The 221,044-nt window shown below is 49.0% G+C and overlaps 1 protein-coding gene and 1 long non-coding RNA gene across 3 annotated transcripts; one reads left to right on the forward strand and one right to left on the reverse strand.

The window, feature by feature from the left end:
* Positions 1-17,356: 17,356 nt before the first annotated feature.
* Positions 17,357-171,364, reverse strand: Esrrb (estrogen related receptor beta). Of its 2 annotated transcripts, none has more exons than XM_041658388.1 (7): positions 171,270-171,364; positions 63,117-63,520; positions 46,909-47,025; positions 31,154-31,264; positions 30,574-30,735; positions 22,320-22,589; positions 17,357-17,752 (listed from the first exon to the last, which is right to left on the reverse strand). In XM_041658388.1, coding segments are annotated over exons 1-7 (1,311 nt in total). In that variant the 5' UTR covers positions 171,272-171,364; the 3' UTR covers positions 17,357-17,507. The 2 variants fall into 2 exon arrangements, with proteins under 2 accessions (XP_041514322.1, XP_041514321.1); XM_041658387.1 differs by lacking the exon at positions 171,270-171,364 and adding an exon at positions 111,478-111,604.
* Positions 171,365-171,612: 248 nt separating this feature from the next.
* Positions 171,613-173,845, forward strand: LOC121452146. Its single transcript, XR_005974817.1, has 3 exons — positions 171,613-171,713; positions 172,571-172,709; positions 173,601-173,845. It is a non-coding gene; the product is annotated as an uncharacterized LOC121452146 (long non-coding RNA).
* Positions 173,846-221,044: the final 47,199 nt, after the last annotated feature.

Below are 221,044 nucleotides of genomic sequence, written 5' to 3' on the forward strand. Positions count from 1 at the left end.
GGGCCGCTGAAAATTTAGTGCTTTTTGATTTTAGAAAAGCCTTTGATTCAGAGTCTCGTGAAATCTGACTGGCAAAATTAATTTCAATTGGCACGGACAGGGATCGTCCCCGCCATGGAGCTCAGCTGAAAGTCTGTAAACCTAGGTGTGATGAATGGGGGGCGGGGGGAGGAGCACAGAACAGTGGGGAGGGGGAGGCCTGGGCTGGGGGGGCAGTGAGAGAAGCAGACTCTCCATCACATGGAGTTTTCACAGATGTGAGGCTCACAAGCAACAGGAAGCCTCACTAGGACAGCCCGGAACTGCTGTTCTATAACTGTGGGAGAATGAGAAGTTTCTGCGATGCTAACAACCCATTTGTGGGACCTTAGTCTGAGAGTCTCGGGCAGATCGTGCGAGGCCTGCCGGGAAGTCGTGTGCCTTCTCCTCTGGAGCAACTACCATGGTGAGCTCAGATTAGAGTGAAAAGATTCCCAGAGCCCCCCAAGGAAGCCTCCTCCTACTTCTAATTAGCTAATAGGAGTCTGACCTTGTCCTGGAACAGTTCTGAGAAAAATGGAAGCTGCCTTGCATATAGCAGCTGCTCAACTCAGGGAAATGGAGCAACAACCATGGACCCAGAACTCTAAAACAGGAACCGCGTAGCCTGTGTCTCTCTGTGAGGGTTTGTAAGAGTTAGGTTAAAAATAATGCCCCCAAAATCTCAATGTATGGAAGGCTTGATCTCCAGCTGCTGACACTAATGAGAGGTGATTGGATGAGGAGGGGCTGACTTCATCACTTCATCAGTGGGTTCATTTTGGATTGCTGTTAGGAGGTAGGGGTCCCTGGGGAAAACACATGGCTGGGCTGTGACTTTGAAGGCCTGTCTTACCCCTGCTGCTTCCTGCTGCCTTCTCCCTCCTCCTCCCTCTCTCCCCCTTCCTTTTATTTCTGGTTTCCATTCAGTGAGCAGCTTCCCTACCCCCCATGATGTTTTTTGCTTTACCGCAAGCCCAGAAGGAAAAGAACTGTCTATAGAACTGACACCTCTGAAACCGGGAGCCAGCACAACCCTGCCTTTCTTTCCCTTCCTGGAGGATTTTGTCAGAGCGACGGGAAACCTGATGAATGAAGATGGAAGGAAGTGGAGACCTCACTAAGCCTATGCCACCCCAGGCGAGGGTGCAAGCACCCAAGGGCGATCAGAGCTTCTGTTTGAGCCACTGTGAATGCTGTGGTTCTCTCTGACTCATTCAAGGACTGTCGTGGTCACACAGAAGGAAGATAGGATTCTGACTGGAAGATATGAGCATCATTCCCAGCAGGCAGAGCTGCAAGGAAAAGAAAGGGCCACAGGCTTGGAAAGAGTCGGTAGCTGTGCACATGGAAATGAGAGTTAGAAGGTGAGCCTAGGGCTCAGGAAGGGAGAAATGGAAGCTCCTGAGGACAGACCTTGGACTTGAAAAGGAGGTAACAGAGGGTAGGAGGATGCCAAAAACCAGACAAGAGTGGTGATGGGAAAGAAACATGTGGGAATGCCGTTGTGAGGTTGTCAATAGTCGTAAGTAGAACAGACGCTTTTCCCACTTGCTAGTCCTCATTACGTGCCAAAGAGCTTGCTGAATGCTTTATCTTCATGTCCTCATGGAAGGAGGAACTAAAATTAACCCAGGTACAGCCTAGATTAGCTGCAAACAAACCTGGCCCGAGCCCCAGTGGAAAACCACTGTTCTGCCCCAAGTGTCCTGCTGCACCCAATGGCCCGCAACAGTGTCGCCCTGGGCACTAGTGTCCCTAGGCTCACTAGGCTGCTGGCCCACTACAGAGGAGAAGGTCCAGGGTTTGAGCCACAGGCTCACTGTGCAGACAGCTTCTGTGACGAGGAGGGTATGCCTGTCTTTCAACGGGGATCTTGTGGCTTTGTGTACAAGGCTACCTTGGGAGCCTTAGACCCAGTAAGATATTGTGAAAACTCCAGGCATCCTTCAGGGAGTGTCAGTCCACCAGAGAGGCAATGCCCCACGTCAGAGATGAGAAAACAGAGGTTCAGTGAGCTCACATAACACAGCAAGACTCTCCTTAACTCTACCCAAATGCCTTTATAAAAATCCATCACTATGAATAATAAAAATAATTTAAAAAATTTAGATTCACATTATTGATTTTCCCAGTTACTGGTGGAGTACATCCCCCATCCGTGGCCTTATACATGCAGAAGATGCACAAGACAGAGCTTCCAAATGATCTGGGCCGTCAGACCTCTCCTGGCAGTTGACAGTCGCACTTCCGAGCCTTCGCAGCACCGAGAAAACAGCGCTCTGCCCTAAACCTTATCACCCTAAAGCCCCAGTGAGTTTCCCAGCATTGCTGTTCAGGGCACAATGGGTCCCAGTTTCAGAAAAAGGAATTGTAAGCCCTCCCGGGAAGGATTCCAGTCTCTCAAGTACCTTTGCAGAGGACAGGGGCTCTACCAGTATGTGTCTCCAAAGTCAGGTTACCTGGGTCTAAGCCCTGGCACTGATGCCTCCGGGAGTGAGACCTTGGGCAAGCCTCTTGAGCTCTCTGGCACCTTCACTTCCTCTTCCACAAGAGACAGGTTATAATAGTGCTTACCCTGAATATTAAGTGATGGAGTAACCAAGGAGGCTTAAAACAGGGCCCAGCACGTAGCATTCAATAAATGTTAGCCATTTAGATTATTAATGAGTGAGTGGTGTGTGAAAGGGGCGAGCTATTTGCAGGCGGGGTGTCCCATGGGGGCTCTCTAAGATCTCTCAGTCATCCTTCTTACAGCAACATCCATATTTGGAGAGCTGCCTACAAGGAAGCGTTGCCGCTCTTTCCCTGCCTACCTGTTGCCCTGGAGACACCTGGCTGAGGGCTGGTGTCTTGCATAGGGAACGTAGAGATTTGCTGAAGTTTTGTTCCTACAAGGAAAAACGCAGGGCAACCTCGCCTATGAGGTCCCTTCCATCAGCAGCGGACTCCGGTAGACTTGACAGCATTCTTTATTGGTCCTTAGCAGAGTCTCTGGGCAGTAGACAATGGCCAGATGCCTTCCTCACCTCCAAGAACTTGCTGAAAGGAAACTACCCTGAGCAGAGTCTGGTTAGGGCAGCTCCTGATCACACATGCTCTGGCTCTTCCTCCCCTCAGGGGCTTGGCAATGACTGTAGCGGCTACCCAGCTGCACTAGGAGTAGCCAGTTCCATGTGGGGGTCACCAAGCTCCTAATTGCCCTCACCTTTGGCCTGCTTTCTTCTGGTGAGAGGATCTCGCTATTCTATTTAACCTTCACAGCAGTTCCATGACATAAGCACTATTTTTTGTAATGATTTAAAAAATAATAATAATAATAATAAAGCTGGTACCTTTCAGCGCGCTCTGCCGAAGTATGCTGCTAAGCAAACATGCGCTGTGCAACAGTTAGTCCAAGAGGTTGACTAGGGGATGGGGGGGGGGGGAGCAAAAGAGCAAAAGGCTGACTTAGAGTAGGGGCCTGGCAGAGGCAGGTAGCAGACAGACAGAATAGGCAAAGAGAGAAGAGGCAAGAGAGAGAGCTTGGCTGGCAGACACTGTTAAGGGGTGTGCCTGGTGCATAGTTGAGGATGGAAATGCATCCGGCCGCAAGTGATGACAGAATGCTGCTGCTGGGACAGGACTCAACAATTTTGTCTCAGCTCTAGACTGAGAAAAACAGAGCCACCAAAGAGGTTAAGTACCTTGCTTGAGGCTACACAGCTATTAAGCAGTCAGACTTCAAACCAGCTCTTGGCACCTGATTCCAGAACCCACTCTTTAAGCTGTTAGCTAGCAACCACAGAAAAGCAAACATCTACACCTCTGTTGGCAGCTGGCCTTCTGTGATCTGCTCTTGAGCTGTCAGATTAGATCCCTCTGCTCTGGGCTGTTCTGAATGTGCCCCACCCCTATCCCAAGGGCTGCCAGGATGGACGCATGCACAGGAAAGAGCAGAGACAGTTAAGTTTTCTCTGAAGTTCTCAGGTGGGTGATCTGGAGATGGTAGGAAGATCAGGGAGAAGGAAAGCAAACTTCCAGCAGACTCTCAGTGTGCCAAGAGCCGACGTGGGCTGGCCTCTCCTTCTGTACCATACACTGGCCTGGCCAGGCTACAGGGGGGACGGTACCTTGGGTACCAGGGTGGAAGAAGAGTAGGCTGAGCTCCCATCAGACATCTTCTGCCTTGCTTCCTCAGGGCCTAGCTCTTGAACTTCCCAGCCCCCCCAGGTATCCCTCCAGGGCCTCTCCCAGCCCCCAGCCTCTGATCAGGATGCAGTATCACAATGGGCCGTTTTTTTAATCCTTTCGGGATCTCTTTTTTCCCCCTTTGCTTTCTGGGCTGTAATTTTTCCCTGTGTGTCATCCATCACAGACACAGCATTGCTTGTGCAAATTAAAATGCACCTCAGAATAATAAAAAAGGGGCTTCCTCTCTCCCCCCTCCTTTCCCTTCCCAGAAGCAACTCAACACAAAACATTTGTCTCCAGCAAGAACAGAAGTTTTAACCCTGTGTGTGCCATCTCCAGTCCCATATAACCTTGCAGCCACAAACAGCTGGCACAATCATCTGGCTAGGCATTCTTTTGGTCTATCTGGGTATAAATCAGATAGCCAAGGAACCACCCCTTCATGTTGATGGACTTAGGTTCCAGAATTGCACAAGCTAAACCATGGAAGCCAGAGGCTAATAGAGTTCTAAGTCTGGAGAACCAGAGGCTTACAGCTCCAAGCCATCAAAGCCAGAGGAGTATTGCTTTAGGGGCTCAAGGCAGAGGCGTATTGCTTAAGGAGTATTGCTCTGAGCTGAGAGTGTCAACACCCAGCTGCTATAGCTGTAGCTCTTGAGTCTTCTCTCTTTAGCCCCTCAATTGTGTAACAATTTCCTCTGAGATTAATACATTCATTCCATCCTGAAGAAAGCACCTTAAGGAGAAAGATAAACAACTCCAAATAGTTTCAGGAAGTTCCTGAAACTTATCAGATTCACTAGCCCTGCCCTGCCAGAGAAAGCAATAAAAACAGAGAGTTCCTGAAAGAAGCTGAGCTGCAAAGAGGACTCTGAGACAAGACCAGAAGAAGAAACCAGCTGAGTTACCGGGAAGACGCTTAGATCAGAATCAGTTGGAAAGAACGACCTTGGACCTGCTGAGCTGCCTTTGGGCTGTGCAGTGTGCTCCAGGTTCCCAGCTTTTGTGAGCTATCACCCATGCTGGGGTGGGCCTTGGTGATGCAGCTGTCTTTGAGTCATTTCTGCCCCTGTATGTAGCCCATCACCCATATTCCTGCGGGTAACTCCAATGAAACGCATGGTTCACTAAGTTGGACTTCTCAGTTGCTGGTGCTTTGGTCTGGCTTGGACTCCCGGTCAGATGACATGTGTTCCATCTCATCGGGAAAAGTTTTGTCATGCAACACCCTGGTTCCTCTTTCTCTCTCAAACCTTTCTAGTGACCAAGATTTTGAGTCCTTACCGTCTGGGTTCCTTTCTTCTGCTCTTTACAGACCCGGCTGCTAGGACCTCAGCTTCTCCCACTTCTTACCTTCACAACACTGTTGACATTCATGCGTGTTGCTTACCACCCTTGGCCCTTGTTCTGCTTCTTTTCCAGTTGCTGTGGTAACAATATTCAGACAAAATCAACTTTAGGGAGAAGGCTTTGTTTTAGTTCACAGTTCAATTCATCGTCACAGGGCAACAGGAGTTGAATACAGTCAGGAGAGCAATAAATGACTGTACTCAGCCTCTCTCTCTCTCTCTCTCTCTCTCTCTCTCCTTCCCTTTCCTTTTCATTCCATCTGGGACCCAACCCATGAAATAGTGCCTCCCACAATTCAGATATTGTTCCAAATCAGTTAGTATAATCAAGATAATCCAGGTGGTGGTGGTGCACGCCTTTAATCCCAGCATTCAGGAGGCAGAGGCAGGTGGATCTTTGTGAGTTTGAGGCTAACCTGGTCTACAGAGCTAGTTCCAGGACAGCCAGGACTACACAGAGAAACCTTATCTTGAAAAAAAAAATCTCCCCTACACAACACACACACACTCTGAGAGAGAGAGAGAGAGAGAGAGAGAGAGAGAGAGAGAGGCATGCTCAGAGATCCACCTCCCAAGTGACTATTAACTTGAGGTTTATCAATTTGACGACTAACACGGCCACTTTCTAGAGCTCTGCAGCCTGTTCTAGTGTTACAACCCTGAAATCTGGATATTGGAGCCCTTAGCTATAAGCAGCTCGACTCTTCAGCTGTCTCCTCAATGCTGCCATCAGGACTGGGGGTCTGGGGATTTATCTGCTCTTTGTGCAACCAGCTCAGCCCACTAGACCCACGATGAAGACCTACAGCAGCCAAAAGATCTGGTAGGAGAAGCTGTTGCTAGCCCTACTATTTCAACCCCGAGTTTTGGTATGTGGGAGAGAAGCCTCTAGGACTAAGCCTAGGAGACTGAGGAGTGGCCTTCTCACCCGTGGAAAGGTGGTGCATATGCACCGGCACAGATCAGTTCTATCAGTCACAACTCCACAGGCTTCTGATTCTACCAATCCTGGAGAGCTTGCCAAGTCACTGTCGAGGTGCTACACCCGTGAGAATACCTGCAAGGTGAGCAGGGATTCTAAAGTTCGCCAAAGGGTGTTTGCCTCGAGGGGAGTCTTCCAAAGCAAATGCAAGCCTCCTCCCAGAGCTGTGACGGTGACCAGTGACAAGGTTTCTAAAGCAGACCTCAGGGCTTCGGCTGCAGCTGCGGTTGCAGTGAGCCCTGCGGCTGCAACAGTGTTTCCTCAGGACTAAGACAGAGAGTTTGATACCAGAGAAGGAACTTCTTGGCTGACCAGCTTTGCGCTCAGATTAATCGGATGTGAGAGAAGGATCTGTCAGCTGTCATCAAGAGGGTCAAATCAACCTGGGCCCAATGGCTTAATTTATTTGAAGGAAAATTAAGAATGAAAGGTGCTTACCACAAAGATAATATAACATTCTTAATAGTGCTTACCAGGGCTCTATTACCCAGACATTTTTCCTTTGCGAGAATCGGGTCCTTCACCTGTCCTACAGCCAGTGGTTGGGCTGGGCTGGCTGGAGAGCCACAGGAGAGGGGGGGTCCAGTCTCTGGACCTCACTTAGGCCTCTCAAATGCCAGGCGCTGTGCTCTTTACCCTCGCTGCATACCTAGGAAGCAGCACTCCTCTCGCTGCCCCTGTAAGAACACGTGATCTGTGGAGGGTCGGCAGCTGGCACAGTTATCTGACTGGGGTACTGACTCCAAACTTTGCTACTCAGTATGTGGGTCACAGAGAAGCCACTCCGTGGGCATCTCTTGGGGGGGCCTTTTAAAACCAGTGCAGAAAATAAAGAGCTTTAAGGTGAGCATGCTGAAAGCGACTCATGAGCACCATTCACAGAAGTTCCCTAAAGGGAGCCAACACACAGAGGAGGGGGAAAGACTCAGGAAAGAATAACTTCATGAAATGAATACATGAACAAATGAGAATCAAGAAAGTCCAAAGTGTGTTCAGATTCAGAATCCAGCGAGCCCCTAAATTGATAAAGGTACAAACAAACAAACAAAAAGTATTTGAACCAATCAGGAAAAGAATCAACAAAAATCACAGGAATCAGCAAGCACCTCTCAACAATAACCCCAAGTTTAAAAGTCTTAACGCTTAAAAAACAATTTTAAAACCAGGGGCAGAGAGGGTGAAAGTCTCACCACAGGTTCTGTTCACAAGACACAGGGGTGTCCAGAGCTGAAGGGCAGCAGTGATAATCATTGAAAGAATTTGGACAAGTGGGTAGAGGATGGGAGGATAAAAGGCATGGACGATGAGCAAGCAGGAAGAGACGAATCTTCAGATATCTTGGGGAGAAAATGGCTGAGAAGGCAAAGAAAGAGATGAAGCCATAGGGAAAAGAGAAGCTGTGTGCTGGAGTAGGGTCCGAGGGCAAAGGGGGAAGAGTCCTGTAGAGCAGATAAGGCTAAAGGTACAAAAAAGGATGTAAATATAGCAAAGATAATGAGAAGACACAATTCCTGAACAACTAGTCCCAATTTTAATTTTTAAAATTAAAGTTTTAAGTTTTGTGCAAGTAGATATTGTGCTGAGACTATTTACCTCCAGACCCTACCTCCTCACCCCTCCCATCAGTCCCTTTGTTTCTTTGAGGCGATTTTCCTTCTAACTCCTGTCATACAGACAGACACACTTCATTTTACATCCCTGTATACAGTCAAGGACCCACAAGGGTGAGATAACATGGGATATTTGTCTTTCTGAGATTGGCTCAAATCACTTAATTATGTACAGGTGCCGCCACATTGTTTTTCAAATGACGTGATTTTATTCTTCTTTCTAGATGGAAAGTTTTCCCACTGTATATAGCTCACGTTTTCCTTAGCCATCCTTCGTTGCTGGACACTTAGGCTGACTCCATAGTTCGCTGTTATGGGCAATGCTACGCTAAGCATGGATGTGCGGTTATCCCTGTGTTCGATCATCTCAGAGTCCTGTGGTGAACACCCAGGAGTGGGGTCTCTGGGCCTTGTAGAAGCTCTGTTGTTAGTTTCCTGAGAGTCTTCCAGGTTGATTTCACAGTGGCAGCACTGCTCCCGGTTCTCACCAGCAAAAGGCTTCGCTTTTGTCTACAGTGTTTCCAGCGCTTGTTACTTGTTTTCTTCAGAACTGCTGTTCTACATAGGGCAATATAGGATGAGATTTTCATTTATTGTTGTTTTACGTGTATGAGTGGTCTGCCTAAATGCATGTCAGTGCACCGCGTGTGCAGTGTGTGCTGTGACAGCAGAGGCCAGAAGAGGGATTAGAATCCCTGGGACTGGAGTGCCAGATGGTTGTGAGCCACCTTGTGTGTACTGGGAACTGAACACAGGTCCTCTGAATGAGCAGCCAGCGCTCTTAGCCACTGAGTTGTGTCTCCGGCCCACCTGTATGTCATCTGTTGAGAATTATCGCTCATTTCATTAGCCCATTTGTTGATTGGGTGTAGTGAGGAGTCTTCATCAATTGGGTTGTTTGATTTCGTGGTGGGTTTCGTTGTTGTTTTGTTCTATGTGTGTTCTACATATTAATCCTACAAGAGAGACAGCAGAGATGGGCCATTCAGGAGGGGGCTGGCTGGCAGCGTACCGTGTCAAGAACAGATACGTGGAAATGGGAGGAAGAGAGGGAAATGAGACCCTTCCGCAACTGAACAGTTAGTCGTGTGCAAAGTCAGCTGAGTGCATTCCAGGATCAGCAACTCTCATTACAGGCTAGCGATCCTTGACTTTCAGATAAACAAAACAGAAGCACAAGAAAACACTTTAGGAGCCAGGCATGGTGGCGCACGCCTTTAATCCCAGCACACACGAGGCAGAGGCAGGCAAACGTCTGAGTTGAGTTCAAGGCCAGCCTGGTCTACAGAGTGAGTTTCAGAATAGCGAGGACTGTTTCGTAGAGAAACCCTGCCTCGAAAAACAACAGCAACAAAAAGATATACTTCAGGAAAAATATACTCAGCACTTACTTGAAATGCAAAGTTAACTAGCCTTATCAGGTGTGGTGGCTCCATCTGCAATCCCGGTGCTGGGACTGCTGAAACAGGAGAATGGCAAGTTCAAGGCTGATTTGTTGTGGACCCGCAAGGGGTAAAGGTATCTGCTGCCAAGCCTGATTACCTAAATTTAGTCCCTAGGCTCCATACGGTGGAAAGAGAGAACAGACTCCCATAAGTTACTCTCTGACTGCCACATGTATACTATATGGCATATATGTGAGTGCACATACAAACACATTTAATTAATTAGATAATTAATTAAATAATTAATTTAAAATAGCGAGCAGGCAGTCTGGCTACAGCAAGACCCTGTCTCAATAAACAAAAACAGGGCTGGAGAGATGGTTAAGAGCGTGCACTACCCTTGCAAAGAGCCAACCTGGTTCCCAGCACCCACAGTGGGCTGTGAGCAGCCAGTAACTGCTGCTCAGGGGAAGCCAGTGCCGCCTTCTGGCCTCCAGCGTCACTGTATTCACGTGGGTATACCCCACTCCCCACAAACACATTCATTAGAAATCAACTATTTTTAAAACAAAGTTAAACAGCCCTGTGTATTTCATCTGGAGAGGTTCCCAGGCTGAGGTATTCTTGTGTCTGACGGCTGCAGCCTGGAGACAGCCTGTGCTATCAGATAGTAGGCTGGGGTGGAAGTGCCCATTTCCCACTGCCAGGTCAAGTTCACCCTCTTCTCTGGGCCTGTGGTCAGGGAAGAGGCATCCCCTATATTTCCAGGGAAGGCATCCGACTCACTGCCCGAGTTAGCAGCAGCTTCTTTAGACTCCCATCATTTAGTTGCCCACAACATCAGCTCCATCCTGGAGAGACAGGGTGCGAGCGACCACTGGGCATGGATGTGGCCTGTAGACCCCACCCAGGGCAAGCTCTCACCTTTTCTTGGCTCCTTATCTTGTCTCTGGCTGGGGTAAGCTGTTGCCCGCCCTATGCTGCTCCCTGGGAACATTGCTGTCACCTACGCACACCTGATTAGGGGAATCGAGTGACTTACAGGGGCTTCTTGTCCCCAGGGTCGGAATTTGCATGGGGTGATGGATGCTGAGATGTCTTCTGAACACAGCTGTACTTTGCATATTAAACAAAGCAATTTCAAGGGGAAGCCGGGGGAGCTTGATCTCCTTCCAGGAATGTTTCCTCGGAGTCAAAGTCCCTTCCTTCCAGGCACACTTCCCGCACTGGCCCTGGGTCCCTCTCCTCTACTAGCCTCCCACCCCTCCCCCACTGCAGCGACCCCAGTTGGGCTGCACAGAGCACAGGATGGAGAAGACACAGGCCCCTGGCCAAGAGAGTTGCTCAGCTCTCCTCTGTCCGTTTCTGACATCCCCTCCCCACACCCCACCTCACAGGAGACCTAGAACAGGAGGAGAGTCTTAGCCAGTACCAGCTCCCAAGAGATCTGGCTCAAGGATCACAAAACCTCTGCCATCTCCACCCCCACACTGCAAGCCCAGGGCTGTCTTCTTCTTTTTTTTTTTTTAAAGATTTATTTATTTATTATATATACAACATTCTGCCTCCATGTATGCCCACATGCCAGAGGAGGGTGCCAGATCTCAGTATAGATGGTTGTGAGCCACCATATGGTTGCTGGGAATTGAACTCAGGACCTCCGAAAGAGCAGCCAGTGCTCTTAACCGCTGAGCCATCTCTCCAGCCCCCCAGGGCTGTCTTCTTGATCCTTCTGGGATGTCTGGAGACATGGACTCGCTCTGTCTGATCACTAAGCTTAGACATTGCACAGCTGAGATCATTTTTGCTTTGAATGAGTCTAAACTTTCCACCCAAGGACTTTAGGATAATGGTTAAAAAAAAAAAAGTCACAATATTAACCATGAGGTTAGACTTAATGTTTTCTTCAAAAGAACAGCAAAAACTAAGGCTGAGAGTCTTGATATCATATCTTTGTCTCTAATGTGGCCTGAAGACCACAACAGTGTTTGAACTTAAATTACTCCACTGGGCCATGGCTTAGGTTACAGCAATGCCTCCTCAGTGGCCTCACTGGTACACATAGGCTGTATGGCACCTAGGGATCCTCCAATCATGTTTAAAACCTTCCCAGACATACCAGTCCTTATGCATATGCCTTTGAGCTAGCCCTGGCTGGGTGGGAGCAGAAGCCTGTGACTAGAGATGGCTTCTGTGGCCCCATCATAAGCAAGAAAGACACAAAGATGGACAGATTTGTTGAGTGGCAGCTATATGCTCAATCTTTTCAGCGACTAGCCAGATTTGGGGTATGGGGGTTTAAAGAAGAGACTTTGCTTGGATGTATACAATTCTGGGTTGTGAAACTGACCTGTGTAATCTTAAACCTTGTTGAAATCGTATCCCCTGTAAAGTAAAGGCTGCATCAAACATATGTGGAATCCAGTGAAAATCTTTCCACATTGGCTATGCCCAGTGTGAGGCTCCACCACACAGGAGTAAGGGCAGAAGCTATGTTGGCTCCTGGGAGGTGCCATCCTTGAACCAAAGATCTTGTATCACGTCTGTAGTTAGTGGGATCTGACCCATCATTTCCTGCTTGGGGACTCGCCAAGGCCTGCTGCTGCTCTTCCCACACTGCCGAACAGCCAGCCTCAAGGCGGACAAAGCCAGGACTCCTACAACGTGTGCTCTTCTCTCTTTCCCGTCTTCCCTCTGCCATCAGTCAGCTAGATGATTCGATGGGCAAAGGGAGTGGCAGCCCGATGAGGAAAGCCACATGGTCTGAGTTTGATGCCCACAACCCATGTTAATGGTGGAAGGAAAGAAAACTCCATAGTTGTGTGATATCCATGTGCACACCATTGCACGTGCGCGTGTGCACACAAATTAAAAAAAATAAATTAAAAAAAAATGAAACTGACTGTGGTGTACGCCTTTAGTCCAAGCACTCAGGAGGCAGAGGCAGGCGGATCTCTGTGAGTTCATGACCAGCCTGGTTTATATAGTAAGTTCCAGGACAGTCAGGACTCTGTAGAGAGACCTTGTCTCAAAAAATAAATAAATAAATAAATAAATAAATAAATAAAAATAAAAAGTTAATTATAAAAATAATCTAGTGAGCCTCCCAGCACTCACACTGTCCCTGAGACTGTGGTGAAGTGACGTTCTTAGGCCACAGCTCTGACTTTCTTCTTTACTAGAAGATTCCTTTGGGCTTATTTCTCTTGCTGGCTACCAATGGTGTACAAGGTGGCCACTGAGTCCTTAGTGTTCAACAAAGCAGGGCTCAGAAGAAAGACCTTTACCACAGTCCTCTTGTAGCTGATGCAGGCATAGTCAATACTGTTTCCTATACACATACACACACACACACACACACCATGATAAAGGTACAAGTAGTACTAATGAATACAGCGGTCATAACAATGCAATGTAATAAAAGTTGTTTAAAATTAGATGCATGCCTTTAGTCCTAGCACTTGGGAGCAGATGTAGGTGAATCTCTGAGTTTGAGGCCAGCCTGAGAAACCTTGTCTCCAAAATAAAAAAAAAAAGAAAGGGAGGAAGGGAGGAAGAAAAGGGGGTGGGAGGGAGAGAGAGAGAAAGAGAGAAGAGAGGAAGGAAGGAAGAGAGGGAGGGAGGAAAACAAGGAAGGACACACAGACAGAAGGAAAGGAGGAAGGAAAACAAGGGAGGGAGGGAGGGACGGAGGGAGTTATTTAAAGCTTGAAAGCTGCTTGTTTTGAGAATTTCCCATGCAGTTTGCAGACTGACAGCTGGTAACTAGCCCTGAAGTCAGTGGGGTTGGCAGAGAGGGCCTGCCTCTGCACAGCGGAGGCTGCGTGTTGGGAGTGCAAAAGAACTCACAGCTGGCGAGGGCTTTGTGTTGAATGTGTTCCTGAGGAAGCTGTGCCATTTCCTAGTTAGCTGGTACATTACTCGTCGCCCTGATGGTGTCTCCCTAGACAAGCAATAACATCTTAAACTTCCCAAGGATTCTCCTATTTGACTCTGGACTTTGGTCAAGTGTTCTCCACCTCAACACATGCCAGCCCCGCTCTTCCAGCTCATGTGTTGTGAGTTACGATACCTTCCCCCCAACCCCAGAAATCTACAGTGAGCATTAATACTGAGAGCTGATGTTAGAGAACAGACTGTGTTGGGGACGGCTCTCATAGTTCACAGAAGTCTGGCCAGGCTCTGAGCTGTCCACAGATGTGGGGTCTGTGGTCTGTTTATCTGGGTCTCCGGCCTGCTCCAGATGAAACTCTGTCCGATGTTTTGTTCGATTTTGGCACATACACCTCCCTCTATAGGAACAATTCCCCATAAGCCAATTAAGATGGAATGCCTTTTACTTGTAACAAAGGTGTCCTGTTATAATGCTTCCAGGTTCTCCAGTCTTGGCAGGCAAGCACAGCAGCCTGGGACTTCGTTTGGCTCAAGCCATCCATACTCCCTCTCCCAACAGCGTACCCAACATCAAGCTGCAGATACCCTACTTCAAACAATGGAGAGTAAGTTGTTCCTTCCTTAGCAACCCCTCAGTGACTCCTCCTTTGAGGTCAGTTTCTCTTCAAACATGTCCCAGGACAAACCTGGAAACCAGCGGCCGAGCATCAGTACGGGCTGAACCGGTTTTGAGAGCGATACTCTATTTACTATGTTGTACCTATGTATAGGTGGACATGCGTAATTAAAATCAGATGCATCCTGGGCATATGAGCAGCGAGTGAAGCCTCAAATAATCCAAGTCTGTCAGTAAAAACAAAGAACCACTCCCTCATCTCAGGCTCCTTAGCAACCGTCTCCTCGTGCCCATAAAAGGAGGTCCCGAGCAGTTACCAGGGGCCTTTGAGTACTCAAGGAGCCTGCCATGTAGCATGTCTGTTCTGCACTATCCCTTTGCTTTTAATGAAGTTCCTTGTGACCCTGCAACTTGGGGGCACTTCAGTTCTTTGAACAAAACACCGAGGACCTGGAGACACGCAGTCCAGATGGTGACTTGAAGCGACACAGGCTGTGTCCCCCACGTAGCACCCACAGAAAGAGTGCCTCTCTCTGCTGCAGAGCAGTAGTGGGGCCGGCCGGCAATGCTAGGGGTTGAACCCAGGGCCTCTGGACCCTAGGCTAAGTTCTTCTGACATTTACAACAGCCATGTAACCTGTACCCAAGGCCTCCTAGGCATGAGTGCTTTGTGCACCTCTCTGGTTACCAGTGTGAGTCCGAAGGGCGATGCTGCCTAAGGGCAGAGTACTCCAACAGACCATGCATGAAAAACTCAACGCACCTTTCCCTATTTATTAGAATCCAGATACATGGGACCAGATGGGAGAACCCCGGGGCATGTGATTTACATGGGGGCTATGGGAGAACACATATGAGAATTACAGACAGGAAGGGTGGGCGGCACGAAGGACTGCCGGTTAAAAAATATATACATCTTAAGCCATTCCAGCCACGATATCATTATCAGAAAATAAAGCAATCTCTCCACATAGTGCTTCTCTTTGGTGCTGTTCCATGGGCTTGGACTCGGGTCTCCTCCTCGCAAGTCTGTCATCCTCGCCTGCCGCCTGTCTCCCACAGTAGGGGTCTGGAGGGAAGGACCAGGCAGACAGCATAGGCTCTGACCTTGCTAACCCCAGATGAGAGCCACTTAGTCCTCCTCAAGACGAGGCCCTGGAAAGTCGTCAGTTTGTATACGCAACAAAAACCGGGAGGCATGACAAAACCATCCAGAACCTTCACGAAAGGGGAGGGGACAAAGGAATGAAATAAACCCCAGTCAGGGCCTCCTCTAAAACCGATTGTTTATTTCTTGGGTTGAAATAACCTAAATAACCTGTATCTGAGCATTCAACCGCGAAGGGCGCTCTCTTCTCCAAGTATTCCAGAAATGGACATAGGGGGAACCTGGGGTTTTGCTCTGATCAGGGGAGCTGGGTGATAGAGGGACAGCTCTCACTCTTCCCTGTCCTGAGCGCTCTGGCCTCACAGACACCTCTCATCTAGTCTTTGAGCAAGTTGGTGCTACCCTCCGACTCCAGGTGCCCAGGCGATCCAGCTTGGGCACGCCTCTGTCAATAGTACATTCTCTTAGCTTGTAAAAGCAGCTTCTATCTAGGGACACCGGGTCAGCAGCCCCCTCCGGTGAAAAGGATTCCATCTAGGGTGGGGAGCTGCATTCGTAGACCATGGAGACAAAGCTGCCCACTTTAACTACTCCAAAGCAATGTCTACTCAGCCAGCCATGGGCCATCTGTCCTGCCCTTGCTGGTGTGGGCAGGAGGCCAAGCAGAAGGGCTGAGGACTTGGCAGATCTATTTTTGGGTAACACCCTTTCCACAATTCTGCGACACAGCAGTGTGGCTAGGGGTGGCTTTCAGAGGCCAGGATCACCAAGCCCAGACCCTAAGGATTAACCCAGTTCAGTAAGAACGCAACATCTACCTTGGTTCAGGGACAAGGAGAGCTCAGGCAGAGGTATGGATGCCTTAACATCCACTTACCCAGTGGCCCTGAGATACAATTCCTTGAAGACAGAGGGACGGGGACAGGGAGGCCTCCCTAGTTTAGCGTTAACTATGGGAAGTGGCCAGTCTCTAATTCTGAGTCCATGCAGCTCCTGGAGATGTCACCAAGGAGGCAGAGCCTGGAGCAGTCACAGGTGCCAGAAAGCCTGAAATAGGAGGACTCCTACATTCCAGGAAGGGGCAGGATATGTGTTGCCTGGGGGATTGCCCAGGAAAGTGGCCAAAGTGTGCTGGCATGTTATTTTCCAGAAGGAGCATCTTCACCTGCAGGACATCCAGTGAGAACTCAGAACTGTCCCTTGAGGGGGCTAATAGGAGGGGAACTTTGTCCCCATGCCTAGGGCTAAGATGTTTGTTAAGACAGAGCCTCTTAGGAAGCGTGGAATGGGTTGGTGGATCACCCTATACACAACTGATGGTCAGGTCTCGCTAGGTGATCCCGAAGGGTTATATCCACTAACAAATGTCAAGAGGCTACCCTCCCGTGACACAAAGCCTAGACTTTTATGAGGTAAGGGAGGAGCCAAGAGGGACCTTTAGAGTTCCTTCCTTCCCAAGGTGTCACTATGCCTCCCCGCTCTACTGTTGGGCCTCTCCCTATCCTACATCCCAGCCAAGGTTGCTGACCTTAAGTGAGGGTCCCCAGGTGCCCTCTGATGGGGCCAGGTCCTGAACAAGTTCTAGACTTGCCAGGCCCAAGAGAAGGAGGAGGCAACAGGAGCAATAGGTACAGGACCCAGCTCTTTTCTGAGCCAGTAAGTTCCTGGATACATACCCTGGAGTTACCTCAGCAGGCTGAGATGGAGCAGGAAACAAGGGAAGGGCTTTTAGGGGGGTGGGATGTGGCCACTCGCGGCTGGCAGGAGCACCAACTGGACCCTGGGTGTGGTAGAACAAGAGGAAAGAAGGAAGGGGAGGGAGCCAGCTGGACTGAGGAGGCGCAGAGACTCCTGAGTGGCCTAAGGCCCTGGCCACAGACCTCTCTATGCAGGCAGGGCCTCTGGAGACACTCCAGCCCCAAGGGCCCGCCCTCTCTGACACCAATACCCCCAGAAGAACCCAATCTAAGTCTTTTGGGTCCTGGACTCTAAGCACTGCCCATCCAGGTACATCCAGAGCCTGGATGGGGAGGGGTCTGGATATGGATGCGCTGCTTCTTGATTGTGGGGAGGGGTGATTCCTCTGGTGGTCTCCAGCCCTAAGGGGAGTCAGCCCTGGCCCAAGCCTTAGCACTGCCCATGGAGAAGGAAAAAATACCAAAGAAAATGCGGGTGACAGATGAGCCCCCCGCCCCCACCCTCCCATCCCCGTCTCCCCATCTGCTGCCCCTAGGAGTCTGCACATGGCCAAGAAGCAGAAAAACCTCTTCCTCTAGGACAGCTCAGAGCCCCGATGCAGGTGTGGAAAGTCGGGGCTGGTGGCTGTGGAGGTCTTCACATGGGTCGTGTCCATCCGTCTATATGCTGGGCCATCACACCTTGGCCTCCAGCATCTCCAGGAAGAGTTTGTGCATGGGCACCTTGCCCTGCAGTTTCACACTGTAGAAATGCTGTACGGCTTTGGCTGCCGTCTGCCGCAGGAGGGGCAGCGTCAGCAGCAGCTTGCCCGTCCTCCGTGGCTCCTCGTGGCGTTGGCTCAGCTCGTAGTCCTGCAGCGCCTCATGCAGCAGGTCCTGCAACTTCTGCACAGCCTCCAGGTCCTCAATATACATGGAATCTGTGGACACAGGAGAGAGTCAGAGCCAGCAGGGGTTGCTTGGCTGCCCTGGGGCAGAAGGGATGCCTGGGGTGAAGACAGACCAGCAGGAAGCACGGTCTACCCTCAAAGGTTGACTATTGAAGAATAAGGATCTTCACTGAAGGGCTGAGCCACAGACTGGTGGTGGCACTTGGCTCTGACTCCCAGAGACCTGCTGGATATCCTGGAGGTATCCAGGGGACCCTGGAATCTGGCCCGCAGAATCTTATGTTCCTCACTTGGTAGGTTGTGTGAGACTTGGGGCGAGCTATTTAACTTCTCTGTCCCACATTGTTCCTAGCCATAACTAACCATCTCATAGAGTTAAGAGGGTCATACAGGCTAAAGGTACAGGACACTCAAGTGCCTGTGTCACAGGAGCCTCACTGTGGTCACTACGGGCACCATCGTGTCTTCATGGTCTGTGAGCCATGAGCACTCATATGCAGCACAGCTAACCTCACAACACTGGCTGCGGAACAGGTATAAAGGCAGAAATCAAGGTCTAGCTGCTTGGGGGTTGAGGGGAATACAGGGGCATGGGACAAAGGGAGCCAGTGGGAATATAGCTGAGATACATTCATATATGTATTCAGATATTGACATATATCAATAGCTCAGTAATGGGTGCTTGCCTAGCACACTCAAGGCCTTGGGTCTGACCCCCAGCATGGCAAAGAAAAAAAGCATTGGTTTAGAATGTAGCCCATGAACTCACTGCCTAAACACTGGGATCTGAGCAGAACAGAGGGAATCTCCTAGAACCTGTCCTGTGGGGGAACTACCCAGCCACTTCTGTCAGCATCTTGTGCACGCACTATGAACTGTAGTCCCAAAGCTTGCTGTGTGGACACCGGGAGCTGAGCCAACCTTGTGAATTCCTCAAAAGAGCAGGCAAGTCCGGAGCATGCTGGGTGACCCGACCCCAGACTGCTGAGGCAGCTGGACAAGCTGGCTGGTCCCAGCGATGCTCTGGATTCCCCCGGGTCTCCTTCCACCCCAGTCACCTCTGACCCCATTTCCCATCCTGGCACCCTCCCCAAGGAGTTACAATTGGCAGGTGCTTTCAACCAAAAATGAAATAAAATAACAGTGCAGGATCAATTTCTTTGCAATCCATCAGCGAGTCTGTATCGATGGCATTGATAAACTGTTAATTACAAAATCAATGGCTATGAATTTTTTTTCTGCTGTCAAAGAGCCCTAGAGATGGCTGGGATGCAGGTGAGTGACAGCTGGCATACTCTCAAGGGACTGGGTCAGCCTCTGATGAGCTCTGCTCTTCTGCCAGGTACCCGAGGAGTCACCCCATCCACTTAGCCACAGGGGCCTCAGTGATCTCACGGCCATCCCTTCTCCAGCCAACATGCTCTGTAGGCTCCTGGGTGACTGTCCTGCCTTGAGACTATGACCTGCAGGGGCCTTGTCCACCAGCTCTCCCTTCCAGGATCACAAAGCACTAAACTTTTGAAACCAATGGACGGCAGAGTAAGGAGTCACTGGGGCAAGCAAGGGCCACTGCCATGGAAGGGAAGAATACACTTGTTTTTTTTTTTAAATATTTATTTATTTATTATGTATACAATATTCTTTCTATGTGTCTGCCTTCAGGCCAGAAGAGGGCACCAAACCTCATTACAGATGGTTGTGAGACACCATGTGGTTGCTGGGAATTGAACTCAGGACCTTTGGAAGAGCAGGCAATGCTCTTAACTGCTGAGCCATCTCTCCAGCCTGGAAGAATACACTTGTAATTCCAATAGTTGGAAGGCTGAGGCAGGAGAATTGTCCATGAGTCTAAGGCCAGCCAGGGATAAACAGTCAGTCCCAGGCTAGCCTGGGCTACAGAGTAAAACAGTCTCAAAACCCAGAAAGATGCCGATCATTATTGGCTTGCTATTTACAGCAAACTGTCTAATGTAAGATATGAACAGTGGACCGAGCATTCTGGGGGTGAGGAGGCATGGGGACGACACATGGAATCATGGGATTTCAGGCATTGTCTGTTTATAGAGCTACACAAAATAAAATAAAATAAAAACAACAACCTGTATTAGGTCAGGCTCCTGAGGAGCAGAGCCTAAGTCAGGGTTCGGGTTTAATGATTTGTGAAGAGGGTGTTTTCAGGAAGAAGCAAGAAGGCAGAGGCACAGAAGGAACAGACAACATAAAGCCAAGGCTTGCACCCACAAAGAGTTCTAAGGCAGATTGCTGTGCCGTGTAAAGCCCCCATTGGCTGACAAGGCTGGCTGGGGATTGATGACATCAGGAAAGGCACCGGAGGGTTTAGTCTGGGGAGCTAACAGCAGCAAACGCCACGGGGCTGAGGATGGGAATGCTGTGAAGGAACATGGGGCTGAGCCATCAAGTGTCCCTGTATGGATGTGCTCGAAAGCCGGAGGAACCATGGTCCCAGTTTGTCAGCCACTCAAGGAGTTCCTAGGATATGAGACTTCCAGAAAGAGCCCAGCTCGCATGGAGAAGCGGGCCTCTCCTCCTGGGAGCCAGCTTTTCCACTTCTGTATGCCGGGATCACTATTTCCCCTGACACTGTAATAGCAGTGACAACAGTCAATATTTACAGAGCTTCCTCTAGGCCAAGCAGTGAACTGCATTATCCTCAGCTGATCTTTAGTACTCACAGGTGCTTGGAGGAGGAGGTACCAGGAGCGCCTCCTACTCAAGGAGAGAGTAACCAAGGTCATGTTGTTGGTGTCAGGGAGGGAGGGAAGGAGAGAGAGACAGACAGACAGACAGAGGGGGGAAGGGAGGGAGGGAGAGAGGGAGGCAGACAGAGAGAGACAGCCAGAGATGGGAGGAAGAGGTAAAGAGAGAGAGACACAGACGGGGGGAGGGAGGGAGAGAGAAAGAGAGAGAGCGCCAGTGCTGTTAGTGTCAGGAATAGTGTGTGTATGTGTGAGTGTGTGTGTGCATGTATATGCACCAGAAGAGGGCACTGGATCCTTTGGAGCTGAATTAGAAGCCTGTGAGCTGCTATGTGGTTGCTGGGAATTAAACCAAGTGCTCTTAATTGCTAAGTCACCTCTTTAGCCCCAGAGACAAAATCTGAACTCAGGACTATCTGGCCCAGGCCGAGCAAGGAACTCTGCCACATACTGCAGTACTGCAACTGTATGTACACATTTCCAGCACGTATCTAGAGACCCTGTATTTCTCCCTGTCCCTAGCACCCAACCGGCTACCTCCAGCTCCCTAGCACCCAACCGGCTACCTCCAGCTCCCTAGCACCCAACCGGCTACCTCCAGCTCCCTAGCACCCAGCCAGCACCTCCAGCTCCCTGGCACCCAGCAGACACCTCCAGCAGGACGGGGGCTCTAAGTGTGGACGGAGCTACCCAATGCCTTACCCAAGAAAATCTAGTTGAAGTTGTAGGAAGTTCAAGATACTGAATAATCTCAAGACTTGAACACTAGGTTAACCATCCACGTGGGAAGTTAGATGGATTGTACCCACGTGTTCTGATGGGAAGAGTAGCATCTGTTCAAAAAGTAGCAGAAGCCTATGTTATCTGACAGTTAGATGACCTTGGATTGGAGGCTAACTCTGACATTTCTTTTCTCGTTTTTTAAAAAATGTACACTGGCTAGCCAGGAACTCACTGTGTAGACCAGGCTGACTTTAAACTCAAGAGATCCTCCTGCCTCAGTCTTCTTAGTGCTAGGATTAAAAGCCTGTGCGACCACACCTGGACTAACCCTGCACCTTTAAACAGTGGCACCCTTAAACTCTAGACAAATTTCCAACTTCCCCAGCCTCAATTTTCATGTCTACAAATCGGAATTATAATAAGAATTATGTACATAATGTCATAGCGAACTCTGCAAGCTGAGCACTTACTCCTGTGTACTAGGTATGTGGCTGACATAATTATATATACATTGCATGGAGTAAGGACTGCTTATGACTCAGAGTGAAGCAACTTGCTCAGGTGGTAGATGCAGACACAATCCTTAGCAATGGATTCAGAATCTACAACCTTTGGTTTCTGCAAGTAAAAGACCTAAGAAATACAAAACCAGCGCTGACCTCCATGAGAGCCCTTCCAACCCCAAGTCACCCTTGCCGTGTATTGTGGTTTAAATAAGAAATGTCCCCACAGGCTCATGGATTTGAACATTCTGTTCCCAGCTGGTGGTGTACTGGGGAAAGAGATGGAACCTTCCGGAAGTGGGGCCTTGCTGGAGGACCAGCTTTGAGGTTCACAGTCTCGCTTCACTTCCTGTTCACTCCCTCTGCTCCCTGTGTGTGGATGAAATGCCATCTCTCTGCTTCCTGCTGCCACACCAATCCTCCTCTCCCTGCTCCGGTGGCGGATTCTATTCCTCTGGAACCCTGACCCAAAAATAAACCCTTTCTTCTGTAAGCTGCTTTTTATCACAAGAAGAGAAAAGGAACTAGCACGCAGTGTTAGCAATGCCTGTCACCCCCCCACCCATCACAGCCATGCCCGTCCACAGTCCGAGCTGGGCTTGCCAGGCTCCCACAAATCCTTCAAGCCCTTTGAGGGTCACATGCCACCCTTACCTGAGTTGGCCAGAGCCAGGGCCTTGAGTGTCACAAACTCCTCCTTCTCCACCTTCAGCTTCTTGTACCTGCGCACCAGCTGCAGGATGGCACGGTAAAGCTCCAGCAGCCCCGCCAGGCGGGAGTGCTCCTCATCCATGATATAGTCCTCCGCGTACACCAGCTTATCATCGTAAGGCAGTGAGCGGTACACAATGCCCAGGATGAGGATCTCCATCCAGGCACTCTGCAGCAGGCTCATCTGGTCCCCAAGTGACAGATTCGAGAAGCCTGCAGAGGGCAGAGAAGTGGACGATGATCAGAAGTGGGCCCCGGGGCTTCCCTGGGGCTTGCTAGGGGGCCGACTGGGGAGGAGGTCTGTGTCCTTGCATCTCCAGACCCTGCTGGGGGTGGGGGAACCATGTGATGCTGCTGCCCTCCCCTTGGTAAATGAGTCACACCAGAATTCATGGAAAAGACTTCCAGAATAAGAGCTGGGTCAATGTTGACAGTTGTTATCACTATGCTTGTTGGTTCTAGGTCTTGCCCTGTGTCCTGAGACGCATGCCCACATGCATTTGCAATTGAGGGAGCTGCTGAATTAATAGCAGGATCTGGGGGCGGCAAGATGGGATCTCTAACTGTCTGCTCACTCCAGGGAGGCTCTCTGTTTTAAAACAGTACTAGATCCTAATGTAGTTTCCAGCCAGGAAGGAAGGTTCAGCTGTCCATGACCTGGGCAGAATCGCCTGGGACCAACGACAGAGGCTGCTGGGAGGGGAAGGCTCCATAAAGCCTGCTACTGGCACTTTCCCGTAAGACTCAGCAGCCATGCCCTGGAAGCTGGCATTGAGGGACACAACCCCCTCCCTCCAGTGAGGAGAAATGGGGTTAAAAGGGCTGTAGAATCATGACCCTGCCTTGTCCAGGGTGCTATGTGAGATTACCTGGGTTGGACTCTGATTGCCCATGTACTAGCTGTGGGCTGACCTTCAGGAGGCCATGCAACTTCTGCAAACCTTGACCTCTCTAACCTCTGTCCGGTCCACGTAATGGGCACGAGAGCAGGGGATGCTTCAGAGTGGTCGTGAGCTACACAGGAGAACGATTACAGAACACACGAGCTCCTCTTAGTGTTGAGAGGAAGCCCTGTGTCTGCCAGATGAGGGTGACATGCTGGGACGGCACTGTGTGCGGACTTGATTTAGGCAAAGTCAATTAATAGCCTGATTTATGAGAAAGCAACAGGGAAGAGTAAGTTTGCTAATTTCAAATCATAAAAACTAAACAGGAGGTAATAACTTCTCAGGGGGGCTCATCCAGAAACGGGGAGATTAGTCTAACTCGAAGCAAGCTAGATTTATGGTGAGAAGAAAATAGCTGGGCATGATGATGCACACTTACAATCCCAATACTTGGGAGGAGGATCTGGAGTTCAAAGCCAGCCTTGGCTACAAGAGACCCTGTCTCAAAACAAACAAACAAAACAGGGCTGGGAATACTGTGCAGTTGTCGCGTGTCTGCCTACATGTGTGAGGCCCCAACTTCAACTCCTAGTGCTGGGGAGCGAGGGAGGGAATCCACAAAGCTGTATGCACAACGTGCCATGTGCAACCGAAACGAAGGAATTTGTTTCTGGGTAATTCTGCCAACGAAAAAATTCGCTAACTTCGGACCAAGCCCTGCCTACTCACTGCTTGTGACATGGGGGTGCCATGAGGATGAAAGGGCATGGATGAGACCCCAGACCACTGCGGACACACAGTGAGCCACCATCCTCCTGCCACGGATGACTGAGGAAGCCGCCACTCTCTTATTAGTGCGGTCATTAATGCTTCCTTGCCTTGGATGACCTATCTCTTAGGGTCTGTGTGGCGTCTATCCTGCTTCCCAGCCAGAACAAGAGCTCTCCCTCTTGAAGGTCCATCTGGAAGGAAGTATACCGGAAGGGAGGCACACCTAAAGCTGAAGACCATTTACCTCACCTTTCTCTTATGAGCCCTGACCTCTCCATACAACCCGTGCCTTGGGTGCCTTGGATCACTACTGTCAGCTGTCAGCTGGTCACCTATGGGTGACCAATCACAGAGGAGGAAGTGTTCCTACCAACTAGGGGCAACTCTGGTGACTGTGCCTCCTTGTGGGGGGTACATGACACGGGGGTTAAGTTAAGTTGTGTGTCTGTTGCTGCCCACGTTCCCAGTAGCAGAGGGGGTATGTGGCAGCCTTTGGGGGCCCAGAAAGCCGGAGGTAATAAAAGATAGATAGAAATGGACATCCAATTTTCCTTATCAGGTCCGTGAGTAGGAGAGAGGCTTTGGTGACATTAATTAGCAGATACCTATCAGCCAGCATGGGAGGGTGTGGGTGGGGAGGAGGCGGACTGTACAGGGAGGGGTAGTCGGAGAGCAGAGAGACTGGGGAGGGTGGAGGAGGCACACAGGGGTGAATTCACAGACAAATGAAATGGAAGGAAGCAGAGCGGGTGGGTGGGCATGAGACAGCCGGGCTCTGGGGGTATAAACAGACTGGTGAGGTGCATCTCTCAGGCATGATCTCTGCGAAGAATGTTACAAGCAGGCTTCTGCCCCTCTCCATGCCACAGCTTTACTCAAACCCTAACTCCCAGCTTCGCTTCTGTCCACAATGAGGGTGTTACAGGTCACTGAATGTTACCAAGCAACATGGTGACAAACACCTTTAATCCCACCACAAGGATACATAGAGAAGCCTTGTCTCGGAAAAGAAAGGAAGGAGGGAGGGGAGGAGAAGGGAGAGAAGGAGAGGGAAGGGAAAGGAAAAAAGAAAAGAAAGAAAAGAAAAGAAAGGGAGGGAGGGAGGAAGGAAAGGAGGGAGAGCTTCAATGACTGGAAGCTTCTGAGAACACGCAAATGGCAAAGTTGCTAAGTATCAGGCCCTAAACAAGTGACCTGGGTGCTGTGCTCTAAAGGGACACTCCCCAGGGGTACAGACACACTCCAGAGCCCTGACTTCCAAGCGCCTGGAAAGTGCAGACACCAGACACAGGGCTGCTTGCCTTCCTGCCCACCCAGTCTGATAAGTAGTCACAGCAGAGGACAGACAGATGTCATGGCCTGACCCTGGGATGGCAAGAAAACAACCCAAAACATTTGCTTCAAGTCTATACCCCATGTAAGGGTCATGTAAGAGGCTGGCCTGCTCTAGGGAGCGTGGGGGAGGGGAGACGGCCACCTGGAAAATCCTTTACTCTGGGAGAGCATTCAGAAGGGTGGCTTTCCTCCGCTGGGCCAGCTGAGTGCGCGGGTCTGAGCAGCAGGCTCACCCTCCAGGGACAGAGTACGTTCTCTCTGACAGCTGAGAAGTCCTGGACAGAATTCTAAAAACCCCAGCCAACCTACAGTGTTTGTTGTCAGTACTTAAAAACCATTTTAATGCTTTCTAATACTTGAGGAAAACAGGAGAAGACACCGCTAGCTCCAGGAGGGGACTGGGTGGCAATGGGAAAAGGGGCACTGTTAGATCTCGTGCAGAAAGGATGCCGGGCAGAATACTATGGAAATGAAGCTTGTGATACGTGTACTTACTAGACAAACACAACAGTTAATTAATGAGCCACCGCCAAGTGTGAGGCAGAACTATTTGTGGATGTGCAAATACACACCGGCCGGTACAGACGCCAGAGCCAACCTGTCACTCTGCTAACCACTAGAGGTGACCCACCTCTGACCCTATGTATCCACACGCCTTGGTAAAATGGGACAGAGGAAGGACACCATGTTAGGGATGCTGAGGTTAAATGTGTGGCCACACAGAACACTTTTTGGTCTGCAGACGGGAAATACAGTAGGGGGCTACAGTGTTAAAATGCGAGCCCGGCGGGGGGGTGGGGGTGGGATATGATACAGGGAACACACACAGGGAATTCCCAGAAGGCTCCCACGTAGGGGCCTTGGAGGTTTTCACATTCTTCACTTCTGGCCTTTGCAAAGTAGATTCTTATCCTTTGTTATTTAAAAGGCAAGCAGCTGGTGCTCCCCCGCCAACCCCCCCCCCCCCTTGTGTTTCCAATTGGGTTGGGCCCCTATCAATTCATTGAGGATGGAGGGCCAGCAAGAGGGCCTCCTGCAGCAGGAGGTCTGAGAGAGGCTCTGGTGACAAGGCTGACCAGCCCTCTGAGCAGCTCATCCTGGGACCACTGCCCAGCCCAGGGCCCCTGGCACACAGGTCTCCCTCTCTATGCTCTACAGCTCCGGGGAAAACTGTTATCTGCACCAGTGGATCTAATAACAGCTGGCCCCATCCCCCATGACACTATGCGCTCCTAGAATTAAAAAAAAAAAGCACATAATTTGTGGCAAGTGGAGTTCATAATCTGCTAATTTATGATGGTCTCTGCCGACCTGGAGAGCCATTAGAGAGGTAATAAAGGGAGATGTAATTATAGGATCCGGGGCCACTTCAGACACAGCTGCTGTCACTCGGCAGCTCATCCTTCATCCCGCCAGACGGCGGTTCCTCAGGAGCAGGCTGTCCAAAGAGCCTTCCTGAAGAGGCCTCTGGGGATTCCCTGCATACAGCAGCCAGAGCTGGGCACTGGAGACGACTCTCCATGAAGGCTTTCCTGACCAGGGTGGAGTCCCTGCTGCCTGGGGAGGGCAGACAAGCGGCAAACAATGCAGGAAGCCTGCAACTCATTGAACTCAACCAGCAGCCCAGGCAAAGGTTGTTGTTGCCTGGATCGCGGGAGTAAGAGGTTGCTGCTCTCAGGACTAGGGCTTGCCCTCCAAGAAGCTCAATTCTTGGGAAATTCAACTCAGTCAAAACTGCATTTCCAGTACTGAAACCTCAAAGCGACCCAAGCAATAACCAAGCAAATTGCTATTTTACCATCAGCCCAGCACCGAAAAGGTGGAGGCAGAAGGATCACTCCAAGTGTGAAGCCTGCCAAAGCTACATAGTCACACCTTGTCTCCAAAAGAGAAAACCTTCTGAGGTTTCAGTTCCCCAAGGTCAACTGGGTATGAACATAGGAAGTAGAAAAGTCCAGAAAATACTTAAGTTTAAGTGATCTGGGCCACTCTGCTCTACTCTGTTCCATACAAAAATCAGGCTGTTTTCTGGTGTATCCTTGCTGTATATGCCGTCTGACTGTTTGTCACATGAAGCCACCTCAGTCGTGAGGCCAAGTATCAGGGACATGCAGTGCACAGATGTGCTCAGGTGGTCTTCATGACCCCAGGCACAGGGGAAGGCATCAAGGACATAAGATATAGAAGGACAGATAAACTCCATTGCAATGAGAGGACGGAAATACAATATATAAGAGTTTCAGACATGGGAACCTATTAGAGGTTTCAGGCTCCACGGATGGGGTGGAGTCTCAGATGATCTCTGATTAATGGGAAAGCACCCCTAATACTCTGTATAAGTCACGTATTGGGAGACCCTCTGTGCAGTGCTTTCCCAGCAAACGTCAGTACCCTCTGTGCACCTGCTTGCAGGCCACAGGCTTAAGACATGCAGCATGAGCCAATCCCACCTAAAGACTGCTGCAGAACTCTGGTCCTAGGCAGTCTAAACCCCTCTCTTACGCATGCCCCCCCCCACCAGAATCGAGATGACTCAGTGTGGTCTTGGTGTGGGCTCTAACAGGTGAGCCTCCTAATCAATCTTCAACTGCTTTCTCTCTCCATAAGCCTATCTTCAAATGAGCTTTCCATCAGAAGTGGGATTAAGTCAGTAGTTTAAACTATAGTGGACACAGTGCTAGAGAGATGGGTCAGTGGTCACTTGCTGCTCCTACAGAGAGGGATCAGGGCAGACTCCCAGCACCCACATGGAAGATCACTGGCATTTGTAACTCCAGTTCCAGGGGATCTGACACCCTCTTCTTCCTTGGGCATTGTATGCACACGGTGCATAGGCCTACATGCAGGCAAAACACCTACTATACACATTAAAAAAAAAAAAGACACTTGGTCTGTCCTTGCCCTTAGTGTGAGACTTACACACAGTGACAGGAGACCCTTATTAATTAACTAAATGATTCAACATGCAGATTTATGCAAGTCAATATGTAAGATAAACGAGTGAGACTTTGCTTACGTCACATCCTCTTATTTATGGCTCTGGTTTCTTGAGATAGGGTCTCTTTTGTTAGGCAGCCTGGGTGGCCTAGAATTCACTAGGCACAACAGACTGGCCTCAAAGTGACAGCAAGCCTCTTGTTTCCAGAGTGCTGAGATTACAGGTGTGAGCCATCACACTCACCTTGATTATAATCCACAGGAATTATTCTTTGGAGTTGACGTGCAGACGCAAAGGAGGCTGCGTCACTACTGGTAACTATGACAACCATGGTAGGGTGGCAGGTTCTGAGTGACCTGCTCCTGGGATACCTAGTGGGGGCTTCTGGAATTCCCATTTTACAGATGGAAACACTGAAGTTCAGAAAAACCTCACACAAGGCCAATAAAGGCAGATCTGGAACAGGAGCCCCACTTGTCTGGCTCCAAAGCCTAAGTTCCCAACAATAGCCCTGCTTGCCTGTATTCGGTGGAAGTTCCACCCCAAACCCCTCCCCTGAGAGTTGCCTCAGTCTAGATTTCTGCCCCTCCAGAGATGCTCAAGACCACCTCTACAGGGCATTGAAACTGCCCCCCCCCCCGAACAAACACGTGGTTTTCTGGGCTCCTCTCTGGGGGACTGGAAAACATCCACGAGCATTTGTATCAGTTAAACCTGGGCTTTTTCTAATTTGGTATGATTCGGTCTGATTGGGATTATTGCATCGGTGGAGAGGCTTATCAGGGCACAGAAACTTTTCAGCATGTCCCTCTAACTTGGCACAGATGTGAGAAACACATGAGCAGGAAGGTTGAGTCTCCTGGATGCTCCTTTCCCCCAGGTGTTATGGGGTAAGGCTCACAGAAGGAAGATGCACTGACCCAGGAGACCACCAGGCGCCACTCCTGAGCCGTCCCTCTGAAGCTGTACCTAGCTGACCCCGAGGAGTAGTCTATGGGCTGGGCTGGGGTGGCTGTGCCCAATTTGGCTTGGGGTCAGTGGAGCAATCCAGGCTGAGGTGTCTTAAGCATCGGCCTGACACCACATCTGTGCTGAGGCAGCACGGGGCAGATTTAAAAACGACTGAGTGTGTAATCCCGGGAGACTGAGCTGAGCTCCTTATGAAGGACGTACTCGCCAGGTGCCTGGGCAAACCCACACGAGGCTTAGAGTGCTAAGGGACCTCTAGGCTTGCCGAAGGTTTGCGTCGGCAACATCTCCAAGCCCTGTCCACAAGTTGGTGCCTTCCCGAGTGGGTACCCTTGAGTCTCACTCACAACAGTGAGACTCACCTCAGTCAAGTGCTGGCCCTCACAGGCCAGCACAGCTCTGCTACGCTGCCACGTGTGCTATGCTCGTCTTCTAGGACCACGGCTGACAAAAGACAATCTACAGACACAAAGATAAAGCCATGTCATGTAGCTAGAAAGAGTCTGCACGGGGAAGGGTTCTCTGACTCAGTGAACCCCAGTGCTGGAGGACAGGGCAGGACCTTAAATTGTACAGAGAAAGGCCCCCATGCGTGTGCAATATGGAATTCCATGGGCTCCACCATTCACCCAGACCGAGAGAGGCTCACAGTGGGGCTCAGGCCTGAAATACACCGTGCATGCAGCGCTGCTCCTGCCCCTGATGCTCAACAAGGAGACCAGGTGGCCATGGTGAGGATACAAGTGACAATGGCACATGACAGACTCCACACCTCAACCCGCTACCTTATTTCACCCCGTGTTTATCTACAAAGGCCGAGTTCTCATACTCCCATTCCACAGGTCACATGACAGGCTTAGGTCACAGAGCTTCTGGGTCTAGAATCTGACTGGGACCCAACTCCTAAGGCCCTGCTCCTAACGCCTCCCCACCTGCAGCTACTGTAAAAGAAGGGAGTGTTTCCCACTGTAATGCCAGTGAACTCCAGGAGACGCCTACTGTTTTGTCTTATGGGTTTAAGGACCTTGCTCTCCAAATAGTCTCAACTGTCTACCCCATACGGCAGGTCCTAATAAGATGACAAGCCGTTCTGATGAGCCCCAGGGAAGCTCACAAACATTCTGAACCTTCCGCATACTACTCCCCCAATCCCACAGAGGAGAGAAGGGCCGTGAGTGGGGTGGCAAAGGTCTTCCAGGCTTCTTCGGGCCAGGCACCAAACATCAAAGGCACAGCTACCGGACGGGGTGAGCCTAGAGTCCCTTACCACTCCTGCCCCCACCGCACCACAACTCACCTGGGATGTGTTTGGCCCAGCCGATGATGACCACCAGCTCCCGATCTGCCAAGTCACAGAGAGTAGTCAGGGCCTTGATATCTCCCTCAGGCATACCAGGGGGAGGCATAGCATACAGCTTGTCGGGTTCAGCCACCAGTAGATAGGAGACGATTTTAGTCACTGCAATGACCAAAAAGGGAGCAAACAGTAAATGTCTGGGGCAGAAGGGGTAGTGTCAGGCTGAAGCCCTGGGGGTCAAAGGTAGCTGGCATCTGTCTGCTCCCTGACATCACAAAGCTGCTGGCAGTAGTAAGGAGAGCACTGAGGTGTCTTCAGCAATGGGCAACTGCTCAGAGGACCCTGGCACAGCCGTTTCTAGGAGGGCATGGAGACAAGGCCTGGGTGCTGGGGTTCTTATTTCACACAGAGGCCAGTTCTGTGCCATTCCATATAGACAGGGCTTCTGATGAAGCCAGCCAACACTGGGCACTGTTGGCCGTCTTTAGATCCACAATGAATGGCCCCAGGAGGATGCCCGAGATTCCAGTCAGAGAAGGGCAGGGGGTGAAGGGATGGGGATGGGCTGCCTGGCACACACTTGGTTTTTTGGCAGGTGGGGAAATCTGTAAGCTCAGGTAGGGGCTGTTCTCGGAGTCCAGCCGTCGCTTGTACTTCTGGCGACCTCCACGCACTCGGTCAAGGCGCACACCTGTCAGAGAAGAGAGATGTTTGCTATCAAGAGCCGTTCCAAATTTCCAGGGAAGGAGGCACTGACTTAGGATCTGTAGCCCTGGCTAAGAGCTTCAAGGCCATCCAGTCTCATGGAAGACACCATCCGAAATAACAGCCCATCCCACCTGCTAGCCTGGTCCTGTCTGTAATGGTTTAGAAAAAATGGTGCAGTTCCCCGAGGGGCAGCAGCAAGCAGCGGGGTCACTGTCTGCCTCTCTGTGTGCAGCTCCCCCTAAAATCACCCTGAAACCGCAACCCTCTGAGCCCTCATCTCCAAAAGGAAGGCACAACAAAGCCCTCTGCCATGTGTCCCTATCTCAGTTCTGCTTTGTATCCAGGGAGGGCCGAGTTCACGAAGCTGGGGAAGAGGGGCTAGCGAGGTAGGTCAGTTGGTACAGTGCGTGCCTAGCATATACATGGCCCTGGCTTCAATCCCCAGCAGTCGGGTGAAGACAGGAAGATCGGAAGTCCATGGTCGGCAACACAGAGAGTTTAGAGCCAGCCTGGGCTACATGAGACTGTCTCAAGAGTAAAAAGGAATACGAAGACAGTCCTCCAAGAAAGCCTCAGCTTCTAAGTTCCTCTAAAGCTTAACTCCTGTTCTTTCCCCTAGAGGTAAGAGTACCCCACCTAAGGCCTGCCCTTCCCTTTTCCAGGAAGACCAGCTGACCTGGAAAGAGAGACAATGGGCTTTGTCAGCAGTCTTAGCCTGCCCACTTAACTCAGTCCAGCCCACCCGGCCAAAAAAAAAAAAAAAAAAAAGTCACTTGATAGAAAGCTGATTTACTTCTCACTTGTGCTGTGGGCCACTTCTTTGATAGTAAGTACAGCTAGTTACATACAGATAGCCCTAGGAAAAAGAGGAAACTGCCTAGAGAGCCGCTTTTGTAGGTGGGACAATGCCTTTGGGACAAGGGATTCCGGGAAGACACCACACACCCACACCCCAGTTTCAATAAACTGGCTGCAGTCCACATCCTCTCGTCCTCTCCGAGAGGGCAAAGGAGGTGCTGGAGCTTTGGAGATAGGAGCCACGCCTTTCTTAAGGAGCCAGTTACCTCTCAACCACACCTAGTCCGGAGTGGCTCCCAAAACTGGCCTTGAATTTTAGATCCTCCAGCTTCAACCTCCCAAGGTGGAGATTAGAGGCCTGCACCACGGCACAGTTTACACAGGGCAAGGGATGGACTGAAGGGTCCCCTCTGTACCAGGCCAGCACTGGACACTAGAGCTACATCCTCAGTTCGTTAACAGTCCTTTAACAGGTGGCGCACAGGCTGTCAGCTACAGGGGACGAGGCAGACTCAGCATCCCGCCCGACTTCTACTTAACGGTAATTTGCATTCGGAGGGTGGCCTTGTTGGGCTCTGTGCTGCACTCCCACTGACCTGGGTTCTTCATCCCCCCCCCCCCTTAGAGGTGAAATGTTGAGTCTGTGACACAGGGCCATCCAATGGGAAGGAAGAGGGCACAGAATGTGTGGGCAGCCCCAGGACACGCACAACATCCTGGTGACATATTCCATGTTTCTGAGCACTCTGGGATCTGCCTTTCTAAGCCTGGTCTGTGGACCTCTGAGAAGCTGTCAGCAACCCCCCACCTCTGTTGAGACAATCGAATTGCTGTAACAGATCATGTCTGTGTTGATTTCTCTAGGAGCAGAACCCAGAGCAAAGGAAGCACATGCAAGAAGCCATGAGGGCAAGGGAAGGAAGGGCCATTCTAGGTTCTGCTGCTGGCTGTGTCCGTTCAACCTGCTGGTACTCCTCAGACACTGGAGGCCCGGTCTGGGTGATTTATCTCCCTGTCACCAGCTGAATGCTTCTTTGATTCTTTTGCTAGCCTTACCGGTGGGCCCAGGCTGAGCCAGCCTGTGGCCAACGCTCTGGGGCAGAACTGAGGTCACAGGAAGCGACCAGCATACATAGGATGGCTAGTGATGAGAAAGGAGTGGTCTTCTCAAAGTGTGGGCCACAGACCAGTAGCATCAGCATCATCTGGGGCTTGCTAAGAGAGCAAACTTCTCAGGCCCCCAGACAGGAAGAGCAAATGAGCGCCCCCCCTCCCCGCCCAGATAGTCTCAAGTACCTCCAGCTGGCCTCTGAATCACCGAGTAACCAAGAAGTTCCTGAACTTGAGATTCTCCTGTTTCTCTTTCCCCAGTATTGGGATTATAGACATGTTACACTATGTGAAGTTAATGCAACACTGGTGTTTAAACCCAGGACTTTGCGCCTGTTGGACAAGAACTTACTAACCAAGCTATACTCCCAGTCCCAAAATAAACATCTTACCAAGATGAGTTAGGACATGCAGAGCCTGTAGGCACTGCTCCTGGGGTACCCTGGTGGACCTGCTCCACATTCCACCTCCCTCATTATCCCGGCCCTTAGGGAACACAGGAAACAGCTCAGTCTCCCAGCACAAACCTAACCCTACAGGCTCCCGTAGCTCACAATTGTCCCCCACTCCTGAAATCCCCTCTAATAGAGGCAGAGACACAACAAGGCATGAGACCCCTGCATACTGTTCTCCCACCCGAGCTCAGGCTACCCCCTTGAAATGCCACACAACCCAGAGTGCAACCCTACTGCATTCAGAGGACACTGAGGGCCCATGGGCACCCCCCTCCATGTGCCAGAGCTGATATGCACTCTTATTCTTGAGTTCAAAGGGGGGGGGGCTACACCACTTTCTCCACAAGCCACTCCAAGGGACTCTTCTCTCTCCCTAGCCCACCCTAAGGTGACTGTAAGCTAGAGAGAGACACCTTTGAAACAGGCTGGGGGGCAGCTAACACCTCTGCCATTCCTTCTTGAATGTTCTCTGACTTGATTAAAGACCTTGGTGGGTGCTCAAGAAAGTCCTGATGAGAAAGAGCACCACCCTGCAACACACACCAGGTGTTTCTTCACAGCACCAGGGCCTCCCCTGCTGGTTACGCGTCCCTTGAGGTCAGAAGCTGCACGTGGCCCATTTTGGGTTCTGGCATGGAGCCTGGTAGCCAGCAGGTGATTAGGAAAACACTGTGTTCAATTTTCTGGTAAGTCACATCAACAATGGTTAACAGCATGGCTCACAGAAGACTTTCTATATATATTACACCGTCTAACCCACAACATACGGACTGGCTGCCATTACCCCATTTAACAAATAAGGAAAACAGGTGGAGGGGCTGGCTGGCTTGCCTGCTAAGAGTCAGTACTCAAACCCATTTGCCATTCCCAGGAGTGGCCTTCCAGGACACATCTCAAGGACTCAGACCCACCCCGGCATTTCCCCTCCAGTTCTTTATAGCCAGGCACCCAGCGATGCCAATGGTTATCAACTGCCATGTCAGCTTCTCTGGCTGGAACTAAGGATCGCACGTCAAAGATCGGCACAAAACGGGTCTGTTCTCACTGTTTTTACGCTCTTGTCCAAATCCAAACCCATGAAGTCTATGACCAGGGAACCCGGGGGTCATGCTCATGCTGACATAGTTCTTGACACTTGGAGAAGGAGGTTCAATGCTTCACGGTCATCCTTGGGCTTGGGAGGAGGGAACCCATTCGGCCGGGAGTCCAGGCTTTCCTGAAATTTTAATACTCTTGAGGCAGGAGCATTGCCAAGGAGTTCCAACAGCCCGGGAGCTACATTTCACTAGCTCCCACGTGCTACCACCACTCCACGTGCAGTTACGGCTGAGTGTGCCCAGACAAGCCCAGTACTGAGCTGTGGTGGCCAACGAGGAGGCTGACGTGCTCACCTCAGACAGCTCCTGTCAGGAGCCATTTCCCCCAAAAAGTATTGCAGGGACCATTGTCTTGGGGATGTTTGCAGAGAGCCCCACACCCCAACTATATTGAGAACTGTTCCTTGGTGGAGCCCACCGCACACCCAACTATCTTGAGAGCTATCTGTTAGCGGAACCTGACCCACATTCCAACTATCTAGAGAACTGTTTGTGGTTGGAATCACAAAAGAAACGATTCCGCTTGCATAGAGAACACTAGGTGTGTCGACTCTTGACCAAGTATCGACTTGTGACCGTTGCTGCCCCGGCAAGATCCGATGCCCACATCCGAAGCCAAAGGGCTATATAAGCTGCAGCCATTACGCTAATAAATGGAAGCTTTGACAAGAGAATTTTGCTTGGCCTCGTCCCTCTCTCTTGCCCATGTCTTTTTCAGATAGCGCCTCTTCGGGACCCTGGAATAACTGACCTGCCAGGCGGGTTACAACCCTAGACTAACTGGCCCGCTTGGTGGTTACAGTGTTGCCCGAACCAGGAACTTGAAGCACGATCAACTATCGGACAACGACGCGCAGTCCTGGGACGACAATGATAAAGAAGAGAAGGTTCTGCCAGCTGTAGAACTTGGACAGATCTGTAGGACAAGGTAGGCGCAGGTTCACTGTCGTCCAATAGACATGGGAACAACAGTCAGTCTCAAAGGAAGAGAAATTTATCAGGGAGAGAGGATTAAGAGTCAAAAAGAGAGATTTATGTGTTTGCTTGCAGACTCAAAAGGGAGTCCCTCAGATGCGAGAAGTAAGGGTACAATTCACACAGCTATGCCAGCCAAGCAGGCTGGCTGCTAGGGCTAAGAGCCTATGTCTTAACCCCTTGCCATAAGCAGCAAAAGCTGCCAGGCAGGTTTGCTATAAAGGAAACTAGACTCAAAAAGTTACAGTTTTAGGAGAGTAAAAGGAGGTTAAATATGCTTCTTTTCCATTTTATAATTTTGCTTCTTGGTCAAAAATCTTTAGTTTGTAGGCACATAAATTTATATCCAAGGTAGATTAATTTCAGTACTGTGGTTCTGTAGGAAAGTTTTAAAATCAAAATTGTAATACATTTAGAGGATTTTAAAATTGTTTAGGCTATCCTGAGTTTTTATTTCTTTCTTATAAAGTTGAGGTTTGTTCTTTTGAGTTCTGTGAAAAGTTTTGTTATAATTTTAATGAACATTTACATTAAATCTGTGAGTTCTGTGAGGAATGTTGCTATAATTTTTAATGGACATTTACACTGAATCTGTAGATAGGCTTTCAGTGAAATTGTCATTTTTGCTGTGTTTCTTCTACTTTCCCAAGAAAATAGGAGATCTTTCAAGAGTTAAAGTTCTTATCATACAGGTTTTTCCATTTTGTATGGCCCACTCTTGGGTGGGAGTTGTATTGTCTCAGCTTGTGGTCCTTTCCTGCTGCCAGGTGTTGCTTCAGGGTGGACTGCTGAGGCCCAGGCCTCTTACTAAATTTATCAAGGGCCAGAGTGATAATGGTTAAAAATAAAAAACATTTCCGCCTCCACAAGCAGAGATGACAGAACCCAAACTTCTGTCCTGCTTGCTTAGAGTTACTCCAAGATATTTTATAAATTTATGGATATTTAAAAGGATGATGTCTCATTTATCCTAGGTGTAAAAGAGATACATTTGGGTTGTTTTCAGATTCTGGCTATGATAAAGTAGTTCTGCTATGGGCATAGCTGAGCACATGTCCTTATGGTATGGTTAAACAACTTTTGTATTTAGGCCCAAAAGGGGTATTGCTGAGTTTTAAGGAAGATATTTGCCTAATTTTAAAAAAAATAGCCATAATGGGGGGCCCCTAGTACTGGGGAGACTCTCACTTGGGTCTCGGGATGGCGCCCCCCTCCCCATGGCTTGCTGGAGACCATCCTTGCTGCAATTGCATGGGGCTTTGGTTGATGGGATGGGACGGGTCTGATACACTGGGTGGGGCCGAGGCTCATAACCTGCGCTGGGGAGGAGTTCGACCCCGAGTGACCGGGAAAAGGAGTTTTTGAGGAAAGAGGCCACAGCCCAGTGGTCCAGGAGGGTCATAAAAATTTCAAAAATCCAGTGATGGTCACAAGGGGGCAACTCCCTGCCTCTCGGGACCACTCCCAGGGTCCTGATCGGCTAGTTCCCTAAACAGTGATAATCGCAGGGAGGGGGACCTCCCTGTCTCTCTCAGGATTGGGGCCTGGCTTTATCTTCAGCTAGTTCCTGGTGCAGGGTCACTGAACCGGCTAGTCCTAGATTTTTGATTCTTCTCTTCCTGCTGCGGGAGTCTGGATTTATCCAGGTCTTTCAATACTTCCAAAAGTGGCTGTGTCAGTTTACACTTCCAGCAATGGAGTTTTTTCTTTACCCACACTTTCTTAAGCATAAATTTTTAATAATTTTTAATCTTGGTCATTTTTACAAGGATAAGGTAAAATCTCAGAATTTTGATTTTCATTTCTCTGATGGCTAAAGGATGTTATGTTGAGCATTTTTTAAGTGTCTCTCAGTCATTTTTAAGTTCGTCTGTTGAGCGTTTTCAGTTTAGGTCCGTAACAAATATTTTTATTGAATTAATTTTTTGATAACTAATTTCCTGAGTTCTTCATATATTTTTGGAATGGGTTTATGATAAGTAAGGATCTTTTCCCACTCTATAGTCTTGTTATACAAAAGCTTGTCAGTTCAGGGGATCTCATTGTTTCTCCCAATGTTTGTGCCACTGAGGCTGTGTTTGAGATGTGGCAAAATGTACTTCTAAATATAATTTTTATATGCTGAGGCCTTTGACTCATTTAAACTTGAGTTTTGTACATGGAGATGGATATGGATCTATTTTTATTCTTCTGCATGTTGATGTCTAATAAGGCCTAAATCATTAGTTAAAATGCTTCCTTTTTCCATTTTCCTATCTGCGAGGCAGACTTGCCACTTAAGAGGAGGATAGCTTATACACTTTTAATTAGATATTTAATGGCTAAAGCCCTAGTTATAATATTCTTATGGGAGACCTTGAGCCGCTAGGTAAAATTCTAATAGAGAGCTTATAAAATCGTTACCCCAGGCTTCTTGCTAGGAATAGAAAACCAGCACTTGGGAAGCAGAGGCAGGAGGATCCACACTTCAAGGTCATCCTCAGCTGTGTAGCCAAGTTTGAGTCCAGTCTGGGTTACAGGGGACAGAAAAGATAGAAGCAACTTCATTTGCTGATGCTTAAGCTACTGGCTACCAGAGAGTCTGGCACAAGTCATCTCCTCTGACTGATACGAGGGACAGTTACTCCTAAATTGGGTTGTAATTTCCAAATGCCAACTGGGGAGAGAGAGAAAAGGGAGTCTTGAAATAAGAATCCCTATGTTTGTATACTTATACTCACAAAATACCCAAAAAGCAGTCAGGAAGTGCCATAAAAACACTAATTAACTTATAGTTACTGTCTGAGATTATCAGATCCTATCATTGAGATTTTCCAAATATAGAAAGGTATTAATAATGCTAGTATGGAAATCAGTGCAGATCTCCAAATACTAAATAACACATGGCCTTTGTTTGAACTACTGTTGGATACCGCTTAACCCATTCGGATGTACGGAGAACTTTAATGCTTTGACGGTATCTCGTGAATATAAAAAAAAAAAGATTGGTAATCAATGCAATTCATGGCCCTGGGAAAACAGAGTCCTTGAGTTTTGGCCAGTGCTAGATGTCTGGACAAGTGTGATAGCTTCCTAGCATAGGTAGAGGGGACGAGCAGTGGCCTATAGCAGAGCTGGGTAAACCAAATTACACCCAGATACTAGAGCGGTACAGGGTAAGCATCTTCACCTCTCTGTACCTCCACTTCCTGGGACTGGGATGGGGTGATGGGGTAGTGGTGCCTACCTCACGGGGCTAACAGCTCATTTAAACCCATGTCAATTCATGCAAACACTTGAAAACCCTCCAATGGCAAAGAGTAAATGTTAAATAAATGCTAACACCACTGCTAAAAATACCTCATCCTTAAGGATGCTCTGTCTGTCACACAACGTCATCATCTTGGCCGTATATTAGATTTCCAAGGCACTGTGATGGTGGAATTGGAAAGCGTACATGCAACTGTTCTGTATTTGCTTACAACTCAATGACCTCAAAATGAAAAGTTGAAAAACTTCTGGAAAATGCTGGTGGAGGTGTAGAACGGTTTACGTGTAGGCAACTCAAAAAACTACCCAGAATCACCACAAATCCTACTCCCGAGTCTCCACCCCGACTAAGAACGGAAGGTGGAAATATGCCAGTGTTCATTGCAGCACGGCTCTTGGGAGCTAACAACAGGGGCAGCCTCAATGGGCATTAGCAGCCATGGGCAAACAACGTGGTTTATACATGTATATTAGTCACTCAGAGTGAAATAAGCCAGACACGAAAAGGCAGCGATGGTTTAGCTTTACCTTTGAGGCTTCTGGAGTCCTTGAGGTTAGACAGAAAGCAGGCTGGACACCAGGGATGGGTAGAAATCTGGGATGAAGAGTTAGTAAGCACTGGGTCCCACTTGTAGCAGGTGCAGGGATTTCGTGCTTGTAATCCCAGCGATTGAAAGGCTGAGGCAGAAGGATCAACCTGAGTTCCAAGTTAGCTTGGGCTTTAGAGTGAGTTTCTGGTCAGCATTAGCTACCTGAAGACCCCATCTCAAAATAAAATAAATTTCGAATTGCCAGGCATGACAGCGACGGAGCCCGGCAGCCACCTCAGTCCAGCCCAAGGACAGAGCTTTGGGCCTTGGCTAAGTCACACTTGCTCTACCCTCTCCCAGCCTCAAGACACTAGGCTGGCCAACAGGGCCCTGCGGGGGCCCTGCTTGGGACCCAGGAGATGGTACAGAAGCTTCAAGGAGAGGAGGGGAACGTCTCAAAGCCATGCCCCACCTGCTGGCCTCTGCTATCCACTGCAGGCACCGCAGAGTTCCGGATCAGGCACTGACTGAATGGCCGCCATTGGGCCTCTCATTCTTTCTTAATGGAAGGACAATACTTCCCACTCCTCGCCATCCTCCCTCCCCCAACCACCACCTTGCGTCTCATTTGCAACCCCCTCCCTCAAGGCTGGACGGGATCCCAGTCTTTCAAAGCAAAAATAGCTGATGGTACTGGGGCAGCAGCCAGTTTAAGTTTCTTTCATGCACTAAAAATAACTAGCTAAAGCATGGTCCTGCACCTGGCCCCAGGCCTGTCCTGGTGCTGCCCTCCACCATCACGTGGCTCTCTGCCCAAGGGGAGGTTTACCAAGGGTATGGAGAGGACCAGCCTGGAAGCCAGAATCCTTCCCTCACTCCTGGCCCAAGTTGAAGCCAGGAAGGATCCTGTTGACCTTGCTAACTGGCTCCACTGTCCTCACTTTCTTTATGAAGAGCAGGTCCTGGACTGCTCACCTTACAACAGTTGTGAGGATGGAGAGTTCAGGGCTGTCCTCAGGAGAAAACGGAGGACCAGAGAAAGGTCAGGTAGGTTGGGGTTGTAGCTCAGAAGGCAGAGCGCTGAAGGAATGTGCAGAAAGCCTGAGTTCAATCTCTGATACTGCATAAACCTGTGTGTGGTGCCTGCCTGTGAGCCCTGCACATGACGGTCAGAAATTCAAGGCTATTTTAGGATGCAGAGAAGTTCAAGACAAGCCTGGTGGTATACACAAGACCTGGACAGGGTCACAGAGCCAGGAGGGACAGAAGGCTCTGCATCTGGATCTGTGGGTGACTGAGTGGGGTCATGTACTGTCCAGAGCAATGGTTCTCAACCTTCCTGACCCTTTAATACAGTCCCCCATGTCGTGGTGACCCCCAACCATAAAATTATTTTTGTTGCTACTTCATAACTGTAATTTTGCTACTGTTCTGAATCATAACGTAAATACCCATGTTTTCTGATGTCGTGGCCACTCCATGAAAAGGTCATTCAGTCACTGGGGGTCACAACCCACAGATTGAGAACCTCTGGTCTAGCGCCCTCACCCTCCCCTCCACAAGACAGCCTTGGCTATCTAGAACTAGCTCTATAGACCTCGCTGGCCTCAAACTCACAGAGATCCACCTGCCCTCTTCCTTCCAAGTGCTTAGATTAAAGGCATGCGCCACCACCACCTGACAAATATCTTTTCAAAGGTGATTGTAGGCAGGGTCTGGGTCTCTATGATACAGTTCTTTGTTCTGAGCATTCTTCCCAGGGGGGATTGTGGGTTGAAGCTCACCCTGGTGTCCTAGTTCACTTCCCACTGCTGTGATGATAAACACTGTGACTAATAAAGCAACTTAGGGAGGAAAGAGTTCATTTGGCTTACAGGTTATAATTTATCATTAGGAGGAAGCCAAGGAGTGAACCCAAGGCAGGAATCTGAAGCCGAGACCATGTAGGAATGCTGCTTACTGGCTTGCTCCTGGTGGATTGCTCACCTTGCTTTCTTATACAACCCAGACTAGGGATGACACCACACACAGTGGGCTGGCTGCTTCTATATAAATAAAAAGACAGTACACCCACAGACCTGCCTACAGATCAGTATAATGGAGACATTTTCTCAATTAAGATTCCCTCTTCTCAGATATGTCTAGGTTTGTGTCAAGATGACAAAAACCAAACAGTACACCTGGTGATAGAGAGGGAGAGGTTTGATGGGAATCTCCTGATGGATAAACACACACACACACACACAAGTCCCTGAATGTCTAAAGGGGAATCCCAGCACACTGGCTACCCAAGCAGTGTCTACTGCTGCTCCTGTCCCTCCTCTAGACCCCCCCCCCCCTGGTCCACAGCCTCACACTGCTAAGGACATTTAGCCTGTGTGATCCCTGTGTTCCCACGGCCAATGTCTAAAACTACACCCGGCAGGGAAAACTCAGTCCAGCCAGCTGTCCCTCCTCTACTCCGTTCTTGCTGGAGAAGAACTACAGGCTTCTGCTGGGCAAGGAACCCAGACTGAGGATGAGACCAGCTTCCTACAAGAAGCCTACACTCCACCCAGCTTTGTCGTGTCCTAGCTGCTTGGCCCTGGGAAAGTCACCGAAGCACAGTTGGGCCCGATCAAGCATGGCAGGTCCTGTCACCTGTGCGACTACTTTCCATTTCCTTGCCCGTGATAGACACTGCTAATCAATCATGCCACCACAGCCTGCTGGTCTCAGATACTCCACTGGGGCCTTTCAATCATGTGCACTACCACACCACCACCCTGGAGCTGACAGCCCCAGGGAAAGGCAATTTGCCACCCTGCTTCTTGAATTAAAAGCAAGGGTGTTAGGAGAAGGGCAGAGCAAACAAAAGAAGCTGAGTGCGGACGTAAATAAACAAGGTCATTTCTTGAGCGGGAGCAGTTCAGTGACAAGGTCTATGGGCAGGTGATGGAGGAGACGACATCTACAGGGAGACAGAACGGACAAGAAGCCTGCCTTCAGGAACACGCTTGGAGAGAGGACATTGTCTAGAATCCCTAAGGTGAGAACTAGGTCTTGCCAGGCTTGGAGAATGAAAGCAAGCTGGTGAGGCTGGCATTGAATGAAGAGGAATACGGACAGGATGAGGTGGTGGAGAGGATGGTGGAGTCTCAAAGCAGACCTGAGCCCTGCGGTCAGGTGGTTCAGCAGTTTTCTAAGTGCCACGGAGAACTTCAAGAAGATAGAAAACAGAAGCCCAGAGACATCCCTGGCCACCACTAGGGTCAGACCCCCCCACTTGGCCATCTAGCAGCTCCCTGGGAAGGCTACTTAGACCTTCATAAACTTCACCTCCCTCCCAGGGGCCTGACCAGACGGGCTGAACCTGTGATCCAATGCTCTTGTGTCAAAAGCCTGGAGTGAGCTGTAATAAGAATTCAACACAGCCAAGAGCAACTGTCTGTATTCAGTCAACACTTGTTTGGTCATGTCAGGAGCAATTTTCCCCAAAAAGTATTGTAGGGACCATTGTCCTAGGGAGTTTGCAGAGAGCCCCACACCCCAACGGTAGTAAGAACTGTTTGTTGGCAGAGCCCACCCCGCACCCAACTATCTTGAGAGCTATCTGTTAACAGAACCTGCCCCACATTCCAACTGTCCAGAGAACTGTTTGTGGTTGGAATCACAAAAGGAACAATTCTGCTTGCATAGAGAACTAGGTTTGTCAACTCGTAACCTCCTGACCTATCGTGACCTCCTGACCATCGCTGCAAGATCCCTTCCTGCCCTGGCCATGCCCCTGCCCACATCTCAACCCAAATTCCTCATCCAGGGGCTATATAAGCAACCATGATGCTAAAAAACGGAGGCTTTGACAACAGGTCTTGCTTGGCCTTTTTCCTCTTTCCTGCCCATGTCTTTTCAGATAGCGCCTCTCCGGGACCCTGGAATAAATGACCTGTCAGGCGGGTTACAACCCTAGACTAACTGACCCGCTGGGCGGTTACACAGTCAGAGGTCACTGCACCTGAGTGTTCAGGAGGCTTTGGGGAGGTCTTGTGAGCTAGCAAGGCAGGAGGGTGGGGTGTCCATGTGTATAGGCCAGAAAGTAGCTCAATGCTGTCCTCCAACACGTTGGAGAGTTGGTTTGTTTCAAAACATTAATGTATTTTGGAAAAGCAAAAGAATTTCTCTTCCTTTATTCACAAGACCAGAGAAGAGGTATTTCTGGCATGGGCTAGAGGCAGAGCCTTCTATAAATACAAAACCATTAGATCCATCCCATACAGCCAGAACCTGATCAGGGCCTCCTTTTAATTTCCTGACGTGAGTTGGCCGCTAACCCAATTACCCGGAACCCCTGGAGAAGCTCTCTGCCTTTCCGACACGCGTGGAGAGAGAGAAAGCATACTGTATGGCCGTCAGCCCAGCTCTCACTGAAATCAAATATCTTTCAGAAAACCCTCGGGAAGGGCAGGCCTGGGCAGGGAGGAGGCGGCAGGAGTGGCTGGAGAGAGGGCAAGTCAGGGGAGGGGAAGGTGAAGTGAGTAGAGACAGAGCTGGCTAGGGAGATGTAGTCAAGACCCAGAGCTGACCTGAAGACTGGGGGCACCGGACAGACACAGCGAGTGGATTTTCTGGTCTGGAGACTGAATCTGTCCACACTTGTGATGCCAGGGACCATCTCGTTCCATTCTGAACTCAGAGAGGACCAGCCTAAGGTAACACCACACTCCCTTAGAGTCCCACCAACAAATCCAGGAAGGAGATCAATGGGTCCAACCTGCCTCACTCAAATCAGTAGCTGGCTGTAGAAAAGACCTGTGTGAACTCAGGTGAGTCTAACACGAACTGAATGTTGCCAGAGGGCTGACACACCAAGGCAACGACGTCACAGCTGTCCCACTGGAGCCTCACCTTTAGTTGATGATGAACAGGTCTCAAAGGAGGTGAAGAAATGAGGTTCAGGGGCTGTTAGGTATGAGAGCCACAAAGAAATGCCAGTCGCCAGCTCTGAACCCACATCAGATTTTGCATTCAATTTTGCACATAGGAAAAGGATGACTTTCCCTAAAAATATGAATTGTCTGTCATACAATGCATCTGCATAGAGATTCTGGGACACTGCCTTCAGTCACCAGTCACTCCAGTCATCCCAAGCTTATTGTATTTACATCCCCAAGGACACAATTAAGAATTAATGATGGATTTGCGTATGTTGAACCAGCCCTGCATCTCTGGGATGAAGCCTACTTGATCATAATGGATAATTTTTCTTATGTGTTCTTGGATTCGGTTTGCCAGTATTTTATTGAAGATTTTTGCGTCAATGTTCATGAGTGAGATCGGTCTGTAATTCTCTTTCTTGGTTGGGTCTTTTTGTGGTTTTGGTATCAGGGTAACTGTAGCTTCATAAAAGGAATTTGGCAATGACTCTTCTGATTCTATATTGTGAAATACCTTAAGGAGTATAGGTATTAATTCTTCTTGGAAGTTCTGGTAGAATTCTGCATTGAAACCATCTGGTCCTGGGCTTTTTTTCGAAGGGAGATTTTTGATAACCATTTCTAATTCTTCGCGAGAAACCGGTCTATTTAGATCATTCACCTGGTCTTGGTTTAGCTTTGGTATATGATACTTATTTAAAAAAATGTCCATTCCATCCCAGGAGAGACAGGGCAGAGCCAAAGGAAGCCATGTGGGAAACAGGACCCGTCTCCAACCACTTGAGGCAACTGACAGGCTTTGATCGTGAGGCAGAGAACACCACGCATCTGACTTCATCCCTAGTAACGGCTGCAGCCCCTAATTCAAAGCTCAGTGGCATGGACTATTTTACTAAGAAAAAGTGATTGGAGACATCTCGAACTGCTGGGTAGAAGGGAGGAAATGAGAGCAGTGTTTACACCCCCTGCTCTTCTGAAAGATGCAGGAACCCGTGCTGCCCAGCTGACTGCAAGACCCTAAGGCAGGAATCAGCAGAGGGGAAGTGTGAAGTTTGTTTCTAGAATGAAGTCAGAGGCTGAGAAGGGGGTGTGAGATGCAGGCCTTAGGGACCAGACCTTGCACACACAGCAAAGAAGGATACCCAAACAAAAGCAGGAGCCAGGACAGCGGCCAAGAGCTCTACCTGGCAGGAACCCAGACTCCTCCAGGAGGCCTGCTTCTCCCTGGAGGCTGCTCCCCACGGAGCTTCTGATGCCAGGTACCACAAAGCTCTATGTGGACGGACACTAAGCCAGAAGCTCAGTTTCACCCATGCTCGGGACGTTTCCTGTCAGCTCTCCCCTTTCAGACACAGGCCTGCCAGCAGAGGAGGTAGGATGTGCCCTGGCGACTGGTCCCTTCCTCCTTCAGGCAAGGCTCCCTAATGGCTGTATCAGACTCAGTACATCAGCCCGGGGGACATCTGGCAGCTGATCTGTAAGAATGTGTACTGGCTCTTTCTGAGGGAATCACACGGGCATGCGCAATGGTGTGCGTACGTGCAACTATAACACAGGCACACACTTGTATCCCATTCCCAATATGGTACTGAACAAGATTCAAACAGGGCAGATCCACAAGAGATGGGGCCTTCCACACAATGGGCTCCATCTCACACTTCCAAGGAGCCACTTCTCAAGTAAAAAAAATACACACAGGATGCCACAATGTTAACATCACCATGCTTCAGTTAACTCAATCAAAGACCAGGGTTCTGTTTCCAGCACCTATATTGCCACTTATGGGGATCAGAAGATCTTTTCTGACAGCCAAGGGCACCTGTATGGAAATATATACATGCAGGAACTCACACATACATACAAGACAAAAACCTAAAAATTAAAAGCTAAATGGCCAACAAATAAAAAAAAACCTTCTGATGGAACTAAACTTAGCTCAGTTGGCACTTGTGACTTCTGATCATTGCACTGAAGGGAAACCCAATACACCAAATGACTCCAGAGGAAAAAGCAACAGGAAGGAGAATCAGAACGAAGACGGAAGAGAAATAGAGGTGGAAAACACTTCACCAGGCAAGAGACATGTCCTGAACTCCACTGGAAGCCAAGGGCCACTCCTCACCAGCAAGCAATGTTCAGTATCTACCTCCAAACCTGAGGGAGCTCCAGGAGTCCTATGTCCACCTGTCAAGATGGGGAGGGGGAGTCCTAGTCCAAATGAGGACTTCCCAAGGTAACAAGCTAACAGCCAAGGCTCCAAATAGGGCCTGGAGTCCCCAAAAGGATCCTTGGGACCTCCTGACTTCCATCTTGCTAGCCCACATCTTTCTGAGAAGTCCAGCAGGCTACTACGGCATGGCAGCCTATAGCCCCCCATCTCACACACACACACACACCCCGCCCTTGGCAAGGCTCTAGGCCTGCACGTATCTTTTCACAGGCCTGACACTCCTCACCATGACAATCCAAGCGGAGCCCTCACCCTGGCAGTTGGTCTCACCTTCCTTCAGCATCCCCACTTTGAGGCATTTCATGAAGCGGCAGGCCTGGCAGGACTTGCGCCTCCGTTTGGTGATCTCACACTCGTTGGTGGCCGGACAGCTGTACTCGATGTTTCCTGCAACAGAGAGAGGGTTGCCAGGCGCCTGCTGTCCATCCCGAACCCCCACCCATTAGGCTGACTGTCTGGGAACTAATTGACCCGCGCAGACTTGCTCTAACCCAGGGTTGAACAGGGAAGTTCTACTCGGAGCAAGAACTCTTAAGTGGCTCTCCGGAATGTGTCAAACTCTCTCCCATGCCAATTTCAGCCTGTGAGCTGAGCTGGGTGGGCCAAGTAGCTACCTGGGGAGAAAAAAAACATAGTTCTTCTCTTCTGAGAATGGTCACTCACAGTTCTGGGTTCTGTGACAGCCACAGGATGTGGGGTGGGGTAGGAGAATGACATCAGATGTGCTGAGTCAGCATTTGACACCAGGAGCACAGCCTCAGCGCTGAGCTGATCATCAACACAGACAGCCCCAGCTCCTCCAGCCTACACCTGTCATTAGGAAAAGCCCAGGAAAACTGTGGCAGGGACGGGACTCTGCTCCCTCTGGGGGCCAGGTCACCAAGCTCCCGACTTGGAGGAAATCTCCTTGCTGTCACTTAACCTTAGTTTCCTCATCTGCAAAACAGGTGAAGGGTCGAACGAAACCTTATGTGGAAAGTCACTTTAAAAACTTGTAGCCTAGCCGGGAGGTGGTGGCACACACCTTTAATCCCAGCACTTGAGAGGCAGAGGCAGGTGGATCTCTGTGAGTTTGAGACCAGTCTGGTCTACAGAGTGAGTTCCAGGACAGCCAGGACGATTACACAGAGAAACCCTGTATCAAAAAACCATAAAACAAAACAAACCTGTAGCCTATGCTGGGTGTGGTGGTGCATGCTTTTAATCCCTACAGAGGCAGGAGGATTTCTATGAGTTTGAGGCCAGCCTGTTGTACATAGTGAATTCCAGGACAGCCAGGGCTTCACAGTGAGACCTTGCCTTAAAATAGATGGACAGCCTGGACTACACATCTCAGAAATGAAATGGGGCTGGGATGTAGCTCAGGTGATGAAAGTGTGCAGGAGTCCTGAGTGCTACACCCAGCAGCCTGTAAGCCAGGTCTGGTGGGGCACACCTGGGATCCTGGAGGAGAGGCAGAGGAATTAGAACTTCAAGGTCATCTTTAGCCACAGAACAGGAATTTGAGGGCTGCCTGGGCCACAGAAACATAGCCTGTCTCAAACATATAACACACACACACACACAAATCAGTGAGCAAAAATAAAGAACTATTGCCTAAGTAAGGCAACCCATTCAATTGGTCTCAACCCTGGAGATGCTGGAGCGAGACGCTCAACGTCTGAGGGCCATGCAGGCTACTCTCAAACTATTAAAACCAAACAGCAAACCACTTCGTCATACGAGGTGCTTATTTTGTAAAGCCGTCTTCCTTGTGAAAGCATGGGATAGTGTCCAGCTTTTTGAAACAGGGACAGTGTCTACCCCAAGTCCCCTGTCTTCTCAACACCTATTTAACCAATGTGGGCTCTGTGCCTACAAGCCTGGTACTAGGAAAAAAAAGCAACAGATGACATCAGATTCAACAGAAGACATCCGATGCTCATCCCATCCCAGGGGGCCAAGGAGAAAGAAGCTGGGCCCTGGCCCCAGCTCTGCTACTATCCACTCACAGTAATAATAGCCAGGGCTCCAACTGTAAACCCACTACTGTGTGCCACCTCTGGATCAGCTCTCTTGACCCCTACCATTTCTGAGCTGGCCTACCAGTGCCCGATTCACAGACCAAGAAACGGGAAGCCAAAATGAACTACCTCGGGCCCAGAGCTCTTATACCCACTCCCCTGTACCTCACAAGGAGCCTGAAGAAAACAGAAAGTGCCTCACCCACAAAGACAAGCTTTTGTTACTAACCCAGCAGCTGAGGAGGTCTGGTAGCCAGAAGGGGAGGTAAGTGTTCCCAGGCATCCCATGCCACAGCCTCCTGGTGTGGGATATGGAAACACTATCAGATCTCCTAGAGCAAAGCATGAAGTGTGGGCCATCAGTGATAAAGGGTTCTGAAGCAGGGTCATTTCTGGGCTCAAGTTACCAGACTGCCGCATTCCCCAGAGCTCAGACCAAGGGACCTCAAAGACCCCTGTGACCACAGGACAATTGTCTTACGACATTTCTCTGCTCATCACACCCCTTGCTCCTTCTAATCAATGCTACCCCCGTCTTCTTTGTGTGTTTGTATTATATTTATTTATTCGTGCATGTGTGTGTGTGCACTGTGCATGTATGTGTCCTGAGCGCCCACAGTCTGTGTTTGGAGACCAGAGGACAGCTTCTCAGGAGTCGGTTCCCTCTTCCAACACGTGGGTTCTAAGGCTCAAAAACTCAGGTCATCAGGCTTAGCAGCAAGCATCTTTCCCTGCTGAGCCTTCTTGCCAGCCCCTCCAATGTTATTTCTGATCACTTGTGTAACTTCATGGGAAGTCAACTGGGGTGTGGCAGTAACTTGCAATGGTCATATAAACATGGTTTTTTGTTTTCTAGTGATTTTTAATTTTTCAGATAGGATCTCACTCTGTAGCCCAGTCTGGCCCCAAACTCAGGGATTCTCTTACCTTGGCCTCAGTCTTGAATTACAGATGTGGAGTCACTACACCTGGCTAAACAAGGCAATGTCAAAGATAAGCAAGAGGAAAACACAAGCTCAGCTAACGTACCTGTTCCGTTACCTGTTCCACGTATGTTATCTTACAGGCTCTGGAGCCTGCCCCCCACCCCACCTAACCATCTTTACACACAGCCTAAGCCCCTCCCACTCCCCAGCACTGTGCATAGCAACCAGTTCTGACTGGTAAACAGAAGCAAGTCCACCAAGTGGCCTCTGCCCCAGGTCTACAGCCCACCAATCCAGATCCCGCTGGGGAGGTATTGTTCCTTTCTGCCAACCACCCCATGCTGCCCACCATCCATGCCCTGTCTACTTCCTCCATGAGAGCCAGTTCCTCTTGACAGTCCAAGACCTGACTCACACACAGTAGGTTCCCAAAGCACACTAACCACTAAAAAACCGAGCATTTGGTGATGCAGCTGCAGCCCTGCTCAACATTTATTAAGTCTTTAACTTAGCCAATTTCTCCCCATCTTACATATGTCCCAGTGCTTTAGGGAGATCACAAAGTTCAGAATGGGACAGGACTATACAGTGAGAGTCTGGTTGGTTTGTTTGTGGTAAAGTTTTTATGAATGAGAAGGGAGAGCACAACTCTAGCAGAAGCAGCCTGGGAATGGAACCCAGGTGGCCTGCTCATGGGAGCTGCTCTCAGCCGCATTGAGGCCAGCTACCCCTTGAGTGAGGATGAGCCACTAGTTATTGCCCAGAATGGGGGTGTGGGTTGGGTCCTGCTGTCTTCCTAAGGTGACAGGAAAGGAGTGTTTCCTATGCAAGAGTGTGGAGCAACGTTCCTGACCTTTCAGGGGGTGCGTGTGCGCATGCACGCGCGCACACACACAAGTGCCTGTGTGGATTTCCAATTTCCCTTATTTATTTTGTTCATTTCAATTTGTTTTATGGGCCTGGCGGCCGGCTGCCAACAAAACCAAGTTGGTGGCCTTGCCTTGTAATTTCTGTAAGTGCCTCCTTGATAAAGTGATGAGATTAATTCATCGCTGTTCCTGTGGTCTCAAGGGGAGTCCAGGAGATCTCAGCACAGAGAGGGGACATCAGTGGTGCATTGCTCATGCACACGAGTGCACGCACGTGCGCGCGCACACACACACACACACACACACACACACACACACACACACACAGCATCAACTCAGGTGTGACCAAGTTAGTGGATAGCACATTAGACAACAGCTAGTGCAAACTCAGGTCCCAACCTGGAAGTGTGTCCACTATAGACACAGGCAGACGCCACTTCTGGCAAGTTGAGCCACCTAACTGAGCCTCAGTTTCCCTGTCTATGAACAGGTGTAGCTTCCATCTCAAAGTTGGATAAATTCGGCACACCAGAACTGAACGGAACACAGACCGTGTTACACCCAGGCAGATCTGCCGGAGCAGATGTGGAGGACACCAGCTAGCTGGTCTCTAGCCTGTCGGTGTCACACTGAAGGCTGTCCACCCAAGGACACCTGAGAGCACTCTAATCTGCGGATGGCTGGCCCCCAGCTCCTGTCTGTCTGTGTCTGAGGGACAGGAAGGCACATCCGGAGCTGAGCTGGAATTCACTGTGACCCTGAGGCGAAGAGGTAGTCTCTTTGATCCCAGGCCACTCTGAGAAGGGAATCCCAGGGGGAAGCCACACCAGCTGTCTCCGCAGCTGCAGGCAAGCCAGCATCCCCATCCAGGCTCAGGCACAGGAGCTGTTAAGCTCAAACAATTCCAAGGCTCCAGTTGACCTCAAAGGCCTTGGTGAGCAGCTGCCCTGAAGGACTGGGCTCTCATTAATCTCAGTGCTGGAGGACAGAGACATTCCCTTTCACTGTGTGTGGTCCAGTGTCCCCAAGCCCTACCCCCCCCACCCCATCCACTGCTACAATCCTATTCCACTATGCCCACATAACTCCATCATGTAACATCCCTATAACATCTCTACACTGGGACAAATGGTCTTTCCTGGGCCCGCATGCTCCGCAGCTCCCACATGGAGGCCTTTGGGCTTCTCAGCACCCTCAAACTGAACCCACCCTCACACTCCGTGCTTGTCTATAGTCCTTGTCATGTCAAACAGAATGAGTTTCCAACCTGCCGCTTAGGTCAAAGACTGTGGAAGCACCTGGATTCTTACAGTCTGTTCCCACCGCCCCTTCCGAAACAGGAGCCAGAAGGGGACAAGGCGTTGGTCCAAACGACCCTCAGAAAGCTTCAGGCACAGAAGATTCAAGATAATGCAAGAGATAGGTAGAGGCATGGGCTAATAAAAATAGCCTTTTCTGGAACAGTATGTCAAGGGAGTGTTTCGCTGATTCAAACCTGCTCTGCAGCCCCCTGGCCACCAAGAATCTCACCAAGGTCTGCACAAGAGGAAGCTGACAGTGAATGTCTCTGGAGAATATGAGCAAGAATGATGTCTAGGACACAGGGCCAGAGGCCCAATCAGATGAGGCCTACAAGATGAATGGACAGTGGGGCCACGCCCCCCTCCATGAGTCAACTCCAAGGATACCCCTACACCTGAGGGAGGAATGAGTGCCCTGAAGTAACAGACAAAGGTAAATAAACAAACACCCTTCATCCCTGCTCCACCACACTCAGGCCCCCACACCAGCGAGACTGCAACCTGGAAACTCCATCTGTGCCAATTTCCAGATTACACAAGGATCTACATAGGTGAGGCTGGGTGAGGAATGTGCCCAATCTCATGGTTGTCTCTGCTCACAGCTTCATGTGATTCATGTTATGGTTTTGGTCCCTTTAAGAGACAAGCCACGCCCACTCCCTCCCCCATCCGCTGAGGCAGGCTGATCTTCAGCTTTCGGCCTGAGCTGCTCTCTTTTCCATCTTCCTCTCGGAGAGGCAGCTTTGTTTCTGCCTCTCTCCCCACTTCTCTGCTTCCCCCTTCTCTGTCTCTTTCTCCTCTTCTCTCTCTCCCTCTCTCTCTGTCCTCCCTTCACCCTTCTTCCTCCATAACCCCCTGAATAAACATTCAACCTCACCCTGCATGTCGTGTCTATCCATGTTTCTGTCTTCTGCCCGCCCGCCATGTGTCTCTGTGCCTGGGACCAGGCATTGCTCAGGGACCAGCAGCCATCTCTGCCTGGGACTGGCTGCTCCCAGGGCCCGCTGTCTCCTGCCACATGGCCACCACCACCGCTCAGGCCACTGCTCTGGAACCAGCAGCCAGCTGTTGGGAACCTGCAGCCGCTTGGCTCTCACTGCAGCCGCCAGCACCTTGGGACCCACCCAACTCTGCGCGGCTCCACCAGCCCACTAGGGACACCCCAGCATTTTTTAAAAAACAACAATCCATAATTATCTCAAAACAAAAAGATCCAAAACAAAAAATCCACAACGCAGGTTGTCAGTTGAGCTCTTGGGAAGCCGCCGCAGGAGGATGAGTTCCCAGCCAGCCCAGGCTAGCTACATGATGAGCCTCAAATCAACCTGACTACATGGGACCTTGTCTCCAAAAAGAAGAAAAAAATCAGATAAGTCCTCCTTGCACAACACAAGTTCCTGGAACACGCTTCCGGGAGCGGGAGGTGAAGGCTGTCAACTAGAATTCCCACGGAAGCCGAGGTGTGAACCTAACAGAGTCGCGAAGGGTGATAGAAAGTCCTTTCCACACACACAGGGCATCAGAAGCACCCCCTCTCCACACACTCTTGCAGCCTGTGCTCCAACTCCAAACGGAACAAAGCACAAAAAGTGGAAGAGCCCAGAAAACAGATAATTTAACCCAGGAATAAAGAGGAGGGCAAAACAAGAAAGAAAACAACAGAAAAACCGATCTTAACCAAAATTTTTTATACTGGAGGGAATGAAGAGATGGACACAGGGCAGGGACAGACAAATAATAATAATAATAATAATAATAACAATAATACTGGGTGTAATGGTACATACCTATAATTCCAGGGCTGAGAAAGGAGGCAAGAGTTCAGGACTAGCCTGGACTACAAGAGAACCTACCTCAAAAAAAAAAAAATTCAAGATTGCTAAGCCAGTAAGTACAGCTGTGAAGTCATTAACATCAGTAACCCAGAATATGCTGGGTGTGTGTGTGTGTGTGTGTGTGTGTGTGTGTGTGTGGCCAGTAAGTGAATGCTGTCCTCCTGTCTCTGTCTCCCAAGTACCAGACTCACAAGTGTTGAGTCACCATACCTGGCACCTAAGTATCTGTTAGTTAAGGCTGAATGTAGATGAACTGAAAGCCTGAAGAGCCCCACAGAGAATTCCCAAAGGACAACAGTGTCCTCCTGGTCCTCCTCCGGGCTCTTCCTGGGGGACCACACACCCTTCACCACCAGCTTAGCTAAGATGAAGGACTACATTTCATCTCCCTTTTCTCTGCAGAGACTGTCATTTCTACCTGGCAGGCACACTTCATCATTTCTAAGATAAGAAAATGTACTTTTAATGTGCCACCAAGAGAGAAGAGAACACCTCCAATTAAACTGCTATTTGAGACAGTGTGGTGGAGCCCTCCTTTAATCCCAGCACTCTGGAGGCAGAGGCAGGCGGATCTCGGTGAGCATGAAGCCAGTCTGGTCTACAGAACAAGTTCCAGGACAGCCAGGATTATGTAGAGGGACCCTGACTTAAAAAACTAAAGCATTACAGTGTAAGGAGCATTTTCACATTTTTAGTTAAAACCACTTTTAGTTAGGTATAGGCTTGATCACATGGAATTGAGGTATGTACTGTGTGTATGTATGTATACACTGTATATATGTGAAATATGTATATTATTTCATACATATGTGTGTGTATATATGAAGAAGACTGGCTAAGAGATTCCAAAATGTTTTTTGCTTTTTGTTTGTTGTTTACTAAATTTGCCATTTCACAAGACTGTCTTCTTCCTAACCTGGGAGCTAACACAATCTGTTTCTTTACGTGAGGAATCACTGCCACGGCAACCTTCCTCCTGGGCCACTAACCCTGGCTCTAGAAGTTTTGAGGTATGCGCATGAGCCAGTGACAACCACATCATGCTGGCACAGGCCCCACACTGGTAAGGCGGATGTGCCACAGTGACAACTAGGGCGAACGTGCTTCAGAACTTCTTCACTTCCTTTCCTTCACCCCTCTGCCTCCCACCCACCCACAGCTCTCACCTCCAGCACTTTCCCCCACCCCTGCTATCATCCATAGAGGCAGGAAGCTGGGGGAAGAGGGCTGGGTGTGGCGAACCAGATAGCTGAACCAGCTGTCCCTCAGGAGTCTCTCACGTGCTGTTCAATTCAGGGCCAGGCCCCTGAATTTGCACTTCTAAGGAAACCAAGTAGGCCAGGGCACGCTTTTGGAGAAACACAACCCTAGATCTCATTTTACCTAAACAGATTCAGTACGTCCAAAATTGCATCTATTTCACAAATTTCCTCTTCCCCACCCTGCTTCACCTGCCAGGTTTCTTCCACACCCTTGCACCTATCTTTAGCACTCTCCTAACCCTCCTCCCTTCCAGACTAGATCTAGCAGGCTGGTACCCAATACGTGAGTCCATCCCACCTTCCCCGCCCCCCCTCCCCAGATACCCTTGGCTTCCAGATCCTCCCTATCATCGCCAGAATTCTTTTGCTAAGAGGAGACTTACTACTTGGCCCAGAAATCTTCAACAGCTTCCTTTGGTCAAACATAAATAACAGGACAATTAGCTGTTTATTCTAAGGCGATTATACTCCAGGCATGAAGTTACACACATTATGTGCACGGCTCAGTTTCTGCAGCAACACTCGAGAGGAAGGAACTACTGTTAGCTACAGTTTACTAAATAGCTCAGAAAAGAGTCACAAGTTCAAAAGGATAGCTACAACCAGCAAACTGCCCAGGTACGATTCTGAGTCAGTTTAAATGCCTCCTTGGATGGTCACCGAGTCAGGCCAACCATATTCCCCCTTCACCCACCCCTCTGTGACAGGATTCATGAGCTGTTCCTTCCACCCTTCCGTAGCTCCACTTTAACAGCCCCGGCTGACAGGGAAATCGAGGCCAGGGGATTCAAGTCCCTGTCCAAGGTCAGCCAGCTGGCTTGTCACTGGCCTGCAGGAAGATCCCGACTCCTTCCTCCTCCTGGGCTTTGTCCCCATACCAGTCCTGGGTCCCCCAGGATTCACCAAGGAGCCTCATTCTCCAAGACAAAAGGCCTGGAGGTGGTCCCAGACAGAACACCCCATCTGTCATGCCTCTGCCCTGCTCCCTGAGGACTTTTCCTGGGAGCCAGAAGCAGGGCCTCTGGGGAGCAGGAACTCCATGCCAGGACTCCTCACTTGCTCTCTGTCACAAGTCACACATCCAGGGAGGTGCTGGCAGGGTGTCTCACACTCCTGCTACATGGATCACCTCTTCTGGGCAGGCAAGGTGGGACTTCACACTGCCCTTCTTTTCTGTGCTGGACTGGACCGAGACTTCACACATGTGAAGTGTTTGTTCTACCACCAGCTCCCTAACTACCGCTGAAAGAAAGAGAGAGAGAGAGAGAGAGAGAGAGAGAGAGAGAGAGAGAGAGAAAAGGAAAGAGAAGAAAGGAAAGGAAAAGAAAAGGAAAAAAAAGTGCAGAGTTGGGAGTGAACACCTTTGATCCCAACACTCAGAAGGCAGAGGCAAGAAGATCTGGTCTACACAGCAAGTTCCAGGCCAGCCAAGGATACACAACAAGACCTTGTTTCAAAAGCAAAGAAGAAAAAAGAAAGAAAAAAACTGGGGTAGGAGAGATAGCGCAATGGGTAGAGCACACGTTCTTGCAGAGGACCCAAGTTCAGTTCCTAGCTCCCACAGGGGGCTCACTCTAATTCCCGCTCCCTGAGAGGCATCTTAGGACCTCTTCCGGCCTCCACAGGCACCAGGCATGCACGTGCACAACCCCTCTCCCCCAAGTACACAAGTATAGTTTTCAAAATGGGGAGTATCCTTACTTTATACGGTTCCAAGCCAGCCTCGACCTTATCCTAAGTTCCAGCAATTCTCCTGCTTCAGCCTCTGGAGCAGCTGAGACTATGCTTGGCACCACAGTTTTGTCCTAAACCACTTGATGCTGCCGGGAGGTGATGATGCACTCAGGGAGGCAGAGGCAGGTGGATCTCTGTGAGTTTCGAGGCCAGCCAGCCTGGTCTACAAGAGTGAGTTCGAGGACAGTCAGGGCTACACAGAAAAACTCTGCCTCCTGGGTAAAAAAAAAAAAAAAAAACAAACAAAACACTTGATGTTTCCTCTCCATGGAACGTTGGTCCTCAGAGCTCTTACCTGGGCCTCAACTTACCTTGAAAACCACTTCTTCGCATAGCCTTCCCTGAGCCTCCCTTGCCCTCCGTCTCCATTAGAGTTCCTATTATCCCTGGTTTCACTTCTTCTTCAATTTGTTCCTTGACTTTGTCATAGGCAAGATGCTAGAATTGGGACCAGTTCCCAGTGTAATGATTGGCACTCAACACAAATTTACTGAAGAACTTAATGACCAAGTCACAAGCTCAAATGTAAGGCCACCTTTACTCCTTTCGAAAAAGGGGGAGTTGCTTAATACGCAAGTAACGTCTCATATTAGGCATGATATGTCAGCCCCTCCTCCTTCTTTATTTTATTTTTTTAAATTTTAAGACAAGAGTCTCATAGTCCTCCAACTCCCTATAGACCAGGCTGGCCTTGAACTCACAGAAACCCACCTGCCTCTGCTTCCTTTGTGCTCGGATTAAAAGGCACGGGCCGCCACCTCCCAGCTACCAGTCGCTTAAGATTTAACTAGAAACTAATGGATGGCATTGTCTGAAGGCTACAATCAATGCTGCTTATCTGCACAGGTCAGCAACAAGGGTGCCAAGAAATTTAACCCAATTTTTGTCACTCTCAGGAACATGAATTTACAGTTGAAACTGGTGGAAGTAAAAAAAAAAAAAAAACAAAAAAAAAACCATATTTTACCTAGATAAGCTTAACATCTGGAAACTAACACATGAAAGAATTATCCTAATAGTGGAGGCGTATGATGACCTAAAAGTACACAAACAAACAGGGAGAGTGGTCCACCCACTCAACCAGTCTGGAAGGGTAGGGCAGACAGGGACCTGAAGCATCAGGAAACCACTCAAAACTCAGCAAGAAGGCTGGCAGAGGCCCAAGATTAAGATTCTGGGGGAAAACTCAATGCCTTAAACAAAATGTGCTTAGAAAAAATAAGTATTTTTCAGGCCCATGTCCATACCCAGTACTTGGGAAATAGAGGCAAGCCAGGGACAGGAGACCCTATCTCAAAACAACAAAAGTTGAGTGTGGTGAGGACACCTGCAATGGCAGTCATAGAAGTCTCCTGGAGAGGTCGAGGCAGACAAAATGCAGAAAATCTGAGGCTGGCCTAGGTTTACAAAATCTCAATATTTCTCTCTCTCTCTCTCTCTCTCTCTCTCTCTCTCTCTCTCTCTCACACACACACACACACACACACACACACACACACACATTTTTCAAGGGTTGGAGATGGATCAGCAGGTAAAGCCACTTGACTCCATGCTTGAAAAGCTGTGTGGTTCCCTCAGGACCTACACAAGAGGACTGACTTCTACAGGTTTGCCCTCTGACCTCCACAAACGAACCATGGTGGCACACACAACAATCAACAAATCTAACAAAAAAACTAAAGCAACAAAAAAGGCTGTCCATGGTGACTCATGCCAGTAATCCCAGCACTCAGGAAGCTGAGGCAGAACTACCTTAAGTTTGAGGTTCTGTCTTAAAAAAAAAATAATTGTTTGACAACATGAGATTCAAAATATGCAACTAAAACTAAAATAAGTATATTGTCAGTAAGCTTTATATATGCAAATTGGCCAGACTTCTTTGACTTCATTCTTCCTTACTAGGAAAATGAGGGACACTTGGGTTTGGGGCCTGTCCCATGTTCAGATGCTTTGACCTTTCTGCCATGCCAGGAGCTATGAGGGGCCTTGGGCTCAGGGAAAGGAAGCTTGTCCCTTCGAAGCTTACTGTCCTCTCAGGGAAACAGAGTCTGTGATATCAGAAGGGCTGTCAGGGGTTGAAGACTCAGGAAGTCCATGAAAGGCATCACTGATAACTGCACCCTACAACACCATTAAGAACAACCGAACAAACTGAGAGGAAGAGAGAAACAGGACTGGGGTGAGGGTCGAGGGGATTTCTGCTTGAGAGCTGGAGGCTCTCTTTGGAAGGACCCACACCCAGTGGAAAGTCACTACAAAGAGCGGTTGAGGTCCATGGCCAACACCTGGAGTTTCTCCTCAGAAAACCTCATCTGATGGCTTTGATTAATGTGGGAGCAGCATCACAGACCAGAAACTGACACTCCACCCAAAGACCCCTAAATGTGTCTAGACTCAGATGTCGCTAGCCACAGAGAGGGGCTGTCCACGAGGGGCCGACTTCCTTCGCCCAAGTTCAATGCCTGAAGTCCCAGCAATGTCAATGCAGAAAGGAAGATTAAAACCTAAGAAATTGATCGGTCTTCCTAACGAGCAAGGTCACAACTTGACTGAGAGGGACAAGGTCATAATCAGAAAGACATTAATCAGACTGGCTGAATGTTTAATCACATCACGCTGTCCCTCTGTCCCCTGCCTCAGCTTCCCCTTTCCTGGGCAGGTAGGCACCTTTGCCAGTCTCTCAGCTCCCAGGCCAGGCTAATCCTCCCGGAGAGTCACAAGCTGTCCTTTAGATATGCTAATAAATTCAATCAGACTGCCGTCTTCCCTTTGCCGGAGCCACCAGGTCCATCAGTAAGGTGCCTCGGTCTATCTCTGAGCTCATCTATTCTGAGCGATGCTACCACAGCCCCCAGCTCTGCAGACAATCTTCACCGTCAGAGGCGGTGTAGACGTGCCGCTGCCACCCCTGGAGTTGACTTTAAACAGCAGAAGCTGGGAGGCTGACTGTGCCTTGCTCTGTGAGGGATAGGTGTAAGTCCAGGACTTTGTGACCCAATGCCCCGCTGCCCCTGCTCAATCACTTGTTAGGAGCAGCCAGAGACAACAAGTAAATGCTAGGTTTGTCTGGGTCCCAGGCTTCCTTGATTTACAAAAGTTGAAGGCAGAATGATTGGCAGCTCTCTCTCTCTCTCTCTCTCTCTCTCTCTCTCTCTCTCACACACACACACACACACACACACACACACACAGCCAAGCCCAGAGGATGGACCTCCAGGGTTCTCTTTCAATGCCTGTCAGGACACCTGGTTTCTGCAAGCTTCCTTACATATGGGATCAAGCAGACAGACATTTCTGCCAGGAAGGAATGAAAGAATTGGAACAGCTATGGCTCTTTGCCTACGTAATTATTTGGGAATCGGTCCACAGATGAAACCATTTAGGTGGAGCCCAGGCTGACCTGGAACTTGCTAGCAGACCAGGCTGGTCCAGTACTTCAAAGGCTTGCACCACTCGGTTCAGCCCACAGAATCTGACTTTTAGAAGATGGCCTGGGGCTGAGGTGTAGCTCAGCAGAACTACATTATATTCAAGAAACCCTTAGGAGGTTCCTGTCTGACACGGTGATTTAACGGCAGCTTCAATCCCAGCACGAAGGAGGCAGAGGCCAGTGATCTGTAAATTCGAGGCCAGCCCAGACTCTGCAACAAACTCTGGGCTTACCAGGTCTCAAAAGTAAAACAAACAAACCAACCGAGCCCACACAGCACCTCGGTACCGAAAACACCCTCCACGTCTGTACACATGAAGGAAAATGGCCCAAGCTCCCTGGTTAGGAGAAAGCTGTTCTGATCTGGAGTTGACCGCCATGCCAGCAGACCCTGCAGACCCCCGGGCTCTCAGCACTGAATTCAGCTATTTTAGAGACATACCCCTAATTCTCCTGTCTTCACTCTGCATTTTTCTCAGAGCAGGATCTTAAGTGATTACTTCATTCTTTCGCTGTTTGACTGCATTCAGAAACAACAACTATGGCGGAGAATTCCTGTTATCCCAGTACTTGAGCGGTAGAGACAGGGGACCAGCTAGCCTGCTAGGGCTGGGTGGCGATTGTGATCTTTGTTAGATCGGAAACCAAGGAGTTAATAAGGAGAGCATCCGGCCAACTTCAGGCCTCCAGCTACCTTTCCCGTGCTCTGGAGAGAAGACTCTCCCACCAGGTAATTGAGCGCAGACCTCTCCCGGAGATAAGGAGCCACAGCACACAGCCAACTTCTAGGAAGAGATCTGTATCCTTTTCATGGTAGCCCGTAATTAATACTGCTCCCAGATCTGTCCTAAGACACTCCTAGCCACCTGGTGAGGGGGTGGCAGAGGCTCTGGGTCTGTACACATCAGCCTTGGCTTCTAGAAAATCTGATCTGGAACATTCCTGTTCCATTTAAAGTCACCATGAAAAGGGGGGAAAAAAAAACACGCTGACATCTCAAATCTCATTTCCAAAAAACTTATGTCTAAAACGGGGAGCCTGCAAGGCCACTTCCCAGTTTAGGAAGAAAAACCTGGGGTTTCAGTAACACGGATTTAAACATCTCATATGGGGCAAATATTGGTTGAGCCGTAGGAGTTCAGTGGGCTGAAGCAATAGACGGAACTGTCTGCCACACAACGTTATTTCGGAGCCCAGGTTCCTTCCACCCAAGGGGAGGGGTATAAAGCTGCAGGCGCCCAGTACACACCAGGTCCTGGGTTTCACCCCAGCACCGAAAGGGGAATACAGAACAGCCAGACCTGGAGCCATTCATCTGTCTCGGAGCCTGGCACACAAGACGGTCAATACACACTTGCAGAATGGGACGGCCAGAAGACTCCAAGGGAGATGAGGGAGGCAGGAGGGTGGGGCTTACAAACACTCGCTTGTTTAACATTTTGGACGTTTTAAATTTTAAAAAAAGGTTTGCTTAAAACATTATTCCAAGCCAGATATATTAGTGCATGCTTGTACTCCCAGCACTTCAGAAACAGAGGCAGGTGGATCTCTAGAGTTCTGGGCGAGCCGGGGCTACACAGTGAGACCCTGTCACAAAACACCAAAACATATCCATCACTACAATGGGCTAATTACAGTGACTCTAGTTTGTGTGCACGAGTATGGGCAGGAGCGCCGGAGTGCCCACATGGAGGTCGGGAGTTACCTACCATGTGAGTTATAAGGACTGAAAGGTCATGAGGCTTGGTGGCTCTTCACACTGAGCAATCTCAGAGGCCCTAAAATAGTTTAATAATCTAAATTTTATTAGATCAAAATAATCACACTACCTTCTTTCAATATATATTATATATTATATATATTGAAAGAAAGTATATTTTTATATATAATATATATTAAGCTTTTCCTCTACGATAAAACAGATTACACTTATTCTCATGAACAAAGTGTATGGAGAGATTGTGAAAAGTCTAAGCTAGGGGCCAGCAAGGCGGTTCAGAGGTTAAACACACTTATAGCCAATGCTGATGATCGAGCCCCATCCCAGGGACCCACACAGTAGGAGACAATCTATTCCTCTGATTTCTCTGTGTGTGCCGTGGCAAGCATTTAATGCCCTCAACTGTCCTACTAGATCGTTATCGGATGAGATTAACAAATAAAAATCTGTTGAATAAACAGAATCACCCTAGGGGAAGCCTGTCCAACTTCTTCCAAAGTGGTCAAGGAAGAAGACGGGAACAGAACACCTTTGAGGCCGAGAGGCAGGACACAAGGTGAGGAACCAGACCGGGAGACACAGGCAACACCCCTGGGTTTCCTTCCTCCAGCTGACTGGCAGTGTGCGCTGACCGGAATCAGTACTTTCTAGGTACCTGTGTGAACAGTGTAGGAGGTGCTCTGTAGGAAGCCTGGCTGCCTGAATGCAAGCTAAGTGGTCCACACTAAATCCATTTAAGAGTCACTCCCAGTCCCTCCGGGCCATAAAGGAAGCAGCCCAGTGAGGGCAGGTCCACCATTATCCTCCACAGAGGGAGGCAACAGAACTCCTGAACACCGCAATCAAGATGAAAGAGGTGACCACCCCAGGGCTACAAGCACGTGACCCAAGTGATATGCAAATGCATTGAGAAATAGCCTAAGGTCAGCAGGATCTCCCCCCCCCACCCCCCCAGCCAGTTCCGGTACCCAGGCCTACTTTTCTACAATTAAGATAAAAACAGAGAGGCTCTTCATATTTCACTAAGTCTGGAATGGTGGAGCAAATGACGACGCTAACACCTATTTTCATACCCCACAATAAGTTTTTGGAGGGAGGGGGTCAAGCATTTGGCAGTACACACACGGTGACCGTTGTTCAGGATTAGGTACGGCCATGGATTTTGCTATGGTGTTTCAGGGGTGCAGCAGGGAGGAGCACAGTATTACCTATGGTCTTACAGTTAGAATCCTTGCCTAGAATCCATGAGTGAGAAATAGACACAAACAGGAGTCCTCCAGACTGCCTCTGCTCCCTGGGAACCCAGATCTGAATTTAAGAAAATAAATCATGCTAGTCCAGGAGGCCAGAGTCCCCGCCCACGGCCTGAATCCAGGCCTTGCATTGCCCACCACGCACCTTGGATGGTTCTCTTGAAGAACGCTTTGCAGGCCTCGCAGGAGGCCACGCCATAGTGGTAGCCAGAAGCAATGTCCCCGCACACGAGGCACAGACGCTTGGGGATGGCGTTAATCACATACTCGCACTTGATGTCGTCCACGATACCACTAGCACAGTCCTCGTAGCTCTTGCGGCACGGGGTGCCTCCCAGCCCTGCACCTGCGAACATAGGCGGCGAGTCCAGACCATTGCTGTGGGTGCCCAGGGCCATGCCAAAGCCACCACTGGCGTCCGAGGAGCCGCTGGGACTGTGGTGGCTGAGGGCATCAATGCCCGACGATGGGCTGGATGGCTCCGTCTTGATGAAGGAGCCGCAGCTGGAGCCCAGGTGCCGATCTTCCGAGGACATTCGATTCAGCAGCCTGCGGACACAAAACGCGGGAGTCAGTCCTCAGCAAGGTGAAAGTGCAGCTGGGGCTCCGGCCTAGTGGGCGGGCCACGTGGGCGTGTCTGCAGCTAAGGCGTTGAGATGCCGTGGTGGTCAGGCCAGTAACAGCCGCCCAGAACAAGTTTCTGCGATTTCGGGAGTGCTAAGAAACTTTGAATTAGCAAGCTGCAAATGGGACACTCTGTGCCACACAAATTGCTGGCCTAAGGGCGCTAAGATGCTAACTAGCCTTCCTAAATATTTGGCCAACCTTCCTACCTTGACGGACAATCAGTGGAAGCTTTCGACATAGCTGTCCCAAGCCCCGAGCCTCACCTCAGCACGCACAGTAAAAGGCCCTCTTAGTCCTTCCACTCCTTCCAACCCCAGTGAGCTGTGAAATCCCTGCTTGGAACTTCCCCCCAATTCCTCACCCTTACCGAGATCGCCAAGTCTTCTAACTGGAGCAAAGACGGGCAGTGTGACCAAAGGCACCAATCAGATTGACTGTTGTTGGTTTTTATCTGTGGTCCTATCTGAAGTGTGATTTCTTGACCCTTTCTTTATCCTCCCCCTTTCTTTTTTTTTTTTTTTTTTTTTTTTTTAGAAAGATTTATCCACGTAGCTCTGGCCATTCTAGAACTCACTCTGCAGAGCAGGCTGGCCTGGAACTCAGAGACTCACCGCAGCTGGAGTTTCTATTTTCTCTTCTTACTCATGGCTAATCCAGTTTGCATAAAGCCCCCCCCCCAGTACCCCAAAGACAGTCTCCATTAGACTGCATGAGAGAATCAAGCAAAGCCAATTAATTCTACACAGCTCTCTCTTCTGCTTCCTAGTCCCTCTCTTTTTGAGATGGAGCCTGTGAGAGTAGCCCAGGCTGGCCTTGAATTTATTAGGTAGTTCAGTCTGACCTTGAGTTCTGTACTCTACTACCTTTACAGGGTCTCTCTTTGTAGCCCTGGCTGGCCTAGAACTATGTAGACCAGGCTGGACTCAAATTGCACAGAAATCAGCTTGCTTCTGCCTCCCGAGTGCTGGGGGTGAAAGGTGTGCGCCACTAAGCCAGGCATGCCACCAGATAACTCTTTTTTTTTTTTTTTTAGTTTTTTGTTTTGTTTTGTTTTTTTAGTTTTTCGAGACAGGGTTTCTCTGTAGCTTTGGAGCCTGTCCTGGCACTAGTTCTTGTAGACCAGGCTGGCCTCGAACTCACAGAGATCCGCCTGCCTCTGCCTCCCGAGTGCTGGGATTAAAGGCGGGCGCCACCACCGCCCGGCCACCAGATAACTCTTTTTTTTTTTTTTTTTTTTTTTTTTTTTTTTTTTTTTTTAAATATTTATTTATTTATTTAGTATACAATGTTCTGTCTGTATGCCTACAGACCAGAAGAGGGCGCCAGATCTCATTCCAGATGGTTGTGAGCCACCATGTGGTTGCTGGGAATTGAACTCAGGACCTTTGGAAGAGCAGGCAAAGCTCTTAACCACTGAGCCATCTCTCCAGCCCACCAGATAACTCTTAAGGAAGAATTGTTTGCCTCACGTTAGCTGAGCAAACACCCTTCTTATCACCCTACTCCTTTTGCCTGAAGTTCTTTTTAGCCTGGAACCTTCCGGAATGCTCTGGAGTCTCACCACTACAGCAGATCCTCTGGGATCCCTGACAGCTGTGGGGTAATAGAGTATTTCTGCTTATTGGGAGCCCCATCTCTCCAGCCAAGTTCACACGAAGGGGACTGGACTGAAGGAGGGTTCAGGGGAACCTAGTTGTTCACCAGGTTCAGTTAGGGTTTGGGTCTGAGACTGGAGGCAGAGGCAGATTAGGGGTGCCAGGCATGGTGGCACACGCCCTTAATCTCAGCAACTTTGAAGGCAGAAATAGAAAGATCTCTGCGTTTGAGGCCAGTCTGGTTTACCTAAAGAATTCTGGGACAATGAGGACTACATAGAGACCCTGTCTCAAACAAACAAACAAAACTGTCTAGAGGCGTGATTCCCTAAAGCGGGCCCCACCCTCAGACGTGCCTCTCTACAAGGAGAGTGCGTGGACCAGCTTGTGCACCTGGAACAGGAGAAAAGCAAAGGGAAAAAAAATGACAGAAACAGCAAGACTCCTGGGCAGGAAGGAAGATCCCAGAACCGGAGGGTTCACACCTCCAGTATCTCTTGAAGGCAACTTTGCTTATTACCTCTTTTCTGAAAAGCCCATGAAAAGGGTCCCTCCATAGGGAAGAGGGGCTTTATCATTACACCACTAACAATCCCTGGCTTAGCTGGGCACCAAGACCACAGAGTTGTTCACATAACCCGCCAAAGGGGCTTTTGGTCCCACTGAAGTGCACTCACATTCAGGACACCTCACCTCCTGGGGTTGTCACTCACCTGCACTTGAACTTGGAGTGGGGAGGGAAGGAGGGGAGGAGGGAGGGAGGGAGGGAGGGAGGGAGGGAGGTAGCTGCAGGTCCTGAATGAGAGAGCCTTGCAGCGGTCCTCAGACTTCCTAATGTTGCAACCCTTTCATGCATTTCCTCACGTTGTAGTATCCCCCAACCATAAAATTATTTTATTGCTATGCCATAACTGTAATTTTGTTACTGAGTAGTGTCCCGGTTCCTAACACCATCAGAAATGTGTTTTCCCCGGTCGCGACCCAGAGGTTGAGAACAGCTGCTTCAGGCTCTTGTTCTCTAGCTTTCTAGAAAGGAGTTTGTACAGACTGGGCCCCTGGGTCCCCTGTGTTCCAAATAGAACATTCCTTTAACATGGAGATCCTCTCCTACGGCATCCCCATTCTCCCTTGGTAAGCAGACAGTCGACTCCAGACCGTTTCTACATCTCTGGCTGGTACCTTGTCATCTTGGGCATGGCCACCCAACACCAGCAAGGTAGCCTAAGGAAGCAGCAGGGTACCATCTGGAGGTGGGGGTCGGACCGAGAGCAAGGTCAAGAACACTGCTGGAGTGCTCCCCACGTGCCCTTCCACTCCTTGTCAGGGGTAGCAACTTCTGATACTCTCTAGCTTCTAAGTCCACATGAAGCCCTGGAATTCCCTAACTTCCTGATTCTATTCAGCCTTCCACAGGCTCTGAGAGCACCGAAGACTTCCCAAGGGACCCTTGACACCAGCAGGGCCAAAAGCCGCTTCTCTTGAGCATGTAACACAGGCCTCCCTCTGTCTCTGGAGGCACAAGAAACATTTACTCAGAGGGAGGGAGAGGGAGGCTGCAGCTTCTCCTGGGAGGGTATGGGTCACAATTTTCCATTGCCCCCCTCCCCACCTCCTCTTGAAGCTCGGACTACCCTGAAAGATACTGGAAGTATCTGGTTGGGCTCCCAAGCCCAAGTCCTGGCTTTCTTCAGTCCAGTGTCTTAATTCAGAAGGCCCCAAGGCATCCTTCAGTGTCTGGCATCCCCAGGGCTAAGAAACTGGACCCTGGTCTCAGTCACAGTCAGTGCAGGAAGCAGCCAGTAATTTAGTATCTGAATCCCAAAAGAGGGGCATTTGGTGTAATGACATTATTTCTCCCCTCCAGCTCTCCCTCCTCTCCCCTTCCTCCCTACCTCTCTCTTCCTCTTCGTTCCACTTCTTTATTTCTTTTGTTTTGAGACAAGGTCTATGTAGTCTTGTTCATCTTGGAACTCGTTATGTAGACCAGGCTGACCTCAAACTCCTCTTGCCGCTGCTTCCTGAACGCTGGCATTAAAAGCGTGTGCTATGCTACCTGGCATTTTATTATTTTTAATTTTATGTGTATGTGTGTATGTTTGTGTGTGTGTGTGTGCATGTGCTCGTTCACACATGAGCACAGGTGTCCTGGAAGGACAGGAACATGCAATCCCCTGGAGATAGAGCTAACAGGCAGTAGTGAGCAACCTGACATGGATTCTGGGGATGGAACTGAGATACAAAGGCAGAGCAGTTAGTGCTCTTAACCTTTGAGCCATCTCCCCAGGCTGGACTCTAGCATGCCATTCTCCTGCCTCAGCCTCCCAAGTGCTGGGATTATAGGATTATAACATGTTTACCCATTACCACATATAATTTAGCATTCTCACTTCTGTGGCTATTCGAGCCCCACCAGGATGCCTTCCCGTGGACAGGCTGCATGTGTGGATCCCTACTTCACACCAGCTGTTGGCTGGCTGACAGGAAGAGGACAAGCACAACCCAGGGGCCAGGTCAGAAGCCCCCAGACCGGAACTACCTTAGGGGACACCAGGCCCCCAGTCCAGCACTACCTTAGGGGATGCCCCTGTTTCTGGTCTTCTTTGGAAATAAATGTCCCTAAGATGCCTTGCTCTGTTTCATTTTCTTGTTCCCTCTCAGGCCCCATCCGCCTGCTCCTCCACTCCAAGGCCTGTTGACCCCAGCTGCCATTCACCAAGCTCCAGCTGTCCTCTAGAGACCTTTGCTTTGTCTGCTGGCTTGACTCTTGAGCTGGCTCTTACTAGGTAACCGTGGGTGACTTGCTTCTCTCACCATTCAGCTCAAGCCAGCCTTGGACCGACGCCAGTCCTACCTCCCAGCCTTTGGGGACTGAGATTACAGGCGTGAACCATCACACCCAGCTGGGGATCTTCTTCTGAACCGTTGTACTTAATCATCGTAACCTATCTGCTGGAGACTGTTTCCCCGGCGCTACAGAATAGACAGCAAGGGCTCCACGTTTATTCGGTTTACTAGAGCAGAGGAAGGAGCCAGGAGTCCAGCTAGCAGTATATGCAGATCTGGTTCCTATGTCAGACCCCCGTCACCCTGATCCCAGGCCCGAGGAAACCCACTCCATATAGAAATATAGAAACTTTGTCTTTACAGTCCTCCAAAATACAGATGGTGTCTTACTGTCCCTAACCCGAAGTCCTTATTGTCATCTCTTGACCCCTAGAGTTAAGAGCAGAAAACTCTGGCAGGGCTATACAATGAAACTGTCTCCAATCCAGAACAAAAAGAATGGAGAACTCTGAGGCAAGGAGGGGATGTCCATTCTCATCAACCCCGTTTCACATCCCTGGCAGGGCAAAGGAAGTTATTGACGATGCCAGACTCTTTGGAACACTTGGCCACAGTCCCTGTCTGCCCCTGACTTCAGGCACTTATTCAGAGCAAAATGTAAAGGAAGGACAGAGAGGAAGGCGTCCAAGAAGACAGCACCAAGTGAGGTAGTGCATACCTATAAACCCAGCAAGTGGGAGACAGCACCAAGCGAGGCAGTGCATACCTATAAACCCAGCAAGTGGGAGGCAGAGGCAGGAGGACTGAGCAAGCTCAAGGTCGGCCTAGAGACCGACCTTGGTGAGATCTTAAAGAAAGACAGGAGAGAGGGGGAGCGAGAGGGGGAGAGAAGGAGAGAGAAGGGGGAGGGATGAACAGATGGAAGGGCAGAGGGATGGCAGGAAGGAGCGAAGGAAGGAGCCTGGAGATGTGGTTCAATTGGTAAATTGCTTGCCCACGCAAGTGTGAAGACCCAGGTTCAGATCCCCAGAACCCATGTAAAAAGTCAGACAGGGTAGCATGCTTGAAATCCCAGCACTGGAAAGGCACAGACAGAAGGGTCCCAGGTACAAGGCAGTCAGCACCAAGTACAGGGCAGTCTCCCCTGGACTTAGGGATGTGGGGATGGGGAAGGGATACACTTTCGACGGTTGCTGGTCACATTAGTGTCTTTGACGAGAAGCAAATCGTTGAGAGTGGAAGGAATGCCACGTATTTAAAATCAACCACCGGTACTTTCTAGTTTGCCCCAGCAATTCATTCCCACCTGCCGATCTATCGTCACCACCGCTCGCTCTCTCCATCCTGCTCCCCGACATACTGTAAACTACAGATTGCATGGTTGTCAACCGCAATGCCTCAGAATCGAAATATTTTGGATTGGAGAATTTTTTTTTCAGATTTTGGAATATTTGCATACACGTAGGAAGATCATGGAGATGGAACCCAACTCTAAACATGCAATGTATTTGCTTTTCCCAAAGGTTACTGCTCTACAGAACCAAAAGGTAATTTTATACATTTTTTTTTCAGTGCTGGGGATCAAACCCAGGACCAGTCCCTAAACCCAGAACTTTTAGAAAACCACCTTGACACTACAAATGAATACAAGTCTTAAGTTATTAGGGATGTTTGTGCAGTACCGGGGAAAGGTTCAGGTGAGAAGCATACCTTGGGTTCCATCTTTCATCCCAGCAATGAACAACATCAACAAAAAAAGTTCAGATTTTGGAGCAAATTCTGGACCTCAAATTTTCAGAGTAGAACGCTCCGCTTTATGTCAGCTGCTGATGGTGGTTTTGTTTTGAGGGTGATCAGGGCAACATAGCATATGCCTGCAATCCCAGCTACTTAGGAAAATGATCTGGGAGAATCTCCAGTTCCACACACCACACCCCCAGGCTACACAGTGGAACTCAGTTTCAAAAATCAGTAAATAAATCATAAACTAGAGGGATAAAATAGGAAGTGCTAGAGTTGGGACAGGTGCAAGGCCCTGGCTTCAGTCCCCAAGACTCCTGACGAACAAGGTCAGGGCCTGTATGATGACTGAGCAGGCAAAGGCCTGAGGATGTGTGCCCACTCCTGGAACCCAGAAAGCGGTCCTCTAACCTCGACATGCTCCCCAACCCTTCAGAAACAAGAAGGGAAGGCAAAAGTGGGGAATATACCCCAGTGGGTAGAGCGCTTGCCCAGCTTGCACAAGGCCCTGGGTTTGATCCCCTATACTGCAAAAACTCAGTCCTGGTTTTGTATGCCAATAATTCCAGTGCTCAGGTGATGGAGACAGGAGGGTTCAAAGTTCAAGGCTAGCCTCAGGTACGCTGTGCAACAGTTGAGTTGGGAGGCCAGCCAGGGCTATGAGCATCTCTGCCACAAAATGGTGGTATACATCTTTAATCCTAGCCCTTGGGAGGTGGGACAGGTGAGATGTTAAAGGCCAGCCTAGTCTACAGGCCAGTACCAGGCCAGCAAAGGCTACACAGTGAATCCCTTTCTCAAAAAATAAAATAAAACAAAGGAAAATTTAAAATGAAAAAATCTTAGAGGTGATCATGGATAGGTTACCAAGTGGAGAGCAAGAAAGAAACTGTCTCAGGGTGAGCGAGTAGGAGGCACCCCACACAAGCTCTGGGAGGGGGCGCAGGCCAGCCATCATCTGGGGCGGGCTGGATCAATGACAATAACTATTGACTCTGTGGGAAGACAGCAGACATCCCATCTCAGGGCCTTTGCAAGAGCAATCACTGGTGGCTGAAGCCCCTTGAGGCATCATCTCTCTTTGATCAGTCTGGTAACCGGAGCTCAGCAAGCCACCTTGGCCTCAATGTCACCACCGTCTGATTAAATGTGGCCTCCGTCTTGCTTCCACACAGCCCTTCCTGCCCCAGCTGGACATCACTCCACAGGGCTGAAGATTCTCCAAACACAGAGAGATGGGGAGAACCTCGTAAGTTCTGAATGAAACCCAGTTTTGTCCCCAAACTCTAAAGGAAAATAATTCCCAGAGTTTGGCGGGAATCCCAGGTACAGGTCCCCTTGAGGTGACCCGCCAGTAGGTGGGCAGGCAGAGGGGGGTGTAAAACAGACGCACCTACTTTCTGCTGTGGGGTGGGGGGTTTTCTCACCACTGAAAAGAATCTGGGTCACAACAAACTGTTGCCCTAGCTAGAGCCACCTGGCTTTCTCCTCAGGCTACGCACCTGAGGGCAGGGACAAACATCTGTGTGGAACATGTCGGTTCTGCCTCACAGTGTGGTCGGTTCTGGGTAGCCAGGTCATGCCTTCTCTGGTGTTCACCCGTGGAATAGGCTCAACCACAGCATCTGCTTCCCAAGGCTGTCTAGGTGATGGTGCTAAGGAGGGACCAGCTCCAAACAGTGCTGGCCCCAAGCCATCTCTTAGTGGGTGCTGCTATTGTGATAATTTCCATGGACAGCTTATGAAGAAATCCAGCAGCTAGCTGACCAAGGGTTAACTGACAAACACCACCTCATCCAAAACTGATGAAAAAATGCAAGAAATTTGCCAAATACTAGGAGGGAAGGGGTTGATAAACAAACAAAGAGGACAGAGAGGCCTGAACTGGGAGCCCAGGAAAGGGGGCGGGGTCTGAAATACTGGCTCACACATTACTATGGTCAGTGACCTGACTGGAAACCAGGGACCTTAGGTAAGGCAGATGGGTCCTCAGACTCCCCCAAGCACAGGGAGAAACACTCCTAAACTTCTGGGCAAGCAAAACACTCAAGAGATCTGCGCCAGCCTTGGCTACACACGGAGTACGTGGCCACAGCCCATACCATGCAAGAGTCCATCTCAGAAGACAAAACAACAGGAAGACTATCACCTAAGGAAGGCTGGACTTGCTGGTGTGTGCCTAAAACGCCAGCACTAGGAAGATGGAAGCAGAAGAATCAGAACTGCGGGGCCAGCCTCAGCAACCTAGAGAGTTCAAGGCCGGCAGACTGGTCTCAAAAAACAAAAAAGCACAATTCAGCTGTGCACAAGACAGGGGAAGGCCTAAGGCTAGATGTTAGCCATAAATGACTACCCAACTCTCAGCCTTCTAGGTGCTTACCACATTAGAGCAAGGGGAGGAGAGGGCAGAGGAGGAGAGGGGTGGGCCAGTGATGAGACGTGTTAGGATTACGATAAATCAGGTTCTGTGCACTGAGGATCATTAATATAGATACTTTTTTTTCTTAAACTCAGAAGTTTCATTAATTGAAACCCTTCCCCTAGCAGTCTGAATTGCTCGTTTTAATAGGAAATGTTTTTTAAAATCATTCCTGTGGGGCCGACATCTTATACACTTGTATCTTTCAGCTTTCACAACCAGACACACCTGCCCAGCTGAAGTCACTGACTCGCAAATTCTCAGCAGGCCTTCTGCCTCACTTGGTGACTTTTAGGTTAGGGAACCATAGCCTGGGAAACAGGCTGGTTTGTGGAGGGCACCCAAGAAGTACAGAGTTTAGATTCTGAGCTGGAGGGAACCTGCCTGGAAGATCAAACTGATGGAGAAAGCCACCCACCTGCCACCAACCCAGGTCACACTGCTATTCAGGTACTTTCCTCTGCGATGTCTGCGTTTTGTTTTTAGTTGTCTCTCTTGGGAATATCTTTGCTGGAACACAGGAAAAACGAGTGCTCAACAATGTAACAGCCTCAGCGACAGCCTTCCTCCTTCTCCACGCTCCACAGCTCAGGCAGAAATCTGCCATTAAACACCCTGTCGCCTGGAAGATTAGTCAAAACCAGGCTGATCCCAGACAACTGATGGAAATCTCATTGCACGCAAATTATGGCATGGAAAATAATGATAGGTAATTAGTGTCTTTCAATTGGGGCCTTTTATCCATCAGTTTCCAGGCTGCATACATCAGAAGACAGAGGGGCTGTGATGAAGCTGGAAGCCACTGCTGGATGAAGAGTAGCCCCCTCGGGACAGCCGGGAAGTCCCAGTCTGGCCCCCAGACGGCCACTACGAGCTTTTGTGAAGCTTCAGTCCTGACCTGGAACTTCCTCAGTGAAGTGTTCTCACTCTGGGGTCATCAATACTAGTGGATCTCATTCCAGTCCACTCGGCCAGCTCTGGGTTCCCCACACCCCAACAAAGGGTCAGGGAAACTGTCAGAGTCTGAATAAACTGGGCATGGTGGCACAAGCCCATAACCCTATGACTTGGGAGACTGAGGCAGGGAAGATGACCTCAGAACAGCTTGTACTACATAGCAAGACCTTGGCTCAAAACAAGACCAAGGAAAAAAAATGAACAGGGGTAGAAAGATGGCTTAGAGATTAAGAGCACTGGCTACTCTCCCAGAGGAGCAGGATTTGATTCTCAACACCCACATGCCAGCTCACATGATCTGTGACTCTAGGTCCACAGGGATCCCGATGACCTCTTTGACCTCTGGGGGTACCAGGCACACATTTGGTGCACAGACACACATACAGGCAAAACACTCAAACACATAAAAATAAATGAAGGAAAAGACTTGAAAGGGCCAGCAAGATGGTTCAGTGAGCAAAAGAGCTTCTTGCAAACCTGATGGCTGAGTGCTATGCCTGGGACCCACGTGGCGGAAGGAGCAAGCTACCTACACTCACAGGCACACACACACACACACACACACACACACACACACATACACACACACACATGCATACACGCACTTCTGCACACACACATAATGAAAGAAATTTAAAACCACACAATCTGTTTCTACCCCATCTACTGTGGGACAATGGTCTTGTATTGTTTTAATAAAAGGCTGACTGGCCAGTAACCAGGCAGGAAGTAGAGGCAGGGCAATGAGAACAGGAAAATTCTGGAAAGAGGAAAGGTTCAGTCTGCAATCGTTACCCAGACACAGAGGAATCCAGACCCAGAGGAAGCAAGATGAAAATGCCTCACTGATAAAAGGTACCAGGCCACGTGACTAGCATAGATAAGAATGATGGACTAATTTAAGATGTAAGAATTAATTAATAAGAAGCCTGAGCTAATAGGCCAGCCAGTTTATAATTAATATAGACCTCTGTGTGTTTCTTTGGGACTGAACGACTGCAGGACCCGGGGCGGGACAGAAACCTCCGTCAACACCCATCTCTCATGTCCTACTAAAGGTGACATGACATTTGACATTTGTGAACGTTAAGACAGGTCCCAAGCCTGTTTATATTTTCCCCCTGTATCAGTCAGTGATATGACATAAACACCCCATAGACTGGTGCTGAACACACACTCTGGTGTCTCCAGATGGCACCTTGTTCTCACATGAGCCACGGGCATGGTCTTGGCACTGAACTCACAGTTGGACAGTCTGAATTTGAACCCCAGTTCTGCTACTCATGATCTGGGTTATTTAACCTCTTGATGCCTCAGCTTCCCCATCTGTGACATGGAGATGTGAACGAAAATGCTCTTCTCCCAGGGCAGTCTTGAGAATGAGCGCCTTGATACACAAAAGTCCCTGGCACATAGTAAGTACTCATCTGTATGAGTAATGATTTTATCACCCTTGTTTGGCAATAAGGGAACAGCCTCTACTTACCTCCCACCCACGCATTTGTCCATCTGCCCATTCAACCATACACTCATACACACTATTTGCACTGAGAAATTCCTGCTAGCAAAAGGTACCCTCATGCAGGTGCTTCTCCTGGGAACTGGCATCCAATTCCAACATACTTCTTCCACTCTCTCAGACAAGAGCGGCACCTGATCCAAGACAGGCCACCAAGTCTCTCCCGGAAGATTTCTGGGGTTAGAGATGCCTCTCCTGGGCCAGAAACTGCAAGCTGCAGAGCTCCAGGGTTGAACAAGGTCATGCACCTCTCCAATGTGCAGTGGAAAAGGAGAATATTGAAGCTAGCAGCAACCAAGAGCGAGGGTCAGAGGCAGAGGATTCTGGGAGGCTGTGCTGGTGCAGCAGCCAGCGGCATCTCTGCTCAAGCCGTTAAGAATGGCTGCTTCCCTGAAGCCTGCGTCCACACAGAGGACTTCAGGCACTTGAAGGCATGACTCCAGCACCATCTCCATTATGCCCTCACACGCTCATTCTCTTGCTGTTCTTTGAGTATCTATGTGCGATCTATTGTTCCCCTAGTCAACAAAGCGGACAGGCCCCTGCCCTCAAAGGCAGACAGTGCCATATTGTATTAACTCTAGACAGCACACCTTCCCCACCCACCTACAGTGGCAGAGGGATAAGACCAACGTTTTGTGGGGTTAGCCACCATGACATTGTGACTGAAGGAAGAGCCAATGCTGCCCCCTAACTAATATCAGGAACAAGGCACTGCTTGGCGCAAACCCAGTCAGTGATGAGGACCCTGAAGACTACAAGGCAGTGGGATGTCTGTGCCCTGAGGGGAGACTTTTCAGGGAAAGCTCTGCTGGAGGAGGAGCAGGCCGAGGCCTGTGGCTGAGAAAGAGGGAAGAAGGGAGAGGTCTCCTCGTTAGCTCGGACCAGTGCTGAGCAAAGTAGCAATGAAAGACACACATCCTGGGCACCGTGCTTCTTCTTTGTGCAGCCCAGGGAGAATCAGCACATAAGGTGCTTGGTACCCACCACCGACCTCTACTCCCCTCTCACCCCAGCTGCACCCCATCACAAACCCAATCCTCCCTGAGTGTTGCTACTACCAGCTTATGCATATTCCCAACGACGGACATATGCAAGCCCAGAAAGAGGACACTTCTACCCACTCCCCAGTCATCGAAGTGGCCCTTTCCATGTGGCCTTAGGCACTGCACAGGTGACACAGGCTATTTATGGCACTCAGCATCCTTTTCCTATTCGCGATCAATTTTCCAGCTTTGTGTCCTCTAGGCAGATGACAGAGCTATCGTCATTCAGTGAGACAATAGGGACCAGGCTTTACAGTCAACTGGCAGTGCCACCGACAATGTCACAGAGGGTTTGCTCTATCCCGGCATGGGGCAAGTATGGACGAGGTCCCTAATTCACTAAAACTTGCTGAGGTGGCCCCTAACATTCCCCTGTTCTGCCATGTCCCCCTGCCCCTGTCTTTTACCAACTCTGAGACAAGATCTCTCTCACTCTATAGCCCAGGCTGGTCTAGAACTCACTTTGTGGACCAGGCTGGCCTAGAACTCATAGCAATCATCTAGTATCAGTACTACTGGGATTATAAGCATGCACCACTGTGCCTATCTCTTGTTTCCCCATTTTTCAGATAAGGACACTGAGGTCCAGGAGGGAAAGAGTCACTATCTTGGCAAGGGTCACATAGAAAGAAAACGCTGTGGTAAGTTACTGTGCAAAGGGTACTACCCCACGCTCAGAAAAGCAGGGATTTTACCTCGCCTGGAGCCTCCAGGATCAGTCCACCTTCTCTGCTGTGTCCTGCCCACATTCCTCCAAGGTTGCGCCATCTTGACTACTGAACTACTATTGGGAGACAGAACCTTTCCTGGGAAGACCTGACACTGGTCTTCCCCAGGGATCCCCAGCAGACCAATGAGCATGTACCATCTAAGTCCAACTTGGTAACCAATTAGTGTTATCAGGGTTACTCACAGGCACAGGAGTGACTTACAGACAGCTGCACCACCAAGGCCCACCCCAGCACGGGTGACAGCTCACAAAAGCGGGAACCTGGAGCAGCTGGGAACCTGCAGGCAGCTCAGCAGGGTGGAGAGCATCCTTTCCAGGCGGCTGTTGGTCTAAACCTCTTCCAGGCAGCTGGGCTGGTCTTGGAGTCCTTTTTACAGCCTTTCTCCTCAGGGGGTTCTCTAGGCATCTCAGCCTGTCTGGAATCTTCTGGAATCTTCCTTGTAGCTTAGCTTTTGCTTTCTCTTAAGCCAACTTTCAATTTTTCTTGTTTATTCTGGCAGGGAGGGGCCTAGTGAATCTGGTCAGTTTCAGGGAGGTCCTGGAGCTATTTTTTAGTTGTTTACTTCTCTGCTTAAGGAGCTCTCCTGCAGGATGGAATGTTTTTTTTTTTTTCTCAGAGGAGACCTCTGCACAACAACAACCTCCCTCATCTGTGTTGGGGTCAAGGGCCTGTAGTACGCTATTGTTTGGCTTTGCCATTGTCTGGTTTTACCACCACCACCCCAGGCACCCGCCCTATCCTGTCAGTACCTTAACTGCATTGAACCTCCATAATACCAGGAATTTCATTTGGCTTCTCTTGCTTTCTACCAGCACCGAGAACACTCACTCTCGGGCTATGCTGGTTAGTTTTGTGTCATCTTGAGACAAACTGGAGCCATTTGGGAAGAGAGGACGTCAGTTGAGAAAAGTGGCCTCTGCAAGCCTCTGGTGCCTTTTTAAAATTGGCTGATTGAGGCCGGGCGGTGGTGGCGCATGCCTTTAATCCCAGCACTCGGGAGGCAGAGGCAGGCGGATCTCTGTGAGTTCGAGGCCAGCCTGGTCTACAGGAGCTAGTTCCAGGACAGGCTCCAAAACCACAGAGAAACCCTGTCTCGAAAAACAAAAAAAAAAAAAAAAAAAAAATTGGCTGATTGATGCGGAAGGGTCCAGCCAACTGGGGATAGTGCCACCTCGGGGCTGGGGGTCCTGGGATGTATAGGAAAGCAAACTGAGCAAGCCACAAGGAGCAAGGCAGCATGCAACACTCCTCCATGGCCTTTGCACCAATTCCTATTCATCCTTCCAGATTCATGCCTTGAGTTGCTTTGGTTCATGGTGGGGTTTTTGTTTTGTTTTGTTTTTATTTTACATCCCCATCACAATTTCCCCTCCCACCTCTGCTCCCAGTCCCTTCCCTCTATCCCCTCCTTCCACCCACTCCTCCTCAGTTTCAGTTCAGAAAAGGGCAGGCCTCCCATGGATATCAACAAAACATGACAGATCAAGTTGCAATAAGACTAAGCACCTCCACTTGTATTGAGGCTGGGCAAAGCAAGTATAAGGAATAGGGTCCGAAAAGTCAGCAAAAGAGTCAAAGACAGCCCCTTTTCCCACTGTTACACAAGAAGACCAAGCTACATTCCCTGACCCTTCTGATCCCCCCCCCACACACACACACTCCTACAATCCTCCCTCTTTCTCTTCATCATTTAGGAAATGGAGGTAGGCCGTTTTTGGCCTCCCTAATCTATGCTGCTGTGAGATGGGTTGGAGCCAAGGTTGCCCTTGGCCATGCTGTCACTCACCACTAACGGACCCCAGTGTTGACTATTGATCTGATAAATGAACAGCTGGTTGGCTCCATCAAAATGGGATTCTGCAATTCAATTACTGCTCAGGACCGCAGCCTTCATCCTACCAGGATGCTCCTGCCCCAGAGCTGGGGAGGCAGAGTTATCCTCTGTTAGCACAGAGGAGACTATGGCTCTGTTTCTTGGGGAGGCAGCATGATAGCGAGGAAGGGGTGTGCCGGCCATGCCAGCAAGGATGGGACCTCTGAGCTTCAGGGAGGAACCCAGCCTCAGTTCCCAGCTTTGTAGAGAGACATCAGATACCATCACACTCCACCGAGCCTTAACTGCTGCACCAGGAAACTGGGTTCCAAGAAACAACTTGATGGCATTGGGCTGTGGTAAAGCCATGGGGTGGGGGGAGAGAACAGATCAGAAACTCTCAGAAGAAGAAAAAGGACTGGAGGAGAGTGCCAAGCTTCCTCTGTCGGCACCTCCAACCTGCAGTTCTTCATCTCCAGAATGACTCTGGGAGCCGGAGGGATTCTCCATGGTTAAGATCCCTGACTGTTCTTGCAAAGGATCTGGATTAGGTTTCCAGCACCCACATGATGTCACACAAACATCCCTAACTCCACTTCCAAGGGACCCCCATATAGGGCTAAAAAGCTCACCTCAGGGTTTTGAAAACCCACCAATCCCTGAGCTCAAAAACCCACCCATCCCTTAGCTTGATCCTAGCTCAGGACTTGAAATCCCATCAATTCCCATCCTGGAAATCTCCACCATGGGAAACTGTGCCCCCAAGAAACCCTACATAACCCTGCCTTCTGCTCAGTTCTTCGCAGTTTCTAGCCCAAGTAGAGACAGCTACCCTTTTGAGTCTTTACCACTAAATCTCTTTGTGTGAAGTTTGTTGTGTGGTGTGACTTTGTGGTATTCCTTGGCTCCCGACTGCCAGAATACCTTTCCCTTCAGAACTGCAGCACTTGCCTTGGGGATGTAACATTCACATCCAATGCTCCCTTCTAAACTTCAGGGACCCAAGGCACACTTGTGGTGTACAAAATACATGCAGGCAAAATATTCACATACATAAAACAAATAAATGTAAAGCAAAAAGTCTGAACAAATGCTGCTGTTGTTTGTCTACCTGGCACTTGCCTCAGAGCCAACTCTAGAGAAGCTTCCAGAAGGTCAGGCTGGAAAGAGATAGGTAAGGAAGACAGACCTCTGTCTGCTGGTAGATCCAGGAAGAAGAGATGTCACTTAGTACCAATTTAGTATTCTGGGTGGCCTGCAAGCCTTGAAGTTAAGAGAGCTCAACATGGGTGGGGTGGGAACTTCCAGTGTCAAGTGGCTAGTCTGGCCTGGTGGTGGTGTAATTCCAGTTCCTAGGCTACCCAAGGCAGAAGAATTTCAAATTCCAGGCCTGTCTAGTCCACAAAAGAGTGGGAAGCCTCAGGCCCCAGGAGCCTCCAACCTAAACATATATGACTTGATGGCACGTTTTGACTATTTAATTGTTTTCATAATGCATTGACCTACTCTCTCTCCCCTCATCTTTCTCCTTCCCTTTCTCCCTCTTTCCCTCTCTCCTCACATGGTTAGAATGGTAACCTCCTAGCCCCCATTATCTTTAAGCCTTACACCTCAGGCCTGAAGAAATCCTAAACAGCACACATTGTCCTCCGAGCCTGGTGGGAACAGCCCGGATGCTAACTTGGCTTCTTTTGATTCCAAGACTCTGTGTCTTGACATTGTTACTCAAGTTGCTTGCCCTGGCTGTAATGGGTTTGCTGCAGGGTCCCAAAAACAGCCAGTCCCAAGCAGGCTGCGAGTCCCTGGCAGCTTGCTGCAGGGTCCCGGCAGCGGCAGACAGTGGGTCCGGGGAAGGTGCAAGTCCCTGGCAGTGGGCAGCAGGACCAGCCAATTTTAAGCAGAGACTGCATACGAGACTATGAGGCATATCTCCATGTGGCGGTGGCAGGCGGGAGAGAGAGAGAGAGAGAGAGAGAGAGAGAGAGAGAGAAAGAGAGAGAGAGAGAGAGAGAGAGAGAGAGAGAGACCATGCAGAGTAAAGTTGGATGAACATTTATTAGGTGGGTTATTGAGGGGAAGGAAAAAGGGGAGAAGAGGGGAGGGGGGAGAAGAGAAGGGGAGAAGTGGGAAGGGGCAGAAGCTGCTTCTTTGAGAGAGGGGACAACTGGCCATTCTACATCCCTTTCTAGGAAAGGGAGGCAACCTTGGTCATTTGCTAGTGGGAGCTGAAAGTGCAGGCAGCAGGAAGTGAGACACTTCACCCCGGAAGCGAGCTAGATCCTTGAATCTAGAGCTGACTTCAGAGGCTTATGCCAGGTAGGAGCTTTTTGGCTTATTGGCTCATGATAATTTCACAGAGAATATCAGGGTTAAAAAATGAAATCACCCCGAGGTAGTGAAAATCCACATAACAGAAAGAAACCCTGGCTGGATACAATGGTTGGAGATCAATATGACAGAGACTGGGAATCCATATTTATTGTCTTCTATCCCTTGCGTCCTGCTAGTCAAATTCCCATGGCAGACACCCAGCATCTCAGGAGCTAGGGGCCAGGAACCATGTATTAGGAACCAAAGGCCAGGCTTCCGGACCCACAACACCAAGGAATCTTCTGCACGTGGGAAGAGAGGAACATCAGAGTCCACCCCCAGGCAAACCCTTCTCCCTATGCGACCTCCAGAAAGTTCTTGGCCTTTTCCAAACCCCAGTTTTTTCATTTCAAGCAGGGATAACCCACTTACTCAGGGTGGGATATGTATTGTGAGTACTGAATTAGAATGCTAATTTCAGAAGCCATGCCAAGTGTCCGCTTCCTTTAAAGATGCCCTCCGCCCTTCGCATTTCTTCACCCCAGCTCCTAGAAGAGATCAAGAACATCTTCAGAGCAGATCATTGTCCCAGGGACCCACCCACAGAAGACACCGTACCCCAGCTCAGCCCCACCAGACTCCCAGTGAGGCAGAGAAGGCTCCCCAATTTGTGTGGCTTAGTGGCGGAGGGGTATCTGAAGCCAGTCCCCAATCCTGGCATCTCTGAGGCCTGAACTCAACCTTGCCAGTTCACAGCCTTTCAACATCTCAACCCCAAAAGAGAGTTGGCAAGAGGCCTGGCTCATGAGCCATCACAAAAGCTGAGAGAATGTCACAGCCCAGGGCCACTCAAGATGTGACAACTAAACACAGCCGGGGATTTGAAGGAAGGGCGGCAGCAGGAAAACCAAGGCAATTCGCAAAGGGTGAGGAGTTTGTACCATTCACAGTGATGGCGTGAAGGGTCATCTCAGCTGTGACGAGTCTGATGTTTATCCTGGTGATGCAAGGCATAGAGAAACCCCATGATGGGCATGCAGGGGTTCAGTGCTATGTTGAGAACTGGTATGTAATATAAAACCTATCCCAGTAAAATCCTTTTAAAAGAGATTATAAAGACCTGAAGGGGTGGCACCCACCTGTAATGTCAGCACTTGAGAGGCAGACCCAAGAGGAGTTCAGGGCCAGTCTGGGCGAGGTGAGACTTTATTGAAAGAAGGAAGCGAATTATGTAAGTAAGTAAATAAATAAGAAAAACAAAGCAAAACAAAACAATTAGACCTGGTAGTATAGGTCTGTGCTTTCATGGCATAAGAGATTGAGGGTAGAAGGAAGGATAGAAAATGGAAGGCCAGCCTGGGCTACACACTGAGTTAAAAGGTAGCCTGGTCAACGGAGTGACCCTATCTCAAAATAAAACAAAGGTTAGAGATATAGCCCTGTGGTAGGTGATTGTCTCACTTAGCATGGTCAAGACTCTGGGTTTGATTCCTAATATGGCAAGGAGGAGTGTTAGATTAAAACAAAAACAAAAGTTATGTATTCCTATATGCCTCAGTGCTCAAAGTGCCACCACGTCCCACCCCTTCTGGCTCTTGGTCAGGGTGGTATTGGGCTAGACCCAAATCCCTCATGCAGTTTAGAAGCCTTCTCCCTTCATCCTCCAAACTGGCTTGTAGAAGACGTGACTCTTGCTTGTTTCCCATTTGGACTCCACAGACCTGGTCAAGCCCAGGGTCTGGGTAGGTCGTGACTGGGACAAAGGTGTGAGTCACAAGCCAGGTGAGGGTAGACACAGTGTGACTCTGATATGTTAGTGGCAAACTCAGGTCCTAAGAGGACAGAGGACCAGTTTCAAGGTAAGGGGACCTGCCCCTGGTTCCCAGCCCATACACTCCACAGTGTATCTCAGGATCCTGGGTGTGACTGGAGGGACAGACAGACAGACAGACACAGTGGTCCTCAACCTTCCAAATGTGGCGACCCTTTAAAACAGGTCCTCATGCTGTAGTGACCCCTACCCACAAATTGTTTTGTTGCTACTTTATAACTGTAATTTTGCTACTGTTATTCATCGTAATGTAAATAACTAGTATATGGGATATCTGAGATGCAAGCCCTGTGAAAGGATCATTCGACCCACAGATTGAGAATGGCTAGATTACAGGAGGCTGGGGTTTACATCAAAACTCCCATCCAAGAGCGTGTTCTAATTAATCAGCTCAGTTCAGTCTGGAAAGCAGGGAGAGGGGGCACGGATGAAAAGCAGGGCAGCAGAAAGCAATGAGGGACAATCAGGTTTTGTTAGAGTCTGTATGCGCTGCGCTGCCCAGGTGGGGTGGATGGGGAGCAAGGAAGTTCAGTGAGTGGTGTGTGTGTGTGGGGGGGGGGATCCAGCCTTGCATCTGAAAACATCCAGATGCCACTGTGACCACCATTGTAAGAGCAGTGTGACCCTTAGCAGCTTTTGCAGTAACGCCAGGGGGTCAGAACTGCGAGTGAGCCAGCGCTGGCGTGGTAGGTGGGAAACTCAGGGATAGGTTTTCATAGCGGTTACACCTACCAAAGCAGAGCCCAGGTTCCCTAGACCTAATGGGAGCCCAAACCAGGTTCTCGACCAGCATGCCTTGTGCTTCCTAGGGTGCAGGGTGTCCCTTACACTATGGGAAAACACATTTCCCTCCTACAAACAGTAGATAACTATGCATTTGTTTAATTTGATGTCCCACATATTTATTGAGTCAAATACAACAGATTCTGAACCTAAAAATATTCAGGGCAGTCAGGCATGGTGGCTCATGATTGTAATCCTACCACTTTAGTGGAGGCAGGAGGATTGCTTTGAGTTTGAACCCAAGCTGTGCACCCACATAGTAAGTTATGTTCACAGAGAAGCATCGACTTGCACTCCTGAGAAGTGGGTTGGGTCAGGGAGGATTCCTGGAAGAGGTGAGGCCAGGTTTGAAGGAGAAGAAGGTATCCTTCAGTAGTAGGTCTAGCCTAGCCGGTGATAGCTGACTTCCCTACTGAGGAAAAGGAGGCTCAAGAAGCCTACGGCAATCTCCTGCTCTGCACCCCCCACCCCCACACCAATGCTTCAGCAAAGCCAGCTATTTAAAGGAACCCAGAGCTAATCCTCATGCACAAGGAACATCTTTAAGTAAAGCTAATAATCGCTCTGTGGTGCAGCTGTTAGGTAATTCAGGCTCTCACAGTGCAGCCTGGGGCTGAGCTGTTCTGGTCCCTACAAACCTGTCTTCACCTGGGGGAGGATGGGTTTGGGTCAAGGATGGGTTGCCAGGGGCTGTGGGTGACAGCAGGGCAGGAGCAGAGTAGGAGCTTATGTTCCTGCTGGTCTATAAGCAAGCCAGAGCCTGCAGGCTCGCAGAGAAGGGAGAGCGGGGAGGGGATCGACGGGACTGGGCTAACACTGGCTCAGTGCTGCCTGTCCCCACAAGACAGAAATTGTATCAGCCAAGAGGTTCTGCATCTTCCAGATACAAGGAACAAGAAAAGGACTGGGCTCCTCTTCTCAGAATGAAAAATTGAGGTGCACAGCACAAACCAGCAACGTTCATTTTGTACTGATCCCCGTCCTCTGCCCCCCAAACCCAGCCCTTCCTCTGCAGTTCTTCGCAGGCGAACAGCTCCTCTATGCACCCTCAGACCTTCCAGAGTAAGGCACACTCAGGAATTGTTCATCTTGTGGCCCCACCATACGGCCTGATGCCAAGTAAACAGCAAGTGCTCAATAATTGTGCTAAGAACAAACTAAAATCAGTTCATTTTATGGAAAATCAGGTTTAGAATGGAAAGGAAAATTAGTTCCTATTTATTTATTTATTGGTTTGTTTGATTTTGAGATTGAGACACTTTTTTTGTTGTTGTTTTTTGTTTTTCAAGACAGGGTTTCTCTGAGCTTTTTGAGCCTGTCCTGGAACTCACTCTGTAGACCAGGCTGGCCGTGAACTCACAGAGATCTGCCTGTCTCTGCCTCCCGAGTGGTGGGACTAAAAGCATGTGCCGCCGCCACTACCCACAAGACACATTCTTGCTGTGGAGCCTTGGTTGGCCTGGAACTGCTGTGTAGACCAGGCTGGCCTCAAACTCACAGAAATCTGCGTGCCTCTGCCTCCTGGGTGCTGGAGTTAAGGTGGGCACCATGACCATCCAGTCTCTTCATTTAAATCTGGTTAGGGAAGAGAACATGGGTGATAAACCATACTTACTGAATCTCTCCTACACTTTGGCATCATGCTAATTTTATTTAAAATGATACTGTTTTATCATGTGAACATTATTATTTTTTAAACATAAGCTATCAAAAGTAGAGTAACATAAAAACAATTCTAGGGCCAGGAGACAGAGGTATATGCCTTTAATCCCAGCATTCAGGAGGCTGAGGCAGGAGGATCTTTAGGAGTTCTACAGAGTAAGTTCCAGGACAGCCAAGGCTATATAGAGAATCCCTGTCTCAAAAGACTGAAATGGGGTGGGGGAGAAATTCTATTCTTCAGCTCAGATGGTGCAACTAGCACAGAGTAGGAAAGGAATGCGTCCCCAGCTGGCCTGGAACTCACAAAGATCCACCTGCCTCTGTCTCCTAATGTTGGGCTGGCAGACCCACGCCACCTGGGCTGGTTTGCAGTTTTGTTTTATTTGTTTACTGGAAGCAAGGTTTCATGTACTCAAGCAGCCAAGGCCAGCCTGAAATTTAGGATTCTCTTATATTTTGTTGCTGTTGATTGTTTTTTTTTTTTTGGTTATCACGTGTAATGTGTGTATGGTGTGTGTGTGTGTGTGTGTGTGTGTGTGTGAGTGTGTGTGTGTGTGCTTGCACATGTATGAAAGTGCCTGAAGAGGCCAGAAGAGAGTATTAGATACACTGGATCTGGAGTTACCGGTGATTGTGAGATCCCCAATATGGATGTTGGGAATCAAACTCGGTCCTTTGGAAGAGCAGTGTCCTGCTCTGCTTCTCTGTTGCTCTGATAAAATAGTGGCTAAAAGCAACTTGAGAAGGAATGGGTTTTTTTTCCTCTTCTGGCTCCCAGGTCACAACCCAGGAGGGAAACCAGAGCGGGAACTCAAGGCAGGGACCTGGAGGTAATAACTGAAGAGAGATTGCAGACTAAGGCTGCTTGTTCTCTTATAAACCCATCTGCCTAGGGGTGGCGCTGCCCATAGTGGGCTGGACCTTCCTATATCAACCGCTGAGCAAGATGCTGCCCCCACAGGCAAGTCTCCAGGCCGATCTGATGGAGGCTAGTGAGCGTCCCCTTTTCTGGGTGACTCTTTGTGTCAAGCTGACAAAAACTGGCCAGCATAAGCAGCAAATACTCCTGACTGCTGTGCAATCTCTCCAGCCCTTATTGGAGAGATTTGCAAAGTTGCCAATACCTTTACCTCCTGAGTACTGAATTCCAGGTGCATGCCACTGTGCCTGATTTTATGGGATGCTGGATACTGAGCCCAGGGCATTGTGCCAGCTATGACTGCACCTTACCAACTGAACCACACCCCTAGCCCTGTATTTTTTTTTTCTTTTTTGGTTTTTTGAGACAGGTTTTTTTCTGTATAGCCCTGGCTCTCCTAGAATTCACTTTGTAGACCAGGCTCGCCTCGAACTCACAGTCATCGCCTGCCTCTGCCTCTGAAGTGCTGCGATTAAAAGTGTGCATCACCATCGCCCAGCAAAAGGTTTTATTTTAATGTTATGTGTGTGAGTGTTTCGTTCTCATGTACCTCTATTCACCATGTGCATTCAAGAGCCTTTGGAGGCCAGAAGAGGGCATTGGGTCCCCCGGGACAGGAGTTACAGATGTTTGTGAGCTATGTGGGAGCTGGGAGCTGGACGCAGGTCCTCTGGAAGGGCAGCAAGTGAGACACCTCTCTGGGCCCAACACTGCTTTTCCTTTTTATAATGGAAAATGACAAAGAGGAGAATGCACGAAGGGTTTCAATAAATAGAAGCAATAATCAAAAGCCTCCTTATATGAGTGCTCTGTTCTTCGGAATGGGGCCAACCATCAGAGACACACCTGGGGCCATGTCCGGCAGAGCTGGCCCCTCAAGACTAGTCACATCTCTCCTGCAGGACCCCTTTGCTTCCTTCTGACTCTCCAAAAACCCACTCCCCTAAGGAGCTTCTTCAGCTTCCTTAGCTAATGTTTTCTCAAACCAAATTAGGGGAACCCTGGCTCCAGGCGGGCCCCCAGTCCGCTTGCTCGACACAGGGAATTAGATACCATCTAGTGCTCAAACGCAATTAGGCCCACGGTCCCCGCCCCACATGCAAAAGCCCACTTCCTAATCAGTTTTATGAAGGGCCTCCGCAGATAGACACTAATGGTATTGAGCTTGACTGAGCGAAGTCTGCAGAGATAACCCGTCCATGGATTAAGGCAAAAGCTTGGTGCCAGCCCCTTCCTTTTGCTGTCCCCACTGCAGGAACACCAGCTACACCTTGTCTTCCTCATTTCACCTCACCCAGACCTGACTCCTCCCCACCCTGTCTCTAGTCACTTAACTGATGCCCACCAGAGACCCAGGAAGTGACCCAGTAACCAGAACGTTCTTCCCCCCCCCCCCCCCCGTATCCTTTTTGGTCTCATGTTTATACCTGATGGCTATCAGTGCCTCTATGGCCTCAGACAAGAATTTGATTTTTCTGGCCTTGAAGCTGTGTAGCTGAAAACTGGGAATGCGGACAACTGTGTAAGGAGATGGAATGTGCCGGAACAACCCCGCTCAGCTGAAATGGTCTCGCTCTTCTCCTCTACAGGTTACACCAAACTCCTTCTCACTCCCTGGTGGCTCCTCAAAGTTGTCTGGTAACTGGAACTCAGGCATTCTGGGGATGTAAAGAGCTGCAGTCTGATACCACATCATTGGAGATGGGCCCTGGCCTTGCTGGTGATTGACAAGGCCCGAGCTCCACGAGCGGTTAGCAGCTGGCTGAGAACTGGATAGCCAGGAGCCCATGGTCCTCTACCCACAGTCACCCATGCTGTGGCTAGGCCAGACAGAGTCCTGGGTTGCGTACCCAGGCTAAGGAAGCGTTCAGGAGCTGTATTGCTTCTGGTGCCTGCTTGCAAGGTTATCAGGAGATCAAGAAGAATCTCTGCCCTTCTAGAAGCTCCACTTCCAGGACAACACAGACCCCAATCATGTCAACTGCAAGGGTTTCAGACCAAATACGAACCAGTGCCACGGCCCTAATGACCTACAGAACCCAACTTTTGTCCTGAGCAGTCTATGGGGCTGGAAGTTCATGGGATGACAAACAGTTGCAGGATGTCTTTGCTCTCCAAACCTGCTCATCTGTCTGTAGAACATAATGGCTTCTCTTTTGTTGTTTGTTTTTCTTTCCATCTTAGTGGTCTATAGGCCCGAGTAATTTACACTTGCTTTGTAGATGAAGGTGACCTTGAACTCTTGATTCTTCTGTCTCAGTTTCCCAAGTATACTACGATTTTAGGTATACGTCACTACATCAGGCTCCCCTGCCCCCACCTTAAACAAGGATGAAGGCACCCCAGGGTGAATTCAAACTTGATGAAGAGGCTGGTCTTGAACTTGTGATCCTCTTGCTTCGACCTCCCAAGCTCAGGCTGAGTCACCACATTCAACTTAAACACTGCATTTGCAAACATGATGTAGAAGTGTTCTTGTCTATGTATCATGTAGCTAGGTGGGCATACATGTGAGAAAAAGCTCCTGAAGAGACCAGAGGCATCAGGCCTCCTGGAGCAGGAGTTACCGGCGGTTGTGTGTTGCCGGGATAGGTGCTGGGAACTCAACTTGGGTTCTCTGCAAAAGCAGTAAGTGTTTGTTCTTAACTTCTCTCCAATCCAAACTGCATCTCCATTAGAGAAGGAAGGGTGTGGTTTTATCAAGGTGTCCCTTGAGAAGTGTTTTGAATAAAGAGAAGAAGTTATCTGAGGTTGGGAGAGGCACTGGGGGCAGGCAGGCAGCAGGGCAGAGGCTCAAGGCCTTCCATGAATTAAGTGAGCTGAACATCAGAGCACAGAGGGAACTCAGTCCAGCTGCCGGTCCCCAGGCTCCCCAGCCACCTGGATGACCCTCAGACACGCAAGGCTTCTCCTGCCAATCTTCCCTTTGGGTTCTGTTTTCTCCACTTCTGGTCCTACGCTCCCCAGGGAGAAGCGGGAGCAGTTTGTATGCTCCACCCTCCTGGCCCAGTGCCTCTGGCCTAGGGATTTCTCTAGGGACCCTGATATGTAGGAAAAATGCAACAAAATATGTTTAACCTTTAAAGACAAAAATAAAAAAAATGTAAAATCCACTTTCCCCTTTCTTTTTCTTTATTTTGTTTTTTGGGATAGGGTCTCACTCTGAAGCTCCAGTTGGTCCCAAACTCAAAGCAATTCTGCTGCCTCAGCCTCTCAAGGTGCTGGGACTATACATGTGTGCTACAACCTTTGGCCTCTGAGATTCTTCCTAAGAAAATTTAACCTACAAATGGCACTCAGGTAGAAGAAGTATTTATGCCTATGTCATTATCCAAAACCTGTCTCAAAACAAAACAAACAAACAAAAAAACCCCAAAAATCCCAAAAACCGAAAATAAAGCAAAATAAAAACCAAACAAACAAAAAAACCGTCTGGGAGGAGGGGCTCAGAAGGCCCCACCCTCCGTCAGTGAGGTTAACAGTTAATGGAGGGACACGACATTTTCTTCAATGGTGCAGCCATTAGTAAGGTGCCATGCTGTTGTAAATAACCCCCCAACCCATGCTCCTGTAAGCAACTCTAGTAAAACTGAAATAATAAATAAACCTGGCCCTGGTATTGAACACCTGTAGCTCCATACTAGGGAGGTAGGGGAAGGAGGGTCAGAAATTCAAGGTCATCCATTGCTCCTTGGTGAATTCAAGGTCAGCCTGACTTATGAGACTCCGTCTTTAAAGTCCATTAAAAAAAAAAAGAAAAAGAAAGGTTTGGGATGACCATGGTGACATGAAGAAGCCAGAGAGGTGGCTGGGTAGGGAAGATAGCTAAATTCTGTATGTAGCTTACATCCTGGCTACAATGGGCCTCCAGACACTCTAGGATTTCTGACTCTCTGTCTTATGAGTATGCTTCTCATAGAGGCCATGTACCTCTTCATTTACTTATTTGTTTATTTTCATTTTTACTTATGTGTGAGTTGGGCGCTTGCAGAGGTTGGAGGCGTTGGGATCCCCTGGAACTGGAGTTAGAGGCAGTTATGAGCCAACAGACAGGCTCTGTGAGGGCAGTACATGCTCTTAACCTCTGAGCCATCTCTCCAGACCCATAGACCTCTTTTGATCAGTCCACAGACTCATAGGCCCAAGGTAAAATCCATTACTGCCTCCAGAGGAAACCGACATGAAACACCCCTTGCTCCTACCCCAGGGTTGACCCAGCCTGGAGCACCTGACCCTACTAAATCTGAAAACTCCCTTTCCCCTCCCTCTGCTGAACAATTTAAGTTCTCCTTAACATTTCCCTCACTTAGCCTGTTTTGGAGAACAGCGCCCCTGAGTGTTCACATCTGTTGGTATATCCTAAAGGCTTCCAGGAACCCCAGGTTCCCTTCTGCCTTCCTGCTGGGTCATACGTGTACACATACACACAACTCGATTACACATGCTCACACATACTGGCTCACATTCTCACATATACATGGTTCACACACACATAACAAGCTTACATGCACACACAATTGCGCACATTCATGTACACATGTGTGCTCACACACACACATGCTCCTATGCACACGTGATGGAATGTCCTCATGCAAACCATACAATGTATGCTTGTTTGGCATACAAGCAGAGCACGTATTGGGTACTAGAGATTAACCAGACTTTGCTAAGATCAAAAGTACCCGCTCCTAATTAGCTGGTCTTCCTGCTTGTTGCCATGTCCACCTGGCTGACACCATGGGGTCTGCCTTCAAGAGCCCTGGGCTCTCACATGGCTAATGAAACCAGAACTAAACAAGATCTCTCACCAGCAAGGCAGATGGCAACTCAGACCATTCTGTGCCCTCATTGTTCTTCTGGCAATCCCTCTGGATGTGGGAACACTGGGCCAGCACGCAGACTCTCTTCCCCAGCAGCCCTGGGCTCACCAGCCCTGACCTCCTCTCCTGCCTTCCCTTCTGCTACCAAAAGTCCTTGCTGTCAATAAGGGGCTTTCAGATGAACTGAGCCCCCCCCCCCCCCCCACAGTATGGCTGGGGAGGTTCCTTGCTCGGCAAAGCTGCCCTTACACAGCAAGACCAGGGCAAGATGGGGTCCAATCATTGCTCTGAACTCAGATGGGTCAGGATCTAAAGACTGACTTGCTATACAGTCCCACAGCCTCTCTGGGCCTGTTCATCTGTCAAATGGGACTCTGGTTCTAATCGCAAAGGGTGACTGGGAAGGTGAAAGAGATTGCGTGTGCCAGGCTGAGACTCGGCACCAGGCGAGTACCTGGGAAGTGCCAGTATGTGCTTATCCTTGTGATCCCAGCAGCTGGGGGTGGAGGTGGAAGGCTGGGGGAGCTGCTGAACGCACTAGGCCAGCCTGGACTACACTGTGAGACTTGGTTACAAAGACCAAGAACAACACCGAGGAGTTCTCTTGGGGTACTTTCTAGATTCCCTCTGGCCACGAGGAGTACACAGTGCGCTTGCTCATGAGTTGGCACAGCAGAGCAGAAAGCATGGAGGAGAGAGGCCAGAGGCCAAGGCCAAATATTACAGACAGAGGGGGCTCTGAGCAACACCTAGTGCGCACGCTCGTGCTCAGAGCTAGCGGTCCCAGTATACTGTGCCTTGGACCCAGTTTCATGGGAATTTAACATGCTCCTTCCCCAAAAACACACCAGGATCAAATAAATATAGAAGGAGTTTGGAGTGAATAACTCAAACATGTTTCTTTACTGCAGAATTTTTCAAAACCTCGAATATACTACCAGGGTCTGGAAGGCATAAGGCAGAGTTGTGGTATACAGTATATAGTGTTTTCCAAACATTTAACCACTGGTATCTTTATTTTATATGTCAATTCAGCTGGTCCAGAGGGTGCCAAAATACTTTGTTCAGGCATCATCCTAGACATTTGAGGGTTTTAGTGGAGGAGATTAAAATTTAAATTGTCAAATGAGAGCAGGCTGCCCTCCCTACTGTTGGTGGGCCTTGTTCAGTCAGCTGAAGGCCCAGCCCAGAAAGGCAGTTCCAGCTGGGAGAAGGATACCAGATAGGCCAGAGCTGGGCCTCCGAGGACACCAGACACAGGTACCTGTTCGTACATCTTTGCTTTCTGTTCCCAGGCTCCCTACTGAGCCTTGAGACCTGGCTTGGGACTACCTAGCTTGGGGATGCTGGGCTTGGGTCAGGAGAAGTCCCCCCCCCATCTTTCAATCTCACGGGACATAACCTGCTCCCTCCACTGTCGACCAACTTGGCCCCTAATCCAGGGATGGCTCTGTAACAACATTAAAGAGGGATAGGTGTCCACACAGCCACGCTTCACGAAAGAAAAGGCCATTTACAAGTACAAACAAGGAAGCCGCTTTCTCACTTAGCTTTAATTGCCAACTTGGCATAGCCTAGAGCTGCCACAGGGCAAAGCGTCCAGTGAGGACTCCCCTAGATCAGACTGACCCGCTGGAATGTCTGTGGGGGACTGTCTTAATTATTAAATGATGCAAGAGGCCACAGTCCACTGTGGGGGGGGGGGTACCATACGTGGGCGAGTGGTCTCGGGTTGTAATAAGAAAATTCTCTTCCAGGTTCCTATCTTGAGTTCCTGCCCTGACTTCCCTTAGTGACGTGATCAGACCTGGAAGGAAAAGCCAGATAGAACCCTCTCTTCCCCAGGTTGTTTCTGGTCAGTGTTTCATCATATGAAACTAGAACAATTAGAACAATGGTCATCCCAGCTGAAGTGAGTTCTGGAAGATTCAACATTCTCCCCCTATTCTCAAGGCTGCTGTGGGTCGGTATTTGAGGTCGTCTCCAGGCTTGCTACATTCTTATTCCAAACTCTACCTCTCCAAACGATTTTTTTTCCTAGGTTTTCCAGAAGGATGAGGCCAGCATAGGGTAACATGAGAAAAAGGGAGAGAGCTGCCCACTCAGGGGTTCCACTGCTAGGCTAATTCTCAAGGGCAGAGGATGGGCCTATTGCAGCCTCTGCTGTGCCTCGTTCCCTCCGCCTTCAGTGAGGTTCTGCAAGCTCTGACTCATTTGGTCCTCCAGGCTAAGGCAGCATGGGTTCTGCTGGGCAACCGGCGGCCATGGCTGCTGAGATGAGAAAGTTATAGACACCTTGCTCGGCCATCGCTGACTCTGCGTGGAACGGGATAGAACCTGACCAGTGGCTGCCACAGTGACTTGAGTTCCCTGGGAGACTTACATGAACTCCCACCGAGTTTACAACACGGAGCAGGGACAGCTGGTCTGGGGCATCAGGCTGTGACTGGGAAGTCAGGAGACCCATTGTGACCAGGGATATTTATATACCTGGGGAGTGCAGTCCTCTTCAAAATGGTCACCTTGGATATCTCTGTTCCCGGCAATGCTGCCTTTGGTCACATTCTTGATGCTTCTTTTGGGAACTACCTTGGAGGGTCAGGTCCACCGAGAAAGAGTCAGAACCTCACTTTCTCTCTCGTCACCCACCTAATTCCCCAGCCTCCCTTCTAGGTGACCTTGGCTGTCCCCCAAAGAAAGAATTCCACATAATGGGAGTGATGCTGACTGTGGGTGTAACAAACACGGAACATGGTGGGAGGGAGAGAGGTGGTTGGAGGGAGGGAGGGAGGGAGGTGCTGTTAGAACCCGCGTCCTGGGGCGAAGGACACCTTACCCATGCCTGCTTTGTCTCCTTGGCTCTGTATGAGCTGGCTGCTATACCCGCTCCACAGAAGAGACCAAAATGCTCCGAGTGAAAACCTGTCTAGGAGCCAGGACTCCCAGGAGGCCTTGTACCCCATGCTCTCTTTGCGTTGCCCAAAGCCAGTCACCTGTTTAAACAAAGGCTTCCCACTGGATTGAAGAACAACCAAGCAAAGCACAATGGGACGTGCCTATAATTCTAACACTTGGGAGGTAAAGACAGGAGAATTGCCTAGAGTTCAGTGCCAGCCTGGGCTACGTAGCAAGGCTCTTGTTTCAGAAATCAACAAAAATATCAACCAATCCACCCACAAACTGTCTCGTCCCGTACCTTTAAACACCACCGTGGTGACTCGTACCTTCCATGGTGTTGGCATCTGCCATTTAGGCACACCAGGAAAGAGGCAAACTGGGGCCAGGGGCCTGTACCAAATACAGCGACATCTAGTGTACCAGACTCAAGCTTGAGTCTCACTCTGTGGTATAATACTGAGCAACCCTGGGACAGTCAAAGAATCTCTCCAGGCTGTAGTGGCAACATCTGGAAACAACGAACAGAGGACTTTCAGCCTCATGGGTTGTTGCAAGGGCTCCATGGGTACATTTATCTGGCGCCCACAGCAGCTGCCATGAAGGTGATGTCCAAGACTGTCACTCCCTAGGAAAAGGCACTGTCCTCTGCCTAGGGAGACAGGAGTGAAAAAGTAATAAGACTATAAGCAGCAAAACAGAGACAATTCCCCTCCCCCAATCTCTGGCTGGTCTCGGAACTCTGGTGGGGAAAATGTCAACAGAAGGAGGTGAGATGCAGCTCAGCTGGCAGCGTGCATGAAGGGCATAGCATGCACCAGAGCCTCATAACCTGGTGGCACACGCCTGTAATCCCAGTACTTGGGAGGTAGAAGCAGGGAAATCCGAGGTCAAAGTCTAAGTAGGCTACAGTGTATCTGAGGAGAGCCCAGGAAACACAAAACCCTGACTCATAAGAGAAAGAGAAAGGGCTGTTGAGGTGGCTCAGTTGGCGAACGCCCTTGCTACCAAACCTGGTGATTCGAGTTCCATCCCTGGCTTCCACACGTGGACTGAGGCATGGGCACCCCACACACAAATAAGTGAGTATCATAAAAAATTGGGGGGGGGGCAGATACAAGGAATCATTTGTCATTCACAGGTGCACCCAGCATGGCAGACTACAGACCTGGATTCAGAACCTTTAAATGTCAAGACATTTTTTTAAAAATTTAAAGCATTATTTTTACTTAGTGTAAAAAACACGTGCGCGCGCACACACACATGCATGCATATGGATACAGAAGCCAGAAGAGGGCAATAGATCCCTTGAAGCTGGAGTTTAGTAGGCAGGTTGTGAACAAGCAGTACTTGGAGCAAAACTCAGATCCTCTGGAAGAGCAACAAGCATTCTTAAGAGCCATCTCTCCAGTCCCAACTTTGCTGTGCTTTTTATCAGTTCTGTGCCTTTGGGGCCGCTACAGCATCTCTCAACTTCTTCATTCACATGAGGAAAATGTATGTGCACAGCAGAGGGAGTCAGGGCAGAAAGTGGACAGGTGTGCTGTGGTGTGTCTGGCACAGAGTAAGATGCCGACCTGTGCTGGCTCCCACGGTTACAGAGACAAATGTCCAACAAGCACAGGCTGGCTGCGGAGGTACTGCCCACATTTCAAAGATGGGGAGTGAAACAGTGAGAAAAGGAGCCAAGATTAAATGAGCTCCCTCAACTGTCCCCACTGCCCTGAATGGAGAGGCTGTTCAAGAGGGTACCAACAGTCCCCATCACCCTGAATGGAGAGGCTCTTCCATAGGGTAGTGGATAGGCAGAGCTGCTTGTTCACTCGTTTAGTTCTCCTTTGAGACAGGGTCTCACACACCCTAGGCTCTCCTCCAACTTGAGGTGTTGCAGAGGATAACCTTGAACTTCTGATCCTCTTGTCTCCACTCCCCAAGAGCTGGGACTTAAGGCACATGTTACCTTGCTAGCTTAGGGGTTCTTTTCTGAACACCAAGCATCCAGCTGAATCAAAGACCCTCTGTTTGGCCTCCAGTTCCTTCCTCCCTCCCTCCCTCCCTCCCTCCCTTCCTTCCTTCCCCTCACCCCACCCTGCCAACAGTTTGTTTTCAAGTCCAGGCCCTACTGGTTAATCCAGACTGGCTTTGAACTCTTAACAGTCTCCCTCCCACGGAGTGCTGAGTGCTAGGATTATAGGAAGGCATCACTAGCATGCCCAGATAACTTTGGCTTCTTAGCATAAAGAAAACAGAGACCCCAGGCTACGGTTGAGATTCTCGTGGCCAGGGGCAGACTCCATCCATCTACACGGCACCCAGGTGACTTGTGGCCTGCACTTGGTCAGTCCGTTGGGAAGGATGAGCTAGATGAGGAAACGTCAAGTGGGAGATTAGGGTCCCTGCTGCTCAGTGTGCAAACTGGCCAGCTAGATACAGTGAATACGCCTTGGGTTTCAGGGCACCCTCTAGAAGCCCCCTTGGGGGACTCACATGTAGTTCTGGAGGTGCTTATATAGCCATGACTTTAATGCCAAGGTCTTGTCAAGCGAATAACAATGGAATTTCACCAGCCAGGGCTCTCCTTGATGCATCCTCACCTGGGGAATATGTTAGAAGACACAGAAGAAGCAGATGGTATTTTCCAGGGTCCTAACCTACCATGGAGAGGTGTCCAAGTGCTCATTCATGTCCTTCTCTGCCACAGTTGGTGCTGGGAGGCTAGCACAGGATGACAAGGGCCCGCAGAGACACAAGATTAATGGCATTTGAGGCAGGTGATCTGCTGTTCCTTGCCAGCTCCCATGGCCCAGCCAGGCTCTGTGAGCATTTAGGGTAACAAGCGCCTGGCAGGGAGGCTAGCCCTTACCAAGTAGGCAGAGCCGGTCCCTGTAGCCATCCACTGTCGATGCCCTGCCCCAAGACCCAAGCCTTTGATTCAGCCCCCACCCCACCAGGCTTTGCCATGGGGAAAGCAGAGAGAGCAATGGAGCAAGGACAGACAGAGCTTCCGCTTCTCTGCTTCCCAGTCCCAGCCACATGGGCCAGCCTGAGATTGCGCCTGTGACACCTCCAGATGCTCCAGGCTTCCACATCCCCTTCCTGCACAGTTTGTGCAAGTGAGGACTGGTCTGTGCCGACCGCCGTGAGATGTGATAGACAGGGTGCCGTCAGAGCTATTGCACAAAATGGCTTCATTTCGAACCCGATTCCATAGATCCTCATGTCACCTGGGCAAGCCCTTCTTCCTTTGTACTTCGTAAAGCAGGGCAGGGTTTCCCAGTTAGAGCAAGTCTCCAGCTCAGCTGTTTTCTCCCCTCTACTGCCTCTAAGAGTGCCTGCACTCAGCCATGTCCCCAAACCCCCGCAAGCCCTCAGAGCCTGAAGACCCCAACACCTCCTCAGAAGGTTTCTTTTTCTCTGCCAGCCAGCGAATGCCCAGCTTGGCCCCAGCTCTTACCCCTGAGCATTGAGACTCTCAGCAGTATGAGCAAGCCAGGGTGCCCCTCCTTTCCCCTCCCAGGAGATTGACAACTTCAGGGACCCCTCAACTAGTACAAGAGCAGAAAGCACACCAAGCCCTGAACTTGAATGGCAGGGAGGGTACCTGCCGAAACAAACACAGCCGCCTTCAGGGAATCTGGGCACATGCTAGTGATGGCCGCTCTCATCGAAGGAACAGACCCTGGTTCCTCAGCCTCTCAACACCCTCAAGGCCTCAGATGCTCACCCCCCATTCTCCCTGTTTATGTGCCTTGTGACTGAGGGAAAATGAGCCTTGGATCTCGCCCATCCTCTCAATCAGGCCCTCGGGGTCAGTGAACAACTGTGTAGCTCTACAGCAGACCGCGAGCCGCTCAGCCTAAGGAAACACGCTTAAATGTATCCTACTCACCAGTGTCCCTCCAATCCTGGCCCTGCGCTTTGATTCACATATAGTTCAGACCCAGGCAGGCCCCAGAGTCGCTCAGAGAAAGACAAGACTCCTAGGAGGAGTGGGAACTCGGGACAGACTTTCCAAGGCTGCCTATTCTAGACACAGTCACTTCCAGGGGCATTGGTCTATGAGCCCAGAGTTAAAAACAGAGATCACAGCAAGCAGCAAGATGCACCTTCAGACTTGTGTATAGGGGTAGCTGGAACCATTTTCCGGAGTCCATAGGTTCCCAGTCAGCTAACCATCCGAGGTGAGCTGGGCTGAGGCTGGGTGGGGATTGTCTGGGAGTGACCTAGCGATGTCAGATAACTTCAGAGCATGAACCCTTCAAGGCCAGAGCTGGCTGGGGCCTGAGGAGCCCGGTGAGAAAGAGCCAGAGGTCACTTGCCCATTGGCCTCTGCTCAGTTTCCTTTGCCTGAGTGATTACAGCCTTGGTCTTTCAACTTCCCATTCTGCTGTGATATCCCAAGAAACAAGAGCACAGGCAACCCAGTACAGTCCAGGGCACTCATTGCGCATGCGTCACTTGGAATCGCCTCAGCCCTATCTCCTCTTCCCAATACCAGGGGAGCCCCCGCGTGCCAGGGCACAGTTTCTGCATCCCACACTCACAGAGGGGACAGGGGTCTTTGCAGAGCTTCAGTGTGCCCACGGCCATCTGCCGACCTTCCCTGCTCTTGCAGGTTGGCACACTTGACGTCAGCTCCACTCTGCCCCGAACTCATCTGTGCCTGCCCCCTTGCCTGCTCCACATCTGTTGCAGCCCTAACCTCAAAGCCTCCTAGGCCCTGGGGCACAATCCTCTAGTCCGCCAGGCCTGTTCCCCTGGGCCGCTCAGTATTTTCTGCTTCCTGCTTGGAGCTACTCAAGTTCAACAACAACGTGGGCAAGAGGGTAGGAGGGGAAAAAGCAGTGAACCACGGATTCCAGATGTTAAATGCGCATTTCTCTATTCGAGAAGTCTTCTGTTGTTCTGGGATTCAGATATGTCCAAAACAATGAGGAGCAAAAGAAAGATGATCCAACGCTAATTGAGCATTTACTGTGTACCAGTCACTGCTTAAGCTCTTTATGTTTGCCCAGTTTTAGTTGTGCCAGCACTACAAAGAGGCTCACCGCAGAAAAGGAATCGGAGAGGCTCGAAGAGGTCAAACCATTTTATCCACAGCCACAGAACAGGATGCAAGGAGCCAGGCAGTACATTGGTACCCACTGCTGAACACGCGTAGGAGTGAGAGGAGGCAATGACTGACTTACAGTATTTTCCAGTTTCCGTGGTGTCCCATGTCAAGCTATCAGTGGGACAGTTCTGAGGAGTTGAAGGGGCCACACATTGCCACCGTACAGTATGTCCTTTGACAAGCTCAGGGATGGCTGCCTGCTTCACACACTGAAAGCAAAGTGTCCCACAGCCCGGGGAAATGATGAACTTTGTGAATCATGATCTTCGATTTTATTATGGTGTACTGCGTTCCACATTTATAATTAACTTCATGCTCAATAGTGACTCTGTTTAACAATCAGCTTAAAACAACCTGAAAATTTAACAACAGACTTTCCTGGGACCTGGGCACCTGGATCTAGTTTCTTTTCCAGCCACAGTACTAGCTGCTTCCCAGGGGGTGTGGCTACTTCCAGCCACGCCCTCATGCTAGGTTGCTCCTTGCTCAGCTGGAGCAGGAGGCGCGGAGGCGCTGAGCCAGTCTTGGTCACCACTAGCTGCACGGCTCTCTTCCGCCCTTTTCCATCTCTGAGACTCCCCTCTCCTCACTTCTAGTCTCCCTATCATCCTTAAACGGCTCTTATTAAAGCACTCTATGTCAGGATTGCAACCCAGGACCAGAGGGCAGCTCTGAGGAGAGAGGTTCAGCCCCTAGGGGGTGTAAGAGATGGCGTCACAAAGAGGGGGATGCCTGGACAGGGTTTCACAGGCTACAACGAAGCCTCAAGAATGGGAAAGGCCCTCTAGGAAGGAACAGATCTCCAGCGTGTGTTTGGATGAGAGTTTTTGAGCTATCTGTGGGCATTAGACAATGAATGGAAACGAACTGAAGATGCTCTCGGTGTCTTGCTGGGAATGAATCCCTGGGTCACTGGACAGAGGGGCAAGGCACACGGACGGCAGGGTGGATGGCATTGTTACACTGGGTCTGTGCGCTCCTGGGAGGCACGAGTGGGATTCAAATCAGGTTCCAGGATCACACACAGATTCAGATCTGGGAGCTGGTGGAGAAAGAGCGACATAGAGATGATAATGGGAGGCACGAGAAGGGAGAAACATAGGCCACAAAGAGAGGAGTCTCCCAGGAATGCCCTTATGATGTCTGAGGAAGGGCAGCGTGCAAGGGTTGAAACAGTGACTTAATGTCTGCTTATCTAGCGGTGAAATAAGATTCTCCGGGCTGTTATGAGCCAGCAGTGATTTAGTGTGTGAAATATTTTTAGGAAAATTTTAGCAAGCACCCAATAAATGCCAGGCATTGGGACTGTTGCTATTATTATTAAGATCATCCATGGGGACTCTGAATCCACCATGAGGCTCTGCACCTGGCCGTGATGCTTCTGCATATTCAGCAGCCAGAGGGCATTCCTCAGAATAAGTGGGGCTGGAACACTTGCCAGCCTGTCTGAAGGTCAGGCAAACCGCAGAGGCAGTGAGTGTGTCCCCGCCGGCTGTGTGTTCGCGCGCACGTGTCTGTGTGTGCGTGTGCTAGGGGAAGGCACTCCACAGCCTTGTGCTACAGAGCCTGCACCACGGCTCAAAAGGAGAACTAGAAACTAGCTCCGGGCTGTGTGTGATTCTGGCTTCTGAGGCGTCCATATGCCCTTCCTTTCGGCTCTAGAAAGGTCCCGCTACCCACAAGCTGCAGAGTCGGAGAAGGCCTGTAGGGGGCTCTAGAGCCCTTTAGTTCCCGGTATTCTGGCGGCAAGGAGACCCCATGTAAAACAATGGTGTGCTTACTAGCTCTTAGAGGTGAATGAGGAGTAGCGGCGGGGGGGTGGGGGGGTGGGGGGGTGGGGGGGGTGGGGGGGTGGGGGGGGTGTTAGCAGGTATCCTGCTAGCGAGCCCTAGTTTAGCTGCACCCCCCTCCCAGCTGGCTCTCTTTAGATTTGATCTCTGGTCCCCTCTGCTCCCAATGTGACACTGACACGAGTGGGTTTCCTCCTAGCCGTGTTCTCCATAGGGAGACAGGGGACAGCATCTTTCTTGGCCCTTTAGGTAGAACAAGGGTCCCTTCTCATTGCCTGAGGGTCAGGTTCTTGCCTTGTCCAACATGTTTGGGGGTGGGGAGGAGATACCAAGCAAACAGAGGTCCCCAAAACGATTTTTGCCTCTGCTTCTTCCTAAAGCAAAATTCAACAGCTGTGGTGCTACCTGTTCTGTGGACTTGTTTACACAATCGCCATTCCCATTGACACATACCAGAGAGCAGAGCTCACTTCTACCCACTAACCCCTGAAGCTATCACCAGCCTAACCAGTTAATACTGGCAAAATGCTGAAGGTGGTCACTTAATACTTTGAGGGGCCAGAAAGATGGCTCAGCCATTACAGGTGCCCTGCTGCCAAACCTCAAGACCTGGGTTTGATCCCAGGAGACTCAAAGGGCAGGAGAGAACCAACTCATTCATGTTAGCTGATTACATGGTTCCATGGCATATGCGTGCACATGTGCACACACACACACACACTGAAACACAAAATAAGCAAATAAAAACGTAATTAAAAATAATTTGAGCTGCACATAGTATTGCGCGACAATAATCCAAGCATTTCAGACATGGAGGCAGGAGGATGAGGAGTTCAACGTCATCATTAACTCCATAGTGAGTTCCAGGCCAACCTGGGCTACGTGAGACTCTATCACAAAACACCAAAAATAAATTAAACAAATCAATAAATTGAAAATAAAGTGGAAGCTCTTCCCCCAACACCCTCTTCCTTGTCCCCCAAACTCTAAACAAATACCTGCTCTTTGGGACTTTGCCAAAGCAACAATGACAATAGCAATAATGATATGGAGAATATAATAATATGTTAATTAATGAGACAAATTTAAGATTTACTGACTCTTACGGGTTATTTACACTAAAAAGAAAAATCGTTGTTTATCTAAAATTACACTTAACTGGGTGTTCTCTATTGCATCCAGCCACTCTACACAGGAAGCTGAGAATATACACGCTCATTCAGAGGAAAATTTCCTATTCATCATCCCCACCGCCTCTGGTAATCCTTTCTTTAATCCTCTGTGTTACACATACAAAAATCCAAGCCACAGAGATTACATTAAGCCACGTCCAGTTCAGGCACCCTGCTTTTATTAACACCGAACATTTGCGTCACGCCTACACATGCCTACTACACACCTACTACATGCCTACTACATGCCTGCTAAATGCCTGGCACTTGTCAACAACTCGGTTTGATCACCAAGAGAGGTAGATAATATTTGCGGAAAGAAAGAATAAAATTTCTGCAAAAATCACGAAGCATAGGCATGGTGGCTCATGCCTTTAATCTCAGTACTCTGAAGGCAGAGGCAGGTGGATCTCTGTGAGTTTGAGGCCAGCCTGTCTACAGAGCAGGTTCCAGGCAAACTAGTGAGACCTGTCTCAAAGGAAACAAATATGAACAAACACATAAAACTCCACAGAGATCCACAAATCTGTTTTCCAAAGGCACGCACATTTCTAGCTAGTCACTTTCTGAGGATGAGAGGAGAGAAACCAGAAAGATTCTGTATCATCGATAAACAAGCAAGGCCACAGTCGTGGCTGTTTGTGAATGTGCTATTTACATTGGGAAATATCTTCATTTTACCCAGTTGTCTCTGGAATCAGCACAGCATTGTGGACATGAAGAGAGGAAGCCCCATCAGTCAACAGAAAGTTGGCCTTATACCTGCTGAAGACAGGGTTACACCTCTCTACAGTGAACAGCTAACTCAGGCAGGCAGGTAGGCTCAGGCCACCCCTGAACACTCAGTGACAACACCAACACACAGATTCCAAATGTTCCCTGGAAGAAAAACAAAACAAAATACCCTCTTTCCTAATCCTTCTTAAACTCAACAAGACTGATTGTTTTTTTATTATTCATGAATTAAATTTAAAAAAAAAAAAAAACCTCTGAGTCCAACAAGGGAATTACAGCTATAGAATGTCTTACTGACAGAGAAGAGAAGCAGTTTTAAGCCTGAATGGCCCAGCTACCCTTGCTTGCATTTCCAGAGGGGAATGTTTTGTTTGCTAAATCGGTTACTAATCAATTCGTAATCCAAAGCTTCGATTTTATTTTCTTGGGGGGAGGGGTGTGTGAGTAAGAAGCTCAGTAAGAATGATGCTAAGATGTTCAAAAGATTGCAGACATCAGGCCCCCTGGCACGTGAGGGGAGGCAGAGCTGTGTCTCATTTTCCAAAGTGCACGCGTGAGCACACACAAAAGCGAATAAGAGAGAGAATATAACGTGGCATTGTAGTAGGATACAGGAGTAACTCAGAGGCACCTGGAGAGGTGGGCTCCCTGCTAGCCAGGACAAGAGCCTGGCGGAAATAGAATGTCCAGGAAGGTAACCCAGGCTTGAGAGGTGACTTGGCTCATCTCATGCCATCCTCCAAGATGCTCCATATCAAAGTATCACCCCCTTGTCCTCCAAAGGCCCCCACCTGCAAACATCTGAGCTGTAGCCAGAAGAACCATGCCACGACAGCATGAGAGGTGGAACCACGCAGGGGCCGCTGATGCAGTGGAGGCGCTGAACCGGGCATCCTTAATGAGAAGACACTTCTCCCTCCTGCGTTTCTCTGGAACTGGGACCTGTGGTTAACACCAGATTCTCCTCCACCTGCTTGCCCATCTCTGGACACTGGGCTGTTTTTGCTCTGGGATGACTTCAAATACGCAAGCCCGAGGCCTTTGAGTATTTACCTTCCCGCAAATATATTTATGTTCCGAGGCAAAATGTGACCCTTCTCTGGATACTGTGAGAAAACTGGTCATGAGACTGGCTTGGCACTCTGGGGGAAGGAAAAAGTGACAGCGATTGCTGTCTTCCTTGTAGCCACTGCAGCCACCACTTTATGCCTAGTATTTCTGGAAAAGCAGTGTTCTTTCTGACGGAGCTTGTTAGCCTTACTGGCTAGGTGGACTGCTGACAGAGTCAGGCGGAACGGAGGAGGCTAAATACTGCTCTGTGCACACTGAAGAGCTGGTTTACTACTAAAGATGTTCTCTGAAGATAGATTAGAAAAACGGAAACGAGTGTACAGACAAGCTTACTTACTCCGTTGCACCGGAATCCCAAACGAGATCACCCAGACCAGGCAGTGAGATGGGGGCTGATTTGAAAATTGAAGAGTTTTCTCTGAAGAGTTTGCCGTTTCCTGCCACTTCCACCCATACCCTGGTTCCCCAGGTAACAGACACAGTCAGCTTGAATGAAATATGAATCCCGGGTCTTTTTTCCACTCTTCTTGCTATTTCCACCAGAGCAGGTGAGGAGGTGAGCAGAGGATAAAGGGATGGACGGCTGAACCAGAGCAGAGAGGCGGATGGTACTCTGGGTCACCCTTTACCTGTCCAACCCCTGGACCACTTGAACACACTCTTACATGCACTGAGATATGTGTGCACAGTCAGATCCACATACGTACAGCCCTCCCCGCCACCAACGTGAAATTAAAAAAAAAAACAGGATAGCAGACAAGGACACGCTGTACTGAGCTGGGATGAAAACAGAGAGGGATGATGAGGGAAGGCAAGGAGATGAGGCTGAATTGTATAAGGTACGAGAAAAACGTCATCTAAGACATCTGCCTTCATCCCGCTCCTCCCCAGAACGTTTCCCTAGGACCCTGTAACCTTGTTCTCTGCCCTTCGGAAGCCAAGAGCACAGGGAAAAGTGGGTGCTCAAAACCACCTTTCTAGTTCTTTCTTCCTCTTTCTCATTCTCATTCTCTTTAACATAGATCTTATAGTATCTTTTTAATGTAGATCTCACATAGCTCGGGATAGCCTCCAACTCAGTACGTAGCTGAGGATAACCTTGAACCCCGATCTTCCTCCCATGACAAGTGTTGGGACTGAAGGCATGCACGGTCCCAGCCAGCTTTAGGTACCTACTTTAAAGCACAGTCAGGATACAGAAAAAAAAAATACTCAAACCAGAAATCTAAACAAAGTGAATTAGCAAAAGAATAACAATTCTAAAAACCAATGTGTAAACTCCGGTTAATTTGGGCAATTGAAAATTAAAGAATCAAGCGAAAAGAACACTTTGTATTTCAGACCTGAAACTCTAGGGCAGCGGTGCCCAGTGTGATCTTGGTCGCTCTGTTTTAAATGCCTTGTTTTAGTAAAACAGTGGTCATCGCCAGCCAGCTAGTGGCTGCTGTAATCGGCCAGAAAGGAACACGCTATACTGCTAAACAGAAAATTGATCTCATTTGAAACCAAATGACAAAAACAAACCCGATCAGAGTTTGGGCAACTAGCCTTTGACCCTTGAATAAGATGATATTGGCAGAAATCCTTAATAAATAAATAAATTTAAAAAAGAATTTAAGTCTTCTCTAGAAAGGCATTTCATGTACCCTAATTTGAAAAATATTGTTGCTGCAAGAGGTGATAAAAACTTCAAGGTCAGAAAGAATTGTAATGTGCTGAGCTTTTTAATCCACTTGGGAGACTCATAATTGTGTTCACACATTAATAAAATCATCAGGAAGACATAAAAAAAAAAAAAAAAAAAGATGATATTGAAGAATAAAATAACATTTTCTAAAAAATCATTCCCTGAAATGTCCCACCCTGGGCAAAGCTGAATGATAGAAGGGAATAAAAAATTGGGGGTCTTAAAGAAAAAAGAGAGAAATTAATTTTTAAGATAAAAATCTATGCATGTTTAAAAATACAACAAAATGAAGGTTATACACACACACACATATAGTCGCCTTTAAATCTAAGAAAAACTTTAGATTAACTAATTTTAATTCTCACTGGGACAATCCTAATTTTAAGATATTCAGCTGGCAATCCCCCCCCCCACACACACACCTTATCAGATCCCATATAGGAAGGACAGATGAGCCACACCTATTTTTCTCAACTTAAGAAGCCATCTGACCCTTCCAACTCCAGCTTGATGGTGTGGCTATCCAGGGACGGCAGAGGACATGGGAGGCCTGGAGCAGAATGGCCCAGGTACTCCAGTGTTCCTCCAAACGTGGCCATCTGTTAGAGGAGAAGGCCTGCCTTCGCACTCTCTCTCCTGGGTCTGCCCCAGTCCAGCCCAGGCTGAAGACAGAAAACAGGCCTTGGAGAAAAACTAGAATCCTTTGTGCGACAGGAACACCAGCCAGTAGGTCCCTCTGTGATCCCTTCCCTACTCTGGATCAACTTCAAGGTGAGAGTTTCTACTGGAATGTCGCCAGGCCTGATCTCAGCTCAGGCAAGAGGCAGGCAGGCAGGCAGGCAGCCTTTTGTACACTGTCACTCATTTTAAAGGGTTGGGGGGGGGGGCTTGCACATGCGGGAGCACACACAGTCGCTCCAGAGCAGAACGACCCAGGACCGGATGTAGCTCCTGATGGTATCACAAAAGGGCTTGACACTTCTTTACCCCAGTACTTATAAATTAAATCCCTTAAGATCCTCTGATTTTAATCCTGACCAAGGCAGAAAGGAGAGAGAGAGAGAGAGAGAGAGAGAGAGAGAGAGAGATCCCTCCATGTGTCCACACTTGTACCATGTTTGGTGTCTGTTTCTGGATGATGAACTGGGGTCTCGGCTCTCAGTGACCGACTCTCCACAAATCTCCTCCAAGCAGGATGGCCAGAAGCTGGGCTGCTTTGCAGAGCACACACTCACTCAGACAGAGCTCAGTTCCCGGGATGCACTCACTTCCTGCAAGCCGGCTGCCAGAGGCAGGGTGGATACAAGCCCCTGCTCCTGAGCCCACAGTGCTTTGAGCAGAAGTCACCCAGAGCTCTTTTTAGAGCCTTGCTTTCTCCAGCATGACTCCCAGAGCCACGGGACCAACCAGCCTGCAGTCAAAGGCTCCTATTGCACGGGTCCCAGGGTGGCTAGGAGATGAGGAAGGAAATGCCCCAACAGACAAGAGAACTGAGGGTCACTAACCCAGTGCCCTAGGGAAGAAAAATCTCCAAGTACCAACCTCTTCTATTCATTGCCCTGAGAGCCTCGCCCAGAGGAAGGGGTCTGGTATGTCCCCCCCCCTCCACACACACACCCATAGCGCTGCTGTTGTCAGTGAAGGACCAGGGGCCCTCACTGTTGGCAAGAGACAGGTTGGTCCTTTGAGGGTTAATCTGCCAGGCCAGCTTATCACAGGGGTCACTGAGATGGGCAGAGACCAGTTGAGCATCCCAGTCCCCCATGGCTGGTCTAATTACATTTGCAATTATAAGCACTACAGCCTCCCTACACAGGGACCAGACCACATTGGGCCAATGGGACAACCAGATGTAACCGAGCCCCAGGCCACTCTGGATCCATCAGGAGACACTAGGGCCAGCTTAAGCCTGTGGGCCCCACCTCTAAGGAAAGGTCCTCTCTGCAAGCAAACATTCCACAGAGATGGATGAGTGTGTTGGGACAGCAGGCACTAAGGAGGCTCTGTTAGGGGTCACAGACATTTACCACCGAATTGTTTTTTCCAGTCTTAAAAGCAGCAGGGAGCCTCAAGGGCACACAAGCAGAATGTCCAGGGTGCTTCCAACATGGATGACTGGTTTGGCTCCAGCCCATCCTTAACTCAACCCTCGCAGTTTGTAGGAGCAACCTGCAGACCCTGGACTCACAGCCCACTCTTGCTCCGTGTATTTTTGCAGGAGCACAGAGCCCCAGGAGCTGGGCATTCCAGCCAAGCTGGAACATTGCAGTCGCAGAGTCAAGAGAGTCACCAGAATCCACGGTAGACATTCTCAGGGGCCATCAGCAGCGCTGGCTATGGTGGAGCAGAGCTCCTATCTCTGTGGGAAGAACACTTTGAGGGGTCTCCTGCTGAGAGAGGTTGGCAGACCTGACAAAAAGCTAGCAGGTGATGAGGGCATCGGGATTAGGGCAGTCAGGGTATGGCTCAGGCTTTATTTGAGAAGGTAAATTGTGGCCTAAATATCTACCATTCTTTCCTTTAAATTTGGACCATGACTTAATCAACTTGAGATGACAAGTTCCAGGGAGCCGGGTCAATAGCACCCTGCCTCTGGTCTGTCCATTGCCCTCCTCCTCCGCCTGCAGCCTGCCTGCTCCCTAGCCTTTCCCAGCTACATCCTCAAACACTGCCGTAGCCTGGAAATTACAGAGACCTCTACTCCAAAGAAGCAAGGCATCCTGCAGAGGACCAAGGAAGGAGAGAAACTTTCCAATGACTTTCATCTCTCTTCAAAAACCATTTGACAAAATGTCCAGCTACAGGGACAGGGATGAGGCACAAAGCACAGCGACGTTATGAGATCTTGACTGAGGACAGGGCGCTCTGCGAGGGCCCAGTGCGACATCAAGTCACTATCACAGCCTTCCCCGAAAGTCCCCTCTGTCCCTTTCCTCCTGGACTAAATGGGATATTTATTGATTACTCCAAATCAATAGAATGAAAATGTTCCTGTTTGGGGGGATCAAGTTGTTTCTCTTGTGTATGCTCTTAGAAAAGAAAAAAAAAACCAATCTTTTCATATACTGTAATTATTGGCAAAATAGAAGATGGTTTCTAAAGAAAAGGAATTGGTATAATAATCAGCCCCAAGAGGAAATTTCCAAGGATACAGGGCTGTCATGGACCAGGAAGGGCCTGAGCACTGGCTGGGGCCCTGTGACACTGACCTAATGTTTTTTCTATTTATTGCCCCAGGGCTGAACAATTCTACCCAGCTCGCCCACCATTCTCTACCACCTAGCTACACCTTCAGGGGAGTGGCAGACAGATAAAGGTTTATTTTCTGTGGCCCCTTCCCTGAAAAAAAAAACACAGCTAATGCCTCCACTCTGATTTATTTTTGCATGTACCATTAAAAATTAATTCCTCCCTTTGTTTTTCTCCAGGTCACTGATTTTGAATTACCATGTGGCATTTTTCCTACGTGTGAACCCACATATTTTACCTTCGGGACAGTTTGTTCTTTGTTTCTTTAACAACAGCATAGTGGTCCTCCTCCTCAGAAGGGGGCAACTGCACCCCACCCCACCCCAGACACACATTGGATTTTCTGTGCCTCGGGGTCCCTAGCGAGTGCGTCATTGCCTTGTTCCCACACAGGCACAGGAGAGCACATTCGCCCTGGCTTCCACAGGTCATGCATGGACATAAAATACGGATTAGGAAGGGTGAGGGAGTCACCTCCAGGATGGACTATGGGAAAATGAAGACGAAGTGCGGAGAGGTAGGAAGGTACATGTGTGTGCTCATTTCTCACCTGGGACTGTGAAGATGGCAGAGTGTGACAGATGCTCTCTGTGTGTTAGGAGGAGAGCTTCAGGCTTCCCCTTCTCTGAGCTCACACTGCCTGTGCCCTTGGGCTTTCTCAGGTCTGGGAATGTCAATTACCACGTGGAGGTAAAACCTGTATGCACACAGCACATGATCCCCTCCCCCCAGTCCACTCCACTGCAGATTCTCTGAGAACCCCCAGCCCGTGGTAGATGCCTGCAGGCCCTCATCCTTCCAACAAGCCAATGTGTGCAGCCTCCTGTTGGGTTACTTTGCTAGAGGTAGCCCCCCTGCCACCCTCCAAACACTACCCTCTGTCCTTACCAGGCTCATCCTCCTGCCCCTGCGCCTCTGCACCAAGGCTTCTGCACACACCTGTGTGAACTGCTGGTTACAGCTCAGAGCCACTGCCTGGAAGGGCTTCAGTTTAAAAACAAACAACAAACAAAACAACAGCAGTTCACAGCTGTTTGAGTCCTCAATGACAGCAGGCATACTTTTGACTTTCGGCAAGGCTCACGGATGAAGAAGCTACTGTTATTATTATTTGGAGAAAGGAAAAAAGAAAGAAAAGAACCAGAAAGTGTAGAGAATCCACACCACTGCCAAGTTTAGTTTAGAAATGATTTCCTCTTTACACCTTACCTAGACCTCCACGACCTTGGCTCCAGCGTCCTGTTGCCTTCCTGACATTCCCCTCTTATTATTGCACATTCCCCCACAAACTGAAATCAGGCTCTCTGCGGGGTCTGCAAAGAGCCTAGCTCTTCACCCTGGAGCTGCCCTGGCTTACTTGGTCAACACTATCCAAGTATACATCCCTATCCCTCCACAAACACGCACACACATTTTCATATTGATTGATGATGACTTGACCCAGGGACAAACACAGAGATATTTTGAGCTCCACGGAAGAAGTCACCTCCGGAGAAAGGGAATCTAAATAATTTAAATAGCCAATATTTGTCGTACTTGGTAATTTTATGCGAGGAAAGGCCCAACAAGCACCACACTGTCCATACCCTCAACCTATTCTTTCACCGGAGTTCTCCTGGTTCTCATACTCCATCCTGTAGCCCCAGGAGCCGCAAGCAGCATAACCTTGAGAGAGAATGAAAAGCCACTTTTCAAGCTGATGTAAGTTAGAATCCATTATAATTAAGGACCCGCTTTCCTTTCCCTGCTCACCACCTCCGCCTAACCCTCCGTTTAAATTCTGCAGGTATCTGAAGAACTCTTTGCCCCGGAGAAAATCGTAAAACTAGAAGCGAAATGGTCAATGTGGGGGCGTCCAGGACAACCCCGCTATCTATGCTGCGGTGCTGCGAAGTTGCCTCCTTGTGCCCGCCCGCGGCAAGCCCCGTGGTCTCCGAGGTGAGGTGGAGGGTTCGAAACTTCACCAAACCGGACGTGATCCACAGCCTTTATCTTAGAACTGCCTCCCAAGTTCTCTGGCGGGATGGTGCAGGGAAAGGAAAAATGGTGGGAAAAGGAAGGGACCGTGGTAGGTAAGAAAACCTGACTTCGGTAAGTTTGTTTCAGAAGAAAAAGGGGGCGGGGGAGGGAAGAAAAGCACAAAGTTACTTAGAAAAGCTGCCGGCCAGAAGCTAGAGTTTATATTTGATTCGTTTTATCTTTATTATTAGGCCTGCGGAGGACCATTTTCAGGTCCGTACAACGGGTCCGAACGCTCCGGGTCCCACCCAAGCGCGGTGGGATACGGAACGCCTGAGCAGAGAGCCTGGTAGGTGCTGGCGCATTCGGTACGGCCACCTTGGAGAGCGCGGGTGGCCCTGGTTGAACCGTAATAGCCGAAACAGGACCCCGGGGCAGACACTCACGGCTTAGGGTCAGTTCTTCCCTCCCTACCTAGCAGGCTCGGAGAACTGTCCCAAGACCCCGGAGCTACCAAGAGTCGCGCGTCCAGCCGCCGTAGCCACAGCCACCCACGTCGCTCTCATAACCCACGTTCTGGCGCTACTCAGCCCGCGGCGGGGAAATAGCGCTCGACCCGCTGCCCAGAACCTCCAACTGACTTCACCTCCGCCGCAGCGCCGAGCGGGCCGCCCGGGCTCCCGGCGGGACACGGTTCCCCTAGCAGGGCGTGCAGAGCGCAGCGCTCCCGGCCTCGTCAAACCCCAGGGGGCTCCTGGGACCACCGCGTCAAGCGTCCCGCCGGGACCCCGGTGCCCGCGCAACACTGACCGCCTGCGGTTCCCGACTGGATCCAGCACGCTTGATTTTCTAACCCTGGCTGAAATCCTATTAGGTACCTAGAATGGAAATCAAAGCACCGGCGGGGAGGATTCCTAGGACGGGACAGAACACCCTTGCAGCCACGTTCCCGCACCTGTCCTGGGCTTCCGCCTTCCCATCACGGAAATGGAGATATTTTGTCACCGTGGAGCAAAATCAGAGTGAATGAGAAAGCGCCACTGCTGTCTAAAAGTGAGGGCTCATGAAAGAGGATGCGGGAAAAGTTAAGAGGAGGGTTTAAGCCAGAGAGAGAAACCAAGCAAGTGTGTGGCTTACCCCTAAGTCCCCGAGTGCCCCCCCTACCCAAGTCCGTGTCACTTCAGGAATGTGTAGAAGAGGAACTGCGACATCCAGGACAGAGACACTTGGATGGGCAGAAGGGCGGACGGACAGACAGTCGGGAAAGTAAGGCACCTACTGGTTGTGGTAGCCGAGGGGGTCCGGGATGCAGAGTTCGGACACGTCCATCAGTCCTGTTTTAGCATTCCCAGTTGGAGGAGACCGGCAGCGGGGAAATCACGAGGAAGACGAGTGAAGGGCACAGGCGAGGTGCGAGTCCCCGGCCGGGCACGGTGAGCGCGAGAAGGCGGAGTGGGAAGACGCGGACCGAGGCGGGGGAGCCGGAGGCAGGAAGCCGCGCACAGCCCTGCGCTCCCACTCATCCGCGCGCTCAGCGATCGGGCAGAGGGGACGCGAAGCCTTGGAGGAGGCTGGGGCGCCCGACACTTGGAGCCCACTAACCCTACTGTAGCTTTAAGGCTGAGAGACTGATGTATGATTTGGCTCCCATTGGCTATCTCTCAGGGGCTGGACTTAAAGTGACAGAATCGAGCTGGGGTGGGGGAAGGGGGGCCAGCCCGAGAGACTTCAATGGAATAGGACACTCCCGCGGACAAGCAAGGTCTCCATCTCCTGTGGAGTGGGAAGGCTGGATTTTTAGAGTCCTAAAGCTTGCATTCTTGCTCTTGCAGCTGAAAAGCGGAAGGGGGGGTTTCCAACAGACTGGTGGGACTTTTAGGGGGAGGGTGCCAACATATGCACCCCCACCCACCCACCCACCCGGTACACAGCTCTAGGAACCAGCAAGCTTGGCAAACCCCTCCTCAGCCTCTCAGAATGGGTTTGTTCTCCAAATTACAAACTAGTCACATTCTGCACCATCACCACCACGGAGCAGCGGCCAGGGGCTTAGAAATTCGTGTTTAGTGTGTAAACACGCCAAGGGTCAGGCCAGCAGCAGGTGAGGTACAGCCAGCCAGAGAGAGGCAGATTCCCTTCCCTGCTCCTCTCACCTGGGTCTGCTCTGAACCGCTGGCGTGTGACTGGATGCAGGGTATGTGTCCATAAAATGCCTCTAGACTACAAAGTCAGGCTTTGCCCATTGCCAAATCTCAATAGTGTACCCAGGACACAGGCCCCGGGCCTAAATCCCTGTCTGCTTGGAAAAACACAATTGTGCTTTTAAACCCCCAACATCCTTGTCACAGCTTCTCTGAGGCACAATTTGACACTTTCAAATGCACACCTGAATTCCCAGCTATCAACGCACCTGCATCCCTGTCTGCCTCTTCCTCTGTGAACCAGAATATTATGGGCTGCCACTATACCAAAATAAGCCATAAGTCAAGTCCCAACTCTTCTTGTGGGGCTTTTCATGTTTGGAGATGTGCCTACCATGGGGTAATAATCAATCTGATGACTAAAATGAGCATGTGCGTTGGTGTGGATACAGAATTGTTTAAAGGGGGGGAGGCCCTCAGGAGAGACTATTACCTTCTTCTCTCATAGTCTACAAAAGACAATGAACAGTGTTGGGAGGCGGGGAGATATAATTTCATTACCAAAATAATGTCTAAGTGGACTACACCTGCAGGCAATGCTGTGTTTTTAAGGTAAAGCAGGGAAGGAGGTGGTGGAAGTCGCAGGAGGGGTCAGCCAGTCTGGAGGGGTCTGGGGACTAGGACTGGCTACAGGGGTGACTACAGGGGTGACCTTTGACTCGGATAAAATGCACCTGTCAGGGCTGTGCAGGGCAGCTGATAGGGATCACGTGTGCTGGAGTAGAGGAAAGCATGGGGTGATATCGAGACGTGGATAGCGATGTTTGCTCTATCGACAGACCCCCGCAGACCTACATCCTTTAATAAATGGGATTTTATTAGAAACAATGGGATCCAGAGATGCTGACCTTGACCTTGGTTTCTAAGTGACCCCCACCTCTTGTGGAGGTCTCAGTGCCTGGCTTCTCTGAATTGTTTCTCTCCCCAGCCCATTCTCCAAGCACACACAGGCTCGATAGTGATTCGAAGACGCACAAGCAATGACTCTCGTTACAATACGGAATGAAGCCTGATCTTTGGCCTATATGGACATTTTCACACGACAGGATTCTGTGACCCTCTGTACCCCGTCCGCAGCCCAATTACTGTACCTGCTACCTAGAAGACCCCCCCCCTCCCAGACAGTGACCAAATCTTCAGCCATTCACACTGTTTCAAGTTGCTTAACAGAGTTAGCAGTCACATGTATATTGGTGCGAGAGGTACTGCCCTCCCTCCTCGCTAGACTGGAAGTCCCATGGGAGGGGTGACTGCATCTGTGCTGTTCACCGGAGAATCCCAGCGTGTGGTACCCCGCAGTGCAAAACACTTTTTAAAAAAATCCCTTTCCCAGGATACAGCTGTGTGCTCTGCTGCCTTGATGTGCCAGGCAGCAGCAGCAAGAGCCTTCCCTCAGCCCTGAATCATGTGAGGCCCGTAGTGTGCTGTGGAGGTAGGCTATGAAGTTCCCTAGGCTGGGTCTAGTCACCGCCTTTCCAACCTGTGATCATTTCAATTCATGATAGGTTGATGGGATGCAGCCCCAGCCTGGCTGAGAAGCACCTGCGTTTAGGATTCTCCCCAGGTTTGATAAATGGAGAGATTTATACATTTCCGCGTGTGCTGAAACGTCCTTCCCCAGGTCACACAGCAGAAACCGGCAAAGCATTGTCAGCTGAGGTCTGAATTTCTGCTTGAACCACTCCTTAACGTTTGCAGGCAGGCCTGTCCCTTGCCCTGCCTCCTCTTCCCTGAAGGCAAGCTCTTTCACAGACTGTGAGGTCAGTAGCATGAACCTCTGGGTGTATTCTACACATCGGTCCACTGGGGATGTGGCCTACCTCTTACAGCCTGATGGACTCTTGGGAGGGCAAAAGGAATTGCTAGCTGGTGGAGGGGTCAGTTTCATGACCTGCTGTCCCCCATGCTAAGCCAGGATCTGGTGACCAATTATCTACAACCACGATCATATAACACAGTCAACTAGGCTTCAAAGACCCATCTTCCCTCGGAACAAAAAGCACCAATCGGGCCATCCACACCGACCTACCCTACCCATTGCTGTGTTCCATCATAGCTGGGCTCAGTCCTTAATATTGTCATAATGTCTGCACCTGGGTCTTCTGCCATCCTCGTAGCTACTTACAGCGCAGCGATCCTCACGAATCAAACCTTTGCTCCTTCAAAGATGGGTCCTGATTTTATCCTCCCTCCCTTGGGATAGACTCCCCACACCAGCATTAATTCTTTTCCACAAATGAGGTAGGTGGTAGCTGAGAAATGCCCCTCGAGTTCCCTCATTTCCTCCTTCTACATGCTCTGTGGCCAACCACAGGAGGAAGCTGCTTGCATCTCTCAAGTCATGAAACTCAACAGAACTGGTGGACTCAGTTTGGTCCCCCAAGAGGACTTGACCCCCCGGGTCTCATCACTAAATAAGACCCACTAGGCAGTTTTAGAGGGTCTACCCTCTGGTCGCTAAATCCAACAGATGTGAGAGCTCATAGTTTGGTTATGCCATCTCTGTCCCCCATCCCGCAGCTCCTGAAGTCAAGGGTGTAGGTGAGAACAAGGTGGTGGGGAAACAGCCAATGTGTAGATACATTTCTTACCACCATACCAGGAAGACAGGGCTGACTCCATGGAGTTGTCTGGATCATAAGCCAAACCTGATTCTACTCCAGCTCACAGAGAGTTCTGGGGAAGGCGGGCCCTAGGAAGGCATCCATTGACTGTCCACAGTAACTACGGCATTGACCTTAACCCGAGCATCCCTGAGGACAGTGTGTCACGGGCTCCAGGCCAGGGGAACGGCTCCAGTCACACATCTCTGCAGATCTGCTGCCTTCTCACATGCTTGAATCTGGGTATGGAGTTATATCTCCCAGTGGGGGCCAGCAGACCGCCAGCCCATTGGCTGGCGCTTGTGCCAAGGATCATAAGGAACTGATAACGCTAACACAATGTGAGTTTGTGCTCTGTAATAGTCTCCTGCTGACAGATAAATGCTACAGAAATATGATGGCTTTTCCTGACGCTCCAATGGGTCATTATTGGGGCTAGAAAGTTTGTGTTCTATTAACACTGCCACCATGACACGAAAATCTATGAAGGGGGCATCTCCAGTGGATAAATGCTGGGGCTCTCACCTAACACCACTCTCTGAAATCCATACCAGGGGTCTTGGAAGAATGTCCAGATGTTCCAAAACTTTGTTACCTGCCTCCTCATCACACACCCCAAATAACTCATGCTCCTCAATACAGATGAATAGTATTTAAAGCTTCCTGCTTTGTCTCACAGATTGGTTCTTCCTGTAGGTCCTGCGCGGAAGACAGCTGAAGGCAGCAGGGAGAACGAAGGACCAGGGAATTGGGATCCAAAGGCCTCCCCCTCCTTATCATAGGGAGAACCAGAGGGCATCATGGCTGTGATAGCATTGTTGACAAAGTTCTGGGCGAGGAAGAGAAATGCTGGTGGGACACGAAAAGAGAAGAGAAAGAGGAGCGAGGGAGAGGAGAAGAACAAGAAGGAAAACCGCGCCTTGACAGTACCTAAGCTAAGAGGCGCTGGACACCGAGCTATTGACTGGATGAATGATCTAATTAAATATTTTCCATCACAGTGCATTGTGGGTTTTTCTTATAACAAAGAAACTTGACCTTATTTTTGTCTGTGTCACATATTAATTTATCATCCAATTTCTTGTGACTCTGGCATCAATTTAAGCATAAAACATACTTGACTTGAAACGATAGTATAAGCAATTCATCTCAAGCCTTATTGGTAAAGAAAAAAAAAAACTTCTCAACTGATGACAGTTTAACTACAAATGTCCCACTGTCAAAGCCTCTGAACACACACACACACACACACACACAAAAGAAAAGAAAAGAAAAGAAAAAAGAAAGAAATTTTGCTTTCAAACTTACAGATTAGACTGCCATTTACATTCCTCCTTTAACTGCATGTCTGTGTGTGCATACGTGTGTGCCATGGGGAAACATGTCGCGGTCAGCTGGCAAATCACAGGAGTTCCTGCCTTTTGCCATGTGGGGCCCAGGAGTCGAACTGAAGTAATAGCACTTGGTATTAGGTGCCTTTACCCACCTAATCTCTTCACACAAACTCTCTCTCTTTCTCCCTCCTCCCGCCCCCCGTATTCATATTTCTAGTCTCAACTGTTTTAGGGAAAACAGAAAAATACACGAAACTTTAGAGAAATTGATTCTAACACTTAGGTGTTATTAAGTGGGAACAAAGAATCATGTCTGCTGAGCCTGTCTCAGTATTGACACCAGATTCAAAACTGGGGTCATGAGTTCCAGGCCAGGTAAGGCTACATACCAAGGGGGAAAAAAAAATCAAAAATTGGAGACTTTGAGCTAGATAAGGCAGCACATGCTTACAATCCCAGCAACGGGGCAACGGAGGCAAGAGGACTGTGAATGTTGAGCCTAAACGACAAATCAACAAGACAAAATAAAAGCACAAACCAACAAAATCCCCACGGTCAACTAGGGATTGTCTAACATGCTTTGATTTCCTAATGATGCAGTTAAATAAAATGCATTTTACATCTGCTCTCACAGAACGTTTTGCAGAGAGTGATATAGACAGACAGCTTCCAGGCTTTAGGGGGGAAAAATCAAATGGGAAGGGTTTTGTGAGGTGTAACGTACTACGCCTATGCAGTCCACGATAAAGACGATAGCTTTCACTTGAACCCTTACAGGAGTAAACTCGGGCCCACCACTGCCTTCCCAGATGTATGATGTAATTAAACCGATCCCCTCGGTGAGCTCCCCCTCTGCTCTGAATGATGCAATTATGAATGGGTCAGTAGCAACTCCAGACGAAGGCTCGAGCTGTGTAGCAGGGCCATCCGCAGCTTCTTTATTCTTCATAGGCAACTGGAAACTCGGGGCCACAACAGATTCCTGACTTAGGAGGAAAAAGACAGACTGGGAAGCGAGGCGAGGCTGCAGGAGAACCAAAGCGAGTTTAGAAAAATGGGTAAAAGGCAGTCACTGATCCAAGATTTAATATGGATAAACACCAGTAATACACTTGTCAGCGATGACCCTCCAAGCCAGCCGCAGACTGTAGGATGGCTGCGGGGAGAGCAGCAGAGCAGAGAGACACCTGGGGTCAGAGTAGATAGCACATTAAACATGGGCACAAGGTTCAATGGCATGATAAACACGGCTTTGGGGTAATTCCACCAGGCCCAGCCGAGCAGGGAGCAGCAGTAATTCCTCTTTACACCTGCTGACTGAAGGCGCGGTGAGGTTTATACTCAACCCCGGGGACTTGCTTGGAAAGACAACTGCGAGGGTGACTGGGAGAAAGGAGATGTCAGCAGCCTTCTGGAGGGCACAGCAACCCCAGAGAAAGAGGAACAAATTCGGGACGAGGAGGGGTGGGCTCTCTGACCTACTGAAAGACATGCGTGGGCCTCAGGCTCCCTGACTGTTCCCTACTTTCTCTCACCTACAGCTGTCTTTGGAGCACCCCAAAATCTATCCTTTTCTTTTCCCTCCATGGATTGCTTTGAAGCAGGGCTGATTTTCTTTTGCTCTAGTTTTTTGTTTGTTTGTCTTAGACAAGGTCTCGCTGCACAGTTCTGGCTGGCCAGGACATTGCTATGCAGACCAGGTTGGTCTTCCAAGTTTGTGGCAATCCTCTTGTTTCCTGCTCCTGAGTACTGGAATTACAAGTGTGAACCACCACCTAGGGAGCCAGGACTAAGATCAAACAAAATAAAACAACCCTGCCTGGGTCAGTGATGTCTTAACTCTCCCGTTATTCATTGGCCTTCTTTAGGCAGGGAGGGGCCATAGCTGAGCAGGGGTTCTTTTGGTCCTGTATCACTTCCTTGCCCAGCTGTGTAGAATCTAAGGAAGGACTAGATGCACAGGTGTGTGTGTGTGTGTGTGTGTGTGTGTGTGTGTGTGTGTGTAGGGGAAAATGCTGTTCCTCGTTGCTCTAGCTTACATTACTTGGCTTGATTTGCATTTGGCCCCGAGGGTAAGCTTCCCAGGTACACTCCATTCCTATTCTACATTTCTCTTCACGTCTGTTTTTCTGGAGTTGGAACTCAGGCGCTGGGCACACTGGACAAGCACTCATCACTGTGGTACACTTTCAACTCTTAACCTTTTGAGACAGGGTCTTACTAGGTGGTCCCGCCTGACCCAGAACTATTCGCCTATCTCCCCTCTTTTAGTGCCTGGATTACAAGCATATGCGACCACACCTGTATGCTCACCCCTTAGTGGCCAGAATTCAGTCACATGCTCACCCCCAATCAATCACTGTCAAAAGAGAAATAGCCCATCATGACTGCCTTAAAATGTGTTTACTCACAGGAGGGAGAGGCTCGGTTTTCTTGAATACATGAATGTTTAGAACAAATATTGAAAAAATTCAATTCTCTTAAAGAAAGTAGAGGTAGTGTAGTTCTTGGGGGCAACCAGTAGAGACTCACAGCTAGTGATGTATCAAGGGCAGGAGATGGGTCAGACCATCACGACAACAAGCACAAATAGGGTTCTAGTATATATGGAATATAGGAACAAAAATAAAATTGGTTAAAAGTTGTTTTTTATTTTTATTAACATCTTGTTCTAGCAAATCCCAAACCGTCAATAGATGCAAAAATGTTCCTCCCAAGAAAGTCTTTTGTTGGCCAAAGTCCTAAGCAATTGCTGCAGTTGCTGGTGCATATACATGCTACAATCTTGCATGCAGAGCTCAAAGAGCAGCTATGGGGATTGGTTCTTCCCTTCCACGATGTGGGTCCCAGGGATTGGACTAGCACTTCCAGACACGGTGGCAAGTGCCTCCAGTGGCCGAACCATTTACCTGTCTCTCACTTTAAACTCCTAATCATCCTGCCTCTCTCCACCTCCAAGTACAGAGATTCCCCGGGAGCCATCTCAGTGAGTTCTGAGAACGTGTTCCCACTGATGAATAACAGCCATCTCCCAGGCTCTGCAAGGGTCCAGATGTGCTCTCGGAACTCCCATGACCTGCCCCACTGACAGTGGATTCCTAACTGACTAATTCTGCTGTTTGTCATATATTACCAATGAAGACATTCTATTTTCTTCCTTTCCTCCTTCTCTCCTCCCTCCCCCCTTTGAGTCATACAATTGGTCTCAGGTAGCCTAAACTGGCCTTGAATCCCTTAGATAGCCAAGGATGGCCTTGAACTCCCGATCATTCCATTTTCACCCCTGCCCCCAAGTGCTTGACTTATTTCTATTTCTTATTTAATCCTAGCAGACTTTCTGTTTTGGCAAGTGTCTTAATTACTGTTCTAGTGCTGTGAAGAGACACCATGACCAAGGCAGCTCTTATAAAAGAAAGCATTCAATTGGGGCTTGCTTATGGTTTCAGAGAGTTAGTCCATAATCATCACGGCAGGAAGCAGATGGGCATGGTGCTGGAGCAGTAACTGATCCACAGGCAGCAGGCAGAGAGAGAGAGAGAGAGAGAGAGAGAGAGAGAGAGAGAGAGAGAGAGAAGAGACTGGGCCTGGCATAGGCTTTTGAAACTTCAAAGCCCACCCCTACCGACACAGCTACTTCAACAAGGTCACCTTCTAATCTTTCTCAAACAGTTCTACTAACGGGTGGCTAAGTATTCAAATATATAAGCCATGGGGACCTTTCTTATTCAAACCACTGGAGTTCATCATTAAAATCATATTATTCACGCAGGCAGTGGTGGCGCATGCCTTTAATCCCAGCACTCGGGAGTCAGAGGCAGGCAGATTTCTGTGAGTTTGAGGCCAGCCTGGTCTATAAAAAGTGTTCCAGTTTAGCCAGGGCTGTTGTCCAGTGTAGCATGAATTTTAATTGGTCTTAATAAATAAAACACAGAGCCAGATATTAGGGGTGGAAGCTGAAGGGTCAGAGAAGCAGTGCAGCCACTAGAGAGACCGTTCACCTCTGCCGAATCCTCAGACCGGAAGGGTGACTCTGTCGTCTGACTGCATCCTCAGACTGAAGGGGCGATCCTCGGGCTGCATCCATCTCCACCAAACCTCAGACTGTCTCTGAGCTCCCGTCTCCTCCTGTCTTATATTCCTTTCTCTGCCCAGCCATATCCCTTCCTGTCTCCACCTCCCTAGTGCTGGGATTACAGGTGTGTGCCACCACTGCCTGGCCTGTAGTGGCTTAACTCTGCACTCTGATCTTCAGGCAAGCTTCATTTGTTAAGACACAAATAAAATATCACTAAAACACAGAGAAACCCTGTTTTGAAAACCAAACCAAACAAATGAACAAATAAAAAGGCAACATTTTTATTTTCTCTCCCTTTTAAAGTCACACAAGTATGTACTAATTATGGCGTGTTTTCAGGCTCAGTGAGCTGGAAGGTGTGCAAGCCAGCATTTCGGGGCACCCACTCAATACTGGCTTCTAGACACTGTTCTGCTGTTTTATTCTTACCACAGGGCAAGCAAGGCACCCCACATCTGGGGTGTGTACCACCGCCCTCAAGTTACTGTCTGAGGAGGACATTAAAAGTCTGAGGATACATTGCTCAGGGCTAGAATAAAATTTGGACTTAAAAACCAAGTCAAATTCACCCCAAATTGCTGTCTGTCCATTTTCCTCTGGTACCTTTGACAGAGTCAATGCTTGTGGCTTTTGGGGCTAGCCTGGAAATCCAATCACAATGGATAACAGGGGAAATCTATGCTTGGTATGGATAACACACATTTTTGTCAGGGCTCTAGAAAAGTAGCCTGTTGGGAGGCCACTGTGGACCGAATCTATCCTCATGGCACATGGGTTCATCAAAACACGACCAGTTCTAACAGAAGAGCTGTCAGATAGGAATCAGGTATGCTATCAGCGAGGAAGGGAGAAAACCTCAGAAGGAATGAGATGTGGGGAAGAAACTCCCAGTTATGGGTGGGAGCCAACGCTTATATTTTAACTTTCAGTGACTTGGAGAAAGTGAAGGGCGGCCGGAAGAAGACAGAGGTGATGAAAAGGAAGACCATCGCTGCCAACTTAAAGCTCCTTGTTAGGGCCAATTGCTTGGTCAGAGCAGGCTCAAATGGGCAGCCCTTCTGAAGCTGGCTGGATACAGCTTTCTGCACAGATACCCAGGAAACAGGGATCCCCTGAGCTAGGATAGGGTCTCTGATAACACAAGGATGCTTATGACCTCAAGTTTCTCTCTTTTCCAGCTGGAAAGGCTAGTCAAGCATGAACAGGTGGCTTGATTTTCCCGTTTCTCCCAACACCAAACAACACACATTTCCCCTTTGGCTCTGTAGCATTGCCAGTATGGTGACTCCCTTCCTGCCCCTGATATCAAAGGATGGTCTCGAGTAGAGAGTTTTATGGTGGACCGATTCCTTCACATCCCTTGAACTCTTCAATTCACGGACGGGTGAGAGACTTGTCACTAGCAGACGTGTTTTTGCCTGTGGGACAGAAGAAGCTCCATTTGAAAGCGCTGGTTTTGAGACTTTAAAAAAAAGACTAAAATAGCTATCTCCCACTGAAACTGAACCTCAGACTCTGATACATAAAGCAGCCAAAAAGTAGTTATCCAAGTTCAGACAGGAGGGACGGGATGACCCCTGTCCTCGTTTTCTCTGTCCTCCCATGTCCGGGAAATCCTCGCCACTGTTGCTTAAGTCAGTGCTCTTTGCCATCGAATCAGCATCCAGCTGACACCCTCTTGGTGGCTGGACCCGAAGCACACTCATGGCAAGTACCAGGCTCCTCCTGGTGGATACTGAGACTTGGTTGTTCTTTACTCGTGTCGTGATATCCACGTGGATTCGGGTCTGGGATGGAGCCTGGGACTGGGAATGTTATAACTGGCAAAGAACACTGGCGTGGGGGCCTTGCACAGCTGAGTTCAAACTTTGGCTGTGTCCTTTGTTAACGCTGTGATCCTAGGGCAGAAGATGCCTCTGTGATGTGACCTCAGTATTTAAGGTGGTTTGTCGAAAGTTGGGCTGATAGTTGTGTGCCTTTGATTCTAGCATTCAGAAGGCAAAGGCAGAGTAGACATGGGCAATTCTCTGTGTTCAAGGCTACATGGTGAATTCTTGGCAATCTAGGACTACATAGTGAGAACGTATCTCAAAATAAAGAAATGAATAGATTGATAGATACTTAGATAGATGGACGGATAGATATATTGATAGACAGATGATAGATTAGATAGATAGATAGATAGATAGATAGATAGATAGATAGATAGGATGGATAGATAGATGGATAGATAGAAGGATGGATGGATAGATAGATAGATAGATAGATAGATAGATAGACAAACAGATAGATAGAGGCTAGATGATAGACAGAAGGATAGATAGATAATAGATAGATGGATAGATAGACAGATGGATAGATAGATAATAGATAGAGGGATAGATAGACAGACAGACAGACAGATGACTTAAAGTTGTCTGCTGCAGGCTGCATAGGCCTCAAACAGTTCTCACACACCTAGCATACAGTAGGCATTAACAGCGACTGGTTTTACCCATTCCTTTACTAAATGGAGGTTCTGACCTTCAACCCTGGGGACAGGAAGCCTGGTCTTCCTTGCATTTCAGCCTAATAAGGCTCAGCACCCATAGAGCAGAGAACAACTGAGGCATTACCAGTATCTACTCTTGCAAATAACGAGTAACTATCAGATGCTTCCGACTGTCCCATCCTATCTTTAACCCTCAAAGAGGCTAATTCATCTCCAAGAGGGACCTGGAGCACGATCACTATTCAGCTTCTTGTGAGCATCCAACCCAATAATCCAATGCCTGGTTGTTCACAGTGACCCACAGACTCCCACACAAGGCAGAGATGAGACCACATAGGCAAGACCATATTGAGAGATGCTGTGGGTCTATTTGGAGTCTTTATTGTGGCTCATGACAACACATCCCTTACAAGTACCTAGACTTCTATCAGGTATGAAAAGAACTGCTATTCCTGAAGTCCAAGATTTAACTATGGAGGCAAATCCTGTCCAGACAAGGGGTGTGTGTGTGTGTGTGTGTGTGTGTGTGTGTGTGTGTGTGTGTGGTTTTTGAGATAGGGTGTCTCCACGTAACAGCCCTGGCAGTCCTAGAACTCACTTTGTAGACCAGGTTGTCCTTGACCTCACTGAGATCTGCCTGTGTCTCTCTGTGAGTTTGAGGCCAGCCTGGTCTACAAAGCAAGTTCCAGGACAATCAGGATTATTACACAGAGAAACCCTGTCTCAAAAGAAAAAAAAAATACATTTCATGAGCAGTAGAGACCTGATGGTTCACAGATCCAGCTATTCCTGAAAATGGACTCTTCCTTAGACATTTTAGTAGTTTGAATGGAAATGGCCCCCATAAGTTCATAGGGAGTGACACTATTAGGAGGTGTGACCTTATTGAAGTGGGTGTGGCCTTGTTGGAGGACGTGTGTTACTATAGGGGCAGCCTTTGAGGTCTTCTATGCTCAAGCTGTGACTAGTTCATTCACTTCCTGTTGCCTTCGAGTCAAGATGTAGGACAGTCACCTCCTCTACAGCACCATGTCTGCCTTCATGCTGCCATGACCCACTATGATGATAATGGACTGAATCTCTGAAACCGTAAGCCAGCCCCAATTAAATGCTTTTCTTTTATAAGAGTGCTGTGGTTATGCTATTGCTGTTTACAGCAATAGAAACCCTAACTAAGACATAGACAAAGAATGACCTTTAAGGGCATTAGTCCTAGTACCTGACATTTTTTACTCCCAAGAGTCCTGGCAAATATGGGTCACATCCTGCCACATTGCTGGATTTTTCCTTCATGTTATTTTCCCCTCATCAACATGTCTGATTTCCCTAGAACCTTGTACCAAGCAATTGCTCAAAACAAAAGTTTATCTTTTTCTCCTAAAAAGACACACTTATATTCAAATATACAGTTACAGCAATTATCCTGTCCTAAACACGGGTGTCTCCAAGTTCTTTTTGTATCTGGCAATGCCAACAGAGGTGTAGATCTCTTATTGGAAATGCTTGTAACCAGAGCTGCTTTAGATTTCTTATTGGGGAATATTTGCTTACAGAAAAAGAGACCGTGAAGGGTGGGACCCACATCTACATGTGAAATTCATGTATGTCTCATGCACACAGCCTAAAGGTAATTTTAGTGTGCTTCTTTGCCCAAGATGGATGATACGGGGTTAGGTGTTGAGTTTTCCTCTTGCAGGGTTATATTGGTGCCTTGAAAAGTTCTCAGACTTGGAGATGAAGGATCCTCAAACTTTGAGTCCCAGCTTAGGCTAGAGTTTTTGGGAAGCATGCATGAATAGAACCATTTAAAATAAATTGATCCTACACTGATCATAGCCTGGATGGTCACAGGCACTGCTCTGCTAGCCTCTTTCTGTTTGTTTTGCATCAGAGTCTTATGTAGTCCATGCTGTCCTGGAACTCACTATGTAGACCAGGCTGGCCTCAAACTCACAGAGATCCTCCTGCCTCTGCCTCTGAGTGCTGGAGTTAAGGGCATGCCACCACCACACCCAGCCATTGACAGCTTCTTGAACAATGGCCGTCACCAAGATCAGGTGGCAGTTCTAGTCTTGCAGGAGGAGGAACAAGACTTGGTATGAATCAGCAATGTCCTCCCTACTGGGGATACTAGATAGTTATGGTGGTGTCTTCTCTTTTTCTCTTTGTACTCCTTTTGCTTTTGAGACAGGATCTCATCTGTGTAGCAGAGGATACACTTGAGCTTCTGATCCCTCTGCAGGGAGTAGTTCTTAAGACAATTCTATAGAGCTGGGCATGGTGGTCCCTGTTTTTAATCCCAACATCTGAGGCAGAGGCAGAAAGATCTTTGAGTTTGAGATCAGTCTGGTCTACAGAGTGAGTTTTAGGACAGCCTAGGCTACACACAGAGCAACCTTGTCTAAAAAATGGGGGAGGGGTTCTGTAGACACAGCAGTCCAACATCACTAGGTCCTTATCTGCCAGGTGAGCCCTGCCATCTGTGTTTGAACACACCTTGAAGACGTCTGAATTTCTTTAATGTTGGAACCACTAATCTAATTTTCAGAAATACTAAGTATTCTAAGTTCTTAAGTTAGTTTTCTTATAGCCAATGCTGATGTCTTTAGATTCAATGAATCCTGGAGAAAACATCCTTTTACAACATCTATTACCAATTTATTTAAAAAAAAAATTTCAGACAGGTTCTCACTAGGTAGCCCAGGCTGGCCTCAAATTCATAATCTTTCTGTTTCAGGTTCTTAAATGCTGGAATTAAAGGTGCACACTACACACCTAGCTCATTGTTCATTTTTAAATTATATTATTATTATCATCATTATAGTGTGTGGGTAGTACCATAGCATGTATGTAGAGGATAAAGGATGACTTTATAGGATTGGTTCTTTCCCTTCACCTTTATATGAATTCCAGGGATCAAAGTGGAGTCGCCAGGCTAATGCAGCAAGTATTTTACTCTATTAGCCACCTCAACAGCCCCTTGTTCCTAATATTTATCTACTTATCTTCCTAGATTTATTTCTTTCAGATTTATTTTTATTACATGTATGCATTGTGAGTTTGTGTATGTGCATATGAGTGCAGGTGCCCTTGATGGCCAGAAGAGGGCATCAGATTCCCCAGAATTATAGGTGTTTGTAATCCACTGTGCTAGAAAAGGGGTTCTGGTCCTCTGCAAGAGCAGAATGCACTCGTTATTTAACTTTTTTTCTTTCCTTCTTTTTTCTTTCTTTTTTTGACGCAGGGTCTCATGTAGCACAGACTAGCCTCGAACAAATCATGTAGCTGTGGCTGACCTTTAGTTCCTCATCCTCCTGCCTCTGTTCTCCAAGTGCAGGGATCACAAGTGAACACTACCACGCTCAGCTTGTTTTCTAACTTTTCATTTAAGAACAACTTATGTTCAGAAATGTCCGTCTATCCTAGGTATGCAATGAGTGCAGTTTTCATGAAACAAACACAACTATGGCCCTGAAGAAATCAAATATTGCTAGCATCCCCAGTGTCCCCCTTGGGCCCAATAGCCATGGCCTAGAGCTGGCCTGACCCTCGGAGACATTGTATGTTCTGCGGAGGGCAGAGCCAGTATCGCAGACAGCCTGGAGTTAGATGTGTAACTCCAGAGAAAGTGGCCCAGGCTCTTTCAAGCTCAGGGGAGCATGAGTGGCTCCCAGACCTCAAGCACTGAACCCTTTCACTGCTAGTCTTCAGTTTTTCTTTGCTTTGATTGTTCTTGTGCCCTGGTTTTTTTCCTCTTTGAGTAAGAAAAGTTGGGGTTTGCAGATATTTTAAATATTTTATAGAGACTTTAAACTTTGAAAGAGACTTGTTTTAAAGACATTCAGCTTTTAAAGTGTTTGAGTTTTTAAAGATTGTGGGACTTTTGCGAGTTGGAATGTTTCATAAGCCTTTTTGCTTTGTTTGCTTTTTGAGACATGGTTTCTCTGCATAGCAGCCTTGGCTGTTTTGGAACTCTCTGTGTAGACCAGGTTGGCCTCAAATTCATGGAGATCCATCTGCCTCTGCCTCCAAAGTGCTGGAATTAAAGGAACACACCACCAGACCCAGCAGGAATGTTTTATATTGCGATATTAACACTAACATACTATTTTGGGGGCAAATGAGAAAAGAAAGGTTCTAGTTGCATAGTAATGTATATGTGTGTCAAGCTGATACGGGTTCTATTGTGCTGGCTAGTTAGTTTTATATCAATTTGACACGAGTTAGAACTATTTGGGAAGAAGGGACCTCAACTGAGAAAATGTGCCTACTGTATTGTTTATGAACAAGCCTGTGAACATTTTTTTAAAATTTTATTTAATGGGACGGCCCAGGTCACTGTAGGCAGTACCATTCCTAAGCTGGTAGTCCTGGGTGCTGTAAGAAACCAGGCTGAGCAAGTCATGAGGAACAGTTCCTCCAAATCCTCCATAGCCCCTGCTCTCAGTTCCTGCCTCCAGGTTCCTGGCCTAACTCCCTTGGCTGAGGACCCGGAATGAGGTAAATCCTTTCCCTCCTCAAGTTGCTTTTTTTTTTTTTTTTTTTTGGTTTTTCGAGACAGGGTTTCTCTGTAGTTTTGGAGCCTGTCCTGGAACTAGCTCTTGTAGACCAGGCTGGTCTCGAACTCACAGAGATCCGCCTGCCTCTGCCTCCCAAGTGCTGGGATTAAAGGCGTGCGCCACCACCGCCCGGCTTCAAGTTGCTTTTGATCAGCGTTTTATCACAGCAACAGAAACCTTAACTAAGACAGGCCCACAAGTTCCCCCGCCCTATTCATTCCCATTTCTTGAATCTAAGGAACGTTTTAAGCAAGGCCACTGTGTCAAACCGGGGCGGTTACGACGAGAGTCGCCTCCCTTGCTCTCAGACCGGTTGTGTTTCGCCTGTTTCCTTTGGCACACGGGAGCTTCACAGGTGTGTGCTTCTCTTCCTTCACCCACATTTTCTGTCGCTCGCTCTTCGTAAGCATCGATTCAAATGAGCCCCCCACACCCAGGCAAGTCAGTCATTTCTCATTATTTCATGGTCAGGTTGCTTCTATTCTGCACCAACCCCTCCCTGTCTCCTGCTTCGCTTCCCTCTCTGGAATTATTGGGATCAGCACACTGTAAAGTAGACGAAGGGATGAAAAGTCCTGAGTATTCTATTAGAACTCTCCAATATTTACAAATTTAATGCATATATATATATATATTTAATTTTTAAATTCAAAGACCATTTGTGGTTTTTTTGGTCTCCTAGAATCTTAGAATTTTAGGTGTGACCGTGTCTGTGGGGGTATGATCGTGTCTGTGGGGGTGTGACCGTGTCTGTGGGGGTGTGACCGTGTCTGTGGGGGTGTGACCGTGTCTGTGGGGGTGTGACCGTGTCTGTGGGGTATTACCGTGTCTGTGGGGTGTGACCATGTTTGTGAGGGTGTGACCATGTCTGTGGAGGTATGACCATGTCTATGGGGTTGTAACCATGTCTGTGGGGGTGTGACCGTGTCTGTGGGGGTGTGACTGTGTCTGTGGGGTATTACCGTGTCTGTGGGGTGTGACTGTGTCTGTGGGGGTGTGACTGTGTCTGTGGGGGTGTGACTGTCTCTGTGGGGTGTGATCATGTCTGTGAGGGTGTGACCGTGTCTGTGGGGGTGTGACCGTGTCTGTGGGGGTGTGACCGTGTCTGTGGGGTATGACCGTGTCTGTGGGGGTTGTCTTGATTACGTTGATTGATATGGGAAGATCCAGCTTCCAAACAGGACACATTACCAGCTGGGTTTGGGTCCTGAATTGGTAAGAGTAGAGGAGGGTACCTGAGCACTGAGCATGCTTGCAGGCCCCTCTCCCCGCTCTTGACTGTGGTTGTGGTATGACTAGCTGTAGATGACCAACTTCTGAAAGAAAGGTTACACCCAAGGTCTCACCTGTTGGGCTGGATGAATGCTGCTTGCCCTCTGTCCCCAGGGGACTTTCCTCTCACCCTTTAAAGAGGAGCAGTGCCCCGAGTAATCTAAAGCGGAAGGTCTACTTGGGACCAAGTGAAACAGACCGGCCCACATAGCCCTGTGCCAAAAGGCAGGCTTCGGCAAGAAATCAGGCTGTAGAATTTAAGTCATATTATCATCCAGGAGACAGCATAGCACAGCGGTGGCTACCACAGCCTCGGAGCGGAACCCTCTATGGCACTTGCATAATCCGCGAATGCCCCTTTGCTTCTCTGTGGTTCAGTTTCTCTACTGACAAAAGTAGCATCTGCTCTCTGGGATGAAGGCTAGAAAGCATCAGGGAGGCTGTCCCTGCACAGGCCCGGAGGAGCCAGAGCCTTACACGGAGATGCAATTGGGCAAAGAAAGTAGAAGAGGGTTATCTCATGCCCCCTGCACAGCAATCACTAACCCCACCCAGGCATTGCTATTTAGGTAAGGAGTGGTAAGGTGCCCTTGAGCAGATCAGGCCAGTGACAGCCACTTTTGAACCTTAAGCTCCTGCCTGGCATTGTGGGAAATAAGCAAGACCCGTGTCCACTCTGTGGGAGCTCAAGGAGCTTCCTGGTCCTTCCTTCTACTCCACACTCAGTCCTTGAGGTGGAGAGGCTGGGAGAGAGACTGAAAAACCCCAGTCCCCTGGGACCCATGGGGATCCAGAGAGCACTCTTCCATTTTCCTTCCCTGGTGGGAGAGGAAGCCAGGGAAAGATGGGAAATTAGTTCAGAACAACTTCCTGCTGCATGCTGGGTACAAACAATGCCAAACGCCTCAGTTGTTGGCAACTTCAACATCCCACAGCAAAAGCGGGAGAATCACAAAACAGGCAGACTCCTGCAGAGACTGCGGGGTGTGCGGAATCTGGGGACAAAAGGGTGCGGGGGGGGGGGGGGGGTCCCCATCAGGCTTGTTAAGCAGCTGGAGAGGTGGGGGTAACATCCGCGGGGGCGGGTGAGTAGGAGAGAGAGCAGAGGATTGTGTTTGGTAGGGAGGCTGCAGGACATGGGGCTGACATCAGCCCAGAGCCGGACTGTCAGGACAACATTTTCCATCTGTGTGATCTTGAAGACACCCCTAACTTCTCTGTGCCTGGGTTTCCCCGTAGGTGCTACTGTACCGATAGGTCTCACAGTTTCAGATAAACTGGGCTACACACACAGTACTCAGCATAGCACCTGGCCCAGAGATGATCACGGTGAAATCATGGGACTAGGCGGTCTCAATAGGTCTATATAATAGCTGCGCGTCCGTCTCCCAGTCCCGGGGGCTCAAAAAAACAGGTGTGCTTAGTACACAAGGGCAGATTTGCAGATGCCAGACCGTTTTAGCTGTCAGTGGGGTTTTGACACCACAGTAAAGGAAAGGAGAGGTGTTTGGGGCTCTCAAGAGAGCCGCCCTCAGCTGTGCTTGCTCTTTCACGCTGGAGGTCCAGAGGTGAGGTTGAAAGGTTTTATCCTCCCTCCCTCGGCTCTTTCCCGCCTGAGTTCCACCTGCTTGTGCTCAGGATAAAGCCAGGGAGGTTCTCCTTGGAAGGTGGAAATCCAAGGTCAAGGGTGCCCGGTTTTGGAAAGCAGGAAATCTTGGGAGTCAGACTACTGGGTGACAAGCAGGGTTGCAGGAGCGCGCCAGGGGCCTGGCAGCGCCAGTCCCAGGCTGTGCGCCACCAGAGGGCGCGCTGGAGCTGGGTCTCAGAGTGCGCGCAAGGTCGGCGGAGGCTCCGCGCGTGGGCAAGCGCTGCAACCCGGTGAGCGCACGGGTGAGTTCCTGGGAGCCAGGACAAGAGGCGGCAGCCTCAGAATCAGCCCAGAGTTCGTGGGTGAGGGCTTTGCTGTCGGGTTGTAAGGCATAGAAAACTGACACCAAGAAAACAAAACTGACTGGTCACACACGTGTCTCCTGTGGTCCCAAAGGCACATTCCCCTTGTCTCCTACTTCTTGGAGGGTTCGTCCTGATCCCTAGTTAAGACAGTCCAGCTAGTTACTGCAGCAAAGAAAAGTAAGTCCCAACTCCTTGGGTTGGTACTCTTCATCCATCCCCACCCCTGCTCCCCACCCCACCCCCACCTGTCTAAGGACCCAGCACACCCAGGGGCTCCAGCAGGTTCTGACTGAGCACTTCCTGTATACCATCATCACAGTTCACGCACTTCCGTGGGTTCTCGTGAATACCTGACCCGTGATGTATACACGGTGTGACTCTTGTTTTCCAGACAGGATCTTGCTACACAGCCTGGTCTTGGTCTGGAACTTACTATGTAGTTCAGTTTGACCTCAAACTCAAGAACCTCCTGCCTCAGCCTCCCAAGCGCTAGCGCTACAGACTTGGGTCACCATGCTGTGTGCTCATTTCGGTTTCCATTTTACAAAGGAGGAAGCAAAATCAGGGAGGTAAGCAGTTCTCTTTGAGTCACGTGGTTGAGACCTCTCCTGTTCTCTGGAGATGCCAGTACCGTGTTATTTATTATTCCCTGAACAAACATTGGGCACCCTCTCCGTGCTAGGCACTGCTTAGGTGGCAGAGACTCCACAGTGAGCAGGACTGGAGTTTCCCACCTAACACAAGCCATAGGGATGCCCACAGTGTTATCCTGGTTTGCGTTTTTTAAGGGTTCTTGAAGCAAGGACATGTGCACTGAACAGAAAAGAAACAAGCCTTTTGCTCACAGTGATATTTATGACACTGTGGTACTGACCTTTCCCCAGAAGGTAGAGGATTGACAGCTATTCCAAGTTCCTGTTTCCCCCAAGGCGTACACTGACATCCCAACCCCTGGTACCTGAAGAGGGGACCTTATTTGGAAATATGATGGTTGCAGTGTAATTAAGTTCCCAAGGTGTGTGGGAGCAGGAGGCTTCATCTAATAGTAGGGTCCTCAGAAGAGAAGAGGTCAGACCACAGACCGCTCAGAAACTGGAGTGTGGCGACAGCCACCAAAGAATGCCCTCAGCCACCAGCAAGTGGCAGAAGTGAAGACGGACATGGGAGAACCTCCCCTCTAGTTGCAGAGGGAACCTGGCCTCCCCACACCTTGGTTTTGGATGTCTAAGCTCTAATTCTAAAGTCTCTGGCCACAATGGCCTCCAGCCCAAGCCAGTGACCTCAGGGTCACAGTCCCTTGTCTTTTCTCTGACAGAACAATTCCCAGCCTGGCTGACAAAGGTGTGTTCAGCTGGCAGAAGCAGGGCAGACAGCAGGCAGGTGGGCCCAGGGCCCCAATACCTCACCTGCCAACCCTGGCTCTGCCAGCGTCTCTCCGCATTGCCAAAGCCTCGTGTCAGTGATATATTGCCTGTTTGGTGCCTGGAGACGGATGAGGACAAAGGGAGAAACAGTGTCGTGCTAGTCCACCCAGCTGTGTCCAGGTGCCAGAGAGAGGCCATTCCTATGGTGATCCATGCCTATCTGCGCCTCTCACTCAGCAATGTCCCCAAAGAGTGCCTTGATAGAGCTGTCACTGTAGCTGGGTCTGCTGAGGGCTCCAGATTCAGGGAGGCAAGGGTGCGGCTTGGCTTAGGACATTCTAGCTGGGAAGAAATCAAGTGTCAAATCTGCAAGCTGGGGGAGCACCCAGGCCTTCTTGTGGAACTGTGAAGTGGAAAGATGGAGTGGTTCCTGCCATGCAGGAGCCTGGGCATTCCACAATGGCTGCTCTTTGTCTCAGAGACAACATGATTAACACTTCTCTGACCCTTCTGCCCAACATTCCACTAGACACACAGACGTGCTCATGGGCTCCTCTCCCCCGGAAGTCAGTAAACTTCACCAGATAGGGCTCTGTGTGACACAGCCGTCCTGTGTCTAACCCCGCATCTTCAATACTCAGAGGCAGCACTGGCCCCGGCCACGGCACCTGCTGGCTGGAGAAGGGCGCACTTTGGGAAGCCATAGAGGCTTCTGAAATCAATGCGTAGCCTTGCTTGTTGGGAGAAGGGGAGTAAGCAGACATTCGGGAAGGACCCTGTCTAGGACAGGAGAGAACCGTTGCCTGGGATAATGGACATGTTGGGTGGACATTTACAAAGTGGGTGGCCTCCAGGTGTGGAGAAAGAGAATTCTCTAACATTCTCTAGGACTTGTCTTCCATAGGAACAGGTACCTGAGAAACGGGGTGAGAAACAGCATAGAAGATGCTGTTACTGGCATCAAACTTTCTCTACGTTCTGTTAGGCTCACCCTGTCACAGCCCCCTGCCTCTCTAGACATACAGCGATATTTTCCAAGGTGCCAAACCACTTTCCTTTTCCAATACTGTCCATTTCTCCTTCCTTTTTTCCTCCTTCCCTCCCTCCCTCCCTCCCTCCCTCCCTCCTTCCCTCCCTCCCTTTCTTCCTTCCTTCCTCCTTTCTATTCTGTCCACTCATTATCAGACAAACCTTTAATGAACATCTCCAGAGTCGAGTGTTGTTCTAGGGCCAGGCACATCAACTTTTTGACATTGCAATATGACATTGTCCCTTGCAAAGTTCACGCTTCAGAACCCTGAAATCGAGTTAGTTTTAAAAACCCCACAAAAGGATCATAACGTTTCTAGTATGTTTCCAATTTTGTGTTGCGCCACATGCGTGGCTGTCTTCATCCACGGGTGACTACATGTGGTCCATGGGCTGTGGGTTGTACACATCTGCAGACACCAGGGACCTTAGCAGTGAGTCACCACGAAACCCATCTTTGCTAAATGTACGTCCTAGTGAGTAAGTACGTTTCTTTCTTTTCCTTTCGTTTTCTATCCCACCCCCCTCCTGACCACTGATCAAACCACTAGTAGCTCAACCTGCGTCAGTTCGAGGATCTACACCTATCTGTTCATTCCAGAGCTGTCTACCAGGTACCCACTGGGTGTCATTCGGCAGCTGGACAGCCTGGGCATCTATCGTCCACCACGTTATATCTTGTTGGGTTAACGGAAATCTAAGGGAATTATTTCTTCCCTCCTCTCTTTCTTTTGTCTTCCTTGGTCCCCTTCAGGCACAGAGAAATCCTAGGAAACTCCTGGCTATTCTTAGATGTTGTGACTGGACTCCAAAGGAAGCGGTAAGAGCTGCAATTAGCCCTTGTAGCGAGCAATTTTGGAGCATCACCGAGGCCCTGACCTCCACTCTTCATTTCCTCCCCAGACTCCACTTGCTCCTTTGATGACATTGGCATCCTTTGTACCTTTGGAGCCCAACAGACCATAGAGGGAGTCCTGTTCCTAAAAGAGCCATCCCTGCCTCAAACAGGAGCCATCTCTGCCTCTCAGCAGACCACAGAGGGAGCCCCGTTCCCAACAGGACCTGTCCCTGCCTCTAGGCTCGGTGCTCTAGACTCCAGCTGCCCTGCCAGCCCTCATTGCTTTAATTAACTCTGCCCGGATGCGCTGACTCATAGGCCCTGTGCCCCGCCTGGTTGCAGAGGACACCTCCTCAGACACAATTGCATTTGAGGATGAAACATTTCCTCCGAGCAAAGAACGAGGCTGTGCGAATCTGTTGTGTGAATGAGGGTACTGGGGAGGTGGGGGGGGGGTGTCTTTTTGGAAATGACTCATGGGACAAACCTGGAGGTTTGTGACTTCCCACCAACCTTGTATAGACCTAGTCCTTGGCCAGAGTCTCACTTTGAGGGGAAGGAAGAAAATGTGTTCACTTCCTAGGCAAATGGGATTAATGTATTCATCACCACGGGGTGTGCCAGGCCCTGGCAGAAACAACTGCTCTGCACTCAGAACCCCTTCAGCCTTGGCATTGCCTCAAACCTTCACAATCCCTCACCTATATTTATTGGAGACCATTGAAGTCCCTGGCCAGACGTGAAAGAAATAAAATGTGATCTTCCGCCGTGAGTTTGAGGACAGAATCAAAGGTTCCTCTACAGCTCCCTGAGATACACGGACTCTTAGTTCCTTTTGATACATCTGGAAGCTGACATTTAGAGACTGGCTGTTCTAGAGGCCCCAGGTTCAATTCCCAGCACCCACATGGCAGCTCACAGCCATTTGTAATTCTAGAACCCTGAGATCCAATGCTTGCTTCTAACTTCCATGGCCACCAGGCATACAAATGGTACACGGACAAACATGTAAGGCAGAACACACATACATAACTTTTAAAAATTTTTTAAAGAAAATAAATTGATTGAGCCAGGATGGTTCAAGTATAGCACAAATAATCAGCAGGGAGTATTCTCTGCTAACTCACAGTGATGGAATCTCTTTCTTGACTTACAATCTAAAGGCACAAGAGAAGAAAGTGTTATCTGTTTGTTATGTTTGTGATGAAATGGGCTTCAAGTATGGCGGCATCCCATCGTCCTCTAACCATGGCCTTCTGCCAGCTTATAGACCAACTGTGTCAAACTCCACGGGCTAGGTCCACCCTGAGCTTGGGAGAAACGCCAGCTATGTTTCCTTTGCTGATACTGAAACAATGGCATCTGTGCATTAATGACAGTTGTCCCAGGTTTGTGAACCTTGAGTTGCTGCTATTAAGGGATACTGAACAAGAGAGAGATGGTGGGAGACATGGCAGGTGCTTACTTTAAAACCAGATTCTATGACATATAGGGACACCATCCATCCACCTACCTACCCATCCACTCATCCACCCATCCATCCATCCATCCATCCATCCACCCATCCATCCTTCCATCCATCCACCTACCCAATCATCCATCCACTCATCCATCCATCCATCCATCCATCCATCCATCCATCCATCCACCTATCCATCCATCCATCCACCCATCCATCCATCCACCCATCCATCCATCCACCTACCCATCCATCCATCCACACATCTATCCATCTATCCACCCATCCACCCACCCATCCATCCTTTCATTTACCCACCTATCTACCATGTATCCAAATACTTCCTGGAAGATGCAGGGACCACAGTGGAGCAGATATGTATAGTCTACACCTGCAGGAAACTCACACATGATCTATGGGTCTAATGCATATGACATAAAAGATAAGAGACTCTTAAAAGTCACTTTGCTAGACCAGCATATTCCTTACTACAGAAATCTTATCCTTATACAAGTAAGGATAGCTACTACTTCTCATCCAAGAAGTTTCTCTTTACTTTCAATGGAGACCATTGCAGAAACACAGCTGGACACAATGTAGAGATCAACGGATGGTGGGGATCCCAGTCTCACTGACTGCTTCCACGGCACAACTCCTGCATGTGTGGCTCAGGGGACATCTTGGAAGAGGGGACAGAAAGGCTGTAGGAGTCGGAATACCAGGGGGTCTGCTATGAGTCAGTCTCTCCTAGGATGGCTACATAAACTAGACCGGAGCAATGGCAATATCAAACGCATGCTAGTGAGAAGGAGGGAAATTTCACGGGCTCCACCCCTACACAAAGAACTACAGGCAGCTAATGTCTGTCAGGAGAGGGAGAGTTGGCCTTTCCCAGGGATGAGCCTCTTTGTTGACGGTTCAATACAAAATGGTCATCCCTGGGACCATAAACACACAAACAACAAAAGCAGACTCAGCAGGTTATATTTATGTGTTCACGCACACACATGTACGTATGTAACAATGATAATCAAATAAAAAGAGATCATCAGTTTGAGTTGGAGGCATGGGAGGGGTTGGAGGGAAGTTGCTTGGGAGGAACTGGAGGGAGGAAAGCAAAGGGGAAAGCGATGTGATTCTATTTTCACTAAAATGTATTTAAAAAGTTAGAGACTCTAGATGAAGAAGCAAATATCTAACAGGCCCCAAGTAAGAAAATGGGTTTAGATTTCAGAAAGAGGTTAAAAATCTATCCTCAAAGCTTCTACATGGGCTAGGAATTGTTTGCCTGGGATCCTTAACTTTCAAATAATCTTAATCTCAGGGTTCTGGACAGTAAGGGCCAAGCAGAGCTGGCTCTGGGTTCTTGCTTCTTCATGGACTATGTGTACATACAGTGTTGCACAAATTGTTTAATCTTGCTGAGCCTTGAGTTGGTTCTCTATATGCAAAACAGAATGAATAGTTCAGTCTGTACAGTATTTATGGTGCAGGCCTGGAGACCTGAAGCTCTCCAGCAGATGTACTGGCATATGTCTCCCTTCCTAGTGCTGGGGAGGCAGAGACAGACAGCTCACTGGACAATAGCCTAGCCCAGTTGGGAAACCTTGAGTTCAGTGAGAGAGACCCTGTCTCAAAAAGTAAGGTGAGAGCAATTGACAAAGACACCTAATTTTGACCTCTGGCCTGCACATGCACAGGCACCCATCCCCATGAACACACACACGCACGCACATACACACACGCGCACACAGGGATGATATCATCGTTGGGCAAGTTAGGTGAGCTAGCTCAGTTGGCAGCAGTCAGTCGCTGTAACAACTGCATGAGACCAATCAGCTGCCCAACTGAAACGGCTTACTTTGGCCCACGGTTTTGGAGGTGTCACTCCACGACACACTGGTCCTTTTTCTCTAGGCCTGTAGTAAAGCACACATCCTGGCAGAAATATGTGGCATAATAAAAACACAAACTTCATGGATGGGAAGCAAAAAAAAAAAAGCAAGAGACCCCTTCCAGGACACACTCAAGTCCCATCAGGCCCTACCTACCTCTTAAGGGTTCCAGCCCCATACATTAGCCCTAACCTGAGCACCAAACCTTTAGCCTGAGAAATACTGGGAAACATTTCAGGTCCAAATGATCGTATACAAGGCACACACTGTACCCTGGGCTGGCTGCTGTTTCTATTTTCATGGTAATAGCTGACCGGTTTGGGTCTGCAAACAGTGCCTAGTGTTTCACCTAAATTCACATTTCATGTGCTCTCTTTCTCTACCCTGCCCCTACAAATTAATATTGTTATCATCCCATTTCACAGATGTGGAAACTAAGACCCAGAGGATATATAACTAGCACAGCCTTGCATGGGTAGTAAGGCCTCTCTGGGATTTGAATACAAAATATAAATTGATTCCCACTTCCATTGGCAGAGGTCTAGTTCTGTGCTTCTCCCGACGCTCGCAGAAGCCACCCTAGGTTTGATGGGAAAAGAATGGAGCAGTCAACCATAGGATAAGGCTGTGGGGCAGTGATCAGCCCCTTGCGGGTTCCAATACTCTGGGGTAAGGAGAAAGCCACAGGGACCTCCTCCCTCAGCTCCACAGAGGGACTGGGAGGTAGCTGCCTAGGCAGCGTCCTTGGGAGTGCGTGCCCATGAGTGTGCGCCAGGGCCGGGTTATTCACACACAGATGCTGGCCACAGTAAATAAGCCGGTGTGGCTTGATTCATGAGCTCTGACAGGAAATCTATAGCAAGTGGTGTCTATAATCCACACGCTGCGTCGCTGCAAAATGAAAGAACAACAGTCCAATTACGGGTCCCGGTTGATCCCAGGCATCCTCCTTGGCCCTGCAAGGCCTCAGCTGGACTGGTCAGGGCCAACCATCACGGTTAGCTGGAGTGGGCCCCCCTGTGGCCTAGCCACAAGGAGCAAAGTCCCCAGATCAGCTGAGCTGAGGTCCTGCAGTCTAAGAGACAGAAAGGAGGGCAATGGAGCCTGCACCCACAGCTCCATCAAGTACCCTGCCGGCTTCACCAGCTCTGAGCTGTGGGCCCCAGAAAGCCCAGTCCCGGGTACATAGAAGAACTCTGTGGACACCCATTCTTGTTTTCTTTTAAAACAAGGGTGTTGCCCCTAGAGAGTCAGGGAAAGGCACCCCAGGGCGGTTTCTAGGTCTGGTTTTCTGGATTTAGCAGAGGGCTGAGTTCTAGGTGACTCAGTGATTAGGGATGCCAATGGCCCCTGCTCAGGGTTCTCGGAAGCCCCTTTCCAGATAGTTCAGGAATTATGGGGGGAGAGGGGTTCTTCACACTGTTCCTATTAGTTCTGATAATAGCCAGATCATGTAAAAAGCATGCTAACAAATTCATGTCTACTCTGAGCGTGCCGTCACTAAAACCAGTCTTTGCAGACGCCTAACTAAGTCCATGATGGGTTAGAGAGGGCGCCATGTACTGTAGGACATTTTTTTCCCCCCTTCATTTTGAGACAGGATCTTCCTCTAAACTCCAGAGCCCAGGCTGCTCTGGGATGATGTCGCTCAGGCTGGGTTCAAACCCTGGCAATCCCCTACTCTGCTGCTAAGATTAGAGGCGCCTGCCACCAAATATGGAAAAGGAGACTTTGGACAGAGACACAGGCATGGGGGAGAAGGCCTGTAAAGATAGCCACATAGACGGGAGAGACACAGCTCTAAGCCAGGGACCTCCAGGGGTTGCCAGCAAGTGCCAGAAGTGGGAGGGAGGCTTGGAACCTCTCCCGCCGAGCCTCTCAGAGCTGCGAGAAAATCTGTTCCTCCGGGGTGAGCAACTAGGGACTGCTTGTGTGTATGTTAGTATCGACTGACAACCTGATGGCCCTAGCATGACCTAGCAGCTAGACCTCTGGCACACCTGTGAGAGAGTTTCTGGACAGGACTAATTGAGGTAAGAAGATTCACCCTCAGTGTGGGCAGCATCGTTCCACGGGCTGACGCCTTGGACTGAATCCAAAGGAGAAAGGGAACTGAACATTGGCAATCTTTGCTCTCTGCTTCCTGGCGGTGTTTAAAGTCACACTCCTGCCACCAAGCCTTTCCTGCCATGATGAACTGAAACTCAAACTGAGAGCCAAAATTAAACCCTTAAGTGGCTCTCGTCAGGTATTTTGTTACAGAAAAGAATGTCACAGCAAAATAAAGCATTCATTGTTACAGCGTCACACAGCAACAAGTAGCAGGAGAATGTCAGCTGAATGAATGGGGCCTGAGTTCAGCTTTTTAGCTCTGTCAGTTAAGCCTTCCTGGTCCTGTTCAAGCTACTCTCCAAAGGGCTGTGACAAGGGTTTAAATGCAAACCTTTAAGGCTGGCACAGTGGGCAAGGCACTTGCATACAAGTATAAGGACCTGAGTTCAAATCCCCTGAAGTCATGTAAAGGCTGACATAGTAGTACACATCTGTTATCTCAGTACCCTGGTAAGATGGGATGTGGAGACAGATGACTCCCTGGGCTATCACGGGACAGCTTGCTCAGCATTGTACAAACAAGGGACCATGTCTCAAACCAGGAGGAAGTAGAGGGCCAACACTTGGGATTGTCTTCTGATCTCCATGTGTGATCCATGGCATGCTCCCCCATTCTCTCTCTCTCTCTCTTTCTCTCTCTCTCTCTCTCTCTCTCTCTCTCTCTCTCTTCAATAAATAAATGCAAACCTTTAATCATCAAGAACTTTTGAATATGTCAAATGTTCCAGGTACTGCTGCTATGTCCTTCACAAAAACTAAGTGTGTTTCATCCTCAGAACAAAACCTCTGAAGTAGGTCCTGTTACCAATCCCATTTTACAGATAGGAAAATCAAGCTCAAAAAAGTTGTGGAACATGTCCAAAGCCACACAGCTAGTGAGCAGTGCGGCTACCATTCAGATCTCAGTCATCAAATCCCAAAACCCCATTCCATTTCGACTGTACTTAAAGCCATTAATGAAGCTGGGTGTGGAGGCACACGCCTGTAACCCCACTACTCAGGAGGCAGAGGTCAGAAGATTACTGTGAGTTTAAGGCTAATCAGGATGTAAATGGGGAACCTGTTTAAATAAAACCCCCAAAACTCTGAACATTAAAGACTCATTAATGGCATCACGTGGGCCATCAAAGTAAACGAAAACTCCTTACTGTGACCTTGCCTGGTTTCCTGCTGACCAAACTGTTGGCATGTCCAACCTTCAGCCCACGGGTCACATACCACCATATAAATGCAGCCTAACATATGATCATACACACCATGGGCTAGGCATGGTAGGTAACACATGCTCTTTATCCCAGCATGCAGGAGACAGGGGTAGGTGGATCTCTGTGAGTTCAAGACCAGTTTGGTCTGCAGAGTGAGTTCTAGGACAGCCAGGACTACGTAGAATGTCCAGAGAAACCAAACAAATGCAAAACAAACAAACAAAATACCCCACCACTAACAAGAACAAAAAGCTAGGACATCATGAGACTTTGGGGATGCCTTTTTAAATAATTTGATTATGTCTTTCTCAAGTGCACACGACAATGTCGTGCCACCATGTCAAAAGGTTGAACATTCCTGCAAGGGCATAGCTGCGCTTATATACTCTAATGGAGAAATGGAGTATAATTCCTGTCCCCTTGAATGTAGACCAGCCTTAGGGACCAGCTCAGTCAGCTGAATCGGGGGAGGCCCTGCATACAGTCTCCAAGGTCCAGTCAGAAAAAGAAACACGCAGATGACAACACTGGATGCTGGAACAACCACCATGGCATGGGGAGAGGCCCAGGTAGAGAACCAGGGCTCCTGGGTGAGCTTCCTCGCTGGAGCCTCTGGGCCATGACTACCATCATATAAGCGAGCACTGAGCTAGCCCTGGCCAAGCCACTCAGACAGATGCCGTGACTAGCAGCTGAGTCCAACTCTCACAGAACCCGGTTGGTTTTTGCTGTTTTAAGACATTATATATTGGGGGAGTTGATTACGTTTGTTGGATTAGAATCCAGAGAGCCTGGCTTCATCCAGTTTGCAGTGACCTTATGGTCTCATCCTTGACTTCCTCAGTCACTGCCTGCTGGAACATATGTGCTTTGAAAGCGGGAAGGTGGCTGAAGCATTTTCTTGATGAACGAAGAAATAAATCAATAACCAAGGCAGTTACGGTTTGTTGTGATTCTACCAGGAACCGTATCAGGAAATACACTGGGCGAAAGACATATACCCAGGCCTCTGGGACACGATACAGTTTCCATTTTATGGACAAGAAAAGCAAAGCTTACGTGGACAGAATTCAGGCTCCACTCTAGTTCCACAGATCGCATGCCCCTTGCGGCTTCCCTTCCCCTCGCTTGGCTTGTTTGAAGGCCTCATTTGGGACAGAGGAGCCGAACTCACGCCAGCTTTGCGGGAAGGTTTTATATGCAATAAGTCTCAGGTGAGGGCCACTCTCATTGACCAATTGTATTCCCCTTGTCTGGGTGTGGTCAGGGACTCAGCAGGCGTTACTCATGGGCTTTCTCAGGACTCTGGTTGAGCTACGCTGACCTCTGACCATCATGCATGTTATTCCTGCTTCCGAAACGATCGTTGTCTGATCTAGACAGCCAGAAGGAAGAGGGCGGTCCCTTCCAGGAAGGCTGACTGACCCTAGGGCCTGGTGTCTATCCTGTCTTCCTGCAAACACTCCCTAACAGAGACCTTCACTGTCTCCAGTAAAGTCTGCATGAGGGCTCCATGTCCTCATAGACGCTAGGGTCTCTGAGGTGGGACAGCTCCTCTTCAACACTGCATAGCGTCCCTGTGTGACTGGCATTCTGAAACTCTACCTAGAGGTTGCCATCAGGTCAGACACCCCTGGACAATCTCCTGGACACATGACCTTGTGCCTCGCAGAGTTGTCCTACAGCCCTCAACTTTCTGAGCACAGGATGCAAGCATCCACTTCTTGCAGGAAGATTCAGCCTGCTAAAGCTGTCAGAACTTCTGAGAATTCTCCTGTAGGGCCACCCCTGGCTGTCTCTCAGGCCACGGTGCCTAGCTTTACTCTCTTCTCTGACTGGTAGCCTTATCCACAGTGATCTTAGCTCTCCCCAACACTACCCTGAGCTGGGTGCTGATACTGGCTTTAGCAGCCTTCCAACTGCTCTCTACGTGAGAAGTGACTTCTCTGGTCATTGTATGAAGAGCCAGAGCTAACTCTTGCTTCTCTCCCATGGAGAGCCACAGAGCCCACAGGCACGAGCACCCCAGAGTCCGATGCACTGAGGACTAGCAAGCCAGTTCTCAAGAAAAATCTTGTCACCCAGGGTCTGGAAACAAGGACTCAGGGTGTCAGGAGAGCCAACCAGAACCAGGTGGGCCTTCAGAGTAGGTGGCAACCATTTGCTGGAGGTCCAGGGGGAAGGGAGTGGACCTTTGTTTGGTTTCTGTTTTTTGAGGTGGGGGCTACCTCAGCTCTGGATTCTCCTGCCTGGATTTGGAGGATTGAGTTACTCTGAAGGTGACTGGCGTGTGGTGGCTTGGGGAGCAGGAGACACAGCCCCAGGCTGAGAGCTAGAGTGTTGAGATACCTTTCCTGAGAAGGCAGTAAGGACCATTCAGACTTCTCTTCTGAGAGTCACCGGAATTGGGGAAAGGACCCCATATGCAGGAGGCACTGCTCCCACAGGGAGAGCAGAACAAGGAGAAATTGCACACTTAGGGGCTAGGCCACCGATTACAGTGGGGTCCATGCAGCCTGCCTCGATGAACCTTCAGGGCTGTCATAGGGGACTGGGCTGGGTCTAGGCAGTTCATGTGTTCGCTGTCCAGGCCTGAGGAGGACCTGATGGACTCATTCTGCTCTGGAAGAACCTGAGACCCACTTGACCTCAGTTCCTCACTGTGGCGAGGACAGGCATCTGAATTCAGGCCCCTGCAGGGAACACATGCTAAGGGCCTCAGCCCAAGACAGTGCGCCTGCCTGCTGCTCTGGGTCTGGCCTGTGATCCCCAGTCCTGCGGCTCCTAGTTCTTTGACAACACTATAGGGAAGAGTTACCCCAGAAAGGTAGGAGACTCCCTTGTCACTTGATTGTTTATCCGAATGGCTCCCCTTTCCCTAATGCTATTCCCTAAACAGCGGGAGGTAGGGCAGAATACACATGCTTGCATGTATATCATTCCTTCACACACACGCATGCACGCACGCACATGTACGCATGCACAGAGGCTGGAGATCAACTTCAGCTGTCGCCCATCTTGTCTTTTTAGACAAGCTCTCTCTCTGGTACCTGAGGCTTACTGATTAGGCTAGGGGAGCTGGCCAACAAGCCCAGGGACTTTCTTGTGTCCACTTCCCCAGTGCCAGGATTACAAGTATGTGGCTTAATGCCTGACTTTTCAGGTGTGTTCCAGGGACCAAACTCAGATTCTCATGCTTGTATGACCTTATTCCATTTGGTGGGGAAGGTAGTTGAGTACAGAGAGGTTAGGACACTTTCCTGAGGTCACACAAGCTGGTTGATATGAATATATATACATATATATACACATATGCCAGCAACCTTAATCCCTCATATTGCAGCTCACAGAAAGATCTTGTTAGCATTTTTATCCTTTGCTGTTAAAGATAAGTAAACGAAGGCACATCTTTAGAGTTTCCTGAAAACTATGTGTGTCATGTCAGGGGCATGGTTGAAGGCTGGAGACGCGATCCTCACACCTGCTTAGATGCCAGCCTGGCCTTTCTCCAACTTCGTCCCTGCAATCATTCTGAAGGGTGTTATCTGAGGCTGCATCCCTGTCCCTGGGCATTTGGGTGACAGCAATTTGGTCCAGGTTGTCTTGGAAGGCCATTCTCCTTGGGCAAATGGCCATCTTCAGCCCCCCTGTCCTTTCTCTGCCTCCCACATCCCCCCACCCTCTGCTTGCTCCCCAATTGTTATCTGTCAGTACACAGTAATTAGAGATGTGGCATGCTTGATAAAGATTGCTGCCTGCCCCAAGATGGAGCTGCCCTCTCGGACGTGTCTAATTAAAGTCCTGATTGATAAGATGAAGAAATCCCACCCGGATGGATGAGCGTCGGCCTCCCCCACCTCTGTGCCTCAGCCTCCTCATTACGGGTGACGAGGGAGAGAGATATAAAGGACCCCAGGAAATGCTTCTACGAAACGATCAATATGTCCTTTTGTGCAACGTGACAGGGCACGTGGCTCAGTCTTTTGAACCATTCCAGGAACCACAGGGGCAGTACAGCTGGGATGGCCCCTTGCCCCAGGCTGGCAGGGCGGGGGCTGCGCTTTGCTGTAGCTAGAATCTGCTCAGGGCCCGACGGCCTCAAGTGAGGGCTGATGGCCTCCTTCCTAGGCCACCCACTCTGAGTAGTGATGGCAGAGTGTGCTGAATAGCAGCTATGGGGGCACAGCTGACACTTGCTCAGACACCATGAACCATAATTCCCTGGGCAGCTGAAACAGGGTACCCAAGGGTGCACAATCAGGGTGGTGCTGGGGACCACAGGGGACCCCCTAGGAGGGTACTATGTGCCTTATAAACATGCCACTGTTTCCTGTTTCATTCTGTGAAGGTCAGAAAGCCTTGCCCGAGATATTGCCCTGTGGCTGAGGGGAATACCCAAGCAGGTGAGTTCAAGGGCTCATCGGGTTATGTTGGGAGCTCATCCCAGCTCTCCTGATCACCCTCCTAGTGCCAACGGGAGCAGTAGGTGGTCCGTTTAGTACCAGCCACCTTCAGAAGCCAAGGAGCCAAGGTGCCAGGGGGCTCAGTGCATGCCCACCCTGCTGGAGCCGGGGGTTTGCTGGAATACCACATTGCTGTACCAGCTAATAAATAGAAGTAATTTGATTAGCTTTCTCTAACTGGTGATAAGATCCTGACAAACCCTTTTTAATGCGTTTCTGGAGCAGGATGAAATTGTTTCATTCTGAGAGCAGGCTCCCCCCGGGAGTTGCCTTGAAGCTCCTTTAGCGAGAGGTAAAAATATGCCAATCATTAATGAGGGAGAATTACAGAGACTTTAATGCAATCAGAAAGAGGAGCCCCGAGGCAGCTTGGGAATAAAACCTGCCCTTAAATCAGAGAGAGGCAGTGGTAGGAAGGCAGGAGGAGACAACAGAAGCTTGCTCAGAAAGCTGAGGCTCCGGGCCCTCCAGGCAGAATGGCCTTAGCTGGACGGCTTATGTCTCCACAAGATCTTACTCACAGTAGGGACTCCCACCACCCAGGAATAAGATGTAACCAAATGAGGCAGTGTTTATTGAGAGTGCCCTCCCCTTACAGTTCCCCTCAGAACAAGATGAGGCTCCCATAAGTTCCTAGGAAAGTCAATGGTTGATATACCTCCTTCCAGGGACAACAGTGGAAACAAGAGCACCAAGAAACTCTACTGGAGCCAAGTGAGATCATTTTGCCTGGATGTGGTGACACACACCTGTAAAGCCCGGTGTTCAACACAGAGGCTGAGGCAGGAGGATTACAGGTTCAAGGCCAGCCTGAGTTTCATAGTGAGGTCATGTCTAAGACACTGCAAAGAAAGAGGAAGGAATGAGAGAGGGGACAAGGGAGGAAGGGAGGGAGGGAGGGAGGGAAGGGAAGGGAAGGGAAGGGAAGTGAGGAAAAAAGGAAGGAAGTAAAGAAGGAAGGAAGGAAGGAAAGATCCTATCACCTGTAAGACATCCCAGTAACAGTTTCAGTAGTAATTTAATACCTTCTTCCCTCCAGGAATGAGCTTCCTTCATTGGCCCCTATCACCCATTCTTTAGAAAGTTCTACAGCTTCAGCCCCTAGTACCACAAAAGAAAGAGAGGCCACTGGAGCAAATGGACTCTTGTGTTTAGGAGATGGGGGGGCAGTTGGGGGGGGAGTAGCAAAAACAAAAACACCTACCACTGAATGTTCTTAATGCCTTGTCTATAACTGGGGGACCCTAAAACTGACCAGGGCCCCTGGAGAGCTCCCTCTTCTACAGTTAAGATGTCCACTCTGGCCTCCTCTCTTTGTAGAAACAGGATGCCTTAGGACCCACAGGGTCAGGCCACCTCTATTGATGAGGTCAGAAGGTCGCTCTCACACCTGCCCCTCCATGCACACTCAGTGCTCACTGTATTACAGCTGCTCACCTCCTGGCTACACTGGGCTCCTTCCCCCTTCAGGACGTAGGCGCCTTCTTTGTCTTCCTTCTTCTTGAGGTGCTCAGATGTGGGGTGACTGCCTCACCTCCTTCAGGGTCAGTGAAGCAGAGTGAGTGGCTTCCTGACCCCAGACTTCATCTTCTATCTATTGCACTTACCTACACTAAATACACCCACCACCTCGGGGCTTCCCACATTAACAGAAGGCACAGGGCAGTGGGGATGGAGGTCTATTCACTGTGAAATCCTCCGCACCCAGAACACTGTGCGCATCTGTTGTACTGAATATGGGAGTTGAGGCCTAGAGGAGCCCCGAGGCCAACTCACCTTAACTTCCTCTCCCACTGTCACTGGGGTGGCTGGGAGAGAGGGTGGGATGGGGAGTGTTCTGACTTAGAAGGGATGGGGAAAAGTCGGGTGTGGAGCAGTGGCAGGGAACAACAGTCCTGGAACAAGATGCAGAGTCAAGGGCATGGGCTTCTTTGAGTGGCCCTCCAAGACCAGTCACCTGCCATTGAGATTCTGCTGAGCCTTTGAGAACAGTACTTGGGAGTTACCCAGATGAGGGGTGTCCCTGAGTCTGTAAGCCAGGCCCTTCCTTCTGCGGAATCATAAGAGAAGAATAAGAAAAAACCTCTTTCTGACCTGCTTTCTGGATGATTAAGAAGTGGCCGCCAATGGGCATGGGGTCACAGGGCACACACCACAGGGCCAGCCTGTCTGGGTTTATACCCCAGCTTTGCCGATGATTCGCTGTGCAACCCTGGAGTCAGTGTCTTAACATCTCGTGCCTCCTTCTTGGCCTCTTTGATAAAATGGGTTGAGCAATAAAAACAAATTGAAGGGGATGCTGAAGTTAAGATTATATTATTGGTGTCAGTCAGGTGCACAGTGCCTACCATACGAGGAGCATTTATAATGCTCACCACTAAGGTTATTAGTTATGATGAGTCAGGACGAGAAACCCCCTCAGCAGGAAGCAGGTAAAAACCTAACTTGGGAGTCAGTCTCGCAAATACAAGCCGGGCTGTGTGTGGCAGTCCGAGAACAGTCAACTGGAAACCCACGGCCAGTGGACAATTACTGAGCACCCGAGATGCACAAGGCACGGGGAGGCTGTGAGAAGGGACGAGGGGCACTGTTGTTTAATCTTCTCCACCTAACCGACTGCTCTGCGAAGGCAGCCATCCTGCTTATCCATCTTCTTAGCCATTTCACCCACAAGCCCTGGCGCCCGGCACCTAGGCCGACATAGGTCGTTCACAAATATTGGCTGAGTTCACGACAAGCACATTATACCCAGCAACCCCTTTCTCTAGCCACCTCCTCCAGCTCTTCCCGAAGGTGAGACCATTTCTGGACACTGCCTGCTAGTCTTCTCTAGACTGTGCTGGTCAGTTCCTGCCTACCGCCTCTCCAGGCAGGCCACCCAGAGGCCCTGGTATGGTCAGATCCAGGAGGTAGGAAGATGAACTCTGGCTTCATAGGATGCTGGGGCAGGGTTTGGTGCAACCTCCATGCTTGCAGGCCCCTCCCCACTCTGGCTTTCAGGCCTGTGGGTAACCAGGGATACCCTGTGGATCTGATTGGAGTTCTGCATCCCAGTGATCACCATCCTCATCCCATGGCATGCAGGATTTTATTTTTCCTCAATCCAGAAAGGAGTTACAGATCCAGAAAGTCTTGCTCAGAAAGGCAGACAGAGATAGAGACAAAGAGACAGAGACGGAGAGGGAGAGATGGAGAGGAAAACAGAGAGAAAGAGAGACAGAGAGGAAGAGAGGCAGAGAATCAGAGAGACAGAACCAGAGAGACAGAGGGACAGAGATGAAGGGAGGCGGAGGCCGATGCCCTGTCACACTGTCCTGACGCTGGAGGGGCTACCCCTCTCACAAGCAGAGGTGGGGGGAGGTCTAGCCAGCAGGGGCTGCCTTGCTGCAAATGGCTCCCTTTGTCATTCTGTTTTGTTATGATTAAAAATGCATGTCGCAGACGAGGCCCTGGAGTGGAACCCAGTTGAAAATTGAATCATTAATATTCCCCTGCAGCTGATGCCCGGTGCTTCCCATGCAGCTGGGAGCCAGAGGCCGGCATGCAACAGTTTCAAGTCCTGGCAAGGGAGGGAGACACAGAATGCACCAGCTCCGCCCCCAGGCCTCCTGCCCCATCTTTTGGAATGGAAACAGGTGTCAGGCAAAGGCTCTCTGAACTTTTCTTGATCTCTGGCTCAGCTCAGGTCTAGAAAGGAAGCCAGGTTCTTAGGGGCTCGCAGTGCTCAGCCTGGTATCTTTGCCCTCCTGACTCCCAATCTGCCCCTCTGACCTTTCTCTCCCTGTTATTTTTTTTTACCTTGACTGTTCTTTCTTCAAGGTAATAGCAATAATATTTCCACCTTTTTTAACTTCTTATTAATTAGACAACGACCTTTGCCTGCCAGTTGCTATTTGAGCACCGTTATGTCTATGAACTGAAGTAATTCTCTCGAGATAACCAGGGTGTGTGACTTCTTTTACAGGCCCATTTTACAGATAGGGAAGGGGAGGCAATGAGAACCTTGACAACTCGGTCAGGGCCACGCATCCCCTAAGTGGCTCTAGTGTTTGTGTTTCTCATCTCTGGATTCACACATGTGGCTAGTGGGCACTTGGGTTGTTGCTTGTCTACAGAGAGGGTGACGGGAGGGTCAACTAGAGAGTAGATGGCAAAGGCTTAGGTCACCAAGAAGAAGGCAGAGTAGTTCGGTGCAAGTTCTTATTTTATAGGCAAGATGTGGGAATGTTCTTTATTTGATCTTTTGGGTTAAATAGAATATATCATGAAGAAGCATGGTGGTAGGAATTGATAACCACGCACAGGGGCCCTTGTAGTGGCTTGTGTTGTATTTGTTTCTACAGTCTTGACTTGGGTTTTATCCTTGTCTCTCTTAACTTAAATGTCACTTCTCAGAGAAGACTTCTCCAGCCCCAGGAAAGCCCTCTGCCTCTGTGCCGTGGGTTGGTGCAGGATCACAGTCTCTCATCAGGAACGGATGGAGGTGTCCATAGGCTTCAGTAGCCTTTGAGCAGGGGTAGAGCTGGGAGCGAAGCTGGCTGTTTGGATGACCTCACTGTTTTCTTTTTGTTTTGTGTTTCCAGACAGGGTTTCTCTGTGTAGCCCTGGCTGTCCTGGAACTGGGTCTATAGATCAGGCTGGACTGGACTCGAACTCAGAGATCTGCCTGCCTCTGCCTCCCAAGTGCTGGGATTAAAGGTGTGTGCACTGCTACCGCCCTCCTTGAATCGCCGTACTCTTAAGCCAGGATGACAGCCACCCATCAAAGCTCCAATATCCACAGAAGATGACCACTGAAAGAGCTGGGCCCCAAGCCTACCAAACTCCCACATGAACCAGACCAAGTCTAGAGCATGGGATTGCAGAGCCAGGCATGCGCCTGGGGTCCACGGTCTGCTGCAGGGCCTTCCTCACAGACCAAACAGGAAGAGAGCAGACCGAGAAGCACTCTGGACCTCCCTGCTGGGGAGAAAGCTGTGCTTCAAGACAGATTCTCCAAGGCAGCACCCTGGGCATGGCAGGCTGCTGCTCACCCCAACACCCAGTGCTGTGCAACCAGAAAAGGGTTCAAGCAGCCAGGTGTGCTGCTGTACCCGTGTGCACCTGACATCCAAACCTCAGAATGAGGAGGCAGGGGAATCAGAAGTCTCAAGCCATTCGTTGCTGCAGAGCAAATTTGAGACCAACTTGGAGTTACAAGAGACCCTGTCTCACAAAACAAACAAGCAAACAAATACCACCACGAACAACAACGACAGAGACCAAGGAGGGGCGTGCTCTGTAAAGTGCTTACCATTACAAGCATGAGGACCCGAGTTCAGATCCCCGGAACTTACATAAAAAACAAAAGCCACACTCACTGGTCTATGTGTGTTACCCCAATGCTGGGGAGGCAGAGACAGGCATTCTAGCCTATCCTGCTCTAGCCAATTGGTGAGCTCCAGGGTCAGCAAGAGATCCTGTCTCAAAAAAAGCAAATGGACAGCAACTGAGGAAGATGCCCTCCATGCAGGTCTCTGGCTTCTTTCTACATGTACGTCCACCCACCCTCCCACACTGAGAGAGAGAGAGAGAGAGAGAGAGAGAGAGAGCGTTTCATCTCCCTGTTCAGACTTCACAGGTGGGGGGAATACAGGCAAAGGAGGGGACGCTCTGGTACTCCCTCCCCTCTCTACTCCCCCTCCCGCATCTCCTCCTTTTTGTGGTGCTGAGGCTGAGCCTGGCACCCTGTGCATGCCAAACAAACAACTGCTCCGCCATGGAGCTGCGCTCGCATCTTTAAACACAGTCTATGCTGTGCATGTCACAGGTATGATCTCATGAAGGCAGCTACCCTTGAGCCCATGTGACGGAGGAGGAAACTGAGGCACAAAGCGATGATCATAAAAGAATCAGGTTTTGACCTCAGGTCTTCTGACCCCTGAGCCACAGTCCAAAGCACAAACTGGTCCCCATCCAGCAAGGCCAGGGGGGTGTTCAGGAGACCAAGGAAGACCAGCAGCCATGACGGGACCACAGTAACCACAGTTCTGCTTTGGTTATCCGGTAGGCACGGGTGCTGAAGTCTGTGCTAGCACGGCCTGACTGACTGACCTCTGAAGCTGAGGACTGACCTGGGACCGAGGTAGCCACAGACAGGCCAGCAGAGGATGCTGTTGCTAGTTTGGTGGGGTGGAGGAGAAACAGCCAGAGCCTCAGCCTGACTCTCAGGCCCTGAGGCAATCTCAACCTGCAGTTCCTAGCTCCCCAGTGACCCACAGCTCATCCTCCTTATGTCCTTGTGACCGGTCACCCCAGACCGTGGCACATGCTGTTTCTTCCTCAGCACCCTGCCTTCCTTTCTGCGCACCTAAGCCTTAGCTCCCAAAGTCCTGACAGGGCCACCTGATCAGCTGGGCCACAACTGTCTTCCCCGGGTTTAGTCACTTGTACTTTATCAGCTGGGGAGGGGGTCCCCAGACTCTCATATAGCAGGCCTTGCTCTCTGTGAGACAAACACTCCATGCAAGTACACACTAAGGCAGATTGAGGGGCAGCTGGAGCCACAGCTACCATGTCCCCTTTGGGGACACTCCAAACCGCCTTGGAAATTCCTGATTTGGGTAGGAGGGATCTTCAGTCAGCTAACCGTGTAGACAGTGGCCAGTCACTCTCTGTCACTGGCTTGACAAGCATAGGAGATCTAGTTTGTGGGACTTAGCCCTCGGAAAATCAACATCCGGAGACCTCAGTCTCAACCCTAAGATTTCTTCCAGGGCCACCTGCAGACTGGGAAGCCAGGTCCATTGCTCTCTGAGCCTCCCTCAGAGAGAGATCCCAAGGGTCCAGAGGCTGAACTTCCTGTCACTGAGAAGTGGCTGCTGCAGAGGGCACTACTGGTACTTGCCCCTACAGTAGGGAGTAGATGCTGAACCAGAGGACACACCTTGAAGAAAGGTCAGAGTTTGGGAGGTCATCAAGGAGGACAGGAGTGGGCACCAGTCCCTTGCTCTTCCAGCTCCCACCCTTTGCCCCAGACCTCCATCCACCCCACCCTCAGCCCCTCTGATCCCTTCCCCCCTTCCCCTGCTTCCCTCCCCAACTCGCACCTCCCCAAGGACAAGCAAAGTTATTACAATAATGAATTAGCCAGCCCGCTTACTGCCGCCACTGGCGAAGACAATTATCCCCCCCTCACATCCCTAGCCGCTGCTTGGCTCCCTCATAAAGACGGGCTTTTGGGGCCGCTTTGTGCTTTGATTGGAAATGAAGAGATTTGCTAATTAGGGAACACCTGCTGGGACCCGGGCTGGTAGGAACAGAGGCAGGACCAGGATGGACCGAGCGGCCATTGCAGGCAGGTCCAATGCGTATGAGCGTGTATGTGCAAGAAGCGCGCGTGGTCATGTGTGCCCACAGGGTGCTGGGGGAAGGTGAGAGGGAGAGAGTCTGCAAGGAGCAGACACCTCCGTGATTTAATCCAACTTCGGGCACCGCCCCTGGAAGCCATAAACAAAACCCAGACAGTTTATGGTGCTTTTCACCTTTTAAAGGATGCTAATTTGTTTATGGGTGGCTGTAATTCTGCCTGTGTTTGCATAGGCCAGCTCTGGCTGGGAGGTGCAGTCCACGGCTGACTCCAGCTGGGCTCAGCAACAGCAGTGGCGAGATGTGCCAGGCCTGCCAGCTCTCTGTGGGAAGACAGGCGGGAAACAGGCGCACAGAGGTACCCTGCTCGCCCGGTGATGGTGATGGGGACATGAGCTCAAAGGGCAGCTAGACCCGACATTGGCTTTATCCAGTTCTCCGGACCTTGCTTTCCTTTGCAGATTGTATCTATCATCACCCTGCGTGTTTGGGGGTGCACGTGTGCTGTGGCACATGTGTGGAGGTCAGAGGACAACTTTGTGGATTTGGTTTTCTCCTTCCACCTTTACATTGGTTCTGGGGTTTGAACTCGGGTCGTTTAGCTAGCGTGGACTCCTGGGACAACTTTATCTAGCTGCTTCCTTTCTCTTCCCTCTGTCTCCCTGTCAGTGGACTAAGATACATGATGGCACACGCACACCTGCCTCCATGGAGCAATGATCAAAATGCATACTTAACACCCAGCACCCTAAAATACATACTCAGCACCCAGCACTTTAAAATACATACTCAGCACTCTGTACCTTACCCCAGGAAGACATAAAACTCCTCAAATTCCTTTCTTGACATTAACGCCACTACACTGAGGCTGCTCTGACCCTGGCCTCAATTTTCCCACCTGTAAAATGGGAATTTTCTTTGCTTATTTGGGGGCTCTCCTCTGCAGCTCAAGGGTTCTGATTCTGCAGTGTTGCTCAGGGTTTGGATTCTTGTGTCAGAAAGCAGCCGTCAGTGTAGGATTTGAGTATGGCCGTAGCTTAGACTCCAGGGCTGCCACTCAGGGGCCACCGCAGCCTGAGACTGGTCACTGAATTCTACTGGGCCTTGCCTTTTCCATCTGTCACACAGGAGGGGATGACTCCAGAATCTCAAGTTGCTGAGCATGGGAAGAGAAGGACCAGAGCTTGGTCCGTAGTGTGTGCTCAGGGGGAAGGGCTGCCTTCTGCCCCCTGCTCATCACGACCACCGTCACCCACCACGGCATCATTACAGCTAGACACTGTTGCACAGAGGTAGCTAGCAAATTCAGTCAGTATCCTTTCGGTGCAGTCCAGCGAGGCCTACTTCCCCAGCTCCTGTTCATCCCGCCTTGACTTGTGTGAGCATAGACATGTCTTGAGAAGTTTACAGTTGGTTCTGTGGGAAATGGAAAAGCTGGTGGAGGCCTAGAAAGCAGAGACTAGGCTCACCTCTCCTCCACACGGGGGTCCAGTGCCCTTATAATCCATGAACTTGAGCCATGACGCTATGGGAAGGGAAGAGCAGAGCTCTGGGCCAGCCGGAGCTAGAGCGTCCCCATGCTTCAGCGCCCGTCATCCTTAGACCTCCCATGGACTGGCTTAGATGACTCCAGGAGCAGATGAGAAAGCGATAGAGAGGTTTGGATTGGGATACGACAGGGGGTAGGACTCCAGCCCCAGGATGGTGAGAGAGACTGAGGAGTTCAGGCAGGAAGAAGTTCCAAGCCCCTGGGGACTGAGATGAGTTGGACCAGCCTGGCCTCATGGACTCACCTCCGCCCTCCTCCACAGTACCCCAAGAACTGGGTATCCATGACCACAGTTCAGTTATGAAAGCATTGCTACAGAGGGAACTAGATTTGAGCTTGAAACTTGCCTTTGCTATTTCCTGGGCCTATCATCCTCTGCTCTGGGAAACATCTGTGTCCTTGTGGCATATGGGAGATGGCACTCATTTTGAGGCACTGCATGGGGATGAGGGTCAACAACACACAAGGAACTCCATCTAACACAGTTCTTCGCCATCTGAGATCCCCTGCCTGTGTGCTTGCCCTCCATATACACATCCTCCACCTTGTCCCTTGAGGCAGCCAGACAGGCTGCAGACAGCTGAAGCAAGCCTGACCTCTCCCCTCATTTTCTTGCCCAATTCATTTTCTATCTCAAAGGCCAGGCTTGCGGCCATCGACGTTCCGGAAACACGAGGAGGTGAGTGATTCCCTCTTACACAGGGACCGGGAGAGCTCTATCCCCGGCCAACCTGGAGAGTGACAGATAAAATCAGATTCTCGAGGGGCCCACGTGGATGCGAAAGGAAAGAGAGCCATCCTGTCCTCCCTCCCAGGGTAGATACCCTTGGAGCGACACTCAGCTCCTTTGCCCCACAGTGCTTCCTCTCTATCTGAAATCAGGAGCGTCCACTTGGTCCAGATGAGCCCTGTGGTTCTGCCCTCCACTAGGGCAACGGTAATCTGATCGCTCGCTGATTAGGGGGTAGAACCATCTCCTCTCCACTCCTCAAAATGGGAAGTTCCATAGAGAGGTCCTCCAGGACAGGTCGAACCACAGCCGAATCCATGCTTTGGCTTGGGGGCTGACCACCCCACTACTTTCTACCCTACCGCTCCCAGGTTCCTCCAGAAGCCAGTCTCTTGTTACATCTCTCTGACAGAACACCCATCAGTCCCTGCTCTGGGGAACTTGACCTAAGACCCTCACCTCCCCAAGTTCCTTAGAACCTTCTCTGAATAGCAGAGACAGTAGAACCCACCAAGGTGTATTTGTTCAGACTCATCTGGCAGAGATCCTGATTCGCCTCTGCAGACGGAAAGAAGTCAAGTAGGCAAAGGCTGCCTCAGTCTGAGGGGAGTCCTCAGAGCTCACAGTGGGTCCAGAATGTCGGAGAATTCTTCTGCTTTCCCCTGGTGTGCTCCAGGCTGGAGAACTGGAGCCTAGGCCAGGTGCACAGTGGAGAAGCCATCGAAGCCTGAAGCTTACTTTGATAACCTGAGGTCTACAGGTTGGCGTTGGCAGGCATCATAGGTGACACACAGTAGTGCCACCATGTCCCACACCCCTGCTGGAACAGTTTTAGCAAACTCCCTACAAAAAAGTGAGACCAGGGTTGGGATCTTTAAAGAACACCAGAGAACCAGGCGAAGTATCCCCGTGGAAAGAGAAAAAGCTGGGGACTTAAAGTCTCCACTGGACCGACCGTCCAGGTCTCCTCATTGGTCCTCCTGAGGTTCCCAGTGTGACACTGTAGCTGAGGGAGAAGGGGCGGGTGCCAAACACAGATTTTCCCCTGCATCCATGCAGGTTCTGTCAAATGCCCCCCGCCCAGACACTTCCAGGAGGAAGGGTTTGGACTGTGAGTACCTCTGGAGAGAAAAGGAAGGCAGAACAATAGGAACCCAGTGGACTCTCATCTGTGGAAGGTCAGACACAGAGGACAAACACTTTGTCCCAAATGGCGAGCACATGTTGGACTCCATCCAAGGAGGGAAGATAGTCTGACTCGCCTTGGGAATGTGATTAGCATCTTGAGAGCCAAGGTAGGCAGATCAAGAGGAGACCAAGGTCACGCGGGAAGGTGAGTAAGGGGTCCAGCTGCAGGTGCTGTGGCCTTGGCAAGAGATGGCCCCAGCCCCTCCCTCCATTAGAAAGCCTGGTAGCAGGCTAAAACAGAGACTGCCCACATAGAGGAGAAAGAGACAGTACCCAGAGAAGGAAGGGAGATCGCCCCCATGGAAGAAGGCTTCAGAGGGAGGCGTGCTGGTATTCGTACTAGGAAAGATGATGACATACCAGGTTCAAGTTTTGGGAACGGTCAAATGTGAAAAAAAGCATGGTGGGGAAAATAGGAGACGTGAAGGGGAGAGTGTTGTCTGTGGATGGCTGCAGGAGGCTGTAAGGTCTCACACGGGGATGAGAAGGAGTGGGAAGGCGTGGACACCACAGGGCAGGCAATGCTGGGCATGTACTCACGACGACAGTGTTACGACGCTGGCGCTTGCTCAGTCCTCCAGTGCAACTCACAGATTGGGTCTGCGTTTTCCCAGCATGCCTACCTGCTGCTCAATGGAGACATTGCAAACTGCTTTCGGGGGTGGAGAGATGGCCCAGTCAGCAAAGTGCTTGCAAACACAAGGTCTTGAGTTTGATTCCCCAAAACCCATGTAAAAAAGCTTGGTATGGTGGCTTGAACTCACAATTCCAGCTCCAGGGAGGCAGAGACAGGTGGGGTTTGCCAGCCAGTCAGTCTAGCCTACTTGGAGATCTCTCGACCAGTAAGAGACTGTCTAAAAAATAAACAGATAGATATGCACACACGTGCACACATACATGTAAACACGAACACACAAAATGAATGATCTATGGAAAAGTGGGGTTCTGAGAGAAGTGAACAAGAGCTAAGAGGGGGTAAGGGGACTGTCTTGATGGTGACACCTATGATGTAATACTTAGAAAGGGGCAGAGAATAAGTAACAGCGAGAGTTTCAGGTTGACGCCCATGTGGCACTGTGAAGGGGAACATGGGATACATTTCAAATAAAATATATGAAAATCTGAAGCTATCAGGCCAAATTCTGTGTCCAAGTCAATGCTATAAAATGGCAGGCTGAGATAAAAGGATCAAAAGTCCAAGGCTTGCCTGGGCTACAAAATGAGTTCAAGACCAGCCTAGGTAACTTAGCGAGACCCTATCTCAAAATAAAACTGAAAGTGGGCCGGCAAGACGGCTCATAGGCAGAGAGAGGGGCTTGCTGCCAAGCCTACCTGCTTCAGTTTGGTCCCTGAGACTCAAGGATACGACTGACTCCTGCAAGTTGCCCTCTGACCTCCACCTGCGCACCTTGGCATGCACCTACCCACATGTATACAAAAATCAGTGAACAAAGGTCATCTTTTTCTTAGAAATAAAAATAAAAAAGGCTGGCAATGTAACTCCGTGAGAGAGAGCTCGTCTAACGTGTGTGAGGCCCAATGATCAGTATCACCATGAGACTTTCATCTTCGCTGTCCACGTGACTGACTCATCTAGGAGACACAACGACAGCCCAGCCTACGAGGATGTCTCTAGAGAGGCTTAACTGAGGATGGGAGTCCCTCCCTGGATGTGGGCGGTACCATCCCATGGGCTGGGACCCCAGATGAAATAAATGGGGAGTAAAAAGGGGCAAAGTGGGCCGAGCGCCAGTGTTGATCTTTCTCTGGAACGTGCGACCAGCTGCCTAATGCTTCTGTTGATTTTCCTTCTCCATCGTGATGGGCTGTTTACTTTCAAACAGTAAACTAAAATAAACCCACCCTTCCTTACTTGAGTTGCTTCTAAAATGATCTGATATGATCACACACACACACACATACACGCACACACGTTTTCTATTGGCTGTTTATTATACTGAATCTTATAGGGTATGAGGTGACATTAGATGGTATAACTGCCTGATTGACCTTAAACAAGATCCTTAACCTCAGTGCCTCAGTTTCCCCACCTGTAAGATGGGAGTAATCATGATACCTCTCTCTTCCAATCCTTACAAAGGTAAGTAAGACAAACCAAGGGAAGTTTCCATTACATACTAACTCCTTAAAAATGCCTTTCCCTGGAAGGCAGAGGTAGGCAAATCTCTGTGAGTTCAAGACCAGCCTGGTCTATAGAGTGAGTTCCAGGAAAGCCCGAGCTGTTACACAGAGAAACCCTGTCTTGAAAAAAAAAAATAACAAGATGCCTTTCCCTGTCACACACTCAGAAGAATCATTTAAAAAAAGGATGCACGGGACGTCAAGAAAGCAGGGGAGCACTAAACAACAACAGCAGCAAAATGTCTCCAGAAAAAGTCACCGCTAGGTCTCAAGAAATAGCAGAGCTAAGGTGGAAAGAGTTTGGGGGCGGGGCAAAGGAGAGTATGGGTGGGTGAAGGAGAGTTTGAAGGCGGGGCGAAGAGAGTTTGGGGGCGGGGCGAAGGAGAGGATGGGGTGGGTGAAGAAGAGTTTGGGGCGGGGCGAAGGAGAGGATGGGTGGGTGAAGGGGAGTTTGGGGCGGGGCGAAGGAGAGGATGGGCTGGGTGAAAGAGAGTTTGGGGGCGGGGCGAAAGAGAGGATGGGGTGGGTGAAGGAGAGTTTGGGGGCAGCGAGAAGGCACATAATATGAAGCAAAAGGAAGAGAGACATCTTCAAACTTTAAATTTATGATGTGGTTCACCCCTCAGCGTGAAAACGGCAGGTTTAAGAAGAGATGAGGTTTCGGGGGCTGGAGAACAAAGCACATCCCCTGGCCCTGTATGGAACGACAGAGACCAGGTCCGCCTGGACTGCGGAAGTCGGACTGCCAGAGCCGCTCTTCTGGGAAATATAGGGGAGCGAGAGGGAAGGCCGGAGATCAAGGGTCCCACGTATGAAGGAGTCTCTTGATGAGGCTTCTAAAATGGCATAGATGGGGGAAAGGGGCACTGAGACCAGTAAAAGTAGACTGTAGGACCCAAGGGAGAATATTTTAGAAATAAGTTAGACACGGAAAAAGGAATTACCACTCACGATTAATGATAAAAATCAAGGCCATTTAGTAAAAACCGAGAGATAATCTTTACAAGGGGGCACATAGGGACAGAGAAAATGGATGAGGCGCACTCTCTACTCCGAGGACTCTTTATTTAGCGTGTCTCCAAGTGTAATACTTTTAATAGAGCAAGATAGAGAGAGGACAGAAAGGGACAGGAGCACGCTGTGTGGGCTAGACATGCAGAAAGGAGCCAGCCTTCCTAAACAGGGTGTCTGCAGACTGATTTACTTACCTGTTTGGTGATTTTTAAGTATGTTTTATTGTTATTGTTCCCGTGCGTGTGACTGTTTGCACACGACCAGGGGGTGTGTTGCACACAATCAGGGGTGCATTGCACACGTGCCACGGCGTGCACACGGAAGTTAGAGGACAACTTGTAGATTGAGCTGGTTCTCTCTTACCACCTCTCCCATGGGGCCTGGGGTTTGAATTCAGTTTGCCAGGCTTTCGCGGCAAGGGCCTTTAGCCATTGAGCCATCTCACCAACCCAAGAGTAGGCTTTAGTACGCCGCTCACTTCACATCTTATTAGTGAAAGTTGTTGCTGTCCAAACCATGAAAGCAAGAATCTCCATCCCTGACTTGAAGGTCTAGAGGGGAGAAGCCCAAGACCTTAAGCCCAACTAGCCAGGCCAATAGCACTTGTGGTTCGGCCGAGTCAAATCGGGGTGGGGATCTGGTACTGTTCATTCCACAGACACTTTTTTTTCCTTCTCCCAGACAAGGTCTCACTCCATCCAGGCTGGACTCGGGCTCACACAATCCTTCCTCAGCTTCCTGAGGGCTAGAATCACACACCTGTGCTATCACAAGGGCTTCATCAGTACATGCCAAGTATGTCGGATGCCTGTCTCATCCAGACATGGCTGGGAGCAAGCCCCCTCTCCCTACCACAGAACTCGTGACCCTAGAGTATAGCTGTGATACAAGAGGTTCCCTGCTAGGAGAAACAGAGGCATTCAAAGCAGGATGCAGAGAAGTCCTTGGGGGTCGTCCACCCATCCACTCTGCGGACATCCTTTCTATAGACAAAGGCACCGAGACAGGGAGAGACAAGCGGCTTGTGCAAGCCACCAGGCGGTAGCTTGCAGAAGCTAACGTAAGTGATTGCTCAATATGGTGATCTAAATCTCAGCTTTATTTCCGTACACAGTTTGGTTGCCTCCACGACAGTGCCTGGCTACAGCAGTAGAGTGTCGTATTTCAAGGTAATATTTCTGATATTTTTAGCGAACAGATTCCTTGGGTTTAATTATAATGCATTCACTTGTTCTCCCTCCCTCCTTTCCTCTCTCTCTCTCTCTCTCTCTCTCTCTCTCTCTCTCTCCACATTCCCCACCTTAAATTATTGGAAAACTCTCCCAAAAATAAGTCAGGAAAGCAAGCGAAAAAGGTGCTAAGGACGTCAAACTGATGATGCCACAGAGAAGTGGGTAAAGAACACCCCAGATGCTCGCCCTGCTCTCCTGTGTGTGGTTTCACCCCTGTGCTCATCTTCTGTCTCATCCCTATGTGATGAACATCCTCTTTTGCACACATTTTATAACTTCCGATACATGGCATCTGCCTGTCTCTTAAGATTTTTTTGTTTTTAACTACAATCCTCTGATCAGTATGACTGACTGCCCAACTGAGCCCCTCGGTCGCAGCTGGCCTTCCTTTGAAAGGCCCATACCCAACAACAGAGTTACGAGTTAAGAGTCTGCCAAGAAAGATGCCATCCGTGTGTGTCTGTGACCCAAGAGCAATGTCTGAGCTCACAGGAGCTAGTTTCCATCTCGGATCCCTTCCTCTGAGCTAAAAGCGGCACTTCCTCCCTGCTTCCCAAGGAGCTGTAGCAGATGGGCGGCTGAGGTGGAATTAGCGCGAGTCATTACATGAGGGTGTTCTCGATTGAGTACCCCAGAGTAAATAGTAATTACACGTTCCTTCTAGATTACTCTCAGCCTGAGATGTGGGAGAAGAGTCATGGATGGCTGACCACAATACCCTGAACGCGCACACGTGCGTACAGACACACAAGCTGGTCACAAGTCTGGCTTTGGAATTTTCCCGTAGGAGCGTATTGGCGGTTCTGCAGCTCCTTGGAATACACAAATCCCACACCCCCACACCTCCAGGCGCTAGAAATTGCCCTTCCCTGTTCCCATTTTTCTTTCCTTGTTGAGTATTCCCAGAAGACGTCCCATCAGCCATGTGGGGAACAAGCAGCCCCCCCCCCCCCCCCCCCCCCCGCTTGGTTACTCTCTACAGCGAAGAATTGGCCCTATACAGAAACGCACTGTGGGGACTCACAGACATACGGGGCAACTTATGCAACTTGTTTTCTGCCTTCACATCTACATACCAGCACCATATATGCTGGCTGTGGGTGCATAGATTTGCACACAAAGGTGAGAAACTTTGCCTGATCGGCCCAACCCCAAAGAGTAATATTCTTACTGTGTTACTCAGGCTTTCCTTTAGTCACTGTGACAGAAATCCCTGACAAATGACAGGAGGGAGGAACGGTTTGCTTTGGCTCACGGGGGTAGAGGCTTCAGTCCACTCCATGGAGAGGCAGAGCCTCGTAGCAGAAGGGGCATGGGGTGCAAGGCTGCTCCCCATAAGGTAGCCAGGAAGCAGGGAGAAGTCCTAGAAAGGGGCCAGGGCTAATGTGACCTCTAAAGGCACACCCCCTTGCAACCTAACTTCCCAACAGTCTATTCAGATTTTGATTCTATCAGTTGTATTAAAGCCATTGATTAGGGGCTGGAGAGATGGCTCAGAGGTTAAGAGCATTGCCTGCTCTTCCAAAGGTCCTGAGTTCAATTCCCGGCAACCACATGGTGGCTCACAACCATCTGTAATGGGGTCTAGTGCCCTCTTCTGGCCTGCAGGCATACACACAGACAGAATATTGTATACATAATAAATAAATAAATAAATAAATAAATAAATATTTTTTTTTAAAAAAACCATTGATTAGACCAAAGCCTTCATGATCTGGTGTCTTTGGAAGTGCCCACACAAATGTACCTTTAGTAATCTAGGCAGTTCTCAGACCAATCAAGATCGACCCCCATACACAGTTCCATATTTAAGAGTCATCCAAAACCAAGTAGCCAGAACTGAGATCATACAGATAACGTTATACGAACAGAGCAGGTTGTATTTATATATTTAGGAATATATATGTATATTTATATATGTGTATGCATATGTATATAACAACAATTAAAGAAAAGGATCCATGAATTTGAAAGAGAGCAAATAGGGGGTACACGGGAAGGGTTGGAGAGAGGAAAGTGAAGGGAGAAATGATGTAAGTATAATATAATTTCAAAAAACAAGTGAAGTTATTATAAAAAAGGGGTAACTGTGCACATGTGGACAGTTTTAGTGTACACTGTCACACACAGTCCTTTGGTGTACGCTGCCACGTGCACTGGCCCTCAGCTCACACGGCCACGCAGACCCTCAGCTCACACGGCCACACTCAGACCCTCAGCTCACACGGCCACGCTCAGACCCTCAGCTCACACGGCCACGCTCAGACCCTCAGCTCACACGGCCACGCTCAGACCCTCAGCTCACACGGCCACGCTCAGACCCTCAGCTCACACGGCCACGCTCAGACCCTCAGCTCACACGGCCACGCTCAGACCCTCAGCTCACACGGCCACGCTCAGACCCTCAGCTCACACGGCCACGCTCAGACCCTCAGCTTACATGGCCACGCAGACCCTCAGCTCACACGGCCACGCTCAGTCCCTCAGCTCACACGGCCACGCTCAGACCCTCAGCTCACACGGCCACGCTCAGGCCCTCAGCTCACACCGCCATGCACAGTGCTGGACCGGTTATTTCTTGAAACCATCTCAGCTGTAGCTCTTTCCCTGATCTTTGTAAAGTGACCAGGAAGATTCTGGAAGGAATGTAGGGATTTCGAAAGCCTCTTTCCTCCTGGCCTTTCTGGCAAGGGGCCGTGGAAAATGCTTAGAGCAGCCAACCTGTCCTCTCCTTGCCCACTACAACGACTCAGAGCGAGCACTGCCCAGGGGACGTTCATGTGTCCCCTGTGGTCCTCAGCACTCCATTAAGGAAGTGTTAGACAACAGAATGGCAGCTACTTTGTCCATCATCACAGCAGGTGGGAAATGAGGGAGGCCCTGCTTTGTTTTCTGCTGCTGGAATAAACTCAAACAACCTGAGGGAGGAAAGAGTTAACTTAGTTTACACTTCCAGGTCACAGCTGGATTATACTTCCAAGTCACAAAGACACCACAGAGTCAGGGCAGGAACTTCCAGCAGAAACCACAGAGGAGCCCTGCTTCCTGGCTTCCTGGCTTGTCCTCGGATGCTTTCTTACACAGCCAAGGCCCACCTGCCTAGGGACGGTGACACCCATCAGGTGTCAATCAGCACGATATGGTCACAGAGCAATCTGTTCTAGGTAATTGTTCAGTTGAGAGTCCCTCTTCCTCAGGTGATCGAACTTTGGCAGCCTTGTCTGGCTCTGAGGCCTGCTTTTACTCAAATATCGTCTCAGAGGCTATGGTATAGTGAGATAGGTTAATTCAAAACTGTTAAGAGCTTCCACTCTTGGGGGTTGTTTCTTCTCTGGTTTTTATTTTAGTTTCTCAACATCCTTAGAAGATTCAGAGCAGAGACCAGCCCCCATCGGCAGGCAGGGAAAACACACTATGGAGAAACTAAGCCTTGCAGAAGTCCCCAAGGGCTGTGCTTCTTCATTCAGTTGCTGCCCAAGGCCAGCTAGAAGAAGGGAAGCGGGTACCAGGACTTCCCCAGGTGTGAGGAAGCATGGGTACCATGCGGGAGGGGGAAATGAGGCCCATGAAGCCACAGAAGGGCAGCCTCTGCTAACTGAAAACAAACATCAAAACTTTGGAGCTATGTGTTTGGAGTGATAGTCCTGACTAATTTTCTTAGTGGTTCTCCAGGGTGCTCAATGAGAGTGGGGTATGGGAAGGCAAAGAGGAAGGCAAGCTGAGAAAAATAATAGTAAATCCGCAAGGCCCAGCCAAAGCCACATCTGGGTCCCTGGCTTCGGATGACGGAGACGTGGGCTAGCTGGCCTACCGTGACTTGTTATGCTACAGACACAGGTTCATCAGGACCATCACTGCTCAATGTGGGCTACTTAAAGCTAGAGAGCCTACAAGACCTCCCGCCAACCCTCCTGTCACAACCAAGGGAGCCACATTCTGCAACTTGTGAGCACCTGTGTTCCCACGCACCAACCCCTTTGACATCTGTCCTCGCCCCACCAAGGCCTGCAGATGGAAGAGGGCTTCCTCAACCCAGGGCCTCTCTCCAGCTGGCATCAATGTTCAACAATGCTGTGAATACACACGTGTGCACATGAGTGTGTGTGTTTATGATTATCGAGAATGTCATTTACGTTGTTCCTTGAGACAGTTTCACATTAGCCTGGGACTCACTGATTAGGTTAGGCTAGCTGGCCAACAAGCCCCAGGGATCCCCTGTCTCCATCTCTGTAGTTCTGGACCCATGAATGACGTCACCATGCTAAATCCCCCACCCCCAAACACATACACTCCACATCATTTCAGTCCGTCGGTGTCCTTTGAAAATCAGAGTAACAATAATTTCCCAGGAGGTCACAAAGAGAAGGTAAAAAACAACAACAACAACAATGCCCTGCATTTCTTCTGCCTGCTTCCCCAAACTGAATTGTGCACACATAGAGCACACAGTTGTTACCTGACCTCACCTTTACAAGGGGCAGTAGGGCCCCGCCCGAGATTGGTACAGAAGTAACCCACCCCGTGACAGTTCTTTCTGCAGTCTTAGCCTGCCCCTTCATCGTCAGAAACCCTAAACTGCTCACACATCCACGTACAGAGCCTACCCCAGCAAGAATTTTACTCTTGAATATTGCTAGAAAGATCACTAAGCCAAGCTAATCAATTGTCTCAGCCAGCTACCAGTCCCCAAGAGACGCCCAGCCTTTTCATTGCTATCATTTAACCCTCAGCGGTCCAGGGTTCTGCACTCCATCTTCCCCCACAGTTGCAGTGATGCCCTTCGGGGGTGGGGTGGATCTGGTACCTGGAAGGATGCTCCTGGCCCACCACCACCTTTCAAAGGCCTTGTCTGCGCTAATGGAAGCAGACACTCTGCAAGGCTTCAGAGAGAAGGGCTTCCTCTTATGTGCACCCCTGGGACCAAAACGGCCTGACAGAGTCTGAACGGCCAGAGGAGGCAGGTACTGCTGAGAAACGGGAGAGGAGGACAGGGCCTGACAAAGGAGAGGAATAGATGGCAGGGGAGGGGGGGGATAGTTGGGAGAGAGGCACCGTTCAGCAATTAAATCTGACATCAAGTAGGCAAAGCTGAAAAGGATGTAAAAATTCCTGGGAAATAGCCTGTTCTCTCTCTCTCTCTCTCTCTCTCTCTCTCTCTCTCTCTCTCTCTCTCTCTCTAGACTGGCAGAGAGGGAAAGGGCTGGAGCCGGGACCATGGCAGTGGATCATGAGCTGCTATAGTTGATCACGTAGATAAACGGTTCTCAGCCTGTGGGTCGCAACCCCACAGGGATCACATATCAGATATTTACATTACAATTCATAAAAGTAGCAAGGAAATAATTTTGTGGTTGGGAGTCATCACAATGTGAGGAACTGTATTAAAGGGTCACATAAAGGGTCACAGCGTTAGGAAGGGTGAGGACCACTGGTCTAGATGGATAATCAAAGTCTCAATTCACTCCTCCTGTGATTAAGGGATTGGACATGCCCCTTGAGAGAAGAGATTCTGTAATTCGTTTGAATGCATTCATTGAACACTTACTGTATGCCAGATACTGTGCCAGGTACTAGGGGCTTCAATAGGGAGGTTGAAAGGGAGGTGTGACAATTCAAGTGTTTCCTGGCAGTCCCTCTGTTGCTAGGACAGTGAGCAGAGAGGAGGAGGAAGACTACAGGTCACGCTGCAAGGCTGGGTGACGTTGTGGTCCCTGTTCAAGATTCCCCACTTCAACCGGCAAATAGAGGGCTTCTCGGTGGGAAAGAAAAACAGAACCCACTGCTCTGTGGCACAGTGAGTCCCCATACATGCCTCTGAGGGCAGGAGCACCACACAAGAGGATAATCATTGTAAAACCTACCATGGTCCCCACTAGGCTCTAGACTCTCTCTCTCAAGGCAGTCCTAACAAGAGAAAAGGGGACCAAAAAGTCACCTGCAGCCCTATGGTCACAGGAGTGCTGGCTTTACCCAGACTTATTCAGCCTGTTCTGTATGTAACACCAGAAAATGGCCTCGGAGAAGGAGGAAGAGAGCAGGATGCAGGATGGTCTCCAGACCCAAGCACCAAACTTCTCACCAGAATATGAGCCAGGACCCAGAGCATGGACAAAATTAATTTTCAGAGCATCAGACACGTCCCTGTCTGAACGATGCTGCCCCAGGCCCATGCTCTCTCTACTCTCTCACCGTGGCTTAAAACCCCAAGTCCTTTTCAGGCCCAGAGGTCCTGGGCACCCTGAGCTCTGCTCCCAGTGGGGGACTCCATTGACTGCTGAAGAGTGTTGACTCGAGACTCCACATCTGACAACGCAGCAGGGAAAGCGGCCCTCTGTGGAGGTGCACGCCACTTCCTGGGGCTACTACATCCCAGGGTGTGCAGAATCGGTGCTCTGGACTGAGCTCAGGAAAGATGTATATACATCGTTTGGACAGGGCTTGAGCAGTTTGTCTTCCCCGGGAGACAGATTCTATCCTGAGCAGAGGGGACCCTGTGGGTCTCTGTGGTCCACTGGGAAAGGGGGTTGGGAGTGTTGGAGTCCTAACTGTCTGAGCGCATGTGCTGTTAGCTGTACCTCCAAACTGTTAGCAGAGGCATGTGGGACATGCCTGCTCAGCAATGGACTAGGCTAACGCGGGAGCAAAGCGAAGATGGCCCAGGTCTAGGAATGTGGTCATCGTGACACACCCCACTGCAAGTGGATGCAGCAGAGAGGGAGGTCATGGAGAGTGGAAGCCCCAAGAAGAGGAGGGCTTCACAGGAAAGGCGTTGAGGGTACACAAGGACCACCTGAACAAGACGCATGGGCCACCACTCGTGAGAAAGCTGTGCCCAGTTCCCCGGAGACAGTCGCTCAAAGATCCCAGAGGAAGCAAGTCAGCTGACTTCAGAAAAGAGGGGTGGCAGGAATCCAAGTTAAAGAAACAGAAAATGTCCACCTGGTTGGTGACAGGAAAAGACGCTATCACAGAATGCCCATATCAGGAACTTGAGAAGGAACCCTCAGTCAGAGCCGGGACCCAGGGTTTGTTCAGCAGTCACATGCATGGCTCTGCCTTCTCCCTTGACTGAACTCCAGAGAACAGCAGAGAGAGGCGAAGGAGTTTTGCCTGGGCTTGGACGCCTCACCTCAGCTTGGCCTTGACATGCCTCAACCTTGGCCAAGTTGCCCCTGGCTTTCTCAGGCTGGAGATCAGGGAGATCACTACCTGCCTTCACCTAGCACTGGCGAGCCAGAGAGACTGGCGGGCCTGGGGAAAGGGAGCAGAATGGCAGAATCAAGCAAAGGGACCCAATTGTAGGTCCCAGGCACTGGCTGATTCGGAAGTTCCTGTTCCAGGGACAGGGACAGATGCTGGTTCTCTGTGCTGCCTAGGCAACACGAGGGACTCTCCAGCAAATGCTGGCAAATTGAGCCATTCCCCTGTCTCTTATTCTCACTTCCAGACTAGAGAAAGAGATTGATTTGAGGAGCCATAATCTCTCAACTCCTCCAAGCCTCGGAAGGATGGAGCAGCCCAGCCTGCTGTGGGGTTCGGCAGGTCGGAACCCTTTAGCTGGCTCCGGCCCCAATCTCCATTTCCACTATGTGAACCCAGCTCCCCCTCTCCACAGCTCCACCCCACCTTCCACTTTGAGGCGCCCAGAAGTTCTACAGCTGCCTGGAAACACTGATGACTTAACTGGTCTAATTTTTTTTTCCCCAGCAGCCCTGAGGGGTTTTAACTCTTTCCTCCCGCAGAAACCCAGCTTTTGGAGTTGAAAGTTTAAACTCTCACTGGGAGACTCATAAATATTCGGAATCACTCTCTCCCTCTCTGTTTGATTAGGAAATGAGCCTTTAACTCAATGTAATCCCCAAGCCATTAACAAAAAAGCCCTCAACAGCTCCACTATTAGAATTTCACTCTTAACCCTCGGAGGATTGAATTAGATTAACATAACTACCCACAATCTGAGTTTATTTTCTGTGCCAGATAGAAATGTGTTTTCAGGAAAGGCAAGGGGTTGGGGGGGGGGGGGAGGAGGTAGGCAAAAAAAAAAAAAGGAGATAGATAATGAAACGTAAAAAATCGAGATAAGAAAGAGATGGCCAGAGATTCTGTGGAACCGCAGCGATGGAGAGAAAGAGCTGTCCCAGGGTCTTTGGTTTAAAGTCCCTGCCAGCTGCCACTTTTTATTCATGGGGTTTGGAGAGACCTCAGCTACCTAAATTGTTTGAATCAGGAGAGTACTTCCTGGCATTTGCCATCCCTTCTTCCTGGAGATTAACGGTCCTGCACCTGAGCCTGCAGCATTCCAAAGCACCTGCTCATTGGCCCCATTGTCCCCAGTTTGGGAAGAGGTCAGAATGGATTCCTGTGTGCTCTAGGGAAGGAAGGCACATGAAACCACAGTGCGCGCACACGAGCAACAGCTTGTTGACATACACAGAGAGGGGCAACGATGCCAAGGATTGTGTTAGGTCCTGCCTACATGAAGTCACAGACAGCTCTGTGACCAATTGCATTTAAGAAATCAGTTAGGGGGAAACAATGAGTCTGGTGGGAGCTCGGACCACATACAATTAATGGTTATTGAAGCAGAAAGCAAGTAATCAGGGGTTTACGCAAATGCCCTGGAGTTTCCCCCAACTGCATCCCCACAGGGAAGCCCAGAGGCGGCAAAGACAAGGCCTCCATCAAGCTGCCCAGCAAGCCCCCAGCCCATCTGAACATATCTGCAGGTCAAGGGAGAGGGCAGATGGTTTTAAGTGTTTCCACAAACGCTCTCTCCCAGCTAACAAGAACACAGACTCTCCCCGTTACCTTTAGTCAGGAGTCCCCACCAGACAGGCCTCGGGGTGCACATGGGGGAGGGAGTTGGTGGGGAGGAAAGGACTGGCCCTGTGTTGGAAGGTTAAAAAACTGACAGACTTCCTTTCAGAAGCCCCCGAGCTCAGAAAGTCCGGGAAGCTCGGCTCCGCAAGCAGTGGACCTCTCCGATCTCTGTGCACAATGTCTCAATCACTTGATTCGCACGAGCCTTAATTAACAACAGCCCACAAAATCCCACCCCAGCACATTGCAGGGAAGGCTTAGCAGGATTGGCTTGTCAAAAGAGACCTTGGAATAGGAAACAATGAGAACTTGACACAGGACAACGTACCCAGCTTTCCCTTTCTTGAATTCTTGGACCTGTTTTGATACTAGATCCTAAACAATAACATCCACCCTCTGTACTCTTTTTTCCTCTCTTTATTTTTTTCTTCTTCTCACTTTCTGGTACAGAGTCTCATTAAGCAGCCTTGGCTTTCCTAGAAAACACTCTGTAGACCAGGCTGGCCTCAAACCTACAGAGATCCACCTGCCTCTGCCTCCCAAGTGCTGGGATTAAAAGCGCACACCACCACAGCAGGCCACCTCCTTTTATTCTGCGTTTTTCCACTGGTGAACATGTGAAACTCGCCTTCTCCTTTCTTTGACTTCCCGTCCCATTCCTCCCCCCAACAGTAGCGAATTAAAGATATTAATAACCCACCATAAAATTCAGGTAGAAATAAAGACCCAAGAGAAAGGCAAGCTAAAACGAAATGAGCTCCAATTGCCCCGGAAGCATATGTGTGCCCCCACACATTATTTAAATTTCATCAGCTGTTTTGCTGACAAACCTATTCTGCACGTCATCAAAACCAATTCAGGCCGACTTGCTTTGTTTAGTGCTTTTAAATGGAAGTGAGGATTGTTTCTTTGCTCCGATACCATTCCCTTAAACAAATCTAGAAGTAGTCCTTAGCAATATAGCATCTGGTAACCGAAGCATAAGTAAATAGAAACTCATTGGGGAGAGGATGGAGTCTATTTAAAAACTTCTACATAGTGTACATTAAATACCAACACATAGCTTTTTGTTGTTGGTGGGTTTTTTTTCTTCTTCTTCTTTTTTAACTTTAAGGCCTTTTCTTCCAGAAATGCTATGAAACCAATCTCCTCAAATGCAGGAATTCTGGTTAATATGACCCATTATCTAGAAACTAAAGTTGCAAAGTTCCACGTGAAACTCATGGTAGGCAGATAAGACTCAGGACAGCAATGGGGCGGGGGTGGGGGGTGAGTGTGTGTGTGTGTGTGTGTGTGTGTGTGTGTGTGTGTGCGCGTGCACGCTCCAGAGCCACCTGAAGAGCAGGGTTGACCCACCTTGTGTGCACTGAGCCCAGTTTTGACAAAACAGGTGACTTTTCCTCCCCAATGAAGGGTGCAAAGCCCCCCACATCTGGGTTACTCCTTTTCCATACTTCTTCCTAACCCAAGTTTCTTAACTCCCACCAGAGTTGAGAAAATGCACCCAGCAATGGAGTCAATCCAAACTGGCAAGGAAAGGGTCGGCTGCTTTTATCTCCACTTTGTCAAGTAGAATCATTCCATGGAGGGGGCGGGGAGGGGGGTGTCCCCTTTCCTTGGAGGTGCTGGAAATAAGATAGTTATTGGAGCTGTCATGACTCTAGCTGATCCTGAAAGCTCCCAGGGTGCCCCCCGAGACTGTCAGCACCTCTCCATCATCACCCTGAAAACCCCCGAGAAGCCAGCCTTTGTCACCTCTCTCGCTCACCAAATGCTGAAGCTACCAACAAATGAAAGTTTTCACGCTGGGAGACATAACCACCCCACTGAGCCGTGTGTGAACTTGGCTTTGCCCTTTTGATTTACTTTACTTTCTCTCCACGAAAACAAATAAAATAAAAAAAACCAAAGGGCACCCATGGATTCCAAATGAGTTCGTGTAACCATCGCACCCAGCCACATGGAGACCCCCTGACCTTCTCATGATGGTCAGAGAGAGGCAACATTTACCTCTTGGCCACGCGGGGATGGATGGATGCTTCAGCGTGTGGAAATCAGGATCAAAGAGCAGGCGTGGGGAGATATTTTTATCCATTAAAATAAGAGAGCAAATGCACGGGAGAGGAGGAGGGTGTGTAGGGAAGACGGGAGGCACAGGGCAGTCTGGGGAGCGGTGAGAGAAGTTAGCTTACTTACATGGTGGGGCGGGCTGGAGGACGGGGCTGCTGAGGAATAGGACCGGTTGGTTACCCTCAGGTGTTCCAGTGGCTGATGACTCCTTGCTTGGCTCCTCCGACACCAGCTGACAGTCCCCTGTCTGTGTCTCTTTGTGACTAAGGACACAGTACTCCCAAACCTATAAATAGATTCCGACTCCGTGATTGATATAACAGGCAGCTGACAGGAAAAAAAATCCCACAACCATAACCAGGTCTCAAGCAAAACAGCAAAAACCTCTGGACTTGCAACTCCAGGGAGCCCCATGCAAGCTTCCTAGTCACCTATGGGGCTCAGGAAAGGGGGACGGGACGCGTATGGGCAAAGGGGGAGAACCAGGGCTGTTGAGTACTCTGGAAGTGTGGAAGACAATGGCTTCTTGAGTGGAGCGGCTCACTGACTCACTCGGGTCACACTGAGCTGGTGAGTACGGGTCTGTGCAAAGAGAGGGAGGAGCCTGAAGGAGGTCCTGACCCTGTGAAGGAGAGCTCCCCCGGCCCCTCCCCCCATCCTGAGCCCTGGTCGTCAGGGCCCTGAGTAGTCAACAGTCTGACTTGGGAGCATTCGTCAGCTCAAGTGCTTTCCACGAAAGTTTCCATTCCCCCTGCCAGATCAGGAGGCAGGGAGGGTGTGCGGTTCCCCTAGCTTGAGGGCCAGAGGGACTGTCCGGGGGCCAAGCAGAAGGCCCCTGGAGGGTAGAGAGGGGAAGGGACCCAGGAAGAAGCTGGAGCCAGCTGTGTCCCCGAGGCAGAACTCTTGCAAAGGCAGGTGGCATTCTCCATGAAAGAAAGGCCCATAGTGGGGGCCACCTGGTACCTGTTTCTCCCAGAAAGATTTCCTAGGAGGCCAAGTTCTGCAAAGGTTTCTTCTAGAAAATGAGCCTCACTCTTTTGGTACTAAAGGGTCTTTATAAAAAGAGCATCCCTTGCTCCAGTTTCTAGATGATTGACACGGCCTCCTTGGGACAGGTCAGTCCATATTCAGAAGCTAAACAAGGGGAGGAAGTTTCCAGAAAATAGTAGCATCATGGGGGAAGGACAGCAATATGGCTTAATCATGCCAGGCTATGAGCTTCAGCTTTTGAAGTAACTTGCGTATGCTCAGTTGGCATAGGGGCCATCCTTACAAGGTCCCCTTTGAGGGGGTTATGGAGTCAGCCCTTGTTGGTATGGAAGGGATGTAATAAAACCCTTAAAGCTTCCTGATCATGATTTTTTAAAGGAAAAAGTTAACACCCCTCTCTCTCTCTCTCTCTCTCTCTCTCTCTCTCTCTCTCTCAGATCCAGTTTTTCCCTCCCTAGGCTAGTAGGAATCACAGGATATGTGGCACCCAACCTGCTAAAGTCAAAGGCCTGTTTGACTTGTAGGACCTCAAATATCCTTGCTGCAGCCTGCCAGTGGAGGAAAAGCTTCATGAAGGTAAAGACAGTGCTTGTCTTATTCACCTTGTGGCCAGGGTTTTCATGGCAATTGATACATAGCAAGACTTCCTGACTGTGGACTTTCTGGCTGATTAAAGAAATGGATGAACGAGTGTATGAGCGAATGAATGGTACCCAAGACACTGGGAGTCATTCTTCCGGGATGTCAGAAGTATATGTTTCATGAGAATGCCCCTGGGAAAGTAGAGAATCTGGATGGGGACTTTGGGAGAATCCGTCTGATGTGTCCTTCATTTGTGCATGGTTCTGCGGGTGCCAGGCCAGGATGGCTAAGCAGCCACCAGTTTGCATCCTTCTAGAGCTAGCCTGGCCATCTGCAGAGTAGCTTGCAAGTGTTTCTGCTGGGAAGGCAGAGAGCTCTGCAGGGTAGGCCTTGGGAGGGGTCCCTGCTGATGGCCGGATTCAGAAGCACTTGGCACACATTCCCCACCAGGCGCCTTCCTGGGGAAAACCCCTCTTCTGATGCAGACTGAGGCCTTCCTTTTAGCATGGTCTTTCTCTATACAGTCACCAGCAGCTGTCTGGCTTCTCACTGACCCCCTCGCTGCTTCCCAGCAGAAAGCAGTGTGGTGCGTGTGTGCGCGCGCACACACGCATGTACATATGTGTGTATTTGCATGTGTGTGGGGTGTGTGTGTGTGTGTGCGCGTGTGTGTGTGAGCACGCGCGTGCGCGTACATATGCGTGTGTTTGCATGTGTGTATGGGGTGTGTGTTTCTCTCGTGGCCACAGTCCTCCCAGGCTCCCCCAGACCCCTGTGTACTGCCTGCTCTGACCCAAATGCACAAGACAGGAATTGAACGTGTGCCTCCAGGAAGCATTTGCTTAGCGAGCCCCATGAAATCCTGGTTTTGACTGTTATCCCCAGGCTGATGTCTGAACTGGTCCAGCCTCAGCCTCAACTCTTCTTCTAAGTGAGCCCAGCCTTGGATTCACCCATCTGAGCTGCCCCATGTGTATATGGGAGACGGGGGACCCCCAGTGATAACATACATCATCCTTTTGAATGCTGGCCATCATCATGGAAGACCACTAGACTCTGCTCTCAAGAGACTCACTGTCCCATCATGAATCTTGTCCCCCTGCCACCTGCAGGGCACCTACTCCCAAACACTAATCCATCAACTGACTGATTGTGCTGAATTCTTTCCTCTCATCTATTACCAGGAAACTCAAGTCATGTCCCCTTATTTCTCTGAGCCTTTGCTTTCCTTATTTGCAACTGGAAACCCCAAATGTCTAACTCACAAAACTATCATGAGAATAAAATGACTCAGTCCAAGAAGATGTGTTGGACAGTGTCTGGAGCACAGAGTGTCCTGTATAAATACCCAGGGTGTCCACATCACCCAGTGCATCCCTGTATTCTTTCTGGATCAGGCCCCTGCCCATCCTCATGGCCTCCCTCCTCCTTTCTTCAGTTCTTTCCAAAAGCTAGAAGTAGCATTGGTGTGACAGGCTGATGGCAAGTGCTCTGGCCCACATAGCCCCTGACCAGAGGTCAGAGGTCAGAGGTCAGGAAGAGAAGACTGAAGACTTTAGGATTTTAGTCTATCTACCCAAAGGCAGGGAAAAAGAAAAGCAAAAAGGCCCCAAAGACCCTGAATCATTCTCTGCAACTTCTCCTGCCACCGCAACAGCCAGGCTCAGTACACCTCCACCCCTCTCCAACATCCCATCGTTTTATCCAGAAGTACTCCACTCTGAGTGTCCTAGGATCCCTGAAGAGTTGAGGATCCTCCACCTCCTTGAACTTCCCATCCAAAAGTCACAGCATTGCTTTAAAACAGGTGATGCTGGTGTCAAAGAGATGGCTTAGCAGATAGGTGTGCCTGTCTCCAAGTCTGATGAACTGAATTCGATCCCCAGACCCACATGGTTGAAGAAGAGAATCTACTCCCACAGAGTTGTTCTCTGACCTCCACATGCATGCTGTAGCCCCCCCCCCAATACATAAGTATATATATTTTAAATTCAGGCAATTCAGGTGGCTGGGAATGTGGCTCGGTTGACACAGGACTGGCTTTGCAGACACGAAGACCTGAGTTTAGAACCCCAAAACCCACGTGAAAAGCCAGATGTGGTGACACACTTACAATCCCAGTGACAGACAAGGGACAGGGACAAGTGGACCCTTGGAAGCAGCTCAGTCATTGTGTCTCATGCGGCCATGTCCCAGGTCGGCGAGAGATCCTGCCTCCCACAAAAGGTAAGGATGCCTGAGAACGCACGCAAGGCTCCCTCTACCTTTGCATGACCTCTGTGCACAGGCACCCTCTGACCCCCACACATACGAAGACAAAACACAGATAGCAACCGCAATCCAGTCGCCTGCCGTGCCCCGGGAGAGGGAAGGCTTCTTCTCCTTCAGAAGAGGCTCCTGAGGTCTCATTGAGAGCACCCTCCCTTGAGGGGTTTGCTTTTAGTGTGCAATACACTTTCACATAAAAGCACCATCTTGAAGCGTACACTTGAGCATGGTAAGTTCGTCCACACATCGCACGATAAGCACCACTACATATCTATTTCTAGAACAATCACAGAACCCCCAAAAGAAGCCTCTGTATTAGACAGCTGCCTCCATCCCCATCCCCCCTCCCACATTAGTCTGCAAGGGTCATCCCAGTGAAATACTGCCATTTGTATGCCTAAGTAAAAGAAATCTATTTCTCTTTAACAAATATATTTTGAGAACTCAGCCTCTGGTAAGATGGTCTTCTCTCTGTTTCTGTGGATTCCCCAGTATGAGAGTTTCCTAGGCAAAGAATTGTGCAGCGTGTGGGCATCCTCCTAAACTCCCAAGTCCAGGCCATGTGGCCATGGCCCTGTTGCAGCCGTGTGTTTTGGGTGATTTCTCTGGCTGGCTGTCTCCTGCCACCCCAGTTCTTAACTATGTCTGGGGTGAGCCTCTCAGACTTAATATTCAATAACTGAGCTCCTGGTCTATCATGGCTGTGTCTCAGGACACCCCTTGTTGCTTGTCCCTCATATGCCTGTAGGGAGAATTACTGCTCTGAATTGATTTTCAAAGGCTGGATAATAAAGTGTCCTGAACTATGTGGCTTAGAACAGTAGGAATTTACTTATATGTTCTAGAATTCCAAGATCAATGCAGGGTTACCTCCTTCTGAGGCTGCGAGGTACCTGTTCTGTGACCTCCCTGAATTTTAGAGGCTTGTTGGCCATCTCCGGTGCCCTTCACTTGCAAAGGCAGCTGTGTTTGCCTCTCTGTCACTGTGTCTAAATTGCTCCTTTCTGGTCATAGGACTTCATCTTAATGTGATTTCTCAAAGACTTCATTTCCTAAAAAGGTCATAGCCAAAAGCACCAGAAGTGAGGATTTCATTGTCATTTAGGGGACAGGTTGGACACACAATGTCACTTGACAGTATAGACAGTGAAGCGGAGCTCTGGGAGACAGAGAGTGTGTCACTGTAGGGAGAGGAAGGCAGAGAGACATGCACCCCCTCCCGCGGTGGCTCCTTTTGCCTTAGGGATGTGGGGGCCCTATACTGGCTCTGTGCCACCCAGCTCCAGCGTCATTAGTCGTGGCACATCAAGGTGACTTTACACTGTTTACAAGAGCCATTGAAGATACAGCCTGTTCCCTGCCCCCGCCGCCTTATCAATTCATTTACCTTTCAGAGGTCCCGGTAGCAGGCTGCCAACCCAGAGGAAGGAGTGGGCCAGGAGCCACAGCCCAGGGAGGGCCCAGGAGCACTTTATCTGCAGAGACAATCTATCTGCTTGGGGACAGACTTAAATACAACACAGTGATGCAGCTATGCCATTAATCATCCCCTGCTGGGACATAGGAGACCAGGAGCGGCCACAGTGGGCACACGGGCTTTAAACACAAGGACAAGGTTCCCTGGGGGTGGGAGGAGGCTGCTGGCCCCTTCCTTTCCAGGCTTCATTCCAGACAGCTTGGGGTAGCAGGGCATTATGGGCAGGGGTCAAAAGGCTCCGCGCTGGTCACAGCACACTTGGGAGAGGAACTGGGAAGGGCAGTGGAGGCCTTTCTAAAGGGTATTCTGAGAAAGGGCGTTCCTAACCATGCAGATGCCCACTCTGGGACCTGTGTTATCATGTGACCAGGGGTCCCATTTTTCAGGGGACTCACCCGGTCTAGCAGTTTGGCACGCCTATCATCCACTGGAATTCCATGGTCTTCTTAGCGGAAGGAGAAATCTCCAGATCATAAAGTCAAGGGACGAAATGCAACTCGTGACGAAATCAGTGCATGGGAAGCTTCGGACAAGAATTCCTCTCCCAGCTTCTTCCATCACATCAACACTGAAGACTCCCCTACTGTCTAGTAGTCAATCAACAACCTACAGGCAAGCTAACCCCATTGGCTGCGACCCCAGCTCCACTCTCCTTCATCCTTTACCAGACTTCTAGTTATTCTCCACATCAAGGTCAAGTGGGGCATCATCCCTGTCTAATCTCTGCCCTTAGGATCCTAACCAAAACCCCACCATCACCAACCACAGTGCTTCTCAACCCAAGCTGCTCACCCTATGCCAAGTTGCTGAGCATGTGCTGGCTTCAAGGGTTCTCTGGCGCAGGTTATAAGGACGCAACAGGTGTGGGATTGATGGCCATCAAACCTTGAGATCTTTTGTGTCTCAGCCTCCTTTCTGGGAGCCACCTGATCTATACTGTCTTATTTAATCTTATTTACCTTGATGAGCTGATGAAGAGATTCTGGCTCATAAGCCAGGAGGCTACCATGTCAGAGTGACTATCTAAATGGCTTGCCCAAAACTGTAGAGTCAAGAAGGTCTGCTCCGATGTTGACAGTTAGCCATCTCTACTTTAGCCTCTACCCAAAAGGAGATTCAGCTATGTGATGCTATTTAATTAAAGGAGAAGGGCTTCTATATGCACACAGATGGAAGGGGGAAGAGACAAGAATACCGACTTGGTGGGCTGGGTGAGTCTTGCGTGTTATCTCTGGGCCCTCGGGTCATTTCCAGAAATTTGTGTCTTCTGTTTTGGTGAGTTGAGCAAGAACTTAGAGTCCCGCGACTTCTGAGAGATTTCTCATTGTTGAGTGGAATCCAGAGAGGACAGTTGAGGCCCCTGACCTATTCTCCAGAATAGGGTCTAGCATACAGATGGAGGAGGGGAAGCAAGAGAGAAGGGTAGAGAGTCGGGGGGGGGGGGGGGAAGCCTGAGCTCAAGCCTTGAATCCTGTTCTCTTGTAAACTGAGAGGAGATGCAGGGTCTCCAGGCTGCTCTGTGAAATGGAAAGACTGAAGTCACCTCTGCAGTTCTGGGATATTCTGTTATTATAAAACATGTCCTTCCATGATCATTCATTTACTTGGGTCAAAACCAGCAGAAACTGGCTGTGGCTAGCTGGACATAAAGATTGAAATGACCCGGGCAGTCTAGGCTTCGAAAACAGAATCTTGTAGGTAAATGCTTTGTGATTCAGACACAGGGTGAAGGGATGAACCCTCAACTGCTTAACCCTGCTTGCTCTGCCCAAAGGCCAAAGGCCCTGGAAAGATGCTAATTGGCTCAGCCAGGGTCATGTGATCATTCTCTGCAGAAGGAAGCTGACAGCCCACTAAGACTCTCAAGCAAAGGAGAGCGCTCAACACTCTAAGACTCTCTGCGAAGAGTCAGACCTTAGAAGTAAAAATTGTCAGGAATCTTAGGAATATGGATTTTCCATATCCAAAAAGAAACGGGGGGGAGGGGCGTGAGCCTTTTGGGGAAGCAAGATTAATGGTGACCCTCTTCTCCTATCTCAGATTAATTACTGCTCTTCTGCCTGCCCCCAGCTAGCAGCACCATCTGGGCCCGGCTTCTCGCCCCGCCAGGACTCTCCTTCTCTCTCGCCCATCATCAATCCTCCCAAGGCTCCTTCCGCTGAGCACATCAAACGCTGTAAAGTCTCCTCTGCGAAATCAGAACAAAGCAAGCTGTCTCCTGTGGGGGCCTGCCTCCTCCTCAGCCCTTCTACACCATCCCCTGGACCTTCAGAGCTCTGTGTCTTCCTTCTGTGTCATCAGACTGGGAGCCAAGTTCCTGCGTCCGACTCAGTGTGCTGGAGGAACCCACACTGTGCTCTCCTTCCACAACATACGACACACTCTTCCCTGGGTTCCCCCATCACCAAGACGTCACCATCTACTCCATCTCCCAACACAAGCCTCCAAGTTGTTTGCATTTCATCTTCTCCCTCTGACTAACCTTAACCGTCTCACTAGCCATCAAGGCTGACCAGTGAGAGACATCCAACTTGAACCCAGGCTCTCAGACCCAGGCCTTGCTCTGGGTTTAATCCAAGCTATTACTTGGATTATGTGGACAGTCTTCTTGGTGGTTACTCTGGCCTAAGTCTCTGCCAAACTGTTTCTATACACGCAGCCAGGATGTCATGTTGGAGCTTCTGTGATGACAAGGACACTGTGGAGTCCATGTTCTCACCAGTTGTCTCTGCACAAGCAGCATTGCTAACTACAGTCTAGAGCTGCTGCACGGCAGAACATTCTAGAACGCGATCTACTTGCGAAAATGAAACTTTATCGTTCACTAAACAGCAATTCCCCACCCGCAGCCCCTGGCAAGTAGCATTCTGCTGTTTCCATGGATTTGACTTCGGACGCATGCTCTCAGTAGGGTTATGCGAAGTTTGTCCTTCCACCAGTAATGATGTCACTTGCCATAGATTCTTCCATGGTGTTACATATGGCAGGATCGCCTCTTAAGAGTGAATAAGAAACAGTTCAGTGTGTGTGTGTATGTGTGTGTATGTGTGTGTATGTGTGTGTATGTGTGTGTATGTATGTGTGTGTATGTGTGTGTGTATGTGTGTGTATGTGTATGTGTGTGTGTATGTGTGTGTATGTGTGTGTATGTGTGTGTATGTGTGTGTATGTGTGTATGTGTGTGTGTATGTGTATGTGTGTGTGTATGTGTGTGTATGTGTGTGTATGTATGTGTGTGTATGTGTGTGTGTGTATGTGTGTGTATGTGTGTGTATGTGTGTATGTATGTGTGTGTGTATGTGTGTGTATGTATGTGTGTGTATGTGTGTATGTATGTGTGTATATGTGTGTGTATGTGTGTGTATGTGTGTGTGTATGTGTGTGTGTATGTGTGTGTTGCATTTTCATCTGTTGACGAAAGGATTGAGATTGTTCTCGTAGCTTGGATAATATAAATTAAACTACTATAAGGTGTATGTACCTTTTTGGGACTCTGATATATGTGTGTGTGTGTATACATAAGTGTATGTATGCATATATATCCAAATATGATATGTAGTTACACACACGCACGTGCACACACACACACACACACACACCATCTTCAGACACAGGATTGTTACAACGTGTGGCAATTCTCTTTTTAGCTTTAAGGAAGCATTTTTCACAGTGGCATCGTTTTTCACTCCTAACCGTAACACACCACAGTGCTCATCGGCACTTGTTGTTTATGTTGCTACTTGTTTCAGCAGTTGCCACTCTCACAAACGTGAGAGAATGGCCCGCTGCAGCTCTGGTTCGCATGTCTCTGATGGTGCCCAGCGCCTCTCATACACCCATTGGTTATATGTATATATTCCCCGGAGAAATCTCCTCTTAAGGCCTTCACCTCTTATCCCTTTTATTTTTGAGATAGGGTTTCACTATATGGTCCAGGTTAGCCTTGAACTCAGGCTTCTCCTGCTTCAGTTTCCTTAGTGCTGGGATTACAGGCTGTGCCCTCAACTGTCTTAAAGTTTGTCTGGGGAGGGGAGTAGCAGGATGTATGAATGAGCGCGCACGCGCAGGCCAGAGGTCAACATCCATGTCTTCTTCAGTCTCTCTCCACCTTGTTGTTTGAGACAGTCTCTCCCTGAACCTGAAGCTCACGGATTTGGCTGGTCTTCCTGGCCATAAAACCCTAGGGATCCTCCATCTCTTCTGGGAGTACAGTCACGCGCCACACCTGCCATTTACGTGGTTCTGGAGATCCACACTCAGGTCCGCACGCTCCCACAGCAAGCACTGTACTAGCCGAGCCGGCTCCCAGCCCTAACTTTGTTTTCATCAGGCTGTTCAGTCTGGCTTCGGAGTTCCGGGAATTCGTCATGCGTGTTTGTCACCAGTCTCGTGTCTAGCAGCTGCCGTTTTGCTAATACTCCCTCACACTCGCTCGGCTGCCCTCCCCTCCTGCTGGTTCCTTTGCCGCACAGGTACCGACTTGGAGCCAGCCTATTGGTCTCATTTTGCTTCTGTAGCTGGTCTTTTTGGGGTCAAATCCAGATCCAGGCTCTCCCTAATGTTATTTTCTAGTACTTTTACACTTCCAGGTTAGTGTATCCACTGGATTCATTTAAGTTCGTTCTTGTGTATGGCATAAAGTCCAGTTTCACTCTTTTTGCATGTGGAGATCCACTTTCCCAAGGCCATTTGCTGCAGAGCATCCTTCCTCTCTTGCATATTCTTGGCACTCTATCACGGACCACATGTCCCTATATACATGATTTTATTGCCAAGGGAATAGCTGAACGGTCTGCTCTGAGCTCCCCAGCCCGTGTCATCGCTCTGTGTGTTTCTCGTAATACCAGAAACGCCCTGTGTTACCTTCCTTAGCCTTACAGTCAGGAAGGCCGAGCCTCTAGCACTCTTTCGTGACTTCATATGAATTTGTTGTTTTGTTTTGAGACAGGATCCCACTATCTAGCCTTGGTCAGCCGGGAGCTTGCTATGTAGACCCGGCTGCACTCACAGGCGAATCCACATGCCTTTGCCTTCTGAATGCTGAGTTTCATACGAATTTTGACAGTTTCTGTTTCCATTAGAGAGGCCATTGGTATTATTGATAGACCTTGCATCTGCTTTGTAGATGGCTTTGGACACATGGTATTTAGTCTTCCAATCTGTGAGCAGAGAGAATCTTCTCTTGCTTTGTGTTTTCTCTAATTTTCTTCATCACTGTTGCGTATCCCCCATCCCACCCCCACGTGAGTCTTTTTTAACCTCATTGGTTAAGTTTATTTCCAAGTATTTCACTCTTGTTGAAGCTATTCTACATGGATTGGATTCCTGCCCTCCCTTTCATATAGTTTGCGGTTGACTGTAGAGGTGCAACACACTTGTGCTAATTTAAATGAGAATGGTCCCCACAGGTTCATAGATTTGAACGCTTAGTCCCCAGAGAGTGGCACTGTTTGGAAGGTTAGGAGGTGTGGCTTTGTTGGAGGAAGTGTGTCATTGTGGGTGGGCTTTGAGGCTTTCAAAAGCCCAAGCCAGGCCTGTTAGAGCTCTCTTCCTGCTGCCTATCTATCTGATGCAGGACTCTCAGCTGCTTCTGAGCACTTTGTCTGCCTGTGTGCTGCCACCGTCCCCACCATGAAGATAAAGGACTGAACCCCTGAAACTGTAAGCCAGCCCTAGTTAAATGCTTTCTCTTATAAGAGTTGCTGTGGTCATGCTGTCTCCTCACAGCAATTGAACAGGGACCAAGGCCACACTCGTTTCACCAGAGCTCATCTCCCACAACTTTACCTTATTGGTTGCTACAAACATGAGGATCAAAGGGTTCCACGGGGAAGACCGTGTCACCTGCAAACAGCCCACCTTACTCTTCTGTTCTGATTTTGATTTTTTTTTAATCTCATTCGCTTGTTAATTGCTTTGGCTGGGACTTCCAGTCCTATGTCCGATAGAGAGATGTGATTTGGTGTCCCCTCAGCAAAAGGCTGCCCCAAGCCTTTCTGTTGACTGATGCTGTTCAATAGATTCCATCAACCTTCCCCAGGGATGGCCAGGTATTTGGACTCCTCATAGATTCAGAGGTGATTAAAGGCCATACCAGCCTGCAGGTCCTCCCAAAGTCCAGTCTTGCTAATTTAGGCAAGCAGGGAGCCCATGGGGAAAGCCAAGAGATACCTTCTCAGATCCCCAGCCCTTCCAGTAAATCACAGTGAATGCTAATAGCAGCCAAATGAGGCTCTTGCTGTGTCTGTGTGAATGAATAAATAAAGCTAATTTAATTAGCATATCCTTGTATACAAATATCTCCCCTTAATTCTCTGGAAAGCTTGCTGTTTGAAGGTTAGGCATTCATTCACGCATCTGACAGGCCTAGAGAATCGTCGTTGAAGAACCACTATGTCCCACTATGTGCTGCTCTCTGCCAGAAGCCAAGGACAAAGGCACAAACAAGATTCAATGGTTGAAAGGATCTGCAGACTAACAGAAGGTAGACAGACAAGCAGCAATGGTGCAGTGTGTTAGTGCTTCTTAGAAGCACACTCACAGGGTGCCGGGGAGACAGTAGGATGATAAGAGCACTTGCTGCACAAGCATGAGGACCTGAGTTCAAATCCCCAGCAACCTCATGAAAGCCAGATGTGGCCGCGAGTGTGGCTTCTAATATCAGTGAAGGGCAGAGACAATCTCAGGGGAACAAGGAGGGTGATAGAGCAGGACACATATCATCTTCCTCTAGCTGCCATGCGTGTACACAGATGCATGTAGCACACATAATATACCACACACACACACACACACACACACACACACACACTGTTCTCAACAAGCACAATTATAGACCAAGGGACAACTCTCCGGGGAGAAACAGGGAAAGCTTCACCGAGGCAATGATCTTTGAGTTGGGTCTTGAAGGATGAGCGAAAGTCTGTCTTAAAGCAGTCAAAGGTGTCCATAAGACAAGGACTCGGGAACCATGTGTAGGGCGAGTTCCAAGTGGTGATTCATCCTTCACATGAGCTACAGTGTGTGAATTAGAAGCTTTAAATTACTGAATGAAATGTCAAATACAGAATGTTTGTGCTGTCTTTGTCAACACCACCATCAGCAACTGTAAGGCAGAGTCTCATGGTCCCCAACTGGCCTCGAATTCAATGTGGAGCAGAGGGTGACCTTGAACTTATGACCCTCCTGCCTCCACCTCCTGAGTACTAGAGTTATAGACATGAGGCACTGTGTCTGCTTATGTTGGAGACTGAATCCAGGGTTTCATCCACCGATGCCCAAACAAAGATATGGTAGTGTTGTGCCATTAACTAGACTTTTTTGTGGGGTGTTACATAATGGTTTACTGAGATCTCTCTTTCCTACCCTTTGCAATCTCTTGATCATTTTCTCTACTTGTAGACTTTTTTTTTTCTAACTCCAAGAAGAGGACAGGGGGCAGGGGCAGCATACTGCTGGGTGAGACCCTTGTGATGGCTGCCACTATCTTTCTCGTACTTCAAGAACATAGCTGGCAGGTCGGTGTCTGTGCCACCCTCTTCAGGCCCTTCTGCCCATAGTCCTGTAATATCTGCTGGTGCTGTATGGTGTCCATTGCAGGTACCCATCTATTATCAGGCTGCGTTTGCTGTCCCAGATGTCAGTACCAACACTGGGTCCCTAAGAAGATCAAAGCAATCATCCAGATCTGAAAGAGCCCATCTCCAGCAGGACCCTCCTGGCACTGGCTGCTCCCTGTCCCCATCCATGCCTGCCATGAGCATGGCAGCTGGAAGGAGTCCGGAGCTGTCTTGTACTTGACAACAGCTGTGCACCTCTGCGGTGTGTCTTCCCAGACCCACGTGACCAGGGAGCATAGTGAAGAGTCCATCCAGAGTCTGTGGATCTCAGTTGGCTGGGAACTCAGCAGGAAGCGCTCCATCAGGTGCAGGGGGCAGGGAGCTCCCGCAGTGCAGCTTCAGCAAGCAGTCGATACAGGCCAGGCCTCCAGAAGCAGAACATCACAGATGGCCTCTAGACCTATGCCTGGCTTCTGACACCAGCAGCTCTGCCCCCAACAAGTGACAGAAGACTCCATGATGTCATCTGATGCAAGGAGCAAAGATTGGATCAATTTCACACAGCAGCCGCAGCCAGGGCCAGCAGGGCACCATCAGCATCCTGCCTCCTTGGCTCCACCAGTTCCTGGGATACCCATAGCACAGGCAAAGTCCAGTGGTACTTGCCCCAGTGGCGCTCCAGGAACGCCTTACACAGGGCAGTAGCATCTGCCTCCTGTCTCCAGTCCATCCTCAGTTGGTACTTCGACAACAGGGGCACAAACATTCAATTTGTTGCTTCCATTCATTCTGAGAGAGGAGCAAAAATATTTCATTCATAGAAATGGGTTTTAGATTCTGTTCTTCATGATTATGACATCGGTAACATCAGGTGGGCTCACCTGTAATTCCAGCCTCAGAAGGCAGAGGGAGGGGGGTCCCTTGAGCAAGCTGGCTAGTGACACCAGCCATACTGGGGAACTCTGAGTTTGATTGAGAGACCTTGCTGCAATGAATATGGTGGGAGAGTGATTGAGGATAATGGTGCAGTACTTATCTTATGTATGTGCACGCAGGCATGTGCACACAGTCACACACACACACACACACACACACAGACAAGACTCCAGTAGTACTTATCCTGCCCCTGCCATCTCTTCTGACATCTCCTCCACTGACTGTCCTCTCCACTGGAGCCCACCCCTCTCCTCTTCTCGGTGGGGACCTCTGCCCATTTCCCCCACAGGATCTCCAACAGCGTGAGGTCACCTCGTTGAGTTGCTCATGCATTTCCAGTGTAAGGTCATCTCTATGAAAGTGACCATCCTGCTCCCCATGGTTCTTTCCCACGCCTTCTGCATGCAAGGTCCTCTGTAAACATCTGTAGGAGGAAGGAAAGGGAGGAGGGAGTGGGCTGGGAAGAAGTTGGGGCTTGGAGGTAAGAGAAAGAGGGAAATTGAATCCCAGCAGAGGGCCTCAGCAGGAGGAGAAGCAGCCTTTGTTTGAATCCCACAAACACTTCTGATGAGCAAGGCTCTGGCCTAGAGGGTTCCCAGCCTCATCAATGGCTGTGACTCCTAGGGGCTTCCCATACAGGGGGGACCCCAGATGGGGGTGCCCAGGTATACCCGGTAGGCTTGAAACTTCTAGGTTAGACTCCAGTGGCAAGTGACAGAGGTGACTGTGGCAGGTTATGGTGCTGGGAATGACAAACTGTAGTCAAGGAAACAGAGCAAGGTGAAAATATTTTAGGCAAATAAAAGAAACTGACATTCAGGAAGGTGACAAGTTACACATTAAACCCTGGGACAGGGCAGAGGCCTCCCCGCCCTGTAATACAGCCCTGAAGACCGCCTTTGAGTCCAGCAGGTGGAAGGATGTCTATCTATTTCAGACACTAAAATTCCCCTTCCTCAAACTCCAAGGAGGATTTCATGTGGAAGGGCTTGGTAGAAAGTGATGGGGCAAGAGCTGACCCTGACCATTATCCCCACCCCGTCCTCGGCCAGTCCAACAGAGCTATTCACTCTGCTAGAGCTTATGAGAGCTTATTAGACACCAGCCAGGTGGTAGACAAAGGAAGGGAGATACAGAGGTGAACAACCGCCATCACTGTTCTGAAGAAGATAGATACATTACAAGTCAAAACATAGCAAGGGACGATCATGGACGGCTAAGTGCCTGGGGTGGTCAGAAGAGTCTACTGTGACTTGGAAAGGAGTTAGGAGGTGGTGAGGTCTTCAAGCTGGCCATCGAAGGCTTATAGATTGTTATACACACAGATGGGTGTTGTTTTCCAGCTGACAAACCAGAAAGGTCCCAAGGTTCAGAGAAGAGGGAAAAGCAGTAAGTAACAAAAGCAATGTCCCTGTGTCTAAACTGTCCTGCAGTGACTCCTTGACTTATGTCATCGAGAGCTCAGCTTCATGGCTACCTCCAACAGATAGTCCAAACAGCCACATGCTAGCGTGTACCCTGTGCCTTAAACTTCCTCTATGTGTGTGTGTATGTGAGAGAGAGAGAGAGAGAGACAGAGACAGAGACAGAGACAGAAACAGACAGACAGACAGACAGAGTGAGTGAGCCTGTGCACACAAATGAGGGTAGGGTAAAAGCTAGCAGCTACTAGTGTTCTGCGTAGTTTTATATCAACCAGACACAAGCTAGTCATTTGGGGCAAGGGAACCTCAGTGGAGAAAATGCCCCCACCAGACTGGTCTGCGCTGCGGGCAAGCCTGTGGTATGTCTCCTTGATTGATGATTGATATGGGAGGGCAGAGCCTGCTGTGGGTGGTGCCATTCCTGGGCAAGTAGTTTTGCGTGCTTTAAAAGATAAGGCTGAGGCAGCCACGAGGGCAAACCTTCTACCATGGCTTTGGCTTCAGTTCCTGCATCCAGATTCCTGCCCTGATTGAGTTCCTGTCCTGACTTCCCTCTGATGGACTCTTACCTGGGAGTGTAAGATGAAGTGAACCCTTTCCTCTCCAGGTTTCTTCTGGTCATGGTGTTAATCACAGCAGTAAGGCATGGCGTTTCTGTGAGAACACACAGCACAGGGTGAGGCCGTAGCAAGTGGGAGGCCCTCTCTGACTTGTTCAGTCAGCCACACAGGGCTCAGTCACATGGTAATGTCAGAAGTGGACTTGTTGGTAGGTCAGTCCTATGAACGTTCACTCTCGTGTTAGAAATGGAGGCTCCTATGCTGGGTATGACAGTGCACACCTTCAATTTCAGCATTTGGAAGGCAGAGGCAGGTGGATCTCTGTGAGTTCAAGGCCAGTCTGGTCTGTAGAGCTAGTTCCAGAACAGCCAGTGCTACACAGAGAAACTCTGTGTAGTTTCTCTACACTGCTTAAAAAAAAAAAAAAAAAAAGAAGAAGAAAGAAAGAAAGAAAAGAAAAAAAGTAAAAGGAGCCGGGCGGTGGTGGTGCATGCACTCGGGAGGCAGAGGCAGGCGGATCTCTGTGAGTTCGAGACCAGCCTGGTCTACAGAGCTAGTTCCAGGGCAGGCTCCAAAACCACAGAGAAACCCTGCCTCGAAAAACAAACAAACAAACAAACAAAAAAAAAGTAAAAGGAAAGGAATGGGTGCTTCCAGTGAACGCATCCTGCTAAGGTGTATGTAAGAGGCACTTGGATACCCTGTCTTGGCCTCCACCTGCCTGGGGCTACCTGCTTCTAAGATGGCCACATTATAGCCCCAGGAACCCGTGATCTTTCTTCCTTTCTGACTATTTCTCTCTACTGGAAGCTCTGCCCAGAGTCAGGGCTATCAAGAGAGTGCCTCTTTGGCAACCCTCAGCTAGTGAGGGTGAATCTTGGTCCTCTTCTGAAGTGTTGGGGTAAGTTCTACCCACTGTCTTACAGGGACCCCACTGGGTTGAGACCTGACTGCCTGCCACTCGGGGCTTATGGAGGCTCTGGTCATGCAGGAATGTAGCCTCATGAATGGAATCATTGTTCACCCCCGGGAGTGCCCAGATGTTGTTTAGCAGGGTTGAGGTTTACATCAGGCTCCTATGGCCAGAGACAAGGGTCTAAAGCCCCTCTACAACATCATAAATCCCTGAGGTGGCCAGGTCATGGCTGGTCACTTCTTCCACACCTCCCCTTCCACCTCCTGATCTCTGTGTTTTCTCTCCCCCTTTGCTTGTGTTTCTAATAAAGCAGCTGTATTAGGGCGCCATGTTGAGGTCTGCTTGAGATGGACTGGTTATGACATCTCTGGGGTGAGGGGCACAAATGCCCCGAAAACACTCTTTTCCTGGGGCACAGAGTGGAAGGATCTGGTGGGGTCTGGGATTTCTTTTGGTGAGAATGGATTTCCTGGTTTAATAAAATGGGTCGCTGGCTGGAGAGATGGCTCAATGGTTAAGAGCACTGACTGCTCTTCCAGAGGTCCTGAGTTCAATTTCCAGCAACCACATGGTGGCTCACAACCATCTGTAATGAGATCGGGTGACCTCTTCTGGGGTGCAAGTATGCATGCAGGCAGAACACTGTATACATAATAAATAAATTTAAAAAAATAAAATAAAATAAATAAAATGGGTCGCTCCCACCACATGGGGTCGGGTAACCGAATCTGAGAGTTGGGAACAATTTACCCACAGAAAAAGGGTCTCTGAATAAACAAAGAATTAGTCCAAAGTCAAATGTGTGATGAACCGAGGTGTTGCTGTGTTTGGCCAAGCTGCATTTCTCATTTTACGGCAGCCTTGGGTTCTGAACACACACACACGAGCGTGCTTTGCACGGTACACGTTGCCACACCACACACTGCCAGCAAGGATGGCCTGAGACACCTCAGCTCAGATCCGGGACTATAGATGTTATGAATTACAGTGTTTTTATAGCGTATACGACGTTTCCCCTCCTTACAGAAACATAAGAGCTCACTAATCTAAACAGAGACTTCAAGAATTCTCCCTCCATCATTCCCCAGCAAGGATGCACCAAATTAGTACATCTTTGGATTATATTGTATTTAAATATCTCACTTATTTATTTAAATTTAATATTTATTTACTTATTTATTTAAACACAGGGTCTCTGTGCAGTCCTAGTGTGCCTTAACCTCACAAAGACATGCTTCCCTTTGACAGGATTAAAGGTGTGCACTACCAATACCTGGCTGATTTGTATTTTTCAAAGTGTGTGTGTGTGTGTGTCTATTGTTTGAGAGAAAGAGACGGTGGTTTTGTGTACAGGAGTGCAGTATATGTGAAGGCCAGAAGAGGGCATTTAATGCTCTATACAGGCACTACAGACAGTTGTAGACACCTGAAGTGTGCGCTGGTGATTTATCAGGTCCTCTGCAAGAGTACTCACTCTGGCCAGTGGTGGCGACGCCTTTAATCCCAGCACTCCGGAGGTAGAGGCAGGCGGATCTCTGCTTTTGAGGCCAACCTGGTCTACAGGATGAGTAGATAAGACTATACAGAGAAATCCTTTCTTGAAAACAAAAAACAAACAAACAAGAACACTCACCCTTAGCCATTTGAGCCACCTCTCCAGGCAGAATTCTTCAGTTTTAAAATCGCCATTTGCGCTGCAGATTTGAGTTTGATAAAAATTCATTAAAGGGTTCTTGGTTTGAGATTAGGACAGACTTTCTAACAATTTCTAAAACAGCTCCAATTATATCACGGCCATTTTTGTGCTATGTGCTTATGCAAAGGGGTCATTTTGTTATGCTTTTTAAATTATGTATTTGTTTATTTTGGGGGTGTGACATGGCACTTGTGTGGAGGCCAGAGGGCAGCTGGAAGGAATCCCTTTTCTACTTCCATGATATGAGTCCCAGAGATTGTGTTCAGGTTGTCAGGCTTGGCAGTAGGCGCCTTGCCTGCTGAGCCATCTTGCTGATCCCAGACTTATCTCATTGTGAAAGAAACAAATAAGGTCCTCCGTTTCAATACTCTGCAGACTTGTTTTCCTTTTTAATAAATGGTAAAATTATATATATGCCAAAGAATTTTCTTTTTAATTTCTTCAGTTTTTTTTTAATGTGTATGGCTTTTTTTTTTGCCTGTGTGTGTTGTGTGTGTGTCTGTGCACCATGTGTGTTCAGTGCCCATGAAATCCAGAACAGCAGAACAGAGGATTGGATCTCCAGGAACTAGAGTTACAGATAGTTGTAAGCTGCCATGTGGGTGCTAAGAACGGAACCTGGGTCCTCTGCAGAAACAGCAATTCCTCTTAACCGCCGAGCCATTTCTCCAGTCCTAAAAGAATTATTTTCAAATAAAGCTTTAACGATTTGCTATCAATAAATGTTTGATAGTATGAGTGTTTTATGCACTTGCATTTCTGAGATTATATAAAAAATTCTTGAACATAAAGGGGTTTTGATTGGGAAAGAGCACACACACACACATACACACACACACACACACACACAATGTATGCATGCTTGCCTGCCTCTGTGTGTGTGCATGAGCTTGCACCATGTGCATTTGGTGCTGCGGAGGGATCTCTGGAACTGCAGTTACAGATGGTTGTGAGTCACCATGTGTGTGCTAAGAACTGAACCTAGGTCCTCTCCAAGAGCAGCCAGCGCTCTTAACTTCTCCAGTCTCCATTAGGTGAAAGAGTGTAAAAAGTCCTGCTTTAAGTCATGATTCTCCATGGGAAGACATCTGGGAGCTGCTTCTGCTGGAGGGTAAATAAAACCCTGTCTGGGAATCCCGGTGCTTGTCTCAGTGAGCCCTTCAGACGAGGTGTCTCTTGGTAACATCTGACATCACAGAACGCTTGGACTCCCTCACGCTGCAGGACTGCTTACTTGGTTGCCTTGGATCTCGCTATGGGTAGAGGCTGAGTTCCTGGAAGTCTCGAAGGACGCAATTTGGTCAGTGATTTGCATCTCCCGTTAACAGCTGTGAAAGGCCTCAGGGCGGGGTTGGTGTATGCAGCTTTTGCGCAGGCTCTTCGAAGCTCTTCCAAGCTCTTCCCATCTGTGAGGTTTCTGGACTGGGACCCTGGTGAATGAGAGCAATCTCATGATCACATTTCCAAGTGTGTTCCAACGCTGAGCTTCTGCAATCCCCACTCAGGCGTCCTCAGCCCTGCTCTTCTCATCGTAGTAAATGGATATTCCATCCTTCCAGTTCCCGGGGCCCAAACCTCCAGCCTGTCTTTGATGCCCCTCTTTCCCCCACATGGGATCCCTCTGGCTCAGCCGTAGTTCTTCTTTGACACCCTGGCCTTTCTACGTAGATTACTCTTGCCAGTTAATAAGTCTTGTTGCCCCACCACTGTCTTTCTCTCTGTGTGTCTCTTAGAGGCTCGGGGTGGGGAGGAGAGTCACCCCTGCTCTTTGCTCTCTGAAGAAAACCCTAAACTGCCCAATCTTCCTCTGAGCCCCTCCTCCTCTGTACATGTCTTATCTTGTACCTGATCTAGCCTCACTGGCCTCAGCACTGTCAGAGTCCCTGCTTGTGACTTTTGCTTTTACTGCCTCCTTTCCCTGGTACACTCTTCCCATACACCTGCAGGACTGGCTCCCTAACCCCACATCACACGGGTCTTTATATAGTGTATGCCACCTCCCCAGGAGACTTCACTTAGCTGTCCTACATAAAATTACGGCTCGTTCCCCAACACATGTCTAGTCCCTTTCTCGATTTCACTCCCTCGGTGATTTTCTCTACTTAACGTTCTATATATTGTGCTTAACCTTTTTTGATTGTCTGTCTCTTCCAGTAAAATATAACGAACTGTGTGTAGCCATTTTTGCTCATTGCCTGTTGCTGTATTCCCAGCTCTGGAACAGCACCTGAAATATAGCAGATATTTGATTACAATTGTTCCAAAAATGTATGCATCCCTGGACCAGCACCTACATGATAGTTCTAGAGACTGAAAAAGAACCTCTCTGTATCCTTTTTTTTTTTTTTTCCTGTGATGGAGTATCTTGATCAGATTAGTCTTCCCGCCGAGAAAAAATAGGAATGCTGGGTAAAATGCAAAACTACAAGGCTTTGGAGATCTGCCAGGACAGAGGAACATTGATGAGGGGCAGGGCTGGAAAACACCTCAAGCTTCCGCTTAGAAGCTTTGAAGAGCTTTATCCTGGGAGTAAGGGATGCAATCTGTGTTGTCTTCAGCCATTAAGTCTGTGGCAATTGGTTCCAGTGTTAACAAGAACCAAATGCAGACATCATTAAAAAATGAAAATTCATGCCACAGGCTGAAGAGAACTCTCTCTCTCTCTCTCTCTCTCTCTCTCTCTCTCTCTCTCTCTCTCTGTGTGTGTGTGTGTGTGTGTGTGTGTGTGTGTATCATGAATACATAAAGAAATCTTACAGCCCAATAAGGCAAACAATGCACCTGAAAATACACAAAAAATTTAAACCGTGAAAGAAGATAAACAATTGCCCCACACGGACACAAAGGAAGTATGTTATCCATCATCAGGAAAATGCTCATCAGGACCATGAAATATTATCCCTCGGCACTGGAGAGGCCAACACTGAAAAGTACCCATGACTGTAACACACTGAAACTTGCCCCCATTGTTGGTGAGGAGACAGAGAGGTCAGCCATCTTGGAAACAGTTGGTCTATCAAGTTAACACACACTTACTGTGCAACGCAACTGTTCTTTTATTCACAGCAGAGAAATGAGAACACTCTTGGGGCCAAAGCCCCGCATATAAATATTTGTAGTAAGTTTATTTCTACTAGCTGAGACCAGACATCCTCCCCAGGGCACGGCAACCAGTGAAGGAGTGAACCGTGGCACACGCCGCTGAGCCATCAAAAGGACCCGGGTACCAGCGCGCACATGGTGGATGAAGCTCCAAACCATGATGCTGAACGGATTAAATCAAGTTCAGAGAGAGTGTGCTCGGAGACTGTGTGTTAGGAGATTCCAGAAGCATAGCTGAGCTGGAACGGCACAAGGCAGAGCCGCGGCTGTGGGAACCAGGCTCTGGAGTGGGCAGAGGGCAGGAAGGGGCATTTTCAGGGTGATAGAATATTTCGTGTCTGGACTGTGGCAAGTTAGAGGAGCAGGCCCTTTTCTATGACGAGCCAGATGGTTTTAGGCACGGAGCACCATGTGATGTCAGCCATTAGTACTCAGCTCTGCCGTTGTGGCATGGGAGCGACCGTAAGCAACTGGCAAGCCAATGGCCGTGGTTGAGTTAACTCAAGGACCAGAGTCTACTGAACCTGGCTTACAGTCATTCAGCTGGACTCTTAAGATGGGTGAGGTTTTTTATACATAAATTAAACCTTAATAACGTTGATGAAAGAGTACAGATTTAAAATAACAAATACTATTACTGAAGCCTGCCCCTCCCCCCCCCCCCGCCCTGGCTTCTAAATTTATGTATGTATCCAGTGTCAGCATCCCCGGGAGCAAGGACTCTTACTCTGTTCTTAGCTTCCCAGAGGAGCACTCTGAGACTCAGAGAGTGAGTCTCTTGGGGTCAGTGTCTGTGGGAGACTTACACCTGGAACTTCAGGACTAAGACCCTTCCCTTTTCTTCATAAAACACTATGGTTCCTTGCACAGGGTCCCACTGTTTCCTCCTGTCTTGATCTCACCTTGCACCTACGTGACTCTGATTGACATTTGCTAGGCACCCACTGTGGGCCTCGATCTGGGCTAGGTGACTTCTGTGTGGGATTTCATCTGCTCTCTTAGTGAGAGAGACACACACCCACCTATATACACACACTCGCGTGTGCCCACGCGCGCACGCGCGCGCGCGCACACACACACACACACACACCATCAAGCACTGCTGAAGGCAGGTGCAGCAGAGGGAGCCCCCAGGCCCCCCCACAGCCGCAGCCAGGCCTCTGAATCAGAGGCCCCTCCTCCTCTCAGCCTATCTGCTCGCTGCTCTTGGAAGAGGCTGCAAATGTCCGTCTCAGGGTGGATGCTTCGACCCTCTCCCCCACCTTCCCATAGCTGTTCGGCCTTGCAGCAAGCATCCCCAGATGCATGGCAGAGGACCCATCCTTCACCACGGGAAAGTGGTGCTGCTATTTTTAGGTAACCCACTTGCTCCGTCATCCCACCCTTCCGTGCTCAGGCAGGGTTGCTCTGAGCATGCAGGTTTTCCAGGACACAGCTTCTTCCAGAATGTGGCCTCCACTCATTCTGTGTGGAGACAAACCTGGACACACACAGGGGTGATGACAGCTCTCAGGTGCTGTCACCTTTCCTTGGCATTCAGCAGTGGATAGTTAGACAGCCAGTATCAATGAGGTATTTGGTAGCAACATTAAAAACCAAGAAGACATTTAGCAGCAGGCTGGACAAGATCAAGAGGTCTTACAAGCCAGTGGTGGTGTACACCTTTAATCCCAACACTTGGGAGGCAGAGGCAGGTGGATCTGTGAATTTGAAGCCAGCCTGATCTATAAAGTGAATTCCAGGACAGGCAGAGCTACACAGAGAAACCCTGTCTCAGGTGTAATAATAATAACAATAAAAACAACAACAACAATAATAATAAAAACAACCTTACTCTGATCTTGAAAACATCCATGAGACACTCATTACCCAGAACACTGGTACAATTTAAGAGCAGGTGACACAAAACTATAGGAAACATAGTCCTTGCCCTTAAGCAATACCTGCTGATACACACACTGCTTGGACCATAAGGAACCCTTATAACAGCAAGAAGGGTGTTGTCAGAATTTTGAGGGTAATAAAAAAATATACCACTAGATCAGGATTCCCTAAAAAGGATACTTACACTGGAGCACTCAGTGGCCTCTGTCCACAAAGAAAGCATGGGAGGGGAGGGTGGAGGTCCACTGCCCACCCCAGCTCATTCACCTGCCTGGTCTCCAGTCAAGAAGGCATATAAGGAGACCAACATCACCTGGCCGGATGAAGCTGGCACGATGTTGTCAGCAGAAAGCTGGAGTACAGCAGCAAGTCTCCTCTGTTGGGTCCCTGAAGATAACACAGCATCAGTGAGCACACACCATCTACAGAACAGAGAGCGGGTACGGCTGGGCTCGGGCAGACCTTGGATTCCAAACTCAGCTTTTTCTTGGCCGTGACATCACAGGCAAGTTAATAACATTTCTGATGTGCAGTTTCTTTATCTATATATTAAAAAAAATGGCTAAACTGCTTTATCCATAGTTGGAGGACAGGCAAAGCAAACAGACACCAATTTCCTGACCTTTCATACACTTGAGGGAATGAACGAATGAGGTGCTTCGCGAGGTGGTTCCTTTTAAAATTACGATTATGCTTTATTGCATTGCGCATGGCATGGAGGACAATGGAGACCGGAGGACGACTTGGCAGGAGTTGGTTCTCTCCTATCACATGGGTCTGGGGGATCGAGCTCTGGCTCTCAGACTTGATGGCAAACCACTTTTTCTGCTGAGCCATCTCGCCAGCCCGGGAAGCGAGTTCCCAAAAGAGAACCGGCACTCAGTAAACCTGCTGTTAGTATTAGCATCATCCAGATTCTAGCCCCTATCAATGCGTGTCCTCTCCAGAGATGGAGATGTATGGAGAATAGCGAGACACTCCGGACAGCAGCTCTGAGCCAGCTCCGTCAGTAGGCAAAGGACACCCACCCCCTGCTTTGTGCCTTGGACCCGCTTTTCCACAATCCCAGCCAACCATCCTGAAAGGCACCGAGAAGACCCCGCTCTGCTCCTCTAGCTCTGCCTCAGCTCCTCTCCCCTCCTCCCATTTTTATTTTGGTCCAGGAACATGTCCCCAGCATGTCAACAGCAGTGGGAAGTAACCTAATTAGTAGCTGTTTGATAGACTGCCCACCCTCGAGTCCCACTGGCAATCCAGCAGCCTTTCTCTGCAGACAGGAAAATATTTCCTCGCTAATTAATCTGAGCACAGGGACTTGCGTTTGGGCCGAGGAAGGGAAACCCACCTCCAGGAGTCTTGCTCAATTGCGTCTGTTTCTTCTCCAGCAGTCATTTCCTGCCGGCAGACTCCCCCTGCTTCAGCGCAGCCTCCCCAGCTTGTCTGGCTGTATTAAGGCTGAGTACCCCGGGAACTCTCTGTGCACCCCTACAACTCCTCTTAGGAAGAGACCCCCTCACCTTATTTAGTGCCGATAGTCCTTTAGCGCCCAGCGCGGCCCTGGGATGGGGAAATTCAGCCCCTCAGCCTGTGGCAGATGCCGTGCAATGACTTCCGCTCTGCTCTAGGCCCGATGGGGACCGCGTACATCTCACCCAGTGCCCCCTGCCCCTGTACAAAGTACTCCAAACAAATGCAGGCCCCTTTGCTATGCTTTAAGTAAAGTTCAGGGTCTGTCCCTGGGCCCAGCCCTGGTGCTCTCTAGATTTGCCCAGCGGCATCCAGAGGATCCTTGGTAAGGGGCAGCTGTACACAGTATTCCGTAGCCACCTCCTCCTAAAACCAGCTTTTCAGATTTAAAAATTATTATTATTATTTTATATATATGAGTGTTCTCTCTGCATGGCTGGATGGATACCATATGTATGCAGTGCCCACAAAGGCCACATGAGGGTATTGTATCCCCCAGAACTGGAGTTAGAGACAGTTGTGGGTCACGGAGTGCTAAAACCCCAACTCTGGTCCTCTGCTAGAACAGCGAGTGCTCCTAACATTGAGCTGCCTTAATTCAGGGCTTAGGTGACTACAGAAGGGCAGAGAGTTAGTAGTCTCTCCTCCTCACATCCTTGTCTCTCCTGGAATATTTCCAGAAATTCCCCACTCCCACGGGGAGCCACCCCAACACAGAAGAGCTTCCTCCCCATCACTGCCCTTGCCATCCTCACAGAATGCCTCCCATCTGGTCCATTCACTCTGGAGTAGTGGACCAGGCTTGACAAATGACCAGAGATAACCATTTCTGCCCAAGCTCAAACACACAGTCAGCTGGGAAGGGGGCAGGGCACTGTGGTGGACATGGACCCCTCTGCATGGAAGTCCCCTTCAGTAGCTAACTCTGATGAAACACGGGAGGCCGCCCACCCATTTTGTCTGCTGGCCCTTAAGGTGGGCACATCCACCACTCTCTGAAATAGATTATTAATGTGTGCGAAAAAAATCATCTGATGGTCTAATGCCAATTTGAAAATGAAAATGTTAGAGCCGGGATTGGTGATGCACACTTACAATCCCAGTAGGTGGGAAACAGAGACAGGAAGATGAAGTCTCCCTCAGCTACCTTAGTGAGTAGAGGCCAGACTCGGGGACCTCGTCTAAACAAATAAGATAAACAAACAGATAAATAAATAAATAAATAAATAGAAAATGGTTTTCCAAGTGGCAGCACATGTTCCCTTTCAGCTAAGATGATGTTACAATTTATACAAAACCTTGGTCCTCCTACAAAGGATCCTTTCTACCTCTGGACCCCAGCACCACTGTTATGGGATATCTACAAGAGAAGACCACTCAGATATGGGTTTAAGCCAACGGAAACGTTTATTAGCCAGCCAGCAACTACACTGGGTATTCCAGACCCAAGTGCGGTCCCAAGCCTTTCTCAGGGTGAGATTTTAAGCGCAAAACAGCACCCTGGGTTGACATACCTCAGTGAGCAAGAACAGCCAGAAGTGGAACTGAAGGAGACAAAAGGCAAGGTGAGTGTGTTTAGGGACTTTTGCAGAACTATAGACTTCAATGGATTACGTCTTCATCCTCCTTTTGTAAGATGCTGCTGCCTGGGTGCTGGGTTCCAAGGCCTAAACGGTATTTCCATCATGGCGTCAGTTGCGCTAAGGTCTGGAAGCCTGATACGCCACTGGCATTCACGAGGTCCTTTGTTACTCACTGATGGGCCCTGGACTCTGATAAAATGTTTTTTTTTTTTTTAAGTAACTTTAAAAGTTTGTTCTCCATGTCCTGTGCAGACTAGCTGTCCCGTGAGCTTCTGGGGCTCTTTGGTCTCTGTTGTCCACCTCACTGTAGAAACACTGGCATTCTAGATGTAGCCCGCCATGTTTAGCTTTGCTTGGGTTCTGAGGATCTGAACTTGAGACCTTACATTTCCATGGCAAGGGTTCACCCACTGAGTCATCCCTGCAGCCCCTTTGCTAAGCTCTGAAGCTTCACAGTCTCCCTCTGAGGAGCTGAAAGAAGCCTTCAGTTGGTAGGAAGATTGGAAGGAACAAGACACTGATGACACATTCGTGTCATCCCTATCTCCTGAGAAGCAGGGTCTCACTATCTAAAGAGCGCACAGGTCACTCTGGATCAGCTCCTGTCCTTTCCAGTCAGTAGGGCAGCGCTGGAGTATAATTCTGTGGTAGACAAGGTCCTCCAGTCCTGAGGACCACAGGGACTTGCTTGGCCTGGAGGCAGGTCTCAAGACACTGCCAAAGCCAGTTCTTACCTGTTCCCAGCCCCTAACACCCTGATGGTACCACATCTTTTTCTACATGGAGAAGCAGCCAAGGAGGTCCGTGTGACTCTGAAGGGTGGAACGGAGCCTGCATCCCTCAGGTGTACACCTGCAGGGGAGACACATCCCCGAGGCATTGCTATCCCAGGCGCACTTAAGATATCTATATACTTTTAATTTAAAAACGTAAGTATGTGTGTATGTCTATGTAAGACTCTGCCACGTGTTTGCAGATGTGGGACCCCTGAAACTGGAGTTACAGTCAGTTGTGAGCAGCCCCACATGGTCTCAGATTTGACCTTGGATCCTCCTGGAAGCACAGCAAATGCTCATAACTGAAAAGCCATCTCTTCAGCGTCAACACCACACACCTTAAATTCACAGTCTGAGCCTTGGTCTAAGGTAAAAGCCAACAGTTCACCCTGGTTCAACATGATTCAAGTACACTCTAGGTTCAGTCCCAGAGGACTCTTTGGGGGTCGTGGAATTTGATGTCCATGAGTAAAAGGCTCGAGTGAAGCCAGGTGGGCTCTGTGTAGAGACTGGAGGACAAACTTGCAGGAATCGGTCTGTTCTCCTTTCTTCATATGCATCCCTGTATCCACCCTAGGTCATCAAGCTTGGTGGCAAGTGTCTTTATTCACTGAGCCATCTCACCAGCCCAAGAATATTGTTTCGAAGCATGTTGTCTCTGTCTGTCTGTCTGTCTGTCTCTCTCTCTCTCTCTCTCTCTCTCTCTCACACACACACACACACACACACACACACACACTAGCACTGTCTCCCTTGCTTTATCCTTCAGCCCAAGAAGAGCACAACACAGGCATTCATAGGCAGACCACGGTGCTGTTACCCTGAACTCCACCCCTGACTCTGAGCAACTGACCCTTCTGTCTCTAACCCCCAGCCTATGGCAACGCTCCAACAGCTTGAGCTGATGAACTGGGCACTTCAAGGGATCTGACTCCATTGAGGGACTTAGCGTACTCCTTTAGACTTCCGACTGCTGTCACATTCCTCCATGAGCTTTCCAAAGTCACCTTTCCACTCCACCTTCACCCTGAACCTCTTCCTTCGGATTACCCTCATCTATCTTGCGCTCTCAGACTGGCCTGGCTGACCCCTAATTTGTCCAACAACACAGAGACCCTCTCTCGTGTCAAGCACGACTTCCTGTTCCAGGCCCTATATACTTCCATACTGCCCCTGAAGACAGGTTCTCTGCCCTGAATTTACTCTGCTCCCTCCCTAGGATGGGAGAGAAGGCCAAATGTCTGGAGAAGAGAAAAGAGAATGACGGAAATCGAGGTACAGAAGCTAGGGGAGACGGCAGGCTCCAGGGGGCTATAAATTCCCCTCTAATTCCAAATAATTCCGATTACACGGATGAGTAGTTTTCAATCAGGAAGATAATCTCAGAGATAGATGGCGGGATAATTGTTCGTAGCGCCGACGTAAATATTGTGTCATTTCTATTAATCTCTGCGAATCGGCTGTCAGAGGTGCCACTCATTCATCACAACAAATTAAAAATAAAATTTTAAGAGAGAAAGCCGTGCCTGGGGGTGGGGCGGAAGAGGCTGGGGGTGATTCTGGGGGAGATGTGAGAGGGAGAGGTGTCGCCGGCAAGCTGTTACCAGAAATAAATCCAGCTTGCCGATTTAATGTATTTATTTATGAAAGCAAACGGGAATGAGGGCCGTAGATCTCTATTAACTTCCCCATGGCTGTGTGCACACGTGTGAGCATGTTCCTGCACATGCACCCGTGCGGAATCACCTCTAGCACAGCTAGCAAGGGCTGTACTGGCACCACAGGCCATGAAACCAGCTTTGGGCCTGTGTTATAAACACCTCAGACCCCGGGGACAGGGAGCAGATCAGAACAGGAAGATCCTTAGAGCAGAGCTTGACCACCAGCAGGTCACAGCTGGCTCACAGGGATGTTTCTGGGACCAGCTGGAAGTGGTCTGCAATGCTATGGTCTTACAGGTTCCATAGACACCAAGGAGTTGCAGAGCACAGGCAAGGCTCTTTAAAAAAATAAAATAAAATAAAATAAAATGCCTGCAGCTGTGCAGGGTGTGCCCGGGGTGTGTAATGCCAGCCTTTGGGGAACTAGGGATAGAAGAGTGAGAGTTTGAGGCCAGCTCTGTATAGCAAAAATCTGTGTATCTGGGAAGGGCGAGAAAGAAAGAGAATATTCTAGCACTTAGTGGTAGGAATAGAAGCTCACTCTTCTGTGTCTCACTTTAATTCCCTGAAGCAAGATCCATGCCCAGTCTCCAGTCTCTATATCCCAGAATCCTTCCTCCCAACCAATGCCCCAGTAGGACCCATAGAGGCAGGTGCAGCACACTTTCTAGCCACACAATGGATGGTCACGCCCATTTGCTCTCTGTGCATGCCAACTTGCACATGTGCCCAGTCCTCTAGGAGTAAGTTGCAAGCCCTTCAGTGGATACTTGAAACTGTAGCTTCTGGCTCTTCTAGCTGAGGAGGAGGAGCTGTTGTCTCAGGCACTCAAGAGACTACATTTCCCAGATTCCCTTGCAGCTAGACAGGTGCTGTCAGTGAATTCAGCCTGCAAGCTCTCCAATCCTGGATTCATCTTCTAGAAAGGAGAGAAAAACTCAGTTGCACACATTTTTCTATTGAAAAAAAAATTCTCTTGTGTCCCCATTGGACACGTAGATAGGGCCATAAGTTGGCTGTCATGAATAGTTACAGCTGCTTCTCATAGTGTACTTCAGTTAAAGCCAAGGACACATTCTCCAAAGACAGGTAGAGAACGGGCTAAAAGCCTCCTAGCCAAGCAGGCTGCTCTTGACCCTGCAGTGCACCGTGCAACAGCTAGAGGAACTATCCAACTGTAAAGGCCCCATTGTCTCTCTTGAGAATTAGTTTTAGAGATGCAAATGTTTATGAGTTGGCTGGGAAAGACTCGGGGTTATTTTCCTTAGTAGGAATTTGTAATAAAGATATTATGTTGTATTTCCATTAAGCTCCAGACACACGCCTTGACAATGGGCCAGGTGAGAAATGGGATTAACATCCTCTTAGCAAAATGAAGTCGCTAACCATTTCTCTGCTTGAACGGAAGGGCAGTTTTGAGGACTCTGGTCTAAGAAATTGTGTCAAGCAGGGCTAAGGAATCCCATAAACAACACTCCCAGAACCCTCTAGAGCTGGTGCTAAAGAAGGGTAAAGGTCAAAAGACAAAGACAATCAGAACCTGAAGAGAGGGAGAGCTCACAAGAAGAAGGACCTAAGTTCAAGTCCCAGCACCTTCGAGAGGGAGAGAAGGAGAGGGAGAGAGAGAGAGAGAGAGAGAGAGAGGAAGGGAAGGAGAGAGAGAGAGAGAGAGAGAAGGAGAGGGGGGGGGAAGGGAAGGAGAGAGAGAAGGGGTGGTAATCCCGGTGCTGGCCAGCAGAATCCAGAGGATCCTGGAATGTACTCATCCTGCAGCTTCAACAGAAACCTTGTCAACATGGAAGTGAACTGCAGTCCCAAGAATGACATCAAGGTTGTCTTCTGGCCTCCACACATACATGCACGTGTGTGCACACACACCACACACAGACACACACACATACAGACACACACACACACACTTTTTAAAAAGATAGAGGGATAGACGTCATAGAGGCCATCTGTGAACCATTGCCAGTCTATCAAGTCAGCCTTCCCTTTGCCTTGGGAAGAATCCCTAGTGTCCATCCGAAGGATTTCTTTTCCTTCTCTTTCTATCAGTGGAACTGGAAGTGTGGTTGACCTATGCTCCCCCATCATTGTCCAATCAGCACCCTGCATTCCTTTGGCTGGAGTAACAGGTTCAATGGGAATAAATTTGAGGCCTTTTGTGAAACTACTAGAAAGAACTATGCTTCCCCTACAATTAGGCTCCTGGCCCCAAGCCTGAGGATGCCAAAAAACAAAAACAAAAACAAAACAAAAAAAAACCTCTGGTGTCACCTGCCAGGAGCACTTTCCTGGAAATTAAGACCCCCATAGGAGTAGAACAGGAAGAAGAGGGAGTAACTTAGTGAGATCCCATCCAAAACAACAACAAAAATACAAATACAAAAGAGGCTGGGACTGCAGTGCAGAAGGGGTGCGGTGCAGAACGAGGGGTGCGGTGCAGAAGGAGGAGCGGTGCAGGAGGAGTGCGGTTCAGAAAGGGGGTGTGGTGCAAAAGGGGGTGCAGTGCAGATGGGGGTGTGGTGCAAAATGGGGTGCGGTGCAGACAGGGGTGCGGTGCAGAAGGTCCATGCCTTTCTTTGTCTCTCAGGCTAAATGTCTGCTTCTCAGAAGGGCCTTCCCCTGACCCACCCCAGCCAAACTAGGTGCCCCTCTGACCTTTACTTTCCTGCACAACACAGACCACAGATGAGCCCCCTGGAACCTGATCTCACCATCTGAACCTTTGAGCTCCTGTCACTCACTCCTCAGGCCACAGATCCCACCCAGGCAGAGAAGAGCCCCTGTCTTCCCCCACTTCAGCAAACTGGGCGGCGCCCCACACAGCCAGTCTGAGCGTTTAGCATATGGTGGTGTGTGAACACGAGCAGTGAAAACCACTCGAAGGTTCTTCTCCCTCAGGCCTCAGGATCCAGACGGTACTACAGCCCCGTGGGGAGCTGTGAGCCACTGACTGTTACCACACAAAGGCTGTTCAGAGAGCCATTGAAGTGACACTCACAGGACTTTATTCCTGGTTGGGATCCAGCAATCAACTAGAATCTAACAAAAGCACGATTTTTCATTCCAATAAACTTGTTTCTGTGGGTGGCATATGTCCATAACAGAGTCTCTCTCCTTTAAAGAAAAACTCAACAAATCACTCCCGGCATCTTTAATGGAGATTAAATTAAATTAATCTGATCAGCTTTTATTATTATGCAGCTCACATTTACAGCATTTTTTTAAAAAGTAGTTCAAATTCTGTAAAAACTCAGGGTCTTTGTAATGGTCTAGAGTTTCAGGTTTGATTTCCATATTAATTTAAGCTATAAACATGATTAGGTAGTGAATCTCTGTCAAAGGTCCATCTGGAATTATCAGTGGATATGGACTTCCACACGAAAGGAACACTCAATTAATGTGGGTGAATGTAAAATCGCTGTATTTTTGCTACTTTTTTTTAAAACAAAGGTCAGCTTTTGAAGTTACGTGCCCCTTATTAATTAGCAATTTCTCTTCCTTAAAACCATCCCTGGTGACTCACTTCTTTCAGGGCACTTTAACTAAGCCGTCTTCAAAAAGTGCAAAGTCAGACAACTCCTAACCTGCCTGCCTAACACCCCTCACCTTGGGATACCTTGCTCCAAATCCAGTCTGTAGAACAGAAAAAGAAATAAGCTCACCTCTGCCCACCATGGTCTTTCTTTACTCAAGGATACCATACGTGATGGGTGGTCTTAGTTGTCAATTTGACTGGATTCGAATCTGACCAAGAGATGTGCAGGGTCAGGGGGAGTACCTGTGAGGGGATTTCCAGGAAAGACTGAGGCAGGAAGCCACCCCCCTACACACATACAAAGTGGCTGCTCCCTTCCGGCTGCTGCCCAGATAGAAAGAGTTCTGAAGGAAGAGCTAGAATACAAATTCTAATTGGTCTTAATTACAAAAACCCGAGTCAGATATGAGGGGGTGAAAGCTAAAGGGTCAGAGACGCAGAGCAGCCAGCCACTACTTAGTTCTTACCACTACAAAGTCCTCAGACTGAATGGGGTTCCTGTCTCCACCAATCCTCAGACCGAATGCCCTGAGCGCCTGTCTCCTCCTGCCTTATATTCCTCTCTCCGTCCAACCATATTCCTTCCTGTCTCCACCTCCCTAGTGCTGGGATTAAAGGCACGAGCCACCACTGCCTGACTCGGTTTCTCTTTTAGACTTCATCAACCTTGTGTAGCCTAGGGTGACCTTGAACTCGCAGAGATCTGCCTGCCTCTGCCTCCTGGTGTGCACCACCACTGCCTGGCCTCTATGGCTAACTAGTGGCTACCTTGGCACTCTGATCTTCACATAAACTTCATTCATTAGATCACAAACAAAATATCACCACAAAGAGCCGGTCTGCTCTTGTTCACCTGCCTTTGTTCCTGCGGGTGAGTGTGTCTATCAGTTATTGCGCCAACTCCCGCTGCTGCCATGATTCTTTGCTGGTGTCAGAAACCAGTTTCATCAGCCTTCCAATATGAGCCGAAGACCCCACTGCTCTCCAAGACTCCTCCCAGACTTCAGTGCCAGCCTGGGATTGCTGAGGCATCTGCTCTCGTGGACTGAGACAATTATGGGGATCTCAGGCTCTGTAGAGTGCAGGCAGCCATTGCTAAGCTACCCAGCCCACATCATGTAAGCCAATATAACGATTACCCCCCCCCCCTTTGTGATGTCCATTCATTCTGATCCTCTGGAGGGAGAACCCTGACATAAAGCTCTCCAAAAGCGTTTTAAAGTTTTCTCTACACAAAATTGAGAAAAGGGCAGCAGGCTTACACGAGCATTCCTAAAAGGGAGATTCTAAAGTCAGCAGAAATATAAAAATGCTGGCCTCATCGCTACTGGAAGACATGCATGAGGGTACGAAGAAGTTGCCAGGATCTGCATGAAAACCTGCGGTCCCCAGGGTTAGCGAGGTACCAAGCAGCAGGGACCCTCTTGCACTGGTGCTCCGGAGACTCAACCCAAAGCACAATATAGGAACACTCTGACCCAGAAACTCCACTTTTACCTTCAAGACTATGTGCGCAGGACCTGAGATGCAGGACACTCCCCAGGGTCCATACAATCGAATTGTATGTTCCAGCAGTGGTACACTCCCGAGATGGGAACACATGCTCACCGCTACACACCCTCGTGTACCAGAAGCTCACAAACACAAGGAGGGATGCAAGAGGCCCGATGCAGAGGGAGGCTCTCCCTCAGAACCCTGGAGAGGTCCAGCTCAGAAATGGTCAAAACTAACTGACAGGCTGTTTTTCATGAGGAACGAATTCGTGAATTTGTGAGAATTGAGAGAGGGGCTGCGGAAGGTCTTCTACAGGGTTGGCGATGTCTAGGTGGTGAAGACACAGGGTGTACTGGAGATTCGTTGCCCTTATACAGTTCTCTGTATCTATGCTGGATTCTAAGATATAAAACACTGGCCCGTGGTCCTGGTTGCTCACAGGCAAGCAGAGCAGACAGGAAAGTGAGTAAGCAGAGGTAGCACTGTGACTCACATCACCACGAGCCAGGCTGCCTGGCTTCCTTTGCCATCTCCACCCCACCCCAGCTGTGTGAAGGCCAATCATATCTGCCCCGTGGGGACGTAGGAAAATGAAATTAATATGAAGTGGAATACTAGTTGTATATATGATTAACTGATTGATTTGGTTTTGCTGTTCTCTCTCTCTCTCTCCCCCTCCCTCCCTCCCTCCCTCTCTCTCTCTCTCTCTCTCTCTCTATCTCTATCTCTTTCTCTCTCTCCCTCTCTGCCATTGGCTAGATGCCCATCACTGCTAGTACCCTTCTTCTCTACCACATCCACACATCCACTGCCCATAGAGGGGCACAATGTCCAGGAACGAAACAGTAGAGGTGCCCCATCTTTCTATCTTCTCCTCACACCTCCAGCCACCTGGCACATCCAGGAAGAAGGAAGCCATTGGGCTGTCATTCCCTTTCTTCTCCTGGGATCCTAGAATTGGCTCTGGCTGCTTCCCAATATTTCGTTCAAAACCTAGCAAATGAAATGCTGGAGGAACTCCTGAGGATCAGGTTCTCTGAAGGCTCCGGGGGCCTGGACGTAACAAGTGTTTGTTAATGAACATGAAATAAGGGATGAGAATAAACGAGAAGTAGTGTGGAGAGCAGCCGGCAGCCGGTGGGAAACTTTTACTGACAGCCGTGGGGAGAAAACAAGGCCCAAGAACCTTCCCCATCCTCTTTTCATAGCCCAATCATGGCTTTTCCCTGTCCTCCTCCAGCCCAAACCCACCAGCGAGGTCGCTGTGATTGGCCGAGCCTCCTCGGGCTCCTATGACAGTGGGAGGCAGTCGCGATTTATCTTAGTTACTGCTGCAAGTGTCCGAGAGAAAACAGCTTCAAAGGGCCAGCCTGTTGGGATAACCTATTGATTTGTGTCACGGTTCTCCCAATCCCTGTTTTATTGTTGTTCGAGACAGGGTCAGGGGAGGTCAGAAATCACTCTCTCCACTGGAGGCAATAGACTGGGGGGTTCTAGGAAGAATTTGAAATTCTGTGTGGGCTGGGAAAGTAATGGAGGTCCACACTGTCCTGATGCCCAATTAGAGACTGGGGGAAGGGATGGGGCTCAGAAGGAAGACTATGAATAGACCAGTTTAGGGAGAAAAGAAAAAATTAAGAAAGCTAGAATGGATTTGGACTTATCAACGATCAGGATATTATTAGGAGAGTTTGGAAGTTACCTTTTTCATCCTGGCCAAATCAGTTGGCTAAATATGTCTAAGTATTTGCCAACTGTTCTATGATTGGTGACAGAGTTGACAGTTCATTAAAAGTTTTTTGATGTTGCTGGTTTTATTTGTTTGTTTGTTTGATACATGACCTCACTATGTAGCCCCGGCTGGCCTGAAACTTGCTGTGTAGACCAGGCTATCCTCAAACACTCAGAGATCCACCTGCCTCTGCCTTCCAGGTACTGAGAGTAAATGCATTCACTACCATGTCTAAAAATAATTTAATTTAGTTGCATTTAATTGTGTGGGGAGAGGCCAAGCACACGGCACGGCGCACATGAACAAGTCAGAGCTCAGGAAAGTCAGATCTCTCCTCCCACCGTGCCGGTCCTGGGGACTGAACTCGGGTTCTCAGGCTTGGCAGCACCTTTTCCCACCGAGCCATTTTGATGGTGGTAGCATTTTGTATTTATGAATGTCAGATCGCTTTCCAGAAAACTCACCTCCAGCAGACTTTGGCACACTTCAACCACATCCATTCACTGCTGTTTTTTAGCCAATCAAGCTTTGTTGGAGCAGACTGGTGCCCATTCACCATTGCGCTTGGCCACTGCTGTCTTACTATGATGCTAGTCGAGTGTGGTAGGAAGATGGTTTGGATTGGACCGCCTCAGATGTAGGCTGATGTAAACAGTTGCCCGCCATGCCCTACAGAACCCTGACTTCATATCCTCACTTTAAGGGCAATTTCATTATGAGGGCTGATAACCTGGCCAGGATCAAATTCAAAGATATTGCGATCTAAATACAGTCTGCTAATGTAAAAATAAATACATTTCCAAGATGATGCTATTTCCAAGGGAGACATTATGACTACACTTAGTAACAGTCTCTCATCATTTATTCAAATCGAGCCTCTCCCAGCAAGTCAGATTTGATCTAGCTGCTGCCAAATCTTTCACTAAAATAATGGTCCAGGTAAGTCTTTTTTTTTTTTTAAATAATCATTCTATGTGTATGAGTGTTTAGTCTGCATGTAAATCTGGGTACCACATGTGTACTTGTGCCCACAGAGGTCAGAAGAGTGTGTCAGATCCCCTGGGACTAGAGTCCCTAATGGTTGTGTGGATGCTTGGAATCGGTTGTGAACTACTATGTGGGTGCATAAAATCAAATCTAGGTCCCCTGGAAAAGTAGTCAGTGCTCTTAACTGCTAAACCATCACTCTAGCCAAGTTCAGTAGTTAGTAGATTGTTTGTTTGTTTAAGATGGGTCCCTCTGTGTAGCCCTGGCTGGCCTGGAATTCTTTATGTTGTTCAGGCTGACCTTACACTCATAGAAATTCTCCAACCTCTGACTCTCAAGTGTTGGGATTAAAGGTGTATATCACCACGTCTGGCCATTTAAGTAGTCTTTGAAGATGAGTGAGATATCATCTTAGATTTAGAAATCTTTTTATTCTACTGAGACTTCATATTAAAGTTATTTCTTGCAGAGTTAACTTGACTTCATTTCATCTTGGTGGTACTGACTGCCTCCTCAGTCTTGACCAAGCCCTACCAATCGACTGAGGAAACTAATACGAATTTTCCCATACAGAATGATAAATGTGTTGTGGTTTAATTGTGAAATGTCCCCAACCTGAACCCCCAAGTCCATGTACTTGAATACTTGGCCAACATTTGGCATTGCTGTTTTGGGAGGTTATGGAAGCCACAGGCCACTAGCCAGAGCGGTGGCCTAGCTCTTCTTCCTGATCTTCCAAGATATGGGCAGCATTGCCCAACCTTCCTGAGGCCACAGACCTGCTTGAAAAGTTCTCACCATGCTGGTCCCCTGCATTCATGAGTTAAAAACCTAACTGCCCAGTTTCCATCTTGGTAATGTTAAGAAAGCTTTGGGAAGTAACTAGGACTAGATAAGGACATCAAGGGGCCTCTGTAACAAGCCTGGCAGCTGTGTGAGCAGAGGAAGGGATTGAAGCAAGCTGCTCTGCCTTACCTTATGACAGGACCTCCACCAGGCAGAGGATACCGAACAGACAGAAGCTGCACCATGCTCCAGCCTCTGGAATCCTGTGGCTAAGTCTCTCTTCTTTGAATCACTCGGTCTCCAGTATTTTGTTATGACCCTAGAAAGAGACATCAGGTTATAGTCCATAGTGGTTTAGGGATAAAACCCAACTGCTATGTCCCCTTTCTTCTTTGCTTCCTTCTCTGGTGACAGCTCTCCCGGAGACACTGCTGGTGGCTGACACAGCATTTGGGTGGATGGAGAAGTACAGTGAGAAGGTGGGAATCTTGGAAATACTGAGAATGTGCCGCTTTCCATCCAGTCTGATTCTCTCTGGAAGGCACAGGGAATTTCTCCATGGTCTGAAGAAAAAGAGGAAACAGGCTGAATCCTAAGAGAGAACAGTAACCGCGTGGCATGAGATCGGCCACTACAGAGGGGCTGGGAAAGCCAACACCACAGTAGCGTCTCAACTGGGAGATTTTAAGGGTAGCTGGGAGATGATTCCCATGAACGCGCACGTTGAATAGCTCCTCATTCCCAAGGGCTCATCTAAGACCCTGTTTTCTGGAGCCTGGTGGCTCTGTGACTTTGAAACAACATAATGTATTTCAAGGGAGTTGACAGGAACATAGCCCTGAGGGCCTGGGAGAAGGTGTATAGAAATAGAGGAAAGCTCTCAAGAAATATAGAACAGCTGGGCGATGGTGGCGCACGCCTTTAATGCCAGCACTCGGGAGGCAGAGGCAGGCGGATCTCTGTGAGTTCGAGACCAGCCTGGTCTACAGAGCTAGTTCCAGGACAGGCTCCAAAGCCACAGAGAAACCCTGTCTCGAAAAACCAAAAGAAAAAAAAAAAGAAATATAGAACAGCTCTAATAATTTGTTGGATAACGTGGGACAAAATCCACCCAAACAAGTGAAGTCTACCTTCCCAACTCTACCAATCCTAGACCATTTCAGGAATGGGATGGATCAGCCAACCTGGGACCCCAGGAAGCTTCATAAACTTTGTCTGCCTTTGGAATAGGATGCCCCAGGTAAAACCAGTTCTTTCGGAGATGCAAATTTGACCCAAATCTCCAGGCCTTCTCACTATTTGATCCCTTTCCTTCAGTGACTCTGGACTTCAGCTTCCCATGCGTTCCCTGAGCAGACAGGCCTGGTTGCATGAGCTGACCACGCCCCAGCCTTTCAGCTGACCTGTACAGGGGCCCCTGCTGCAGAGGGAAGGCCAGTCCTCAGACCACCCTGTCACTATGGAGACTCCAGGCAAGCTTGGTTACAGTAACAGAGAAACTAGAAGGCCTAAACATCAGCATGGCGCAGAAACTGATAGACGCACACAAAGAAAAGAGATCAAAGAGTAAAGCTACCACCGCAGACATAACCTCAATTTACCGTATTTCTGCAAACTTCTGACCCTTGCTACTAAGGGGAACAGAGGTTGGGGAGCAAATAAACAAGAGTAAAGACGGAAAATGATGTGTGTTTATCATCGGCCCTGATGCCGTTTCCCTCCCTGGGGCAGCCCTGCTGGGGGTGGCTGGGCACCCAGTGAGCAGACTGGCCCCGGGTGAGGCACCTTAGGAGTTAAGCCGGTATTTATTTACAGGTTAAGGAGGCAAACTCCGGAGTGAAGGCGGGGCTGGGAGATGCTGAGCCCAGCTACCAAGCGGCTCTCTCTGGCAGCATTCTGGGCGATTACTCCCGAGCACCCAGCCATACCAAAATCAATAAACAATTTCAGCGCAGCCCAGGAAACTTTGCCACACTTAATAAAAGTCTCCAGCTGCGGTTATGGCTTCATTTCACCTTAACGTCTTCTTTAGCTGTCCCTTCTTTTCAAGATCAATTAGAGGAACATGCAAAGAGAATAAAGATACGCACGTGCACTTGCTGCAGGGGCGCCGGGGCCAACGGGTGCCCCCTAAACAAACAAGGTCAAAGTTAGTTACCTGGATGGAGTCCCCCACTGCTCTTGTTTCCACAGGAGAAGAAAAATTGTGGATACCATCAAAATTAATAAAGTTTCGATTTGAAGAGGAGAAACCTCTTGGAAAGGAGAAATGACAACTCATCCACAATGATGATATTCATACAGGTGGTAAGAAAAACATATAGAATGGGGGCAGGGTTCTGTTCTTATCTCCACAGGAAAACACTCATCTTTGAGAAATTCAAGGGACCCTGGATGTTTGGATACTGACAGATGGAAAAATACCTGCCCAATAGGAAATATCAAGACAACTGAATGGGTTGTGTAAGTAATATTAAACCATATTTCTAAATTTATAAAGCTGGTTTTGAAGTTGGACTCTGGCTCAGTCCCTCTCCAATTCCAAGCCTGTTAGTAAGAGAAAATCCCAGAGTTTCTGGAGTTTCTGTCTCATGTCAAGAGCCATGATATGGGACAGAAAGAAATATGAGTTTAGAAAACATCTTTGCTTCTCTTCATATCTATCATACTTTTCATTGAATATATCTATCATGTCTTTCATTGAATATATATATATATGTCTATATGATTAATGTTTAAGTTTTTCATAATGAACAATGAGTATTTCCTGAAGTGACATTTGAAGTTTCCAGGAAGAAGATGGGGCCCCATAACAACAACTCCACCTGGTTGATATGACGTCATGATACTGATAGCGCTACTACAAGACCTGCTTTTGGTACCAGCTGCACAAGACAGTTCCAACTTGGTTAGCTGAAATGGTGCACATCTTATACAACATTTTGGCCAGACCTGCACGAAAATACTCAGAGACTATTTGCAATTTTAAAAGACATTATCTTGAAATTTAACCATCATTTTACTTTCACAGGATCCCCCAGAAAGAACGTCGCCCCTATGACAGCAGGAAGTAATTCTAGAGAACGACGTCCCCTCTCCCAGTAAAGTTTGCCCTTGGGTTTAGGGACATCATTTAGGGGTTGATTATAATTAGTATATGATTGAGGGTTGGGAGAGGAATTTTATAAGCTCAAGGATCATTTTGAAAAAAAAGAGGGAATGATGGGATAATAGATTTATAATTGTGAGTTACTGCTTTTAGACAAATATATTGGTATAGATTCTTGTATATTGATACAAAGTTAAATTATATTGACTATTGTATGCATGCATGTTTCTATGTCTGTTAAAACATTTTTATGTATTGACATATATTGTATTGATATATATATTGTATATATTTACCATATTGCAGTGTACATTTCTACCTCTGATTAAGATACTTATATAATATTTGTGTATTGATATATATTTACCTACTGCAATGTATATTTGTACATTGTTTATATTTGGAGGTCATTGTCCTCATTTGTTTCACAGTCGTTTATTGTCTTAGTCTTTAAGTTAGATAGATATTGAGAATTATATAGACTAATTGTCATCTAAGTTTGTCATTTATAATTAGACTTATCAGGTTCTTTAGATATATAGAGATTATATATAGAGATTATACTCAGTATAGATAGATAATCTTCAACCTCTTCAAAGAGCTGTAGAAAATGGCCTTTAATCTAACTCAGAGTTTCGTGACAGTGAGACACAATTGCTCCTGGCAACACCACTCTATTCCCGAGAGAATGTTGAGCACCAAAAACACTCCACCTGGAGCCTTTCTATTTGGCAGAACTGGCCTTTGGGCAAAGAAATGCCCATGCCTCAACCACTGACACAGATACAGAGCGTGCATCAATGGATAAAACAGGACTGTCATATCCTGCCAAGACAGGGTAAGATAGTTTTGAAAAGTTCCTTGCCTTTAATAATGGTATGTCAGTTATGTTAGGCCTTAGCCAAAATTGGTTGACTCAACATTGCAAACGAAACTTTGGGTGATTGCCCAGGAAGTCAGTTGTCTCTGTCAATTGTTGCACATTTTGGATATATCCCGTTTGTTGAGTAGTGTTTATTCCCTTCTCAGATCTTTGACTGTGTTGAAGATTATATAATTGTAGTTACTCTTTACATTATTTGGACTCCTTGAGATAGAATGTTTAGCAAAGCTTTTGTTCTCAATATTGTTTGTTATATTTATTATTTGTTGTTATTGTATGTAGTTGTATTTGGTTTAGTTCTGTCTTATTTAGACAAAAAGGGGAGATGTAGGGATAAGTCCCGCCCCTTAGGGGGCGTGTTCGCCTCGGGCTAATGTCTGCCTATAAATTTGGCGAGCAAGCTCCGAGCACTCGCTTCTGCTTTCCTGGTCTCCGCGGGAACGGCGGTTCTGTAAGTCTATTTCTACATTAAAGCTATATATATATTTTTACACTCTGTCTGCATTCATTTACGCCGTTACACCCCACCTTCTAATTCATGACTCCACTTTGAATAAACCAATGGGGAGTAAGTCTGGGGACAGGGTTGCAGGACAAGAGCTGAGCATTAGCGGGGAAGAATAGGAAAGGAGATGGAGTGGCCTCAGTTCCTAAATGTGCATAAGGAATTCTGGTGTGAAATGCATCCTCCTTTTCTTCATGCGTTTCCTAGGGCCTCTTCCTGTCTGTAAACCATGCATATTTAAGAATGAATAGAAAAAAAAATGGAGGGCTGGAGAGATAGCTCAGTTGATAAGGTACTTGCCGTACAAGCCTGGGGACCCGAGTTGGGATCCCCAGCACCCGTGTAAAAGCCTAGTGTACCTGTGTCCCCAGTACTGGGGAGACATAGGTAGAGACAAGGGGATCCCTAGGGCTTGCTGGCCAGCAAGTCAGTCTAGCCAGTCAACAAGCTTCAGACAGAGAGAGAGAGAGAGAGAGAGAGAGAGAGAGAGAAGATAAAGTAGCAAAGGCATAAGACATTGACCTATGACCATCACACACACGTGCACACACTTGCACAAACACACATGTATACACACCTATGCTCTACATGTTTTCAAAAAAAGAAAAGAAAAAGGGCAATGTATAAAAGTCACTGTTAGAGTCTTCATCAAACAGCTGAGGGACACTGCGTGGGATGGGCAGGTCCTCGGTCCACTGGTTAGCTTGGATGGTGTGTGTTGCTGGGAGACTTGTGTGTTTACTCATTGCCTACCATAAGGTTGGTTCTAGAGCTGAGATGAGCACCTGCCAGGCACTTGCCAGCCCTGTTAGGATGCAACAAAGCTAAGTAAAAACCCACTGAATTTCCCCCAAAGTGGTGTAAGCTATAGTCTATACATTTGCAAGTCCAAGTTTTTGGAGGGCCAAACCCTTTCCTCCCATTGTTGAAAGTTATCAGGCCCTGTGAGATGAATTGCTCACCGTTCAGGACATCAGTATCACTGATTCATCATCTTCCTTGGCGTCTCAGCCACTCAAGTGCATGGGTAGGAAAACCCATCTATGAAAAGCACGAAGATGAAGACCTCCCATGAAAACACTTCACAGAAACCAAAGGATGGAGAGCATTCTGGGTGAGCATGAGAATGGCGATTTCTGGGCCCATTCTTCATTCCTCCCAATGGAAACATCTCAGCGGGAACCGAAAGCTCCAAGAGGGAATCAAACAGCACAGGCTGGCCTTAAACTCACAGCAATCCTCCTGCCTCTGCCCTTCCATAGCTCTAAGACTACAGAGCTGTGTCACCACAGCCACCTTGCTTCATTGTTTGTTGTCGTCTGGTTTTATTGAGACACGATATCTGTAGATTTTTATGGGGGGCAGTTTGATAATCCGATGCATGTGATGATCAAATCTGGGTAATAAGTGCCTCCTCCACAACATTAATCATATTTATGTGCTGGGCGCGATCTTGGTATTCTAGTTAATACAGCCCAGATTGTCGTGGGCAGTGCCGTAGAAAGGCAGGGCTCACCTCTCTCCAGCTGTGTTTGGCTGCCTCTTACCTGTTCTCTTCCATACACACTCCCGGCCTTCCACCCCTGCCTAACTGATGCTGTCCTTTCCCGGGACTTAAAGGAAAGCTTTGTCATTGCACATGCAAGATGTGCACATGGGGGAAGGAATGGCTTGCTGAAGACCCACAGTCCCAGCATCCTCTCTGCCTCAGACCCACAGCTCTGCTTCAATCTCCACAGAGCCGGAATCCGTTATCACAGCAGCCCCATTGCAATGCTCTTCCTCACCTTCTGTCTCCGGCTCCTCTCTCCAGCTCCCCGCCTGCCTTCCCAGTCACCTGGGGTACCATTCACCGTTCAATCCAGTTTCAGGAGAAGGTATCTGGGAGGGAGGAGACCTGGGAGCAGTAATTATAGCAAAATCCACCTTCTCCTCCCCCTAGAGTTTAGAAAGTGGCTCTGGTTAAAAGTCCCATTTGTAAGGGGTGGAAGGATGAGGCAGCTGTTGACTTTCATGCCATCACAACAGGCCAGAGTGAAAAAAAAAAATTAGTTTGTTGGGACAGTATTTAAGAGTTCAGAGTAAAGAACAAAGGCATGCCAACAACAGCAATAAAGCAAGCTCTCTAAGTGGGCCCAGTCGTGTTCCAAGACCAAACCCAGTATGTCAACAAGCCACTTACACAGCCGCCCAGGCTCCAGGCATTTCCTCGGGTTCTGGTGGCCCTCTATTGCTTCCTAGGTGTGATGGGTTCACGACACCTAGTTAGTACATTAGGTAGGCAATCCTAGCCCCACTGGGAGCTAACATAGATGAAGCCACAGGTCCACCTGCCTTTCTAAAACAGTCAATAAACACATTTGTAAAAATATTCCACAAAATGGAGACAGAGCCACAGGATCCGGTGGAAAAAGACAGCTACAAAGGCGTGTGTTCCTGTGCTTTCCTCGCGCCTCCATCCTGTTTAATATTTTCATGGTGAGCACAGAGGTAGAAGCTCATGGCTAATTCTGGCTTTTGATATCCGGCAGGAGCTCAGGATGTACAACCGTCTTTATAAGCAACCTTCACCAGCTGAGAAACACTCGCTTGAAAAAAAAAAATCAACTGGGAATCTGGTTAGTGTAAGGCTGAGCAAACGTGGACCAGGAAAGGCCGGGTGGAGATTAAGGCAGACTATATTAGGGGCCTGGCAATGAAAGGCAAGTGGCCACGTGGGTGTCTGAAGACCTCCTTTACTTTGGGAAATGCTTAAGACTTGTAGGATAATACACCATCAAGTGGCAATTCAAACGGCATCATTCACCAAACCCACAAGCGACGAGATCTGCTCTTTGTAAGCTGCCTCCTCTCCCTACGGCTCTGAACGTCACGCGGAGCTTTGAAATATATATTTGGAGTGGAGTGACCTGACTGGAAACTGACTTCAGTTATAAATCAACTCCTGGCTCACTGATTACTTTTTTCCACTCGTTTTTTTTTCACTAGTATGTATTAATATACAGACTAATGGGTTTTATTGCAACATTTTCATATGTGCATATGGCACGCTTGCATTATCTCCATCCTCTCCCGCCCCCGCCTTCCTTTCGGCTGGCCGCCTGTCTCCAGTGAAACAGCACTCCCTACTTCCACATCGCCTTTGTTTTTCTTACTATTTAAAAATCTAGATTACTCAAGAGAGAAACTGGGGAGCTTGTGTTTCTAGTTCTGGCTTATTTTGCTTATTACGATGACCTCCAGGCCCATCTGTTTTCTTGAAAATGACACAACTTTGCTCTGCTTTGTAACTGAATGAAACTCCTCTGTATTAACACACTTCATGTCCTTTGTCCACCCAGCCATCAACGGGCAGCAGGCTGCTCCAACCTGGCTCTTGAGAATAGTGTGCTTTAGTGACTAGGATTGTCCGGATGTCCCCAGCTTAGATTCCTCTGAGTGGCAGAGCAGGGTCACTGGGTAGCTCCATGTCTGGGTTTTGGAGGAAACTCCATTCTGATGTCCATGGTGAATGGACTAATTTACATGCCTTCCCGAGAATACCGTGTAAGCTTTCCTCTTCTTCACGTCCATTTTCACCCATGTTGTTTTCTTCTTTAGGTGATTACTTGCAAACAAAGTGCATAAAAACCACCGAAGTGAACGTGCTTGTAGAGAAAAGACAACTAGAAATATACAAACAGTGTACTGACCTGGCTTCCCTCAATAGAGGCCACCTGTGACATACACAGTAACGGGTCACCCCAGTCTAGTCTCAAGCAAATGCACTCCTCTACAAGTCTGCCATACTGATACATCAATGGTTAGCATCCTATTCTGTGGCCATTTGTCCAGGCTGTGCCCCGTGAACTCATCCTATATATCCCAAGACCGGCAGGAAGATTTAAACAAATCTGCACAAATAGACCGTGTCGTAGTTATGATTCTTATTGTTACAATGGGCTGGACCCTCCCACATCAATCACTCACTAGGAAAATACCCTACAACCAGATGGACATGGCACTCACTCGGGAGGCAGAGGCAGGCAGATCTCTGGGGATTCGAGGCCAGCCTGGTCTACATAGCAAGTTTCAGGACATCCAGGGCTACACAGAGAAACCCTGTCTCAAAAAACAAGAAAAAAAAGAAAGAAAAGAAAAAAATGCCCTGTAAGCTTGTCTACAGCCCAATCTTATAAAGACATTTTTTTTCAGTTGAGGCTCCCTCCTCTCCAATGACCAGTTGTGTCAAGTTGACATATAACTAGCCAGCACAACTGACCCCCTATCCACCTGACACACAAACACATCACTGTTAAGCTGCGACTTTTCCTTTCCTGTTCATCCTTAAGATATTAATAAAGACATCATAGCAGTTTGCCGACTTAAAGACACCACAGCCTTTAAAAATTCAAACACTTAAAAATTCAGTCTCCTCAAAATATCTAGCCTCTTAAAATCTAAAGTCTTTTTAAAATCTAATGTCTCTCAACTATGGGTTCCTTTAAGTAAAATGTAAGTTAAATACTTTCTTCCTTTAAGGTGGAAGAACCAGGTAGAGTAACAATCAAAACATGCAAAACCAAACTCCAACACTCAACATCCAGTGTCTGGGATCCACTCACGATCTTCTGGGCTCCTCCGAGGACTCAGGTCACTCCTCCAGCTCTGCCCTCTGCAGCGCACACAGGTTGTCTTTGCCTGTCCATCAGGCTGGCTCTACTCCATCGCTGCTGCCGTTCTTGGTGGTCATCCCACGGTAGTGGCTCCTCCAAACTGCTGCAACTGGGCTGCGCTTTCACAAGTAGCTCTCAGAGGCTGTCTGCATGGTGCCAAGACAGAACTTCTTTGCATAACCACTTCAGTCCCCGGCCTTCAACTGCTACTGAGGCACCTTCACCAGTGGCCTCTCCTGGCCTCTCACAGTGCCAAAACTCAGCTGCTCACCATGACCCCTTCATACCTTCACAACCAGCACCACCTGGGTGACTCTTACATTACCAAACTCCGTTGCCAGCACAAGGTACAACCTTGGCTGCCTCTGGAACACAGCTTCTATGTGTGGACCCTGAGGAAGCACTTCCCAGAAAATTTCACCTCAGTGATGCTGGTCTCTTATTAATCACAGCTAATTTCTCGGTTCCAGCTAATCACTACCAGTTGCCCCAGTAACACAAAGGTTTCACTTCAACAGTGCTGGTCTCTGGTTAAGCATGGCTAACTCTTCATCCCCATCTGACTACAACCACAGGTTCTTAATTCAGCCCAGGCAACAGCCCTGAGAGCCTTTAAATGACTCCCAAACCCTCTGGAGCATCACAAGCCAGGCCTTGATCATTTGCGATTCTCTCAACACTCTATTTTCCAAGCTCCCCCAGAACAGCTCACCAAGATTTGAAGACTCAGTGATTTTTCTAGCTCAGAGTTCCAAAGTCTCTCTACAATCTTCCCAAATACACATGGTCAGGTCTGTGACAGCAAATACTCCACACTCCTGGCACCAATTTCTGTCTTAGGGTTGCTGTGTGATGAACACCATCACCAAAAAAGTTGAGGAGTACAGGGTTTATTTGGCTTACCCTTCCACGTTGCTGTTCATTGTTGAAGGGAGTCAGAACAGGAACTCAAACAGGGCAGGAACCTCTAAGCAGGAGCTGGTGCAGAGGCCATGGAGGGATGCTGCTTACAGGCTTGCTCTTCATGGCTTGCTCAGCCTGCTTTCTTATAGAACCCAAGACCACTCCCTTCTAGGGTGGAACCACACCCAATGGGCTGGGCCTTCCCCCATCAATCAATCACTAATTAATAAAACGCCCTACAGTTTTGCCTGCAGCCTGATCTTATGGAGACATTTTCTCACTTGAGGCTCCCTCCTCTCAGCTAACTCTAGCTTGTGTCAAGTTGATATAAAACTAGCCAGCACAGACCTCTATTCCTAATTCACTCAGTGAAGAGAGCTTGCTCTGTCCCACTGGTGAGTTGAGCAGGGTCTCATGTTGGGCAGGAAATGGCATGCATCCTTTCATGGGACTCAAGGGCAAAGGAGAGGGAATTACAAGGGCTTTAGCCCTTCTCCCCTTTAGGATTAAGGAGTTTGTACTAGTGACTTCCTGGAATAGTGGTTCTCAACCTGCGGGTCCAGACCCTTTTGGGAGTCAAAAAACCCTTTGGCTCAACAAACCCTTTTTCTCCAACAAACAGGGATCACATACTGGATGTCCTACGTATTGGATATTTACAATTGATAACAATAGCAAAATTACAGTTATGAAGTAGCAATGAAAATCATTTTATGACTAGGGGTCACCACAACATGAGAAACTGTACTAAAGGGTCACAGCATTAGGAAGGTTGAGAACCACTGTCCTGGAAGATTCTTAACGACTGGAGAATTCCATACATATGGCAAGCTTCCATGACTGAATTCCCAGCATTCACTGGGAATATGTCTAGGCAGGGTCTGCTAAGCCATCTAGCACCCGTGCAAACTCTTGGTCATGGCAGAGTACCCGTTGACTTATCTTGAGCACACTCACAGTTCCCATCCCTTTGGAAGAGGATACTTTTTGGTCAGTATTCCAATTGTCTCAATGTATGGGTCACCCAGCATGCTCAAGAGTTGTTCTTTCTCCTTTAAATGAGCAGTTCCTGGTAGCTGAACTTCAAATGCATTGCTAGTTTGCTATGCATCCTACAGTGTTTTCTGATGTGGCCGTGCATTTCTATATGAAGTTAAAGAACTGTGTGTTTGGCATTTAGCATTTAAGTGGCAGCCATCCACACCCTTCACGATGAGAAGCACATTCATGGGTTCATTCTTCCAGTCATGCGCAGTTTCCCTGAGACCTGAGATGGCAAGCACTGGGGGCAGAACTGAACCTGCAGTGCAGGGCAGGGCTGTAATCCCAGCACTAAGAAGGCAGAGGCAAGAGGGTCACAAATTCAAGGTCAGCCTGCATGGACATAGTGAATTTACAGACATCCTGGATTATGTGGTAAGCCTCCATCGTTCAAAAAGGAAAAAAGAATCTGGGGATGGAGAGAAAGTTAGCTGATTCTGGGCCTTTCCATGAGTGTGAGGGTCTTGGAGAATAGTGGTTTAATATCAGATATTTATCATCTAGGAGAAATTATATATTTCTGAACAGCATTAGATTTTTCCTATGAGGCCAATCAAGAGCAAAGCAAATAATATGTATTTTTGCATCCTCCTGTGATTACAAAAAGCCATCCAACACCATAATGTTTTCTTTTATAGAAATTCTAAAGATTGAGCCTGGTTTTGTGAGACAGTTCATAGAAGATCCGTGTTAATATCACACTGTAGCCCAAGTTCTTTCTAAAGTTTGAATGAGGAAGAATCATGCAGGAAAAGGTGGTTTGTTGGAAACAAAAATAATTCTAAGAAAATCAATACCACATCTGAGACCTTGGCCTGGCAGCTTTTGCTAGACAGCGCTCCCATCAAAGATCGTATTCTCGGCTCCAAATAGCCTGGTGTGGACCATCTTTCCCCAGTCCAGTGCTGCAGCAGAAAGGCCTTTGTTCTGCCTGCTAACAACTTGTCAAATAACCATAGAAATAAGTAAATTGTAGCAACTTCCAGAACTCAAACTAAAGACAACTGAAATATTCCTGGAGACTTATCTATTGATGAACTAAATCTCAGATGTCAGATGGGAATAGGTGTCCTTGATCATTCTCATGTCCTTCCTTCCTTCCTTCCTTCCTTCCTTCCTTCTTTCCTTCCTTCCTTCTTTCCTTCCTTCCTTCCTTCTTTCCTTCCTTCCTTCCTTCCTTCCTTCTTTCCTTCCTTTTTTTTTTTCCCAAGACAGGGTTTTTCTGTGTAGTCCTGGATATCCTAGAACTCTCTCTGTAGACAAGAATAGCCTCAAACTCAGAAATCCACCTGATTCTGCTTCCCCAGTGCTGGGATTAAAGGCGTGTACCACCATGCCTGGCCATTCACATATCTTTTAAGACCCTGGCATTGTTGGCTTG

Source organism: Microtus oregoni, unplaced genomic scaffold, assembly GCF_018167655.1.
Source record: "Microtus oregoni isolate MIOR12 unplaced genomic scaffold, Mior012 000009F_ref0000495, whole genome shotgun sequence".
Classification (NCBI taxonomy): Eukaryota; Metazoa; Chordata; class Mammalia; order Rodentia; family Cricetidae; genus Microtus; species Microtus oregoni.

Excerpts from the sequence above, each read along its gene's own strand:
- Esrrb (XM_041658387.1), bottom strand. The coding sequence starts at position 111,527 with ATGGACGTGTCCGAACTCTGCATCCCGGACCCCCTCGGCTACCACAAC. Across the intron at positions 63,521-111,477 it reads CCCCTCGGCTACCACAACCA|GCTGCTGAATCGAATGTCCT; the intron begins GTAGGTGCCTTA and ends TTGTGTCCGCAG. Across the intron at positions 22,590-30,573 it reads CTGGGCCAAACACATCCCAG|GCTTCTCGAATCTGTCACTT; the intron begins GTGAGTTGTGGT and ends TGCCCTCTGCAG.